This window comes from Coloeus monedula (assembly GCF_965178545.1).
Source record: "Coloeus monedula genome assembly, chromosome: 17".
NCBI classification, from domain to species: Eukaryota; Metazoa; Chordata; class Aves; order Passeriformes; family Corvidae; genus Coloeus; species Coloeus monedula.
The window spans coordinates 1,732,308-2,016,992 of record NC_138797.1 but is presented as its reverse complement, the minus strand read 5'-3'; the positions used below and the strand labels follow the sequence as shown (position 1 = coordinate 2,016,992).

The window sequence follows — 284,685 nt, the reverse complement described above, 5'->3', positions numbered from 1 at the left end:
GTTTTACAGCCAGCTCCAGCCCGGGGCTGCCAGCTGGTGTGTGCCACTCGTCTGGGTCACTGCGGGCTCTGCGCGTTCCTCTCTGCGGGACTCGCCGGCAGCTTCACGCACCAGGGCACTGCTGCGTCCCTGCCACCGCTCTGGTGGCACTGGGCACCTGCTGCCAGTCCCAGCACACCCGGCCAGAGGCCTCTCACTGCATTTCATCATGCCTCTAACGCAGAGCTAAGGATTGCCGGGCACCTCTGTGGCCCCTCTGTGCTGGCAGCTGGGCTGGGCCCTCCTGGGACAGCACTTGGAATCACGGAATCCCAGACTGGTTTGGGTTGGAGGGACCCTAAAGCTCATCCATTCCAACCCCCTGCCATGGGCAGGGACACCTTCCACTAGCCCAGCCTGCTCCAAGCCCTGTCCAGCCTGGCCTTGGGCACTTCCAGGGATCCAGGGGCAGCCACAGCTGCTCTGGGCACCCTGTGCCAGGGCCTCCCCACCTTCACAGCACAAAACTTCCTCCCAATATCCCATCGAATCCCACTCTCTTTCAGTTTGAAGCCATTCCCCCTTGTCCTGTCTCTCCCGGCCCTTGTAAATAATTCCTCTCCATCTTTCTTGTCAGCTCCCTTCAGGTACTTCCTATCAACCTCCAGGGTACGAGGTACCAACAACAGGTGCCAGGCAAAGTCATCCAAAAATTACTCAAAAACAGTTAATGAGCCTTATAAAATGAACTTTCCCTGGCACAGGCTGCCTGCTGCATGTCCATCTGCAGGACATCAACCTTCCCACCTCCCCTCAAATCTTCCCTCCCCCTGCATGATCCTTCAAATTCACCCTCCTGCAGCAAAACCCCTTCCCAGTCTAAAGAGCGTCTGAGATCCTGCGATTAACCTGAATATTATTTTTCTTTACTCGCTTTAAGTGTTGTTCAGCCACAGAATTCAGGAATCTCTGGCCTCTCCAGGGTGTGCAGCAGAGGGTGGCCAGCGACACAGCCAGGGCAGGCACCTGCTTTCACTGTTATCCTGCTAATTAATGACATGCTAATTAAATGAAGAAAGCCCACTACTGGAGTATCAAGGCAAGGGCAGAGATAAGAATGTAGTAAGAGAGGGATTGAAGGAGTCTCCTCTGTTGTCAAGTCCTCTTCCCTGTGATTCCCATCACACCAGCTTATTAAACTCTGCCTTGGAAGCAGTGGCTTTCCCCTTGCTCCCCAGGGGAGGCTGTTAAAGAACTTCCCTTATCATGTATCCAGGGATCCCCTCATTTGCAGTTAAAACCTACACTTAGGCAGTTTGTTCTTGATCTGTGGTTTAAACCACCTCTCTTCCGTGGGCTTTAGCTGCCCTCTGAACAGCAGCCTCTCCTCTCCTCTCCTCCACAAGAATTTATGGCTAAATAGGCTGCACGAGCATCCTCTTTTTCCCCATATCCTCGTCGCTCTTCTGCCTGTAAACCTGAATCCCCTCGGTCTGTGCAGAACCCAGCAGTGACAGGCACTTTTCCAGGTGGTGAGGACAGGAGGCACTGCTGGAGATAGCCAGGGGGTTGGTGGGGCTCATCCTGCCCACAATGCTGGAAGCAGCTGGGGCCAGCAGGGTTCAAACAGCCTCTCCAGGTCGTTCATCCTAAAGGCAGGGTTTTTGGAGCTCCCTGCAGCTGCCTGTGCACAGGAGGCAGGAGGCAGCATCACCCACGAGGGTCAAAATGACACTGTGGTCATGCTGGCAGGATTTAGGAGCCTTCTCCACAGCCTCAGGTCCTCTGTGCCATGCAGGACAGCCTTGCAGGGACAGTATCTCCTAACAGTTGTGACACAAGCCTTTTGTCCATCTCTTCTATTTGTTTCTTCCTTTTCCCCACCTCTTCCTCTCCCCTTGTTTTCTTAGAACCTGGGCACATCCTCAGCTGCCCCCATCCAGCAGCAGCAAGGCAGCTGAAGGGTGTTCTCTGACCTCAGAGGTCTGGATCACTGATTCCCAGAGCGGCATCACAAGCAGAAACCCTCGCCAACACCAGGACACTCTCACTGTATGTTCATTAAGTGCATTTAATTACCAAAAGGGCAGACAAATGCAGCAGGGCTGAGGCCTCAAAGGCCACACACAAGGAGCTCCCTTCCTGCCTTGCCTGGCCCTGTTCATGGTGTTACCCCAGCAACTGCTGAACCCACAGAGGTTCCATGGCTGCCCCAGTTTGAACCAGCACTGCCCCACTGCCAGGCTGCCAGCAGGAGCTGCAGATCTCGTGGGAAAACCCTGGCATGGCAGACTGTGCTGATGCCTGAGGATTTTAGCTTTTATATCTCTCATATATTTGTGATCCTGCAGTTCTTTAGTGTGTAACTCTAAACTCCATATGCAGTGTTAGCTGCTGTTCTCCCATCTGGGTCAGACAAAACAATTCCTCTCCAGGCCTGGGAATCAAGGACACCTGACTGCCTCAGGCCCCGAGAAATGGGAACAGCAGAGAGTTGGGGGGGAGCAAACTTGGGGTGAACGACTTCATCACGTGAAGCTGTACTTGGAGGATTAACCCCCGATATGCAAACGGACCAAAGCTAGAAAAGTATGAAAACCAGTGACCCCATGGTCCATTCTGGGTGCAGCCCCTGGGGGGGCTTTGTCTGCCCTGAATGTACCTGAAGGCCCTTCAATAAATGTAACCTCTTTTATTCTCTTAATTTTGCCTGGCCTCTCTTTTCAGGTAGCCCCATAAGGCATCAGCTGAGTGCACAGATGTGCTCAGAGGAGCCCTGATTCCTCACAGACTTTCGATTAAACACCTTCAGGGTGCTTGATATTCCTTTCTTATCCCAGCACTGAACTGGAAAATCAATTCCAGCCACAATGAATGACCAAGGACCAGGCCTCCCAGTCTTCCATGCATCCTCGGAGAAGGCTCAAGCTGCCTGCCTGGAATGAGGGGAATTCTTTGGTACAGAAATGGAAAAGTAAGTCATTGCCATGAGAAAAGAGAAGCTAGTGCTTCAATCCCTGCTATGATCCCAGTCTGACCCAGAGCAGCTCAGATTTTCCCAGTGAGGAGTGTGAGGAGTTTTCTGTGAGTCCATGAAAGTCCAGGTAGGGCCAGCCTGGGGAAGGGACACACCCACGGCCCAGCTGGGCACATCTGTGTAAGGACAGGCAGATGTGCTCACAAAATGGGCTCTGTCATGTCCTGCCTCAAAGACTGCATGGCTCTTCATTCCCATCACAGGCAGGAAGATGACAGAGCACTTGGCATGGGAATTCAATAAGTCTGTTCTGGTTCTTTAACATAAGGCTGGGCACATTGTTGCTGTTAACAGAGGAAGAACAATTAGCCTCAGAGAGCATTACCAGTGCACTGTAATAGGGATTTGCAGGGCAAATCGCCTTAGGAGACTCCAGTGAAGTGAGACTGGGTTTTCCAAGGATTTTGCAATGCTAATCCTGGCAGTGCCAGGTCTCCAGTGATGCTGCATGGCAAGGAGGGCTGTGGGTGCCATGTAAACCAGAGCAGGGAGAGTTATTAAATATGCTATCAGCCACACAGCAAATGAGTCACTTACAAATGTGAGGTAAAGGCTGAGGAAATTAAGAAAGGGGTTTCTTAAAGGGTGAGCTGCTCTCCTGGGTGCACAGCTCTGACCTCTCTCACTTACCTTGTTTCTGCTCAGTCAAAGGAGTTGTGAGTTTGATAATAAGCTGACAGGATTTGCCTGTTAGAAGATGTGATATTAATAAGAAGGAATATTAAATGTGTGTCATGTTGCTTTTGCTGTTGAGGGAATAAAATCCTTCCCTGAGAACCATTCTGTGCCTGTTTGGAAGGATGGACCTCATTAAGGAACAGGTATTTAAATATCTCATCTTTACTCAACAGGTCATCCCCCACCACTGCTAAACCATGGAACCAACAAGCTCCAAAATTCACTGGTTTCTGGTGTTTAGGGATGTATGTGCAACCCCTCAGAGCTGTATCCACACCACGCAGTTCCCAACAAACCCCTGCAGGGGGATGGAGCCAGAGGCCGGGGAAGGAGATCCCTGGGGAAGCTCCATGGTGCTGCTCGTGGTGAGCAGAATTTGGGAATGTCTGAGCTAGCTGGGGATTCTCCAGCAGACCAGGTCTTCAGCAGAAAAAGCCAATTCTTCAACACTGAAGGAACGTGCAGATGATGATCAAATCCTCATGGAAAACTGCTGGATTCTCTGTTTTGGAGTCCTGGAGGGGAGCACACACTGCCCTTTAAAAAACCTTCATTTTCCAGTGAAATAGAGGTTCATATCTCCTTGGCAGACCATGCTCATCCCTGCAAGTCTGTGGGACCTGGGATATTTGCTCCAAGCACCAATTTCTAGGGCCAGACCTCCACTTTGTCCAGCACTGGGCAGTCTCAGGAGAATCCAGCCCTAGGGCTGGATTTCCCACATCCTTTAGGCTCAGCAGGATGTCAGCAACCCTGGATGTCAGCAACCCTGGCTTCTTCCCCTCCCAGACCAGCTCCTCCTCTTAAAAGAGCCTGGGCTCCAGGAAAGCTGGGGAACCTTGAGAAAAGGTTTTAAAAAATAAAAAACGAAATGGCTGGTTTAATATTTGTAAAGCCACCTTACAAGAGGTTTGCCCCTCCTCTGGGGGCAGCAGTTTTATTTCCATTTGATAATACAGAAATATTTTCAGTTATTTCCAGAAGGGAATTCCCATCTCCAGTCAGCCATAGTGGCTGTAAAGATGTCAGTCCTGATGGGCTTTCCCTGGCAATTTTAACCAGCAATAGTTTCCAGAAATCAATTCAAACCCCTTTGAAATCAATTGGCATTCACTTTAATGTCATTTTGATCCTTCCTTAAAGAGCACATTAAGTTTTACAATTACAAGGAAAAGCTGTCCTCTTCCACCCCACTGTTTACTTCCCTCTTGTCCTTGCACACACAGAACTGGAGTCAGCCAGGCAGCGTTAATTATTTGGTTTCTCTATTCCCTCATTCCTCCCCTATGTTAGCAGGGAATTGTATTTAAATGGCATTTGCTGCAGCACTGTTATCACAACTGTGCTGGGAAGCAATTTGGCTTCCAGAGGCGTCCTGAGAAACAATTTCTGGCTCCACACCAGTGGCTGGTGCCGTGGCTCTGCCCATGCTCTACCCCACTAATGTCTGCAGCTAAAATACGAACGAGCCTGCGCCCACAGATGTCCCCAGCTGGTCACTGGAGATTCATGAACCAGGGAATGCTCCCAGTTTGCCAAGCAGATGAATTGGAATGGGCACACAGGAGTGCACCCCATAAACTGGGTAATAACGGGAGCTGGTTATTGTGCTCCGGGCAGTAAATGCCCCCAGTTTGCTGCCACATGGAAACAGCTCCAACCTTTCCCTGCATCTGAGCTGGAGGATGGAGTGGTGTGAGCTCCAGGCACTGGCGACACGGGAGATCTGGGCTGGGTTGCAGCTCCAGTGATCACTTGTGCTGGTCCTTTCAAAGCCCTGTTGCTTGTGGGGGCTCTTTAATCAGAGCAGCAGCTCAACCTCCCCTGGGACAGCCCCACTTCCCATCCTCCCAGTGTCCTCAGTTGAGATGAAAATACAGATAATGATGCTCACAATTTTAGTTCCCATCTGTTTTTTTGGAAGAGTCTTCTCCTTGCATGGGATATCAAATCAGAAAATTGGGCTCTCCGAGTGTCCTTCTCCACAAAGGAACAGCGCGGGCAGTGTCTGAGTGCAGCTGATAACCTTGTGATCCTTCCCCTCCTTTTAGCAACAGAAAATATTTGTGAATCCCAAACCACTGCGTAGGAAGACAAAACAGAGCTAAGAGCTGTAATTTTCAAGGATGTGCTCTCTGAAGCTGTGCAATGCAGCCACACTTCAGAATCTCCCTGGAAAGGAAAAAGGCACCAAAACCCGTGGCTTTTTTTCCTTTCTATTTTCCTCCAGCTTGCAGTGGAGCATCACAGCTGAGATCAGTGGGTGGCACTGGCCTGGCCTCACATCTCAGGCTTGGCAGCATGTCCTAGATGAGCTCCATGCAGAAATGTGGCCAGACACCACTTGGAATCAGGGAAAAAAAGTCCACGAAATTGCCTTTGAAAATGGTCTTCAGTGCTGCAGAATTTCAGCTCCCCTTGATTCATGAAGCAACCCTGGCTCGCTGCTGTCTCCCCATTAAAAGCTGGCTGGGTTCAGGCAGCTGTGGGGCAGAAGAAATAGAAAGCAAGGCACAGAAGAGGGAAATAAATGCAGGCAGATTCACCTTAGGCCTGCTCTCAGCTTCACTCGCTCCCATCCGTAACACATTGCACCAGGCAGGCTTGCCTGTAGAGCACTGAGCCAAAGCCATGTTTCACTGGGAATTCCTGCTCCTAAAATATAGAAGTGAGAGATAAATTGTGGTCATTGGAAAGCAGAGGCAGAGACACAGAAGAAGGGAGTGGGGAGAGCTTGGCTTAGGGTGTGAGGGAAAAATGGGCAAAGAAAAAGTTTTGCCAAATAGCAAGTGGTGGAGTTTTGAACCAGTAATTTCCTCCTTCTCACTCTGAACTCTGCATGTTAACAAAGCTTCATTTACTGACTGCTGATGTGGTTTCTCACACTGGAAGTCGGGTTGAGGGTACCAAGAAAGAAAATCAGGAACGAAGGTGGTGCTGGAGGGAGCACTTGGAGTGTGGGCAGGTTGTGCACATCACGTTGTCCCTGATCACCCTTGAGCTGCTCCTCCGACCTTGGCAGCCACTCAAAGGTGGGCAAGACCCTCCAAGGGCCTTCCTAAAATCACCAGGGAAGCTGAGTTTGCCAGATCAGCTGGATGAGGACAGGAAAGGCGCGCACAGCTTTCCATGGATGCACGGCAAACCTCAGCCCTCTGCCCTGTCCTGAGGGCATCTCCATGACCCAAAGTGTCAAACCAGGTGGAAAACAGGTCCTGAATGGCCCTGTTGGGGTCTGGACATGCCAGGTGCCTGAGCAGGGCTGTGAGGGACACCAGCAGGGCTCTCTGCTTGAGCTGCCTTTCCACATCGTTGGCAGCTCTGTCCAATGAGCTTTATTTGAATAATGCTTCATTTAATCTCCAAGGAGATGTGTCATTTTGATCTTTGGGGATGTGGGGTACTGATACCAATGAAACAGGGAAAACTTTACAAATGAAAATTATTTTTAAAACTCCAAATCTGCAATCTTTGAATCTGAAAACACAAGAATGACATTGTCACCCTGGGAGATTTCCTTCGTGCCACTTTATTTTCCTGCTAATACTCCTCTCATAAAGCCAGAACTTAGATCACAGAATATTTCAGTAGTGCCAAATCTGAATTCTTTTTCAGGAAAAGGTTTTTAATCAAGAAGGAAGGGCTCTTCAGGTGGGACAACCTGATCTCCTGCAATGTTTCCTGGCAAAGCAGCTTCCTTGCTCCTGCTGACCACACTTCTGTGCCAACGCTGACTGCAACATATGCTGAACACCTCCCCCCTCAAGCTCCTCAGATGTCACCACCTCCAGACAGTGTGAGGTGATGTTGGAGGTGAAATCCTGGTTCCCTGCACTCAGGGAGAAGAAAGCTGGGTAGTACATCCATGCTTTCACTGTTTCTCCCACCACAAAGGCACGCAAGAATCACAGCTTTCCTTTTAAAAATAAATAGTTAAATAAAAATATGTTTCTAGGCCAGATGAGAGGCTCTAAAGAATATTTTTCAACAAAACAAGCGTTGTGCCATCTGACACCAAGGCTGCGTATTTTTTACCAGGGCCTCTCAGGAATTTTTCCAAGGTTGGCTCAGCATCCTCTTTGCCCAAGAGAACAGGAGCAGACCCCTGCAACTCATCCCAAGGAAACGAGGGCAGTGGTAAAGATATTTTTATAAAAGATGAAAGATAAAAAAAAGATCCCTGAAAAGCCAGGGGGAAATGTAATGACAGGCTGGTGACTTTGCAACTGGGCTTTCCCTTCTGGCAAACCCTTCTTCTGCTGTACCCTGAGCATTAATCGTGCATTAATCCTTTAGGAATGACTGGATTATTTGCCAGCAGACTTTAGGCTGATGGCTCCAAAGAGCTCTGCACATCAGCTGCACAGTGACCTTCAGAATGAGCTTCAAACCTTGGTATTTCAAACCTCTACTACCAAAACCCCCCACCCCTGAACACACAGATTCATAAAAGGGGTTGGGTTGGAAGCGACCTTAAAGCTCATCCCATCCCAACCCGTGCCATGGGCAGGGGCACCTTCCACTACCCCAGGTTGCTCCAAACCCCGTCCAACTTGGCCTAGGACAGTGCTCAGAGCTGGTGCAGCCTCACCTCGAGCCCTGGGAGCAGTTTTGGGTGCCACAATATTAAAAAAAAAAGATCTAAAACCGTTGGAGAGTGTCCAAAGGGGGGAACATAAGGATGGGGAAGGGTCTGGAGGGGAAGCCCAAGAGGGACAGCTGAGGGCACTTGGTCTGTTCAGCTGGAGGAAACTGAGGGGAGAGCTCATTGAGTTACAATTCCTCGTGAGGGGAAGAGAAGGGGAAGACACTGATCTCTGCTCTGTGACCAGTGACAGGACTCAGGGAACAGCTGGAGCTGTGCCAGGGGAGGGTCAGGCTGGAGATCAGGGAAAGAAAGGTTCTTCCCCCAGAGGGTGCTGGGCACTGCCCAGGCTCCCCAGGGAATGGGCACGGCCCCGAGGCTGCCAGAGCTCCAGGAGCTCTCAGGGATGCCCAGGGTGGGGTTGTTGGGGTGTCTGTACAGGGTCAGGGGTTGGATCAATGATCCTGTGGGTCCCTCCCAGCTCAGGATATTCCCTGATTCTACTTCCCGGGCATGGGGAACCCACAATTTCCCTGGGTACCTCCACTGATCTCCCTGCTACACTCCAGGCCCATCACACCACTCTGAGAGCACTAATTAGTCAGAAGCCCACTTTAATTTGTGTATTAGAAGGTTACACGTAGAAATTCCTGTCCTGGGCCGAAGCCTTGGCCAATGTTTTGTGATACTCCAAGTCTTGGCCCTTGTGTAACACCCACGGTCGCTGTAATTTGGTACAACTTCCTTCCCTGTTTTCAGCCCAGGGGAAAACCTCTCCCAAAGGAGAAGCTGTTCCCTTCCCAAGCAGAATGCTGCCTTTGTGCAGCAGGTACATTTTCATGATTATCCATCATTAGCAGCAAACATCATTTTTATAAAAGCTCAGCCACAATACAAATGTGCAGGGGGCACAAATACAGATGCACCATTACTGAAATTGTCCCTACTTGCAGTTCTCCTGCCTGCCCGGGTCCATTTCCAAACTTGCTATTTGCTTTCTTTTCTTTGGGATATTTTCCAACCACACCAGCTTGAACTCAGAACCTCAAAAATAGCCAAAAAATGATCAGTAATTTTGGAGGAGAAAGGGAAAGAAAAAGAAACCACACAGGAAGTTCAGAGTTTGAGCTTTGGTGAAAATGCAGGGGTTTTCTTGTTTTATGGAAATAATTTGCGACATTGCTAATTTAAAGGAACTTGATATTCAGGGAGCACAGGCTTCCAAGGCTTTTCATGGAATTGCAGAGTAGTGGGTGGATGTTTGTTGGAAGATGCTTTCCTCCGTGCAGAACAATATTCCAGGTAACCTGTATCATCTGCTGCTGGCACTGTGCCCATGATGGGACACCTGAGGTGACTTTGAACCACATTCCCCAGCAGCTGCTTCATCCAATTTCAGTGGATGCTGGGCCTTTGTTGAAAATCCATGGAAGTAAAAGCACAAGTGTTCCTGCAGAGATAAGGGTGCTGAGCACAGGCTGCTTTATTCCCCCTAAAATGAACACCTGTATCCCTCTCCCACATTTCCTCTGCCTGGAGCTCCCTTTTTTCCAGCTGCTAGCAGCAAAACTGGATCTGAGAGCAAGCAAGACCTGGGCATTCCAGCAGATCCAGGTGTGTGTTCCAGCAGGGCAGCACCACCCTTGTCTGCCCCATCCATGACCATCAGCACCTCACGGAACCGTGGAATCACAGCAGCAGCCACTCTCAAGCTCTGAAATGCTTTCATAAGAATAAATTAATAATAAGAATAAATCCATAATAAGGATAAATACAATTTTCTCCAGGAAGTGGCAGCAGGGCTGGGCATTGCCAGGGGAAAACATCCCAGTCACACCTGCACATACAGATTCAGGTGTCCTTAGAGAGATCCGTGTGCCAGCCTGCACTGAGATTGTTGGAAGGGAAGCCCTCACTCTGGCCAGGATTTCTGAAATTCAGCCTTAAGAAAGCTCTTCCCTAAAAAAAAGGAAAGGGGGAAGGGGGAAGGGGAGGGAAGGGGGAAGGGGAGGGAAGGGGGAAGGGAAGGGGAGGGAAGGGGGAAGGGAAGGGAAGGGGGAAGGGAAGGGAAGGGGGAAGGGAAGGGAAGGGGGAAGGGAAGGGGAGGGAAGGGGGAAGGGAAGGGAAGGGGGAAGGGAAGGGAAGGGAAGGGAAGGGAAGGGAAGGGAAGGGAAGGGAAGGGAAGGGAAGGGAAGGGAAGGGAAGGGAAGGGAAGGGAAGGGAAGGGAAGGGAAGGGAAGGGAAGGGAAGGGAAGGGAAGGGAAGGGAAGGGAAGGGAAGGGAAGGGAAGGGAAGGGAAGGGAAGGGAAGGGAAGGGAAGGGAAGGGAAGGGAAGGGAAGGGAAGGGAAGGGAAGGGAAGGGAAGGGAAGGGAAGGGAAGGGAAGGGAAGGGAAGGGAAGGGAAGGGAAGGGAAGGGAAGGGAAGGGAAGGGAAGGGAAGGGAAGGGAAGGGAAGGGAAGGGAAGGGAAGGGAAGGGAAGGGAAGGGAAGGGAAGGGAAGGGAAGGGAAGGGAAGGGAAGGGAAGGGAAGGGAAGGGAAGGGAAGGGAAGGGAAGGGAAGGGAAGGGAAGGGAAGGGAAGGGAAGAGAAGGTGTACACCCCAGTGCTTTCAGTTGCATGGGAAAAAAAGACAGAAATTGTGACTATAAAACACAAAACAAAACCCCAAAACCAACACAACCCAAACCAAACAAAAAACCCCCAAACGAGTTAAAATACAGCAAAATGGAGCACGGCCTGAAGTTGCCAAGTGGCCATAGCCATTTCCACACTTTTTAAACCGCGAGAGCCGTCACTGCAGGTGCCGGGGGCTGGCTGGGAAGCAGCTGGCAGAGCAGGGGGTGGGAGCAGCCAGGCCTGAGTTGCCGTGCCTGGGTGAAGGGACAGCACGGCCACACATCCCAGCTGTGCTGCTGGACCTGTGGGCTGGTGCCACCCCAGCCACGGGCACACCTGGGCGAGAGTTCCCCTGCAGCTCAGATAAAACTGCTCTGCAAAATCAGCAGGGCACTGGTTTTGGAGGGAAATCTTGTAAAACACGAGGTGTGATCCCAGCAGTGTGTCCATTCCACGGGAAGATCCCAGCAGGAATTGCTCTGTAGCAATGGATACGGGGCTGGGAAGCACTAGATTGTTGGGTTAGAGCAGGAGGAATTTGGGAAGCAAATCACCATTCACCCTACAGCCCGATCTTATCTCAGAGGTCTTTCTGGCTCCTTCTGAGGGCTGCAGGCTCAGAAATCAAACCTCATGCACAGATCCCTCCCTGCTGCTCATCCCAAAGAGTCAGGACAAGCCTTCGGCCGGTCCCAGCCACAGAGCTGGCAGAGCTCTTCCCTAAAGGCTCTGGGATTCTGGAACTTGTTCAAACTCCCTCAAAGCTGTTCGTTTCCTGGCTCCTCAGATCCATGGAGCAATGGGCAGGTGCTTCTCTCCTGCAGGGGCAGCCACACCACAGCAGCCTCTGGGTGTGCTCCAGGCACAGAGGGTCCAACCTGGGCACCAGGGGCCACTTGAGGGGTTCAAACACCTCACGAACAACCATTGCAGGGCTCTCTGTGCACCAGGGCTCTGTTTGATGTTGCTTGAACATAACTGAAATATTGAATTCATAATCCAAGTCACCCACAAGCCACGTAACCTCAGTGAGTGGCACAAAACCAACGCTGAACTGAGCAGCTGTGCTGGATTCCCTCTGTAGCAAGACATTGCAGGGAAAAAAATCACAAGAGCTTTAGCAAGGTGACATTAGGCTAATAGGAAATTCTTTTGTTGCATTAGCAAATTATGGTAATCGTGCCTGGCATGCCTTTAAATAAAGCTTGTACAGCAGCTTTATATATCAATATATAATAAAAATAAGCATCTCCAGTCATTAGTGGACATAGCCCACTTTAGTGAAAGGTGCCATTAGCTACCTAATGCAGCCCTAATAATCTCTCATTTTACGGTAGAAAAACCAGCATCAGGAGCAGCCAGTCACACTTGGCCTGCCACAGGGATTGTTCTCTTTGTTTCCGAGTGAGGGTTTCTTCCATCTTATCCACCTTCCTCGGCTTTTTGCCTCACTTTTCTCCACTGGACATTCGCAGAAGGTTCAGTCTGGGAAGGGAGTCCCACGAGGGTTTTTTTTCAGTCTATGAAGACAAACTGGTAATTTAGTGTGGGCCTTCTGTCCCACCCTCCAGAGCAGCCCATGCGCTCAAGCCTCCGTGGTGAGCCTGAGCTGCTGGAACTGCATTTCCCAGGAGCTGGGCTGAAGAACTGAGTGGGGACAGCTGTGGAAAAACCCTCCTTGCTTGCAGAAGAGCCACAGCCTGGAGCAGTGGCACAGAGGGGCAGGAGATGTGGTCCAGCAACAAGGGACACTGGCGTGAAGCTCTGAAGCCTCAGGGAACAAGCGATAGGATGAGAGGAAATGGCCCCAAGTCGCACCAGGGAAGGTTCAGGTTGGCTGTTAGGGAGAACTTCTTCACTGAAAGGGTTGTCCAGCCCTGGCACAGCTGCCCAGGGCAGTGGTGGAGTCCCCATCCCTGGAGGGATTTAGAAGGAGCGTGGATGAGGCACGTGGGGACACGTGGCAGTGGTGAAGACGGTGGTGGTGCTGGCTGATGGTTGATGACCAGAGAGGCCTTTTCCAACCCTGATGACTTTTTCCCATGGATTCATTTCCCTGAAGGTGCCATGGTCAGCCTTGGGAGCTGTTGGCTTCTGTTCTCACCTCACGTGTTTCACAGGTCAGCTCAGAGCCACGTCCTCCCTGGAGCCCCCAAGGCTGAACAGAACCATGGAGTCATTTAGGTTGGAAAAGACCTCCAGGACCATCAGTTCCACCCATAACCCACTGAGGTGGGCACAGCAGTGAGGATGTGCAGCCCTGGCACCTCACCCATCCCCATGAGGGCCACAGGCCCGTTCCCTGCCCAGTCCCCACGGCTCATTCCCTCTCTGGCCCTTCTGCCCACAGGGGGACACTGCTCTCCATGTCCCCAGCTCCTTCCACTGACGTCCCCAAACAGCTGGCAGAGGTTTTGGGGGGATTTCAGCCACTGCTGAGCAGAGTTCCAGCTCCATCACCAGTGTCCCACAAGCACCACGGTGGGGACGTGTCACCAACCTGAGGAGAGCAACCCGAAAACAACCTCTGGAAGCTGTGCATGAGACCAGGTAGGAAAACACAGCCAAGAAGGAGACATCTCAGCAAAAACCTAGCAGAGCAAATAAAACTGAGCATTTCTGCTAAATAAATGTTCTGGTTCTCTTTATCAGCACCTTAAAATACATGACAGTGTTGTTCAGCTTTGGGGGTTGGGTTGTTGGGGTTTTTAAAGGCTGTAATCAGCCTTATTTAAATTGGTTTGGTCTTTTGCCTCGTGGCATCACCTGGAAACTTGTTCTGTAATGTGGGGGATGATTTTATGAGAGATGTATGGGCAGGCACCTTGAATTCTTTTGGTTTTCATTAATTTGATTCCTTCCAGGCAAGAAAAGGCTGTAATAATGTGATAAAATGAGGAAACCGGTGACATTTAATATCATAAAAGAGCATAGAGGGGGCTTGGTGTTTTTAAGTGTCACCAGCACATTTTCAGAGATGGCCCAGTCCTGAGAATCAGGGCTCTGAAATAATTTAATCCATGCATGATAAAAGGAACCACTAGAAATAATTCACTCCTTGTCTTACTGCATATAGACTGGTTTGGGAGCTCATTATTTATTTGGCAAGTATTTAGCATAACAAATCAATTTCCAGTGACACCTCAGATGAGGTAATTTATACTGAAAGTCAAAAGAAGATGAAAAAAAGGAAGATTAAACTCTGTTATTTTAGAAGGAGACTGGGTGCTGGTGTCTCTCCAGGGCTGGCAGCAGGCAGGGCAGGGGCTGTGACGCTGCCTGGGGTGGCAGTGTCCCTGCCCAGCTCTGCAGGCCCCTCACCAGAACAGGGACAAGCAGCCCAGCTGTGCTCCAGGGTGCTGGGAAGAGGCCTGGATGGCAGAAACAGACAACAAGTGGAGCTGCACATCCCAGTGGGAACCTGGACTCTTGTTTGGACACACTCTGGTTTCCCCTGCTGCAACAAACACCCCAGACAGGACCCTCTGGACACACCTGCCAAGGAAGAAGCAAAAGCATGGGATGGGAAGATGAGCATTCCGTCAACCTGCATCATTCGCCATGTCCTGTCCTGCTCCTGCTGGCTGGAATTCAGATGAACAAAAATCACACATTCACAGAAATCGAGGTTGGAAGAGACCTCCAAGATCTTCGAGTCCAACCCATGCTCTGACACCTCAACAGGACTATGGCACCAAGTGCCACGTCCAGTCTGTTTTTAAACACATCCAGAGATGGTGGCTCCACCACCTCCCTGGGCAGACCATTCCAGTACTTTCTTATTCTTTCAGTGAAAAACTTTTTCCTGATATCCAATCTCTACCTTCCTTGATGCAGCTGAGACAGTGTCCTCTTGTTCTGTCAGTTGCTGCCTGGTGGAAGAGACCAACCCCCACCTGTCTGCAGCCTCCTTTCAGGGAGTTGTAGATGAGCTCACCTCTAAGTCTCCTTTTCTCCAGGCTAAACAATCCCAGCTCCCTCAATCGTTCCTCATAGGGTTTGTGTTCCAAGCCCCTCACCAGCCTCGTTGCCCTCCTGTGGACACATTCAAGCATCTCCACGTCCTTCCTGAACTGAGGGGCCCAGAGCTGGACACAACACTCGAGGTGTGGCCTCACCAGTGCTGAGTACAGGGGAAGAATGACCTCCCTGCTCCTGCTGGCCACACAGTTCCTAATGCAAGCCAGGTGCCATTGGCCTTCTTGGCCACCTGGGCACACTGCTGGCTCATGTTCAGTCAGCTGTTGACCTTTCTGCCCGGACACTGTCCATCCACTCTGTCCCCAGCCTGTAACGTTGCTGGGGATTTTTGTGGCCAAAATGCCCTTCCACAAGCATAAGGTTGGTTCCAGTAAAGTTTAAAGGAAACGAAAAGGCTCTGCACAAAGCAAAATTCAGATGTTTTCTGTGTTTGGCTCAGTAGGGGAGGAGAGGAGTCACTTCTCAAGCCCAGATTCCAACCAGACTTTTGTATAAGCTTGTGCAGAGCCATTACAAAGAGAGGCAAGAGGATGGGCCAAAGACTTCCCTGGAGGGCTCAGCCTGGAGCAAAGGAGGCTCAGGGGGGACCTTGTGGCTCTGCACAAGTCCCTGACAGGAGGGGGCAGCCAGGGGGGTCGGGCTCTGCTCCCAGGGAACAGGGACAGGAGAGAGGGAACGGCCTCAGGCTGGGCCAGGGGAGGGGCAGGGTGGATATTGGGGAAAAATTATTTATTGGAGAGTAGTTAAACACTGACACAGGCTGCCCAGGGCAGTGGTGGGGTCACCAGCCCCGGAAATGTTCAAAAAACAAGCAGATGTGGCACTTGACAATGTGGTTTAGTTGACAAAGTGGTGATCAGTCAAAGGTTGGACTTGATGGTCCTGGAGGTTTCCTCCAACCCAAATGATTCTGTGATTTTAAGGTAGCAGCAGATACGTTTGAGTTTCACTGGCTTCTGCTGCTGCTTCCAGACCAAAATCTTTGAGCCTAGAACTTTTTTAGTGGAATTTTTTTGTTTTGGTTGATGTATTCAAATTTAAAACAGGAACACTCCGAATTAAGACAAAATTTCTTATGAAGGGGTCACAGGAACGTTGATGGTGCCAAAAGAATGCTTTTCCAAAGCCAGTGGCAGCTGTTTAAGTTTGAATCATTGAAAGAAACAGGATCATTTTCCGGTTTTCTTTGCTCTGAATTTTCTTCTCTCTTATGTTTCAGTTTCAAAGAAGGGAAAAAAACCCCAGCCGTGTCTGTCTGGCTTTAGGCACATCTGGGAATTCACAGCCAACTCAAGGTGCCCTCTGCCTGAAGATGTTTATGGAATAATATTCCTGAGGAGCCAAGAGCACAGGGCATGGCCCTTCTCTCTGCCCCCACCTCCTGCTCTGCAGCACCACGTTACAACAACAACCTGGAGATGTTCAGCCATGGAAAACCCCCACACTGATTTCCTTGTCCTGGTTGGAACCTCACGGCATTACCAGCCCTTTTCAGGATCCTGTTGCAGCATTAAAAAATGCAGCTTAAACGGTCTCCACCTGAGAGAGCATCCAAAACTGAGGCCAGAGCAGCCCAAGGTGGTCAGATTACTCAGAAAAGGAGCTTTTTTTGGTGGAAATATGCTGTTTAATTCTCGTGGGTCCCACTGAAATGAGTAAGTGAAAGATTACCTTGGTCTAATCTAACTTGGGGGGTAAGTCCTGAGCTTTAGGGCTATAACAGGACTATGGTTGGTGTTAGTTTTGCCAGGAAAGTTAATTTTAAAAGTGAAAGGAGCACCAAGAGGCATCTGGCACCCACCCCTTCTCACGGGTTCACCTGCCTTGGAGAGCATCTGTTGCTCCCTCTAAAATCCAGCAAGACTCCTTGTTTTGATGGAACACCCCAAAGTATCACAGACGTTATTTTCAGAGGTTTTTTGGGCTTTTGTTGCTTTGAAGTCTCAGAGTGACGTCCCAACCACACCAGAGAGACACAATTGGTGTCACCCAAGGCAATGTTGATTTTATTCTCTCTCTGTAAAGGACAGCTAAAACCACTTCCAAACTGAGATCAAATCTCAATGTGAACAGCTCTGAATCTGGATTAACTTCATTCCTGCACCAGGAATTGCTTTTGATCCTTCATTATCAGATTAAATTTTTCCCCCTGCTTAATTAAGCCATGAACCCCGTACAGACTCGGCTCTGCCTCAGTTCCCAGGATGTTTTAGGAATCTTGGGCAGAAATTTGCATGGGTTGTAGAATCCTGGAATGGTTTGGGTTGGAAGGAACCTTAAAACTCATCTCATTCCAACGCCCTGCCATGGGCAGGGACGCCTTCCACTATCCCAGTTTGCTCCAAACCCCGTCCAACCTGGCCTTGGACACTTCCAGGGACTGAGCATCCATTTTCCAGATCCAGATTTCACTGGGTGACTTGGTGGGTGACAGAACCGTGTTCCCCAAAAGGAAGAGCCCCCACAGCCCATGGGAACGAGCTCCTCAGGGCAGGCACAGTCACCCCCACCTGGCAGTGGGGACATTGTCCTGTAGGACGGCAGGGGGGGGGGGGATGTGTGTGCACCCAAAATGTGTGTGCCCTCACCTTCTCCATATTTGCATCCAGCAGTTAATTACCAGCCATTAAAGCTCTGTAAACGTTTAAACAGACTTTAAATAGCCATGAAAACACAATTGCCATGGAAAGCATGCCCATGGAATTAATGTAATTAAGTGCCAATTCCCGAGTCTATGCGGGCACACACACGGCTCCCCCGGCCCCTCCTGCCTGGATAAACTCACTCCAGAATTCCTCATTCCACAGTTTTTGAGGGATGGCTCAGTGCTGGCAGCCAGCCCAGGCTGGGGGCTGGGGGGTCACCACAGCAGCAGTTCCCTGCTCCTCATGGATCCAAGTCAGGGATGCGTCTCCTCTCCCACTCCTGCTGCCTGCCATCCTCCCAGGTTCCCACTCCTTGCCCCTGGGTTGCTTCTTCCTTAATCAGGAGCTGGTAATTGCCTGCTCCTGTCCTCCTTGGTAAGGATTCCAGGATGCTCCACAGGGTTTCAAAACCCCCAAATCCTGGGAAAATCCCCTGCACTGCTCTCTCTAAATGAGGGTGGCTTGTTGGAGCCTCCAATATCTGCATCACAGAAGGGGAAGACTCCAGATTTTCCCAACAAACCTTGGGAAAAATACAGTCCACATTTCTTTAGAGAGAGGCAGAGATTCTCCAGGTCTGGGACTGGAGCATTCCCAACCCTGTAGACAGACAGAAAACCCAGGCAGTAACACAGTGACACGTGTCTAACCTCACAACAGGTGGTGTTACCCAGACTATTCTTTCCAAAGGCAAAAATCCAGGAGAAAAAGCAAATGCAGGGAAGTGCTGGCGTGACTGTGCCCCTGAGAGGCAGCCCCGAGCCCGGGAAACACCAACAGCAGTAGAAAAAACAGTGAGAGCTTTTCCAGCAGCACATCCCCGTGTGGGAACGGCTGACCCCAGCGCTCCCTGTCATCGCAGGTTTGTTCGGAGCTCCTGCTCATCCAGCTTGCCAAAACCACTTCATGCAAGGTCACTGAACATCCCCCAGCAGGAAAACCTTGTGCTCATCACTAACTTGGCTTAAGTTCAAGCACAAGACCCGGGGGACAAAAGCATCAGATTTAACTACCTCGAGTGAAATAAATTCAAGCCTAAATCTCATTGTTAGGCATCTGGATCATCCCATTCCCCTCAGCTCTGCAGATGAATCAATCTCCCAAAGGCAGGAAGGGTAAGGAGGTCTGGAGAGCTGCTCCCATGCCATTATCCCTTTGAATCTCTCTGGGATTAAATGAACCTCTCCAATAATACTTCTGAGCACCCTGTCTCTGCATTAAGCCCTCTGCTATTTTCTCACACTCGTGTTTATTTGTTTAGTCCTCCAAACTGAGAACACAAACTTCTGCCCTGGCTCATCCTGTGTCCCCATCCCTGGGACATGGCCGTGACAGTGTCCTGCAGAGGAGCAGAGCCAGGAGCTCTCCTGGGGCTCCATCCTGCACCTCTGACAGTTTGCTGTGGTCAAAGTAAGATTTAACCCAGTCCTGTAGAGCAGCTGCTGTGCCCAGGGTGCCACATTTCCTGATTAAGACAAGAAATGGCTCCAAGAAATCTGTTCCAATGCCAGAATTTCCCTTTATTTTTGCATGGAACACGTGGTAACCCCCAGCCCTGCCTTTCCCAGCCTCCCTCCCCGGTGCCTCTGCCTGTGCAGGTGGCCCAGGGTGGCTGCAGGGTACCCGGAGCAGGCACAGGAGACCCAGGCCATCGACCTGAGCCAGAGAGGAGGCTCAGCTGTACAGCCATTAGCCTGTGTGTACATCCTAATTAATGATACCAGCTGTGATTAATTCATAATAACTAACGGTGTGTCTCGCAGCAGATGAATCTGTACATTCCCTGGATCTGACCATGCCTCCCCTACACTACAGCAGGTACATGGTGTTATTCCAGAATAATCTGACTCTTCCCAACACACCCCACCAGCAGCTCTGGTTTCCATCCCCCAGCTGGTCGTGGGCTTCCATCCAAATTTGGATAAATCTGTCCTGTAGCAACAGGATAAGGAATTCTAAACTAAACCAGGGTTGATTTAGATAAGGAAGAAGAAGGTTTTTGCAGTGAGGGTGGTGAGGCCTGGCACAGGTTGCCCAGACAGGCAGGGGGTTCCCCATCCTTGGGAGCATTCAAGGTCAGGTTGCTCTGAGCAACCTCACAAATTGAACTTAGCTTTGCTCACTGCAAGGGGGTGAGAGAAGATGGCTCTAAAGGTCCGTCCCAAACCATTTTGTTGTTCCAAATCTCCATCTCTTGCTGGAATGAGGGTGCAGTACAAGTTTGACTTCTCCCCACTTCAGCCCTTGTCCCTCCTCAGGAGAATCCTGGCAGCCCACGCTGGGGCCACAGGGATAATCCCACCCTCCCAAGGCTAATTAGGTAAAAGAACAACATGCAAAGGGTTATTTTGTTACGTCCTTAGTCATTTGTGCCATTAATAATGTAAAAGGACACCTCATTAGCCTCTGAGGAGAGGAAAGGTGCAGCAGTCTGTTGAAGGCAGACAACGAGGAGCAGCAGCCTTTCAAAAGGCAGCAGCATTTATCACAATGCATTTGAAGCTGAGCTCTCTGAGACGTGCAATGTTGTTTTACAAAACTCCAAATGAGCATTCCTGCGATTGTAAAACACATCAGGATCTTTGTTCTGCCTTTAATCTGTCAGCTCACCTTCACGAATTTAATGAACTCGTCTAGGTTACAAAATGTTTTATTCAAGACAAAGTCTGATATTATCATTTAAGATGTAAATCCTAAACTAATAGAAGCTGAAGTTGATAATAAAACGGCAATTAATCCACGTTGAGAGTAACAAAAATTAACAAACTGCTGTTCAAATATTTATAGCAGGAAAGTTCTGTTCCTTGCTCATTGATGTCAGCTGACTTTGAAAGTACAACCCCAGCTTGCTGTGGAGCAGAAGTTTCTCCTGTCAGGAGCTGTCTGGCATTTGCTGCGACAGAAACAGCTCCAGTGACAGCAGAACCCCCTTCCAGGGGGAATCATGGAATATCCTGAGCTGGGAGGGACCCACAGGGATCACCCAGTCCCACCCCTGGCCCTGCACAGACACCCCAACAACCCCACCCTGGGCATCCCTGGCAGCGCTGTCCAAACGCTCCTGGAGCTCTGGCAGCCTTTCCATTGACCATTCCCTGGGGAACTTTCATTTCTAATGGACTCAATTTTCCTCCTGCTGTTTGCTGTCCTGAATATTTAACCTCTTCTCCATTGCAGCTGGAGAGCTGGGGCAGGAGGGGCAGGGAAGGGATTCCTGAAGAGCTGCAGTTGTGCAGCTGGTGGGTTCCACGTCCGCCTCACTGCACTTGCCTGGCCTGATTGAAACGTTTGATGTGCAATGCACTCAGAGCAACTTTCTAACCCTGGGGACAGACTTTTGTGTCTTGACTTTTGCAGACTCAATGCAAAGAAAAACAGGCAACCACAGAGGGAAGGAAGTGTCTGTTCAGCCAGGAGCTGACCCCTGGAATTCACAGCCTCAGCTCATTGTTGAAGGAGAAGCACCAGAAACAGGTGCAGATACTGAAGAAATGGAAATATATGAAGAAGTCCACAAACAGGGAGGGTTAAAAAGGGTCCAGTTTCCATCTGCAAGGCAAAACCCAGGAAGAACATTCTTGCACAGAGCAGTTCCTCTGTTCCTCACCCACAGGCAGTTTCTTCCAGAAACACTGGAGACACAAAGCCTGGGAAGAGCTCCTTGGATACAGAGGTGTGTTGTGATGGCTCACAGCACCAGCAAGGCACTGCACCATTAACAGGGAGGGGAGAGGGGAGGGCATGGCTCCCAAAACTCTCCCCCAACCCTTCCCACCAAACCTGCCCTGAGGATCCAGACCACCAGCCTCAGCTGCTCCCTTTATTCCTTTGTGCCTCCTCCTGGATTATGCACTGCTCAATCCAAATCTCCAAGGCATTAAAAAAATCATCCGTGCACTCCCAGCCCCTTCCCCAAACCCTCTGTGGGAGTCAGACACATGAAAAACATAAGGGGGGGGAAAGAGTTGTGTGCAAACATTTGCAGTGGCTGCTCACCAATGCATGCAGTCATTTCAGCCCCACCACTGCTCCCAAGCCAAAGTTAAAATTAAAGCTGGCATGTCACTCTGCAGCCAGATGTGTTTCATAATGCATGGGCAGGGTATATTTTATTAATTCTGTTTTTTTGTAGCTCTCTGTTTGCATAAGTTTCATCCTCCCGTGAAGCTGCCTGGCTCTGTGTGTTGTGTGTTGTCTTTTTCATTTATATGTTTTCTCCCTGTGGGATGCTCTTACAGGCTGCTGGGAGGGAACTGAGCAGGTCTCACAGTGGGACAGCAGCAGGAGGGTCCTTGGGACAGAGGGAAGAGAGTCCCAGGGTCAAGAATCAGGTACGGAAGGTTGTTCTTGACATTGTGTGAGGCTTTTAAGCACGGAGCGACCTCTGCTAGACAGCAGCTCACAGCATTCCCTCGACACCAACCCAAAACCTGCTCGGGATGTTCAATATTTTCCTTCAATAAGGCTTGTGGAAGTGTCATTTGCTTATGGGATCTGACTGGTGAAGGGGAAACAAAAAGCAGGGAGCTTTCGGTGTTCTCCGTGCTGACGGACGAGTGCTGAAAGCCCCGCTCCCAGGAGGCTGCTGCGCTCTCCCCGTCCCCCTGCGGAACACATCCGTGGTCCAGGCAGCCTGACCAGCTTGGGGGCAGGGGAGAAGCAGCCAGGAGGGGCTGGAAAATCTTATGGGGTCAAGGGAGGGAATTTGGATGATGCTCCAGCCCCGTGTGTCCCACATGTGCTGCTCCAGGCCCCGATGGTGCCAAGGTGAGAGCCCACACGGAGAATCCCAGCCTGTCCTCAGGGAAGCTCCACGTTCTCCTGGTTGTTCTCACAGTTTTTTTCTGGCTCCTTCACGCCGTTTCCACCACTCCAATTCACCATCAGCCTTCTCACAGCCCTGGGAAGCTGTGGCTGCCCCTGGATCCCTGGAAATGTCCAAGGCCAGGCTGGATGGGGCTTGGAGCAGCCTGGGGCAGTGAAAGGTGTCCCTGCCCATGGTAGGGGTGGCACTGGATGGGATTTAAGATCCCCTCCAACCCAAACCAGTCTGGGATTCTGTGAATTCTGTTTTTTAAGTCTTGGTGAGAAAGATGGAAAAGAACCTTAAATACATCTGATTCACCACAAATCTCCTTTCTGATGTTGAATGACACAGACTAAAATATGTGGGCAAAATGGAAAAGGCAAAAAGCAATGATTACAAAGGAATGATGAATGAATGAAGCAGCACAAGCAGAAAGTTCATACAGAAACAAATATTTTTTTTCTTCTATGGAAGTCCATAGATAGAAGGAGATTTGAAAAGAGAGTTTGGGAAATGAACTCTTTACAAAACTCAGGTTTTCCTGCAAAATATTCTCAGGGAATATTCTGGATGCCACACATTGCTGAAGAGCACTTTGGCTGCAAAATTGGAGATTTAACCATATTCCTACACTTTCTCAAACACCAGTGCAGGGAGTCAGGAGCACCAACACCACAAAGCCAATGACAGGAATAAATAAACAAAGCAGAGTGAACATAACATTAATTAAACCTCCAGACAAGTTCATGCAGTGAAATCAATGTCTGCTGTGCAGATGAACTTTAGCTGAGCAAGAAATAGCGGGGTGAAGTGACAACAGCTTACAGAAATCCATAATCCCCCGTGCCATCCCATCCTTTCCCCCAAAAATGCTCGGAGTGGATGGAAAAATGAAAGTACACCTGTACCTGCCTTCAGCCCTGCATGAGTCAGGGTAGGGAAATGTCCCTTTCTGTCACAATACCATTAAATTCTGGCCCTGAGCAGTCACAGGCTGCTCTAATATTTGTTTTCCCAGCATTTCTGGGCTATTTTTAATGCTATATTTTAAATGCTGCTGGAATATCCAGGCAGCAGCAGCAAGACAAGGCAAAGGAAAACATCATCGTTCACTGCTGGGAGCAGCACACACTCTTCAATGCGCTCATTTTCAGGGCTGAACAGACATTTTTCCTGATTTTTTTTTTAATGCAAAAAGCTATTAACTGTGCTGGGATGTGCCCTCACATTTAATATCAAAGAGCGAGCCTCACTCAAGCCAAGATTGTTTCTGATTCCCAGTGCTGGCTGCTCTCTGTATTCCTTCACTTAACAAAGTTCTGATGGAAAATGCCCAGGTAACCAAGTGTTTAGATCAAGAGGCCATTATTTTTTGAGTGACGGAAAAACAAACAAACAAAGGAAAAATCCAAGATAAAATTCTGATTGTTCAGGATAAATTAGCATTCAAGATTCCCAGGGGGGAAAAGAAGTGAGGGAAAAAACCACCCCCTGCTTCTGCACAGGTCCATAAGAGGAAACTTGTCAAGAAAAGAGATCTGTTTGTTCAGAATGCAGCCCTTTTTTGCTGTCACACCACGTACAAATAAATACTGGCTTTGAAAATCCTTGTTCTGGCAAACCCTGTGCCAGGAGATCATTCCCCAAGGCCCAGTCACCCCATCCAGCCACTGGAATTTCACTTTCAGGATTCAGTAAGACCTTCCCTGGACTCAGCACTGCCCCTGTGTTCTCCACACGGAGCATTTTCAGTGCCTTGGCATTTAACCTGCTCTTTATTGTTACCTGCTCACAAAGGCAACCTTCTTCCACGGGAACTCCGTGGGAATAGAAACATCCCCTTTCCCAGGCAGCCTCAGCTGCTCTGCCAGCCACATGCCCACACTAAAACCACCCAGGTTTAATGTACTGAAGGGGGAACAGGAATTGGGCAGCTCCACAGGACTGTTTATGTGGGGATAAATGAGGGATATTGATGCCTGGGGTGTTCCCTCACCAGCTCTCCAAGTGTTTTTCCTGATCCTGTTAAACTTCCATGGCTGTGACCGAGGGGAGCACAGGGGCTGCTGGGGCTTCCACCAGCTCTGGTGCTCAGAGGATTCTGAGGGGAAAACGAGCACAGAATGACAGAATAGTCCAAGCTGGAAGGGACCTGAGGGATCATCCAGTCCAGTTCCTCAGGGGATGGAACAAAACCTCTGACCTTGGCACTTGGACCGGCCGAGCCGATCTTGGGGTCACCTCCTCCTTCTCCCTCTCCTCTGCTCTCTCAGTGTTTCCTGCAGAGCACAGCCTTGTCCCCCTGTCACTTTGCTGCTGACTGGGCACAACACCAGTGGGATCATGGGGGTTTGGGGACAGGAACTGGGTGTGGAGGAAAAACAGGAATTTGCTTACCTGCAAAAAGAACCACGGAATCCCAGCAGGGTTTGGGTGGGCAGGGATCTTAAATATCATCCAGTTCCACCCACCCACGGGCAGGGACACCCTCCACTATCCCAGGCTGCTCCAAGCCCTGTCCAGCCTGGCCTGGAGACTCCAGCCTGGCTCCAGCTGATTCCCAGCTCACACCTCCTGCCTGGCTAAGTTAAACAATGTGCAGTCAGCCCTCGGTGGGTACTGACTGAAGGAGATTTTAGCAGCACACAAACAACAGCATCTCCTTGCCCTCACTTTGAGCAGTTTTCCTCGCTGGGCAACTGCTGGGAGGGAGGACAACCTTCCCCAGCCCACTCACTCTTCTTTTCTGATGACAGCAATTGAATCCAGTCAGCTTCATGCTCAATTTGGCATTATTTAAATGACTGCAAGAGGAATAAAATGCTTGGAAATACAAGTTTTCATGCACTCATGTGCTAACACACCGTGCAGATCTGACTGCTGCAAACAAAAGGCACATCTAAGTGGCAAGTGTTTATTACAGAAGTTCAACCTTCAGGATCATCTTTGCTTATTTCCAGCCCCTTTGATTTAATTGCTTTATTTCAGTTTATCCATCAGCAAAGCTGTTGAAAAGCATTTCATAAAGAGAGTTTTATCTTTAATCTACAGCTCGTGTATTTCTTGATTTGTCCCTTTAAATCTGTGCCCCTTCCTATAATCTCCAGGGTCTTTCTTGCCTGGAAAAGTGAAGGAAGTGATGTGAACTCACCTAGTAACTGCAAGAACAAGTTACACACCCACGTGGGGATTTGTGCAGAGCAGTTAGGGCACTTTCCTGCTCAATTACACTAATTACCTGCACTGAATTAAAGAGCATCTTCACGTGTAACTGGTTTAGGATGGGGGCCCTCTGAACATCTCCTTCAGTTTCTGTCTATAGATATTTCCCTGGAAAGCCTTCACTGGTATTTGGGGCAGGTTTTTGGGGAGCTAAAGCTTCCTGCAGAGGAATTACAACATTCAATTAAGGAAAATGGACTTGTCTGAAATTTTCTTTTCCTCGAGAAGAGCTGCTCGCAGTTTTGTACAGCAGGTCCCTGTGCTGGTGAGTGGAGGGCAACAAAATATGGTGAAAATGATGACAGTGTCCTGCACCATCAGAGCATCACAGAAACACTGAGGTGGGAAAAGCTCTCTAAGAGTCCAGCCCCTAAGCCAGCACTGCCAGGACCACCACTAAACCTTGTCCCCAAGTGCCACAGCCACGTGTTTTTGGAACGCTTCCAAGAGCAGTGACTTCACCACTGCACTGGGCAGCTGTGCCAGTGCCTGACCAGCCTTGCAGGGGAAAAAAAATTCCCAAATATCCAATCTAAACCTTCCCTGGTGAAGTTTGAGAAGGTTTTCTCCCATCCTGTCCCTGTTCCCTGCGAGCAGAGCCCGACCCCCCCCGGCTGCCCTCTCCTGTCAGGGACTTGTGCAGAGCCACAAGGTCCCCCCTGAGCCTCCTTTGCTCCAGGCTGAGCCCCTTTCCAGCTCCCTCAGCTGCTCCCCATCCCACCTGTGCTCCAGCCCCTGGGGTTCTTTTCAGTGTCCTGGCTCTGGGAGCACAGGAATGTGAACCCATTTTCTCACACTGAGACATGGAGCCAAAAGTGCTTCAAAGGAAAACACAACGACTCATCCTTTCAGGGCCTTTACTGCTGAGAAAATAGAAACTTGTGTCTGCCTCATCCCTGGAAGTGCCCAAGGCCAGGTTGGATGGAGCTCTGAGCAGCCTGGGCTAGTGGAAGGTGTCCCTGCCCATGGCAGGGGGTGGGATGGGATGAGCTTTAAGGTTCTTCGCTATCCAAACCATTCTGGGATCTGTGACCTGTCCTAGGGACCTCAGAGAGTGTTTCCTCATTTGCTGCCTCCTGATTCATTCCCAGGATGGTTTCTACACAAAAAGAAGAGTCAGCACCAAAATTAAATCCAGCCCCAAGTTGCCCATCACCCCAGCAGCAATCTCTGGGTGTGGAGGGTCCTCCTGAAGACACTTGATGAGAAGCACACCAGTTCCCAACATTGGCATGAAGAGCAGAGCCCGAAAAGGAGGGGAAGACAAAGGACTTGGGATAAGAGTTTTGTGCATGCAGAGGAAAACCCTCTGAAAGGGATGGTGTGAGCTGGGGGAGGGTTTAATGTTCCACATCACACGTCTCCTTCCCAGAGCTAAAATAAGGAACTATTAGCAAGGCTGCCAGAATTGGCACAGGCAGGAGCTGCTCGTGGGTGGGAGCAGCTCGGGAGCGAGGAGCAGCTCCAAACTCATGGCTCAGCCGGGGGACCTCACTGTCCTGTGGGGTTTAGTTCTCTGAAACTGGGAGGGGAGGTCACAGCAGAGCACTAAGGCCCAGCCTGGCTCAGCAGCCACCCTCTGGGAGGGCACACTATTGACTGCCTCCCTCTAATTTAGGTGCTGGGCTTTGGGATCCTTTTTCTCTGCTTGCCTCGACTCTTCTCCCATTCACAGAAAGCCTCATTTGGCTCTTGTTGTGAAAAGGAGAAAATGCATCCAGTGAACACAGGAAATTTAGGGGCACTTGGCCAAGTTTCAGGGTAGGTGTGTGGAAACTCAGTCCTCATTAAGAGCTATTAAATCCTAAAGAAAAACCTCCCCAGGATCATCCACTGCCCAGGTTTGTCACTGACCTCCCTTCCCCTTTAGTCCATGTTTCACCTCGTTGTTTCCTCCCTTCTGAAATACAGCATGACAAGAAATACATTAATTTCCTTCTTTCTCAGAGTTAGAATTGCTCCCACAGCCCAAAGGAAACTCAGAGCACACACAATATCCAGTGGTAAGGACAAACCCTGGAATTGCAGCTTTTATTCCCCATTCACCTGCAAATGGAAGAATTGGGGAAGATGGGAACTTACTTGGCCTTTTCAGAGAGGCCTCCCCTGGATGCTCAGGGGCTCCTGTGACCAAAGCCACGCTCCACAGCTGCGCTCCAGGGTGGGTGGCAGACAGTTTGATCCTTGCCTAAAGATTTTGAGGCTGCTGACACCTGGCATGGAAAAGCTGCTTGCACCAAAGATATCCCAAGTAACCAAAGCTCTGGATAATCTCTCACTCCCACTGGGGAATTTCGGTGCCCAGCTGGTGCAGGGATGCAGCAAGGGCAAATGCCAGACCTAGGAAAAGGCATCCCTCTGATCCAAGGTGGCTCTGGGAATGCAGGGTAGAAACCAGCTGAACCAGGGCTCTGCAGGTATTTGGGATTTCCCTCCAGAAGGGCAGTGAGCAGAAAAGCCAGGATGAGTTCCTGATCCCTGGGGAAGCGGGAGATACTAAAAGCAGTGCCAGAAGCAGAGGTAGGACCTGTCCCAGCTTTCAGCAGCTCCTCAGAACTGTTTTGGCTGCGAGCTCCCAGCGAGGCAAAGCACTTTTTTTGCCACAGGATTCCCAAAAAAAACGAGAGAGAGAGAGAAAGCAATTTCCATGACAACACAACGGGATGAGAGAGGAAACCCTCATTTTCATGGAGAATGGTGCACACAAAAAAATTAGGGTAATATAATAAGAAAGGGGCTCTTCAAATCCAAATGTCCCTTTCAGAAGGAGCAGAGAGGGGTGAAATCAGCAGTCTCCAGTCATTCACACAATGAGCCCCAGCTCCTCCTCCACAGAAACATGATTAGCCCATATATCCATGGGCACAAAGCACTGCTGTGAGTGAGGATCTCATGGCCAGCACATGGAACAATCCATTCCTCCCACAAAAGTGACAAATAAGGATAATTCCACCTCATTTACGAGACAGCTCTTTGGCCTGGCGGCAATAAAACTGCAACAATTGTAATGGCACGGGCACACAAATTATCTTTTGTGGAATTACAAACTTTTGAGGAATTGGGCATTTCACTGCATCAGTCTGCCTGGCTTTTATTATGGACTGTGACCCAGGACAGGCAGCACACACAGCCCAGGGGAGAGCAGCCACGTTTTCCAGAGGAAGTGACTCAGTGGGGAAAAGGAGCCTGGCCACGATTCAGGGTTTATCAATGGCAATGTCAATCTTTCCACCCTGGGAAAGATTTGTGATAAGGTTAAAGATACCTCACACTGTTCTTCCCTCACACAAATTTACAATCCCAAGGACACCTGTTAGGATGAGTGGAGATAAGAAAGGACAGTCATATTTCTTTATCTGGAGCTCTCTGCTTTATAGCCCTTCAGCCTCAGTGGGGAGGAGTGGTTTTATTCCCAGAGAACGTCCCTGGGAAGGTTGTGAACAGCTTTCTAAACACTCAGTGGCCTCCTGAGACAGCAGCTGTGATCCACACCATGAATAAAGGCCTCCTACTCACACAGACACAGACAGAAATCCATGGGAGTTCATCCAGCCCAGCTCCCCTCCAGACAGGGGGGTCCCATCCCATAAATACTCCAGGCTTGTTTTGATCTGGGGTACCATCCAAACCCAGATTGCCCACCCTGGCTGTGCTGGAGGCAGTGGGACACTGAGCATCAACATTTTATCTGTGAGGTTCAACAATCAGAGCCTGCATTAAATAATTAAGGTAATCAGAGAAACATTCCCAGGGCATACAAAGCCACAGGAGTGTCGACATCCTCTGCTACCTCCTTGTCTGGATTTTGAAACAGCTCCTGTTTGACACCCTGCTTAATCTATTGTTAATACATTCTTTCATTGTGACAGCACTTTATGAACAAATTCTTCTATAAAATCTTACAATGATGCAATCTAGTCCTAAGCTCCTCTGAATTTGCTAAATTTGGGCTTGGGATGCGACCTAGAATTTGTACTTAGGCAAGGTTTGAGAAATGCTGGAGCTTTAAAATTAGATGCAGAAAAGCTGCATTTGTGAGGACAATGTCGAAGTCAAAACATGGGAAATGCCGAGATTGTACTCACACCTTTGTCCAGATTATTATTCTACACAAGGAATTTCTTTTTCCTTGCAACAATGGGCCCGTAATTAGGCTTCCTCCTGGGTTGAGCAGCACACGGCTCAGTGCCCAGGCAGCATGCCCTGCTCTCACAGCACGATGTGCCAGGCATGGGTGGCAAGGGATTTGTCCTTGTCCACAGGGAAAATCAAGTGCCTTTGATGCCTGAAGAGGCCACCTAAAAACAGAGGCTAGGCAGGAATAAGGGAATGAAGGGAGTATTGATTTGAAGGGCCTTCAAGGTACAACCTGGGCAGGCCAAAGGCTGCACCCAACACAGACCCCAGGTCACGAGTTCTTCACACTTTGATAGGTTTGGTCCATTTGCATATCAGGATCAATTCTCCAATTAAAGCTTCAGTTAATGATGTAACTACCCCAGGTTTGCCCTCCTCCTCAGAGGCCTTAGTTTACACATTTTGGGGCCTGGGACAATCAAGGTGTCCCTTGGAGAGCAGGCCTGGAGAGGCTTTGTTATGGGTACCTGGCACAAGAGAGCAGAAGTGAACAGGCCACACGAAACTCCAGAGTTACACACCAGGCAGTGCAGGAGTTGAAAAACAGAAAAGTTAAAACCTAAGGCATCACCTTCAGGAGGCAGTTCAGGTTTTGGGGGGACTCAGTGACCCGCTGGAGGAGCTTCATGTGCAGGGACTGTGGCAGATGCTGGAGATGGCTCCGCTGATGTCTCTGAGGAATTGCTTGCTGGAAGGAGCTGAGCAGTCCCATTTAGATGATGAAAGCTTGGTGAGACCACTCCTGCCCTGAGGTGACCTGTGCACATCTCTTGGGCTCCTGGTACCATCTGTGCTGTGACCCTGCAGCTCTTGGCCATGTTGGGCAGGATTCCATCTGCTGGAACACCCCCTTGAGCTCAGCCAACAGCTCTCCTGAGAGTGCTGAGCCTCAGGAGAGGTGGACATCCAGTTCCCAACTGCTCAGGAATTCTCACAGCACTGTGTGTGCAGGGAAATGTTCCTACAGTGCCTTTGGGATTCACAGAGTCATTTAGGTGGGAAAAGGATTCTGAAGCCATCAAGTCCAGCCATTAACCCTGCACTGCCAAGGCCACCACCAACCCCTGTCCCCAAGTGCCACATCCACAGAGCTTCTGAGCTCCTCCAGGGATGGGGACTCCACCACTGCCCTGGGCAGCTGTGCCAGGGCTGGACAACCCTTTCCATGAAGAAATTTTCCCTATTATCCAATCCAAACCTCCCCTGGGGCAAATTGAGGTCATTCCCTCTCCTCCTGTCCCTGTTCCCTGCGAGCAGAGCCTGACCCCCCCGGCTGCCCCCTCCTGTCAGGGACTTGTGCAGAGCCACAAGGTCCCCCCTGAGCCTCCTTTGCTCCAGGCTGAGCCCCTTTCCAGCTCCCTCAGCCTCTCCTGGAGCTCCAGCCCCTTCCCTGGACACACTCCAACCCCTCAATGTTTTTATTCTTTTCCTGAGGGGCCCAAAACTGCCCCCAGGACTGGAGGTGCCTCAGCAGTGCCAGCACAGGGTCCGGGCACTGCTCTGGCCCTGCCGGCCACACTGGAGCTGGTCCAGGCCAGCAGGAGGTCTCGTTCCAGGGTTGTTAAAGACATCCAGACACAGATTCTCCCCGTGTTCAGCCTGTGCCACCCAGCTGTGCTGGCTGACCCTCCGCCCCTGCAAAGGCTCTGAGCCAACCTCGCCCCATGCAGCCAAACCACTTTCAACTCACCCGTGCTCCAGGTTTGGAACGTGGGAACAGGAGGAGGAAGAAGGAAGGCAAGAGATGAAGGGGAAATCTCTGCTATTTGATCTGCTGAAATGAAAATGTCTAAGAGCCCTTCCTTGAAGTGCACGAGGATGAAAGGAGCAGGAGCACAGCTTCATGTGCTTGTTTGCCTGCATTTGAGAATAAAACTGAAATAAAAGCTGAAGAAGAAAACTCCTTTCTCCTCATTTTGTCTGAGGACAGAATGCAGACAGCAGGGTTTGTATTTACCTCTCATTTGGATTCAACAAATGTGTCCTGTGAATACATTTTTAGAAACTATTTTTCTTCAGGAATACATTTTTTATTAGCTGTTATTGCTCAATTTGTGCTGGTTTCTAAAGAAGTCGTGTGGCTGGTAGGGACAGATGAAGAGGAGTGATTCATGACTCACTGCAAGGATCGAAGTTTTTATGAAGCCTCATCACTCATGCATTTCACAGGTTTTTAAGCCCAGGTGAGCACACTGAAGCAGTTGTGGCCTGTCTGGAATGGTACCAGGAGTAGGCACAGGGATACAGATCCAGTTTTTTCCCAAAGGAGAGCCCGGCTGGAGGCTGACAGAGATCTCAGCACACATCCACGGCTTTTCAAATCCTTTCATTGCCTTCAACCCCCAAACCAATGGAGCTTTCCTCCCCTACTCCTCTATTCCCTCTCCTCTCCCACCACTGTAGCTTACAGGACAAATTTAATCAGGTTGGGATTTCACTTCTTCATTCACAGGGTCATTTGAGTGACAACACCATTTTTTTTGACAGCAGAACAAGTTTTCCCATTAACATCCAAAGGGCAAGGCCAAACTGGGAACACAAGAGGAAAAAAAAGCCCAGAAAATGTGTTCAGGTCCCTGGTGCAGCAGGATCAGGACATTTCAGGCTGCACAGGATCCCTGAATTCCTCCTGCAGTGATAACAACACCCTCACACTGATGCATAAGTAGATGCTCTGCAATGCACATTCTCCATACAAATATATTTTCTGGGTAGGGATATATGTGGAAAATATTCCATAAGTGGGGAATACATCTCTCTCCATCTAAAGATACCATTTGAGATTTCAGACCCATTTCTTTGGTCGTGCTGAATGACTTACCACTGAAATCAGTCTTCAACTAACCAAAATCCATTCTTTTCTCCCATTATCCACTGGAGGAAAGAAAAACAAGCGACTGGAACAATTGAAAGGGAACAGAAAAGAAAACATCTCCTGCTCTACCTACTCCTGCTTCACCACCTGGAGGCTGGAGGGCTTTTCCAGGTATTTTGTGGACAAACTCGCGGAGCAGGGAGGTCACACCCTGGGCTCCAGCAGCGCCAGGGGACGGGGCCCTGAGTAAAGTGTAAGGTTCCATCAGGAGGGGATGACAGCCTGTGAAGGGAGTGAAGACACGGCACAGATTGCAGGCAGCTCCCCCTCCCACACAGGGAGGCTGGAGCAGGGAAGAGCCAGGCAGGGGAAGGCAGAGGATCATTGCTATTTCTCCCAGCCTCTGAATTACAAGGCTGAGAAAAACACCTTTTATTTCCTCTTTTCTTCCTTCTGAAATAATCAACCAAGCCTAGAGACACTCTAACAATAATTCATGTCCTTGCTTCCCTTTCCTGGTCAGCTTACTTGGGAAGTGTTACGCAAATTGCATCCCAGGAATGTTCTTTTGTTCTCCTTTGAATTAGCTGGTACAGGGGCGTAAACTGGGAGAGTTTTATGCTGAATATTAAGAACAAATTCTTCCCTGTGGTGGTGGAGAGGCCCTGGCACAGGGTGCCCAGAGAAGCTGTGGCTGCCCCTGGATCCCTGGCAGTGTCCAAGGCCAGGTTGGATGGGGCTTGGAGCAGCCTGGGACTGTGGAAGGTGTCCCTGCCCATGGCAGGGGGTGGGGCTGGATGGGCTTTAAGGTCCCTTCCAACCCAAACCATTCTGGTTCTTCTATGAAACATCTTCTCATCCTTTTCTGGAGGAAAACCTAAACAAAAAGAGCATTTAGGAAACGATAAACTTGTAGAACACAAAATGCCCTGCATGAGGAAAACTGCAAAAGAGTAATTAAAAAATGATGACAAGGAGGATGTGGCCTTTTGCAGAATTCAGTAATCAAGAAGTTCATCTGCTCAGCACAAACCAAATTATTTTCTTGGTAGAAATATCTAAAGTGCTATTGGATTTAAGGAGCCTGCAGAAGTAGGTACACATTTTAATTGCTGGGAAAATAAATTAAAGGCAAGCACAGTACACTGTGCTGACTGATGGAGTTGGGGTGGAAAGGTGTCATTACATTGTTTTGTAAGAGTTCTATTATCTCAGAGAAGGTGTAATCTAAAAAACTGTGGGTGAAGGTGACAAGGGCTGATTCTTCTGCGCAGACACTTAGTCCTGTAAGGATGAGGAGTGTGTAGGGATGAGGAGTGTGTAGGGGATGAGGAGAGTGTAGGGGATGAGGAGAGTGTAGGGATGAGGAGAGTATAGGGATGAGGAGTGTGTAGGATGTGTGTAGGGAGGAGGAGTGTGTAGGATGTGTGTAGGGATGAGGAGTGTGTAGGGAATGAGGAGTGTGTAGGGATGAGGAGTGTGTAGGATGTATGTAGGGAATGAGGAGTGTGTAAGGATGAGGAGTGTGTAGGATGTGTGTAGGGAATGAGGAGTGTGTAAGGATGAGGAGTGTGTAAGGATGAGGAGTGTGTAGGATGTGTGTAGGGAATGAGGAGTGTGTAAGGATGAGGAGTGTGTAGGATGTGTGTAGGGATGAGGAGTGTGTAGGGAATGAGGAGTGTGTAAGGATGAGGAGTGTGTAGGATGTGTGTAGGGAATGAGGAGTGTGTAAGGATGAGGAGTGTGTAGGATGTGTGTAGGGAATGAGGAGTGTGTAAGGATGAGGAGTGTGGAGGATGTGTGTAGGGAATGAGGAGTGTGTAAGGATGAGGAGTGTGGAGGATGTGTGTAGGGATGAGGAGTGTGTAGGGAATGAGGAGTGTGTAAGGATGAGGAGTGTGCAGGGAGTGAAGCTCAGCAGGAGCAGTGGTGGGCAGGGGTAGAAGGAGGGGCCCATGTCCAAGCCCCACTCCCCAGTAACACCACTGCAATCCCCCCTCCTGTTTGGGGAACCTGCTGAAGCAGAACTTGCCCGTTCTCTCCACACCCCACAAATGTAGGAGTTGGGGTGTCTGACCCAGCAGGGCTTTGTTTTATCAGCTCAGCAATCCTTCAGTCAGTTCCTGTGGGGATTCGTGGAAGTTTCCTCCTGCAGTCACTGCAAACACACTGAGAATTTTTCAAGAGTGACAAGAGCACTCTTCAGCAGCAGTGTCATCAGCAAAACAGGCTGAGGAACAGATAAATATTGTGACAATGTCACTTCATCCACACGATGGAGAAAAGAAACCTGTTCCAGGAGCCCAGCATTTCAGAGAATACTGGTGTGTTTTACAAAACATTTTGGTTTTAACTTAGTGCCCATCATGGGATAAAATTGCTAAATCAAGCTTTGAAGCAGCTATTTAAACTATTGAAACACCCTGGGGGAGGTTAAAAGCCCTGCAGATGTGGCACTTGGGGACAAGGTTTAGTGGCTGGGCAGTGCTGGGGGAATGGTTGGACTCCATGGTCTTGAAGGTCCTGTCCAACCTAAATAATTTTCAAGATTCTGAAGCCAAAAGGGGCCTAGATCTCCCTCCTGGACTCTCAGAATCCTGGAGGGAGCCATAAATCCATAAATCATCAGGGCTTCATCGAAGCCAAGGGAAACAGGAGACTCTACAGCACTTACAGACCTGCCCTCACAGGTTTAGCTCTTGGTAAGAGCAAGTAAAAAAAAAATCTGAAATCTGAAATTCCTTTCCCCTGAAATCTGGGAAGAGCAACAGAACCAGAGGGAATTTTACCTTGAATGCTGTCCCTGGGATGAGGCACACGAGCAAAGCTCCCAGGAGTGGGGTAAGAGCAGGTATCTTCTGAAATGCTCTGCACCAGCAGTGGCAGCAAATAGGCTGAGGGGGCTGTCACCTGGGAACAGAGGACATCAAAGTCTGCAGGCAAAAGCTGCTTTTCTTCTGTTTCCCTCAAATATGTTGGGTTTGATGCCAGCCTTGGCAGTGCCACCTATTTATAGCTGTTGGCCAATGACAACAGCAAGATTTGAAACTCCAATGCAGAGCATCCCAGCCCTTTGGGAACAGCTTTTCCTGCACCTTGGGCTCCTTAAACAAAGCTGACTGAGAGGATAAACTGAGCTCTGTAAGGCAGGGAGGGCAGTGATGGTCTCTCATAGGCTGTCATTCACTTTTCTCCAAAAATATCTGAGAAGTCACAGCAAATCAAGAGGAACAGCCCATCAAGGGCGAGGAGGGATGCAAAGCCATCCTGGCTTCCCAAATATCACACTCCAGCTCTACCCTGAGTCACTGCTCATCTCCAGCCCGGTGAGATGAGGGTCTGCAGCATTTGTTAGACAGGAAATCGCTCCAGCAAGGATTCCCTTCATATCCCACAGCGTGGGCTCGGAAATGCTCCTGAAGGGTGCCATGGCTGGCTGTTCCTTTCCACTGAGACTAAAGCCAAGCAGGAGGCTCACGGGATTTGCTCATGGCTGTGCTGAGGCTGTGATTTTCCCCATGGATGCTTTCCTCCACCCATGCACAGCTCTGCCTGTCCTCAGGCTCTGTCAAAGGCCAAGCCTGCCCACACCTTGCATTTGTGTTCTCTTTGTGTCTTATCCTCTCAGGATCTTCTTTGTGTGCCTCTTTGGGGCCTGGCAGTGCTTTAGTGGGGCCTGGGAGAGACCTTTCCCCTGACATTCTCCTGGAAATGCCCTGAACAAGGGAATCTCAGTTCATTTTTCTTTCTGCCCCATTTCCTTTGCCGGACACTCCTGCTCTGGGATGGTGGATGCTTTAAAGAGTGCCTGTCACCAGTGCTGCTGCCCATGGCAGGGGGTTGGAACATGAGGATTTGGAAGGGCCCAAACCATCCTGGATTCCATGAATTCCACAATTCTGTGCTCTTGGATAGCTCTCCAGGACAAGGCTGTCTCCTGTGTGGCCTCAAAGTGCTTCTCCAGAACCACTGACTCATTGAATGGCACCTTTGGTGTCCGCTGAACCCCGGGTTTTATACCAGTGACCTGTGATCAAAACTCCCAGCAGAGGGCCCCTGCCCAGGGGATTTGGTCTTTCTGGGAAGTCCCATGGAAGCTTTTGACACAGGGCTACAAAATCCTTGTGCCAGCTCTGGCCTTTCATCCCCGATGCCAGATGGGCACAGCCACGGGGACCTGGAGGAGGGCAGAGGGGCAGGGGCAGCACAGGCAGCACCCTCAGCCATGCAAACATGCACTGGTGGTGCCAGCAGCAGCTCCAGCAGGGGGAAACAGCCGGAGAACCCATCTCCAGCCCCCTGTGAGCACCCCAAACACAGGGATGGGCACGGGGGCAGGGAAGGGGTGCAGGGATCTGGCACAAACCCCAGCACAGCCCCTGCTGCGTTCTCAGGCAGCCTCACGTGCAAAGGGGCTCTCAGCACTGCTCTGCTCCTCCTAATGAGATGTGATGGTCCCAGAAGCTCCTCACTCATTTTCTGGTGTTTCTCCACCCTTGTAGCCTCCAGACAGGCTGAGAGATGCTTTCCTTACTTTAATTTTGCTCAGAGACCAGGCAAAACAAGAAGCCAAGGCAAGCCCTGCTGTTCCAAATAAATGACAGAGCGAGGCTGTCCAGAGGCACAGAAGTTATGTGAGTGTGTTGTTTTTCTTGCCAGAGTAGAGTTTAATTTTCCATAAGGACGCTGCTGAGAAATGTTTCTGGGAAGATGTAGGGGATGAAGGATTTATAAAGTCACATTTTTTCTGCTTCAGCTGCTGGATGCCTCCCCACCAACCTCTCCCTTGCTCTCCCCTGGGCCCAGCCCCGCAGATTTACCAGGTTAGCACCGAGTTAACATCTCTGATGTGCAGCAGCCGGGAAAAGCAGGAGTTTAACAAGACAGAGCAGGAAAATAAATACATTTCCTGCTGTTAGTGGCACTGCTGGTTTGAGGAGGGACAGGAAGAAGTGCTGTGCAGAGAGAAGACCTTTAGGAACATCCTGTTCTGGGCTGAATGCATTTCAGGAGTCACCAAACAACACGGAGAGTTCAGTGTCCAGCCAGCCAAGATGTCTCATGTGGAGTTAGAGAATTCCTGCCCATTTATGCCCAAGGATAACCCATAACCATGCCCCTGTCCTTCAGGGACACACGGTGCTGGGGTCCCTGGTAGCTTTTTGGTTTCTTGTAGCAATTAATTTTCTTCCATAGGTGCAGATGCTGCCCAAAAGATTGGTAAAAAGGGTCCTCCTGGCAGGAACTTGAGCTGGTGTGGATCCATTGGCACGAATGGGAGCTCTTAGAGAGCATCCACATGGACATTGGGCTCCTCTCAGCTTTGGGGCTGAAACAATGAGACAGCAGCAGAAGTTTAAACCCAGAGGTACTTTAAAATAAAGGAAATTAACACAAAATAAAGAAAAGAACAATGAAAACCTCTTCTAAACCACTGCATTTTCAGAGAGAGAGGTCCCAGGCTGGTCTTTTCAGCCAGATGACAGATTTCATTTTGAATCCTCCTCTCTCAAGCCTTCTCCTCTCACCATTGCTCTAAAAGATCATCCAGGCTCTTCCTACAACTTTTCCCTGTGCTCCTTCCATTGTCACCCAGCTCACAGTCAAGGATATTGTTCTTTTTAGATTTTCCATGCTCTGCTTTGGGTCACTCACCAGAATTAACAGCATACCCAGTCTCTCTTCCAGCTGCCAGCTCTCCTCACTCCCTGACACAAGATGGGATTTCATCCATCAGGTTCCTTCATTCAGGCAGCACAGAAACAAGCACAGCTGCAAGGAACTCCTCATGGAGAGAGGTGAGACTCTCTGGAAACAAAGGGTGTGGAAATGGCATTCCCATCTTTCCTTGTGCAGCATTTCCATATCCCTGTTGTGTTAAGCTATGGACTCTCCATTTTATTGGTTTGGGGTTTTTTCCTCTCACACATGACACTTTTCTTTACTTGGTTATCACACTTCCTTTCATTGGTTAATTATTCCCTTTCCACTCTATGCACAAGAGGAAACCCACTCATTTCATGGACTAATTGTGCAGGTAATCAGATCACCACCACTCACTAACAGTGTCAGCCCAAATTCCACACCCAGACGTGTCCTGGTCCATCTTCACTGGAAAATTGTCCCTTCCTGAGACCAGAGACCTCCTCTTTCCAGCATTCCCACTGCAAGTGTCTTCCTCAGCCTCCAGCAGGGATTCAACCCCTCAGCTCCATTTGGGGACCGGGAGAGGGACACAGCAGGGCAGGGACAGCTCAGTGACACCACTTCAGCACTTCAGTAGGTCTCAGCCTTGCCTAAAAGCACTTTTTGGCCCACATCCCACCTGCCCTGGGCAGGGCAGCTGATCCAGCACAGGCAGCTCTGGAATTGGGGCGGACACTCCGCTCTTCCCGCTGCTGGAGCAGGGGAAGCCCAGTGGGGGATCCACTGCTGGCAGAAACAAACTCCATCTGACTGCTGAGAAGTTCTGCTCTTCCCTGCCTCACTTTTCTTATCCTTAAATGCCTCCCTCTCTCCTCTCCCACACAGAGAGCATTTCCAGGAGAACTGAGCTCCTGTGGTGTCTCCTTGCAGTCAGCTTCCAGAGCAGCTTGGAATTTCAACACATCCCTCAGAGAACCAGAAGAGAAGGTCACCAGGAGTGGACTTCCCTTGCTTGTTTAACTAATAATTTTTTAGTTTTCAAAGCCAAGCCCTTATCACTAAAAAAAAAAAAAAAAAAAAAAAAAAAAAAAAAAAATTAAAAAGAAAAAAAGGCAGAGAAGACATCAAAGTCTCCATCAGATTAGGCCTGAAACCTCAGAATTTTATTATAAATAAAAAGAAATCATTTCTCCTTTCTTGAGTGTGCAGATTTAAGAGACTGAATAAACATTTTGGCTTTTAATAAAACATCTCTTTTCCAGTCTTACGGTAGCACAGAGAATTTGGAATCATAGGCAGATTCAAAGCGGGCAACTTCAAGGTTGGATCAGGTCACTGAGAGCCTTGTCTGACTGTGTTCTGAAACCCTCCCAGAATGTTCATCCCTCATATTCATGGACAACCTCTTCTGGTGCCTCCCAACTCCAGGAGCTCAACAGCTTCACCCAAGGCTCTATAAAAGGTTCGGAAACCTGCAGGGAAGTAAACAAAAATGGCAGAAGAAATTGCTTTACACAACCTGTATGATTAAGGGAGCCTTCACCGAAATGGAGGTGTAAAAAGAGGTGGCAAACCAGGTCAGGCTGGTTCAGCTTCCCTCTGGTTGTCAGGAAGAACTCCAAAGGGATAAATATCTGGTTGTCTCACCAGTTCAAGTGCTTTAAGGGTTGGTTCTCCTTCGGTGTTTCATTTTATGTTCAACCCATCTTGCCATGGCCAGGTCAAGTGGACACATCTCCATGGGAGCCTTCTGGAATCTCTCAAGTGCATCCTCGCTTTGGAAGAAGCACAGGGAATATTCTGAGGGCCCAGCTTCATTCTGAGAGGTCCCTGTCTGCCCACCCATCACCACAGGGCTGCTGCAGAGGCTCCTGCCCAAAGCCATCTGGTGGAAGGCTCTGCTGCCCTGGGAGACCTCTGGAAAATCCACCGTGGATTCCACCTCGCTGCATCCATTCCATGGTGCAGCTCCACACTCCAGAGCCTGTTTAGATGCTCTTATTAATGGCTTTGTTCTTTCACTTCTCAAGCTGACAGTTTATTTTCCCTCCTCCAGGTTGCTGCCATCACACCAGGGAATATTTACAGCTGTCTCTACCCCCTGGCCATGCATTTTCCAGACAACTGGCTCATGGGATATGCACACTCCTTGAGAGAAGAGGTAGGGAACTCTAAATTGAATTGAGGATGAGTCTCTCAGGGTGCACAGGCTCCTTGTGGCTCCCTTAATTTCCTCCCAAGCTCCCCAGCATATGGAAAATTAAGACCCCACATTAAAAGAGTTCAAAAGCCAACTCTAAGCACCCCACAAGGTGGGGAGGGAATTCAGGGGGAATTTCTTCATGGAATGGGTTGTTAAACATTGGAAATGGCTGCTCAGGAAGGTGGTGGAGTCCCCATCCCTGGAGGTGTTCAAGGAAGGACTGGAGGTGGCACTCAGCGCTCTGGGCTGGTGGCAAGGTCGGGATCAGGCACAGCTGGGACTCGATGGTCTGGGAGGTGTTTTCCATCCAGAATGATTCTGGGATTCTGGGAATCTGGGGTTCTGCTCAGAAGAGTCTGGATTCTTCTGACCTCTGAAGTCACTGAGTCCAGCCAGCTCTGGCGCAGGTGCAGCTGTATCCTGGTGTTGGGCTGCTGGAAAAGAGCTGGGAGGGCCCTTGTTGGAGCCACCTGCTGTGCTCAAGCTCTTTGATCCCAGCCTGGCCTGACCACAGCTGAGCCTGGGCTTGGTCTTGCTGATCCCGGCTTGGCTTCCCAGCTGGATCCAGGGTCTGTCACCATGAGCCTGTCTGGACGTGACTGGCTGAGCCCAGTGGTGGCTGCTGGACCTCTCCTCTCAGCCAGGACCTGGGGGCTGCAGCAGGACATCGCTCCACGCCTGCCTCACTGCTCCCCACTCCTGCCTCGTGTTCCCCTTGGAGCAGCCCCCTCCTGATGCTCCCTGCCAATTTCTATCCAACTGTACTTGTTGGAAAACACGGTGCAGAAAAGCAGGGAGACGTGGGAGAGCATCTTCCTTCCTCTTGTTACAAAACAGAGCCGAGTTGTTTCTGGGCTTGCAGAGCTTGTCGCTGATATTTTCCTTCCTATACTTTCCCCTCAGGCTCCTCTGCTCCAACTGAAAAAAAAGGAAAAAAAAAATCCCACCATTTCATTGGAAAGGAGCCAGTTGCTGGGTGAATCATCGCTGTGGATTCACACTTTGGGCTGTCTGTCACTCTGCTGTTGGCCTTCTCAGCCGGTAATTGGGATGTGCTCTTTCCAGTGCCAGGCAATCCTGGGAAAGGCCAGTTCCCCTGGGAGCTGGGACACCACAGAGCTCTCCATCGTCAGGACACCTCAGCCCGGATCCCAACCTCTGCTGCTGCAGATAGGGAGCCTGAATGGATGCTTTGTGCAAATAGAACATTAATTCTCCTGACAGGGTAATAATAAAGCCACTAAATCAGTACCGGGATGTTTTGCGTTACACACACTATTTAAATGACTTGTCATCCCTACAAATTGTACACTGGATAAATGACTGCTCCAATGTTTACACATGTGACTTGGAATTGAGACTTTCTAGTCATGAAGTGGCATTAGTGAAGAAAAATGTGCTGGGCAGTGATAGTCCTCGAATAATTCACTCTTCCTGAACAGGAACTGTCTCTCCTGAAGTGTTTTAATGCTGAGATCAAAACATGACCTCCTGAGCCACTGTTTAGTTGACATCAAAAGGTGAAAATTAAGGAATATGCTCCAGGATCCTGCCTCTTGCAGGTGCAGGCACTCACAAAGCTCTGAGCACACAGCCATAAGATGTGAGCTCACGCTCTCCTCACCATCAAGTGTTTACCACAACCAGTGACTGCTCCAAGCAAAGTTCAGCCCCTGCTTCAGCGTGGATGGCTTGGACAGGCTTGCCAAGAGCAGAAGCTGCACAATATGTTCCAGGGAGATGAATTCTGGTATTAGGAGTTGCTCTCCAAGATCCTGAAGCTGTTCTGACCTGTGGCTGGTGTCTGCTTTGCTTCAGAGTGTGTCCTTTGGGAAGCCTCTGCCCTGCTGGAGGCTCAGCAGGGAGCACAGGCAGCACCCACCATGCAGTGCTGTGTTCTTTGGGCACATCTCAGTGTGCAAGGCAAGGACTCCTGGCTTTGGAGGAACTGCAGAATCACAGGGTCAGTGAGGTCAGAAAAGACCTCTGAAGTCATTGAGTCCAACCTATGACCCGACACCACCTTGTTAACCAGACCATGGCAGGTCCAGTCTTTCCTTAAACACCTCCAGCCAGAGTGAAAGCAAGCATCCTGCAGGAACAGCTCAGGGCACACACATGAGGACTTATCCCACTCCTTTTGGCAAGGTCAGACAGGATTCTTTCATTTTGTCTCCCTGTGGCCAAGTCTAAATTGTGAGCTGGACTCCCTTGCACTGGAGGATGCCCAGACATGATTTGGACACACCAAACCAGTCAGTTTTGGGGGCTGATCCCACCCCATCCATAAGGAACAGTTGGTTTTCCAGAGGAACGGGTCCTTGTGGAGGACTGAAAAGAAAAACTCCCATTCCTCCCTGCCGGCTGGACCAGCAGCTCAGCTAGGTGACAGAGAGTTGAGGATGGACTGACATTTATACCTCTTAATCTCTGCAATGCTCTCACAAAAGATCATGCCCTGAGATCTGTCCTGGTGTATGTGGAGGGCACTGGATGAAAGATTTACAGGGACAATACAAAGTCCTTTTCCATTGAGTGGATTTTCTGTATATTTAGTGTCTGACTCAAGTATTCCAGGAGGAGGTTTGCCTGAAAAAGAGCTGTTTCTTTCAAGCCTCCCATCTTAAGCCATAAGAGAGCAGCAAATGCAGTGAAAAGAGTGCCCTGTCCCAGGAGCACGTGTTTGGTGATAAGGGCCAGAGCTCAAATGGTTTTGGCAGGAAAGGACCTGACCTGCAGCCGGCAGGTCCCTCTCATATCCTGCACAATCACTGTGATTTCAAGATCCTCGTGTGGATAACACCAATTGCTCAGTTTGAAGCATTCAGAGCTGTCACAGGGACTGGAAGGTTTCACTTGTGGGATCAGAAGCTGCTTGCAAACCCTCTGCTGGCTCAGCTGAAAGGAGACTCAGAGTGCAGGGCTGGGCAGGCTGGGGGGAGCAGGTCTGCTCTGGAAATTCCTGAGAATTCAAGGCTTTGCTCCAAGGACAGCACTGGGATGTCAGGATTGGGTCGAGGGTGGGCAGACCTGTGTGCCCAAGGATGGATGAGGCAGGAGGAACCCCCCCTTTTGCCCTTCCCTTCCCCACCCTCACAGTTAGGAGCACCCTGCCAGCTTTGGGACAGCCCCATGATGTGAAGTCCCCTCGAGTTTTCTGCCTTGCTCTGCCACCTCTCTGTGTGTGGCCATGAAACAGTCACTGTCCTTCCCTGCACCTTCAGATCCCCTTTCCTATCCCAGCCTGTGGAATATTCACTCACTGGACAAGGACTGCCACAAATATACAGCACCGTGGGGAACAGTCTTACCAGGCACAGCCCTTGAGTGAACACAGGCAAATCATCCCTGTGGGAATCACCTCAGGACTCTCCTCTGCCAAATGAAGAAATCCTTACTCAGCTGCCCCTTTGGAGGGAGAGCAGCCATGGAAGTGAGTAATGCTGGGACTTCACACGGGCCCTGCACCTCAGGCCCTGCTCTTTTGCTGCCTGCTCAAACTTTGTCTCCATATTAAGCTGCACATCTTTGATTCCCCAGCCTTCCTGGGAAGCTTCCAAGGCTTCTTGCTTCAAGGCTCATGCTATGGCAGTGTCCCTACTACCAGCCAGAAAAGTTTGGGAGTTCAGGACAAGGTAAAGTTACACAACCTCTATTAAAATAACACCACAGCAGCAAGCTCTGCTTTCCCCATCTCAGTAGCAACCACTCTGTTGTCCTCCAGGAGAAAGTCCTGCTGAAGTTTTCTGGCTGCACGAGCCTGAGCCCCTGGTGTTAATCCCCAGCCCTCTCCAACCCCCAGTCCCAGCTCCTTGCCATGCCTGGCAGTTCACACAGTTGGGCAGCAATGATTTTTCAGGACCATTCAACCACTGCGCTCAAATTCCCTGGAAAAGCCTGACTGGGAGACGAGCCTGTATTCCTTCACATGGCTGTGTCCCTTCCAAGGTGGGCTGTGGGGTGGTGCAGTGACAAACCCTGCTCTGGGGTGGCCATGCAGCACAGCAGGGACAGGCTGGGTCTGAGGGGAGCACTTGCCTCCCAGTAAAGCACAAGGAAGCTGGAGCACTTCAGTACCAAAGCATCACAGTTAAAAGAAGCAGATTTATCTTGGTGCTGTGCCACAAAACCAATGCAGCCTCTGCACTAAACAGCCAGGAGTGCCCACTGTGTTGGACAAGAGATCACAGAATATTCTGAGCTGGGAGGGACCCACAGGATCACCCAGCCCAGCTCCTGGCCCTGCACAGACACCCCAACAACCCCACCCTGGGCATCCCTGGCAGCGCTGTCCAAACGCTCCTGGAGCTCTGGCAGCCTCGGGGCCGGGACCATTCCCTGGGGGAAGAACCTTTCCTTGCTCTCCAGCCTGACCCTCCCCTGGCACAGCTCCATGCTATTTCTGCCCCTCTGACTGCCTCGTTTTCTCTCTTTTTTTTTTCCTTTCTCCTTGTTTTTTTCTTCTCTCGCGTGCAGCTGTTTCCCTTGAACAAACCCTGCACATCTCGTGCCTTCCAAAGCCCCAGCTCAATGCTGGGCTGGGATTTCTGAGCCCTCCCAGCTATGCCAGCTATTCCCTGAGCACACACCAACACATTCCTGGGGCCGCAGGATGAACCAGGCTGTGACTTACGTGAGCATCGTGTTACAGGCATTTGCAAAGGGCCACTGACCCCTCAGCTGTCGCTGGCTTAAAATAAGCAGAGTTGCTGGGTCTGGTGGCTCTGCACCTCACTGTGACTGTGGTGCATTAAAGACAAGGTCCCAACAAGGTTTTGATTCTGCTCTCAGCAAGATGCTGCAGAAGAGCTAAGCTTAGACATCATTTAATCACAGCTTTATAGGCCTCTTAAAGCACCATGAAAGAAATATGTTCCTCAGCCCAGGCAGTGCGTTTTATTATACTCATCCAACAGCATACCCTTAGTTTAACTCCAGGTTAATGAAACTTAGGGTAGCACTGAAAGAATAAAAAATGCCAGGGAGCAACACGAATCCTAAATCTACATTTTTCAGTTGTACAACCTTAGCTTTGACCTCAGGAACAGAGTTGCAAAAGCAAAAGCCATCTGAACTAAAAGTTTTACTGGAGAGGCCAGAATGAGGCTGAATGCTGTGGGAGTTCTTGGGCACGGACTTGTCTTTCAATCTGTCATGAAGGGTTCACAATGAGACTTGTGTTTCCTCTCTTTGCATCACAGTGGTGGGCAACAACTGCCTGCCAAGCTTGGAGCAGCTTTCTAGTGCACCACTTCAAATAAATACACTCACTCCTTCCCTATTAAAATATGCTGGAGAGACTTTCCATGAGGAAATGCTTCCGTGGGCACTTTTTAGATGAGCAAAGCTCATGGGAACCATAAATTGCTGTGGCAGTGCAGTAAGGGCTGGGAGAAACCTGCCTGTTCTTGCCTGGGCCGGTGGTGATCTGAAGGCTTTTAGTTAAAAGCGTGAAACCACATGGCTTCAGATCCTCCCTGAGTCTCTCTCACCGTTGTCGCTGCTCAGGTACAACACCTTGAGCCCTGTGCCAGAACTCCCAGAGCTGCTGAGCTTCTGGCAGGAGAAGAGAGGCACGCAGCTCAGGGAAAGCCGTCCTTGCCCTCATTCTGAGTCCTGAGACACAGAGTGTGTCCAGGGTGTCCTTCCTCTGAGAGGTCACACAATGGTTTGGGTCAGGAGGGACCTCAACCAGCTCAAGGACAGGGATGCCACCCACTAGATCAGCTCCAGTGCCCATCCAACCTGGCCTTCCTAATTTCTGCCCACCCCCCGTGACTCCTCACGCCTCTCCATCCCCGCCCTCCCTAATCCTCCTCTCAGAGATTCAAAACTCCAGAGTCCTGAGGTACCCCTTGTTCCAGTCCCACGTCATCCTCTCCTTGGCCACTGAAGAGCCCCAAATTTATTCTCCAAACCACCTCAGATCCATCCTGGAGCCACCACTGTTCCCAAATCCATATCTGACCCAATGGAACTCCACCCCCAGCCTGGGGCACCAGCACCAGCTCAGCTCCACAGCTGCCCTGTCCTGCTGGGAGCAGAATTCCACGGTTTGCTTAGGCCTTGAGCATGGTTTGTGTGACAAGGGGACTTGGATTGTGACCCACTTGGCTCGTAACTGATGTCCCCAGTGCTGTGGCTCCCTGGGAATGAGGGCCACTTGGCTGACATTTCTGTGCAGGAGTGCACAGCCCATCTCTGGGTGCAGCTGGTCTCCTCAGGCTGTGCAGGAGCTGGCGGAAGAGGCTGGATTGTGGATTCCTGCAGAAGATGGAAAGGAAAGTGGGGAGAGGCAGGAGTTCCTGCCCAGATCCTGCAGGCAGAGGTGAAAACAGCCCCAGCTTTGCCTTCACAAAACTACCCTGAAGCAGAAAAGGAGCCAGCTCTGGCATGAAAGATGCTGTGCTGGGCTCTGCCCAAGGAGGCAAAAGCCTTTTGCAGACCAGGAAATGCCTGCAGGAATCCTTCTTCCTGCTTAAGTCATACTGATGTGCCTGGAGAGAAGGCTCTGGGGGACTTCACTGAGACCTTCCAGTTCCTGAAGGGGACTTATGAAAGAGGGAGAGAAGCTTTTTGTGTGGACAGGTAGTGATAGGACAAGGGGGAATTAAAATCCTGCTATTCTGGTTTAATGAATAGTTTTGGACTAAAACTGAAGGATTTCTGCTTTTAGGTGAAGTGAAAATGAACTTCTGCCCTAATTCCCTCTACTCTAGCCCTGTTCTCGGAGTATTACAGGACCATTGTCCTCAGAAACTTCCAGTGCCTAAAGGGGCTCCAAGAGAGCTGGAGAGGGACTTTGGACAAGGGCCTGGAGTGACAGGACAAGGGAATGGCTTCTAACTGAGAGAGCAGCTTTAAATTGGATATTGGAAAAAAATTCCTCACTGTGAGGGCTGTGAGGCCCTGGCACAGGGTGCCCAGAGAAGCTGTGGCTGCCCCTGGATCCCTGGAAGTGCCCAAGGCCAGGTTGGATGGGGCTTGGAGCAACCTGGGACAGTGGAAGGTGTCCCTGCCCATGGCAGGGGTGGCACTGGATGAGTTTGGAGATGCCCTCCAACCCAAACCATTCTGGAATTCTGGGATTCTACAACAATATCCCTGTTCTTTCACTACCAGTGCAACCCCTACATCCAGGCTAACCCCGACCCTCTTTGGGTGGTTTGATTTTTGCCGTGGATAGATACAAGCCGTGCAAGCCCTTCTGTTCTGTATTCCCACACAGGAGCAGCACAGATTTTGGGAGGCTGGTGCTCACCACCCAGCTGCGTTCCTGTACCTGTGGGGTGCCCACGGGTTCTGTTTGCCTTGAACCTCCAGAATGCCAACCCAAATCAGGGCTCTGCTGTGCTCACAGCCAGGAACAAACCCTGTCATGCAGAGTTTGCAGCCAATATAGGAGAGGCAGTGCATTCCCCACGTTATAGACTAGAAACAGAGACTTGAGGAGCCTGTTTACAGCATATTTAAGCTCCAGGAAAGACTCTCCTTGACTTCCCAAAGGTTTTGGATCACGCTCAGGGAAATTAAGCAAGTTGCCAACATTCACACAGTGAGTCTGTAGAAAAGCCACAACCCAAAAGCTGGATTTGCCAAGCCCCAGCACTCGTGCTCCAGCCAGCCCGATGCTGGAGGTGCTGGAATGGCAACAACAATCTGCTCGAGTGTGAAATCCTCGCTGCCAGCCTGGCAGTGCTCTCAGTTCCCTGACCTGCTCCATTGCTCACATCCAGGATTTTCCTCGAGCAGACAGGAATTACAGAGAAGAGCCAGCACTGCCAGGTCGGTGGTAACTCACTGGCCTCAGGAAAAAGGGGAAGAGGCTCTTTTTCAGGGATAGAGATTCCTTGGCATCACCAGGGTGCTTCATGGTGCCCCAAGGAGGCAGCTTTGGGCAGCTCAGGCACCAGATTTCCAGGCTGTGAGCTCCCTGATGGATTTGCCTCCCTGTGGGATGCATCCCAGGGATGTTTGCTTTGCTGCAAGCCAGCCACAAGTCCTGAGGGTCAGCAGACACTCTGCCTGCTCCAATGACCCTCTCCCTCAGTGTGAGATGAGAAGGTGGTGGACACTGCCCAGACAATGCATTCATTTCATCCCACCAATTAAATCCTGAGGTTTCCCCCCTCTCTTTCATCCACGAGTGAGTTTGGCATTGTTTTATTTGTTTGTTAAGCTGCACATTCCAGCCAAGGGGCTTTCCCTAAAGAAAAATAGTTACTGCCTTGGACAATGGATTATTTGGAATCACTTCATCTATCAATAAAGTGCAGCCTTCTCTGCAGGGAAATGCAGCAGCAATTTAACAGCAGGGGCCAGGAATGGAGACAACTGCAAAGAATGAACAACTGCACCAAGGAAAACTGCAAAGAAAACTGAATGTACCTAGGCACAAACAGATGTTTGATTTTGGCTAAGGTCTAACAGGCAATTGTTAGAAAAGTCTCACTTAAGCTCTTCTGACTAAATGCCCCTTAGTTTTGGATCTGATAAAAGCATCTTCTGGAGAGAAGGTGAGATGGTGAATCTATTTGAAGTAACCAATTTGAAAATCAAGTATTCTGAGGGGATTTATTTAAAGATCTTGCCACTGTTCTGGGTTCTGAAGCTCTATTTTTATGCCTTTGTTTTCATTTGAAAGAGAACACATTATTCCAACTGCCCTATGACTAGCAAAGATGATTATGAAAAAGAAAAGAAATGTGCATTTCCTTCTTCTCCTAGCCAAGGAATTTGCATGCTGTAATAATGGATGTGAATTTAACAAAGCAGAAAGCCCAGACATCTGTGGTGGCACCACCCCCCAGCACTTTGCTGTGCGTGGGGGATGCAAGAGACCCCCAGCAGCCCTTGAGGAAGGCACAGATTTGGGGAGTGTGTTGAGGTTTGAAACAAGCAAATGGTCTGGGGTCCCAGCCCTGCTGCATCACAGCAGTGCCTCAGCCCTGGTTTTATAAAGATCTGGGACACACCGTGGGTTTCCTGCACTGCTCAGAGGGCTGTCAATGCTCTGGTTTGGTTGGGGCCACCCAGGGGAGAGTCCTCTTTAAGAGACAGCCTTGAAATCAGTCGTTTGATGGTTCAGAAGTGCAGCCCAGTTGGTATATTACAAGTTTGACTTCAACATTTCATTCCTTGACAGGAATTTGGTGGATGTGAAGAGCAGCGGGTATTACAGAGCAGTACAAGGTTCCAAAGCAAAGCAGCCCCTCAGCCCTGCCAGGACCTGCCTGGTGCCCACCCATGCCCAGGAACAGCTCACACTAGCTTGGCAAAGATTCACACAGCACCGATGGCAAAGATTTTTTTTTCCTCCTCCTACACAGAGAAAGAACAAATCCATGAATTTACCTCAGGAAAGGAATGAGCAGCAGGTTAATCAGAGTCCCGAGGGAGAGATGAAACGGAGAGCAAATACTTGTCTTTGCTGTTTTCCAACACGGGAACAAGTTAAAAAAAACCCCAGTGAAATCCTGAGTGTTGAACTCAGGAGGAGAATATCCTGTCCCAAATTACAGCAGCTCTGTGGGAGTCACAAACTCGGGGTGTCCAAGGTTTTGAACTTCAAACTGATACTTTAATGAAATATGAATTCTGCTCTATGGAGAATTTTAAAAGACTATTAAACCTTGTTTACAAGATGCAAACAGACCTCAGCTTGTAAAATGGAAGGTTGAGGACTTCATGAATTTGGCCAGACTTTCTTCCCTTGCATAAGAAAAAAAGACAAAATTGAGGGAACCTCAGGAAGTTTTTTACCATTTCTGGCAAAACCAGGGAAGAGGTGGAGGAGGTGATGAAACATGAAACTGCTGAGCAGAGTCAATTTTGAACCAGGGTGCAGCACTACAGTTTTGTGGCTGCTTGATGTTATCACAAGATCTCTCTAAAAGTTGTTAGATTCGTTTTGCAGGGAGTAAATCATTCCAATAAAGTTTCTCACTGAAGAATTGAGAGCATCTCAATGAAGAATCAATAGCCAGTAATGTGTGTAAGTGTGAGCTTGTCACCAAAGCAAAAAAGAGGTTAATATTTGGGAGGAAATAATATTCTCACCAAACACACAGCTTTAGAACACTCAAACTCACATGGACTTCCACTGCATCAGCAGCTGGTCCTGTAAGAAAAAACAAAGGGGGGTGGATGGGTTGATGAAGCATTTCAAGCTTTTCTAGATTAAACATTTTGATTTTCTCTAAAGTGGATCAAAAAACGTTCTTACATTTGACAGACAGTGTCAGGAACAAAGCTCTGTATCTGCTGCAATTTGAGACAGGTGCTGTCGGTGAGGGAAGAGAGGGACACATCCTGTTTGTCTCCTGCTAAAATACTCCAGGTTTGGGCCACAGAGTGAAAACACCAGGAGCTCCACAGAAATATGGATAAAGGAGTGGTTGGGGGGGGGGGGTTTCAGAAGAGTTGAACACTTAGAATCAGTGAATTATGGAATAGTTTGGGTTGGAAAGAATTTTAAAGCTCATCCCATTCCAGCCCCTGCCTTGGGCAGGGACACCTTCCACTATCCCAGGGTGCTCCAAGCCCTGTCCAAGCTGGCCTGCCTCTTATTCCCAATGCTTCCTTGGAGGGAGGATCGTCTCTGGACAGGGAAGTGCTTGTAGGCACCCAGAGAACAGCAGGGTAGTTTTTGATTTACAGAAATGCTTTGAAAAAAGTGGAATTCCCGAGCCTACCTCACATTTCCCTACAGCCTTGCTTGTGCCTCCCACAGGAACTCTGCAAGCAGGGAATATCTGTCCCTCCCTGCCAAGCCATCCCCAGCCAACATCCCACATCCTGCCGCTCCCCAGGACCGAGCAGGGCACAATCAGGGTGCTCAATCCTCCTGGTTCTCCCATTTTCCCTGTAGGACAGACAGAACCACACAGGTTTTAGCAGGGCAGAGCCATTCCAGGCCACTGGGAGCTCAGGCCTTGCTACAGCTCAGAGGGAAGTACATCAGAAAGCAGAAAGAAAAGGCTTTCACAACCACCCTGAGGGTGTAACCCATCCCTTCCGAGCTCAGCCATCCTGGAGCCCTCTGGACCCTCCTCTGCTTTCCAGGACAAGGAGTTTGCCAGGGAACCTCAGGACTCACCAACTCCTCCTGTAAAGGGCTGGAACCCTCTCTCGACTTTCAAACAGGCTCCTTTGAAAGCAGCAAACTTCAGAAACGCTGGTGCAGCCCAGCTTAGGAGGATTCCTATCTTCCTGCACGTTCATGTCTTCCTGAGGTTGGACCCAGGCTCAAAATGAACCTGCTGCTGCTCTGCTTCCAGCCTCTCCTGCTGTTTCCCAGCTGAATAACCAGCAGAAACCAAAGCTCAAGGCAGAAATGGTGCTGGGATGGTGAAAGAAATCCATCTAATGATCCACCCATGAAATCCACAAAGGCAAATGTACTTCCAGAGGAGCAAGGAGCCCTCTCAGGGGAAAGAGGAAACAGGGACAGATTTAATAAAGTGCATAAATCAGGTGCACGGCAGGAAGGAGCCAGAGCAGAATCTCACAGCAAGAGGAGCAGCAGAGGCAATTCTGGGGACTCAGAGGTCACCCTCCCTCCTGGAGCAGGTCCAGACCCCTCAGGCAATGAACCCCTGAGCCTCAGACACTCCTGCCATGCTCCTTCAGCCACCAGTTCCACAGGGCTGGGACAAGAGAGCAAAATCCATTGGCTCCAGGAATCTGCCATGTCCTTGGACACACAGAGGTTTCCTTTAATACACGAACTGTCAGCCTGGCTCAAAGCAGGGGCAGGAGGCAGGGAACAATGAAACACCTCGAAAATGCTCATAAGGGTGAACAAGAGAGAGCAGGATTGGTGCTCAAAAAGAGGCGCAAGCAACTAAATTGTAAATAGCTTTGTCTTGAGCAAGGAATGTGACAGTACATTAGGAAAATTGAGGGGTTCTGCTGATTCATATCCAGAAAAGAGAACAATCCAGGAGGACAAAGGTGGGGATTCTAAAGGATGGAAAAGGAAGCCCGAGTCTCTGTCTCCATACCTTGTCCCAAGCGAGTTCAAGCATAACAACACTCAGCAAGTCAGGCGAAACCTGAAGATTGAAAGCATTTACACTGATAGAGAGCACTTAGAGGTATCAATTACACCAACAGCACTGAGCAAGGGGGATTCTTCTCTGTTCATCGGGCCTGAAACTAAACGTTAATTGTTAAAGATGGGGAAGATACAATGTGTGGGCGAGTCCTGCCATTAAGCTCTCCTACTTTGCTCTGAAGGAGCAGCTACTTTGGTTTTAAATCACAACATAAACCTAAGCAAGAAGGGCCTGATCCAGCCTGACAGTTCTTATGTTCCTCCACTGCTTATATTAATTCGAAAGCCACCTTTTAAATTTGCATCCTTCTCTCAGGACTGATCCTTTAGGTACAACCATGAAGCAAATGATCCATGCCCAGCCGTCTGTGAGAAGGTCAGCCCTTCAGATCGGCGTAGTTACACTGGGCCCTGTGCACGTCTGTCAGGAAACATCTGATTTCAGAACTGCATTGTTTGATTTGAAGGAAAGGGCAATCCAAAATGGGATGGGCACAGAGCTTGGCAAGTGCTGCTCTGCCTCCCATTATTTTTTTTTTTCCCCCTTTCCAAGCATTTATCCTTCTTTGGCGTCCAGCAAGTCATTTAGGAGAGGGCTGGGTTGAGATGGCAGCAGAGAGGTGGGGCCTGGCAGGGGGCAGGGGTGACTGCTCAGCTCTGCAGAGGCTCCCTGAGCGCTGTTTGTTTGCTGTGCACACCGAGGCAGCTCCTGCTCCATCACCACGGCAGAGTATCGACATCCAGGCACCTCCACAGACCCTCTGAGCCACTTCCCAGGACTGCAAATGAGGGGAACAGAGGTGCCAGAAGATACCCTGAGTGAGGAACAGTGCACAGAGGAGCCAATGCAAAGTGGGAATACACCCAAGGGGGAAGCCAGAATTATCTCAGCACCTACAGCGACCAGACAAGCCCAGGACATGCCACAGGCACCCTAAAATGCCAAGGAATCACAGCATCTTTCCTCTGCTGCATAAATGACATTCAGAGCACGCCTAACTTCTCCAGAGATCAGTGCAAGGGCTTGTCACGATGTGACATCTCTCCCATCACATCCCCAGCACGTCACCCACGGAGAGCAGCGCGGGGATGTGGTGGCTGGGGAAGGATTCCAGCACGGCACTTCCTGACCTTTCCTCTGCATGTCTGCTACCAGGAGATGAGGGAGAAAGCGCCCAGCAGAGCCACAAAGACAGAATCAAGAAAGATCTGTCTCACATTTGCTTCTTTTGAACAGCCCGAGACAGCTGCAGACCTTTCCATTCCTAAAAGCGCAAAATCTACAACCTAGAGAAGGTTTGGTTTTTTTCTGGTGGCACAACAGAAGCTTTTCCAGCTACAGAACTTGATAGGAAAGAACCAACAAAAAAACCCAAAACCCTTGCCCAAGTTTTCAAGTCAAGTCTCCCCATTTTCTAGTAAATCCCAGCTTTGTCTTGTCAGGTGCCAACACATCCCAGAATTATGGACGCTAAGGAACACTTCCAAATGCTGCCCCTTGTCCCCAGTCTGACACATCCCGTGCTGCTGGATCCAGCAGAGACAAGGCAGAGCTCCTTCATGAGTTCCCGTGGGATCACCGAGATCCCTGCTCATCCTGCTGGGTTGTGAGAGGGCAGAGCAGTTGCAGAGAAGGTTATCCATATATCCATTTATCCAAATAAAAGCTAAAGAGCAGCAAACCCTGAGTTTGGAAGGCGTCACCACCTGCTCTTCCGCAGAGGTAAAACAACCAAACGCTTCTGTCCCCAAGGCCAGCGAGCCACAGTCACTACAGCAGGTTTTTGGTGTTCTCATGCTTGAGCACAGCTATTTTTAGCAGGTCATTTATTTGAGAGCAGGCCCTGGGAATATCCATTTCCTACTCAGCTGGGCCAGTCAGGCTGTGTTTGCTGCTTGCTGAGTTTCTTTCTACACAGACAAAGCTCGTTGGGGCTTGGAGAAACGTGAGTGAGGCAAAGGGAATCAGCCTCCAGGCCCCAGGGGTGGCCCAGAGCTGTCACATCACCTAACACACCCACTCGCCTCCAAATGAGTTTTGCATGGCCAGTGACAACACTTTGTGTCTGGGCTGGTGTGGCACACACTGGGAGAGACTCAGCCAGCTGGAGGGACTGGGCTGTGCCAGCAGGAAGGGGGGGCACCATCTACAGCATCTCACCCCAAATCCACGGCTCACTGAGCTCCGACTTGTTGCTTCCCAGTGCAAATCCTCAGCTGGAGGCAGACTGGCAAAGATCCTGCACTGGATCCTGGAGGAGGACCCGACCCAGCTCTGTGGGGAAATCATTCCTGGCTCACCTGATGCTTCCCCTGAGCACAAACCCAGGGCCCTGGGGGCTGTGCAGTCCTGGCCCTGCACACCCTGCAGCTCCCACCCCCTGGGAACTGCCTCCTGCTCCGAAATCCAAACCTCAGCATCTGCTGTGCTGCCCCAGGGAAGGGACCAACCACGGGACCCTTGGAATCTTGCAGGGCACAGGGACAAATTCCCTGTTCCATGGGCAGCTCCGAGCAGAGCTGGGCTGGGCACACAAGGGCTCTGTTCTCTGTGCTGGTTTAACACCTGCAGAGCAGATCTCTGGCACCACCTTTGGTGAGGTGGAACACATTTGCCTCAGTTTCCCATTTGGGTGCCACCAGGGATTATTGTGCCTGTTCTTTTATTTAGATTTTGATGGCATCCCAGCCATCCCTCCCTCCCTCTGCCCCTCCCTAAGTTGTCTCTGCTGTCTGAATGCCCCCATCCATCCCTTGTTATTTCCTCCCTCAAGCACATTTTGGCTTCTCCTCCAGGTCCTTCCCATCTCCTCTGAGATTGTCATGAAGGACAAAGAGCTCCCACACCTCAAGGAGCCATCCCTGCATCCTGGGGCTCTCGCTCCTCCTTATTCAGCTGTACCAGGGCCATTTTCTGGGAGCTCCCCCACTGTCCCTGAGCAGCAGAAATCCCAGGGGACAGTTCAAGAGAGTTGCTCCTGCTGATCTTCCACTCCCCAGATTCCAGTTTTGCAGCTTATTAGTGTAGTTACTGAGCTAAAATTTGGTGCTGTTTTTCTGAACCTTCTGTGAAGAAAGAAAGAGAGAAGAAAAAGCCCCAAATTTCAGCCATGGTCTCCTGATTCAACACTGAAACCAGAGCAGTCTGGATGTAAAACTCGAGCCACACTGAGGTTCAGTTTTCCATTTACACTGCTGCTTCTTCTTCCCCAGAATGACCCAGCTCTGAATTTTGACACCCTGAGTTCCCTTTGCTTGGCAAACACGAGCCCTGAATCCCACTGACACCTCTTGTCTCACTTATTTCTGTATTTGTTGACACCACAATTAGGGCAACAAAAACCTTTTCAAACTCAGCTGATGGCAGGAGCTGTGAAGAGACAAAACCTCCCTGAGTCTGTGCAAGGCAGAGTCGGCTCCTCAGACACCACAGCTCTTCCCAAAACCCCTGGTCTCTCATGCTTAAAGCTTCTGGGGTCAGTGACATGTTGAAAATAGGGTCAGCTGCCACAAATGCCAAATCCTGCCACTGCCTCCAGACATTTCCCACCCTTTACCTCAACAGAAAACATTTAAGGCAAGCTTTCAAGCAGCCTGTTTGAATAAAACTCTATGATCCTCCTGGCTTTCAGCACTGCTCACTTTGTTCCTGGCTCTGTGGCACAGCTCAGCACCTCGGTGCTCACAGACGAAGAGGCATCATCTGAGCACAGCAGACTAAGGGCTAATTGAGGAGAGATTTTATAGAGATATATAGATAGATACATATTTATATGAGCACCCAGGCAAAGGAAAGGATCCCACACAGCATCTGCCTACCCACAGTGGCCAGAAATCTTAAAAAATGGACCAAAAAAAAGAAAAAGAGCAATGTAGAACTTGCAAATTACCAATCAAATGCAACCAAGGCTACTAAAAAGTCCCTTTCAGGGGAGAGAAAATGAAGAGGAAAAGCTGGAATTCATACTTAATCCCATTTCTGCGGGATGGGACATTAAAAGAGAAGATGAGGCTCTGTGCAGAGATGAACAGGGACAAGGACATTCCTACAAAGGTCCTGTACCTGTAGCCCAGGTGTGTTTTGGTCTCTCCTGCAGCAGTGGCAGTGCTGGGCAGTATGTGCCAGCCGTGGAGTCAATTAAAAACTCTCATCAGAACCTTTACAGAACTGTAACTGGACTGTTCTTGCTCCAGCCCAGAAGGGAAGGCTGGAGCTGAGAAACCCATGGGGAGCCAGCACTGCCCAGGGCAGGTCCATGGAGCCCATTCCCAGTGAGGCTCAGGCTGGCAGCTCCCTCAGCCCATCCCGTGCCACTCTCACGGCAGCCACAAACAGCCTGGCTCACCCACTCAGCCAGCCAGAGACAGAAATAGCCCAGAGCACAAAGAACAGGATCAGCAGAAACAGGCCCTGCAAGGGGAGCAGGGCTGGGAATGAGAGGCAGCCCCAGGCAGATCCAAAGGCAGCGGTGGCTGAGCGTGGGCTGGGGTTCTGCAGCTGGGTTTGTCTGCGTGGGACAGCTCTGGTGCAGCCAGGCTTGGCAAATCCCTGTGCCATCCATCCCCTTCCAGGTACCGAGGGCAGTACAGAAGCTTTAAAAAAACCCCAACCCATGGGTGTATCACAGAGTCCCAGACTGGTTTGGGTTGGATGGACCTTAAAGCCAATCCCATTCCACCCCCTGCCATGGGCAGGGACACCTTCCACTGTCCCAGGTTGCTCCAAGCCCCATCCAGCCTGGCCTTGGACACTGCCAGGGATCCAGGGGCAGCCACAGCTTCTCTGGGCACCCTGTGCCAGGGCCTCAGCACCCTCACAATTCCCTCCCCATATCCCATCTCACCCTGCCCTCTGGCACTGGGAAGCCACTCCCCCTTGACCTGTCCCTCCAGCTCCTTGTACTAAGTCCCTCTCCAGTTCTGTTGGAGCCCCTTTAGGCACCAGAAGAGGCTTTAAGGTCCCCTGGATCTTTTTCATCTCCTGGGACACCCCCAGCTCTCCCAGCCTTTCCTCGGTGGTTCCTGCTGTGGGCACTTGGGTCATGGCAGCAGTGGGGGGCAGAAGAAAACTCCTCCAGGTTGGGAAGGGACCCCAGGAGCACGACTTGAGGACAGCCTGTCCTGATTTTGGCACGTAGGCACAAGCTTTGAGTCCATCCATCAGGCACAGCACAGACACAGACGATTGTCCCACAGCCTTTATGGCCCACAGGAGCACCAACAGATGCAGCAGCCCTTATCAGGGAAAGGGTCATTTGTGGCAATTTGTGGCAGCTTGACCCTATTTTCAACATGTCACTGACCCCAGAAGCTTTAAGCATGAGAGACAAGGGATTTTGTAAAGAGTTGTGGTGTCTGAGGAGCAGACTCTGCCTTGCACAGGCTCAGGGAGGTTTTGTCTCTTCCCCCAGAGGGTGCTGGGCACTGCCCAGGCTCCCCAGGGAATGGGCACGGCCCCGAGGCTGCCAGAGCTCCAGGAGCGTTTGGACAGCGCTGCCAGGGATGCCCAGGGTGGGGTTGTTGGGGTGTCTGTGCAGGCAGAGGTGTTGGACTGGGTGATCCCTGTGGATCCCTCCCAGCTCAGGAGATTCCAGGATTCTGTGACTGCCCCGTGCCAATGCTCTCCCACACATCACCCAACCACAGAACTGACACATCCTTCATTCCTGAACCCCTGCACCTACAGCAGACACCTGCAAACCCAGGATCTGTTTTGTTCCTTACAGACCCGGCTGTCCCAGCAGGAGGTCGGTGCTGATCCAGCAACTCCCCCTTTTATTTAAATCTTTTGATGAGGAAGGTGCTCGCCTGCAGCTGCCAGTCAGGACATCAGGCTCCTCGTTGTGGTTTAAAATATGAAATAAAGGAATCCACTGTAATGTCAGGCAGCGTCCTCTCAGCCTGCCTGTTGTAAGTGTAAAATAATAAGCAACAATAAAGCCCTGTCATCTCTGGAGTTCTGTAAGGCTGAATGCAATAAGAACTTACAGAAAGGAAAACCCAGTCAGAGACAACACAGCCTTACCCGTGGCTTTGGTATTTTTATCACAGAGGGACCTTTGAGCAGCTCCTTATCAGAAGGACAGAGTGCAGAGACCCCCCTGCACCCCTGGGCCTTTGGGGATGTCACTGGAGCCCCTGCTCTGCCTCCATGGGCTGGCTCAGACCATCCTCCCAAAACTCGTGCCAGGTAATTCCAGAGCATGAGGAACTGCCAGCGTCTGGGTGAGATTAAACTGCTCCAACTCCCAGGAGGGGACATTAGGCTGCATGAGGTTTACAAATAGCCACGCTAATTACCAGCCACTGGGACAGTAAATCAAGTCCACCAGCTCCATATTTCAACATTTGTGACAATATAGGCTTGGCAGAAACCCCTTTTCTTTGCTTTTATTCCCATTTAATGAGATGGAAATCCAGCAGCAAGGCCTCAGGGCCTGATCCTGTGCTGTTCAAGAGGGGCACAGGGTGTTTTGCAGGGTTACTTAGTGAACTATCTGTGCTTTGGACATTTATTCCTTCAGATCCAAGCTCTCCTTGTTTAGCTGTGAAAGGAATCAAGGTATTGGAGGTCCTGGGAGCAGATCTGAGCTACCACAAGCACTTCAAGGGCTGTGAATTCAGCACATTAGTCAGGAATCCAAACCCCTAAATACCCTCAAATCGTTCAAATCACCAGAATGTTTAGATCAAACATCAAAACAAGCAGTGGAGACAATTGAACTTCTTTTACGCTTCATTTCAAAGCGCTGGGTTTTTCGAACTGATAAAATTTGACCATTAGAAATTTCAGCTTTGTGCAGTACAGCAGCAAGGCATGCCAATTAAAAGATGAAGAAAAAAAGGGGGGGTTGTCATTTTTCTGGAGATATCAGAGTGGCAGCTTTCTAAGGAGAAGATGATTTGAAGCAAAAATATTGTCAGAACAGCAACGTGGCCAAGCTTCAGCAGAACAGCCTTTGGCTATGGAAGCATCAGAGCTCCCGGGCAGCCCTGCTTTGGGAAGTTTGGGGTTTTAGAGAAGTTCAGCTCCAGCCCAAAGGTCTGCAAGGCCGAGGATCTGACTGACAGATCAGCTTCTCTTTTGAAGTGAATGTCAACATTTCCTGACTCAAGGTAGACGTTGACAAGCACAAACCTCAAATTCACCGTTCAGCCGGAGGAGAAGGGACTGCAAATGGGGCATGGAGGTACATCTGTTAATCAGTGTTTCGTGTAAGTGGCTTCTCTCACAGGGATCCCCCAGGTGTCCTGCCTCCAGTGAGAAGATTCAGCCTTTAGTTCAATACTTTATGAGGAAGAAAACCCAGAAAATCAGCAGAACAGGGCAGTGCTGCCAGCAGTGACAGATGCCTGCACAAAGCCAAGAAAAGCCTGGTGAGATTCGGCCACACACTACAGCGGTGCAGGTACAGGGGAAGGCAGTGGCTGAAAACAGAGGGGAAATACCATCTTAAAAATTGCTGAGGTTTGCAGCACCACACCTGAAGCTGAAATAGAAAGAAGCACTGCTTGCTACTGGAGTCATTTGAAAGGAGGAATCTGTCAGAGCAAGGAAACATCTCTTTCATTGGGCTTATCTAGCACTGACTGGGCTTTAGCAAAAAGGGAAACATTTTCTTCCCCAATTGTACACATATCCCATGATTTATATTCTTTACAGTGTTTTTATTGAGCTTCTTTAGCACATCATCCAGTGTAATAACAGCATGGTAATTGTGTTGGCTTCATGTCCTGGCACTTAATTATAATCCTGTCATTGTCATTTCCCAGCTTGTCTAACAGAATAACCTTGCCACGTGGCTGACATCCAATTAAGGGAGAGGGGGGAGAAGGCGAGGAAAACCACACAAATATGATATCAGTATAAAAGACAGTTGCTTGATGGCTTTGTGATCAAGTCCTTGAGTTACAACTCTGCACCCAGTGCCCACCTTCACCTGCAGGCTTCTCACACGGGGTTCTGTGCACAAGGACCTCCTGCACTTCAACGTTTTCTTTAAGATGCCTCTTCTTCCTTTCCTTCTGGACCTGCACAAGTCAAGCTCCATCCTAACTCCGGCAAATATTTGCTGTCCTCACATGAATGGAGATTTCTCCCTTCCCTGGGTACAGCCCCAACATAACAGTCTGAAAACACCCAGTGGATGATGCAGAAGGAGAAAGATGGGTGGAGAATGAAGAGACACCTCAGAGAAGTTTAAAATCGAGTCAGAAGGCAGCAATGAGTTAATCCTTAGTCCTCTGCATTTTCTAGCCGAGGTTTCTGTTCCACGTCTCCTCTCCTGCTCCTGCTGGCTAGCACAGCTGATGGGGCTGGCACCCTCCTCCAGTGCATCCTTACTCACCAACTCCCACCCAAAATCCAATTGAGAAAATCTGGCAAATCTACAATGTCTCATCTACCACCTCCAGGATGCTCAGCGTGTTCCAAAACCCAAATCACTCCTCAAGGCAGCGTCTCTTAATCAAAGCACCCAACATGCAGGACGAAATTCACCGTGTTCATCCAGCCTGTCCCTTCCTGCACGGGGGTTTTAGGGCAGTTTGCTCTGGGATCACTCACACAGGCAAGTTCCATTTAATGGTGCAGAGACCGTGCTACTACAGCCAGTTATGTGTACTCCAGGTCACGCAGGAGCTCCTACAACAGCTCCCAACACTCGTGGTAAATAACTCACCTGTGCTTCCTGTGCAGCCACACAGAGCCAGGGTGTGCTCTCTGGCACAGAGGGATGCAGTTTTTTTATTATCATAGCCAGGTATCAGAAGTTCATCATTAAATGATCATTATCTGATCCCACAGCTCAGCATCACAACAGCTAAGGAGACACTGCAGCTGCTTCCCAGCTGTAGGAATTCTAGCCCTGAAAAGTTCAGTGAATGCAGGATTGCTGTGTACTCACTGTCCTGTTCTGCAGTGATTATTTATGTAATCAGGATTAATAGGCAAAAAAAAGGAGCTGTTGACAGCTAATACACCTGTAAAACAACAGCCTGCAGTGCTGTGAGGTGTTAGAATCCCTCACTGCTGGGAGGTCCCTATGCAGAAGTTTGCCCTGAGAAATTTCTGTGGCTTTTCAGGAGAAAATTTCCTCTCCCACACTTGTGTCCTGTATTAACAAGAGATGTGAGTAACGAGGCTCTCCATGGGCTGCTCTTGCCTTGTCCCTGCCAGCAGGGCTGTGCCCAGGGTAAGAGCCAGAGCGATGTGACTCTGCAGTCATGGCTTAACAATTTCCCACGTTGCTGTGTTTATTCTTCCTTGATTAAGAACAAAACCCTGAAAACCAACGGAAAACAAGAGCTGGAGTGAGAACTGTGGGGTCTGGGGAGGCTTGCTCAGAGTGCCCATCACAGCTGGCACGTGGAGTCTCAGCAGGTGGAAGCAGGAGCAAAGAAGTGTCCTTCTTTCTTCTTCCCAGGGATGGTCATGGCTTTACTCTGAGTTTTGGAGCACTTGCTCCTCTCCCCAAGGAGCCGTGAGAAGTCCCTCAGTGTGCAGAGCAGGGCTGAGGGGGAAACTCTGTGCGGGGAGGTTTAAGTTAACGGAGGGTGGCACAGAAGAAAGGCTGAGTTTCCCCTTTCCACCCAGAAAGTTTCACAAGGATAAAATCACTGAATCAAAGCTGGATTTACAAGAGACTTGAGGTGAAAGCAGCAGGATTTGGGGAAGAAAGGCAATCTGCAGCTGGTCTGCCAAGGCACAGCTGACATGGTCAGGGATTTACACCTGCTTGTAGCTTGTGGGGTGTTACCATGGGATGCTTTGGGGCACGGCCCAACAGCTCCTGTCTCCTCCTGTTCTGCTGCTGAGGCACCTTTGGCTGGCCCAGTCTCTTCCCTAAAGGCAGGCTGTGCTCCTGATTCCACATTCAGCAGCTGCAGCAGCAGCTCCTCGAGAGAACAGCCCGTGCTGGAGCACAGTCCTGCATCCCAGGGAGCCTGCAAAGGGTCACCGGGAATTGTTTCCTCTCCGTTCTTGTTTTTGTTTAAAAGGCAGCCTGGCAAAGTGCTGCTTTAATGTAAATTTTCCTACAACTTGCATTTAAATTGATTTATGAGCAAGCACACCGAGGGCTGCACCAGCTTAACCAAGGCAATTAAAAACCTGATGTTAGCTTAATTGGTTTGAGGTTTGCTACCAGCAAAGCTGAACGGCTGAGCTGCCTGTCCAGGGGCACAGCACGCCTGCATTTCCTGCAGTTCCAAAGGCACAGCTTCATGCTGATGTCCTTGGTTGCACATCACAGCAAACCGACCCCAAGGAGACACCTCTGGGGGAGCTGAGACTCCTCCAGGGTGCTCAGGGCTGGGACACTGAATTCAAGTTTTTCAAGCGAGATCCACGTGCCCCAGTTGGAATCAGTTCACCTATAAAATGACCCCAAGTGCCTGCCCTTTCCAGCTGCTCTGCTAAAACCTCAGGGGCTTCTCAAACACAAACCAGGACACAGTTCAGATCCAAGCTCAGGAATATTCCCAATCTAATGTACAGAGGCTCCGATAAAAGCTTCGGACTCAGCCCATCATTCTTGGTAACTTGATAACCTGATTTTTTTGTTGTTAATCAATTCTTTCTGTGCTGCAAACAACTTTCCCTGCCCCCAGTATAACACAAACACCTCAGTTAAATGGATCTGAACCTGCTGGGAGGGGTGAGCACACCAAGCTGGGAGAAATCCCATCCCCTGCTCCACTGAGCTCGTGCTCCTTTGCAGGTCTGAACGGGAGCCAAGGCTTTCCCCAACACGCCTTCACTGCTGTTGCACAGAAATTGCTGTGTAGCAGGGCACTCAGTGAAATCAAGCAGGCATTTCCCAACTAAACTACAATATTCTTAGGCAGAAAATGTTTTTATCTGTGTAGCTGATACACAGTCTGCACATGAGAGCACCTCCTACCATGAAATACCATTCTTTGCTGACTAGAAGCACCTTCCTGAAGAAAAAAAAGGTTATTCAAAGCTAAGGTGGGTAGAAAGAAGTTCTTAGCCTTGGCCAGAGGAGGGAGGGAGGGAGGGAGGGAGGAAGGAAGGAAGGAAGGAAGGGCTTCATTTAAGCCAAATTCAATCTTATTTCTTTAAGAATTCCTGCCTGATCACTGCCTGATGACTATTTCCTGTGTACACATTTCCATTTGATACAAGGATCTCATCCGATTTAATTCTGCTTGGAAAGCTGATGGTTACATGTTAGTGAGAGCAGGGCTTTGTCTCCATCCAGGCAGGCTGAAAAATGAAATAGCTCTGAAGAGGCTACTTCTTGTAGTACTCCTAGAAGTCCTTAAAACCCTCCAGCTCCTGCAAGATTGCCCATCCAAAATGCCAAGCAGCTCCAAAAAAGAATTTGCTTTTTCCATGTCTTGTTCCAGGTCTGGATCTACAACACCCATGTCTTCAGGGATCTCACATTCACATCTCCATCCCCCACGTTCTCCTTGTACCAAGCTGCCTGCTTGGCAAGAGCCAACACATTTGCCTCAGTCCCATTTATCTTTGAGCAATCAGGAGAATTAATTAAAACACCAATGACATCAACACGCTCTTTATTGGGCCAATTTATGGGCACTGGGACAAGAAGGAGGGAAAAGGACTAAAGCAAGCAAGGAGGGGATAAAGCAGCAGCTCATCTGTCCTCAGGCAGGTGAGGATGTAAACATCCACCACCTCATGGACAGAGCCAGGAAAGCACAATCCACCTGGCCCTAATAAAGAAGTTTTGCCATTATTTTGCATTGTGTCATAGTAAAAGCAGAAATTCAGCTTATACCAAAAGGATTATCAACAGTAATTGTTTGTACATTGCTCATTTCAGCTTTTGCACTGAGGTCTGGTTTCACTCCAGCCCACATCACCTCAGTGTTTGGGAAGCTCTCCTCACCCTGACCTTGCATTGATGATTTATTGTGTTTTGACCTCTTTGAAGTCAGAAGTTTTATTGTCTCCTACCAGCCTTGTTCTCCTCTTCATCCCATCTTCATCCCATCATCAAAAGGGTACTTCTCCCATCTGATCCAGGCAAAACCCTTTCATTTAGCAGCTGGAGATCAAAGTTAATTTACCCATATCAAAGGGCTTCACAAAAACACAATTAAAAACACATCCTCCAGCTGGAGGTGCATCCTCAGACCCGCAAACAGGTGAGACAGGAGCAGCACAAGAATCCCCCACACCAGGATCCTGTTGGAAAGGAACAAACAGGAAAGGACAAAGGAAAAAGCAGAGGAGACCTCCATGGGGAAAAAAGTGATGGAGATCTCCCTCTCCACAACCCTTTCCCTTTCCCTTTCCCTTTCCTTTTCCTTTTCCTTTTCCTTTTCCCTTTCCCTTTCCCTTTCCCCTTCCCTTCCCTTCCCCCAGATTTGTATTCTCAGTTATGCCATTTCAGACACAATTTTCCATTGAGAAAATCTTTATTTCAGCAGCCCCAGAGCTGACAGCAGCACAGAGGGTTTGCCCATCCTCGGGCACAGCCCAGCTGTGTAACCCAAGGCCAGCCCCAGGTGAGGCTTGGCTTTTGGGGGCTGCTGTGGTCACAGAAATCTGACATGAAGTTCCCAGTAAGTGCTACTGAAAAGGGCTCTGTCCAGCCTGTTCTTGTAGCATGGCATTTTACAGAGTGAACCATGTGCTTTTTAAAAATTTTTAATTCAATTTTGTCTTTATTTTCATTTTAAATTAATTTAAATTTAATTTTAAATTTTTATTTTAATTAATTTTGGTTTCATTTTAAATTTTAGTTTCGTCTGATGCTGCCCCACCTGAGAGCAATTTTGGTAGGAAACTTCTGCGCTGGAGAGCAGAGAAAATCTTATCAGCTTGCTCATCTTTATCTGCCACAAACCCACAAAGATCTCCATAGTGGGCCCCCTAAGGATGTGGAGACTCGCAGGAAAATGAGGCTGGATTCCTCCCACCTTGCTGTGGCCCCTCAATAATAACCCAAAGCTTTTTGGGGTCCCATGGACTCCAGGACCTGGAGATGTAAGGTACAACAGGGCTCCCCAAGGACAGGTCCTGCCCAGCCTCAGGGATTTGCTTCTGGCCATGATTTTCCTCCTTCTGAGCCTTTCAAATAAAAGAGAAAATGACAAACGCAGCGATTGGCCTTGCACCACCCTCAGGAGAGCATCAGCTCAACATCATGGGAAATGACCCTTCCATAGAATCACAGAATCCCAGGATAGTTTGGGTTGGATGGACCTTAAAGCCCATCCAGTGCCACCCCTGTCATGGCAGGAACACCTTCCACTGTCCCAGGCTGCTCCAAGCCCCAGTGTCCAACCTGGCCTTGGGCACTGCCAGGGATCCAGGGGCAGCCACAGCTTCTCTGGGCACCCTGTGCCAGGGCCTCCCCACCCTCACAGGGAACAATTTCATCCCAATATCCCATCTAACCCTGCCCTTGGGCACTGGGAAGCCATTCCCTGTGTCCTGTCCCTCCAGGCCATTGTCCAAAGTCCCTCTCCAGCTCTCCTGGAGCCCCTTTAGGCACTGGAAGGGGCTCTAAGGTCTCCCTGGACTCTGCTCTTCTGCTGTACCAGGTTGCCAGCATGCTCCAGGTACTTGCCAAGCACTGAATCCAGGGAATCGAGCACTGGTTTGGGGGATATTGAATGTGGCAGCTGTGTGTGTGTCCCTGGGTGACCCTGAGCTATCCATGCCACTCTTCTGTGCCTCACTTCCCCTACTGGTAACTGGAAGTCATTCCCAAGATCTCCTGAGCTTAGTGCTTACCTTGAGGAAAGCTGGAGGAAATCTGTTCCCACAGGTCCTGGCTGAAGTGAAGCAGCCTAACAGGCTCCAGCACAAACCAGTATAACCAGTCAGGGACAGGCCTGCCACAGCCACCAAACCAGGATGGGCAACACCAGAACCACAGCTCCCAGGGGAGACCCTGCCATTGGTTCGGAGCTGGGATGGCTCCAATCCATCCCCTCACCCTTCCTCATGCTCCAGTTTCCAGCTAAATCCCAGCAGCCCATTGCTTCAGTGCACCCAGGCCTCCCTCATAAAAATGTGCTCTATGAACATTTTGCATAATCAATACAATTTTCTGTTTTTCTCCAAAGCCTTGACCGGTGTGACAGCGAGGAGTTGAGGTCAGGGCACCGAGTTCACCGTCTATAACAGCAAAGCAGCATCTTCAATAAATCCCAGAGTCCAGGAGTGCTCTGGCAGCCTCTGCTGAGCTGCCCCCGAGTTTACAGCTCGTGGTAGTTTGCAGGTTTGTCCCTTTTCCCGTAAGGCTTTTTAAACAGGGATCTGATATTTATATCTGCATCCACTGTGCTTTGCTGGAAGTGATTAAACATTTCTAATGAGACAACAATAAAATGCATTTACTTTATTTGGTGCACTAACTATCTCACTTGGAATGATTCAGTACATGTTGTAATTTCTGTTTCCAAACACTGCTGCCTCCTTAGGAGCTCCCACAAGAGGTTTCTTCATTAATGAGAACAGGTGATCTCCAGGTACAAACAAGGAATCCTGAAATGCTCCCTGTGTGGGGCCAGGAGAAGGAACAAGGCCAAGAGGCTGTAGCAGGAGCTTCTTGGGGAAAAACGATGTTGGTTTATGAAAGTCACAATCCACACTGTGAGCTTAGATCAGCACAGCTCTGCAGAGGCACCAGCTCTGGGAGAAAATGAAAATGCCCCTTGCCACGAGTTCAACACTGTGTGCACAACCATCTCTGTGCTTCAGCATGAGAGTGGTGTGGTCACCCTGGGACAGAGGTGGCAAACCTCACCCTGCAGGTGTTTCTGGTGAGAAACTGTTCTGCAAGCAGGAGACCAGAGGGAAGGAGTGGGACTCACCAGGGCCCTGCGTGGAATTGTGACACAGATTGTGCCCACTGGGATCAATCCACTGAGTGAAGGCTGAGAAGGGGCTAAAATAGAAGCAGGAAATGAATGGGCTGGAGGCAGGATGCTCTGGCTTTGATTATCTCGTGGCAGAGAAAAGGAGAAGAAAATAACAAATAACAATGATAATGTTCCATGTAAATGATGTTAAAATCCTACAGGACTTTACAGAAGACAGCCCCATAAATTTTGGGGGTGGTTCTGAAATACTAAAGATTGATTTCATGAGGGGTGAAGTCAACCTCCATCTGGGTTTCTTGAGCAAGACATGAGCTCCTAAAAATTGTCCCTTTGCCAGAAGATCCTCACTAAAAAACACTGCTCTGGGCACAGATTTCCACACAACACCGTGCTCCCAGAAAACCTGGATGATCAGGGCTTGGGCTTTACAGGAGCACAGAACACAACAGCTGAAGCTTGGAAATAGATTTCCCACCCTGGTTTTGTATTCAGACAGCATCGTATCGCAATTAGTCATTGTTTCTTTCAGAAAACTCAGGTCAGGAGCCCAAAATACAGATTCTCATGATCACAGGGACCTTGCAAGTCAAGGCCCTGGGCTTCTTCTGGCTGCTCTGACCTCCAAGCCTTTCCTTTCACCACTTTTCCTCTGGATTCTGGCTTGCCAGACGGGATTTTGCAATAATTTCCCTCTCCTCCTCCCAGCTGCTCCTCTCCTCTTCCTGCTCTGGGACACACAGCCAAAGTTCTTGGAATAGCCAGGCCCTGGTGGACACTCCTTGACCCTTGCAGAGGCAAGAACTTGCAGGCAGCTGGCTTTTGGAAAGTGCAGTGAAGGATGCAGCCTCCTCTCTTGGAGGAGAAGGGATTTAGGACAGTGAGTTTCATGGATCTGGAGGAGGGAAAGAGCCAGGAAGGAAGAGGTGACCCCACAAGGCAAGGGCAAGCCAGGAGGAAATGCCTTCTGATAGTGACAGAAATGGGATAGGAGCATCCAGGAGGAAGAACTTTGGCAGGCAGACAGCTGAAGGAAGGGGGGGATTGCTCGTGAAAAAGGAACTTACAGGGTTGGAAGCAAACACTACTGGAGAAGCCAGGCCAGAATTGTGGGGTTTGCCAGCTGTTCCTGAGGCAGGACAATGTCAGGGAGGAGTCTCAGGCCAAGTCAGGCTGGTGCAATCCCCTCAGTCACCCCCCCAGCAAACCCACCACGTGCATCTGGGTGCCACCCAAAATCCTACCTAGGGCCAGCTCTGCCCTTTCCATGTCTGTCTCACTGTTTCTGTGGCAGCTGCACAGCCCAGCACATGTGGAAACATCATCACAGCCCCTGCAGGAAATGCTGGCAGCAGGAACCTGCCCTGGGCACTTTTTTCCTAAAGAGAGGGCCCTCGGGAGCCAGGCTGCAGGAGCACAGGGTCAGCGTGAGGTGGGAGCTGGTTTTTGTTGAAGTGTCTGTACCGTGATCCCCTCCCTCTGTCCCTGCAGCCAGCCTAGCCCAGCTCCTGCTGCCCTGGAAGAAATATTCCCGTGCAAATGGACAGCAAGGGAGAAGGTTTCTGCAGGCAACCTGCAGTTTGGGACTGGGATCCCAGCACGTGGCAGGAGGAGACAGGCTTGTGATGCCTCTGGGTAGTCCCTGAATTTGCCCTGATGTGATTTCTAAAACATTCTTTTTTCTCAATACCACTTGGCTTTGTTACTTTTCTAAAGGAGCACAGCTTTCCAAGAGCAGGCCAAAGGGAACAAACCCACTCCTACGGCAATCTAAGCTACCCAAGAATTTTTAAACCCACCTTTTTTTTATGGGTTCCAGAGGTACATTAAGACATTTTTCAGGAGAATGTTTTTCAAAGTTACCAAGGAAAACCAAAATCCAACAACTTGTCATTTGAGCAAAGAATCCCAAATATGACAAATAACAGGAGAAAACTGTGTGTTCTACCCAAATCCCCAAAGAAAACTAGGAGTGGGCAGAACAAGGAAGAGTGAAAATGATACCATGGGTGCTGCAGGCACAGCAGAGATAAAAATGCTCAAAGGAGATCCACCACAGAATATCCAAAGACAGAAATAAAAAAAACTAAGAAGTTAGGATGTTCCCTCTATTCCTTGACTCTTGCAGAAAAGCTGGGAGTTGTGAAGGAAAGGAACATCCCCCATTTGGACACTCTCTGGGAGGTACTGCAGGATTCAGCTCCTGGAGTTCTGTGATTTCAACTGCCGTTGCTGCCAACTCTCATTTTCCAGTGCTTGCAACTGCAAAGAAACCTTCCAAAAGCGTTTCATTTCTCCCAGAATTCTGTGTCTGCCTCACTGCCAGTCCAGAAAGAACTAGAAAAACCCAGGTTTCTGTTTGTGTGGTCAGACTTGTCTGGAGCAGCCCATCCTGCCCACAGGCTCTGGGACCCTTCCAGATGATGAGGATTAAAGAAGCAAGGTAGAGTAGCATCATGATTATTATTATTATTTTCTTCTTTATTTCTTTAATTTAATTTCACGCTTCCCTTTTGTTTTGTTGGTGTTTTGTGCACTGGAACATTTATAATCAGTCATTATTCTGGTTGATAGAGAATGCACAATGTTTTAGGAGTGATACGACATTTACATTCACTTATGAGTTATTAGATGTCTCCTTACGAGCAATGAAGAATGTCAGATCTTGACATCTTGTATTTTGCATATCACTAAGCTTCCTTTGGAGCTACTTCCCAGTTATTCGCTGCAGAATCAGAGAGTGACAGAATCACACAATGGTTTGGGTTGGAAGGAACCTCAAGGCTCATCTCATCCCAACCCCGTGCCACAGGCAGGGAATCTTCCCCTGGAACAGGTTGTTCTCACCCTGGGACTGAGGCAATCACATCTTCCTAGCATGGACAGAAATAATAATTACAGCATCCCCTAACTCACATTGTGCACAACGCAGATGTAAAACGCAGCTCTGCATCTTTGTTCGTGTGACCGATGTCTTTAAAGTCAAGGATTCTCCTCCTGTGAGAAAGAGCTACTCAAGGTTGTGAAAACAGATCTCGGATGCCTTGTAAAGGAGAATTATCGTGGTATTTAATTCTCAGTTACAAGCTGGAGCCTACAGAGTAAAGAAACAGGCACTGTTCTCACTTAATAAAAAATTACTGTCATTACCAGCCTTGGCAATGGTTACTAAAATCCTTTAGGCACCCGCTGCTTCCCTGCATCCTGCTGCTCCCAGCACCAGCAGTCCAGGGATTGCTGCTCACCCCAGCAGCTCCCAGGGAATTCTTCCATGGGGATCAACTCCACACATCCCTGTCTGGTGCTGCACAGGGGCTTTGTGGGGACATCAGCCGTGTCCTGGTGAAAGGAACTCCTCCATCCCACAGGATCCAGTAACGAGGGATTATGGATAGGGAGCCTGCAAGATGGACAGAGACTATTTACAAGAGCATGACAAGACACAGGGAATGGCTTCCCACTGCCAGAGGGCAGGGATGGATGGGATATCGGGAAGGAATTGTTCCCTGGGAGGGTGGGCAGGCCCTGGCACAGGGTGCCCAGAGCAGCTGTGGCTGCCCCTGGATCCCTGGCAGTGCCCAAGGCCAGGCTGGACAGGGCTTGGAGCAGCCTGGGACAGTGGGAGGTGCCCCTGCCCATGACAGAGGTGGCACTGGAGGAGCTTTAAGGTCCATCCAAACCAAACCACTCTGGGATTCTGTGATCCCTGCAGATATTTGAACTTCCAACCTCTCATCCCAGAGTCTGGGAAGTTAAAAGAGTCTTTCTAGATGGCATGTCCCCAAGAAACTTCCTTCCATTTAGGTCCTGTGTCCTTTCAGTAGTGCAAAAAGCCTCAGTGAAAAGAATCTCCTATTGTCTACTGAGTATCTGCCCTCTCCTCGGGGTTAAACCGCACAGAACTTTCATCAGAGGCCTTGAAACCCAGAGTGGCAGGAAGGAAAACCACACACAAACGTGGTGCACTGTCACTTTATCTCCCTGGCTTGCTGCACAGGGGGAGAAGCAGCGTTCCCAGCCTGGCTGTGTGTAAGCACTGACTCCCAGGCAGGCTGAGAACCCAGCTCAGCTCCCAGCCCTGCTGCACGGTGCCAGCACACAGGGAGCACTCTGACAAAAGGCATTTTTCTCCATCAGGCAATTTTCTCCAGCCTGCTCCACTGCTCTGTGGCTTTGATTTAAGCCACTGCTCCTCCTCAGAGGAGTGCTGGAGCATCCTTCCTGCACGCTGGGAATGCTGGAAGCACTTTGGGGCTGCGTTCCTCATGGGGACAAGCACAACAAACAACTGGGGGGAGAACAGCGGGCAAACAGAGAGCTGGGAGTCGGGAGCAGGGCACGAAGGAGAAGGAGAAGCAGCTCCGGGGATAATGCTCTTGTTACATCCAGGTGATCCCCTCTTGCTGCTGTTTAGGTATGGAAAAGGCTTTTCTCCCCCAAATCAGTCTGGCAACAGCTCTCCCTAGTTCTGTGCCAAAAGGTGGCAGCAGTCTAAGCAGTTAAAAATTTAAACCAGTCTCACCATGTAAAATTTAATTTGGTTGTCCCTCATCCTGCTTCTATTTCCCAAGGCCCTGCAGAGAAAAGGACATACAAACCCCAGCTTATAGAGCCAAGAAAATACTTTCAAATGTTCCCATGAACTTCCCATTAAATCAACTTTGGTCCTTCGGGGGACCCCCTTCAGTTGGGGTTTATTTTATTATTATTATTATTACTATATATATATATATATATATATATATTTTTTTTTTTTTTTTTTAATTTAGAAGCACTTTACAAGCAACCTTACCCAAGCAGACAGAATGTCAAAATCCACAATATCCACAGAGAGCAGATTTGGAACCTGTAGGTTCAGGAAATACGAGGAGGATGGACCGTGCGAAGGAGGAGCAGAAACAGTAATGGGGACCAGCTGTGAACACTCCTTCGAAATAAAATGAAACAGTTTGAAAGAGTTTGTCATTCAAAATAAGGAAAAGAGGCCAAGGACAAGCACTGGTTAAAAAGGAAACAAACTCTGCCAGAGAAGCTGTGGTTGCCCCATGCCTGGAAGTGTCCAAGTCCAGGTTGGATGGGGCTTGGAGCAACCTGGGACAGTGGAAGGTAGAACAAGATGGTCTTTGAAGTTCCTCCTAATCCAAACCATTCTGGGATTCTCTGATAAGTAAAAACAGGAAAAAAAACCCCTTAGGAAATTCTTTTGAAGAACTCACTCCAATGGGAACACACACAGATCCAGAACTAGAGAGCAGCCCAGGGTGGTTGAGCAGAGATCTCACTAAAAATTCATCCCTAATTCAGATTTAGGTAGAAACTCAGGAGCAACCCTGTGCAAGATTGGAACTGAAGGCAGAAGGATCAAGAGCACACAAATGAATAGTACAGGCACAAACAGCAGCTCAGGCAGCGTTGGGATGATCACCCCACTGACTGGGGGAGAAGGAGAGGGGGTGGAACAGAAACACCTTGGCATCAGCCCAGCTGAGATCTGCAGCCGTGCAAACCAGGGAAACAATCCCGAATTCTAAACAGTTGATTTTTGTACTTGTATTAATACACAGATCTCTATTCAGAGAGTCACTGCTTTACCCTGTTTGTGGGTGGGTAATTTTCTCCTTGGAAGCAGCAGATGCAGCACTCCCTGGCCCCAGTACAAAACTCTGCACAGTTGCTTGGTCATAGGCCTGAGTAATAAATTCAGCTCTATTTTCTTCACAAACTGAGCTCACAAGTTGTGCTTCAAGAGTTTAAGGTGAAAACCTGACCCTGTTGGGGTCAGCAGGTGGGGTTTTCTTCACTGCCTACCCTAATAACTCAGTAATTATTTTGTTTGTTTGTTTGTTTGTTTATGAACTAGATGTTGTAGGCAGAAGAGGTCTAAGCCAAGGATTTCCCCAGAGTTCATTCAGTTTGAGTATCAGCTATTTATTGCCCACAGAGCTTGATCAGTCACCTGATCCTACATTTACACCCGCTTTTGTTGCCAGAAATGTTGCAAAACTGTGCAAAGTCTCCCAAGATCACACGCTGGGCGATGGAGAGCTTCTCCTGCAGCTTTTACCCACACAGCTGCATGTCCCTTCTTGTAATTGCCATTAATATTCAAACACTCCTTTTCTCACAGAACTTTTCAGAAACACAATTTACTTCTATGAATGCTGATGAGGAATGGACAGAACGGAGCAGAAAGTGCTGGAAATTTTGTTATTTTGGTTGGAATGAGTGCTCACACACGTTACATCCTTCATTCAGGCACCCACTTGCAGAAGTCATGGTTTTTATTACTAATTGGCTTTAGTTTCCTGTGTTTACTGGACCCACCTTTGTGCCGAGCACTACAAGCAGCAGAGTCAACATGACACCATTAGCAATAATTACAGCTCAGGTTTGGCACCGAAATCACTTCTGATTCTGGCAGCTGCAGCAGAATGTGTCAGTCAGAGGGTTTCACCTCCAAAAGTACAGCAGGCAGGACCTGATCCCTGCAAAATCCCTTCCCTGTTCTACACCCCTCTGAGATCGTCATCCCGCCGCTTCCAAGCCAGGGGCTCCTCCCAGGTCGCTGAGACACCACCCAAGGCTTCTGAGAGGTCACCCAGGAGGAGAAGAACCTGTGCAACAGGATGATTGCCTTGGAAGGAAATGGAAGGAAGAAATTAGAGGCTGATTAAGAAAGACCATCAGCACTTCTGGGCAGGGCAGGCTGCGACACCTGCACGGATTCTTCTCAATCATCTGTATAATAACTGTATTTTAACTATTTTACTCACCCTGGAGAATGTTGAATTACATCCCCTGGGGCTCCATCTCGGGACACAGCTCCCAAACGTGCTGAAATAGTCACCACTCAAGAGAAGGTACCTGGAACCCCAGTGAATCAGCCAGGCAACCTCCTGAAAACAGCTGATAGAAAAGAGCTGATAGCCAAGCACCTGCAGGGACTGTGCTGGCAGGGGCAGGGCAGCTCTTGCACACGCAGTTCATTAAAGGGAATTGCATCCCACATAACCAGAGGTGGATTCAGGATGGACAGACAGTGGCCAGCTTCTGAGATCCTGACTTTGCCAACTGACAAATGCCCCCAGGTCCTGGATTCTTATAACAACTAAAAGCTGAGAAGAAAAAATATCCCACGGTCCAGCAGCACTGATTTCTCACAGTTAATCAGCAGGATTTGGATGTTCTGACCCACAGCAAGTCCTCCAGCTAAGCTATAATGAGGAGCAGTAGAAAGCTGCTGGAGCTCTCCAGGACCTCCAGGACAGAGGGCTGGAGATGGTGATTACCAGTTGTTTACTAGACAGCAGAGCTAAATGCCTGATTAATGCCTCAGGATACCTCTTGCCATGCCCAGCCTCTCCTGAAGTCCTCTCCAGCCCTTGCCCATGTCCTCTTCTGTCATTCTCAGCAGATCTTCCCAAACCACCTCCCACCTCCCAGCCTCTAGCCCCCAGCTCTTACCTAGCCTCCCTTTCTCTCTACTCCTCCTCGATAATCAAGCCCCAAGAGGCTGATTTTGTTGGCAGCTTCCTGCCCTACCTGGAACAAAATGTGCCTCCAGCCACCCAGAAGCTCCAAGCCTGAAAGGACTCTCCCAAATATATATTTAATCTATTCCTTGTGCTCCCTCTGATGCAAATGCACCCCCTCCGGGGCCGGTGTCAGCGCTCAGGCACCTGTCACCATTGAGTTGCTTTCTCCACGTGCTGAGCACAAGCCCTCACTCAGCTCCTGCTGCATCTCCAAGCTGTAGTTGGACATTTCCCAGCCTGTACATCCTCCTCCCGTAGCACCCCAGGGGGCTGGTTCCCGGCCTTTGCTGGAGAGCAGCCAGGCTGCTCGGGATGCCCTCGGGAAGGAGCTCAGCGTTCCCAGCGCCCAGCTCCCCATCCCGCAGGAATTGGCTGCACATTCCCCAGTCCCGGACCAGCCTCAGCCAAAGGCTAATGGCCCATCCCAACCTGCTGTGTCTTTGTCGCTGATTTGGGTTCTGTTTGTCTGCCAGGCAAATGGGGGAGTTTTAACCCTTTCAGCCCTTTGGTCCGGGCTCTGCTTCTTGCCTTGCCTGCACTGGAAGAGGGTGAGAGCACATGCTGCTGCAGAAACAGCACCCAGCAGCTGCTTAAGGTCTAGACATCTATTTTAGGGGATTAAAAGCAAGATTCCAACCTGGCCAGGAAATATTTAAAGGCTTCAAACACCTGTTTTACCGCCAGTTTGATGGGGGTGGCATGGGGGGGGCCCATTTCAAGAAATTCAGAAATTCTTCCATTTCAAGAAGCAGCTGGATCTCTTCACTTCCAACACGAAGCAGGCTCTTGGTCCCAGTCTGCCTGAGCTCAGCACACACTGAGGACAAGCCCTGCTGTGCCCTGCCTTGCCCACTGTGCTGGGGGTGGGCATGGACTCACAGGGCTGCCTCCTCCTCCTCCTCCTCCTCCTCTTCCCCAGAGCCACAGAGCTTGGGCAGCCCCAGAGTCCCTTTTCATCCAAAAGCAGCTGGGATCCACAAAGCAGGCACGGCTCAGCAGGACATGAGAGGGAAATCCAGGCTCTGTGAATAGATCCACTCCATGGCAGTGGTGTCTGCGGGGTCTCTGCTCCTCATCCTCACCCAAGGCAGGGCTCTGGGCTCAGCTGGCTCTGCCGAGTCTCCCCTGGGCCATCTCCCCCCCTCCCCTGGCAGGTGAGCTCTTCCCAAAGGGAAGTGGGCAGTGTCAGGTGCTGTCCGTGGTGGTTCTGGCCAGGTTACTCTGGTCCTTCACCCCTGTGACCCCACCACATCCAACTGCACCCCACACCTTCAGGGGTGACAGGATGGCCAGCTCAGAGCTGCCCATGGTGGCCCACACTCTGGGGGGCACAACGAGGGCCAGGGAAAACCTCTTCTAAACCCAGTAAAATCAGAGTTAATGAGCTCTGGCCTCCAGTCCATATTCTGCCTAAGCTGAGAGGCCACTGAGCCCTGCAGAGCCTGTCCTTGGACATTGATGAGACAATGGAATCGATCTGCTCCGGTCTGGTTTGACAGGAAAATCCACAGGATCCAGCCCTGCGATCCTGCTGCCACAGGGATGCAGCGGGACCCCAGGTACTCAGGATATTTTTGCTTTGGCCAACATTGGTTTCCAATGAAAACCACACCACACCTTCCACAAGGGATTGGAAAGCAGGTGGGAGAGCTCTGAAGCCCAGCTCTAGGAACTGGCAGAGTTCAGATTAATGTCCACGAGGAGTACTTTATTTCCTTCCTACCCCGCATATCCAGACGTAAAACTTCCACGGGAAGTTTGGGGACGTATCTTTCTGTGTGGTGAGGAGAAAGAGACTGTTTTTGGGCTTCATGAGCTCAGGTGAGCTGGGGAGGTCACAAATTCTAAACCACCAAAAATTAAATTCAGGCTAAAATAAAATTCCTTGCAGAGGTGCTGGAGAGCTGGTTACAAGCCAAGATCACAGCAGTGGAGTTTAGCACTTCCCCTACGACTGCATTTACAATAGGTCAGAAAAGGAGGAAATCACTTCCAGCTCCTATTTTGTAATATTTTCATTTGTCACTCTGAATCTTCTCTGGGCTTTCAACCCTGGCCGTGGTTTGTGAGCTGCTCTGGGCTGCTTGGACTTGTCACCTGCACCAGGGCCAAGGCAGAGAGCTCAGAGCTGCCTTTAGACTTCCCTACAACATCCCAGAGATGCTGAGAAGGACAGCAAAGGACTGAGTGGGACAGACCTGTACTTATCATGGACCCAGAACCAGACTGGAATGATTGAAGTTCTTAGGTCTAATGCCCACTGAGCAAATTATATTTCTTTACATACTAGGAAATTCACAGATCACTCTGAGGTTTCTCCAAAATCGTGGAATCACAGAATATCCTGAGTGGAAGGGACCCACAGGGATCATCCAGTGCAACCCCTGGCCCTGCACAGACACTCCAACAACCCCACCCTGGGCATCTCTGAGAGCATTGCCCAAAATACCAAGAGAAACTGGGTTTGTTGAACCGGGATTCTGCTGCAGGCAGTGATGTCAGAACGTAACAAAAGTGTCAGAGATCCTTTCCATACATATTTAGTCAACAAATTCCTGTGCTCCTCCATCAATCCCTTATTGCTGTGCAGTGATGTCAGCACGTGGAGGGCTCAGAGGGACAAGAAGGTGCCTGTGGAGCAAAACTATGCCAGGAGAGCACTCCTCCCTCTGGGTTTTGTGCCCAGAAACCTCTCAGAGACTGGGGACAGAGTGACAGAGCAGAGCCATGCTCGCCTCGGGAGGGGCGTGTGCAGGGAAGTGACAAATTCCTGCAGAGCATGTTCCTCCGGCACACTGCTCCTGAAAAATGGAGCCAGCTCCAAGCAGGTGGAAGGAGACAGATTGATGCTCAAAGTTCAGGAGAGACTTTCAGAGGAGCTTGACAAATACAACCCATCAGAGCACCAGTGGCATGTGAATGAAGGATGTAAAACAACGTTGGGTAGAACTCAGCCACCTCGAATGCAGCTGGAGAACTTTATGCAACTCCTGCTCTCTGTTTTCCACCGGCTGGGTTTCCTTCCCAGTGTGTCCAGTGGAGGAGGGAGAGCAGCTTTCTCATCAGATATTTCACTTATCCCCTTATAAGCCCCTTTTCAAGGATCATCTGCTCTCCTGCTCTGCCTAAGGAGCAAGATAGGCAAATTATTTTCCTCTTTGTTTCTGTTTTCCCCCCAATAAGCCTCACTGGGAAAGGTCCCCTGTGCCCAGAATGGTCCTCAGTGCTCAGAGACAGTGCCCAGCCATTGGATTAATCTCAGCAGAGCCCAATAATTAACAATGGCCCATATGGGAGCGTGTCCATCTGTCACCTCCACACACCCCGAGAGATCCCAGCAAGAGGAGGAGTGGCCGGAATCATGGAATGGTTTGAGTTGGAGTGACTTCAAAGCCCATCTCATCCCACCCCTGCCATGGGCAGGGACACCTTCCACTATCCCAGGCTGCTCCAAGCCCTGTCCAGCCTGGCCTTGGGCACTGCCAGGGATCCAGGGGCAGCCACAGCTTCTCTGGGCACCCTGTGCCAGGGCCTCCCCACCCTCACAGGGAGCAATTCCTTCCTAACAGCAAATCTAAATCTCTCCTCTTTTAGTTTAAAACCTTTCCTCCCTGTCCTGTCGCTGTCTGCCCGTGTAAGTGTGTCCAGGCAGTTTTCTTCTGAGGCGAGGCTCAGGATCACCCAGCCTGAGAAATGCTCTCCTCACTGAGGACAAAGGTGACTCTTTGTCCCAGGGGTCCATTATCCACAACACTCCTGACTTTGCTGTCCCTGGAACTTAGAAGCTCACCTGATCATGCACTTCCTGAACCTTTTTTTGCAGAAAAAGGTGTTGTCACTTCTCAGGTGAGGCCCAGTGGAGTCCCTGACCCTGGGGGCAAAGAAAGCTTCCCCCCACCCAAATGCAGGGCACCTGGGGATGCCACCATCACAGCATGGGCAGCAGCCACGCAGCCAGACTGGCCCAGAGGAGTCCTGACCATGCTCAGTGCTGCAGAGGAAGGCAGAAAAACCCCAGGGACACTTCCCAGTCCACCCAGTGGGAAAAGAAGCCTTCCTCCTCCCAGTGCAGGGCACAAGGACACTTCTGTGGTGTGTGAGCAGGCAGCAACCTGGCCAAAGGGAGCAGAGACCTGGCAAGTGGGGATGCTCCATGCTGCAGAGGAAGCCAAAAGCCCTAGGGGGCCAGTGCCAGTCTGTCCCACGGGAAAATCCCTTCCTGACCCCAAAGCTGGGACCGGTTGTTCCCTGAGCACTGAGCAGGACCTGCCTCCCCAGCCCACAGGCTGGTCACACCTCCCAAGAAATGCCCAAGCCCTGTTCCCCCTCAGCCTGGAGCCATCTCAGGACCTTCCAAGTGGCAAAATCCTCCCAGTCTGATCGACCTTGGGAGTAAGACCTCCCGCTGTGCCTGGCGGGACACCAGTGGGTGCTCTGAAGCATCACTTGCACATCCCATTTCTCCCGTGGCTCCATGGGGGAGGATGGTGAGTCCCAGGGTGCTCCTCACAGCAGCATTCCCTTGTCTCACCATTGTGGCCCAGCTGGAAAGGCCTGACAGCCTCAGGCACCTGCAGGGGCTGAAGTGTCCTCCTCACCCTGTGGGTTCTGCTCGTCTCCCATGGAGCTCCCAGTGTCCCCTGGAGGGTGACAGGACCACAGTCCATGGAGGGGCTTTAAAGCTGGCCCTGTCAGGAGCTGACCTTCCAGCAGAGCACCTCATCCAGCCTCCAGCCCCCCTCCAAGTCATTCCACGGGCTCCTCACAGAACTCCTCTGACAGCCTGTCTCAGGTTACAGTGTAAGATGTAACCAAAATCGAGCATTCTATCACCAGCTGTTGAAACCAGCTGGGGCAGGGTTCTTTATCTCTTCCATGACACATCCCTGATAACTCCCTCCGGGCCATATCTTCTGCTAATGGGCCACCAAGCCTCACTGCATGGCCCATCAAGTTACATCATCCCACTGGGAGATGCTCCGCCCAGGGGGAGGAACCGAGCGTTCCTGCCTGGCTGTAAGCTGAGGTTTGGAGCAGCCCAGGCAGCCCTGACCTCCTGGGTTCCCAGAGGACAAGAGCTCCATAAGCAGCACTGGACCTGCAGGGGAACACCAGCCCCTTCTACAGGATCACGGCTTCAGCAGAGCCACATCCATCACTTCAGCAGGGCTGCAGCCACCATTTAATGGGGCTGCTCCCAGCGCCCTGCCTGGCAGGTGCCAGGCTGTGTCCTGACTCTGGCAGTGTCTCTGTACCCCTGCATTGATTTTAATTTTCCCATTAAATTGTAGTTCTGACTTGGGATCTCTCCCTGCTTTGCTTTCAGGCAAGTACACAGCCCTCGGGCTGCCCCAGGCTGGCTCTGCCTGAGGGTGAAGTTTCCAGGCTGGCAGTGGAACGTGGGAGCAGATTCCCTTGTCCATGTGTAACCTCCTGCTGGACAGGACCTCTGGCTGCTCCTGCAGGAAGCAACTCCTTAAAGAAGGAAGTGAACCCCCCCTTTCGTCCTGGAGCTGGGGATGCCACAAGTGCGAGCAGCACAACAGGAGCTTCTCCTGCTGCAGTGACATTTCCAGCCCCCCACACCCGCAGGGACTGGGTCTGCTCTGAGCACTGGACAGGTGAACCTGCTCAGAGCCATTGATTTCATGGGAGATCAATGTGCTGAAAATGGAACTATCAGTTCCTGCAAAGGGTGACATACAGTGGCATTTTAAGGCAGAGCTAAGTGGAATTGCTCCTGTTGCATGGCACAGAATGCTAACAGGAATTGATTTCACTCTCTGGAGGCTTGGCTTTGTTTATTCAGTGGCCAAGGGGGTTTTTGATGGTTGTCCTCAATTTTGAATGCTTTGCCTAATCCCATGTTTGAAGCAGATGAGAGGGAGAATCAGGATGCCCTGTGTAAATCCAGCCAAGTTTGCAGGCGAGGAAGATTCAGCTCTAAAGACAGAAGCTGGAGTCCAAAGCAGCTTCTACCTTTTCTCTCCCTCTGCCAGCTCAGTGCTGTCTCTGAAGTACGAGCTGCTCCAGTGGGGTGCACACAGCAGAGGACAGCCTTGGTTTCTGCAGTCCCCAACACGTGCTCTAGACAGGCTGCTCATAAAGCCACACGCCTGGCCCAGCATGTCCTGAGGACTTCTGGCCTCTCCAGGCTCCCTGTTTGAGGTGGCACTTTCATCCTTGCTGAGAATTTTCCTTCCAGGATGCTGCAGGCAGGGTCTGACAAGCAAAGCCCACATAAAACCTGTCTGAGAGGGATCCTTTGACTCCCCAGCGAGGAGTGGGATAAACAAGTTCACAAAATGAGCAAACCATGGGCAGTGCTGGGCTCAGAGCACGAGGACTGAGCCAGGAAGTCCTCAGCTTTCCCATCTCTGGGTCAGCAAGGGTGGGAGCCCACAGAGCTCCTCCTGGGCATCCCAAAGGATATTGCAGGATGCACCTGTGTTAAAACCCTTACAGATCCAATCCAGTGCCCACTGGGGTTGGTGGAGAAGCTCCCAGTGAGTCTCCAGAGTGTTTGCTGGCTGCAGATCATTTCCTGGGTGCTCAGCTACCATTCATAGAATCCCAGAATCGTTTGGGCTGAAAGGGATCTTAAATCCCATCCAGTGCCACCCCCTGCCATGGGCAGGGACACCTTCCACTGTCCCAGGCTGCTCCAAGCCCTGTCCAACCTGGCCTTGGACACTGCCAGGGATCCAGGAGCAGCCACAGCTTCTCTGGACACCCTGTGCCAGGGCCCCACTGCCCTCACAGTAAAAAAAGTCTTTCCAAAATCCAACCTAAATTTCCCCATGTTCAGGTGCCAGCCTCCCATTTTGTGGTGGAGATGGTACATTTAGGTCACAGCTGAGGCAAACAGAGTCCAGGTGGGAATTCACACTGCTGCTGTTAACCTGGTAACCAAAAATTGCAACTCTAGCCTCCTAGGCAGGGGGGAGATGTGTCTTGAGGTATTTTTTCTTTTTGCCTAATCTGACGATGATTTGCTCATCCTTTTGTTCAGAGAGCATTCGTTGAACAGGGGATGGGGCAGGCCACGATCCAGGAGGGACTCATGTCAGGGAAGTTTGTCTTTCCCTGCACTGTCTCTGTGTCTGTTTAGTCACAGCTTTATCTCCTGAGCTGGGCAATGCTGGATCTCACTGGATGGATGTCCTTACCTGTGATTATGCACACATCTCTCTCCTGTGCTGCAAGACAGAGGAAAACGTGGTGTGCATTCCCCGGGCTGGAGGTTCACTTCAGCTGGGCTCAGAGAAGCCTGCAAAGTTTTCCTTGCACTTGAGGATTTTGGGGAGTTGGTTTGGAGGGGGGTTTTTTGTTTCTTTTTTTCCTGGCGCCCTTTAACTTTGGGAGTGATGGGGTAGGAGACACGAACAGTGAGGTGGTGGTTCTGGTAAGTGGATGGTTCTGCAGCAAGAGCAAAACTGAATACATGTAGGAATTATTGATAAATATCTGAACCCACAGAGGCATCCTAAAACCTTGTTGGGGCATCCTTTACTGACTTTAGGAAAGGAAATCGTTCCAATTCTTACAGAGATGTTGCCTTCAACAGTTAAAGCTTCCAGGGCTTCAGAGAATCTGTGCAAGAAAAGCTCCTCAACGTATTTGTCACTTTCTCCAGAATTAGTTCCACTCATTCCAGCCTGCCCAGGATCTGGGCAGATTCCAGCCTGCCCAGGAAGCCAGGCAGCAGGAGGGATGGGAGCACACGTCTGCTGTCCCCAGTGGGTCAGAAGCACCCACTCCATCGATCACATCCCCACGGGATGGGAGCCAATATTGCCCGGGGATCTTGCTGAGCATTTTCCACAGACTGGGCTGACTCCGCTGCTGCCGAGTGTTTCCACAGCTCAGCTCTGCAAAAGAAGAGAGACATCAGAGTCAGTGCTGAAAAATTCATCCTCACGCTCTCTGCTGCAGCTTGCCAGGGATTTTAAGGCCAGAATGGACCATTCTGGTTATCGAGCCTGATCTCCCCGATAACCCAAAGTTCACCCCAGGATTTCTACATCAAAGCCGGACCTGGCAGCAGAACTGAGTGTTTGAAAAGGACACTGGACCTCAGTTCAAAAGGCTCCATATCCATCTCTCAGTAACCTGGCTCAGTGATTTAAGCACTGCCACTGCTCAAAAGTTCACTTTGTTTCTATTTGAATACATCTAACTTTCACTTTACAGCCAAATCCCTCTTATTTACAGATTTTGCGGTGTAACTTCTATTCAGTTGCATCATTTCCTGCAGTAACAAATGAACCCACTGTTTTAGCAGTGATGGATCATCCCTGCTTGTCAAAAATAGGAAATTAGCAGGCATTTTGGCTGACAAAAGATGAGTTAGGGATTGCAGGACGCCTGTGCCAAGTGCAAGGACATTGGTACTTGAAGCAGTGGCAAGTGTGGGAACTGTGGTGGCTGTGAAGATCATGATTGATACAGGTGTGATCCAGTGAACGCACAATGATTGATATGTTTATTATTTGAAGTTCAGTTTCATCATTTTGACTCATCCTTAAATGCATCAGGGTTTATTTGCACTTAAGGGAGACAAGCTCAGCTAATTGCTGGAGGCTCTGACTGAGTTTTCACAAGGTCCAGCTCTTAGAAGCACAAAATAATTCCCAGTCAGGAATTAGTCAGGCTCTACAGCATCCCAGTCTGTTTCTGGAATGAATAATGCTCAAGAATATGCAGCAGCAGTTTCCTCCTAAATGGAATATTGTTTTACAACACACAAAAAAAAAATGAAATAGGAAAATGAAATCTCTTTTTCTACATTTGCAAAGCTTTTTAGCCAAACAATCTACCACAGCCACTACCAAAGGTTTTCTCAGACTAAATCAGATTTTCACAGCAGAAAAAGAAACAGACTTGGGTTAAAAGAGAAGAAATCCCCTTGCAAGGGTTAAACACCCATTTAATTTCTCACTGTTGTGCTCCCAGGGCCACTAAAAGCACAGAGTCAAAGCTGACCTGTTGATTATCCCCAGGGTTCCAACACTGACCTTCCCAGAATTTTAGGACAGTTCTCTAGGAATTCATGATTGATGCATAATCTTCTTCAGGGAGCAGTTCCTCCCCAACATCCTCACCAGGCTTAGGCAGCTGAGGAGACTTCAGCCCCGAAGCTGGGGCTGGCAGGGAGGAGAGAGCTCCTTCAGGCTGTAAATGACTGCAAACAGAAGGAGGCATGGGCAGCAATTCCTCAGCTGATCTCCTTCTCCAGGAAAAACTGCTCGGTCTCCTTTAAGGATGACATCTCCATGACAGGATTCCTTTTTAAATGCTATTTTGTTTAATAAATCATGTAAATTCCAGCATGTAAACCAGAGCATTACAGACAGGCTGGTAAATAATTAACTGCTCGTTTGCATGAAGGGGGAGAAAATACCCAATTCAGCAAATCAGGCAGGAAGCTGAGTGTTTGCTCTCCCGAGGAATAAAGGGTTGGCTCCTAAAATCCTTGTGAGTGTGCTGGGGTGAGGGGAGAGATGGTTTTTGCTCAGGATATTGGTTGGAGATTGGGAACAGTGTGATTTAACCTGGCTAAATGAGTGCCTCTGTATGTGTGAGCTTTGTAAGAAGTTTTCCTTGCACTTGAGGTTTTTGGGGAGTTGGTTTGGAGGGGGTTTTTTTGTTTCTTTTTTTCCTGGTTCCCTTTAACTTTGGGAGTGATGGGGTAGGAGACACGAACAGTGAGGTGGTGGTTCTGGTAAGTGGATGGCTCTGCAGCAAGAGCAAAACTGAATACATGTAGGAATTATTGATAAATATCTGAACCCACAGAGGCATCCTAAAACCTTTACTGACTTTAGGAAAAGAAATCATTCCAATTCTTACAGAGATGTTACCTTCAACAGTTAAAGCTTCCAGGGCTTCAGAGAATCTATGCAAGAAAAGCTCCTCAACGTATTTGTCACTCTCTCAAGAAGCACCAAGGCCTTTATGAGGCTTGAATTTCAGGAATGGTGGTGTTTGGTGTTGCTGGGTGAAGTGTTCAATCAATTAATACTAAAGCTACTCAAGATATCTGTGGTGCTGGATGTTCTCTGCCCTTGGGGCTTCCAGCCTTTGAAGCTGTTATGACAGGAGCCTCTTATTTGGGCAATAAAAACAACTAAATAGGGAGTTGGATAAACAGGGAGGAACAGTCTGCCTTGGCTTTGCAGGGCTCTCTGCATCAAGGCCTCTGGACATCCAAAAGTGAGATGTGCCAGCTCCAGGTGCCACCTCTATGGTTAAATCGCTGTGATGTGATTTATTTGATGGGATCACAAGGGGCTACCAGGCCACTTACTGGAATGTCTCAGGGAAAATAACAAAATTATCCAGAAGCAGAACACATTAGCCAGAAAAACTTGCTGCTGCCTAAAAAACGTCTTTGGCTGCCCCAGCCCTCTCTGAGCTGACTCTGTTCCTGCCCCTTGGGCAGCGGTTGATGGCTCTGTGATGCTTGTGCATATTATTTGTACTGATTGGAAACTGGATGTGGGAATGAAGTGTAGAATCATGCCAGGCTGCCCAGAAAATGGGCTGTTCGTAGGAAAAGCAGCCTCTGCAGTGTATCTGTGGTGGAACAGAGCTGTGGCTGTCGTCAGACAAAGCTTTGCTTCTCTGCAGTGCCAGGTAGCCGAGGGTTGAACAGCAGTGTCTGAACAGGGGTGAGTCTGGGGCTGGTCCTGGCTCAGGCTGCTGGTCAGTGCTGCTGGTCAGTGCTGCTGGTCAGTGCTGCTGGTCAGTGCTGCTGGCTGCTGCCTTCAGGGGACACAAATAGGCCAGGGAGGGCATGTGGGAATGGCTCCCACCTGCTGCCCTGGATGGGATCCATCCCTGCCCTGAACACCTCTGCCCAGAGGGTAAAAGTGCTCCTCTGCCTCCCAGAGCATGTCCCCTGGGATAGGGAAGGTGTCCCTGGCAGGGAGAGCAGCCCCGGGCTGTGCAGGGGCACCTCAAGGTGGGGAGATGAGGTTTGTGCAGAGTCTGTGTCCTTAGCCCCCAGCTTGACGCGTCACAGCAGCCTCTGCACTGGATTCCTGGAGAATTCCCTTTCCTTGGCAGCTCTGCCCTGCTGGAGCCTGGCACTCTGCTGACACAAACACTGATATCTGCTTCTCCACGGCATTTCGTGCTTTCTCTGTTCCCTCCTTCCACCTGCTCTTCCAAGGGGACCCCAGTCCTGCCAATGAGCTCAGTCTGTTGCTATGGAAATTGTTGTCACAAATGAAGACTTCCCAGCACGGCAGTGATATTAAACCCAGACATTTACATATGCCTCTGGCTCCGGGGGGATTTGGGTCTCCTGGCTGAGCACTGGGAAGGATGAGGATGCTTTCCTGTTTCCTGCTGACCAGGGACACACAAGGTGGTGGAGAGATCCTGTATGGGCAGCCAGGGAGCCCTTCCCAGTGCCTGTCTGCTGGAATGTTGGTCAGCAGCCAGTCCTGCAGCATTAATGCCTCCTCCTCCTCCTCCTCCTCCTCCTTCTCCTCCTCCTCCTTCTCCTCCAAACGCTCCAGCTTTCCCTCTGAGTGCTGTGCACAGAGCAGCAGTGCCAGCAGCCAGGAGAGAGAAGTCAGGGAAGAGCACTGGAGATGAATGTGCAGGGAGGGCAGCCGTAGAAGCCAAACCTGCTGCTGGGGCTTGCAGCCTCCTGGGCTCACTGGGGGGATTAAAGCTTCCCCCTGGGAAGGGGTTTAGGGGTAACAGGAGCAATCCAAACATGGCATCTTCACCTTCCTTCCCCCTAAGCATTGCTAAGTTTAGCTGTGTTGCTTCCAAGAACTGCTCAGCCAAATCCCAGGGCCTGGCTTTGAAAATTTCAGCACGTCCCCTGTACTGCAAAATCAAAGCCTCTTCCCTGCTGAATACACCTTTGATCAGAACTGTGAGAAATATTTGCAACCATGTGAAACTTGAATGATTTGGGGTTTCATTACACACTTGAAACTCAGACCATTTTCATCAAAGGCATTGCTAAAGTTCACCAACCCTCCAACAGAACCTTTGATGCTTTATGGCTTGTATTTTGTGTAAAACTCGCAGGTTTGCTCGACTTTTTATAAGTGAAACTAGCTGAAAGTGGCTTTGACTGCATTTTGAGAACAGACACTCATAGAAAAGGCAGCCAGATGAATTTTGTTGCCTTTAGAGGTGCTGCATGCTGTCATCTGGCAATAAAGGGTAATTCTGCTGAACCCAGCAGTCAGGGTTGGGGCTGCAGCTGGGTGAGAAGGTGGCAGAGAATGCTGGTGTGGCTGTCCTCTGCTCTTCCCTCTGGGCTGGACATCCCACGGCAGCAGCAGGGCCTGGAGTCAGCAAGTCTGGCATTTCTCAGTGCCCTGCCCTAGGTCAGCCTTCCATTGGAGCACTTAAGGAGGTGCCAGCTTTCAGAATGTAGGACTCCACGGAGAACAACCTATCCTTGTCCAGGTTCTGTCCTCAACAGGGTATTTTATCACCTCCAGTGGTTCTGTATCCCAGAACATCACCCACTCCTTACTCTCTCGTCTCATCAGTAATTTTTGCACCTCCCTTCCCAGTCTGCCACCGCCAGAATTACACAGAATTAGGTTGGAAAAGACCTTTGAGATCATCGAGTTCAACCTGTGACCCTGTCAGCCAGACCATGGCACTGAGTGCTACATCCAGACTTTCCTTGAACACCTCCAGGGATGCCACCTTCTCTCCCATGGCCCGTGAGCTGTCCCTGCCTGTTCACAGGCTCCCTCTTCCTCTCTCTGGCAATGAGGTTCCTTCTCAGATTGGCAGCCAGGGCTCTTCTGGACTCTGCTCATCCCACAAACAGCCTGGTCCAGGCAGAGTGGGTTTTCCCTGTTCCTCTGTCCCTGGAGGGGAAGGGTGACTTCTCACCCAGCACAAAATTCTCCAACTACAGCATTGTATTGGTCCAGCTCAACTCCTGCTGCTAAGGAGCAGTGAGAGGTGTGAGGGGAAAGGAAGTGATTTACACTAAAGGGACACACTCAAAGATACACTAAGGTTGGAAAAGACCTCTAAGATTGAGCCCAGCCATGAAGCAGAAGGATAAATGTTCCTTTTGCCATTTTCCCAGGTGCTGGCAGTGTGTATATTGTATTTGCAAGTCTGTTCTCTCCTGCAGATCACTGGGATGTTCAGAGCACTGTTTCCCACCTGGAGGTTTTTGCAAACCTTCAGAAGCCAGCAGCCAGAGCCTCTGCTACGTGTTTCCATCTCCCCTTTTATTTTACAGATCTAACTTCCCTGTGCAAGAGCTGGAGCTTGGTTAGGGTTAACCCTTGGTCCAAAGGCACCTGATGAAACTGAAATGATCTCTTCTCTTCTGGGTTGGAAAGAGCTGGGAGAGTTACACCTGCATTACATGTGTCCGCCTGAGAAGACTTTGCATGTTTAGATACAAACTTTTGATCCAAATGAAATATAATCCTTGGAAGATCACCTGTGTAGCTGTGATACAACAAATGCTGCCCGGGGCAAGTGCTGCTGGGGTGACACAAGGAATGCCAGAAGTGTCCAGCACATTGTGTTTTCTGTTCTAGGTGACTGGTAGGCCATGAAATGTGACTTCTGTCAAAATTTCATTCTATTCCATAAGCCAAGTAGCAGGACTTTGATTTAATTATGGGTGTGCTTGGCCTGTCTGAGTATCACGCTTTGAAATGCAGCACTGGGTTTCAAATGTGACCTGAAACGGTACCTCTGGTACTGATGGTGCTGGGAGGGCCCTGCTTGCTTCTTTCCCTACCTTTTCCTCCAGTAATTTGACCACCTCACCCCACATGAGGCTTCTTCTCTCAGTGAGAGCAGCAGTGCATTACAGCTGATCTGAGCACTCCTCTGGTGGGAGCACAGCTGTAAAGCCCCAGGGAGAACACCAGCAGGCTGAATGTCCTGGTTTGGGCTCTGGATCACAAAACAGGATCTCTGGCTTGGAGAGGCTCCCTACAATGCCCTTCTCCCATGAGAAAAGGCAGCTGTGGCATGGCCACCATGGCAAGCTCCTCTGAGGAGTCACCCAGCACAGGCTGCAGAAAAAAAGGGAGTCAACGAGGTTCAGGATGAACTGAAACACCTTCACCTGCTCGTGGTGCTGCTGTCCCACCGCTCAGGAGTGCTGGGGTCCTGTCACTAAACCCATCTTCCCCAGATGTGTCTGTGCTGCCAGCCTGGAGCACCCAGGGATTAGGGAGTTGCCTCCGGTGAGGACATCAGGGATGGGACCTCCCTGCTGAGGAGGAGGACACACAAAGGTGAGGACACACAGAGCAGCCTTTTCCTTGTTCCGTGGAAGCAAAGCTACACTGATACTGCCCCTAATCCCCTCAGACTGAGCCCTCAGTGCTGTGCTGTGAGTGAGCATGGCTTTGTATGAAGCCAGATGTAGCAAATAAATAGCAAGTGAGAGGGAAGAGATACACCAGGTCTTACAAAAAGCAAATTCAAGGCTGCACTTGTTGAATCATTGCTGGACCAGGAAAGGAATCTCATTCCTACCTTTGTCCACTCAGGGCATTGAATTCCTGCTGGATCCTGAGCTCACCTCCCCAGGACTCAGAGGAGACAGATGGAAGCCAGGCCAATGCTATGTTACGTGGATATGGCCAAGAACTTTTCCTCTGGAGGAAATTACTTTAAAATTACTTTTAAAATGTTGGGAAAAAAATTAAAAATTACTCTTTGGCCACATCTGACCAAGTGCATTCCCAGCTGTGCTTTTGTGTCTTGGAGATACCCCTTCAAGAATGAGGATTTTTGGCAGATGTCTGCACACACACACACAAACAGTGCACAAATATTATTGTGGGGGTGCTTTTTTAATGTGTGGAAGCAGGAACCAGACTGGGAAAAATTGTTCCGTACATCTAAGAGCCTGGGGAAATGCAGGCAGCAAATGTAAAAGGAGAGGGAGGGTCAGTCACTGCTGGTGAGGAGTGGGGGGCTGCAGAGGGACAGGGTCACCTCAGGGTGCTCTGGAGTGGCAAGAGCGATGTGAGGGCATGAGGGGATTTCAGCCCAGCAAGAGGGCAGAGAGCATGGTCTGACAGCCCACAGTGGCATTCAGGATGGATCCTGGCATTTAGAATCCACACAAGCCCCTGCTGCCACGGGCTCCTGTGGGTGTGAGCTGAGCTGGTGAGATCAAAGCCAGCAAGGCCTGGCTGCCTGAACTGCATTCCTGCCACATCCTGGCCAAAAGGTGGGATTTGGCCAAGCAGAGGCTGACCAAGGAGGAAAGGAGAATGCAGCTGCGGAGCTGGAGAGGGAGGGAGAAGGCCAGGCATGTGGGAGGGAGCTGGTGAGACCAGAGAGGATCCCAAGACAGCGGCTTCCAAGAAGGGCGCAAAGAGTGATTGGAATCCAGATCCGAAAACCGGGCCCAGGAGAGAATTTGTGAGGGAAGTTCTAGCCCAGAAGCGTTCGCTGACACTTGCAGCCAGGGCTGTGTCCCAGCACAGTGGCCGTGTGTCAGCAGCAGCCGGAGGCAGGGGAAGGCCCTGGCACCACACACGTGTGCAGGCTGGAAAATGGGAGAGGGCAGGGAAACATCTTTTATGCGCTGCTCACACAGTGCTGTGCGATCCCATCTGTGGCGGTTCAGGGTGAGGCCACCCCGAGGGAAGCACAGCTTTGGCTGCGCCAGGTTTTGCGTGGGTGCTCACACAGCGTGAGGGGGGGCCGTGCTGGGTGCTAACGAGTGTGTGCAAACCATCCGGCATGTGAGAGCAAGTCAGCACTGCATCGTCGGGAGGGCACCCGCAGACAGCATCCCCCCTCCCCCTGGGAAGGGTTTGTGCCCTACCTTCTGCCAGAGGAAAGAAATTCAGCAGGAGCTCCAGGAAAAGCAGCGGGTCCTTTGGGAGCAGAGCGCCTGTCAGACTTGGAAATTAAATGGAAGCACGACAAATCTGGATTGTTCCTGCCAAAACCAACTTTCATTACTTTATAATTCAACATGTGTTACCAGCTCCTATTATTAGAAAGGCAAACTTCCTCCGCTGTGGGAAGAGGCTGAGATGGAGCTTTCTAGCCCTCTGTAAGTTAATTACAGTACACATGTTAAAAGCAGCATCTGTCTTAGTCAATCTAGTTGATTATTGCAGCACTTTATTTTTAGTTGTTATCAAGGTGGAGGATGACACTGATATAAATGGGGAGCTTTGCACAGATCTTGCTCAACCGTGTGTTCTCCAAAACCAGATCTGGTGGCTCTCCTCTCCTGGAGCTGGGCTAGGCAAAGCCCTTGATGGAGTTGTAGGAAAAGAGTCCGTGCAAAGTGCTTTGACTGTGGGGTTACAACAAAGATACCGAGGCCTGGCTGTGAAAATCAGCTGAGGAAACACCACGGCTGGTGGCCCTGGGTGCTACTCCAGTGGCCAAAATCTTTGCTGCCTCACTTCTATTCCAAGCTCCCTCTGATGTAAATATTTCTGGCCTCGTGACTGAACGCTTTGATTTAACACATCACAGCTCCCTGTTCATGCCCTTATGTCTAATTCTGCTGCTTGTGTTATTTCAACTTCTGTGCAGTGTGTGAGTGTCAGGGTGATGCTGACAGGACCAACAAAAGCATGCCAGGTGAGTTTTCCTTGGAAGTATGGGAAGCTTCTCCTGAACAAATGAGAGGTCTTGAGGTCATGGCTGAAAGTTCAAAGTCTGGCAACAACTCCCCGCTCCTGCTGTAGGGCCAGTGAGCGCCTGTGGTGTTGGTGTCATGTAGGAGGTGTGGAATTAGCATTTGTGGTGTATTTAAGTGCTCTTGGCCGGGAGGCTGGCACTGACACCATTCCCTGTGGAGTGGAGACCTGGGGAAACCTCGGTTTGCTTTCTTTTCACAGCACAAATGAGAAGAATCTGTCTCTTTCCTAAGCTAAAATGAACAGGTAAACAAGGAAGGAGAAACCCTGAAGAAACCCCCCCCCTCCCTCTGGGTTTTAGAGCAGCAGCACTTGGAAAGCCCAGGGAATGGGCAGAGTGGAGTCTGGAGGCAATGGCTGTCCCCAGGGATGTTCCTCCTGCACCTGACCTGTGATCTTATGGTCAGGAAACGTGTTCAGTGTGATGGAGAATGGCAGGAGTATTAACAGACCCTCATCAAACCAGTGCTACCCCGTGGTGCTGTGTTTATTCCCAAAGGAGCACTTCCCAGAGGTCCTGGCCTCCTGAGCTTGTACCTGTAAGAGCCTGAAGCGGCTCACAACACTCTGTGTGCGGTTTCACAGAGGTGCTGCCGGTGCCAGCTGAGGATTTTGTGTGACAGACACCTCGTGCAGCAGATCTGGTGCCTGTTTACCAGATCAAAAGGAAATCTAAATGGGCTGCCATCTCCGTGTCCTGTAGCAGCACAGCAGGCTGATGCTGTCTGATAAGAGAGCAAACTTCCCTGGGTTTTGTGCAAGGGCCATTACCAGTGTGGGTTTGTCACTCTTCTAATTCCTTTTTTTTCTTTTTTTATTTTGCCTTGCTCTTTATCTTCCCAGAATGACAGAACAAAATGTAGCTGGAAAAGTGATGCCTGCCTTGTTCCTGTAAGGCTGGATGTGAAGTGTACACGGGTTATCTGAGGGGGGCCGTGATTCCTGGTGCTTCCTCCCCGCCTCAGCAGGAGGAAATCCCCACCATCCCCACTTTTCCAGAGTGTCCTGGGCAGAGTGGGAGCTTCAGACAGTTTTTCAGGGAGACCCTCCCACTGAGTCATGAGCAAGGACCGTCCTTGCTTTCCAAACTCCTTCTCAGGGGAGTTTAAAGAATTCTACAGGTGCAATTGAACCTTTGTCCTGCAGGAATAAGGATGGCAAACCAGATCTGTTTATATAAAAATATATTATTAATGATTATAATGATTAGACAAAAAGATCTCAATCAGAATCATTTACTACCCAGGATAAGAGTTATAACTCTCAGCACAGTACAGTGCACTGGTTTTGAAGCAATTATATTAAAGATAGCAAAGCCAATTATGAAGTCGATTGATGTCCCTCACCCAGACCAACACCCATGGGCAAATCTAACTGCTCTCTCTCACCTGAGAACTCAGCAAGGATTTGTGGTCCATGTGTGATGGAGGGTGTGGTTTGATGTGGTAACAAGGGACCTTCTGCTGGTACCACAACTGAACCTCATCCCCAGGCCCCTCTGCAGAGATGAGAGGGGACAACAAACAGGTCAGGTGTGAAGAGAAGCTCTTCGAATATTTCTGACTCAGCTGGAGCAGTGGCTCTTGAAATACTCTGAGGAGTGATCATGAAACACTTTGAGGAGCCACGGGCTGATTTCCAGACAAAATGAAAGGAAATTAAGCTGGTTGGGAGGGGGATTAATGTCCTTTGGGACACCAGAAATGTAAGACAAAGCAGCCCTGTCTCCTTTAGTCCTTCTGTTTAAATTGGGCCTGGCCTGCACACAAAGGGTATCTCTGGGATCAGCACCACAGAACAGCTGGAGAAAAGCTGGAGCCGCTGTGTCCAACTCCCACTGACCACTGAGGCAACGTGTTTATTCTGAACCAATAATGGGTGTGTGATTAGAGAGAGCTATTTCTCAGTGGAAGATCACTTCCAAAGGTCACAGTTGCTGTGTATTTACTCCCAGGAGGTCTGTGAAGCCACTCTGGCAGCAGGGATGGAGAACACCATGTCCTGGCTCTCTGGGGGATGCTCCCACAGCCCTGCCCAATGCTCCCCTCACCCTGCTCTCCCTCTGCCTCCAGCCTTGTGCTGGGTGACCTGAGCACCAGGGGAACCTGCTTTTCCCTTGTCTCAGGTGGTCTGTGCTGGCCAGGGCTCCCAGGGTGCCACAGCTGCTGGGGGGCTGTGTTTGTTTATGGGGGCTGTGTTTGGGGGAGTTGTGTTTGGGGACTGTGTTAGAGGGCTGTATTTGGGGGCCTGTGTTTGCAGGGCTGTATTTGGGGATCTGTGTTTGAGGATCTGTGTTTGGGGGTCTGTGCTTGTTTGGGGGTCTGTGTTTGGGGATCTGCGTTTGTTTGGGGATCTGTGTTTGGGGGGTCTGTGCTTGTTTGGGGGTCTGTGCTTGTTTGGGGATCTGTGCTTGTTTGGGGATCTGTGCTTGTTTGGGGGTCTGTGTTTGCACCTGAGCCCAGCACAGGAATTGCCCTGACCCCCTGCCCTGGAAGCCGCAGGCAGTGAGTGACACAGTGAAAACACCTCTGCTCAGCATGAGCCTTTGTAGAGCTGCAGCCCAGGGCTGGAGTGTTCCAGCACACCCTGAGGGAGCCTTTTCCCCCAACACGAGCTGGGGTTGTTTGCAGACACTCCTCTGCATCGCTGCATCCCTGCCCTGCTCCTCCCCGGCACTGCCAGGTGAAGGCAGATGAAAGGTGGCTCCTCACTCAGCAACAAATAACTTCCAAGTTCATCCCACAGACTTTCAACTTAACTCCTCTCTTTGCTCCTTTCATGTCTCCTCTTTATTTGGCGAGCGCACTAATGCAAGCCCCAAATAAGCATCTGCACTCATAAGACAAGAACAAATAGGGGAAGGATAATAATATCCCAAGGTTTTACAGGAGAGGTTAAAAAGGGAGCCAGACTACAGAGACTGCTCAACCAACAGTGGTTTGCTTGACTGATGTTACAAAGGCAAAAGACAAAAAAATCCTTGGAAAATATCTCTGAGCAGTGATTGCTTTCTCAGAAAGCCTCGCAATTAGGCATGAAAGGAATCCTCCCAAGCTTCTCAGATGCATTAAAGACATTATTATGAAATAATTAGGCTACATGGAATAATTTGAGATCCACTCTGTCCCTTAGCTCCCCATCTGCTGAGGTCTTTATGCAGAGCTGATGTGAAAGGCCTTGGCAGCCCTCGGGCCATTCAGATGCTCCTGGCTCCTGGCTAAACTGGACAGGGGAGGTGACATGGGACTTGTGTGCTTATAACACATTGTAAGGTACAGCCCTGCACAGCCAGAGCCCTGCCAGCACTGACTCCCGGCCTCAGGGTCTGTCTGACACCTCGGGAGGCACCAGAGCTGCCTCCCCTTGCCCAGGGAGTCACACTGCACACACCAGGTGAGTGTGCTGGCCAACATCCCCGAGCGTCTGCAGGGCAAGGCTGGATGAATTCATTCTTAAATCCATTCAGCAGCCGATTGGTATCTTCTCCAATTCATCTTTGCCATGTTTACTCTGCTGCTGAGAATGGGAAGCCAGTGTTTTCTCAAGCAAATGTTATGTGTGATTGTGTGTTTCTGGGAAGGTAAAAAAGAAAGATTTAGTAGCTCAAAACCCCACGATGGTGTCAGTGCTGAATTCGAGGAGTTTATTAGAGTAAGGCTTTGCTTTTCCTTCCTTCCTGGAAGCTCCATGGGGACCCCCTGCCCATGTCTTCCTGGAGAGGCACAGTCTGTGTAATCCTTCCCACTGTCCCCGTGTCTGCTCAGCTTTTAAATCCCACACAGTCCAGCCAGAACTCTGTAAATGGCCATGTTTGTTGACAAAAGTTGCACTTCACAGCTATAAAAATTACTGAACCTACAGAAGCCCCATAAAATCAGAGAACTAACAATTAATATCATTTGACTCCTAAATCCCTTGTGGAAAAAGATCCAGGTGTAGGGCACAGTCCTGCTGGGTACAGAAGGTGAGGGGCAGTTCTGTTCATCCCATGGAGTCTGAGCTCTGGGATTACACTTGTGGCTGCTGCTGTTTCTTAAACCACCAGCCTGTTACAGCCTCTCCTTCTTCTGTCTCCTCCAAGCCCAGTGTCAATTTGCTCCCAGTATGTTCTTATCCTTATCCATATGTTGCTATCCCAGTATTTAGCCTAAATTTCAGTGCGAACCCAGGCATCACCTCCTCCAAAGAACCACAGAGGGAACTGGCAGATGAAGTACCTTATCCACTATCCATCACATTTGAAAAATTGTGGCAGCCAGGTGAAGTTCCTGATGACTGGGAAAAAAAAAGAAAATATAACCCCCATTTTAAAAAATGGGGAAATGGAAGACCTGGAGAGCTGCAAACAAGCCAGGATCCCAAGGTACCAGTGAGGTATCCAAGCACAACTGCTGTGCTTGAGGAAGAAGTTCTGTGTTGCTTGCTCTGCACTCTGATGTTCTGCATCTCCAGCTGCACTGGAGGATCTTTCCCCAGCGCATTCCAATTAAAAGCAGTGGGGCAGAACCCGGGGTCCTTGCACGGGGTTTTCTCCCTCATGAGCTCAGTGGGCTGAGTTAAAAACAGGGTTTGACACAAAAGATTTGGCTTGAGGGGGAAAATAGAGAAGTTTCTTGCTGAGATTTGCTGCTAAGGAGATCTGTTACGGACCAAAGGAGAAGCGCAGGTTCCCTGATCTGATATTTTCTTTCATTCCTTGAACTCGACTGAACTCTGCGTATTGTCAAGCATTTCTTTTGTAGATGCATGGATTAATTAGCTGCAGGACTTAATAAATGTCCTGAGAAAAACACTGTCTGCCTTCTGACGCTGCCTTTAATGTGAAGTCTGTTTGACGGGCGGTTTTAGGAACATTTGCCTGGTGACTCATTCAGCACAGGGGGGAGCCTGCATTCCCATTTACCTCGCTGGAAGATGATCCCTTCCTGTTGGGGTATGAGCTGTGTTTGATGGCTCCTTTGAAAGGAAACTTCATCCATCCAGAGGATCTTTAGTCTTTAGGGCAGGACTGAGTGGTCTAAACTAGGTCCAGCCTTCTTCAAGGCAGTGCCGATGCTCCCAAGCCTTGGGATGGGAACTGGAATGGGTTTGGCATCCCAAACCCTCCATAGAGCTGCTCAGAGCTGCGGGACCATTGACAGGACTCTGGGTGGTATCAACCCTCCTCTGGGACTGTTCTGCACAGCTTCAGGGGACTTTCTGCATCATCCAGGAGCAGAAGTCTATCTCCAGTTGAGAAAACGGGTCCTGGAGGGAGGACACCCTTTGTCTCCTCTTTAACCCTGCAGAAGAAGTCCAAGCAAAAGGCAGAGAAGCAGCTCAAAGCCCTTCCCACGTTGGAATGGGATGGAATTGAGGACCAGGCACCCCTTGGCTGGGCCCCTTGGGACAGGGACAGTGATGGAGGGGCTCTCCATCTCTATCCTGTTTCCTCTGGATCTCACAGAGTTGGAGGACAGTAGCACAGAGCTCCTCGGTTCTCCTGCTCTGTGTGGGAAATGTCACGAGGATCGGGAGGCTGGCAGGGGCTGGCACTGGAGTCCACAGCAGCAAGGACTGATGTCCAACCTTGGACTTGTTATTCCAAGGTCCCAGATCACCAAGGGACCATTTCAGCAAGAGTCACTCAAGAAAGCTTGGTATTAGTTCAGATGAGGGAAATTAGTTTCATCATCAGAAGGGCAAGAAATCTTTCTCTTTTTCCTCTCTCTGCTTTTTTTTTTTCTTTTTAATGAAAGCTGCAAGTCTGAAACAAAGAATAAAATCCATGGGGATGCCCTAAACCCTCAAAACTTGTGGATTTTATCCATGCTTGAACATTTTGCGTTCCTCTGCCTGTGCAAAATGAATTAAAGGTTTCAATCCGGCTCCTGGTGGAAAAGGTGCTCCCATCACAACTGGCACTAATTGGCTCCCTTGTTAGCAGCTCGTTGAGAAGGTGAGGAGTGAACTCCACACTACCTGAACCCCCAGCAGCTCCCGGGAAGGCGGGGAAGCAGGTTCTGCTCTTTTGCCTCTTCCAGAGAACGCCAGCTGTCACTTTCCAGGCCTGCCAGCTTAGTGCTAAATTCCCTTAAATCTCGTTTGCGACGGCAGCGTCCCCCAGACGGATTAATTGAGCTGTGAGAGATGCAAAGGAACGTGAAGGAAAGGCTGCAGTGGCATTACCCAGGGTTAATGCAGCAAAGGGACCCAAACCTGCAGTGCTGGATGTCCGGAATGCCGAGGGATCACAGCCCTGCCTGCAGCAAACAAAGAATATTCATAGGGAAAAACCCATCAGTTTAGGCTCCCCTAGAGCTGGAGGAAGGGGAATTGCACGTGGGAAGTGGCTCTGTGGTGACTCCAGTGTTTCATCCATCAGTATTAATAGTAACACATAAAGCTGGGGCTTGTGTATTATCTCCCAATGAGCAGGAGCCAGACACTGGGTTCCATGTAATTTAATTTCAATTAGTGCACTGGAGCTTTTTAAAGAATGGACTATATATTCTTCTGCAGTTACTCGCAGACTATTAAGCACAACGCAGAAAAATTTTTATGTAAATGAGAATTATCTTATTGGCTTTAGTGTCTTTCTCCCTTTCCCTTCCCCAGGTAATTGGGTAGGAAGGTGCTGGGGGACAAAAAAAAAAGCAGGTGATGGGAAATGTGAATAATGAAACCTCTGCAGCATTGCCTCCTGTTAGATGCACGAGCCCAAAATATATGTGTGTGTCAGTTTAATTTAATTTGCTGTTAATTAGCTTAAATGGCAGTCTTACCTTCGTGTGCTTTCACTGCGTTTCTGTCCAGGCTCTCATTAGGCAGCGGGATAAAGCAGGTGCTTGTGAAAAATACCAGAAGTGCCTATTTACATTACAAAGCTGCCCCCAGCACTTGAGGTGGAGGAGCTGAAATCTTGTCCCTGGGTACAGCCGGTGGGAGAGGGGAAGCAGCTCCTGTTTTCACAGGTTTCCACACTGGAACAGTAATTCCTGGTATTAATAAGATGGGAATTTAAAATACAAGGTGTAGCAGCAGAGAGTCATGGAATGGTTTGGGTGTGAAGGATCCTCAAAGCTCACCCCATCCCATCCCCTGCCATGGGCAGGGACACCTTCCACTGTCCCAGGCTGCTCCAAGCCCCGTCCAACCTGGCCTTGGGCACTGCCAGGGATCCAGGGGCAGCCACAGCTGCTCTGGGCACCCTGTGCCAGGGCCTCCCCACCCTCACAGGGAAGGATTCCTTCCCAGTATCTCATCCATCCCTGCCCTCTGGTAGTGGGAAGCCACTCCCCTGTGTCCTGCTATTCCAGACCTTTGTCCAAAGTCCCTCTCCAGCTCTCCTGGAGTCCCTTTAGGCACCAAAAGGCCACAATTAGATCACTCTAAAGCCTCTTCTCCTCCAGGCCAGACAAGGCCAATTCTCTCCTCCTTTCCTCATAGGAGAGGTGTCCCATCCCTATAAATCCTGTAAATAAATAGGTGTGTAGCTCTCTCCAAAGCCAGGTGGACAGCAGGCACTCAGAAGAATGCCTGGAGGATTCAGGTGTTCACTTCCCACCTACCTCCAGTTCATGCAGAGGATGACACCTCTACAGGGATATGGAGATGTCTTTGAATGCAAATCATTCAGAAACAAAGTTCCCAATTATTTAATTCAGGCCAACAAAGGAAATGTAAATTCTAGGTTTGATTTAAATCAGCCTGGATGAACCTGGAAGAGAAAGAAGAGGTGGGAAAGAGGCAGCAGGGATGGAAAAGGGCACGGAGAAAGAATGCAGCGCAGGGGAGTGTGCTTTCAAATATTGATATGGAAAAGGTATAAATAGAAACAAGCACATGCTTGTGGAGCTAATAAAGGGCTTGTTTACAAGTGAGCAGAGAGGTTCATTAAGAACAGGAGCGAGCACCTGCTCTGAAAATAAGGGAAACACTTAATGAAAGCACAGAGAGGATGGAGAAAGGGACTGGAGGCCAAATGTACTCAAGAAAGAGAAAAGTTCAGCACCTCTCATCGTTCACCTTCAGCACTTGTGTGCAGGGTCCCAGTCCATGGCAGGGGTTCATAGGAGAGCACATAGGGGGCACACAGGGCAGAGCTGTGGGGCTGGCACAAGGAGTTCAGGAGCAGAGGATCTGGTTCTCACTACTTCATTGCAAGAAGTATTAAATCCAAGCAAAGAAAACAAATACCACAGCTCATTTCTTACTTTCAATTCAGCTGCTTCTCCAGGTTTTGGGGGTTTTTTTCACTTTATCTATCTCCAACTGGAAAAAAATACAGGCAGGGAGCAGAGTCTAAATTCCCTTGCAGATGTCATGTTTCCACTGGCTCCAGCTGATGTCTTTGGCTCTGCAGGGGTGGGGGATTAGGTTGGGGTGCCATCAGGTTAAATCCTTCCTTGTATTCACCTTCACAAGGATGTGGCCTGACTAATCCTTAAGGAGCGGATGCGATGAGGCTGTGAGACTTCAACCCTGGCTGAGGAGGGAGGATGAGGGGCAAATAACCTCAGAGAATCACAGAATATCCCCAGTTGGAAGGGACCCAAAGGGATCATCCTGCACAGGACACCCCAGGAATTCTACCCTGTGTCCTGAAAATAAGTGTGGAGGTGAACATGGAGAGTGGTGAGAAAGAACATCCATCTCTGCCCTCTGACCTCCCTCCAGAAGAGCTCTCTGGAGCCTGACCTGACATTCATTTTCCTCCTTTTTTGCTTAGTAGGAGTTGGAAAAGACATGTAGGATGTGCCCTGGTATCCCCACGGCATCCCTGCTGTGAGAATTGTCTGCCCAGAGACTTCCTGCCCCTTCCAAGGACTTCTCTGGAGTTTGGTAGCAGTGAAAGACAAGAATGCTTTCCTGTTATATGGAGTAATATCCTTTTTCCTCCCTGCCAGACAGCTCTGCCTGGGACAGACTAAAAAGAATTTGGGAGAGCTGTGGCAGCTCCTGGGAAGGTTTTGCCACTGCTGCTTGGCACAGCAGGCTCTTCCCCAGCTCGCCTGTAAGGTGACATTTGGGGTGATGCTAAGCAGGGCCCATGGCTGGAGAGCAGCCTAGAGGGAAGCATTTGCTTTCCATGGGGAATGGTTCAGTATTCCTTGGTGGCAGGCACTGCCCTGGGGAGCAAAGTCTGCGTGGGAGGGCTGGTGTCTGAGCCCTCCTTTCTTCCTGCTCTGAGGGACAAAGAAGTCCCCTGCCCCGAGGTGACCTCTGCCTGCTTCCTGGCCAGGTACAGCTGTTCCAGCCCATGCTGTTCCCCCAAAGCCTTGAGGACCTTTCCAGCAGATGTATCTGGACAGTGGGTTTAGCACAGCTTGATCCTGCTCCTGGGAGCAGAGCACGGAGCCCCGGAGCTCCTGCTCAACTCCTGCCTCAACTGGAGCTCCGCAGAGGGAGGGGAGCCCAGGCTTTGATCCCGGGAGCTGCACTGGCAGCTTGGCAGGGCTTCAAGCAGTCCAGCCCACCTCTCCAGGGTTGTGCTTCCCCTCCCCGTGCAAATGCCCCCAGCCAGACCAGCACACACTGTCTGTGTCCCCACTCCTCCTCTCCTGGGCTCTGCCAGAGGTGTGTGCCTGCCTTTGGAGAGAGGAGCAGCCCTGCCTGCCCCAGTGCTGGGTGTTCACAGCAGTGGAGAGGGTCCCTTGCAATAACTGTGCCCAGTGTTTAGCACTAAGTGCTCCTGGTCTCATCAATCACCTGTGTCTGCTCAGCAAAGGGATTTTGCTCAGTTGCTGCCACTTTGAGAACTTGGACAGGCTTCAACTTGGTTTAACTTCCAGTGCAGCAGTGGAGGGGAAGGTGCTGATCTCCACTTCCAGGTGATGCCAAACGAGGAGATGGAATGAAGCTGTGTCAGGGGAGGTTCACAATCTGTCACAATCCCTCACAAGCCATGAGGAGGTGAGGGTGGGCTTGGCCTTCCTGCATATTCCCACCAGAATGGGTTTGGAGGGCAGACAGAGAATGAGCTCCCTAAGAGCCGTGCTGGGAGGATGAGGAGTAAAGAGCCCATTTGTTCTGCCAGCATGATCTGATTTCATACTCTGTGTTTAGCAGAGAAGCTGTTTCCCCTTGAGCAGAGTGATGCACTTTGCAGCTCCTTCTCTAAAATGACTTAGTTATACATTTGCTCCATGTTATTCTGAATTCTCTTGAAGATCAAGGACACTACAAAGCCAGCAAGATAAAATTAGCATCTGAGCTGTAGCCTTTGCTTGGTATAAGAAATGCAGATCAGCTTCACTTGCAGTGAATGCTGGAAGGTGAATTTCATTTATGTCTCCCTTCAGCAGACCCAGTTCTGCCATCCCTGTTTGTTTGGAGTGCCACCACAGCCCCTAAGCTGTCCTGGTATTTCCATACAGATGCTGCCAGAGAAAGTATCAGACCATAAAATCGGACCTCCAACTGATAAAAAATCAGTTTGTTTAAAATCAGTTCTTATCTCCTCACAGTGTGATCCCTGGGAGCTTCAGCAGGGCAGCAGCCAGGCTCAGTTTGTTTGTGCACAGCTCTCCAAGCAGCAGCAGGTCCAGCACCAATGCTGGGGGATTAAAAGGCTTTTGGAGGGGAGGTTGTGCCTGGAGAAGAACCCAGGAATGACCTAAAGATGGGAGAAGTGCTCTGAAGTGGGGCTCTAATGGCCTGTGGGTTTGGGTGGTGCCCATGCTCATGGGGCATCTGGTTGTGGGGGAAATGCTCTCACAGGGAAAAGGGGGGTGTTGGAGGCCACTCCAGCACAGCAGAGAGATGAACAATGTCTGGAGGAATCAAGGCACGTGTTCAAAAGGGAGATGAACCATCAGGAGGGCTGGCCAAAGTGGCCTTAAGACCTCTCAATCTCTTCTCCTCAAGGCAGGTTTCTTAGGCAGGGGCTTTTCAGGAGTTTCATAGGATCTCAGATTGTCTCAAGCTGGAAGGGACCCCCAGGGATCAGCAACTCCCTTCTCCTCACAGGAACACCTAGAACTAAACTGAGGATTAAGAGCATTGTCCAGGTGCTCCTTGAGCTCTGGCAAGCTCTGCCATGACCATTTGCCTGGGCAACCTGTTCCAGGGACCAACCAGCCCCTGGAGAAAGAACCTTTCCCCAGTGTCCCACCTGAACTTTCCCTGACACAGCTTCATTCTCCCTTCTCATTTGGTATCACCTGAAAGAGGAGATCAGCACCTTCCCCTCCACTGCTGCCCTGGAAGCTAAACCAAGCTGAAGCCTGTCCAAGTTCTCAACGTGGCAAAAACTGAGCAAAACCCCACTGAAAGTACCAGAATCCAAGGAGAGGATCTGCCCAGCACCACTTTGGCACAAGGTGACCCCTTCCATGCATTCAGGTGCAGGGTTGGAGCAGAATGGGCCATGAAATCCTGAGCAGAAATTCAAAGTTTAGATCCTACTTTTTTTCCTTTGGCCACCATTAGGGCCTTTACCCATCATCTGTAGCCTTCATCCCTCTTCCTGTGGCCCTGCTGGCAACAGGCCCTGTTATCTCTTTGAAAACAGACCCAGAACTGACAGCCTTCACAGCATTGGCCCTGTTAGGTCTCACAGATGAAGCGTTATCTTCTCAGCCTGGACCAGGAGGTGACTGGAAGCGCAGCCACACGATCCAGATGGGAAATGAACCCTCCAGGCTCGGCAGCCTCCCTTTCCTGCAGCTCAGGACCCCAGAAGCAAAGGTTTCGTTTGAATCTGGCACATCCTAATCTTTTATTCATGGTGGGTCATCCATGGTGACAAAGAGTCCAAGCAGGAGGAGGAGGAGGAGAGATTAAAAGAGCTACAAAACTGCCTAAAGATGCAGATGGGATCTCAGAGGGGACAGGCAGGATTAAGAGGCCCAATTGTCAAAACTGGCAAATTGCTTTAAATGCTTTACGTTTACAAATTCTGCACTCAGAACCTGAGGAGCTCCATATTTCCAGCAAATGAATTCCCCTGAAATAAGGGATGTATTTTCTGTCTCTGTGTTTGCAGGTGTTTCAGAGCAGCTCTGAGTTTTTGCACAGAATTTGAGGTGATTTACTAAGATCTAAGTTGGGTTGTCAGTATGCATAACTGGGTGTCAGTCCCTTGATTTTCATTGATTTGTATCCATTTATGCCAGCTCAGGATTACTCTTTCAAAAAGATGGCTCTGAGTACCCAAGCTTTAAAGCCCAAGCTGGTTTAATTGGGCTCTTAGGTAAAGTGTTTCATGTTTCCAGAGTGAATCCTCAGTAGGATGAACACAAAGACACTTTCACAGAGTTACCAATACAAGCTTAAAAGTGGGTGGTTTTCTGGGAATTGTGCTGCTATTTGTGCTCATGGATTCACAGTGAGCCAGCAGGAGACAAGGCAAACACGATCCATGATCCTCCACTCCATCCCAGCAACCAGGCAGATCTGGATTTTAAACAGGATCAAGTTCTTTGTTCAGGAAGTTAATGTTGTGCATGGAACCAAAGATGGATAATGCCACAAACATCCCGATCCAGAACTTGGGTCTTTGCATCCAGATCCTTTTGTTTGCACCATTACAGGAGTAAGACTGATGGTGAATTTTAGCTCTGGAGCCGACTTCCGCAAAGTGTGAAGGAGGTGGGAAGCTGGACCAGGCTGATGCCTGTCGAATTTGCTGGAGGCACCAGAACACTGTGTCCTCATTCCCAAATCCCAGGCGCTGGCTCGGGGAGGATGCTCTGCTTGTGGAGCAGCCCTGCCCTGCCTGAGAGGGCCCCGAGCAGAGAGGATCCTGCTCAGCCCTGGCACAGAGGAGCTGTCACCAGCAGGGCACTGTCCCAGCACGCAGGGACAAGCAGAGCTGAGGACTGCTGATAGTGGAAGGATTTCTGTTGGTACAGTCAAGTCTCTTTTTTCCCAGGGAAAAGGATAAAGTCCTTATGGACTGTGGATGTCTGTAATTCCCCAAAAGTTGCAGCAGTAGCCAGCAGGTTTCCTGCCTTACTGTTTTATGCTGAGGGCAATATTCCCAAAGAAAAGGCAAGCAAGGGAGGAGCAGGACAAGTCACCTTCCACCATGCAGGACTTTCATTTGTGAAACACATGGAAAATTAAGGATCCTCCAGTTTTCCTGACATCTCTTCCATGATTAAAACAAAAGAGGAGGGATTGTATTTCACCTCTCTAACATCTGTCTAAACCCCCCTGAAACGGTTTGCTGCATCCCCAAGTTACTCTCATTTGAGGCTTCACACTTCTCTTTCTGCTGTTATTTTACATCTCATTATCTCAGTGTTTCCAGACAAAAATAGTCCCACTCTGGCAAATCACCGGATGTTTTTCCTCTGCTGCAAACAGATTGCTTCCCTGCCCCTCCTCAGCATCCAGCCCCTGGATGCAGCAACATCCCTTTCATCAGATGCATCAGGAGCATCCCGCATCCTCCGTATGGGTTTCCCCCCCAGATGCTGGGATTGATGTGGTGGAAATTTCCATGAGTTCTGTTACCTGTCCTAACACAAAACACAGACACATGTGGGTGCTTTCACACGCTGCATTTCACCTCGTGCTTCCAAGCTGATGTGGAAGCTGTAGGGAAAAGATAAATGGTATTTTCCAGTTAGGTCTACTAATTACAGGATGTGTTTTTGGGAGGAAAAAAAAATTGTTTTCACTTGCAGTCTCTCCAATCTGTTTTGAATTAGGAGACACTTAGGATTAGAAAGTGTTTTCTCATTAGAACAAATGTCACAGATTTAAAAATCTCTTCATTTAAATTCCTCCTAATGTTCTTTGGCTTGAATGAGTGAGCTCTTAATGTCCGTTTTAATTAAAGCATTTCTGTGGGATTTCAGCCTGGGCACCTAATGACAGCAGCTCTCGGAGAAGTGGATATGCTCCAGCTGAGAAGGGGAACTCCTGGATGGCAGCTTCAGCAGAAACTCTCCTTTTGGGGCTTTTTAGGGAAAAGTGCTAAAGGACACACAAATTAAGATCTGCCTAAGAAATGATCCCACGCTTCCAGCAGGAAGAAACACCACATGGTTTGGGAGGCACTGGCTGGGTCTGCAAAGGGATTGATCTGTGTTTCCCAAGCCACTTGAATTTTTCTTTTTTTGCTGCTGTTCTCCTGCCAGGCAGGGTCACTGGGCTCAGGTTTAGCACCCTGACCCTGCTGCCAGACCCCTCCTCTCCCCCACCCACTGCCCCCCATGTTTCTCCTTCCTATCCAGGTGAAGGTTTGGTCCTTCCCCCACTCCCCAGCAGCTCCCATGGTGCTGGATTCATTTATCAATGCACACCCACAGGAGCTGCCAGTGAGCAGCACCTTGACAGCTTTTCTAGGAAAGAAATCCTTTGAAACACCAAGTTTCACCGGGCAGGTGTCTGGTGGCACTGATGCCTTCTGGGGCTACCTAAAAGCAGAGGCCAGACAAAATTAAGAGAATAAAAGAGGTTACATTTATTGAAGGGCCTTCAGGTACATTCAGGGCAGACAAAGCCCCCCCAGGGGCTGCACCCAGAATGGACCATGGGGTCACTGGTTTTCATACTTTTCTAGCTTTGGTCCGTTTGCATATCGGGGGTTAATCCTCCAAGTACAGCTTCACGTGATGAACTCGTTCACCCCAAGTTTGCTCCCCCCCAACTCTCTGCTGTTCCCATTTCTCGGGGCCTGAGGCAGTCAGGTGTCCTTGATTCCCAGGCCTGGAGAGGAATTGTTTTGTCTGACCCAGATGGGAGAACAGCAGCTAACACTGCATATGGAGTTTAGAGTTACACACTAAAGAACTGCAGGATCACAAATACATGAGAGATATAAAAGCTAAAATCCTCAGGCATCAGCACAGGAAGGCAGGAAAGTGCTGTAGAATAAATGTATCGTTGGATCCACATCCCTCTCCTGGAGCATGGCAGAGGCAGTGGGAAACATCCTGGTGGGGAATTGGATTATCCAGCTCTTCAGTGTTCTTTTCCAGCTTGGACAGCTCCCACTTCTCCATTTTCCCTGGAGCAGCCTGGGACAAGAAGCTGGTCCCTGTCTCTGCCTCACCACGGGACTGCCATCCCAGGGGGATCCAAGAAGAAAAGGATCTGGAGGCCAAGAGCCATCAGATGGTGGGAGGAGCACGTGGACAGAGTTTCCTTATAGGCAGTGTAGGTGTTGAAAAAAACAAACCACAGAGCCAGATCTCACTGATGGAAATCACACAGCTGGGGAAAGGCAGGAATCTCGCCTGGGCTCACGCCAGTGGTGCCTGGCTCACTCCCCCCCTCCTTCAGTGACAAATAAATCTGGAGACAGTTAATAATGAAAGGCCATTAAGATAAGATTTAGTCTTTATTGTTCTCATGCTTCCTTCATTTGTCAGGCACTTGAACCAAACAGAGGAAACGTCGATGTGGGAAAGGCTGCTGATACCCAGCCAGTGGCAGATTTATTGGTGCTTGTGCCCAGGCACCATCTGAGGGACGAGGAGCTACCCAGGCAGGGTGGCCCTGTGTGATCAGTGTCCCTGCTCCTTTCCCTCAGGACACTCATTTAAAGCAGTCATCTTCACTTGGTAGCTCATAAATAGTGTCACTGCTGGAGCTGGGCAGCATTTCTGGGCCAAAAGGTACCTTGACAGACACAGTGTTGTTTTCAGGAAGAAAATCACAGAATTATGGAATGCGTTGTGTTGTGTGAGACCAAAATATCACCTCATTCCAGCCCCACCTTCCACTATCCCAGGGTTCTCCAACCTGGCCTTGGACACTTGCAGGGATGGGGCAGCCACAGCTGCTCTGGGCACCCTGTGCCAGGGCTGTTTAACCACCACACGTCAGGCAAATTGGTTTATTTTTAATGATCCTTGGAAGTAATATTCTTCATTTGCTCCCCCTTCCCCAACACATGGATTGTTCTTCTGTCTTTTCAGAGAGAATCCTGTTTGTGCTGTCTCCCATTCAGGGCCTGTGAGTCACTGCATACTCTGGTGAGGTGGAGGGAGTGCTTAGGAGCAAATCTTTGATTTCCTCAACATAACAGTAAGAAAAACATACGAAAATAAGCATAGGTTTTGTTTTCAGCACATTTTCAACTGCATGTAGTGTGCAGATCCTGGGAGAAAAGGCACCTGGATATACACAGGGCAGTGGGCACGGCCCCAAGGCTGCCAGAGCTCCAGGAGCGTTTGGACAACACTTTGAGGCACAGGGTGGGATTGTTGGGTGTCCTGGACAGGCCTGTCCAAGGGTTGGACTGGATGATCCTGGGGGCTCCTTCCAGCCAGGATATTCTGATCCATGATTCTGTGATTCTTTGGCAGGAGCTCCTGCAGGCAGGAGACTGAGGGGAAACGTGCAGCTCTTCCTGAGACAGCAGCGGTACGGATACAGCCACCCGCGAGGCATCTGCTTTTTGAGATCATGTTCCCAGAATTTTCCCTCCTTGCGGGAGCATGAAGTGGATGAGCCCCAGCTCCCCCCCTTCCAACATCCTTTTATTGCTTTTAGACTGATTTTGAGATGGGGTGGAAAAAGAAATCTGAGAGAGGTGAGTTCCAAGGTCAGCACTGCTCACCCGGCTCTGTCATCCCACTGAGCTCATAAATTGGTGTTAACACCTCCTGGAAAGAACAACAAATATAAAAGGAGAACCTTGCTCAGACTGGGAAGCAGACCCATTACTGGGGCAGCCACTGCTGAGCAGGAGTCTGGCACGACAGCAAATCCAGCCCAATTCCAACGCCTCTTCTGTCCAGATGTGATCCCAGCTCCTGGCAGCATCCCGGTCATCTCCCAGGAGACAGAGATGGAGAAAGCTGCCTTTTTAGGCAACTTATTTTCTTTAAACGTCACAAAGCACCTGTGTATTTCTTGTTCCTCTCCTATTAGAAATCTGCTTTGGCAGAGTGCCCTTTTTTATTTGATTTTTTTTTTCTTGTTCTTAAACAGCTCCTTAGAACGGGGTTTCATGGTGTGGAAAGCACAAATTAGTTCAGAGCCTTTCATCTGCACCCCCCAGCCCTTCCACTTATGATTCCCTTCAGTGGGATTCACAAGATCTATTATTGCTGCTGTAGATTGGCCACGGTGTGATTTTGGAGAAAATTCTTTCTATGTTGACACTGTTGCTTCATTGTTATTCTTTCTGTACCAGTGAAACAAAATGAAAAATTCATTAAAACAGAGGGGGAAAAAAAATAAAGGAGAAAAGAAACCCACTGGTGTTACTCTATCTCCCAGCACAAAATTAAATGTGGAAGATTGAAAACAGGGTGATGGGAAGGGAAGGGTGAGAGGGTTAAATGTCTGAAGGGTCCAGCCACACGCAGTGTCTGGGACAAACATGTCAATAAAAAGAATGAAAAGGACCTGTCATCTTCTCAGGGTCTCACTATCAAATTAGGAGCCAGGGAAGGGTCTCACAGGTGGACATGCTTTCTTTGGGCAGTGACCTTTCAGAGGAGCTCTGGGAGCTGCACCATGGCCCCCGGGAAATCCCCAAGCAGGGGCTCTGCCCTCAGCCCTGCTGTCATGGAATCACAGGATGGAAATCCCGAGCTGGAAAGGACCTACAAGGATCACCCAGTCCCACCCCTGGCCCTGCACAGAGACCCCAACAACCCCACCCTGGGCATCCCTGGCAGCGCTGTCCAAACGCTCCTGGAGCTCTGGCAGCCTCGGGGCCGTGCCCATTCCCTGGGGAGCCTGGGCAGTGCCCAGCACCCTCTGGGGGAAGAACCTTTCTTCCCTGATACCCAGCCTGACCCTCCCCTGGCACAGCTCCAGCCGTTCCCTGGGTGCTGTCCCTGGTCACAGAGAGCAGAGATCGGAGCTGCCCCTCAGGAGGAGCTGCAGACCCTGATGAGGTCTGACCTCAGCCTTCTCTTCCCCAGCTGAACAGACCAAGTGATCTCAGCCATCCTCATATGGCCCCTCCAGGCTCTCCCAGCCTGGCAGGACCCCACACTCTCCCCTTTCCAGCTGGGCTGGCACCCCCAGCCCCCACATGGTCCCAAGTCCCCACAGACATCACCCCCAGTCTGGTTTGCCCCACTTTCCCAAGCAGGGAGGCAGGGGCAGGAGATGGCAGGGAGGGGACAAACTGAGGGAAACTGAGGCATAGACAGACTCTGCTGGCAGTGGGGCTCTGCAGCCAGCTCCCCACCACATGGATGCTCTTCTGGGGGTGGTGTTGGTAATGGGGGACTCTGTACACAGCCCTGTCTTGACTTTCCCAGGACCTTCCATCAGCCTCAAGGACACCTATTCAGGATTGGAGGGACAGATCCAATGGGAAGGCACAGCCAGAGGAGCTGGGCCATGCTCTGGAGCTCCTCCTCACCACAGGGACCTCAGCAAAACTGTTGTGTGTGGTTCTTCAGCCTCAGAGCAGTGTGTGACTGTTCAGGGCTGATCAAGGGACTTGGAACAGCAGATCCTCAGCTCTGCAGGTTGGAGGCCCCCGTCCACTTTTTGCTGGGATGAGGCTGATAAGGAGCATCTTCTGTGGCTCCTCACATGGAATCCCACACCACCCCAGGGGCCTTGGTGCTGGGAAGGGCTTTGGTGTGGTGTCCCACATGATCCTGGCATTCCAAGTCAGCACCTCACAGTCCAGATGGGTGGCTTTATAAAGGCTGGATAAGACCTGGGCTCCAGGGAGATTAGGGATAGGTTGGACTCTACCTGGGTGCCAGTTACAAAGGGCTAGACCCCTCAGGGGTCTTTCCTGGGACCTGCCCTAATAGCCATAGCAATGACCTGGGAAGGAGACAAAATGCACCCTCAAAATGAGGCCCTGAATGCCCCTTCCAACCTGAGCTCTCCTGGGATCTTGTAGCTCCCCAATCCCCTTCCCAAACCTGCTGCAGGTTTGCTCTGTAGCTGCAGCTTTTTATTCTCATGGCAGATTCTCGTGGAGATCAGGTCTTGATCTCCACAATTAGCACCACCTTATTTTCCATCCCAGGAAAGGGACACCCCCAAAAATAATCACCTAATAATTTTTTTCAAAATAAAAATGACAAAACATTTCCCAGGATCTCTGCTGAGGAATGTCACAGGGGAAGAAAAACTCTTTTTGTGATCAAGAGACTGAACTTCAAAACACCCAAACTCTCCGCAGGGCACCTTTCTGCGGGGTTATTAATAAGAAATAATTGTTTTAAATGCAGAAAAGTCTGTGTACTTTCTATTTCCTTCCAAAAGCCCTGCATCGCTTGTCCTTAATGAATAATGAAAGATGCTTTTGTATTGCTTCCCACCCATAGACTTTCAAGTGATTGTTAAGCAACAATAAATAGGACTCTAAAGAAAATCAGGGCTTGATGAAAACTTATTGCGGACTAATAAGAGAAGCACCTGCTGTTGCACAAGTTTACAGACATTCCTGGGGCTTTGGTGGGTGGAGAAACTTGGTGAAAGCTCTGAATGTTCCAACAGTAGGAAAATATCACTAAATGATTCTGAAATGCTGTTGTGTAGCTCTGTGGGAATTAGAATTTGGAAGGAAACCGGGAGATGCCATGCACAGGAGAGGCACTTTGATGCCCTGATCACAGCACTGCTGTGATGTCCTGTCCTGTCTGATCTCATTCTGAGGGGGGATTTACATGGAAAGCCAAGCCCAAAGAGGACATTGTTCTCCGAAAAGAGAGGGAGAGCAACATCCTCTGTGTCAGACTGGGGGATTTGGCTTTCATGGAAAAACAGTGTATTCCACCAGGAAGCTGATGTGGCTTTCAACGCTGCCAAAAGAAAGCCCATGGTGTAGGTGAAAAACTGAAGCTTGGAAGGCATATCATGGGATAATGGAATGGGTTGGGTTGGAAGGGATCTTAAAGCTCATCCCATCCCACCCCTGCCACCGGCAGGGACACCTTCCACTAGCCCAGGCTGCTCCAAGCCCTGTCCAAGCCGGCCTTGGACACTGCCAGGGATCCAGGGGCAGCCACAGCTGCTCTGGGCACCCTGTGCCAGGGCCTCCCCACCCTCCCAGGGGAAAATTTCTTCCTAATATCCAATCTTATCCTTCCCTCTGTCAGCCATGAGCTGCCCAAGAAAAATTGAGCTGAAAAAGCCAGTTAATTGCTCACATTTGGGTTGGTAGGTACCGAGTTCTTGCCTCCAGCTCACAGCCAGAGAGGTCTTGATGTTGGCAGGAGAGTTCACCTTACTAAGGGGTCTTTACCCAACCTTCAGAGGTATCTTCTGAGCACCTCAACACTCCCACCAGTCCCATCAGGAATCAACACTATGTTGGGTAGTTTTGTGCAACTGGTCACTTAAATACCAATATAATTCTCTTGGGATCAGTGGGGAAAACTTCAGGGGGATTTGCCGTGAGTGTCAATTAATCATTTGTGCTGCGGCACTATCCCAGATTATGTAACAGGAATAAATTTCTTCACTGAAAGGGTTATCCAGCCCTGGCACAGCTGCCCAGGGCAGTGGGGGGGAGTCACCATCAATGCAAGGATTTAAAAGCTGTGAGGATGTGGCACTTGGGGACATGAGTTAGTGGTGGGTTTGGCAGTGCTAGGATAATGGCTGGACTTGATGGTGATTCTATGATTTATGCCTCTGTGCTGGGTCGCTCCTGCTGGTGAGCCCTTGCCCTCCTCTAACAGGCTGTCGAAAGCGGCTGCATTAAATTATTTGCATTGCTGTGACCTGAACACCGCTCCCGTGAGCGGGGAGCACCCGGCGGGAGCCTGTGGAACCCGTGTGCCACCTCCAGCTGATGCTGTCCCCAGCACCGCCGGCGCTGCTCCCCGCACACCTCCGCGTGTGCCCGTCCCTCTAGCGCCGGGCACCTCAGCGTTCGGACACTGACGGGATGCCGGACGTTAATTTCGGTCAGGAAACATCCTTTTTCCAAGAGAACCGTTTTCTTCCCGGTGAGTGCCAGGAGCAGTTGGACACAGAATGGAGCAGCCGAGCTGAGCACCGCTCTGCTAGCGACAGCCCCCGGGGCAGAGCGGCCGCGCTCCGCTCCGCGCTCAGCGGGGACGCCGCGCTGCGAACTTCGGCTGCGGCTCCGGTGAACCGGGTGTAGGCAAAGAGCGAGCGGTGCCGGTGCGAGCGCTGGGAGCGGCTGCTCTGCAGCTCCCGGGGCCGGGACCCACCCACCAACACCGGGACCACCGGGAGCAGCCCGGCCCCACCGCGGCCGCCCCGTCGGTCCCACACCGGGACCCGCGCCCGGAGCGGCCCCGCGCGCCGGCCCCGCCCGCGCCCGCCCCGCTCTGGACTCTTCCACCGCTCGGGCAGGCGAGCGGGAGGGAGCGGGCGGTGCGGGGCGAGAGGCTCTGCCCCGGGCCGAGCCCCGGCGGCGCGGCCCTGCCCGGCACAACCTCGTACGGTGGGATCGGTGCGGGCCGCGCCGCAGCGGCAGCGAGGCCGGGCGGCGAGCGGCGGGGTGGCCTCTCCGCGGCGCGCGTGTCCCCCCCGGCGCGGAGCCGTGGTACGGTCGGCGGGAAGGAGCCGCGGCGCGGGGCGGTGCGCAGCACTGAGCCGGCGGCTCCCGCGGGCGAGGCGGGACGGGACGGGCCTGGCCCTCCGTCCGCACGGCACCGACCTGCCCGGCACCGACCTGCCCGGTGAGTGCCGCCGCCCCTTCCCCCGGGCTGCTCCAAGGGGGCCGCTCCCGCCAGCCGGAGCGTGTGGTCCGTGCTGGCAGCGCGGGTCCCCCTGGCAGTGACTTAGTGCCGCTTTATTTATTTTTTTTTTTTCCTCCTTTCAATCTTCGCTTTCCCCGCCGGTTTTCTTGTGTGCGGTTAGGTTTTTCCGCCCCTGATGCACGTTTTCGCCGTTTAACGGGAAGGGGAGATGCCGGCGCCCGCGGGATGGGGAAGCGCCGCGCCTGGAAGCGGCTGCCGGGCGGGTCCGACCCCGCCGGGGCTGGCGATGGCTCCGGGGCTGAAGCCCTCCGCGGGTGCCGGACACTTGGGAGGGATGTCCGCGGTGTGACCGCGCGATCGCGGGGTACTTTGTGCCTCCTGCAAACCGGAGATGCTCGACTGCTGTGCCAGAGGGGCCCCGGGCGGCCGGGAGCGGTTTCGTAGCGAGAAAACAGGCGGAATATCGAGCCCGAGCGGCGCTGAGCCGCCCCGCTCGCCGCGGGTCCGTGCGGAGCCCTGCGGGCTGCAGCGCGCGGTGCCGGAGCCTTCTCTGTCGCGATTATGTTGGGGCTGCTGGTTTCTGTCGGGAGTTGTATTTGGGAACAGGCTCCCCAGGGAAGCGGTGGAGTCACCATCCTTGGGAATGGTAAAAAAGAGCAGATGTGGTACTCGGCCGTACGGTTTAGTGAGCATGCGGGGACTTGGTCAGAGGTAGGAATTTGATGATTTTTGGAGACCTCTTCCAACCTTAGTGATTCCATAGATTTGAGGTGATGTGTAAAACTCCATGTCTTACTCCAGAGCAGCTCTGGTGGGTGTGAAACATTCAGATCTGGCCGTGCCTTTGGAAGGGTGTCCGACGGCTGATGATTCCCTCGTGAGACAGCCCAGGCGGCTGAGGCACAAATTGCCGGGATGGAGAACAGGGTGGATGTGCACCTTTATTTTCCTGACTTGCTCCTGAAGAGCAAGAGCCCACCTGCAGGAACGACCCATCGCAGTTGTGCCTGCTGCAGTGCTTCCGCACAGAATCCCAGAATAATTAGAATTATTTAGGTTGGAAGAGCCCGCTAACATCCTAGAGTCCAGCCATTAACCCAGCACTGCCAAGCCCACCACTAACCCATGTCCCCAAGTGCCACTTCTACACCTCTTTTAAATCCCTGCAGAGATGGTGACTCCACCACTTCTGAGTATAATTCTCCCATGGTTTTGGCGTGGGGAAGGGCTGGGAACCAGCGCGTGCTACTCTGGAGCTCCGGAGCCTTCCCACACTCCAGCGGCTGCTCAGGTCTCTGGGAGCTTGGGCTTTTGAGGAGACAGAAGTCAGTGGCATCACGACTGGCTTGAGCTGACTTTCAAGGCCAGAAGAAAAGACCCTTTCTTATTTCATATTGAGGAAATAGTTGTCTTTCCCCCACCAGTAAATCTGGTGTGGTGACTGATGGCTGGTGCCAGCGCTGGCCAGGCAGGGAGGGACCAGGGTGGCAGCACAGGTCGGCCACTGCTGCCGGCCCTTCCCGAGCTGGCAGGGGCAGCACAAGCCCTTGGCATTTGCCCTGGATCTCAGCACCCTGGCTGAGCCTGTTTTCCTTGGCCATGTCATCAGCCAAGGAGGGCTGGGCTGAGTCACAGCACCTCCGGATCGTCCCTGCTGCGGGGAGCAAGGCTGAGCTCTTCCACAGGTGCCTCCACTCTTGGTCTCCCTTTGGCAGTTAAGTGGGAGATGGTGCTTTCCCTTTCATTTTGCCCTCTCCTTTATTCTCCTGTTTGTTGGGATTTGGGCTCTTGGCATTGTTTTCTTCTAAAGGACAGGGAAGGAGCCTGGTTTCTAAGTGAGCTCCGGGATGAGGAGCCTGCAGGGATGGAGTGGAAAGGGAAGGACTGCTGTTGTCAGGGAGCTGAGGAGCCTGTGCCACGAGCAGAACCTCCGATGGGTGACCCTGCAGCACCCTTTCTGGGCTGCCTGCTGTGGGTGACAGCTTGTCACAAGGTGTATTGCTCCCGTTCCTGGAAGCCTTTTTGTGACTTGTTTTCAGGCGCGTGTGAGAGCTTCCTTCAGGAGGGGGGGTGTTCAGACACTCGTCCAGCTCTCTGTGCCGGGGAGGATTGCTGCTGTTTCACTTCTGTCAGGCTAATATTGGAGATGGATTTCAGGGGAGCGGCAAAGCAGAAGGTGTGTCTCTTAAGAACCACTTTCTTTAGAAAAGGCAGATAATAGGCAGTGAGTTTGGGGAGGATGTTTTATTTAGGGATTGAAAAGAGAGGATTAAAGCTCTTGACAGAGAACAGTTTGTGTGGAATAAGTGATGGGACTTGATCATTCAGAAAAAGACTCTTAACGTGTTCCCATCACTAAGAGAGCTTTCAGCTCTCCTTGTCCCAAATTATTCAATAAAAGCAACAAAACTCCTTTTGATTTGAGCTCTTTACTGGTGGTTGCATAAGGAGTTTTCAGACCTGGCAGTAAACTTGTATCTGCTCAAAAAAAAACCAGCCTATGGGTATAAAAATCTGTGATATGCTAAAGGTACTGTGGATTTATCCAAGGTGTTAATTATAGGCATTGCAAGTAGCTGTGTCTGTCTTGGAGAATTGCACCTTTTCCTTCCTTGCCCCCTGCCATTAAGTTGCTGGCACAGGGCTGTGTTCCTGGATTTGCAGAAGCACCAAGTCACTGCTCGTAAAATTACTGAAATAAAAAAGGTTTGTGCAGGGGAGAAGAAACAAGAATCAAATTTTAGGCTCAGATTTTGATTCCAAAACAAGTTGCTCTTTCTTCTCACAGCTTGAGGTTTGTGATGGAAAGGTTGAAAATACCCAGCAAGAAAAACAGGCTGGGGAAAAAAAAAAGTCTGGAATAAGCTGAACAGAGTGAAATTCAGAGTAAACTGTCATCAGAGAGTGTTTATAAACCTGCTGGAGAAAAGGGAGGGAGCAACCATTCAGATCAATAACAAGTTCCTTTTTTATAACTGTAGAGCTTTAATCATATAGTTTAAAAAAATAATCCTAAATGTGTGGGTTTTATACCTGTGCTGGTAGCTGGAGCTAAATCTGCAGAGTTCATGCTGATCTGGGTAATCTCAATCAAGCTGAATAGTAAAGAGGCTCTTAGGAGGATCTGAAACCCAGGAGGCATTTTTCAAACCTGAGTTATGTCACTTTTTTTAGAGGTGCCTCAGGCAACTGCATTTTAAGAAGACAAAGCTTTTGTTTTCAAGCTGGCCTAGAAAAATGCCAAGGATGAAGCCAAAGTAAAGGCTTTCAGAAGTTGTCATTTGTGATTAAGTTGATTTTGCTGTTGTGCACAGAATGCTGCTGCCTTCCCCGGCATGCCGAGAGCTGGGTCTATTTTTATTTTTGCCACCAGTCCTGGTGTACCTGTTTAATTCCAGTGAGTAATAGTAGCCAAGGGGTGTCACCTGAAAGCGTGCATTTAATGAGAAGGTCAGGTGTCTGCCAGCTCCATCTCCAATAGAAAATGCATTGGAAGTGCTTTATAAAAGGCAGAATTGAGGTGATACCAGGCAGGAGTTGACTTAGATGGGTGCTCTGCAGAATTAACATCTGTCTGCGTCTGGTTTAGTATTTGAGATGTTGGAAATACCAAAACCAAGGCTTCGAACCGTGAGCAAAGACTGTTTCCTTTCACAGAGACCAGCCTGCACGCACATCATGAATCCAAAGCTTTTCTTGGGGCTTCTCATGTTACTTGCAGCCTGAAACAATCAGAAAGAGGATCCTGGTGTTGCCAGGCTGTGGGCAAACAAGAGGAGCTGCTCCTGTGGAGCCCGAGCTGGGGGAATATTGTGCAGGATGTAACAGATGATGCTGGAGCATGGATGTGGAAAAGTGCTGCCTGCAATCTGGAGTGCTGTGAGCTCCCAGCGAGACACTCCCTGCTAGAGAAAGGTGAAATCCTGTGAGTATTGTAATGACTTCGTGTTCTTGAAGGAAACGACAGTAGGTTTTGTCTGAAAATGTGACTGTCTGAAAGCAGCTCTGGCTGCACGAGCAGTGCCAGGGCTGTCTCACCTGGGCAGGAGGTGTCCCTGGAGCCCTCCTCTCCCTGGGAGCAGCTGATTCCTTAGCCCTGGCTCTGGGTAGCCAAGGAAGGGATGTAAGGGCAGCCTGAGTCATCTTTTTGGCTCTTGTATAACACCCAAACAATGCTGTTTGTCCTGCTCACTGAGGGCTCTTGGATTGCCCAGCACAAAGAGATGTGGGACTGGATGGACCCTCTCCAGGGGCACCTCCTGAGCTGCAGCTTTTGGAGCAGCTGGATCCTGCAGTTCTCACCCTGGCACCTCATAATCCTAATACTTTATTATTGTTTTAAAGCGAGCCTTGAGAATGTGTTGCAGATGTATAGAGCAAGTGGTGCTGGCGATCTGAGGCAAGATTTGGCCTTGCCTTTGCAGGGGAGGTCCCCAGCTGATTTCAGGGCTTCTGGGCTTTTCCTTCCCCTCTGTTGCCTGAGCTGCCTGGCAGGATGTGCCCAGCAGGATGCCGAGCTCTGTTCCAGGAGCATCCCTGCACCTGCAGCAGAGAATTTCCTTTACTGAACATGCACAGACTTTGCCAGTGATGTTGCGCAACTGTTCTTTCTTTTTTTCTTTTAATTTGTTCCAAAAGATCTGGTTTAAAATAGAAAACATAATGCCAGGTTGCTGGGGCTTTTTTCTACCAAGAATGAGGTAAATAGGTGGGCACCTCTGGGCTATGTCTGTGTGAATTCAGTGACTGCCAGGTGATATCTGCAGCATCACCTCTATGTGGGGATGGTACCAGACAAAAGGAGCTGAGAAGTGCCACGGCTTTATCTGATGCTTTTGCAAGCAGCTTACATTTCAACAAATACAGCCACGCTGGGAATGAATGTGAGCTCATTTTCGGGTTGCTACGACAGGCAGAATAAGCATGGCCGGGTTAAATGTGTGAGCAGAGTAATAACTGAGGCAGTGCAGCTCCCTCTCCTGCTGGATCAGGGTTCCCGGTGGCTCCTGCTCTGTGCCACCTTCCCTGGAGGGACAGCATCCTTCCCCTGGGGCTCTGCCTGCCGGCACTGAAACACAATTGCTGCAAGAGAAGGTGTTGAGGGGAAGGTGGCAATGGACACTTGTTCTGGAACCACTGCTGCTCGTTTTAATGTGTGAATTCCCGAGTTCTCATAGGCTGGCAAAGGTCACAGAGTGGACAGAGGAGGTGGATGCACATCTCCCCTGCCAAGGCTCTTGATGTCTTCATTAGTGTAAATCTTGTGCTGCCCTTCTGTCTTTAGCAAACTTTCTTTTGGAAAACTGTCTTGGGAGCATTTGTGAGGGAAAAGGTTCCTTTGGAAGGATGTAGGGAGCACTGGCTCCGCCAGTTCTCCTGCACAGGGGTGGCTTTGGCTGTGGCTGCTGTGTCACTGGCACCTGCGTCAGTGCCCTCAGTGTTCATGGTTGCCTTTCACGTGGCCTTCAGTGACATCCTACGCTTGCCAGGACTTCCAGGTGACTCTTCTGGCCCAGGATGTGGCCCCTGTGTAGATGACTGCAGGTGGCTGGTGCTCAAATATAGTTGTTTTTTTTCAAATCTAGAAAAATCTCAGTGGTTGCTGTGGGACAGACCTTTCAGAGCTGATGGTGCTGCCTGGCCTGAGCCCTGAGCTGTGTTCCTGCTGAGGGGCAGCACTGGGGGGGGGTTTGATGGTTCAGCACCTCCTGGTTCCTGTCCCTGGAGCTCTGTCTGCTGTCAAACAGGTATTTTTGTTGGTGCTGCAGCAATCTGCAATGCTTGGAGCTCTTACAGCTCCTGAAGCTCCTTCTGGAGTTGGTAAAAGCTGTTAAGCACTGCAGAAATCCTCTTGAGCTCTTCTAGTAATTTAAACTTAATTTTTTTTATTTATAATTGTTAACTTTCGCTCCAAAGCGTGCAGCTCTTAGGCTCACACATTTCAAGAGGCCAGTAAAACCTTGCCCATCTCTGTGATGGCTCTGAGAGAATCCCAGAATCGTTTGGGCTGGAAGGAACCTTAAAGCTCATCCATTGCCACCCCTGCCATGGGCAGGGACACCTTCCACTATTCCAGGCTGCTCCAACCCCTGTCCAGCCTGGCCTTGGACACTGCCAGGGATCCAGGGGCAGCCACAGCTTCTCTGGGCACCCTGTGCCAGGGGCTCACACCCTCACAGGGAACAATTCCTTCTCAACATCCCATCCAACCCTGTCTTCTGGCAGTGGGAAGCCATTCCCTGTGTCCTGTCCCTCCAGGCCCTTGTCCAGGGTCAAGGAACTGGCTCTGAAGTTTCTGTTTATGATGAAAAACCCTTGGTGCAGCTCACGTCCTGCAGCCAATGTCCATCCTGTATCTCTGGTGGCACCTTGGCACCCTCAGGGCACAGGTGAGGGTGAGGAGGAACACCCCTTGGGAAGTTCCCCTGGCAGGAAATGCTGTGCAGGTGATGCTGTGGAGCATCTCCAGTGCTTGGGGAGTGGCTGCTGCCACTGCTGCACATCAAAGGTGGGATTTGTGTGTTCTCCTGTTAGTAAGGAGCCGAGTGCTTCCCTGCAGCTGGGCTCCCCAGCCATTTGACTGCAGCATAAACAGCGTTTCCAGGGAGGCCACGGTAATAAGGCCAAGTTTGCTGATACCTCCTGTGAGCACAGCCACACCTCGTGGCAGGGGGGAGGCAGGGAGGGCTTAGATGATTTTAATTAACGTTGTGAGGAAGAAATTAAATTGGTCTCTCACCCTGCTCATATTACGAGGGAGTGAGCACAGCCTCTCTGAACTGAGCCATTCTTTGCCTTCTGTTTGCCTTGGAAAAAAGCAATTTCTCTGTCAGCTTTTAGCCTGGCTCCTGGGCCCCAATTGCTTGTTTATCTTCAGCAGCTCCCCAAATCGCTTTGAAGATGGGCTTAAACATTGATCATCTCTTACAGGCCTTCATCTTTGTTCTGCCAGCAGACATTAGGAAAGATATTTTAAATTACCTCTTTCCCTCCAAATGAACGGGCTGTGTGTATGGGCTGGGAGAATTAAAGCTCTTTCAGCCAAAGTATAAATCAGCTGCTCCCAGGTTTTCGCCCAGTTCTCCTGGATTCATCTTCCAGCCCAATCTGCAAAGCAGCAGGGATTCCAGGAAGGATAAAAGCCAAAGTGCAACTTAATTTTGAGGGAGAATCTCTCAGTGTTCCGTTTTGGGGAGCAGGATCCTGTTTTAAAGATGACTTTTTCTCCCCTTACTGCAGCGGTGGGATCTTTCTTCTTGCTGCTCCCTAGGGAAGGGCTGGGGGGCTCCATGGGGTGATGCCATGCAAACCATGGGATGCAGAGGTGAGCTAATCCCTGGCAGGGGAGTTTGGAAAAGAAACTTTGGATCTCTTCCTTTGCCATTTGAGTACTGAGATCTGGGGAAAAAAGTACTCACTAACAGCAGGACATTTATTCTGTGTCAAACAGGCAGCAGACAGCAGAGGTGGTTAATTCAGCATGGAAAAGCCCAGAGCTACAGCTGAACAGGCAGGAAGGTTTAATCAATCATTTGGAGCAGGTTTCTGATGCTCCTTTATGCAGACACAGTTCTTTGTGGGGTGGTGTTAATGCTTTGATGGTAACAGGTCACAGCAGCCTCCTTCCCAAGCAGACCTGGAAGGGAGCAGGTTATTTAGATGCACAATCACCCTTATTCCTGGTGCATTCCCCAAAATGTGGTGAGAGGAGGTCCTGGAGGGCTTGGCATGAGGAGTTTGGCTCAGTGAAGGGGGATGCAGCAGGCTGAGCTGTGTGTGGGTTCATGATCCAGGCTGGTCTCTGCATTCATTAATTTTATTATCATTTATCATATCCCAGAGTCACAGACTGGTTTGGGTCGGAAGGGGCCTTAAAGCTCATCTCATTCCAATCTCCTGCAGTTCAATTTGCAGATTCCATATCCCCAATCCCTTCTGTATGCTGATGCTCTGCCTTTTCAATGCCTCGTTTGCAAGAGGGGGAAAACTTTCTATGTAGCATAAACATCTATATTTTATAATTTGTTGTGAGGCATTGGTGCAGGGGATTCTGGCTCAGCGAGTCTGAGGCTTTTACCCACTCAGTGATGTGAGTAATTTATGGCTTGCCCCAAGTCTGCGCAGCTGGCTTGCCAAACTACAGCATGTTGGGGAGTAAATATTGCATGTTTACACAAAGCCTTTTCTCTACAAGTCCCCAAAAAGAGGATGAACCACTTTAACAGGCTGCTCAGGCTGGGCAGGTGCCATATCTTGAGGCAAAATGCAGTTGGGCAAAGCAGCCCAGCAGCCTTATAAATATAGTGAATTTTGATTTCTTTCCTGGGTTGTAACAGAAGGGGAGCATTCCTGAGCATCTCTGTAGTAATGTGACAGTGATGTGAGAGAGAAAGCTTTGTGCAGTGATGGCAAACAGCCTTCAGAGCCACTGAGTTAAAAGAAACTGGGTTTGGAAGCTGATGTCTTTGGAAGTAGATGCCCTCAACCCATTCTGGAATTGTTGTCCCTGTTGGTCCCAAACAGGCTGATGCAGCTGAGGTGCAGGGAGCCAGGACTTTTACTGCCAGTGGCTGCTTTATAAATTTCCAGGTTAAATCAGGCAGTAAGTTTGGATTTTATATTTTTTTCTCACCGTGAAGTTCGTCAACTTCTTCTTTTACTCTGAGTCTCACAGTCGTGAGCAAGAGGAATCTCTAGCTAATAGACCAGCTGAAAAAATTAATGCAAACCAATTTAGTTTATTAGAAATATGAAATACTCTGAACTGAAAGGGACCCACAAGGATTGAGTCCGACTCCTGGCCCTGCAAAGGACACTCCAACTATCCCACCCTGTGCCTGAGAGCATTGTCCAAGTATCCCCTGAGCCTCTGGCAGGCTTGGTGCTGTCATCACTTCCTTGAATTCTTGTTCATCCCTTGAATTTTGCTTGCTCGAAGTTTTCTAGGGAGAATAAAGGCAACCAGGAGGTATTGATAAGGTTTCCCACCCTCTAGAGTCGCTTTTTGCCCCGTTCCTGAAAAAAACCCCCAGATTTAAACAACTATGAGAAATCTGCAGGACTTGGTAGCCAGCGCTGACATTTCCCCTTGCAGCAGGGTGGTATCAGGAGCTCTGGGCTTGGTGGGAAGCAGTCGTGGCTCTGGCATTGATGCTCTAAATATACAGCAGGTAGGAGGGCATGTGACTTGGCCTGACCTTGGGCAGCAGCAGAGCTGGGAACAAAGCCAGGCCTGGGCTCCCCCAGCCCCTGCAGATCCCTCACCAGCCCCAGAGAGGTGCAGCGTGCCCGAGCCCAGGCGCTGCTGCTCCCGGCCATTCCCACCCCATTCCTGGGGCTTTGCCCTGTCACAGCTGATTTTCTCGGAGGGTTTGGATTTCAGGGAATGCCTGGCATGTGGGGTTTAGCTCGCTGCAGCTGCATAGCAGCCGTGTTTGCCGGGCTTAGTGTTGGCCTCTGAGGAGCTGGCCCTGCTCTGAGCACCTTCCTTGGCAAATCTGCCTGCAGCACCTGTTTGCTATTGCTGCATCGACTGCTCTTCCTGCCCTTTTTTTGTCTCAGGGTTAACTCTGGGAGTTAACACCTAAAATTACAGAATCCCTGAGGTTGGGAATGACCTCTAAGACCATCAAGTCCAGCTGCTAACGCAGCACCATGGGTTAACCAGCCACTAACCCATGTCCCCAAGTGCCACATCCACATGGTTTTTGAACACTTCCAGGGATGGGGACTCCACCACTGCCCTGGGCAACCTGTCCAGTGCTTGACCACCCTTTCAGTGATGAAATTTTCCCTAATCTGCAACCTAAATTTTCCCCAATACAACTTGAGGCTGCTTCCTCTTGTCCCATCGCTTGTTCCCTGAGAGAAGAGCCTGACCCCAACCTGTCCTAATGGACTTGGACTTTTGTCAGGTCACCTGGGTGCTGCAGGAGTGTGCAGCTTATTTCAAGAGAAGAGGTTTTGCAGCAGTGCTGGCAGAGCTGTGGTTGTCCCCTGATTCAGCAGCCCCAGGGCTCTGTCCCTGTGCTTGTGCCATTAATCATCCTGTGAAGATCCCTGGGGGATGGATGTCAATCCTTCACACTCCTGCCCAAGGTTACAGGGCTTTCAGTCCTGGGAACAAAAGCTGTGTCTTAATCTTGAAAATCTGAGAATCCTGCAATGGTTTGGGTTGGAGAGACCTTAATGATCATCCCATTCCACCCCCTGCCATGGGCAGGGACACCTTCCACTCTCCCAGGTTGCTCCAAGCCCTGTCCAACCTGGCCTGGGACACTTTCAGGGATGGGCAATCCTGGGAAGTGTATTTAAACAAAAAAAGATGGACGTGCTGCTCCCGAGTTCCCCTCTGAGTCCTGGTGCAGCACTCCTGTGCACAGCTGCCTTTTGTTCCTGCACATTCCCAGGCAAAGCAGGTGGTGTTTAATTTTTTTTCGCATTAAAAAAAAAAATAATCTGTGGCGTGCTGTGCGAGGCTACTCACATCTGTGCACTCTATGTAGGTCAGATGTGTAGTTGCTTCTTTACGAAGACTAAACTTGACAGCGTTTCCTCGCTGCAGCCAGTGAGGGAGGATCACAAAATTCACATGCTGCCTCCATGAGAAATGTCCTTAGGGAAGACCCCCCAGGGGCTGTGTGTGCAGGTGAAGTTTATTGCCTTCCTGGTGTGCTCCAGGTTTGTGACAGTGAGCTTTATTGATGAAAGATTTATTGGAGCTGCGTATCCAGGCTTGATTCAGTGTCGTATCAGATTAGCCTTGCAGCTGGAAATGCTAAATGCTTCCATGCCCTGCTTCCAGCAGCTGCCTCTTGCTCTGCTCTCACTAAAAAGCCTGTTCCCTAATCTCTGCAGCCTGTGTTTCTCTTGCTGTATTTCTTAACATGCAAATGCCTCTCCCTCCTCTTTCTTCGCCCCAGCCAATCCTGTTCTGGGATTCCTTGACCTCTTCTGACTCTGGCAGTGGTGGAGGAGAAAATGAGTTGGGAACAGGCAACCTGTCATGCCCAGAAGCAATTTAGGGACCTGATCCAACACCTTTTAGTTGAGAGTCTCCCTTTGCTCACATCCAGGTGTGTTTGGTCTTGTGGGAGATGCTCCACTGAGGTGAGACTAATAGGGATGAAGAACACTGTTCCTGCTGATCTACCTCCAATCAGGGTCCTCTGATCTCCTCAGTCTGATCCCAGCCCATGACATAGGAGACCTAAACCAGTCTGGCTGGTTTCTGCATGTTGGGGGTTTCTTCTGTCTTCAGTCCTGAGGTTCTGTGGGCGATGTAGGAACTTTGTTTCTCACAGAAGGGGCTTTTTGGAGGGAGAACTTGAAAATGTGTCCCTGAACATCCACTAAAAACAGATAGATAAACAGAGGACCTAAAGTTCATTTTAAATCTGAACAGGGAACTGGCTTTGCTGCCCACCTTACTTTTCCTTATCTGAGATGACCTTGGAAGTGACCACGATTGGAGCAGTGGCAGAGGGGGATCAGAGCAGATGAAGATGGATATGTGGATGTCCTTATGCAACCCAGGCAGGGTGGAAGATATTTCCAGTATTAATGTTGTTCTGTGTGCTCCACAAGTCTTACCAAGAAACATTTGAACTGAAAGAAGGGCTCCACCTGCCACCTCCTCTTCTGAAACTGAGCAGCATCTGCAAGCAAAGGAAGGATTGTCTACAAGCGTTAACAGCTTTCTAGGAGACTCCAAGTAGGATGTGAAGTTGTGTCCTGAAGCAGCTGGATGAGCACCCAGGAGCTTGGGACAATGGCAATGAGCAGCTCCTGGTGACTGCAGCAGTAAACGGTGGTAGGTGGAGCACTGATCTGGTCGTGACTGGTCCATGGATTTGGGAGCATTGCCCTTGGGTTGGAGTCAGCTTTCAGTGTGAGGAAATGGACTCTGGAATTCAGAGTCACGCAAAGTTTCATGGAAACGAGCAATGTTGGAGTGCTTGAAGGGAAATTGGAGTAACTGAAGATTGTCAGTTCTGTTGTGCGAGAATTGCAGCTGCAGTCCTGATCCTCGGTGTGGAAATGAGTGTGAGGACATCCCAGTGCAGATCTCTCTGCTGCAGAGACCACCTTGCTAATTGCTCTGCTGCTGTGCTCAGCAGCAAATCCAGGGATGAGACGTTTCCCATGGCTGCTCCTTCCCTTCTTCCTAAATAAGATGAAGAGTGCCTTGTTAGGGAAGCTCCAGAGTGCAACCAATCTCTTAACTCCTGCTGATCAACTGAAACTAAGAGGGAACTAATGAAATCCCTATTGCCACAACACATTTGTTTTGACCTTTGAAAGGAAAATGTGCTGGTGAGTCAGGAGTCCCACCAGGAAATCTGGGCTTGTTTTGGGCAGGAGATGGAGTGGGGACAGTGGGGGTTTAAAGTGGAGGCAGAGAGCAGAGTAGCAGGTGAATTTTCTGTGCTCTGGGTTCTGGTGAGCTCGCAAGTGGAGTCCCCTCAGCTTTTGGGGGTCTCTTAGCTGTTCTGGTTGTGAAGCAGACAGAGGAACTCAGCATTTTGCAGTTTTCTCCGAACTTGATTTTAAAAGCAGGGTGTAAACTCCTTATTTTTAGAGATGAGAAAAGGGAGGGAGGAAGGAAGGATGCTGTGCCGTTCTCTGCATCCACAGCAGAAGTGAAGTGGCTGCTTTGGCCAAAACAATGAACCTCAAACATTTTCATGGCAGAAAGTCCTTTTGAGAAAGGACTGGGGGAAGTTTGTGTCTCAAGGGGAGTGAGCCTGGCTGAGCCTCCCAACAGCTCATCAAGGCCTTTATTAATTTGATGTGAACTCAGGTGGGAGAAGATGGGCTAAGGCTGAGTTCAGTGCTCTGAGGAGGTTTTTCCTCCTGAAAGTTCAGAGGTAAAGGGGATTTTGCATTCACCAGGACCTCTCTCCATGGACAAGTGGCCTTGTGAAGGACTGACTCTTCAGCTGTTGGGGCTTCAAGGCAAGCACCTTGAAGGTCTCATTTGCCAAATACACCAAAGCTCAGGTGTTTGGAAGGCACAGACACTTGTGGTCATCTCTCCTTGGCTCTGGTGGGTGTCCTCCTCTGGCTCCAGAGGAGCACATGCAGCCAGTTTCATACTGGTACCAGTGCTGTGGTGGTGGTGGACACAAGCTGTGCTTGCCCTTGGGGTGGTGGGCACCATCCTGCCCCGAAGATCCCAAAAAACAGAGAGCCTCTCCCAGCCCAGGGACTGGGCCCAGCTGCTCCTGTGGTGCCAGGGAAGTGATGTTTGTGTGGCAGCTGCAGGCAGGAGCTCTGCATTCTCGGAATTGTGGGATGGGTTTGCTTCCAGGGCCAGGCTGCTTCTCCCAGCAGCCTGGCTGTTCTCTCCCTCCTTAGAACTGGACTGAAATCGGTCCTCTGCCTGAGCTGTTGGAATGGTTTTTGTGACAACCAATTGTGACAACTCAGGAGGAGCAGAAAGGGCCACAGAGGTCCTGGGGTTGTCAAAAGTCTGCCAAACTCTCTCCCTGACCCTGCCACCACCCTGTGTGCCTCCAGTCCTTTTCTAAGAGGAATTTATTCACGTTCTGCAGTAATTTTCTGTCTGGCTGCTTGTTGTCCAAGGCAGGGTGAGGCTGGGGGGAAAGTTGAGGTGGAACTGCCCCTGGGCCTGCTTTTGGGCTGGACTGCACACCCTGCCTGCCTAGAGAGCTTTTCCATAGGGTGCCTCTCCATAGGGAGCCTTGTCCATCCTTGTTGCTGATTCAGTAGCAAACCACCCTGGTCAGAGTCCAGGAGGCACTTCAGGGTCTCCAGCACTCCACTGAGGTTGTCCCCATTAACTCGTGGTGTTGAAAAGGAGTCTGTGGTGCCCAGTTGGGAGGTGCTGCCTGTCCCTGTGCTGCCACCAAGGCTCTGCTTTGATTTGCCTCCATGCACACACGGATTATTTTGATCTTAAATCACTCGGGAATGCCACACAGGAGCTGGGAATCCTGCATCCCCCGCTCGCTCCAGTTTATTAAAATCCCCCATCCATAAACAATAACTCTTCAAAGCTGTGTGCTGCAGAAGCTGCAGTGCTGGGTCATGTATAAAACATGACCCTGCCAAAACCAGCCTGCTCCTCTGTGGGCAGCTCAGATCTGGCCATCCTTGAAATAATGCTCCAAACAAGGTGTCTCCTGCCTGTTCAGCAGAGCCTGAGACTCCTTTAAATAAAAATGTGACACTGGATTTTGTCAATGGGATCTGATTTGTCCCTTGGAATGGGAATTATTTCCAGCCTGATGTCAGCAGTGCCTCTGGGATGGTGGGATTTAGCTGCAGATTAGCATGAGTTGCTTGGTTTAAAGGAAGGCAGAAAACATGCCAGCCCAAGCAGTTTGATCAAACTTCATATTTACCTGTGTTGCAGGGATGGTGGGGAGCTCCCCCAGCCCAGGCTGGAGCTGTCAGTGCTGGTGGCTCTGTGTGGCACCCTGTCCCCTTTGGAAAGGGGCTCAGGAGATGGGAGAAGTCACCTTTTGTGCCCCTTTCTGGGGGAGAAACGTGATGGTTCCGTGGTGACTGAGTGGGGGAATTGGGGAGGGTCAGGAGTCGGGCATGAGCCTCAAGCAGGAGCCCTGCACATCTGGACTGTCCCATCACTACTGCACATTCCCCTTGGGTGGAATTGCAGCTATTTCAAGGTAAAAACCTGGCACAACCAGCTAAAAAGTTCAATCAAACCCCATTCCTACTTGTGGTATTCCCTGAGTAAAATGCCTTTCATTAAACTTTGGCTCTCCATGTACACATCTTACATTCGTGGTGGCTTTTTGTTACCCTTTTCTGTCCCAAGGTAAATATCCCCCAATGAGTGGTCTCATGATTTCAAATTCTGTATTATTTTGTTGAGTGTTGCACCTTTTCTTTCCTCTCTACCTTTTGCTGCCTGGCCTCCTCCAGGGATGTTGTTTTCAAGATTGATTCTTGCAGCTATTTCAGCAGGAAGGCCAGCAACAGGCTTAGGGGGAAAAAACCTCAAAAACCTCAGGATTTTCATGTTGCTTGACCCCAGGAGCCCCAAGTGTCAGGAACCCAATAATAAACACGGCCAAATCTTGGAAGGTGGTGGGAGCTGGTGACCTTGTAGTGCATGTTTGGAGAGACTTGTGCTGCAATTTCAGGTTCCTGATGGTCTCTTCAAAAATGCTGTGCTGCACCTTTGGATCTGATGAAGGCATGGGAGTTTTGTCTTATTATTTTTTAAAATTATATTCTGATTTGGGCCCCAAAAGCCAATGAAATCCTTGAGGTTCCTTGTGGCTCCCCTGTTGTGAGTGTTTTTTATTTCTGTCTGCTCATTCACTGTTACAGCAATGAACTTGGAAAGGCAGCACAGGAAAGTGATTATGATAGTAAAAAAATTCATAACTGGAGTTTGAGGAGCCTTGGGGTGTTGTGGGGGATACATCCTCAGCCTTGGTCTCTGTAGGACCAATGTGAGGTCTTCTCACACTTCCTGGGCCCTCTCATATCCCTGCTTCCAGCTTAATTCCACTGTGTGCTGTCTGTGAGAAGGTTTGGGCTGGAAAGGACCCTAAAGCCCATCCAGTGCCACCCCCTGCCATGGGCAGGGACACCTTCCACAGTCCCAGGCTGCTCAAAGCCCTGTCCAACCTGGCCTTGGACACTGCCAGGGATCCAGGGGCAGCCACAGCTGCTCTGGGCACCCTGTGCCAGGGCCTGCCCACCCTCACAGGGAGCAGTTCCTTCCCAATATCCCATCTAACCCTGCCCTCTGGTAGTGGGAAGCCATTCCCCTTGTCCTGTCCCTCCAGGCCATTGTCCAAAGTCCCACCCCAGCTCTCTTGAAGCCACTTCAGGACACTGGCAGGGGCTCTGAGGTCCTAATTTTTGAAGATGTCCTGAGTTATCACCTTTATCTTTCTGTCAGTCCAGTTTGTCTGCCAAACTCGCCAAGTTCCTGATCTTTATGCTGGGATCTCTTGGGAGATGCCAGGGATGTTCCACAGAACAAGGTATTTCCTTGTATCAGGAAGATTTTATTCAGTGTGCAGCTTTTCGCTGCCAGAACACTTTTGCAGCTCATGAGCTGAGCTTGGCTTGCTGATATTCTGGTACGAGTTGGGAGTAATTCTGGTTTCACTACAGCTGTTTTGATACACAATAATAGAAGAACAGAGCTCTGTGATAAATGGAGCTTTCACAGGGCAGGACTATTGGCAGACAGCACACGTGGACCCCACAGCTCAAAAGAAACCTTCTTGACCTCAGGAAGTAACCTTGGACTTCATTATTCCTGCAAAGAAATCAGCTTTCTCCTATTCTTTGTGTTCTGCAGACCTGGCTGAAGGTTTCCCTGCAGGGAGCTCAGCCATGTGTTTCAGGGAGTTGGACACAGATCTTGGGGTGCTCCCTGTGCCCTAAGCCTGTGGGGTTTTGTCACCTCGGTGGGTTGTAGGAGGCTGACCCCAGCTCAGTGGTGGCACAGGGACCTCACAGAGGGCATGTGCCCAGGGGGATGCCCAAGCCTGGGCTGTGGGTCAGCTCTTCCCTGGGGGTTGTGCAGGATCAGTCCTGCTGCTGCAGGAGCTCTGTTTGTCACTTGGGTGCTCCATGAGCTCCCCTCTGATGGGCTCATCCTGCTGGTGTTGGACCAGCAGAGCCAAAGGCACTTCCTAAGCCTTTATTTCGCAGGATTGTCTAATTCCTTGTTTTGTATGCACTGCAAGTGTGTGAGAGTCCCTCTGATCCAAAGCTATTGAAGCCTTTGGAGAGTCTCTCCCTGGTTTACTGGTTCTTGGATGGCATTTTAGCTGTTTATGGAAAATTTGAGGATCTTCTGCCAAGCCAGGGCAGACGGGCCCCAAGTCCGGGAGTAGGCGTTCTGCATTCCCTCTCGGCAGCCTCATCCCCAGCATCCCTGGAAAAGGCAGGACAAATCAAGCCAGTTAGGTTTGACATATTCTGTGTTTTTCAGGATTTTCTTCTTCCCTTGGGCATCTTGGATATTTTCCATGATGAAGAGGGCCCATCCTCAGTGCCATCAGAGTCTCTGGAATGTGAAATCCAAGAATTAAATCCCCCCACGCTCACAGACACTTCTGCTGCTCATCCAGGGCAGCTCTGCTCACAGCCCTGTCCCTTCTGCTCCTGCTCATGTGTAATGCTGACAATCCAGAGCTATTTTTGCATCTTCAATTCATTAAGGAAGGGTGGTTGATTGTTTTCTAAATATCATCTTTAGGAAGAAGAGACTTCAGTGAAACTTCATTTCCCTGGGTGCCTTTGTCCTGTGGTTGATAATTATTTTTAAACTCCCCGTCATGTTGTGAGTGGGGTTGTTGTAGGGTTTTTTTACAGTTGTCAAAATGTCAATTCTAATGAAAATCTCCACAGACACGCTGTACCTAAGTGGTTTAAGCCTGTAGGCTAAACAGGCTGCTGGTAAAATGCTGCTCATTTTCAGATGAGTCAGAAAGGTTTGTGTATGTCTTTTTTTTTTTAATATGTTTTTGTTTGGTTGGAATGTCTTCATCAAAATTGGTTGGTTGTTGAAGGGGTTTTTTTCCCTTTTTAAAGGCTAAGCAGCTGCCTGTCAGCTCGCTCCAGAGCTGCTTGGAATTCAGCATCTTACACAGCAGTCACATTTGGGAAAAAGGAACTTCCTGTGTAATAACAATAATTGAAAATTAATAGTAGATTAAATTAATACATAATTAGAAAACACTAATGCTCCCTGTGAACAAAGGCTGATTCCTACAGGAGCCTTATGAACTGTAGAGGGAAAGTGTATGATGCTTTCCCTGGGCCCTGTCTATTCCAGCCTGCAGATCATTAAAGCAATTATAATTTCACAGCGGTTTGATCTGGAATTGATTTCTTTATGATAATTCAATTTGGAGCCTTGCTTCCTCTGGGGGAGTGAATGACAGAAGATGAAGTGTGTAATTCCTGAGCTGTGTCCTCAGGGCTGGGGGAGGCTGGAACCCACCCTGGGAGGGACCTGGATGGACCTCTCAGAGCTTAAGGAGGAGATCATCAATGGCAGCTTCCTTTGGGTGGGAGGTGCACAGGGGTGGAAGTGGGGTTTGGGTCCTTACATCCCTCAGCTGTGCCAGGGGAGGGTCAGGCTGGGTATCAGGGAAAGAAAGGTTCTTCCCCCAGAGGGTGCTGGGCACTGCCCAGGCTCCCCAGGGAATGGGCACGGCCCCGAGGCTGCCAGAGCTCCAGGAGCGTTTGGACAGCGCTGCCAGGGATGCCCAGGGTGGGGTTGTTGGGGTGTCTGTGCAGGGCCAGGGGTTGGACTGGATGAGCCCTGTGGGTCCCTCCCAGCTCAGGATATTCCCTGATTCTCTGATCCTTGCTAGGGAATGTATCCCTAGAATCTTTGCCCGCCCTTTTCACTGCCTATGGTGAAAAATTCTTGAGTGTGTTCTACCACGTGAGCGTAACTTGGTGTTTCCAGCCTGTCCGCTGGTTTGGATTCATCCTGATCACCAAAAAGCCTCCATAACCTTGGCTGTAGCTGGTTGAAGCAGGGCCTTTGGCCCTGATGATCATGGAATCAATGGAATGGGTTGGGTTGGAAGGGACCTTAAAGCTCCTCCAGTGCCACCCCTGCCATGGGCAGGGACACCTTCCACTAGCCCAGGCTGCTCCAAGCCCCATCCAGCCTGGCCTTGGGCACTTCCAAGGGTATCCAGGGGCAGCCACAGCTTCTCTGTGCCAGGGCCTCCCAGGGAAGAATTCCTTCCTAATACCCCATCTAACCCTGCCCTGGGCCAGCCATGCCCTGGCCGTGGAGGAGCTCTGGGGGATGCAGGAATGTACTGTCCTGCTGTTCCACTCGGGGCACAGCAGGAGATTTGCTGCTGCCAGGCTGTGAGGGGCTTGTGAAGGTTCTTTTTCAGTGGCCAGCCCTGGGGGTTGTGATAAAACAAACAGAGAGAGGAGGAGGAAGAGAGGAAAGAAAACAAAGCACAGGACAGGAAAATACAAAGAGGCAAAGCAAATCCAAGGCAGCAGGGAAAATTGGGACCTCATGAAAAATAATGATAAAGTTTGCTAAGCTGCTGCTGAGCTCCATCCCTTCCCTCCCAATTAGGCTGCATTAGTGGCTTGTGGGAAGCACCACAGCCTGCTGAAACTAATAGAGGCAGAAAGAGCTATTCCTTGGTGAATTTGCTTTCTTTTTGGCCCAACACAACGTTTAACTTTTATTTTTGTAGCTTTGTGCACAAACCCCCACCATTTCCCTAATCTCTGAGGCTGTGTGTTTGGGAATCCTGGAGGAACAGCTACTCAGGCTGGGGTTTTGTTCCTAATTCTGTTTGTGTGAGTTGTGACTTCAGCTGCTGCTCTGTTCCTGGGCTTCAGAATAAAAAAAAGAATAATTGGAACCTGTTCAGAAAGGAAAGAAATTGAGAGACTTCTAGCTTTAATTACATTCATTAGGCTTGGTTATGATAATAAGGGAATGTCAGGGAAAGATGAAGAAGAAAAACCTATTATTTCAATCAAAGGTAGGCAGGAAGGGTTCATGGCTGGTTCCGTAACACTTCTCAGTAGCAAGTGCTTATTCAAGGAGTGTATTTATTTTGATCTATCTTATCTCTGTATTTAGTGAGAGGGGTGAAAAGCCATCTCAGCCCTGCTTAGACAGGTTTGGGTTGGAGGGAACTTACAGCTCATCCCACTCCACCCCTGCTGTGGGCAGGGACAACAACTTCCACTATCCCAGGGTGCTCCAAGCCCCATCCAGCCTGGCCTTGGACACTTGCAGAGTTCCCCCCTGCCTGCTGTAGGCTCACAGAGGGGTGACATCCCGATTATTTTTCACATAGTGGGTGCTGTTGATGTGGGGTGCTGGGGTTTCCTCGCTGCAGTTACTGGGGGGACACAAAATGTTTCGAGTCTTGGGGTGATGTGGGAAACCCTAAGAAGGCATCTCAAGCCCCAAGCCCTGGGATTAGGGGTTATCACTGCTCCCAGTTGCCAGAAGAAGGGATGTGACACCTCTTGGGGCTCTGTGGTTCTCCACAACCCCCTGACATGAGGGTGCAGCCAGGGTGGGGTCTGGCTCTGCTCTCAGGGAATGAGTGACAGGACAAGAGGAGATGCCCTCAGGCTGTACCAGGGGAGGTCTAGATTGGATATTAGGGAAAATTTCTTCCTTGAAAGGATTGTCAAGCGTTGGAGCAGCTGACCAGGGCAGGGGTGGAGTCCCCATCTTGGAGAGATTTAAAATCCCTGTGGATGTGGCACTCGGTGACGTGGTTTAGTGTGGCCTCAGCAGTGCTGGGGAATGCTTGAACCTGATGATCCTGGAGGTCTTTTCCAACCTAAATCACTCAGTGATCCTTTGGCTGTGACACCTCCTCGTTGTGATCCTGCTTGGGGTGTCCTGGTCGTGATCAAACCAAACTGGCTGGACCTACAGCGAGGAATTTGGGGCTGGGTGGTCTCTAATCAGAGGGGAACCTTTTTAATCACCTCTCCTGGATTCCTTTGAAGGCATCTCCCACAGAGCAGTGCCCCAAGCTGCAGCTGGTGCCAGGTGTGATGAGCAGCTCCCCACTGCTGCCTGTGGAGAGCTTCTGGAACTGGGAATTTGTAAGAAATTCTAAATGCTTCAGTATGTGACATCTTGACAAGAACATCTGACAGACTGAAAGCAGTGTTCACAGAATAAAAACAAATTTGGAGAATTTGGTGTTTTCCACGTCACTGAGGGGGTTTGCAGTGCCATTCACATAGCTGGGGATGTCAGTAACATGACACATTAAAAGGAGGTTGTTTTGATGCTTTGAAATACTGGTTCAAAAAAAAAAGTCAAACTTTTTTTTTGCTTTCACGTGTCTCGTTAGAAAAGAACCCCTCTAATTGTACATTTTCTTTCAGGAAAAGGGAAAGTTTTGTTGAGGATTCTTTCATTTTTGTAAAACCCCAGCTGCTGAGGTTGCTGCACACGTGGGTGCTGTGGCTTGGGCTTTCTCTGATCTGCATCTTTCATTCTTCCAGTGAAAAGGGACAGAGCAGGATTAATTCTTTTACAGAATCCCAGACTGGTTTGGGTTGAAGGGACTTAAAGCTCATCCATTTCCACCCCCTGCTATGGGCAGGGACACCTTCCACTATCCCAGCTTGCTCCAAGCCCCATTCAGCCTGGCCTTTCTTTCTGCAGATTAGATGTGTCCAGAAAAGGACAATTCTGGTCAACTCCAGGTCCACTGCTGGAGTTAATGTGGTACCAGGGCAGTGGTGGCTCTGTAGCTGTCCCTGCTCGGGCACAAAGTTATTAAACATTAAGTTTAGTGAGTTGTTAATAGCAGGTCCCACATGGAGCAGGTGGGCTGGCAGGAGGTGGGGGGTGTCTGGACATGTTTTTCCTCAGCAGGCAGTGGACACACGGAGGCTGTTCTGGCCGGAGCAGCTCCGGAGTGCTGGGCTGCAAACACCAGGCTGCTCTCTCCTGTTGTCACCCCCAGAAAGGATTAAAATGTGTCCCAAAGGGTCACACCTGCTCTGACAGCTCATTTTTCACCTGGCACTGAGATGAATCTGTGTGATAACAAGCTCCAATAGACTAGAAAAATGTTGCTTAAAGCAGCTGGGTCAAACTGAGCTAATTGGCTCTGACCTCACTAATTCAAGACCCCAATTAATTGGGTGTGTTTTGAGGGCTGGGCTTTGCTGCTCTCCAGGGCACAGCCTAGCTCTGGATCATGGACAAGCAGCTGGATGCTGGGCAAGGACTTGGGGACCAAAATGGGTGATGGCTTTGTTCCTAGAGCTGCCTTTGGCTGAGGAGTGACTCCATCAGACCTGCTCTTTCATGAAAGGCAAAGTGTTGGTGATTGTCTGAAATAAAAAGTTTGGGAGGCTGTTTGCTCAGAGGTTGGGATACCAGCACTCTCAGCAGGTGTTAACTCAGACTGGACCCTCCCCAGCTTGGGAACAGGATGAGCACGAGGCTGCCCCAAATCCTGTCTTTAGCTATTCCAGATTTCTCACCCTAGAAAGTCGCTGTGAAAAGAAGCTGTCATTGCTTAGAGGTTCTAATTCTGCAGAGGGATTCACATTTGCAAGGACCAGTCCTTGTAGGTGGAATCCCCAGACTCCTCGTGGAATTTCATGCTTGGAGGCACCACAGTTGCACTATCCCAGGAGCTGTGGCTGGATCACACCTGAGCCATGTGCACACAGGTTCTTTCCAGTCCTTCCTTCAAGCCTGTTGGGCACATGGCTCCAAACCCTTCCCCCCAGTGCTGCACCCAGCCCATGGAGTCAGCTGCTAGGAATTTGTCCTTTACTGCTGGAGCCACAGGCTTTGTTCCTTCCCTGCTCTGTGTGCAGGGGTGGAGCTGCATGTCTGGGTTGGATTGAAATAAGATATTGTGCTGCTGGAGGCAGAGTTTGAGCTGGATTCATTCACCATTTGGTAAAATGAGAGGTCAGTTTGTTTTGGGAGAGATCCCCGGGTGGATGCCCCGTCCCAGCATCCTGGGGAGGGAGGGGTGATGCTCCTGCTGTGTGTTCCTGTATCCCACTCTTGCCTTGCTCTGACCCCCTGATAAGGCACAGTGTGGTTCCATTTAGGTGATCTGAGGTGCTGAGCTGCTTTTAAAACTGTGTAAAGGTGAGGAGAATCTGGAGATTGTAGGTGTAGGAGCCGGATCCTGGCCGGCTGGGTGTGAGGCAGCTGAGCTTATGGAATTTGGGTAGGTAAGGGCAGCAGTTCCAGGACCTCACAGGGATGCTCTGCTTGGCATCAGCACTGAGCTGGGAGAGGAATAAGGAGCATGTGGATTTGGGAGCTGGGATCTCAGCCTGTGCTCCAGTAATCACAGAATCATGGAATATCCTGAGTGGGAAGGGATCCACAAGGATCATTGATCCAACCCCTGGCCCTGCACAGAGACCCCAACAACCCCACCCTGGGCATCCCTGGCAGCGCTGTCCAAACGCTCCTGGAGCTCTGGCAGCCTCGGGGCCGTGCCCATTCCCTGGGGAGCCTGGGCAGTGCCCAGCACCCTCTGGGGGAAGAACCTTTCCCTGATCTCCAGCCTGACCCTCCCCTGGCACAACTTCAGGCCATTTCCTCAGGTCCTGTCACTGGTCACAGAGAAGAAATTGGTGCCTGCTGCTCCTCTGCCCTTCGGGAGGATGTTGGAAGAAGGATAAAGGGGAAGGAAAGTCTCTCTCACATCCCTTCTGCACACAGAGCTGTCCTCTTGGACCAGTCTGGATCAGTGGGACCAACCCTCTCAGCACAGCCCCCTGTGTCCTTGGGAAGGGGTTGCTTTAGAAGCTGCTTAGAACAGCAGCAGCCCCATGGGATGCTGCACGTGGTGCTGCAGGAGCCAGTGCCTCTGCTCCTGCTGCCCCTGCACGCTCAGCTCCCTCCCTTCTCCCTGCCAGAGGCTCCTCTGGGCCCCAGATCTTCTGTTTCTGTCCTTGCTTCACAGTGGGCACCTCCATCTGCAGCCAGGGAGGTGGCATTGCCCATGCCGGGGTCTCTGACTTGGTGGGTACCAGTCCCTCCGTGGTTCAGCATTGCCCTGTTACCTGGTACTGATCAGCCTGAGCCCTACTGGAACCTTTTCCTGGTGTCCCAGGGGACCTGCAGGCTCCTGGTGTGAGGGAATTGTTGATCTGCACAACTTGATTTCTGGCCTGGTGGAGAAATGCCCATTGGAGCCTGCTGAGCTGGAGTGAGAAGGGCACAGATGCACTGGGCACCGCTGCAGCCTCTGCATCACTGATGAGACAGGCCAGGAGCACAGGGAGTTCAAGCTACACTGGCCCAAAAAGCCCCAGGAATCCTCTGCTCTGCTGCAGATTTTAAGGAGACATTAGAGCCATGGTCTGGGTGAAAAGGAAGTGGAATACTGGATGATCTTTAGGGCTCAGGACAAATTGAGCAGTATTTTTCCTATGAGAGAGGTGAGGTGGAAAGCATCTTTCCTACGAATGGGAAGAAATAAGGAAAATTTCCAGGTGTTGGGAAGCTGGTGGGTCTCTGCAAACCTCTCTGGGTTACAGAGGAGATGTGGTGGAGCCTGCAGAGGGGATATGAAGCCTCTGTGTGCTCTCTCCTGCTCCTGTGAGCCCTGGGCTCCAGGACTGTCTCTGGCTGCTTTTCCAGGCACAGCAGTGCCACAAAATCATTGTCTCTGCTCTTTGACCTGTTAATTTATGGAGCAGCCCAGCATGGAAGAAGGGCTGATGCATTTGGATTTTTGTCCAGTTTTGAACTGGCACCATAGTTCATAGAGACTAAAAGTTTATGTTGTAGAATCCTCCAGGTCCACATGCAAGAGTGGATCCTGGTGCCAGACAGCTCCAAACCACAGCTGGAGTCCTATGACTTGAATGTGGCCAGTAACATGGAATTCAAATGAGAAAAGAGGGGAGCAGTTCTGTGGATTTTAATCTTGTCATTGTCCCAGTGCTTCATCTTTAAACTCAATGGAATATAGACCCCATAAAAGCACTGTAGGGTTTGGATTTCATTTTGTTTGGGGTTTGTAAGAGTAGGGAATAGCTGAATATCCGTGATTGATATTCCTCCTTGCCCATACATCCCAGGAAGGAAGCCAGGCTTGAACTGCTGGGTTGGGTTTCTGTAGAAGAGACTTTGTGCCCAGTGAACAGAGGGGTTGGGAAACTTGGCTGGGCATAAACTGTCTCATGGAAACTTGTTCTTGTGGAAAGATGATGGTGATTTTTTTCGAGAGGAGGGACCACAGAGACAGTAGGACAGCAGGTGGGTGAGGGATGCTGTCCTGGTGGCACCTCCTCTGTGATTCCGGGGAAGTTGTGTGGGATGTGACATTCTCAGTGCAGATGTAGCTCTGCAGGTGGAGCCAGGGCAACTGGAAAAGTGGTTTGGGCTCCCTGGAAGTGACAGGTGTAATATGGAGGTAAGACTGTCCTTAATAAACCACGTTTAACATGGTTTCAGTGGTAACATTTAAATGTTGAACAGCCAGACTTTGAGTGGAGCCCAAGTGTCTTCCTGACTCGGGTCTCATCTGCAATCCTAATGAATTCCAGGGCTGTTGGACCACCCACATTCCCCAGGTGTTTTTGAAAAGCCAGGCCCAACAGCAGGGGGGCATGAGAGAATCCCAGACCGGTTTGGGTTGGAAGGAACCTTCAAAGCCACCCAGTGCCACCCCCTGCCATGGGCAGGGACACCTCCCACTATCCCAGGCTGCTCCAAGCCCTGTCCAGCCTGGCCTTGGACGCTTCCAGGGATCCAGGGGCAGCCACAGCTTCTCTGGGCACCCTGTGCCAGGGCCTCAGCACCCTCACAGGGCAGGATTTCTTCCCGGTATCCCACTAACCCTGCTCTCAGGCAGCGTGAAGCCATTGCCCCTTGTCTGTCATTCCAGGCCCTTGTCTAAAGTTCCTCTTCAGCTCTTCTGGAGCCTCTTTAGGCCCTGGCAGGGGCTCTGAGGCCTCCCCGGGGCCTTCTCTCCTCCCGGCTGAGCAACCCCAGCTGTCTCAGCCTTTCCTCAGAGCAGAGGGGCTCCAGCCCTCGCAGCATCTCCGGGGCCTCCTCTGCACTCCCTGCAGCAGCTCCAGGTGCTTCCTGTGCTCAGGACCCCAGAGCTGGGGACAGGGACATTGAATGGGGGAAAAGCCTTCTCTCCACACACACAAGTAGGAATCCCAAGTTGATATTCCTGCCTCAACAAGACCTTTACATTTTTGAACCAGCACAGATCTGCTCCACTGCAGGAATCAGAAATACTCTTCCAAGCTGTTTTCCCTTAAGCTAGTGGGAATGGGAAATCAATTTAGGACAAATTGGGCTAAATCAATCCAGGGAGGATGCTCTTTGAAATCAGGGAAGTTCTTGTATCTCCTCCACTGGCACCTTGGCACGGAGGTGCTCACGAGGATGGAGGGCTGGGGACTGGTGAGGGGGTCAGGGTGTGCTGAGCCCTTTGTGGAGGGTACCACAAACCCTGCTGGTGTTTGGGGAGGTGAGGGCATTGCTGCTGCTCCTGGAGGGCAGGCACAGTCCTTTTGAAACATAGATTTAAAAGAAACATAAAGATTTTAGTTATAGGCTAGCTCTGTTGAAATTAGTTAGAATAAGAAGGAATTCGGGCCCAGCTAGAGTTAATTAAAATAGTTAAGAGAGCTGGACCTGAACCAGTTTTCAAGATGTTAGTAATTGATTACAGAATAATTGATGATCTGTCATTTGTATGTTTGGTTAGCTGTGCTTAGAACGAGGAACAGAAATATTGATAAGTTGGTGTAGGGAACAAGGACAATTACCGATTTCCTCCCTTTGTGGGAACCTGTTCAAAAGTCACGCAAGAGGAAATTTGGAGGTCACTAAAATAATTAGGATTGTTAAAGTTCAGAAAGGTGGAAAAGGTCAAAAAGAGGGAGATGAGCTTACTTCATCTATCTGGGACCACTGACCCAATTTAAGACCACTGACTCCATTCAGAACACACACTACACATGCTTAATGACATGTAAGCTCATTTCCATACGAAGCAGAGAATGGGAGGTGTTAATGTTATGAATATGCATTTGTATTTTGGATATTCATAATTTTTGGAACTAAAAAGCTTTGTGTTTGCTTGGATCAGAGCCCTGTGTCTTAGGGAGCTATCCCACACAGTGCCTGGCGCCAAATAAAACATTCACTTTCTAACTCTAAACTGTTAGAGAGTTTTTGTCCATCTCAGTTGGATATTGATACTAGATCAGTATTCATATTTTAATAAATCACTTTGAAGGAAGCGTGGGCAGGTTTTCCCTCTTGGGACAACACTGCCCAGGACAATGGATGTGGCTGTAGTCTGAGGGCTGCAGGTGTCTGACCATCACTGTCAGGGTAATTCCAGAGGGGATTTCAGCTGGCAGTATCCATTGCCAGAGCCAGCCATGGCTGCAGCCCTGTAAGGCACCTTTGCCCTGTAATTACCTTGAAGGCAATTACCTTTCTCCTGTAATTACCACCATGTCACACCCCCTCCCATCTCCCTGTGACTCTTCCCTCCCACCACACAGACGAGGGCTTAGCATCGCTTTCGTTGCCAGGAGACAGAACAGTGCTGGATGGTCAGCCTCCTTGGGAGGGGTGGGGAGCAGGAGGGATTTGTGTCAGGACCCTCTTGGATCAGGTTTCTATATCTGCTGGATGCAGCAGCAGAGCCCAGCAGGTTCCTGCTAATCCGTGGCAGCTCCACCTCTGCGAGGGCACAGCAGGAGTGTCACTGCAGACATGGCAGAGCTCTCCCTTCCCACTCCCAGATCCTATTTCCAGGATCCAGGCTCTCAACTGTGCATGGGCTTACACAGCCCTGTGGGAAGGACCACAGTGAGCACAGATCCCCTGCTTCGTGCTGAGGAGGAGTCTGCAAAGCAGGAGTGCTCAAAATGGGGGATTTGGGGGGAACTGGGGTGTGGGCAGAGCAAGGGGAAGGTGCTGGGGCTGTTCCAAGCTGCTTTGGCAAAGGAAGGAGCTCAGGAGCTAGGTTAGATCTTTCACGGTGTTGGTAGGTACTTGGGACAGGGGAGAAGCCCGTGTTGGGGTGCTGCCTAAGGGGGACCCTCTCCAAAACCTTTGGGGATGTTCTCAGGCCGTTCCCTCTGTGCACCCACCTGCCTCCCTCTGTCTGGGCCAGGAGCAGCCACGTGTGTCCAGCAGTAAAGTGAGCCAGGAGGGCCCTGCAGAGCTGCTGAGCCAGCAGGGGACAGCTCCAGCTGCCTCGTGGCTTTGCTGACCCCAACTGACCCATCAGGTCCCTTGCACTGTGCTGGGGACAATGGGGTAAGAAGGGACCTCCAAAGGTCCCTTTTTGTCAGAACTGCTCTATCGTGGAGCTCAGGAGAACTGTGTTGGGATGCAGGTGCAGAGCTGGATTTGGAGTCACTGTGTGACCAAGGATTCACATCCCATCCCTTAATCCCAACCACCTGCATCATCTGCCAGGGAGCTGAGGGGCGTGGTAAGCAGCTCCTGGGCTTTTTGTGCAAATTTTGAGTTGCAGAAGCTGGTGAGGAGCTGCAGGGATGCCCATCGTAGATGCTGCAGATAGCACATCTGCCGTTCTGGTTTAATGAGTAGTTTTGGATGAAAACGGAAAGATTTTTGCTTTTAAGTGAAGTGAAAATGAACTTTTGTCCTAATTCCCTCTACTCTAGCCCTGTTCTTGGAGTATTACAGGACCATTGCCCTCAGAAACTTCCAGTGCCCAGAGGGGCTCCAAGAGAGCTGGAGAGGGACTTTGGACAAGGGCCTGGGGTGACAGGACAAGGGAATGGCTTCTAACTGAGAGAGTAGCTTTAAATTGGATATTAGAAAAAAATTCTTCACTGTGAGGGCTGTGAGGCCCTGGCACAGGGTGCCCAGAGAAGCTGTGGCTGCCCCTGGATCCCTGGCAGTGTCCAAGGCCAGGCTGGATGGGGCTTGGAGCAACCTGGGCTAGTGGAAGGTGTCCCTGCCCATGGCAGGGGTGGCACTGGATGGGTTTGAAGGTCCCTTCCAACCCAAAGTGTGCTGGGATGATGCACTGGGAGCAGCTCTCCAGGGACTCAGAGGCTGCTGTTGGATGCAGGTTCCTCTGCACCAGCCCCTGCTCCAGACAGGAGGTTTCTCCCAAACTTGTTCATCAAGTGGTTTTGGTGAAGAGGTCTCCAAGCTGTTCAGCTTCAAGCAATGTTTGAAATTCCAGCTTTGCTGCCTGTTTGTGATTGACCTGAGAAGTTGGAGGGTCCCTGAGAGTCACTCAGGGCTGTGATTGCAGTCACTGAGCAGTGGTAGCCTGACAGCTGGAAGGGGAGCAGGAAAAGTGTTATTCCCACAAACAGGACTGGGAGAAATTTGAGGAATTTGAGGGACCACGAACCTAGGTGAAAGCTGTGGAAGAGGAAGAAAACCAGATTTTACTGTATAATCTGACTCTCACCTGGTTGTGCAGTTAAACATTTTGTTAAAATTACCTCCAGACATGACTGCAAGCATGTATTAGGGTTCTTCAGATGTTTGTGAAGGACCTCCTTTAAAGTGCCACTTAATCAAATGCTCTTATCCTCATGAGTTACTTGTTTGTGTAACTGGTTCCCCCTTTTCCCACCTGCCAGAAGCAGTTTCATGGAAAAAACTCTTCAGGACAAGCCATGATTTTTGGGGCATCGGTTATCTCCACTTTTAGACCTGCTGTTTTCTCTCTCTTCAGCTTTTTTCAAATCCTGCTGCAGCTTGTCCCAGCTGGATTTGAGCCAGTGGAGGTGTTCCAGGTGTTCCCTTCTCAGAGGCTCCTTGGTGGCCCTTTGGCCACCCCTGACCCAGCCAAGGGAAGGTGTGGAGCATCCCCTTGGCTGCCACCTGATCCCTGAGCACAGCCTGGCCATGGGGGCTGTGCTACACAGCCCTACTTGGGTGGGAGAAGCTACTTAAGGTGCAGATACTGCTCAGGGTAGTAATGCAGCCGTGTGTACATCTGATAGCAGAGCTGGCTGTTCACTTACCAGTAAATAACTCTGTGGCTGGGGGCCATTTCTTGCTTCTTGCTTCATTTCCCCGTCTGTAAAAATTGTCTAATGGAAAAAAAAAATCAGGCTCAGGTCTCTCAGGAGAGCATTTTGTCGCTGCTTCCCTGAACGTTTTGTGCTTGTTGGTGTTTTCCTGTGGGGTGCAGAGAGCTCTCAGCCCATTACAGGTGCCTGGTGCAGTGCTGTGCCAACAGCTATCACAGGAGGAAATGCCCAGGGAGCTTTTCAAAGCTGCAGGTGCCATAGGGTGAGTCCAGATCTGCTCCTGACCATGCCACAAGATGCTTTTCTGCCCTGAAGTGAATTAAAACGACTTTGGGTTCAGTGTCCCCCCCTGGCTGGAGTGTAAAAGCATCTGGTTGCAACCTGGTCAGGCCAGGCTGGATGGGGCTCAGAGCATCCTGCTCTGATGGGTGCAATCCCTGCCCATGGCAGGGGAGCTGGAATGCCATGGTCTTTGAATTTCCTTCCACCCCAAACCATTCCCTGATTTCTCTGTGTGGCAGTTTCTCTTTTAGCTGAGCTGATTTTCTGTCTGACCTGACTCCTGCCCCTGTGGAAAGCAGCCTGGATCACCTCTCAGCTGTTGTTTTCTAGGAAAACCCAAAAAGAGCAACCAACTTGCTCAGTCCTTCCCGCTAATGCTCCTCAGCTGGTGCAGCAGTGGGGCTGGATCTGAGTCATGTGGGTCTGTGTGGGGGAGGCACCCCCACCTGCCTGCCTGGCCTGCTGCCAAAGCCTTCTGATCCCTTAGGATTTTTCCCAGTGACTTTCTCTGTCGTTGGTACATGAATATTTCATTCCTGTGTCCAAGCCACAGTGGTGACCTGGGGACATCCCATCTCCTGGTCTCATCCATCCCAGTGAGCCCAGCTGGGTGTCTGGGGCTCCAATGCAGCACCAGGGGCTGCAGCATTGGCCTCCTGATTGTGCTGCTTGAATTTCTCTGCAGGAGAAGAAAATACTGATAGGAACTGTCATGATATTTTTCCATGTGGTTTTGCCTGATTTCTGCCTTTCAGCCATGCAAAATCAGCCTGATGTTGAGCATTAGGCACACCTTGCGGAGGTCCCAAAACTGGAGATGTCATTTGTTCCAGGTTATCAGTCAGCTCTGGAAGCTCCAGAGGAATCTGTCACTGTCTCATGTAACTCCACCCAGGCAGGACGTTTTCCACTGTGTGAAATAACTCAGTGAATTTCTAATTACACAAATCTAATTAAGTGCTGGATGTAACGACTGTGCCTAATCATAATGATTCACCCACCCATTCCATTACAGAAAAGGAACTGATTGTGTACAACAAACCGCCCAGTTCAGTGCAGAATGAACATCCCCCTCTCCAGCTGGGTGGGGCCTGGGTGGTGGGGACGTCCCTGGAGGTCCCCAGGCCATGTGGAGTGTCCTGTGACTGCATTGGGATCACTGGCTCCTTTGGGAGGAGGCTCTCGAGGTACCTGTGATGATGAGGGTGAGGAACTGGTCAGAGCTTCGAGGCACCATGGTCTGTGCACCGTGACCAAGGGTCCAGGTGGCTGCTGCACTGGGATTTACTGGGTTTCGTGTCAAAGCTCAGCAATGATAGAGCAGCAACAGCACCTTCCCTTCAGTTTCAGACCAGCTCTACCTCATCTGATGTGCTCTCAGAGGCCAAAGTAGCACGAAAAATTAATTAACCCACATTGGAGATCGTTTGTTCTGTGGCTCTCAGTGCTGCACCAGCACCTGAAGCCAACAGCATCTGCTGGTGGGAGCCTGATAGGTAAAATTTGGATCCTCTTTTCCCGTGAGGCTCCTCTGCCATCAGCCTTGAAAATCAAGTACCTGCTTATCCAAGAGCTCCAGCAGCATTCCTGCCAGAAGGACACGGTTTCCTACAGCAGGACCTAGAACTTAATCCATGCACTGGAGTGCAGTTTGCAGAGGGATCAGCTGCTCTTACAAGTGTGGAGTTTTCTATTCATATTTTTGCAGTAGTTAGTGCTGAAATCACTCTTGCAGAAGGAACTGGGATGTTATCCCTTCTTTACCTTGGAAGTTTGTCCTACAGCATGACGAGTGTGCCAAATTTCTGTCAGGCCTGCGAGAAAGGATATTAGAGGGGAGCCAAACATGGGACAGAGGGAATGATAACATGGCAGTGAGGTTAAAGAGACAGATAATTGATTTTTTTCAGTTCTGGTTTGGGTGTAAATCCATTGTGGTTAATGAAGGAAGGCAAATTGAATTGAAGAGCCCTATGTGGGAGGCTCAGCCTGGCACGTAGCCAGTGCCAGAGGTTCCTTGTGGTCTTCCCTTGGTGTTCCAGTGACTCCATCCTGGTGTCACATGGGGTTTTTTATGCCAGGTGAGAGGAGCTGAGCTCTGACGGGTCTGATCATGGAACAGGGTGCCCAGAGCAGCTGTAGCTGCCCCTGGATCCCTGGCAGTGTCCAAGGCCAGGTTGGATGAGGCTTGGAGCAAGCTGGGATGGTGGAAGGTGTCCCTGCCCATGGCAGGGGATTGGAGGTCTTAAATGTCCCTCCCAACCCGAGCCATTCTGGGATTCTGTGATGGTTGCATCTGGAGCAGGCTCAAAGAGCATCCCTGTGCTTAGGTCTGCCACTGCCAGCCGTGAGGTTGCATCCCACTGCTTTTAGCAGTGGAAACTTTCCTTGGACCTCTGGGCCTGGGCTGAGGAGGGGCCGGGCCCCACCTGTGGCAGGTGTCCGGGCATGGTGCAGGGCAGGAGCCCTGGGGAAGGTGTGGTGGGAGCAGCCCAGTCCTGCTCCGGGTGTGGGTCGTGTCCCACCACAACCCAGGCTGCTGGTAAAGGCTGGTAGAGAGATTTCCATCTTGGATCCCACTGACTCTGGACAGGTTCGATCACAAACCTTGATAAACTTGGATCCCGACTCCCTGTGGTGGTTGCAAGGCAAGAACCTGCACCAGGGCCGTGCTTTCCATCATTTGCCTTGTCCCTCTGCTCCTGCACGTTACCCTGCTTTGTGCAGCAGCTAAAAAGAATGGCAAGCAAGGTGTGAGGCTGCCCTGGGGGCAGGGGACAGGGAGGGAAGCCCTGTGTGTGCAGGAGAAACCGGACTCCTCCAGCTGCAGCAGCCTGTCCGTCACGCAGGCAGCAAGTGCCGGGGGCTCGGGCTCTCTCTGGATGTTCACTGGCTACAGAAATAAACAGGCTCTGTTAATGCCTCTTGCTAGCCTTGACTTTTTGGCTTGTCTCTGTATTTTTAGCTTCAGGACACTCCGTCCCCAAGGCTGGAGAGGACCTGCGGTGTCTCATACCTCTCCCAACATGTGAAGCCAGCTCTCACGCTTCCCTGCTCCCAATTTAGCAGAGGGGAGGGGGGCAGTGCTGCTGCTTCCCACTGGCACTGGTGCAGGTGAGGACCTGGGATGTGAATATCCCTTTGTCTGGGAGTTTATTTATGGTTCTGATAAATAAAATGGTTGTTTAGTGTGGAGAAAAGGAGGCTCAGGGGGGACCTTCTCGCACTCTCCAACTCCCTGACAGGAGGTGCAGCCAGGTTGGTCTCTGCTCCCAGGTGACAAGGGACAGGATGAGAGGAAACGGCCTCAGGTTGTGCGAGGGGAGGTTTAGGTTGGAGATTAGGGAAAATGTCTTCCCAGAAAGGGTGGGCAAGCCCTGGAACACAGTGCCCAGGGCAGTGGTGGAATCACCATCCCTGGAAGTGTTCAAAAAACGTGGGTGTGGGGCTTAGGGACGTGGGTTAGTGGTGGGCTTGGCATTGTTGGACTTAATTATCTTAGAGGTCCTTTTCGGCTTTAATTATTCTGTGATTCCAAGTGAAGGAAGAAAACCCCACACTCGATTACATCCAGCACATTGCACAATTTCTTTGTGTTTCACTGAGAGGGGGATGAGTTTGGGAGTTTATTCTCTTTTATTTAGAAGTACAGAATGATTTAGCACAATGCAAAATTAAATGTAACTTTGAATAAAGGTTCAAATGTTCTTTCATTTGCCAAGTGCTGGGATGAGCACACGATTCATGGTGTGGTACTTCAGTCATGCTGAATCCACCTTAGCATCCTTCTCTGCTTGTGCAGAGCCCTTGGATTAACGTAGTCCTGGATTTGGAGCCTCCTGAGTATCTTCACCCTGCCCCTTGTCACTGTCTTGGTTGGCTTGAGGGCTTAGCTGCTCTCCATGCCCTCTCCTTCCTGGCTGTGCTCTGAAGGGCTCTCTCAGACGCTCCCTTAGGCCTGGACTTCAGCTGAAGTGTGTGCAGGGCTCCCTGGGTAGGATTCAGGCTCTTTGTGGGTTCCAGATGTGCTGGAGCACTTTGGGTGGAGCACAAAAGCCCGGGAGCTGCAGCTGGGCAGTAGCACAGGTCTGCCCAGCACCGGGGCTGCCAGCCCTGCTCCCTGTGCTGTAAGCTGAGCTGGGATTGTTCCTGCTGCCAGCTGTGCCAGCCTGGCTGGCCTGAGCTCTGTTGTTTGTGCCCTGCTGACGCGTGTCCCTGTGGGATTGTATGACCTGTCCCTAGGGAGAGCCATGTGAGGGCACGGGCTGCTGGAAAGCCTCAGCACCCCTACTCCTGAATGGCTGTGGAGATGCAAGTTTGGCTCATCAAGGGGTCCCAAGGCAGGCAGGGACCAGGGGTGCTGGAGTGAGTCCCAGCAAGGCTGTCCCTGCATTCGCATCCCCACCTTGCAGGTGATGTGGTGGGAAGTGACACCTCAGGGTGGCAGAGGGTAATTATTTGGTCAGACAGATGAAAAGAAAGACAGAGCAGATGCTGGTGCTGGTTTTGGTCACCATAATCAGGCCCAGCTGCTCCTCAGGTCTCTGGGAAGATGGATCACTGCTGGGTGGTGCTTCTGTTCTGGGAGATTTTGACAGTTTGAGCTTTGCGCTGCTTGTCCTCTGCCAAGAGAGGGTGGTGTGGGCTTAGCAGAGAATCAGAAACCCCAGGATGGCTGGGGTTGGAGGGGCCTTAAAGCCCATCCAGTGCCACCCCCTGCCATGGACAGGGACACCTTCCACTATCCCAGAGTGCTCCAAGCCCCGTCCAACCTGGCCTTGGACACTGCCAGGGATCCAGGGGCAGCCACAGCTTCTCTGGGCACCCTGTGCCAGGGCCTCAGGATTGTGCTGTTATCCCACTGCACACCAGGCTGGCAGAAGGCACCGTGTGCTGCACAAGGCTTGGCTGATTTTCATTAAACCAGAACTATGTACAGATTTTGGGGGGCAGCCATACAGTTCCTTAAAAGAAGCTGCTGCTGGATTTTCCTGGGTGTTATTCCCTGCCCTCCCTGTGCAACTGGTGCTCCCCCGGCTCATAATTCTCTGTCCAAGTGCTGAGCTGAACAGCTGAGAGTTTTTGCATTTTTTAATGACTCTCTACTGTGCCTGAATTAATGGAAAAATGAACTGAAACCAAGATGAAGGTATTGAAGGGAGAGGATGACAAATTGGCTTTGGAGCATGGCAGCAACGAGCACTGTCAGGGGTTCACGCACTGACCTTTATCTAAACAGAACTGTGTGTAACAGATAAGAATATTTAACAATAATTAATGTCACATCAGCGCCGAGAACAAAATGACTACATCAAACGGGCAAGAAATCCACTGCAAATTACTCAAAAGAGAAATGTCAGCTCCTCCATATCTGCAACCTGCCTCGTGCTGATGGGGCTGGAATGAGCCGGAAGGGCACGCGAGGAGAGGAGCTATTAAAAATGATTTAGGGACTGGGTGATGTGTGCAGGAATGGAAACAGCAGCAGCTCTGCTGGACCAGAGTCGTGTACAATCAAACACCAAACCGAGCTGGTAATTGGGTGTGAGAGGAATGTGTACAAACCAATTATCCCCACTGCTGAAGTTCTGACAGGCTGCTCAGGGCTTCTCCTTCCTCTCCCGTGTTTCTCCGGGGTGTCCTGGTGTGCTGGGATTCAGCAGGCACTGCCCTGCTCTCACTGAGCCCCCCTTCATGTTTTATGGACAGGAAAAGCCGTCTGGCTGGGGATGTCGAGATGTTTTTCATTCCCTGTCCAAGCTGGGGTTGTCCCAGCTCCCCAGGAGCTGTGGGGGTGTCTGGGGCTGGCACGGTGCTTCACAGGCGGCGTCAGTGCTGGCGAGGGATGCAGGGAAAGCAGCTGGGCTCCAGGGGATGCCTGTGCTCTGTCTGGGACAGGGAGGGCACTGTGCCACCCCTCAGTTGATTTCAGAAGGAATGGTGGTCCATGGACCATTCTCCAGTGGGGATTTCATCAGTGTCATGACAACAGCAGCTGAGTGAGGAGAGGTTAACCCCCTCCTGACCTGCCTCCTGCTGCAGAGCACCCCTGGCCCTGGGCATTTCATACAGTCAGGGAATGAGTTGGTTTGGAAGGGCCCTTCAAACTCATCCCATCCACCCCCTGCCATGGGCAGGGACACCTTCCACTATCCCAGGTTGCTCCAAGCCCTGTCCAACCTGGCCTTGGACACTTCCAAGGATCCAGGGGCAGCCACAGCTTCTCTGGGCACCCTGTGCCACTCAACGTGCTCAGCCCAGACATTGTGAGAATATTGGGAATATCCAGCTAATGCACAAGCCTAGTAAAAAGCTTGACCAGGTTACATTTTTATTCTAAATGGACCTTTGTGCCCATCCTAATGAATTATTTCCTCACCATAAATTAATTTACTGGCATGGCAACATCTGGGAAATGTTATCAGCCTCAGTGGGTAGAGATGAGCACAGAGCTGGAGCCCAAGGTCATGAAAGGAGTCTGGGGAAGAGCCATGAGATGAGCTGCTCCTGAATCCCTTGGATTTTTGGCTGGTACAGTAAAGGCCAGTGCTGTCACCCACCCACAGTCCTGCTGCCCACTAATAAGTTCTGTTGTCAGCATTTTGCTGGTGGGAGGATGCAGCCAGGTGCCTCTGGATTAGCCAGGGTGTGTAAAATGGCTTTCCAGCTGGCCTGGTGACCTGACAGCAGGAGAGAATTCACAGGCAGAAGGTGGAGACATCAAGACATAAAATTAGGGACAATGGGGAGTTGTGTCTTTGCCCCTTTGAAGTGAAACAGGAAAACCTGTCCCTGCTCCTTGCCTGGGACGTGGTTTAGGGTTTCATATCTCCCTTACAGAAGATGCTCCTGTTTGCCTCATGCAAGGCACATCCTGCTCCCAGCCAGGCTCTTGGAGCAGGACAGTGTGAGACAGGTGGGAGCAGAGCCAGCTCCCAGCACAGTCCCCGAGCAGCGTCCTGGCTGAAGAGGTCGGTCAGGAAAAGTGTCTGATGTGCTGGGAGCTAAAGAAGCCCAGCCCAAGGTGGGATGAGCAGAGAAGTGATAATTGAAGGATCTAAGCAGCCTGCCCATGGCAGGGAGTTGGAACGAGACATTTTCAAGGTCCCTTCCAACCCAAACCGTGCTGTGATTCTGTGAGTATGGATCCACTGGGGAGAAAATGTGACATTAAAGATCACTTAAGACTGGAGCCAAACTGAGATCTTGCTTACAGTGAAAGGCTGTGAATTTGCATCAGAATACAGGAGCAGGGCTTTGACAGGACAGGCAGTTAATTAAAGTGCATCAATTAAATGGGGCTCCTCCTTCTTTTGTCTCCCATGGGAGGAGGTGCAGAAAAGGTACTTGTTAGAAAAATAGATTTCAATAAATCCACGGTGTTACAGATAACATCTGGAGAAGCACAAAGGGCAGGGACCTCTGCTCTGATGCTTCAGGCCTCTCTTTCCCAGGAGGAACACTCAAGCTTCCAGCTGAGCCACTCTACCTTTGGCGTGAAGTCAAATGGTTTGGTTTCTCCAGGATTCCTGCCAGTCTCTCCCAGTGTCTCCCAGTGCTCAGGGGTCATGCTCACCCCCTGGGCTTTTGCCCAGGAGAGGCTGGGGCACTATCAGATCCAAGCTCCCAGCTCACATGGAAAGCTGGAGAAGTTCTCAGCGCAGAGGGACACACGTGAGGATTCTGATTTGGGGCTTCTTCAGATGGAAAAGCCTCAGCCACAGAAGCTGTTTTGGGAAGGCTTGAGCCCACTGAGCTGCCTTGAACTCCATGGAGACTCCCCAGCAGCTCCGAAGATGAACTCCAGGTTTCCCTTTCCTTACAACGAGGAGCATAATGCATCCGTAAGCTCTCCTTGCCCTTCTTTGACTCTGCTCTCTGCAGGTCATCTGAAACCCTGAGCATTAAGGGGATTTATCACATTGCTCCTCCTGGTGCTGGAGCACAGAGAGAGGGGCTGGGAGACCCGAGGGAGAGCAGAAACCCTCTCCCACCTGACTCAGCTCCCAAGGCAGACATCAGCACCTTGATGTCTCTTGATCAGGGACAGGACCCCAGGGAATGGCTGGAGCCGTGTCAGGGCGGTTTAGGTTGGGTATCAGGATCACCTGAACCTTGGCTGTGCTGATGATTTTCCCTTCTCCCTCCTTGACTCCAGCACCAGCCCTGCCCCACAATTTCAGGGACCATTGCTGGGACCATTTCAGGGGCCATTCTCTTCCTTTCAAACCCCTTGGCTTCCCTGAGATGCCATTTCTCTTTACCCATTTCAAAAGTCAATTTGTCAGAGAAGTTTGAGGGGAGAGAGCAAGAGAGAACCCAAAGGGAACAGGAGTTTTGAAGTTGCACCACCTGATTCTCTCTGAGGCACACTGCTGGTGTCAGCCCTTTTTATGGACATGCGGAGCTGGTGCCATCTCACACCTGCTCCACACTTGTTCTTAAATGACACATAATTATGATAGGCACTGCAAAGATGGAGCTTTATCCCCAACTAAATGGCATTTCGTGTCTTCCATCTCCTGCCCCAGCTGAGGAGCAAATCCCTGGAGAGCAAGATCTTTAACACAGTAGGAGGTGCCTGCAAAATTAAAAGGTGAGCTTGTTTGCTAGAAGAAAATCAGTGCTGATTCCTGGTGTTTCCAGAACAGTGGGCTTGTGTGTGATGCCCTGGGAGTGTTTTCAGGTGGCTGGAAGTGCTGATGGCAGGATCCCAGGTCAGATGCCAGAGCATTCCATGTGGGATAGCTGCTGCTCGGAGGTGTCTGGATGCCGCTCCAGCACTGGGATTTACTTTTGCTCTTTTCTTTTCCTGGAGTCCCCAGTTGATCCTGGTGTCAGTGGCACAGCCCAGGGGAGGGAGAGAGGCAGCCCTGGCCCCATGTGTCCATCCTGCAGCCCTTTGGCTGAGCAGGAAGGGCACTTCTTGGAAACCCCCCCCAAAAAACCCCATCTTCTTACAAGTCTCTGCCCTCAGCAGTGGGTATGGAATCGTGGCTTTAGGGAGGTGAGGAGGTGTTTTTGTCAGGGTGTGATGCTGGGGTGACACTCACTGTGCTGTGTTGGACACCACACTCCAACCCCACGGCTGTGCTGGGCACGTTCCCTTTGCTGCTCCATCGAAGTTCAGCCCAGTGTGTGGAGTCCCTGCCCAGGGATGAGTCCTGGGTTCTGAAGGGTCTGTGATAAATCTTAGTCAGTATCTGCACTGTTCCATCCCTTCTTCCCTCCCCCAGCTCCCTCGGAATGCCATCCAGCCCTGTGATTTATTGCCCTTCATTGCGTTTCATTTGCTCTTGGAGAACTTCTGTTTAATTTTTATGCCCGTTACCATTCAGGGAGAGAAGGGAAAGGCTTGGGGAGCCCAGAGTGAAAATAAACCAGCACATTTCAGTGCAGTTACTTTGTTCAAAAGATGCTGTGTTTTGGCAGAGTGCTTGCCTCCATTCTCCTTCACTTTTGCATTGTGGGTTGAAGTAATTCTACAAAAATCGTGGGATGGGGCACTCGATGGATCAACTCCAGCCTTGCAGGGGCTGGGCTCAGCTGCTTTTGCTGCCCGAATTCCATAGGACTTGCATGGTAAAGGGGAATTCAGTGTAAGAGCAGGGAATGGCCTTAAACTGAAGGAGAGTAGATTTAGGTTAGAGATTAGGCCCTGGCACAGGGTGCCCAGAGCAGCTGTGGCTGCCCCTGGATCCCTGGCAGTGCCCAAGGCCAGGCTGGACATTGGGGCTTGGAGCAGCCTGGGATAGTGGGAGGTGTCCTTTTTTCAGCTCCCTTGATTTTGCTCTTGGTGAGGTTTTTCTGTGGCACCTCTTGGCTGCTTTCACTCCAGGTTATCAGTCAACTTCTTAGACCTCACCCAGGTCTAACTTACCATCCTTAGGGGCACAAAGGGCTGAGCATCCATGCTCTGCACCCTTCCCTGTGAGGAGCAGCACTGGACACCCTGTCTGGACCAACACCGCTGCTCCAGGAGCTTCTGCCTGGGGGTGCTGAGGGTGACCCAGTCAAGAAATACCTTAGAAAGTCCTGCAGTTTCCACTTCTGAATCCTGGGTATGGTCCCACCTGGCACATCTCTCATGCTGGGCAGGTCAGCCAGGTATGTCAGCCATGGCAGGGAAAGGAAAACACCTTAATTTGAAGTTCCAGGGGGATTCGGGGCATCTCGGGGGATGCAGGGGAACTGATTTAAAGCACAACATTTCAATTCCATCAAGGAATAGTTTCAAGTTGGCCCAACCCAAAGTAAAATCTTCCGTTTCAAAAGCACATTTTTCAAATATTAAATAAATAAATAAACAAAACTATGAAAAAGTTTTGCTCTGGGATATTTCACTTTGAAGAAACTCTGTTTTTTCCCTGAGCAAATCCCAGCCATCGTGACCAAAAATCCCTGCCTGCCTCTATCCTTGTTCTCTGCCAGCATTAACCTGATGAAGCAGTTTTTGTGGGATTTCTGGTGCCTGAGCCAGCCTGAACCACCCCCCAAAGTGCTCAGCCTTGGGAACATAACCACCTCTGTCTGCTCCGCTTCCAGCTCCGTGCTAAGCAGCTCAGAGTCTTAGCTCAGAAAGTCCCGGCTCTGATCCTTGCAGACAGCAGCAGCTTTGCTTTCCGGCACTGCACACCCTCCCAGAAAGTCGTGGATTATCTGCTTACCCTCCCTCCATGTCCTGGTTCCTGCAGGGTGAAGAAGCACAGAGAGGAGCTGCGCCTGCTCCCGCTCTGGGAACGGGGTGAGCGACAAAGCCCAAGTGCCCGGCCAGCCCTGGTGAGTGACCGTGTCTCCGTGTGCTCTTGGGTGTGAGGAGTGGTGGGGGAGATGCCTGTGATTCCCAGCTGTGGGACTCAGTGGTGGGATTTGGGGCAGGAGAGGTACAGCTGCCTTCGTTCTGGGATCGGTCTGAGGATTCCTCCCTTGGAGGCTGCTGGGAGAGGCTGATTTTCCCTCCCCCTGGCCTAGTGTGGGTGTTCAGGGAGTCAGAGGTTGATGGATTTGCTGAGCACCTGTCCCTGGTGCTGTTGGGGATGGAATCAGGAGCACCTTAACTGCAGGCAGGTGGTGGAGTCCCCACCCCTGGAGGTGCCCGGGGAAAGTCTGGATGTGGCACCCAGTGCCATGGTCTGGTTGACAAGGTGGTGTTGGGTCAGAGGCTCGACCCAGTGATCTCAAAGGTCTGTCCCAGCCTAATTCTATGGTTCTGTGAGTCTGTTATTACACCCTGTGGGTTGTTCTGGACACGAGTTTGGGCATGTCTGCATTTTAGATTCACTGCTTGTGGTGCTTCTGAAGGTTCTGTCTGCGGTTTGTCATGGTGGAGGTGAAAACAAGCGTGACTTGTGAGTAAGCTGGAGGTGGACTCTGCTCCTGACTCCCCTGTGCACATCCCAGAGCAAGGGGGTGGAAGTGCTGCCCGTGGAGAATGCTGTGCTTGGGGCAGGCGAGGTGCAGAGCTGGTGTGTGGGGGCTGGGTGTGCCCAGAGTTTGGTCAAACCTCTGGTGCTGCCTCTGCACAGGGGGAGCAGAGCAGGCAGCCCCTGGCACATGGGCTGGGAGGAAACATTCCCCTGGTATTTCCTGGAGCACCAGCACGCTGGGACTGTGTTTGTCAGTGCTCAGGCCAGGACGGAGGAGTTCCTCATCCCCAAAGGGTACTGGGGTGTCCTCAGGTCACAGTTTAGGAAGATAACCAACTCCAAATGCCAGCAGACTGTCAGGACATGAGTTTAACAACCCCCAGACCTAGCTTGGCCAGGGGGGCTGAGCTGAAAGCACCTCTGTGAAGAAGAGGTTTCATGGAGGGATGGGAAGGGATTTAGGAACTGGTCCAGTGGCAGCATGACCTAAGGGTTGGGAAATGCTGGCCTGGGAATGACTGTGGCTGTTGGAAACTTGCTGTGCTTCCTGAGCAGTGAGGGCTGGAGCTGGGAGGGCTCTGCCTGCTCTGCTGGGAGTTTTGTTGAGGTGAGAATGGATCAGCAGGGAGTAAAACCTCGAGTTTGCTTCAGCAGAGGGTAAAGAGTTCAGGGTGTCCTCGTTCTGTGCTCAACTCATGGCAGGAAGATGCAGCAGTGTAAAGTTTTCAACAGTGGATTTTCTCTTCCAGTTCCTGGGCAGATGGATGAAAGCAGAAATTACAGATTAACAGGGTGGTTAAGGAAGGGATCTTAAAAACCATCCAGTTCCACTCCCTACCATGAACAGGGACACCTTCCACTATCCCAGCTTGCTCCAAGCCCTGTCCAAGCTGGCCTTGGGCACTTCCAGGGACGGGGTTCTCAGTTTCCAGTTCAGCAGGGTTTGCAGAACTCACATTTTAATTGGTATCACGGTTGGAGTTTTACTTTGGAACTTGCAGAGAAGAAAGGAAAAATAAATGCGATCAGATAAAAGTTCTTATCACAGAGGCAGGAGCTCTGCTGTTGTGTGATGGACCCCCAGAGATACCACACACAGTAAATAAGGATCTTAGTTGGAAATCTAATCCAGGAAACTCCAAATAACAGCAGGGAAAAGATTCACTGAACTTCTTCAAATCAAAATGAGGCAGTTGAGGGAGAAAGGGAACTTGGGTTTCATCAGATTTGTCCAAAACCATTTTCTGTTCCAGCTTAGTGTACCTGTGGTGGTAGGGAGGATATTTTGACACAAAATATTCTGGCACACAGATACGTTGAGCAAATGACCTGGCTAAAAACCCTTTTGTGCATGACTAAGACAGCTCCTGTGCCCTAATTCCATAGACCAGAATTTAACTCAGCAAATGAAATTGCAGGATTTGGCAGCATTGAAGAAATACATGTTTTTTACTTCGAAGATACTTTTATTAAGAACACTGCAAGAAATTTTTCCAGGTTTTGTTTTGGCTGTTGGCATATCCACTAGAGTTTTAAAGTGTGGACCCTTCTTTTTGTACAAGGGAGAGGAAGTAAGGGGAGGAAGTCTTTTATCCAACAAGTTCTTCCCTTTCTCAGGACTCCTGAGCCCCTGAACACTGCTGGCTGATCAGTTGCTCTTTCATTTTTCACTTCTGCCTGCACTTACTGGTGGCACACAGAATAAAGGTTGATTCCAGAAGGAGCTGCAGAGCTCCCTGTTCCTTGGGAAATATATCAGTGGGGAAATATCTGTCATTCAGGCAATGGGAGAGGAACACAGAGAGCGACTGGAGAACAAGGAAGGCTGATGAAAATGCCCATTACTCCAGGAATGCAGGGAAATTGTTGGAAATAGCTGGTACTGAGTCCATCCTTACAGGGCTGGGAGTGCCCCGTAATGAGAGGACACAGAGCATCCTTAGGTGGCTCAGCAAAAATGGGATGGCTGAAATTTCCTGGCTGTCTCAGAAGAAGCCCAGGGTGGAGGGGGCCAGCAGGGCTCTGAGCACAGATAAATCCAGACTCTAATCACCTGCTCAGGTCGTTACCAGCTCGGGCAGTTCCTGTCCTGCCAGGATTAGGGGGGCCCTGGCGGCCCTTTAAGCTACAATCTGTGTGACCTTCTTAGCACCCCGTGGGCCAAGGAAGGAAGCGATGTAACAGGTTCTTAATTTAGAGAGCACCAGGTCAGGAGGAGGTTGCAGATCCTGGAACCCAGTGGGGGCAGGAGCTGGGAAGGGCTGCAGGACGTGACCCTCACAGGGCTCGTGGTCAAGCCTAAAAAAAGCCAAACTCTGGGATTGAGTTCCCCTCTGTGCCTAAGGTGCCTCTGTCAAGGGATGGGTGGTTGGATCACTCAGGTTGGAACTCATTCCAGAGGCCCCACAGGTGTCGTGAACCATCAGAAACCATCAGGCTGTGGAGGACACGAGCAGAAATTCCCCCCAAAACACACTCTCCCCAGTCTTTATCTGCTGTAAAAAAATTCACAGACACAGTTAAAGCTCACATTCTGAGTAGGCTCCCTGGAAGGACTGCCCTTGTCTGTGCTGGGAATGCTCTCACGGCTCGTGCAGTACTCGGGGGTGGTTGGCTGGAGGATGTTCCCAAGGGTCTGGGAGAGGTTTTGGCTGGGACAGGTTCACTCTTGTCCCGTGGGAGTGAGCTGTGGAGCCCACCTGGCAAAGGTAGGGTGGGAGGAGAGCTCTCCTCACACAGAGATGCCGGTCCCTGACCACTCTCTGCAGGGAAGCAGGTGAGTTTTGGGATGTTCTTGGCACAGTCTGTAGTGAAAGCAAAGCGCAGAATCCCACAATGGCTTGGTGTGGAAGGGACCTTAAAGCCCACCCAGTGCCACCCCTGCCATGGGCAGGGACACCTCCCACTGTCCCAGGCTGCTCCAAGCCCCCTCCAAGCTAGCCTTGGACGCTCCCAGCATGAGGGGTTGTTTTGTTTGAGGATGATTAGGGGTCATTTAGCGTTCCCACACACCAGGAGTGGGGTCTGCAGGCTCAGCTCTGAGTGTTGTCCAGGGGTGGAGCCATCCCCTCCCTGTGCCCCCACTGCGTGGGGGAGCTGAGCTGGGCTGGCTGGGAGCTGGGACCCAGGCAGTCCCAGCAAGGATCAGCTTTTCCAGTGAGAGCCAAGTCCTGACACACTGAGCTGCCATTTTTGATGCTGAAGCCTTAGGAGCAGGACACTGGATGAGTGAGGGAAGAGGAGCTGCTAATTAACCCATTACAAACACCCTTGTGGCTCTGTCCCTGGGCTTACTGGGGCTTGGAAATAAGCAAATGAACTGCAGATGAGCTGCCTGAAGCTCTCAGCTGCTCTGCCCAGGCAATAGGAGAGATGCCAAGTGATGGATGCAGGACAGAACCCTCCTGCTTAGGACCTTGATGGTGAGTGGAAGGTTGTGTGGCTCAACAGGAATCTGGGAAGAGCAGAGGACTGGGTGTTATTTAAGGGATGTAAGGCTGAACAGAAAATCAGCAGAATCATGTTTGATTCCTCAGACATGAGTTCCCCCAGCAAACACAATGCAGTGCTTTGCACCACACCTGCTTTGGGATGGAAAACCTGGAGAAAGCACAGAAACTCGAGCACATGTGGAACTGTAAACCTGTACATTCAGGCAAAGCTATGCTCAAAGAAAGCCATGGGTTAAAATAACACCTATCCAATGATTCATCTCTAGAGCTGAGATGGTTTTCTGTGATCAACCCAAATGTTTGATTCTTTGAAGAGCTGAGCAAGCGGTTCATAATGAACACTCAGTTTTCTGCAAATCTTGATCTTATTGAAATACAATATCGATTTAAATTATCTGACTGGGGGATTTTTGGTTTTCCTTTTTCACTCCTGGATTTCCTTTTCGAAATCATCTGTTTCTCAGAGCTTCTCGAGACTTGGAGGTTAATTCAGCTTAAGGTAGTGCGTGAATGGAAAATGTAAAATCTTTTCCCAAATAACTGCTTGTGCAAACACCAGACAGATGATAGCACGAGTCCCTTCCTCTGCCGTGGCTGTGCTCAAACTTTGGGTGAAAGTGAAGTGGCAGAACATCCTCTCCTGACTGGGTGCAGCTTTCTGGCTGCATCCCTGAGTTCTGGAGCTGGAATGTGAGTCAGAAAGGAGGGAGTCCAAGGGGTGCCTTAAAATGAAGGTACAAAAATAGATCTCCCTGCACGTCTTTTCTCAGCTTCCCCTTACAAGGGTGTATTGATGTGTGCTGGATGGGATATGATGGCTCTGGCCTTGGCAGATGCATCAGACACGATGTGTGAGCATGGATTTTAGGGGGTTTTTTAAGGAGACAGATAAGGGTTAGCAGGAAATGCAGAAGAGGTAAACAGTGAGGTGGCCACAGTCCTTCATCTGTAGGAATCCAGGCCTGAGATTTGCTTCCAGCTCGGCCTGAACTGGAGATTGCAGGAAATGAGCCAAAAAGTTGCTTATTTTGCCATTTCATCATTAGATGTGCTGCTTCCGTGAGGCACTGACCTTTCACAGGCAGTGCTGTGACAAAAGATGTGGGGAAGCCTCAGGGACCTTGTGCTGCCTGGAGAGGTTGGGCTGTGCCATCCAGAGGATGGGAGATGATGCCACAAGCCCTGTGTTTATGATGAGCTGTCTGAGGTAGGGTGTCGGGGTTTTTTTCTGCTAAAATCCTTTCTTTTTAGTTTCTTCCTGAGAATGGAGGTTCCATTGGAAAAACAGGGTCAGTGGATCAGTGGGGCTGGCCTTGGGATGTGCTGGGCAAGCTCGGAGGACTGATGTGGGTCCCCAGCTTTCCTCTGGTAGGTGAACTCTGTAGAGGCTCCCCAGGGAATGGGCACGGCCCCGAGGCTGCCAGAGCTCCAGGAGCATTTGGGCAGCACTGCCAGGGATGCCCAGGGTGGGGTTGTTGGGGTGTCTGTGCAGGGCCAGGAGCTGGGCTGGATGATTCTGTGGGTCCCTTCCAGCTCAGGACATTCCATGATTCTTTGGGACAAACACTTGATCATGGGCTGTTCCCACCCCCCTTCCCAGGGGAGAGATGCAAAGGGACCAGGGCAGCCTTGGTCTCTTGCCTGTTTTTCCTGTTGTACTGGGGGAAAAGCCTTGTAATCAAACCTTGTTCCATTCCCCCACACCTATCCCTAAAAGCCTGGCCTTGCTGTGCTGTGTGAAGCCAGGACACCTGCACCCTGTTCACCTTCCATGGGTTATCTCGCAAGAGAATCTTGGAATCATTACGGTGGGAAAGGACCTCCAAGATCATCAAGTTCAACCCTTAACTCAGCACTGCCAAGCTTATCACTAACCATGTCCCCAAGTGCCACATCCACATGTTTTTTGGATACTTCCATGGATGGTGACTCCACCACTGCCCTGGGCAGCCTCTTCTGATGCTTGACCGCCCTTTTAATGAAGAGATTTCCCCCCATAGCCAATCTGAATCCCCCCTGGCACAACTTGAGGCCTTTTTCTCTTGTCCTGTCCCTTGTTTCCCGGGAGCAGAGCCCAGGGAGTTGTGGAGAGCCAGAAGAACCCCCCTCCTTTCCCCTCTCTTTACATCACAGCTTCCCTGAGCCTGTCTCTGCTGCCTGTTAGGAGTGGGGTGCAATGAACCATCCCTCAGCTTCCCACAGTTCTGGTCCGAAGCCAAGGAGAAGTTTGTCAGGGCAGGGAGAGGTTTGTGGGCCACTGAGCTTTCTCTGCTGTTGTTAATTATCCATCACTTCTTGCCCTACTTTCCCTCCAAGCCTTCCCTGCCTGCTCAGTGTCCGCTGGGGCTCAGCAGAGTCCCTGTGCTGCTCTGGGCTGGGTGGCTCAGCCCCACAGAGATGTTCTGAATCTGTTCCTTGTCCGGCTTTGCCTGTCACTGTCTGTGCCTTGATCTTCCTTGTACCTAGATCCAAAAAGTCTGCTTCATTCTTTTTTTTTTTTCCCCCATTTGCTTGTCACAGCTTTGAATGCCTTTATTATTCCTTCTTCCCTCCTCTGGCAGAGGTGTCTCTGCTTATAATCTTCTTAGCACTGAGGCAGCCTGTTCATTTCAAAGAAAGCTGCTTTAAAGGCAGGTGTGAGCCAGACTTGGCCGATTCTTTCTTTTCCCCTGTGGCTTGAAGGGCCTGAAAATATTCCTGTAATCATTTCACAGAATCCCAGAATGGTTTGGGTTGGAAGGGAGCTTAAAGCTCCTCTCATTCCACCCCTGCCACGGCAGGGACACCTTCCACTGTCCCTGGTGATTCAGGGAATGGGCTGCAGGGCTTTGGGCTGGCCCCATGCAGCTCTTGGACGGTGGGCCCAGGACACAAATGGGACTTCAGGCAAGTTCCCCATGCTCGAGGGAGGTGCCTGAGCTGTTCTCTCTCCACCCAGGCCTTGTCCAGCCCTGGCTCTCCCAGTGCATGGCACTGCTGTGTTCACAGTGCAGCAGCTCCGTGTCCAAGGGCTCAGCCCAGGGCAGTCCTGGAGGGAAGCAGGGTGTCCCCCTGTGCACTCACACCTGCCATTCAAGCCCTGATGGCTGCTGGACCAGCAGGGATGTGGATGTGAGGCTGTGCTTGTCCTGTGGCCTCACCCAAATGCTGCCTGTCCCACCAGCCTGCAGAAGGCAGCGGGATGCATCCACCCCATGGATGGGCCAAACTGGGCTGCAGCAGCCAGGGCTGGTGAATTCTGCTCAGGAGCTGGGGGATGCCTGCAGGGATGGCTGCAGGGAGCCTGGGGATGCATTTGGGAGAGCCAGGGGGGAGTCCTGGGGGCAGCCAGCTCCAGTCTGCCCTGCCCAGCCCTTCCCTGTGTCTGTGCAGACAGTGGGGAACACACCCAGGGAAAATGCCCCACCCTGCAGCAGCCCCGTGTCCCTCCCGTGGGGCAGAGGGGCAGGGGACAGCAGCAGGCAGATGGAGGGACCCTGCTGCATTTTGGCTACAGAAGCCAAGGAGTGAAGTTTGCTATGCCAGCACCTCCTTCTGCAGGAGATTTCTTTTCTTCTCCGATGCTTTGCTGCTTCTCAGAGTCTGGAAATGCATCTGTGTTGTTCACCTGACCCTTCCATGCGGTCACAGCCTTTACAGCCTCTGCCTTGGCTCCTATTACACTTCCCAAAGCCTCTTCATTGCCTGGCTCCTCTAATCTCTCCAGAAGCACCCATGTTTTATGCCTTGGTTATGCCTCCCTTCCTTTTAATTAATTTTTTACAGTGCCTTGCTCGTCCCCATTGCCCTTTTTGATTTAATTTATTGCTCACTAGCCATCACAGCACTTGGGCAAGCCTTTAATTTATCTCTTCCTGTGTTCCGTGCCCCCCCTCTGTCCTCTCCCAATATTGATTTCTCCAGTTTGATTTCACCCTGCGCTTTCCAGCGTCATCTCCCACCCTTCCCTCCCACTCAGAACTGCTTGGATGAGTTTCCCCCCCCCTCCCCCTCATTAGTGACCTTGCTGCATTGTAATTCCTGGCCTAACAGGGCTGGGATTGCTGCTTGTTGCATCCCCCACTTCCTTGGGCTTGGCTTCCACCCCAAATGTCTCAAAATTAACTCTGGCTAATTCCCATCCCATTGCTGTGCTAAGGTAAAGGTCCTTTCCCAGATGGAAGGGCCTGATGGCCATGACCTGGTGTAGCTTCTCTGCTGAGTTTCCTGCAGGCAGGGAGGTGTTCCAGGGACACGGATGGGTCAGACTTCACTTGGTTCCAGCTCTGAGCAAGGAGGGAAGTCTGTGCTCCCAGCAGCTCTTTGTTCCTGCCATTATGCTGGAGATGGGGAGGTGCAGCCAAACCTGCCGTGGGGAGGCCTGGCTGCCCCCAGCCCAGCTCTCCCGCTGCTCTGGAGCTTTTTCCTGCTCTGCATTTAAACTGTGAGGAAACTGTGGAAGGAAAGAGGGATTAATTACTTTTCTTCTGCCTTTTAGCTGCCCTGTGGCTGCCACAGTCCAGCTCCCCAGAGCTCGGACAAAGAGGGAACCCCCAGATTTGCTTCATGGCTGTGAGGAATTGAGGGCTTTTATTGGCCACCATAAATGGTCCATTTACTTAGAGAGCAGTCCCTGCCATTACCACAACGGCTTTGGAAAGCACAGTACTGCAGAGACTCAGGTTGTTTTGTCATCTGTGGCCATGTGATTTGTCAGCTGAGCCCAGAAGTGGGAAAGGGGTCAGAGGATGGGAACCATATGTTTGTTAAAAACACACAGCAAGGCAAGATCGTGAGCTGTTACTTGCTCTCCTGTAGAACAGGCACAAAACACAGCAGGCTGAGGCTCAAAATAATGGTTATCTACATAGTTCCCTGTTCCTGCTAAAAAATACTTTGGTTAGAGCTGTGCTTGTAAATGGGATTTCCATTTTCATGGGATATTGTGTCACTGAGCTGGTTCTGTCTGATGGAGAACCAGGCTGTATAAAGGGGGTTGAAACTGGCTTTGGCAATGGACATGGTTGGATATCATGCCTTTGGATATTGGGAAAAGGTTCTTCTCCCAGAGGGCACTGCCCAGGCTCCCCAGGGAATGGGCACGGCCCTGAGGCTGCCAGAGCTCCAGGAGCTCTCAGGGATGCCCAGGGTGGGGTTGTTGGGGTGTCTGTGCAGGGCCAGGAGCTGGACTGGATGATCCCTGTGGATCATCCCTCCCAGCTCAGGGATATTCCATGATCCTGTCATTCCACCTCCTGACTCCCAGGGCATCAAAGTGGTAATCCCTTGAGTGTAACAGCCCTGGGATATTATCACCTTATGGAAAATGAGGGAATACAAAGGGCACTGCATGGGTCATGTAAAGTTTTGAAGATCTCAGGCAGACTCAGAGGAGCCAAGGGAACATTGCTGGTTTAATTGGTGGCTGGTTATAAATACTTGTAGTTCCACAGTGGGGTATTGGCATGGTTAGATTGGTTAGGGAATAAAATGTGGGAACTGTAGGGTTGAAATGCCCATGGCCTGGAGGAGCTGGCTGCTGCACTCAGCAGAGGTGTGTAGGAAACCTGGGAACATTGACTTTATTCTATTAACTCTCTTTTAATCTTTTCTCTTCCTCGTTCTCCCTATTTCCCATTCTCCCCTCTTCAGCTGAGTTTGGCACTGCAGCTAGGATCACCCTCTAACTCCTGAAGGTAGGTCAGTTCCCTGATGCTGTCAGGGAAATCTGTAGGTGTCTGTGAGGTGCTGGCCCTTTTTCCAAATTAAGAAGCTCTTCTTGTCCATCTTTGACAACTTTTACCAATGCACGAGAAAAGGAGAGCGGCTCCCTTCTCCCTCTGTCTCCAGATCCAGAAATACCCTTTTTTCATGGAGGAACAGCCCCCCATCCTACCCACCCTTACCTTACCCTGCTTTTTACAAAGGTGTGGAGTGATAGGAAAAAGGGGAGAGGCTTTAAGCTTAAGGAGGTCAGGGATAGGTGGGGTATTGGGAGGGAATTCTTCCCTGTGAGGGTGGGGAGGCCCTGGCACAGGGTGCCCAGAGAAGCTGTGGCTGCCCCTGGATCCCTGGCAGTGCCCAAGGCCAGGTTGGATGAGGCTTTGAGCAGCCTGGGACAGTGGAAGGTGTCCCTGCCCATGGCAGGGGTGGAACAAGAGGAGCTTTAAGGCCTCTTGCAGCACAAACACTTCAAGCATTCCATGGTAGAGCAGTTTGCAGCACTTTGGGAGGATTTGTTTCCCAGCTGTCAAAGGAAACTTTTAAAGAAGCTGGAGACCTTTTTTGGGGGGTCAGTCAGTGACACAGTTTGAGATTCAAAGTGAGACTGCAACTTGAGCAAACTCCAGAAGTGGAGAGGAAAACTGTGCTTTACTGCTAGACCTCAAAGAGGGGATCCTGCTCTATTTCTTGTGAAGATTGTTTGGAGACAGTAACTGACAGACAAGGATGTGTTTGGATCTGTTTGGATAATTTATCTTCCATTGTGAATTGTGGTTCTTTTGTGAAACACCCCAGGCCCCTCCAAGTGGTGATTGATTCAATCCATCTGCCTTCCCCGTGGAATGACATCTCTTCCCCTCTCCGTGGGCTCTCTGCAAACAAGGAGCTATAAATAAACACCAATATCTCTGTTTGCAGGGGGTGGAAAACTACACTGGAGCTTTGCCTTTGTACTTGTAAATAAAAATAGGCAGGTAGGAGATGCTCCAAGCCAAAGCCAGGCAGAAATTGGGAGCACACATAGATGCTGCTTTGTGGGACATGAAATCTGCAGAACTGTAAAATCAGGTGATATTATTTTGTAATTTGAGGGAAAAGTGTGTAAGGGGTGGAGAGTTTTTGATACGGACCCAGCCGAGTCTTTTAGTGAACTTTTTCTTTCTCATGCTCACAAGCAGAGTAGAAATGCTGGAGTTCGTAGTGCTGGGAGGTCAAGGTTTGATGGGCTGGCAGAAGTGATGCACTGGGAGGGGGTGGAGGAAGCTGCACTTGCCTTTCCTGGCTGTGGAAAGTCTGCTGAGACCCATCTGCAGGGAGATTTGGGGAAAAACCTTGTAGGGCCCTGGTGCCTGGGTGGTGCCTCTGGTGCCCTGTGTGATGCAGGGAGGAATTAAGGGCTGCACATGGTGTAGCAGCATTCATTGGAGCTGCTGGAAAGCTGATGAGCAATGTAAAATTTGGCTGGATTTTGGCTCCAGGACTCTGTGGTGAAGGAATTCCTGTAGGTACAGGTACAGCTCACGGGCACACTCGGTGTGGGAAGCGTGTCCAGAGATGGGAACAGAGCTGGGGAAGGGGCTGGAGCCCCAGGAGTGTCTGAGGGAGCTGGGAAAGGGGCTCAGCCTGGAGCAAAGGAGGCTCCGGGGGGACCTTGTGGCTCTGCACAAGTCCCTGACAGGAGGGGGCAGCCGGGGGGGTCGGGCTCTGCTGCCAGGGAACAGGGACAGGAGGAGAGGGAACGGCCTCAGGCTGGGCCAGGGGAGGTTGAGATTGGATATTGGATATTTCCTTCCCTGAAAGGGTGGTCAGGCATTGGAACAGGGCAGTGGTGGAGTCCCCATCTCTGGAGGTGTTCAAAAAATGTCCTTGGGGATGTGGGTTAGGGGTGGGCTGGACAGTGCTGGGTTAATTAATGGTTGGACTCATGGATCTTAAAGGGCTTCTCCAACCTTAATGATTCCATGGTTCGATGAGCCTGAAGGATGAGTCCATGGGGGTTGTCCTGCTCAGAGCTAGCTGCAGAGTCCCTGGTGCTCAGATAAGAGCTGTTCTGTCACTCTACAGGGCAGTTTTTGTAAGAGGAATGACCCCAGAAAATAGTCCCTGAGCTTTTCTCTACAGCGGTGCCATTTCTTCCTCCTGAGCATTTTTCCTCAGAGCTGTCTCCTTGGTGAGCTGTGATCCATAGATCAGGAGCTCCATCCTAGAGCCACATGTGGCAAGAAAATCCTTCACCATCTCTTACCAACATCGATGGAATCTCGACAGAAAACCCAGCCCCAGGAGGGGCTCTGCCAGCTGCTCTCTGCTGCCCTTTCCATCCTGCCTTCTAAACTCCCATCCAGGGAGGGATGTCCCAGCTCTGGCCACAGGGATCCAGCTGGTCTCAGCCCTTCCTGCACACTGGTGAGTGTCCTTGGACAGCCCTGCTTTGGGGCCAGCACAGCTCCTCAAATGTAAGGAGAAGTGTCCAGTGTCAGCACTGGAAACCATTCCTGAAAGGAGGATGGGAAGTGGAGATGGAGCTCCTGCCTCTGGCCCTTCCTGGGAGCCCCCTGCAGAGCTGGGGGGGAGCAGGGAGTGTCCTGAGGGCTGATCCCAAGGTCCCTCCACCCTGAAAGCCTCTGCTGGGACTGGTGCTGCAGCAGCCCCAAGGGTGCATGAGGTCTGAGATCATGGAATCATGAATGGTTTTGGAAGGGACTTTAAAGCTCATCCCATCCCACCCCCTGCCATGGGCAGGGACACCTTCCACTGTCCCAGGCTGCTCCAAGCCCTGTCCAGCCTGGCCTTGGACACTGCCAGGGATCCAGGGGCAGCCACAGCTTCTCTGGGCACCCTGTGCCAGGGCCTGCCCACCCTCCCAGGGAACAATTCCTTCCCAATATCCCATCCAACCCTGCCCTCTGGCAGTGGAAAGCCATTCCACCTTGTCCTGGCACTCCATCCCTTGTCCCAAAAAAAGCTCTCTTGGAGCCCCTTTAGGCTCTGGAAGGGGCCCTAAGGTCTCCCTGGAGCCTTCTCCTCTCCAGGTGAACACTCCCAGCATTCCCAGCCTTTCCCAGAGCAGAGAAGCTGCAGCCCTTGGAGCATCTCCGTGGCCTCCTTGCCACTTTTTCTATCAGCTCCATTTGCTTCATGCCCTGGGGGCCCCAGGGCTGGAGGCAGCTCCACAGGTGGGGTCCCACCTGAGCAGAGCAGAGGAGGAGAATCCCCTCCCTTGAGGAGGCCCTGAGCTGCCATTGCCATTGCGACAGAAGTAGGGCACTGCTGCACCTCAGACCACTTCTGATGGGCTCAGTGAGTCCTTCTCACGTGGGAACTTCCTCTGTCCCTCGGTGCCCGTGCTCTGCCTCACCTCATTTCACCTGCAGAACTATTTCCAGAGTGCCTGCAACAGTCCTGCAGTCCCTCGGGATGTTTGTCCTTCTTTGCCTTCATCTTCTGCATCCTCTGTGTGTGCTCCAGTGCCAGGGCTGCTGTGCTGGTGCAGAGCAGCTGTTCCCAAACTGGGATAACATCCCCCTGCATTCAGCTGACTTGCATTTCCTCCTTACCCTTGGTATTAATCCCAAACTTGCAGAATCACCAGGTATTAGGATTTGATAGAGACGCTGCTCTTTGTGTGGCGAGACAGCTGATGGAAGTCTTTGTACTGCAGGTGGTGAGCTGCCAATCCATCTAAAGCCAGGCTGTATTAGCACTCTGATATCAGAAATATCCCTCCTGATAGCGGGAAATCTGCTTGGGGAAGCAGAGTGCACTGCCTTTGTGCCTGGGCTCGTGTGTGTGCCCTGCCTCGCTGGCTCCATCTGAATCTGCCAAGTCTGGCACATCCAGAATGCCTCCCGTGGATCTGGATATTGCTGTGAAAGGAAAAGAGAGGACAACATCCCATTTCCAAAAATGTCAGGCTGCAAGGGAGGAGGCAGGAGGAGGGCCGGGGCTGAGGGAGCTGTTTTGGGGTGTATTTGCAGGACTGGGGGCACTCAGGAAGTGACACCCACCCAACAGAGGTGCTCACTCCTTGTTCCTCCACCCTCTCCCATATTCTTCTTCCATGCTCATCCTCTCCCTTCCCTGCTGTGAGACAAGGCCATGACCCTGTGGTCGTTGTAGGGTCCTGAGCCTCCCCATGGCTCAGGGATGCCATATCCAGATCCTTTCCCAGGGCTGTGAAAGGGATGCATGGATGTCTGAAGTGTGATTTGGGCTGGTAACTACACCACTGGTATTTAATACCAAAAACCTACCTTCTGTTGGGCCACTTCCATTTTTCAGTCCTAGGAATAATCAGAACAGTAGGCAAGAAACAAAATGCATCATTGATAAAATGAAACCCTTGGGGTTATGGTGGCAATAACATTTGCAGGAAATCCTTTTCCCCTTTTCTTACTCTAATTCTCCACAGTGACCAAGCTGGTTTTCCCACCTGGTTCCAAAGAGCAAACACAGCTTAGTTCGAGGTAAATCCTGCTCATCCCTTCAGGATCCATCATTCCCTTGCCCTGTCCCAGATCCATCACTTGTCTGGTGTTTCCAGCCAGGTGCCCAGCTGAGATGAAGGGCTGGGAAGGAGGGATGGGCTGCTCTAAAAACCCCAGCTGTGATGATGGAGCAGCATTCCGTGTGGTGAGAACGGTCTGGGCAGAGCAGGCAGTGGATAAATATGGAATATATTCTATGAAGTAACTTGGTGATTCCCAATTAATACCCTAATTGCCCCTTTTTTTAATTATTGACTCCAAAATTACCGAGCTGAGTTGCAAATGCTGCAGAATATAAAAAGGAAGAAAGGACTTTTTATTGATATTTTGGAATTACAAATTATGTTTGTTGTGAAAAAATGAGAAACCATCTGTTTAATTGGTCGTAGGATGCAATTTGTGAACACTTAGGTAAGAAAAATAACAGCTATCTAGGGGATCGTTAAAGATCCCTTTCTCTGAGTCAGCAAAGCTCAGAGCTGGGGAGGAGACAGATCTATATTCCATAAAATTCAGAGTAACAAGGAGCTCTGTCCGAGGGATTGCTCCTGGCAGGGAGAGAGGTGCTGGCTTGGGTGGGATGGACAGACAGGAAGAGAAGGTTTGGGGGCTCAAAAAGAAAAAGAAGAGGGTCTCCTGGCTAAGGTGGCTTGATCCTATTTCATATTCCCTGCTGGAATGTGGGGCAAGCCCCCTGGGTCACAGGAAGTTTCTGGCTGCAAACAGAAAAAAAAAAACCCTGGGATTCTTCTGATGGCTTTTAGAGGACAGAGGGTAGATTTAGATGGGATTTTGGGAGAGAATTTGTCCCTGTGAGGGTGGGGGGGCCCTGGCACAGGGTGCCCAGAGAAGCTGTGGCTGCCCCTGGATCCCTGGCAGTGTCCAAGGCCAGGTTGGACAGGGCTGGGAGGGAATGTGGTGCCTGTGTCATTCCCACAAAGCCCTTGGAAAAACAGCACTGGGAGCTTGCTGTTGCAGGCAGATTCGTTAACAGCAGTAATTAGAAGTGAAGCCTGTACTGCAGGTGGCAGAAGCCTCTGGAGATTGAAGATCACCATTCGGACTGAGAAAGGCTCTGCTCTCACTCACTGGATGAAGGACAGGATTTGGCACAGGATTTCTTTGTGGAGAAGGACATCGGGGCTGTCTGGTGCCATCATTTTCCATCGTCAAGGGGGAGAAGGGGGATGCTGAGGGGGTGGATGGCACTGAACTGAGGGGGTGTGGGGAAGCAGGCAGGGAGAGCCCAGGGAAAGGCGTGCAGGGATAGAGACCTGGATCTCATGGCTGCTGTCCCCTCTGCAGGCTTTTCCTCCTTGTGTCTCCTCACCTAGAGCCTCCTGTGTGCCCTGTGGGTCTGGCAGCTCCTGCCTGCCCTGCATCCCCCCTGGAAGCATCTCTGTGGCCTGCTAAACGTGATGGCAGATCAGGTGTCTGCCATCCCTGCCCCACCTCGTCACCATCTCCTGTCCTGGTGGCAGTGAAGCTGATGCTGGCTTGGACACCCTCATGCTCACCAGGTGTAGGTCTTGTAGCACCAGCAGGGCAGACCTGTGCCACCCCAAGCTTTGCAGTCCCCCCAGGCTCTGTGCTGGCCCCTGGGCTCTGAGCCTGCTGTGCTTTTAAGGGCTTGGAACTGCACAAGGAATGGTGGTGTTGGAGCAGGGCAAAATTATAGAATCTGGAATGGTTTGGGTTGGAAGGGACCTTAATGATTATCCCATCCCACCCCTGCCATGGGCAGAGACACCTTCCACTATCCCAGGTTGCTCCAAGTCCTGTCCAAGCTGGCCTTGGACACTCCCAGGAATCCAGGGGCAGCCACAGCTTCTGTGGGCACCCTGTAGGTTGCTCACCCTGTAGGAAAGGTCCAAGTTCCAGCCCTCCCTGTGTTCCTGTGCCATGGCCAGCATGGGAGAGGCCACCAGGCACTCTGCAAAGAGGTGATGGAAGGAGAGGTTGCTCCTGGTCTGCACTGGGATGCTGCTCTCGCAGTGCTTTTCCTCACTGGAAAAGGTTTTGCAGCTTGGGGACCCTTTTCCCCCTTTGGATTCCCCATTTTCCTGCTCCTTCAGGCTATTCCTGCCTCTGTCTGGCTCAGAAACTTTGCCCCCCTGACCCTGCCGCCCACCCTCAGCCAGGGCTGTGCCACCCACTCCAGTTTTTATCGTGCCACAGCTGGGCGGTGTTCAACCTTCACCATCCCACTGCAGCACCTTGGAAACAACACCATTTACAGGAATTCCTCCCCCCAGGGCTGAGCTCGAGTTGAGGAGCAACTGTAAATCCCTCCTGTAGGTTTTTTTTTTCTTTTCTATTTGTTTTACCCAGATCTAATCAATGCTATAAAGGGCAAAGCAGCAGTTTTGTTTATTTATCACGGGGAGCAGCGCAGCAAATAGTCCAGCACTTGGCAGTTTGCTGACCAATGCTCCCGATAATCAGCGTTCTTCAGGCTCTTTGCAGGGAAGTCCTGTGGAGTGGGGATACATCAATAATGCCATGATCACAGAATTTGATGGGAAGGCCACCTTTTGTAGATTTCATAGCTCTCCATAGCAGTGACATCGGGGATTCTGTTCTACAGTTTTAATTGAAGTTTTTTAGGTTAAAAATTCCTTTTTCAGTGCAAATTGACATAGAATCACAGAGTGGTTTGGGTTGATAGAGACCTCAAAGGTCATAGAATCGTGGAATATTTGGGTTGGAAAGGACCTAAAAGCTCATCCCATCCCACCCCCTGCCATGGGCAGGGACACCTTCCACTATCCCAGGGTGCTCCAAGCTGGCCCCGGACACTTCCAGGGATGGGGCAAATGTCATAGAAAGTTTTTTATTTTGGAGTTGTCATGCTTTTAGTAAGAAGAATGAAAGCTGTAACCTTTACTGAGAAACAGAAAATTGTAACTCTGAGTTTTAATCTAAGAAGAGGGGGCCACAGTTGATCCATTTTTCTGTAAGCTTTGTGATTTCATTGCACAAATTTCATGGCAAACCCTTTCCCCTCCCTTTCCAGCTGCTCTCCAGCACTGTCAGGGGGTAATTTTCTGATAGAAGAGAGAGGATTCCTTAGCAAAGCCCCACTCCCTGCTGCAGGTGCTGTGTCCCTCTCCCAGAGACCTGAGAATTCTACTCCAGGGAATTCAGGGAAGCCTCATGCATCTCATTTGGCTGGATCTCTTTTCCCAGCATGTTCTGCTTCCTCAAGGGCAACATTTTCTTCCAAGCCCTGCCAGACCAGCGTGGGCTGCCAGAGATAAGGGTGACAAATTGGCACACGGGGAATAAACTTGGATCTTGGAATAAACTTGGGTCCTTGAATGCCATATCCATCCTTTCCTGGGGTGAAACACAACCAGGGCTCAGCACCTGGGCAGGTCACAGCTTACTAAATGTCCTCCTTAAGATGCTGAAAGCATTTGCCTTGGTTCCCTGACAGGGATGGTTCACCCTGTCCCCTCCATCCTCAGTGCCAGTCCCTGTCCCAAAAGCCTTGCTTCTCAACCACTCCCCTATTTTCACCTCCTGATCAGCAGTAATTGCTTGATCTCTGGGATTGCTGAGCTGGAGTTTGCCCTGGACCCCAAATAGAAGTTTTCATGCTCTGTGGCAGGGCAGGATGCCCTGAGGAGCCTGATGTGGTGCCCAAATCCAGCAGGTGAGAGGAGCAGGGGCAGGGCTCACACCCCGCTCACCCCGCAGCCAGCACGTGCAAGGAGGACCCTGGATTGCAGCACGAGGGTCTCACCCCTGCAGCTGCCAGATCAGTGCCGTGGTTTGTGCAGCAGCTGCTGTCAGTAAAGTGTGTGGATGAGCCTCATTAGCGCTGCCTTACGAGTGCAGTTGAGTGTAATTGTTCGCTGTGCTTAAAAACCAGAACCAGGGGGAATTGCTGAAACACGGAATTTTAAAAGAAACATAAAGATTTAGTTGGAAGGTCAGCTGTGCTGAATTTAGTTAGAAGGGAGTTTAGGATTGGTTAGAATTAATTAAAAGTTAATAGTTAGTTAAGAAGAGCTGGACTTGAAATAAGCTTTAAGATGTAAGTAACTGATTGCTAAATAACTGATTACCTTCGCTTCTATGTTTGTTTAGCTGTGCTTAGGATGAGAAACAGAAACATTGATAAGTAGATCTAAAGAAATGTAGACAATTTCCAATTTTCCCCACCTGAGAACCTATTCAGAAGTCACGGAGAGGAACTGGAAGGCCACCAAAAGTAATTTGTATTTTGAAAACTCAGGAAGGCAGAAAGGTCAAATCGAGGAAGGCTATTTTTACTTCATCTTCGAGACCACTGACCCAATTCAGAGAGCACACTACACATGCTTAATGACATGTAAGCTCATTTCCATACGAAGCGGAGAATAAGAGGTGTTAATGTTATAAATATGCATTTGTATTTTAGATATTCATAACTTCTGTGGATAAATAGACTCTGTATTGGCTTGTACCTTTGCACTGCCTATCAGGGAGCTATCCCACGCAGCTGCCCGGCGCTGGAATAAACATACACTTTCTAACTCCAAACTGTTAGGGAGTCTTTGTCCGTCTCAGTTGGGTGTTGGTATTAGATCCATACCCATATTTTGGTAATTCACTGCCAGGATATATTCTCCGGGTGTGAAATGCAGGAAATAACGGAGCTGGGGGCTGGAGCTGGTGTTTAGAGCAGTGTACGGAAAGCAGAGCTGGGATTTAGGGGAGCAAATGAAGCATTTCACCTGGTGCTGCAGTTTGACACAGACAGGCAGGGTCTTCCAGCTGCTTCTGCCAAGGGTGTGGCTCAGATCCCCGTGGCAGAGGGGGTGGGCTGGGCATGGATTCCCAAATCTGAGCATCCCACAGCAAGCTGGCATCTCCCACGAGTGCAGTGTTAACCTGCTGCCTCTGACCAGCGGGAGGGATCCCTGGGGATGGATTTCCTTAAGAAGAAGCCTGGAGGGTCTGGGAGGTGTTGGGATCAGCCCATCACTGTCATTCCACCACTGTTTGTGCCTCCTGGTGCTCGCTCCCAGTCCAGCCCAGCACGAAGCCTGGGAACCTGAGCGTGATTAAAGTGTCTCTTTCAGACAGAAATGCAGTTAAGATGTCAACAGTCAGACTCCCCTGCCCCCCTTGTCACTTGTGCCAGTGGTTAATCATCTCCCTGCTATAATTTGTGCCCTTTATCTCATTTGAATTGGTCGGGCTTCAGCTTGCAGCCATTATTCCTGTTGTGTCTTTACCCTTTTGATTAAAGAGCCCTTTGGTATCCGGTATTGTCTGCAGATGAAGGTTCTTGCACACAGTAATCACATCACCTTCCCATATCCCTTTTGATAAGCTAAACAGAACAAAGTCTTTAATTTTCTCTTTGTCACGCATTTTCTTCCACCCCTGAATCATCTGTGGGGCTGAATGCTGTACTCTCTAATTTTTTTTTTTTTAACCTGTAGAATTTAGATCTTGAATTGAGTGTCTCAGTTGTCAAATTGGAGGTGCAAAAGTCCGGCCAAGCCTCAAGCCCTGAGTTTGGAGACTGACCCATGCCCTGGACCTCACCCTCCTGTGGATGCTTGTCAAGCAGGAAGCCCCAAAGCCTGGGATTTAGGATCTCTGCTCTGGAGCCAGGCTGGGAGAGCTGGGGGTGTTCACCTGGAGAAGAGAAGGCTCCAGGGAGAGCTTAGAGCCCCTTCCAGGGCTTAAAGGGGCTCCAGGAGAGTGAGTTTGGACAAGGGATGGAGGACAGGACACAGAAAATGCCCTCCCACTGCCAGAGGGTGGGGCTGGATGGGATCTTGGGAGGGAATCCTTCCCTGTGAGGGTGGGCAGGCCCTGGCACAGGGTGCCCAGAGAAGCTGTGGCTGCTCCTGGATCCCTGGCAGTGTCCAAGGCCAGGTTGGATGGGGCTTGGAGCAGCCTGGGACAGTGGAAGGTGTCCCTGCCCATGGAAGGGGTGGAATGGGATGAGCTTTAAGGTTCCTTGAACCCAAACCATTCTGGGATTCCTTCTGTGGTTTACCACACAAGACACCCAGCAGCCCTCGGAGCAGGAGTGTGACTCTGCACAGAGCAGTTCTCAGCAAGGTGTCTGACCTGGTGCCTCCCCAGACGCTCCAGATGGATCCCATTAACCCCTTCTGGGAAGGCAGCTCAGGGTCAGGCCAAAGGCAGGTGCACACAGGGTTCATGTGGGTCTGAAGTTCGTTTCTCCAAGCCTTGCTCCTGGTGCCTTCCTGGCATGACTCCCTTTGCTGAGGACACCTCCAGCTCTGCTTGGCCATTTGGCTTTCAGATCCTCCGATCAGAACATGCAGAGGAGAAAAAGAGACACCTAAAGGGACTCAGTTTTGTGAAACTTTGCTGGAATTCCCAGCACAGCTGTTGGCTGCTTCCTGGCTCCCCCAGCTTGGTCCGTACAGGTGAAGAACCCGGGGAAGTGAACTGCAGGAGGCAGCTCTCCCTATAGCAGATGGAAATCTGGGATACCCTCTTGAAATCAGACAAGCTGAAGTCATTGAGGATCAAGCCCCTTAATCAATATTCCTGTCACTGTGTTGGAGCCATTCCAGCAATGGTGCATCCTCATTTCCTTGCAGCAAACCTTGCAGTCGACCCAAAGAGGGGTTATATTTGCATAGTCCTCACTTTCTTTTATCGCTCTCTCATGATTTTTGAAAGCTTGGGTATCTGAAGCACTTAGCTCTGCGTTGAGTGTCTCATTAAATTGCAGAACCCTGCTTTTCTTGGCTCTGTTAATTAAACACTTGATTGAAAGTCTAAATCTGAAGGCTTGGGTATTGACTCCAGCTTTGCTAACCTGAGGTGATCTGTTCAGTGTAGTTACAGCTTGCCCAGCCAGTTTCTGAATGTCCTTCCCCCTGCTCTCCCCAGGCATCCCAGATTGCTGCAAACCCTGGTGTTTCCACTGCGTTGTCTGGAAAGTCTCTAAGATTTATTTTAGCTCTTGAGCTCTGCTGTCACTGGAGTTTGCTGCTGCAGTTGTTGGTTAATAAAGACTGCCTGGCCATTTAGCAGGCAGCTGTTAATGACCACCAAGGATTTTGGCCTGGATGCTCGAGCAGCCTGTCAGTTTTGTTGCTTTATTTTTTAATTGTATAGACTATTTCATGTATTTGCGTAACCAGCAGCCTCCCTCCAGATGCCAACGTGTTTTTCATGTCAGCAGTTTGAACTTCAGTATTTTCATCTGTCTGGCATGGGGGTGGTCAGGGCCAGTCTCCCCAGGGACACACAGCTTTCCAGGTGGGAGTCAGGCACCTGCTGACCCTGACCCTGTAGATCCCACATGGGCAGTTCTGGGGTGTGGAGCAAGGACACTGCAGCCAAAATACAACAACCTGGCTGCCTTGTGCTGCTCCTCCACCCTGTGCTGCTTCTCCATCAGCTCCTGAGGGAAACCAGCAAGGGAGGGGAGCAGATGGAGGGGAGAGCAAAGGACAGGAGGGCTGAGAGGTTTGTGCTCTATGCTGAGCCTGCCCTGTGGGAAGGAGGCAAAGGAATGTTCCCAAAATGAGCTGTCCCAGGACAGACAGGAGCTGCATTAGAAGAGGATGGCACAGAACTCCCAGTCTGGGCAGTGGGAGACCTCCAAGGCAGTGAGTCAGGGAGATCTTTGCAGGTGGGTCAGGTTTGTGCCCTGTTTCTGTCAGCCCCGGGCCAGCAGCACACGAGACACCACTGGGGCCGAATCCCTGAGGAAATGCTGGTGCCCCTGCATTGACTCTCCAGCTTTCTGCTTCCCAGGGCTGCTCAAATCAAGTGTGATTTGTAGCTCAGGCTGTACTGCTCACCCTGCTGGGCACCACTTGCTGCTAACCCTATCTCACCCTCTCTTTTGAAAGGAATGAATTTCTGGGGTTTGTTTTTCTACACTCTCCTTGTCTGTCTCGTAATTCCTTACTTTAAATTGCCTCCTGCAACTGGTTTGTTCCAGCTGCTCCAATATCTGCTCTGGGTCCTGCATCTCCTACCTCTCATCCCAGGATGCTTTTCCTTCTTGCTCTTCTTCCCTCCCCAAATGGCACCAGACAGGCCCTCCTTGGGCTGCCCATTGCATCCCTGCAGAGGGGGCACTCGGGGTAGACTGCCATTTAATTGAATTTTCTTCTGAAGCTGTAAGTGGGATAATCCTAAAGCTTAGCTTTGCCTCTGAGTCATAGCCTTTGTGATCTGGGAAAGGTTTTCTTTATTAGTTTCTTGGTCTAATCAGCATCTCTGGTTGCTGTCTTTGCTCCTGAGGAGTATTTCTGACTTGCTTGGAGGTGGAGGATTGTTGAGAGCACACAGCTCCACTCAGAGCTCCTTGTCCGTGTGTGTGCATATGCAGGGAGGCTCAAGAGTGGATTTGGAGGGGAACAACGTTCCTGCTCCATGCCAAAGGAGCCCTTTTACTGTCTGAAGGAAACAGACACTTGCTGTCCTTCTCCACCCAGTCCCAGAATTTAGAACTCATTTAAAGGGACAGTGTGCAAGTGTGTTACAAGGTACAAATCTGCACAGAAAGGTGGCCAAAATGGAAAAGGAAGCACAGGGCAGCAGTGAGTGCCACAAGCAGTTCATGAATTAGCAGGGGCTGGGGACAGCTGCCTGGGCTCTGTTTGTAGATGGCCCTGCAGAGGTTAAACACCTGCCCGCGTCTCCTGGGGCTGTGGCTGAGCCCAGACTGGATGCAGATCCCGCTGTGCCAGCTGGGATGGCTGTGGGGCGGGTGTGGATGCAGGACCACAGCCGCAGCTGTGGGGCTGATGGATGCAGGACCCCCAGGGGCTGGTTTGGGATGGCACAGTGTTAATTTTCCTCGCAGGAGCTGGTTTGGGTTTGTGCTGGAAGCAGTGCAGGTCTTACAGGGATGGTGCAGTCACACCTGAGCAGGGCTGGCTCAGAGGTGAGGTCTGCTCTGCTCCTTGCCCCACCAGTGGAGCAGCTGGGGGGAACAAGGAGTTGGAAGGGGACAGCTGAGCCCCACTGTCCCCAAGGATACTCCAGGCCACAGGGGATTGTGCTCAGCATGTAAAGCTGGGGGAAGAAGGAAGGAGGTGATGTTTGGAGCGATGGTGTTTGTCTTCCCAAGTCACTCTTAGGGGTAAAGGGGCCCAGAGATGCTCTGGAGGTGTCCAAGGCCAGGTTGGATGGGGCTTGGAGAATCCTGGTCTAGTGGGAGGTGTCCCTGCCTATGGCAGGGCGTGGAACAAGATGAGCTTTAAGGTCCTGTGGATACAAAAATGCTGCTAGCAAGGATTTTCTCGCTATTTTCTAAGTCTGTGAGAGACTTTTCTCTCGCACAGAAGAGGTGGCAGAGTTCTGGAAACAACCAAACACCTGCGACCTTGCCGAGCTTTGGTTATGGTACAGTAGGAAAATATTTTGACAATGGATGTTTTAGGATTTTAGCCAATCACCCCAAGGGGTGGCTGATCCTTGTCCAATTAGACTATGAAGAAAAAAGTCTATAAAAGGGTTTGTAAAGTAATTAAATAAATCAATCTTGCTGCACAATTCCTGCCTGCTGGATCTTCTCCCTATGGCTACGGGACACGGTGATATTTTACGGCGTTAATAAAGTCCTTTCCAGCCAAACCATTCCATGAATCTGTAATGATCCTGAAACCTGCCTGCCCATGGGAAGTGTGGAATGGATTCCTGGTTTTGCACAGCTTTTGCTTTCCCTAGTAAACTGTCTTTATCCCAACACACTTTTCTCATTTTTACCTTTCCAATTCCCTCTAACATCCCACCCTGGGGAAGCAAGGCAGCAGTTGTGTGGGGCCAAGTTGCCAGCTGGGGTTAAACCACAGCAAGGTGAAGTGGTGCAGAAAGTGGCTTGGGATGAGCAGAGAACTGGGAGGCAGATGAATTCAGAGCAGCCACATTTAGGGAAACGTGGTGTTATTGATGTGCAGAGCTTGGCTTCCAGTTCAGTGCTGACCACCCACAGCCACAGTGTGTTCAAACAGGCAGCAGCCAAACCCCCTCCAAACCAGCTGCTGGCAAAAAACCCTATGGAAATCCTGGTGGAAACATGCAGGAGGAAGTTGCCATCTTGTGGAAGCTGGGAGTTTCCAGTGCTGCTGCTTTGGGATGTTTCTGAGTTTCCATGGCTTGATTTTCAAGGCCAGGTTGGACAGGGCTTGGAGCAACCTGGTCTGGTGGAAGGTGTCCCTGCCCATGACAGCAAGATAGAACAAAACAATCTTCAAGGTCCCTTCCAACCTGACCCATTCTGTGCTTTTTGGGGAAATACGGGGTTTTTTTGAGGCAGGGTTAGTTGAAGCTCTCAGCAAAGCCCATGGTTTTGGGGCAGTCCCGGCAGGGCTGGCAGCAGTGCTGATGGTGGGTCATTAGCAGGTCACCACCATAGCTGGAATCTCTAAAGCTCTGCAGGCCGAGGGAAAGATAAATTGTCATTTTGGTCATTACAGGCACGTAGCTGTGCAGCCAGGTCTGGCTGTGGAGGATTTTAGGGGGTTGATTCATATGAGGAGGGCTGGGACAGAGAGAGCTGGGGGTTGTTGGTGGATTGGGATAATCCCCCTTTGCCATCCTGCCTGCTGGGCAAATTCAGCACCTCCAAATTGGGCAGGAACCCATTGTTCCACACGGCAGTGTCTTTCCTTTGTCCTTTGCATAGCTCCAGGTGAGGTTTGCTTGGATCTGGAGGTGGTTCTGCCCAGCTGGACCTGCTCCCTGGTATCCAGGAGCTCCTCCTGGGAGGCAGCAGCTCAAGGACCAGCTCTCTGCAGGTGTGTGCCAGTCCTTTGGGGGCATCCAAAATCAGTGGGAAAGCCTGAGTCACACAGTCTTGTCCCTCCTTTGAGGAAGCACAATCATTCCATTTTTCCCTTTTTGACTGAAAAGATAAGATAAGGTTGATTCCTTTTTCAGTTCCACCTCAGCTCAGCGTGGTGGGCAGGGGAGGACGCTCGCTGCAGGCGATCTCCTCCTTCCTGCCTTAAGACCACAGCTCTCAGCTTTTTGGAATATCAATTGTAAACTGAGGAGGACATTCAATAAAGGCTACATTTCTCCCTTCTGCCTTCCCTATCAGAAGAATTTAATCCAAATCCCTCTGTATTCTGCACAGAGCCCCTGGCTTTATATTTTATACCAGGGAGCTGGTCCAGCAAAACACTTAAGCTGGAGGGGTGTCCTGTTGCATCTAATTAGGCTGCTCTTGGGCTCAGATTTAAACAAATAATTAATTGAGTGTCTGGACCAGCACCAGAGTACTGAGCACTCCCACAACTGCCCCTTCTTCTTGTTGTGGAGCAGAGGATTTCACATGGATGGACCCTGGTGACCAGGGACAGCACCCAGGGGAGGGTCAGGCTGGGTATCAGGGAAAGAAAGGTTCTTCCCCCAGAGGGTGCTGGGCACTGCCCAGGCTCCCCAGGGAATGGGCACGGCCCCGAGGCTGCCAGAGCTCCAGGAGCGTTTGGACAGCGCTGCCAGGGATGCCCAGGGTGGGGTTGTTGGGGTGTCTGTGCAGGGCCAGGGGTTGGACTGGGTGATCCTTGTGGGTCCCTCCCAGCTCAGGATATTCCATGGTTTTTCTGTGATTCCCTTCTGCAGCTGTGCTGGCTCATAGAGAATTCCTTGAGAGCCCCTCCACTTCTTGGGCTTCAACCTTCACCCCAAGGGCAAACCTGTCCTTGTGGGGGCAAAGATAAAGCTGCCTTGAATGGAATATCAAGAAAATCAGAAATTTGGGAATTCACTCCCCCAAGGAGAGGTTTGGACCAAACATCACTTAAGCCCATGTCTTTCTTTCCTGTTGAGTCTAGGGCTGTGTTTCATTGTGGAAGTTGCAGGAGGTGACATGCTGGGAAGTTTTGAGGAATGGATGTCCTGATTTTTAGAGCATCCTACTGGGCAAGGAGTTGGTTTAGCAAACTGATGCTGTGTCGCTTTGGATCAGATGTGTCTGTGCCAGAACAGCACCTGGACTTGCAGATGGTGAAATCAAAAACCATGTCTGTGGTCTAGAAACTGCAGTCTGGAGCCTAGGTCCCTCAAAAAGCTCCATGCCAGCAGTTCCCAGGCTTTTCCTGCCTCTCTGGATGACAGTCCAAGGAGGAGCAGCAGGAAGGGGAGGTCAGGGAGTGGTGTGAGTGAGGGCAGAGTGAAGAGGGCAGCAGTCACTTCTGCCAGCTTCCCTGCCGTGTTTCAGGGAATCCCAGAATGGTCTGGTTGGAAGGACATGAAAGCCCATCCCATTCCACATCCCTGCCATGGACAGGGACACCTTCCAGTCTTCCAAGTTGCTCCAAGCCCTATCAAGCCTGTCCTTGAGCACTTCCAGGGACGGGAATGTTTCTCAACTGTTTCTTCACTTCCTCTGTGAAATTATTGGATATATTCAGTATTACCCTGCACACACTGTCCCCTGCCCACAGAGACAGGTGGGATGGATCTTTGGTTTGCCCTGGGCCGGCAGTTTGGATGTTCCTGTGGTTGGTGGTGTCAGCAGCAGTTGTCACATTTCTCTAAGAGGTTTGGAAGATGACTTCCAACTGGAATTTTGGGGAGCTGATGGCTGGCACAGCAGCCACCCAAGAGCAGCTTGGATCCTGTCCATGGCCGCCTTTTCCAGTTACCCTTACTGGGATCATTTGGCTGACATGGTGTCTGAAATCATGGGCATGTTCTCTGTGCTTTGGGCCAGTGCTGTCCCATATCACGCTGCAGAAGGCACTGTGGTGAGCTGTGTAGATATTCCAGGAAGGATCCCAAATAAAGAGGAAGAGCTCCTTGTATCCAAACTATACTGAACATCTCTGCTTGCAAAAATCCCTGGATAGTTTGCCAAGTCATGGGGAAGTGTTCACTGTGCAGGACATTTATCTTTTTCTTTTGTGAGTAACAGCACCAAAATCTGTGTTATCAGCCAGAAAGGGAAAGCTGCTCCCCAGAGCTCTCAGCTGGGGCATTCAGCCTCTTATCTGAGTAAGCGAAATCCCAGATATCCAAACACAAGCAGGGTCAGGCAGCCTGTGAAGTGTCTGGGAAATGCAGAGCAAAAGCCTCTTTGCACTCCCAATAAATTGGTCCCATAGGAATTTTGCTTTGAAATTCTAATTGACCCAGGGAAGAAAATTATTTCATGGACTTTGAACTCATTAAAAAACTCCATCATTCATCCATAGTTTATTCCTGACACTTAATCAAAAGCAATGTAATGATCTTTCTAACAAACGTGATGTGATGGTGGTGGGAACGTGTTTACTCCCAAGTACACAGCATGCTGGAGGAGTGGAAGGTGCTTATTAGCTTTTTTATTACAGTTACCAAGCGCCTCTCAGGAATTTCAGAAGTTTCCAGAGTTAGGAGCAATTGTTTCAGCACCTTTTAATCGCAGATTTTGGTGAGTTTGGGGAATTCCATCTCCTGTGGAATTTCATGTCTTTAAAACCTTTTATAAAAATGAAAAAGAAAACAAAGCGGCAAACCCCTGATTAAGAAAATTCAGAAGATATTTTTAAAAATCAAACTCGACTGACCATTTTCAATCAAACTTGGTGTGCACAGATGTTAAATTACAGGACATTCACAGCACACCAGCAAACCCCCCCAGAGGTGTCAAACCTGTGTTCAAGGAAGCATTTTCTGATGTAACACCCTGAATCCTCACCATCTTCAGAGAGAGAGGAGATGCTTTCACTCAGGAGGGTCTTCAGTGAGGTAGAATTTGGGGGAAGAAATCACATTTCCTACTCAGACTTGGCAGACTTCCATCCAAGAGCTTGTTTTTAAGTGCCTTCTAAGTGGGGGGTTCTTGTCATACATGAAATCCCTATTTGTGCTTGGTCTTTGCATATTAAGTGCTTTAAGTAATTCATTTTGAGTTAATTATTTTTAAATTGAATGTTACAATTAACCCATCAGCCCAAGTACAAAAATCCAGTTCCATTATCAGTGTTTCCATTTGTTTAAAGTTTATTAATAGAGTTGCACCCTTCCCAGTTAAAATTTTTCCCAGTAAAAAAATCACAAACTTGCCCCTTTTCAAGCTACAAACCACTAGTACACCATAAGAGTTACCTTTCCTGTGTTTACTGTATACTTTTACAAGTGTTTTGAGGTGTGTTGGATGTATTTTAATACTTTTTGTAGGTGTTTCACTTGCATTTTGATTCCAAGGCCAAAACCCCACCCAGTCTTAATAGCCAGCAGTTATTTTTAGCCACAGCCATTACTCTGCAGGCAAGTCCCATGGCAACCTGAATACCTGAATTTTAATGAAGGCATTGTATTCCCTTATCTCTAACTGATACCACCCCCCTTGACAACGATGAGCCATTGGTGGACAGAGATGATCCATCAAAGGGAAAGCACCAATCGCCTTGGACTGAAGGGGCGGGCTGTGGGCGGAGCAAAAACTATAAAAAGGACGAAGCCGAGAGGTGGGCTCTCTTCTCTCTTCCCCTCTTGCTCTCTCCAGACTAGCTGTGGGAGACATCAGTGCTGGGCATTAAAAGCCTTACCCCTTTTAAGGGGCTTTTAGTAATTTTTTTAAGTCAACCCAGCACTGCAAGTTTTTTCTCTACCTGAGGTCTAGTGCTGTCTCAGCCAGAAGATCTCAAATCCCTGCGCTCCTGGGGCATACCATCTATTGAGCCATAGGATCCCAAATTTTTATATTTTTCTGATTTCTGTAATTTTTCAATTTTTCTGTTTTCAATAAATTAATCCTTTTAAGAGTTGTCTCATTTCTCACAGTTCTCTTCTGGCATAAGTTATGTCAGGCTTAGCCAGGGTCGTGGTTGTGGATGGCCTGAATTCTGCAGAGCCCGGGATTTTGGAGAAGTGTAATTCCTCCAGTCAAACTCCCAGGATGTGTTTCACCCCAAATCACAATAATCTGCTAACCCTGAGATCACAAGGTGTTCTGGAGAAGGTGCTTAAGATACAGACCTGTGGTTTCCACTCATCCTGACAATCAAATCCTTTGGGAGTTTGGAAGTTTGTAAATTCTACCACTTCTGTAGAAATTTCTTACTGAGCATTGTCACCTGGCAGTGTTTCCCACAGGGGGAATAAAACCAAGTCAAGTCATCCTGGTGTTTCCTAAGGGACTAATCCTGCTGCACTGAAGTTAATTATTACTTATAGTTAATTGTCTTCTGTAAAAGCAGGGCAGAACCTGGAGTTCCACGAGTAGCTGGTGCTGCTGCAGCTCGTGCAGGGCAGCTTTTGGTGTCAGTTCATGGACTTCCCCACAGAATTGTGCCAATTTTCAGCACAAGCTGAGCTCTTTCTAGGTGTGGGTGGCTGTACACGAGTATGGAACGTGAGTGTCTGGTGGTAGGAAGAGGCTCAGCCCTCACACCCTGCCAGGCACCAGAGAGTCTGGGCAGGAGATGTCTGGCTGTGCACTAGTTTGAAAACAAACCAGTGGGAGATCCCAAGTCAGAACTACAATTTAAGAGGAAAATTTAAAATAAAGGCAGAAAACATTGGCTTAAACTGCCAGAGTCAGGACACAGCCTGGCACCTGCCGGGCAGGGCGCTGGGAGCAGCCCCATTAAATGGTGGCTGCAGCCCTGCTGAAGTGATGGATGTGGCTCTGCTGAAGCCGTGATCCTGTAGAAGGGGCTGGTGTTCCCCTGCAGGTCCAGTGCTGCTTATGGAGCTCTTGTCCTCTGGGAACCCAGGAGGTCAGGGCTGCCTGGGCTGCTCCAAACCTCAGCTTACAGCCAGGCAGGAACGCTCGGTTCCTCCCCCTGGGCGGAGCATCTCCCAGTGGGATGATGTAACTTGATGGGCCATGCAGTGAGGCTTGGTGGCCCATTAGCAGAAGATATGGCCCGGAGGGAGTTATCAGGGATGTGTCATGGAAGAGATAAAGAACCTGCCCCAGCTGGTTTCAACAGCTGGTGACAGAATGCTCGATTTTGGTTACATCTTACACTGTAACCTGAGACAGGCTGAGACCTGGCTTTTCTCATGTGCTGGGCTGGAAGGTTTTCTGTAACTGCATTGTTCAGAAGCTCCCACTCCTTGTACCTTCTCTGATGTCTAAAAAGGGTTGTGCTCCTGTCAGAGTCTTACCCCAGAGGCTCTTCAAGGCCTTCCTAGAGGGGTTCTCTTCCCAGACACTCATTGGTATGGAACGTGTTGGAATTCCCACCTGAGATGCAGTAGCATGAGCAGCTCTCAGGTTTGCCAGGAGCAGATTTGGAATACACACACTGTCCCAGTGTCATCTTTCTGTCCTGGGATGATGTTCTTGGCCAAGGATGTCAAGGACAACAAGAAGGGCTTTTTCAAATACATTAATAATAGAAGGAAGAGTAGCAATGAGAAGAAAGGAGGTGGTTCCTGGAAACCCACACAGACCCCAGAGAGGCTCCCAGCACCTGGTGACCCTCCAGTGCAGGTGTGGGGTCACAGCCACACCTTCCTGGGCACGGCAGAAGGCCTCATCTCCGTTCCCTCAGCTGTGCCAGGACTCGCTCAGCAGCGCCTTGCACACCAGTGGGAGACAGCCCCAAATCCCCTCGAGATCCCCACCCTGTGTCACCACGGCTGTCGAGGTGGGGGAGCAGCCAGTGCAGCCCCAGAGGGCCCCTGTGTCCAAAGGAGGGACACAAGGATGGAGAAGGGCCTGGAGGGGAAACCCTGTGAGGAGGGCACTTGGTCTGTTCAGCTGGAGGAGACTGAGGGGTCCCAGTCTGCAACTTCCGTGTGAGGAAGAGGAGGGACAGGCACTGATCTCTGCTCCCTGTGACAAGGACAGGACTCAGGGAAGGGCTGGAGCTGTGCCAGGGGAGGGTCAGGCTGGATATCAGGAAAGAAAGGCTCTTCCCCCAGAGGGTGCTGGGCACTGCCCAGGCTCCCCAGGGAATGGGCACGGCCCCGAGGCTGCCAGAGCTCCAGGAGCGTTTGGGCAGCGCTGCCAGGGATGCCCAGGGTGGGGTTGTTGGGGTGTCTGTGCAGGGCCACTCCGTGATCCTTGTGTGTCCCTTCCAGCTCAGGACATCCTGTGGTTCCATGATTCCATGTGTTTGCTTTGGGCTGTCTGTTGGATTCCCTCCGTGCTGCTCTCTGGAGGTGCTCCCAGGTGATGTGCCTGTCCCTAAAGGCTGTGGGGTCCCTGATGGACATATTCCACTGGGGTGCTCAGGAAGGACATCTGGGTTTACTCCTGACACCTTTAAAATCCCCTGAAGGCATTAAAGGCACTGCTTGCCTCTAATCCTCAAGCTGGGTTCCTGCAAGTGCACGTGCAGATGCGAGGCTGGAAATGAGGTCAGGAAATAGAAAATGACACATTTAAAGAAAAGAAAGTGCATAAATCTCATAAAGTTTCCTTCCCCTACCCATGCCTGTAAATCCTGCCAGTGCTGGGAAGCAGCAGGGCTCCCTTCCAGTGTCTAAGCTTCTCAAAATGCTGAAAATCCCTCAGTGGCAAATCCTAAAATTATTGGGGCAGGGGGAGTGTGAGTTGCTGTGCAGATCCACATTGTCATTGTGGGGTCAGGAGGCACCAGGGCTTTATTCTGCCTGGCAGGGGGGTGTTGGATAGATGCATGTACCCTGAGCACCCCTGAGAGGAGGACAAGCCCTTGGCTACCATTAGCCACATGGGCTGTGAAATGCAGAGCTGCCCCTTCCCCCAGCGCTGGGAAGGTGTTTCCTTCCCAGAACACAGAGAAGGCTGACCTGAGGAATGCCTTTGGGAATGTGGTTTGCTCTCCCTTGGAACACTGATGCCTGGCTTTGTTCTGGATTTCTTGTCTGGATGTCTTTACCCAGACAAATTAATTCATTTTGGACCTTTGTGAGAGTGTGGCTGATTGGGCAAAGGAGCCGTGGAAGGTAACCGGGCACAGATGAGCCCTGGATCAGATGCAGGCTGGTGTTGGCTGTTCCCAGCAGCAGATCCCCATCTGAGCCCTGCCAGCTTTCACCCCGAGGAAGATTGTCCCCACAAAACCAGCTGGGGTCCCTTTCACAACTCCCGTTGTCTAATCCTACTCATCCTGGATAAAACCCCAACCCACTTATATTTCCTCTAAATGGAGGCATTTCTCATCCACACTCATCCCCCTGCAAAGCAGTGTCATTATCCGTGTGTGGTTGGGCACAAAGCTCTCAGATATATTTTGAACATCTGACATTTTTCCAAGAATAAAGAGTAGGAGAGTTGGAAAATGTTTGCACACTTTTCCTTCCCACTTCTTAACCTCCAGGGAGCAAGCAGAAGATATTCAGTCCTTTCGGATGGTAATGAAATTTTGTATTCTGAAAGGAAAAAGTAACAAACAGAAACATTTCTCTCCCCGGCTGATGCTGTGACTTTGTCTTTTCATTTGCCATCGCAGTCACTTTGTTCCTTTCATCTTGTTGAGAAGTTTGTCCTTTTGTCACACTGGGTGGGTGGAGTGCCTGAAGTGCTTTAAACACAAGATAATAAAGTTTCTTCTGATCTTTCCAGGACCAAGTGAGTCCATAGTGGAGGTGCCCAAGAGAGGAGTGGTGTGGAGTGAGGAGTGCAGCTCTGGGCTGGGCTGGGCTGGGCTGGGGACTCTGAGACAGGGCCTGTCCTCTCCTTATGCCTCGTTTACCATCTTGGCCTCACGTCCGTCATTCTGGCTCCCAAAATCACCATAACCAATAACCAACAATAAACTGGAGTGTGAAAACTTTTAATTCAAACTGTGAAGAGGAAGCACTGCTGGACATGTTCATCTGCGTCCTCAGTGCTGAGCAGAAGGGAAATTGGATTTATCATCATTTTATCATCATTTCCGTGTGGGTGTGGCACTTGGGGACACAGTGGGCTCAGCAGTGCTGGGGAAGCATTTGGACTCAGTGATCTTAGAGGACTTTTCCAAGCTAGATGACTCCATAATTAGGTTGAGTCCAGGCAGCGTGCTGGTGCTGGTGCAGGTGGTGGTGGCTGTGCATTCCCAAGTGGAGCATCTGGGCTGTTCCCAGGGTTTCAGCACTTTGGGATCAGGTTGCAGAAGTCAAAGCAAGCTCCAGGAGAAATAAATCAGGGCTGCTTTGGGAAGGGATTATTAAGCATTATTTTGTTACTATTGCTGCTGCTTGTCTGGTTCCCGGAGCTGCTGCAGGGTGGGAATGAGCAGCAGCCTGTGCAGGTACCGGCAGGTTGGGCTGTGCTGCCCCTGGAACTACCCATGGGAAGAGCCACAGGCTCTGTGCCAAAACCCCAGTCATGATCCCACTCCTTTTCCAGCCCCTAAGGGATGTCCATGTGCAGGTGTCACCCCACTGGAGGACAGTGACCTCAGCCCATGGTACGGGAGGGAAAACCAAAGCATGGAGCTCCTGAGGGACAACCCAGGGTCCCCAGGGGGGCAGAGGCAGAAGCTGAGTCAAGTCTGTGTCTCATGGGTCTCAAGTCAGTCCTTTATTCATTTCATCCCACTGAGCATGGAATCGTATCGTGGAATCCCCGACTGGTTTGGGTTGGAAGGGACCTTAAAGCCCATCCCATTCCACCCCCTCTGCCATGGACAGGGACACCTTCCACTAGCCCAGGCTGCTCCAAGCCCCATCCAGCCTGGCCTTGGACACTGCCAGGGATCCAGGGGCAGCCACAGCTTCTCTGGGCACCCTGTGCCAGGGCCTCCCCACCCTCACGGAGACATCTAACACTTAACCTAAATCTCTCCTTTCAGTTTAAAACTGCTCCCCTGTGCCCTGTCAATCTCTGCCTGTGTAAAAAGTTGCTCTGCCTTTTTTTCACAAGCCCCCTTTAGGCCCTGGAAGGGGCTCTGAGGTTGAACACCCCCAGCTCTCCCAGCCTGGCTCCAGAGCAGAGGGGCTCCAGCCTTGGAGCATCTCCATGGCCTCCTCTGGACTCACTCCAGCAGCTCCAGGTCCTTGTACAACGGAGCTGGACACGGTGCTACAGGGGGGGACTCACAAAGGCAGAGGAGACTCAGCTACAGCCCTTGGGTGTAACTCAAAGCTTTAGGCTGTTTTGGCCTTGGAAGAGTTTTGTCCAAGATTCTGGCTGGGATCTTGGGAAGGTCTGAGCCAGTTTTTCGAAGCAGGATCCTTTAATCCAGCAGTAAACAGTGCATGCCTACTGCAGATGGTGTCTAACCCATTAGAGAGAGATCCCCACACTGCTTATTTACCTCTGTCAGAGCTTATGAAAGAAAAATAAATGCTGTGGGATTAGTCCCCTAATGAATAGACCCGTGTGTGCATGCATGTAGTGCAGCATCTTACAAGTCCATCTCAGTAGTTTTTAGGCCTGAGAATGAAAGTTGTAATGAGGAAAATATTGATTTTCCCATAAAAGGGCTTTAATCAAATGCCCTGACACCCCAAGGGGGACAGAGCTCTGCTACAACACCAAATTGCGCTTCATACACCATCTATTTTTCAAACACTGTATAAATGAGCCTGCCCACTGGATATATGAGAGTTCCCAGGTGTCATACATCACAGGAGCAGGGAGAGCTGGAAGGAGAGCCAGTGCTGCTGGCTCAGGAAGGGAGTGGTGTGGCAAAGCAGCTGGGGAGCTGTGGGCAAAGCAGGCTTGTTCTTCCCTTGGGCAGGACCTGCAGCCAGATGAGGTCTAATAGAGGGGTGCTTGCTCAGCCTTCAAAGTCCTGATGGGCCTGTTTGGCCCTAAATGAGGCTATTTGTTTCTTCCTTGGGGCTCTAAGGTTTCCCTGGAGCATTCTCCCCTCCAGGTGAACACTCCCAGCTCTCCCAGCCTGGCTCCAGAGCTGAGGGGCTCCATCCCTCAGAGCACCTCTGTGGTCCCCTCTGGACTCACTCCATGTCCTTCTGATGGTGGGGGGCCCAGAACTTGGAATTGACAAACCTCTCAGGGTCTGGGGTTTGCTCTGTGCCAACACAGGGGCAGAAGGATGTTCATTGCTGCTCAAATCAGCAAACTTGAAAGGAGCTTCAAGGCATTGGCCCTGAAGGCCACACTTCTCTTGAGAAAAATAGAGCAGTGGGGACCCAGATGAAAGCTTTGCCTTCAGGAGCCAGTTCAGGCATTTCTGGGAGCCAGTCAGTCTCAGCAACTTGCATGATTAGCTTTAGTTTTCATTGCTTCCATATTTCCTCCCCACCAGCCTCTTCTGCCTCACCTCACCCTACTGTTGGGAAGTTCTTTGTTTATGTTTTGGCTTAAATCAAATTGCCTTGGCTTTGTAGCAGGGAGGCAGGAAATATTAGCACTAGGGAATCAGTATTCTGGAGGTGCATGGCACTGCTTTCTGAGTGCTTATTTATCCATCCTGGAGGAGGGGAGGGTGAGCAGTGTCTGTGCCTCATTGTCCTGCCAGGAGCATCCTCCTGGCCCAATATCTCCCTCCAAATGGAGCTGGGTGCCAGGGTTCTTCCAGGAGTTATCTGAACCCCTTGCTGATTTGATTAGAGCAGTTTGTCCTTCCCTGCCACACATAATTCCTGTGATGATGGCTCATTTTTCTTGGCTGTAAGTGGAATTGCAGCAAACAGATCAGTTGTCTGGCTCTTCCCCGCTGATGGATCATGCTGCTTCCTCCCGGTGCCCGCGCTCGCTGGCTTCACTCCTCTGCTCCACAAGAAATACTTCCCTATGCCCAGTGCTCTCTGTAAATCTCACCTGGGGCCTGGAAAGTTTGGCAAGTGCTCTGTCAAGTCACACTGTCCTGGTTACTGAAGCCTCCTCCTCTCTGAATCACCAGCTTTGCTGTGCTCAGGCTGGGGAAGGCTGAGTCCTGCTGGCTCCAGGCAGGATCTGTGGGCACACCCTGGGCACACAGAGGGGCAGAGAGGCACAAAAGCCACCCTTGTGTGCCCCAGGGCCACCAGCAGCTCCTCTGAGGCGGCCAGAGGCTGCTTGGAAACTGACAGAATCACAGAACAGTTTAGTTTGGAAAAGCCCTCTGAGAGCATCGAGTTCAGCCATTCCCCCAGCACTGCCAAGGCCACCTCTGACCCATGTCCCCAAGTGCCACATCCACAGGGCTTTTGAACACCTCCAGGGATGGGGACTCCACCACTGCCCTGGGCAGCCTGTCCAGTGCTTGACCACCCTTTCAGTGATGAAATTTTCCCTGATCTCCAACCTAAATTGTCCCTGGTACAACTTGAAGCTGCTTCCTCTCCTCCTGTCCCTGTTCCCCGGGAGCAGAGCCCGACCCCCCCGGCTGCCCCCTCCTGTCAGGGACTTGGGCAGAGCCACAAGGTCCCCCCTGAGCCTCCTTTGCTCCAGGCTGAGCCCCTTTCCCAGCTCCCTCAGCTGCTCCTGGTGCTCCAGCCCCTTCCCAGCTCCATTCCCTTCCCCGGACACACTCCAGCACCTCAATGTCTTTGTCATGAGGGGCCCAAAACTGACCCCAGGATTTGAGTAAAGAGAGGTGGCCAGTGCCCTGGTCCTGCTGGCCACACCCTGGCTGATAACTTGGTGACAACCCCAGAAGTAAATCAGGAGCAAATTACAGAAAGCAGCAAAGTCCACCTCCAAAATTAGGGACTGAAGGAGAACCGTATCAGGAGCATTCCAGGGTATGATTACAGTGATTATTGATTTTTCTGCCGGATTGAACCATGGACCAGATTAGGAAATCCAGTCCCTCTCTGGAAGGCACAGAGCAAATGATCTGAGGGACAAACTGGCTCAAAGACCCTATGATCATGGTCAGGCTATTGGGAACTGGAAACCCCAGTGCAGCATCCTTGCTTCCCACCTTCTCAACTTTATGGATGGGATTTTGGAATTTAATGGAGGCACTGGAAACTACTGAATTCCATTAAGAGTCCTGATCTGCCTTAATTTAACTTTGCACAGGGGTTTTGAAGTTTAAGTAGGTTAACAGGCTTAATACTCCAGTTCACAGCCTCTGGTGTGGCCCTGGTTTTGTTATGGTTTATGGCATTGCAGGGGAGGCTGAACTACATAAAAATGCGCATCAGAATTTACACTCTCAGATTGTCAAGCATTCACAAGTGTCACAGGGTTAATTACAGAGACCCAGACCATTCTCACTTTCTCCTTCCCTTCAGATGTCATGTTTACTCCCTTCTCTGCGCTGACATGTCTGGACTTTGGGTGGATTTTACGAGCAGAAGTAATGTGTGACTGTAGAATAATGTGTGACTCCAGCTCTGCTCTGTTCTGTGAGAGATGAGTTGGTTAAGATGCATCAAAAATCATCCAAAATGGCTTTTTTGCCTGGCCATTACACACCATGGAAGGTAGAGGAGCCCCTGGCATAAGTGGCCACTTGTGAGGGTGGGGAGGCCCTGGCACAGGGTGCCCAGAGAAGCTGTGGCTGCCCCTGGATCCCTGGAAGTGTCCAAGGCCAGGCTGGATGAGGCTTGGAGCAACCTGGGATAGTGGAAGGTGTCCCTGCCCATGGCAGGGGTGGGAATGGATGAGCTTTAAGGTCCTTCCAGCCCAACCCATTCTGGGATGCTGTGAGAAGTGAAGTGGAAGCAGAGCAGATGCCTCCAGAGGCAGGAACCCCTCCAAACTGTCTCAGCAGTGTTGCACACGGGGGTCTCACTCTGAGTCCTTTATGTGCTGGGATCTGAGGGGGTTTCTGGATATGGTGCAGCTGTGCCCACAGTCATGGTGGGCATTTGGAGATGGTCTCTACAAACCCACAAGGATGGTGAAAGGCCTGGAAAGGCCATATGAGGAGTGGCTGAGATCACTTGTTTTGTCCAGCCTGGAGCAGAGGAGTCTGAGGGGTTGCAGCTCCTCCCAAGGGGCAGCTCCAATCTCTGCTCCCTGTGGCAGGGACAGCACCCAGGGAAGGGCTGGAGCTGTGCCAGGGGAGGGTCAGGCTGGAGATCAGGGAAAGAAAGGTTCTTCCCCCAGGGGGTGCTGGGCACTGCCCAGGCTCCCCAGGGAATGGGCACGGCCCCGAGGCTGCCAGAGCTCCAGGAGCGTTTGGACAGCGCTGCCAGGGATGCCCAGGGTGGGGTTGTTGGGGTGTCTGTGCAGGGCCAGGGGTGGGACTGGGTGATCCTTGTGGCTCCCTCCCGGCTCAGGATATTCCAGGATTCTGTGAGAGTGAGGCTTTCACTGCAGGCACTGCCTGGATTCCTGGCATTACAGAATTACCTGGGATACACAAGACAGCAGGGACTGAGGATGGAGAAAACCATGCTTGAAAGGGCCACTACAGAAAGGAACCTACCCTGGGAATTACTTCTGCAGGAATTGCATTCATGGCCAAGAAGAAACCTGCAGAAACAAGCCTGGGGAGCTTTTATCCAAGTGTCTGAAAGCTGTTAGCCAAAGCCAGGATCCTGCAGCCTCTGCAGCAGCACCCATCCTGCCCATCCCTTCTCTCTGCCTGGGGAGAATGGAGAGGGAAGAACATATTCTTGACCTGTAAACCCTTCCTTGGAAAGCCTCCAAGAGCTCTTTCCACCCCCTCCTTGTTACAGGCTCGGTTAAATTTTGGTTTAACCAGGGCTGGGTACTAAACTGGCCCAAGCTGCCCATCAGTGTGGGAATAGCACAGCCCTCCCAGGGCAGGATGGAGGTGAAAACAAGGAGAGAGCCCACACTGCCCACATGTCTGTGAAAATAAAATATCTGCACTTTACTCCTCCTGCAAGTGCTCCACCAGGACGTTTTGGGAGTAATGCTCAGCCTACTCCAAAATACAATTTGTAGTCAATGAACTACTCATGTGGAAATGTGCTTCCCGACTTTGCTCCAGCAACACTTTATTCATTGTGTTCATGAACCCATGTCCTCTGCCATCCTAGCAGCCCCCTTCACTCTCCTCACCTCACTTGTAAAGAAGAGATGCTTTTTGTCTGCATTGTATAAAATATACATTGGTACTTCCACATGGGATGGGCCAACCATTTTACTGGTCAAATAACCTTCCCTCACAAGGAAATCTTCCCACTGTCCTGTGGGAGAAAATCCTCGCTCCATTCATTTTTAAACATCCTTTGTAAATTAAGACCTTGGTATTTTCTAAAGCCCCTCACTTCCCTGCCTCATCATTTATAAGCTTCTAATCCCTTTAATCTCTCTAGTCAGGAGGCGTCCAGGCAGCAGGGAGCTTTGTAAAGGTGTGGAAATCTCCCCAAATTCCTGTGTAATGCCCTCCTGCTCTGCTGTGACACCTTCCCCGACTGCGGGGAGCACAGAAGGGCAGTGCCCAAAGGGTGGGATCATGATTTCATAAGCTGAAAGCTGGTTAAGAAGAAAGGGATCTCTTTCTAAACCCTTTCTTCTCCCACCTTTTGGGAGTTTTACCCCTCTCCACCACATTCTGGATGGATCATGCCCCTCTTTGGCTCTGGCACCAGCACAGGGCCAGGACGGTGCTGCTGAGCTGCCCCTGGCATGTCACAAACTCCACGTGAGGAGCTCAAGGCACAACCTGTGCAGAGCTTCAAGGTGGCCAAATTTGAGCTTGGCTGAAATTTTTCCACCTGTACCTATTTAATGCCTGTATTTGCCTATCTCCTCCCCACTGAGCTCCACTGCATTTTCCAGAGGCTTTAACTGATGATTTAAATAGAGTGAACAGTGCAGTTTCCAGAGCAGTTTTGTTGCCCAGATAGACAACTAACTCTGAAGAGTAGAAATGAAATGTGATGGTGGCATGAATTGTGTCATCCGTGGCTTAGCCACAGAGCTTCTGCAGAAGTCCACTCAGTCCTTTGGTTTCACAGCGTTAGATTCAGAAAATCATGGAATTATTTGGGTTGGAAGGGACCTTAAAGCTCATCCCATCCCACCCCCTGCCATGGGCAGGGACACCTTCCACTAGCCCAGGCTGCTCCAAGCCCCATCCAACCTGGCCTTGGACACTGCCAGGGATCCAGGGGCAGCCACAGCTTCTCTGGGCACCCTGTGCCAGGGCCTCCCCACCCTCACAGGGAACAACTTTCTGGGCATATCTAACCTAAATTTCCCCTCTTTCAGTTCGATCCCATCCCCCCTCGTCCTGTCCCCACAGCTCCTGAGGAAGAGTCGCTCTCCTGCTTCCCTGCAGCCCCTTCACACACTGGGAAGGTGCTGGGAGGTCTCCACACAACCTTCTCTTCTCCAGGCCGAGCAGCCCCAGCTCTCTCAGCCTGCATTAGGTCTTTGCTTTAGCAAAGCTCAGTCCCAAATCCTAGGGACTTTGGCCTGAGCGAGGATCCCAGATTTGGCAGTGCTGTGCAGAGTTTGCCGAGCAGGCTGGGCTCAGAGGTCCCCTCATCCAGCCTGGCAGGTTGCAGGGGACACATCAAAGAAGCACAAGTGTGACAAGGAAGCACAGGAGCAGTGCTGGGGACGTGAGGAATGGGAGCCTTGGTGGGGACATTGCCACGTCTTGGTGACCTGCTGGACGTCACATCTCCCTTTCATATCTCCCTCAGCCCTTCAGGCCCTGTTGGTTGTGGGACCAGTTGTAAGGTGCCATTTCCTGTAGGAGCTTTGCTGGGCAGCCACACCAGGAGCTCTGACACCAAGAACTGGCCAGGAAGAGCAGCTCCTGGGGCAGCTGAGACTGGCTTTGCTGTCCTGGAGCTGTGGGAGCTCTGGGCTTTCTCTTTCAAGCAGAGGCTCTGGGGAGAATCTCTTGTGGCCTTGAAGGGGGCCTGTAAGAAAGGTGGGGAGACACTGGTGCAGTAGGACAAGGGGGAATGGTCTAAACTGCAGGAGGGTAAATTTAAGTTTGGTATAAGGAAGAAGTTTTTCACAAGAGTGGTAAAACACTGGCGCAAGGCACCCAGAGAAGCTGTGGCTGCCCCATCCCTGGGAACATTCATTGCCAGGCTGGACAATGCCCTGAGCACCCTGGTCTGGTTGAAGATGTCCCTCCCCATGGCACAGGGTTGAACTAGGTGACCTTTAAAGGTCCCTCCCAACCCAACCCAGTCTATGATCTCAGTGAAGCAGAGGTCTGTAATTCCATCAGGAGCCGGTCTCTGTGTGGGCACACAGGTAGGTGACAGCTCATGAACCAGAAAAGGGGAAGTTCAGAGCACCCATCTCAGATTCTGTACCTGGCCACCTCGAGTTTAAACTCCCAGGTTTGGGTTCACAATGAGAATTGAACCTTGAACGAAACACCAGAGTGTCTCTTCCCTGCTCCGTTTAGTAATGCCAACTTTCCTGGTGCTGGACTGAAACTGGGATTCGTCTGGTGATAGTGGCTGTCCAAAAATGAACAAAAACATGGATTTAATTTCAAAGAGAATGGAAAGTAGGTTCTAAACATCCTTTAAATGGGGGAACTTGTAGTTTAACAGCCAAAGGCACATTCTTAGATATTTTAGATGAAGAGTTAGAACTACCACAGGCTTTAGCAAGGCAACTAGACCACCTGCTTCTGCCAGGATGTCCTGGTGCTGGCAAAGGGAGAAGAACCCCTCTGGATGTGAAGCTGGAGGGAGACAGCACCATGTGCATGAGCTGTCATGTGTGTGATAAGTTGCTGAATAAATTTATTAAGTCAAATTATCCCTTAATCTGACCACCTGTGTAAATCAGGCCCTGGGACTGCCCTGAATTCCATATTAAAGGAACACGTAAGAGGCAGCAGGTTTTTTAGGAAGATCATCTGCCTTGCTTTAAAAGCAACAGAGGATCTGTCAGAGCAAGAAGCCTCTCAGGCTGATTATCCCCAGCATGGAGTGTTTCACCTGGTTTATAATCTGACTTTGTCTGGCCTCATCCTCCAGCTGCTGGGTGTTGTCATGGCTCCATAATGGCACCTCCAGCCCTCGCCAGCTCTCAGAGTCAATGTTCAGATCTCAGAGTGAAAAACACACGCCCCAAGACAAACATCTTAAAGAAGTCTGAGTTTATTGATACCTCTTTATCTCCAAAAACCCATTTTAGGATCTTGCTCTAAAATGATCCCTCTTGACTGGACAAGCTGTATCTCAGACGTCTGTGGGGTGATCGGCATTAATGACCCTACAGACGTTACCTAGGGCAGGTATCAGTGCCATCCCTGGCATTTACAGGCTGCTTTTCAGGTGATTCACAGCCATGAGCAAACATTCATGGCTTCATCTTGAACCCAAAAAGCAACTCCGGTGGGCTATGGCATGGGGAGGTTAAAGAGAGGTGACAAAAAGAGGGTTTTTCCCAGCTTTCCCATGGAAGGTGTTCCCATGGGTGCTCCAGAGGGGGAGGTTTTCATCTCCTTGTATGAATGCTCGTCATGCAGAGCCCTCCCAGTCTGAAATGTCATCCTGAACTGGCAGCCAGTCCCAGAGCCTGGGTGAGCCACAGAGACGAGGAATTCACTAACTCTGGAGGAGGTGACTGCAGGGATGTTCCCTCCTGTCTGCTCGGGAGCGAGAGGTCGTCTGGGCAGGGAGTGCTGTGGCCAATGCCTCTGCAAAGCCAGGGAGACAAACACCACCATTACAAGTTCTTCCCTCACCCTCTTCACTAGTTTGGTTTCTAACAAAAAAAAAAAAAAAAAAAAAAGCATTTTTTAAATGAACACTTTTTATTCCTGTCATGTCTAAGGGACATGGACTAGGGGTGAGTTTGGCAGTACTGGGGTAACAGTTGGACTCGATGATCTTAGAGGATATTCCAGCCCAAATAACCCTAAGATTCTGCAATATTTGGGGTACGTTTGCTGAACGTTTGCAAAGGCATCATGGGGAGTTGTGGTTCACAAAATCAAAATGAATTTCACAAAGCCACCTAGCACTGGGAGAAAGTGCTGGTCACCAGGGAGTTCCCAGTACAGCCATTGAATGGGAGTGCCAAGTGCTGCCATTACAGACCTCACCTGCAAAGAACCAAGCAGCTGTCACTAATTTAACAGAATGAAAGCCTTGTGGATGGAGTGGGGTTAGGAAAACACTTCAAAATGGTATTTTCTTCATTTTTCTGTCCTTAGTGTTGGCAGTGTACAGCAGTGAGTTCCTAAGCAATAACCACAGGTGGTACAGAGGTGTTGGCATGTCTCAGACTCTTCTGTAAAGTATAAATGCATAATTCCCTGCCTTTCCCAGAACCAGGGCGTGAGCAGGAGTGTCACAGGGATTTATGGGTGTCGTGGCTGTGGGTGCATCAGGGGGGTGTTCCTATGCACAACCAGCACCCTGGCAAAGTGGAAGATGAGGGAAAGGCTGATATCCCACTACAGTGAACCACGAAATTTCATAAACCAGCTCAATTTCCCCATTCAACTGCATCAGCTTCAGTTCATCACCGAGCCAGGGCCGGGCCCCTGGTGTTTGTGTGGAGGAACAGGGGCACAGTTCACAGCAGCTCATTTAGCACTTGCAGATGAGCACTCACCAGAGGAAATGAGTTTGTGTTGGCTGCTCAGGGTTTATCCATGAGGGTCAGTCCCAGATTCCCTGGGGGTTCATCATCCATCACACTGGAACAAGCCCTGGGCATCTGAGAGCTGAGACTGAGCCTTCAGCACGTGTGGAAGATGCTCTGGAGCAGGAGCAGCGTGGGGCCTGCAGTCCTGGGGGATGGAAATGACAGAGGCAAACTCATCCAAGCAGGGCAGGGGGAACTCAAGGTTACAAAAATGAAATCATTCTTCTTCTGCTACTTTCCCAGCGACTGCTACTGTTAAAATGAATAATTGTGGAGCAGCCGTGTCCAGACAGATCTGTTTCTGCTCACAGCTCTTTGTGACAGTCAGAGATGCCCTGCACAGTCAGGAAAGCAAACAGAGCTGAAAGTCACGCTGGCTTGGGTGAGCCCCCAAGGGTCTGTGCATCAGTGATGGAAGGCACAGTCCGAGGCAGCCAGGTTTGCTGGTAAAAGGTCAGTTTTGACTGGGTTAAATAGGATAATACAGGGTTAACAGGATAAATCCCTGCCTGCTTTCACATGTGGTCAGTGAGGGTGAATGAAGAAGGATGATCAGTTTTGGGGTGTGAGGATGTCAGGCACACACGGGGCAGTCAAAGGCTGTTCTTTGTCATCTCTGCAGGTGTCACAGGCAGGGCTTGGGTGTTGGCCACTGCCAGATGCAAGACAGAGCTCCTGACACCTGTCTGGTCCATCGTGGCAGCCCCACAAGTGCAGTGCCACATCCCTGCTCTGATGTGGCTCCCCCAGGACACCTCAGAGGGCTCTGGGAGAGGAAATTTGGAGAGAAGCTGGTCTCACAGGTTTTAGCGACAGGTTTTGTTGCCTAGGAAAGCAAGGTTTGCTGTTGTGAGTGCTCCCTCCACCAGGCCCAACAAATTAAAGCCAAACAGGAAATGTCCATGGGCCATTACCCCTCTCCCAGAGGAGGCTGAGTGTGATGAGGGCCAAATTGCCATTTAATGGGATCTAATTGATTTTATAAACTGTTGTGTCAACAAGAAGCTCTCCAGGGTCCCCTGGCAGTTTGACATGTGACGTGTGGCACTGGGAGAGGCTGGGAGGCTCCAGCTTTGTGTGTAACCCCACACTGGGGCTGGACCCCGGGCGAGGGCTAGAGAAAGGATCTGCAGGACCTGGAGAGCTGCCAGGACTCGGGGGCCAGCAGCCCGTGGTGTTTGGAGCCTTTGTAAGCGGGAGCAGGAGGAGAGCCTGCCTGGTGTGGGGAAGCTGCTCAGCACCCCATGGGAAGGGCAGAGCTGAGCATCCCATGTTGGTGAGGAGCTGCAGGGTCCCCACAGAGCCTGCCCTACCCTGGCAGGGAAATCGGGCTTTACCGGGATGCCTCCATCAGGATGATCCATGGGGAGCCACCTCCATCCCAGAGCAGAGCCAGAAGGGTCCTGCACCCTCAGCGCTGTGTACACCTCCAGCTGCTCTCCCAGCAAGCTCTCCGTGCTCCTCCTCATCATCAGGAGGAGCTTCCCTGGATGGGGGACACTTGCAGTGGCTGCAGCCCTCAGCTCCTGCAGCCCTTCAGCCACATCTCCTGCGTGGGAGATCTCCACCTCCCCAAAGCTGGGCCCAGGGCTTGCTTAACATCAATAAGGCCACATGTCCCTGGTCCCTGAGGCTGGGGCTGTGGCAGGGAAGTCACCAGCTCTGAGGGATGGTCCCAGCAGCTGTGAGGACATTTCTGTAGCTTTTGTTTATGGATTCCGGGGGCCCCTGGTAATTGGAACGTGGCAACTCCTAACACATAACAGATGAGGTGCTGGTGGAGGGGATTTGTCATTGCTTCACTCCCCTACAGCGAGAAGGGCTCATAAGTCACAGCTGAAAAATCTGTTGATGACTTTTAAACTTCATTTACAGAAAAGAATGACCATAATCAACAAACAGTGATGGGCTGCTAATCTTGCTGGATTATTAAAGGGGGGTCTGTGTCTTCAGCTCCTGCTGTGGGAGCTGAATGCAGTCCCCAAGAAGGGCTGGCAGGGAGTGAAAGGATGAAAGCAGCATCAGCAGAGAGTCCCAAGAGCCCTCCCAGCTGTGACCCATCATCCTGGCATGCACGACTGGCAGGCTGATGCTGATGGAGCATGAGAGCAGCAGATGACGTGCTTTGATCTCAGCTTTGGCCCAGAGCCCGCTGACGTCGCAGGGAAATCCCCAGACCGTCAGTCCCCGAGGGGAGCACAGCACCCTCTGCAAAGCCAGGCTTTGCTTTAGTCCTTGCATCCATGTAGAACTGGGAGAGGCAAAGGCCAGTGGATCTGGAGCAGGATTTGTTATTTTTCAGGAGAAAAAGGAATGGCTACCACCATAGACCTCGCTATAGCTGGCCCCCTGAGCAGCTCAGCCAATCTCTAGATCTCCTCCTCCCACCTGAGATGCTTTCCATGGAAAGAGGGTGCCTCCCCAATCTCTGTGGAGCCTCAGAGATCGAGAGATTTGGCATTTAGACAACCAAACCTCAGCAAATCCAACCAGAAGTGAAGTGGGAGCCACATCCCAGCCACTCCACAGAGATTTATGTCTTAATACTTCATGTCATTCTGCATATTGGAAGTGTCTGAAATAATTGTGAAAGGCAATCAGCTGGTAATTAACTCAGAGAGAGGAAAGGAGCAGGGCAAAACCCTCAGCTGGTAAAGGTTCTCAGTGAGGCTCCCTGAGGCTCCTCACCCCATGTCCTGCTCCCCCTGGCACCAGCCCAGTCCTTGGGAGTGAGTGGCTGTGGTGGCACCTGTGACATGAAGTCCTTCAGCAGGTGAGAGGACAGTCAGGTGGTTTTCCCTGCAGGAGAACAGGGACAAGCATTTTGAAGGATCAGTCTGGTCTGGGTCCCTGGGACCCCTTTGGTCTGGGTGGTGACTGTCCTACTGTCCTCAGCTCATGATTTTGCCCAGTCTCCTGGCACTTGGGGCTGTGCTAAAATCCTGAGGGACGGGAAATCCCTGATTTCTGCTCATTCATTCAGAAGGACCAGCCACAGCCCTCCTGGCTTGGCAGAGGTGGCCTGGGGGATGAGCAGGACCAGTTTGGCTGGGAAGAGCAGCACTGGGGTGCTAAAGAAGCTGTGGCATCACGATGCAGGACCTCTGCTTAAGAGATGAGGTTAATGGTTGGACTCGGATGATCTTGGAGGTCTTTTTCAACCACAAAGGCACTGGTGGAGCTCAAAAAGGGATTCCATCAGTGAAGCTTGACCTGCAGCAGCTCCTCTTTGGGAGCTGGGTGGCCCTGGAGGCAGTTAAATTAAATTAATTGGCAGCATGAAATGGGGGCCTTCCTGCAGCCCAGGTTTTCCCTCTAATTCAGCGTTGCCCTGTGGTGAGAGATCCACATGTTCTTCCCACAGGAACCTGGCCTGGGAAGGGTAGGATGTGACCCAACCCTGGAGCCTGGGAGAGCTCTTGGATATGGCCAGAGGGGTTTGTGTGAGGAGGAGAGCCCTGGGCTTGTGGATTGGGGCAGGAGGCTCCTCTGTGGCCAGGCTGGGAGCCCTGCTCATCCTGCCACGTGTGGGACGTGCTGAGAGCAGCAGCAGCAAGGCCACGTCATTACCAGCCAAGAAAATTCCCAGAAACTTCCCTTGGTTTTCCTCATCAATAAATCAATCACTTGCTGTTCAAACAACAGTGAGGCCGGGTGGGGGAGTGTTCATTAAGGAACATCAGAACCCGTGGGAGTGGGAGAGGGGGATGGAAACATTGTGGTTTTCTGTTAGGCTGGGAATGATAAAGAATTAAAGAATAATTCTCAAGAAATTAGTCGTGGCCAGCCATTAATGAGCATCTCGGTTACACACTAATGAGCTGCCTTCAGCTGCCTGTAAAAAAGGCCTTTAATTAGATTAGTGCATGTAGCATTGTCCAGTGCCTGGTAGGTAATCACCAGGTTTTGCACTGGTGGGATTACGGATGACATTCTATTTAATTGCTGTTTCCTTTTCATTTTCTTCCCCCCTTTTTTTTTCTTTCTTTTGAAGATTCTTTCCTCCAAAGAATTTTGTTTCTATTCTCCAGCAGAACCTAAATGTTATCCATGGAATTCTGCATCTGAAAGAGCTGCCAGACTGGGCTTATCTGATTCAATTGACCTTTAAAATTTATTTTGCTTCTGTCAAAAAGAACGTTGGTCTGTTCACAAGAGATTTCTGCGATGATTGGAAGCAGAGACTGCTGAAAACTCCACTTGTTGCATATTCTGCAATCAAAGGATGCTCCTGTTTGGGGAGGGAGGGCTTCTAGGAGAAAAGTGCCTTAATTTAAAATACATTTTCATGGAGGAAATGTTTTCAAAGACAAAACTTCAGCCTTGTCAAACAGGTGGAGTTGATGGATGCCCCATCCCTGGGAATATTCAAAGCCAGGCTGGATGAGGCTTGGAGCAACCTGGGATAGTGGAAGGTGTCCCTGCCCGTGGCAGGGGGTGGAACAACTCAATCTTTAAAGGTTCCTTCCAACCCAAACCATTCCCTGGTTCTCTGGGGTACAACACAATCTCCAGAGGGGATGCAGATGAGCAGCTCTGGCGTGACCCCACACCTGTGCAATGAGTTGTGCAGCATTTGGGGCAGCCCCAGATGTGTAGGCACAAGGCAGGGTGAGGAGCAGGGATGCTGCAGGGGCTCCTTGGATGCCTCTCACTGTCCAGCTCTAGGTCATCCTTTATCACACTTATTAGGAAGGATTTCAGGCTCTAATGAATAGGTTTTTAAGCTTCTACAGACATAAATAATATATAGGACAGATGGTAACGAGCCACAGCTATAAACTAAGTGCTGACCCAATAGACTTTGTGACCATTGTACCTTTAACAGCTGATTAAATACTTATTTAGGCAGCTATTGATTATTTATGGCTCTGTTATGGAGCATTTCAGACATTTAAACCAGAGCCAGCTTTTCAAAGGATTGGCAGGATTTCTCCAGTTTGAAATGACTTGTTTTAATTAAAAATTCAAAAAGGAGGCTCTCTGCACAGTGAGGTGGAGAGTTGAAGGAAGGCTGGGGGGGAGCCAGTTCTGTCCCCAGTGTCCAGGCACAGACAGCCCTGCATCAGCCAGCACTGAATCCCAGATTTGTGGGGCCATCACTGCTCCTCCTGGGGGTTAAAGGAGCTGATGCTGCTGCTGGCACAGAGGCAGCAGCCCAGGTGCCATCACCCAGGTGCCATCACCCAGGTGCCATCAGCCCAGGTGCCATCACCCAGGTGCCATCAGCCAGGTGCCATCACCCAGGTGCTGTGGTGATGCTGTGCTGGAGCAGCTCCAGGCCAGGATGCTCCCAGTGCAATTCCCCGTGCGTCAGCCGTGCTGGGAATGAGGCAGGATCAGGAGCTGGAGGCAACCCTCCTGCAGAACCCACATCTGCCTCGGGGGTCAGGCTGCATTATTGCTGACGTCCTGCAGGGAGTGTGTGTGCCCTGAGGAGCCAGGCCTGCCTGGTTGCTCTCCCTTCGTGTTTTCAGTCTGAGTTTGGGATGGTGCAGCCTCCACCTGAGCGTGGGGAAGGGGAACAGGGTGGGGAGCAGCTCCCCCCCATCACCCACCCCATAAACTGAGTGGAGCAGGCAGTGAGGTCAGGTTATGAACAGGGATGGGAGCCCCAGGTCCCTGGGAGTATCCAGGTGCCTGCAGAGGCAGGAATGTCTGGGAATGTCCGGCTGCTCTCCCATGACCGGGGGGTGCAGAGGCATCACAGCCCCTGTCCCTGGGGGCTGTCCCCGGCCTGGGGAGTGCCAGCTGACCCTGCAGGTCAGGTGTGAACAGCATTTCCTTCCTCCAGGGAAAACACAGGGTGGCAGCTGGGCTGAACCTGAGCCTGCCTGCTCAGGGGGGAGCCCCTGTCCTCGGGCAGGACGTGGTCCCCACATTCCCAGGAGGTATCTGGGGGTCAGTGGGGATGCACAGGGGCTGCATTGGTGCTTTCTGCATCTCAGCTCCAGCCACACAGCCCTGATGGGGTGGGCTGGCCATGGAGAGGGGGTAGGGGTGGGGGGACAGCCAGGGGTCCCCAGCAGGGGCTTGGTGCACCCCCACGGGACCAGGAGGTCAGGGACTGCCACTGCCAGAGCCTGAGCCTCTGGAGTGATGCTAGAGGTGGCCTCAAGTAGTGCCACAGGAGGTTTAGATTGGATGTTTGGAAAAATTTCCTCATGGAAAGGGTTGTCAAGCACTGGGACAGGCTGCCCAGGGCAGGGGTGGAGTCACCATCCCTGGAAGTGATCAAAAAGCATGTGGATGTGGCACTTGGGGCCATGGTTTAGTGATGGGCCTGGTGGTGGTGCTGGGGTGGATGCTTGGACCTGATGACCTCAGAGATCTTTTCCAACCTTAATGATTCCATGGTGTGCAAGGTGAAGCCCTGGGAAGTGTTGGGACAAATTCCCAGGCCCTGTACAAGGAGCCCCTTGTCCGATGGGAGAGGGGACAGCCCAAAATGGCACTCGAGGGACCCGAGGAGCTGCTCTGTCTGCAGGGAAAGGATCCTCCCTTACTGGGATGTGCTTGGTTGCACTTTACAGGCAGAACAAGGTTTGCAAAGAGACCCCACAACTTCACAGTCTGGCTCCTGCTGAGCTCATCTCCAGCTTTCCAGCCCTCCCAGCTCCCAGCACAGCAAATATTCCCCCAAAAGACAGCCCTGGGCCTGCAGAACCAGTCTAATAATTGTGACATCTTTGTCTACCCCTTTTTTTAATAACTTCCCAGTCCTTTAACACTCATGTTTGGGAAGATTGAAGCTGTTTTCCCCAGAAACCCCAAGCACTGGTTTCCTGCCAGTTTATTCTGTTTATTGGAGCACACAGCAGCGAGCAGGATCTTCCTGCTCTCTCCGAGGAGGGCTGAGCCCTCCAGGTTTCTGTGCAGGACTTGCTGGGGACTCAGGAGTTATTGAAAAGATTGCAGGGTTTGTGTTGGTTATTAAACCAATGCTTCCGAGCTCGGCTCTCATGTTTGGGGACTCACTAGGAAATTACTCAGGGCTCTCCAGGGAGGAATGATTGGCACTGGAGGTGGCAGGGACCGTGCTTCCCAGGGCTTGTGCAGCTCTGTGTTGCCAATGGAGCTGAGCAGGGCAATCCCTTGTCTCACAGCTGGCTGTGTTTCTCTTCAAAACTTCCTTTTTTCAGCTTAAAGGGAAAGAAAAACCAAACAGGAGCAGGTTGCCCAGAGAAGCTGTGGCTGCCTCTGGATCCCTGGAAGTGCCCAAGGCCAGGCTGGACGGGGCTTGGAGCAGCCTGGGACAGTGGAAGGTGTCCCTGCCATGGTAGGGGGAGGAACAGGATGATTTTTAAGGTCCCCTCCAACCCAGCCATTCTGTGATCCTGTGATTCTCCTAAACCCCTCAGAGCCAAGGAGAAGCTTGATGGCTGCCCGAAGTGAGATCTTCCTGTGGAACAGACCTGCCAGTTTGTGCTAGGGAATGTTAACTGCCCAGGCCTTCCCTAAAAATCATCTTTCTGGCCACTTGCAAGAAAGTGCAAATCACTCCCTTGGTGGATTTTTGTCTTCCAGTGTAATGCTTCTGATTAAGTCTTTAAGTTCATAGAAACACAGAATGGTTTGGGTGGGAAGGGACCTTAAAGCTCATCCCATCCCACCCCCTGCCATGGGCAGGGACACCTCCCACCATCCCAGCCTGCTCCAAGCCCTGTGCAGGCTGGCCTTGGACGCTGCCAGGGATCCAGGGGCAGCCACAGCTTCTCTGGGCACCCTGTGCCAGGGCCTCCCCACCCTTACAGGGGAGAATTTCTTCCTGATATCCAATATAGACTGGCCCTCTTTCAGTTTAAAACCATTCCCCTGTGTCCTGTCACAACAACCCTCCTTAGAGTTTTGTCGCCATCAAATTCCAGAAGTTTTCTGTGCTGCTCCCTTGCAAGTGGCAAGAAAGATGTTCGGGAAAGATTTGGGATGAAAGCAGCGAGGGCAACCTCCAAAACGCAGTGAGGTCAGGATTGGGGTGTGCCCTGTGCTGGAGTACCTGAGATGGTTAAAAGGACCTGAACAAGGTGCACCCCACTCACACTGGAGCTCCACAGGCTGGAGCATCCATCTGTGCTGGCAAGACAGGTTGCTGGTGCTTTTTCCAATACCCCAAATGCCAAATCTGCCCCAAACCTGGCAGGGACCAAGTTTGTCCCTCTGCTGCGTGCTGGAGGTCCCTGCAGGATGTCTGCATTCGTCAGACCTCCAAACTGGAAAAACGTGTTGCTGGTGTTACTGGGAGGAGAAGTGGGCAGGATATAAAAGCACATCTCCCCTCCTGTGAGCAGATGTGATGAGAGGGGGAGAACAGCCTGGCTGCTGCTGCCACAAAGAGCTCCTGCAGGACACGGGGGTGCCGAGGCTTTGCTTTCCCTTCTCCTCCCATGACAGTTCGTCATTCACACGGGGCCCCTGGGGTTTGCAGCCACCTGGCTCTCAATTAACCAGCTACTCTGGCAAACACGGCACTGAGAGCAGCGAGGGGACAGCTTATCAGCACACCAGTGCCAGCCTTGGGCTGTTTCTGGGTGGAATAGAGGTATTTTTAAGGGATTCCTGCATGCTGGCAGCAGCAGGGACAGTGTGGGACATTGGTGCCAGGTGTGCTGTCACGGGAAGAGAGGAGCAGCAGAGGCAGGGAGAGGAGTTTGTTGGCATCCATCCCCCTCCCAGCATGGAACAGGGGTGTGTGCAGGTGGGCACAGCCTGTGCTGGGGTGTGGGTGCTCGCTGGGACCTTGGAGTGGTCCTCAGCACCTCTTAGAACTGGCACAGGAGGTCCCTGACTCTCTGGGGTGCAAAGCTCAGTTAATCCCTGTTGTATTTTCTTCTCACCCAGCAGTGGCACACAAGGTGCCCTTGTGCCCAGAGGGCTGAACCTTTGGAGAATCCTGGGTAAATCCCAGGCTGCAGAGGTGTGTGAAGGGTCAGGGTGCAGGGATGGTGGTCTGAGGGTGCTGAGAGCCCAGCCTGGGTGCAGGTGGATGTGCTCCTGGGGCACCGTGGTGTGGCTTCACTGCTGTCCCCTGAGGACTCACAGGGGCTCTCCCTGTGCAGAGGGGGATGGCACGGGCAGGAGGGAGGGAAGGAAGGAACCAAGGAAAAGGGAAAGGGAGTAGGTTTAGGTTGGATATTAGGAAGAAATTGTTCCCTGGGAGGGTGGGGAGGCCCTGGCACAGGGTGCCCAGAGAAGTTGTGGCTGCCCCTGGATCCCTGGCAGTGTCCAAGGCCAGGTTGGACATTGGGGCTTGGAGCAGCCTGGGACAGTGGAAGGTGTCCCTGCCTGTGTCAGGGGTGGGATAGGATGGGATGGGATGGGATGGGATGGGATGGGATGGGCTTTAAGGCCCCTTCCACCTCAGATCATTCTGTGATTCTAGGAAGGGTAGAAGGAAGGAGGGATGGAAGGAGAATTCTTACTCCTGGCAACCTCATCCTTAAGTCTCCTTGTGTCTTTGGGGGCATTTGGAGCTGGGAGTGCCACTGTAATGTCTCTGGAGGCTTTGCTGAGGCTGGGGGCACACACCCCTTCACCCCACACCTCTCCTGTCTGAGCCTCAGTTTCCCTTGCAGAAAACAGGGATAATCCTAATACTCTGTCCTTGATGTTCTCTGGTGTCCTGGAGGTGAAGAACCTCTTTACACGTTCATTTATTCATGTCCAAGCATTATTCCTTGCTGCCTTCTGTCTTTTCTCTTTTCCAACTCCAGCCCATCTTGTGGCAGTTGCAGGCTGGGGGCTGAACAGTGAAATCAGAGCTGTGGAAATGCTGCCGATGGTTGTTGGAATCTCTGTCTGAAAGCAGGAACATGTGTGTGTGCTGTGTGGGTGTTTCTGACCAGACACATCACCAAGCTGCTCTGCTCTGACTCAGCCCTGCTGGATTCTCCATGGTGTATCCAAGTGGTGGTGGCTGGAGAGGCCACTCTGCTCCCCAGTTGTGGAGCTGGGCTGTTCCCGAGCTGATTTCCAGCTCTGCTGGATTTCACCTGGACATGGCGCAGAGTGCAGGGAGGGGGAGGATGAAACATTAACAGCCATGGTTCAAATGTCCTTTTCCAGCTGTTACTCTAAGGAGGCCAGTAAATGATGCCAGGTGACTGCTGTGTTTAAGAAGAAATCCAAAATGAGTGGAACAGGGAGGCTGATTTCTCCAGGGAACGCTTGGCTCGTGGGTGGGAGCAGCAGAGCACAGGGTGCTGGAACACGCAGTGCCCAGCGGGCTGTGAGACACCAGCAGTGGGGCCCAAACTGTCAGAGCATTCCCCAGCCTTGGCCTTCCCTTCTCCCTGCTGCCAAATCCCTGCTGCTTGCCCGGGCAGGGCCAGCAGAGCGTGGGCAGGTGGCCCTGGAGAGCTCCCGTCTGCAGCGACGCCGGGGTCCCGTGGCTCCCTCCCAAGCCCTGCCCTGCGGTGTCGCTGTCACCTCTCCTGACCTTGGCTTGGCCCTGTCCCATCTCCCATCAGCCCAGGCACATCCCCTGCACAGAGCTGCCGTGTCCTGAGCTGGCTCTGGAGCCACTGGGAATTCCAAGGGAAAGGCCGTGCTGAGGCATGGGGATGCTGAGCTCCCCACGCCATCACTGGTCCCTGCAATGCGGGGTGGAAGTTGCTCATCCCACATCCAGCTTTATGGGATTGTTGGGATGCAGGTAGGCAGGAGAGGACACAGCACAGGGAACAAGCACAGCACGTGCTGGTCCAGCTGCAGGGAGCGTGGGGAAGGTCACGGGAGCCAGACAAGGAGGGTGTGAGCTGGGGATGGGCAGCAGGGACCTGGGAGAGGCCCAACCCCCCCCAACTCCACGGCAGCCAAAATCTTCATCTGGGGAGATGCCTTAGAAGATTTCATTCTCCAACTGAAGATCCCCCTGGGGCCTTCCTGCCCGCACCTCAGCTTCATCCAGGTCTCTTTTTCTTTATAGCAAACCCACATGGGGAAGGGTCCAGAGCTGGCTCGTGTGGCACCTGCTGAGAGCCCATGAAATTTGGGGGAAAACACAGTTTCATACCCCCACCCTCCCCACATCCCACCTGAACCCTCCAGCCAGCCTGTTCCAGCCCAGGCACAGAGGCAGCTCAACCCACATCCCTCCTACACAGGCTTGAGGAGCTCAGCCCCTGACGTAGTTGGGGTTTGCAGCTGCAAACAGCTGGGCAGAGCTTCAGGCTCTTGTCAATAATACCTGGCTGGGGTGATCAGTCCTTGGGAAAGCTTTGGGCTTTCCCTGGTTTGGGACTGGGGGTTAGCAGCAGTGAAGCTCTTCAGTGTTGGGCTGTGAAAGCAGAGCCAGAGGTGAATTTGATGTGAGTGCTGTGTCTGATTTTGAGGAAGAGAACATTCCTCAGCAGTGCCTGCAGCAGGGCCAGACCTGGCAATGCTGCAGCCAGATTTGACCCAGCCACTTGTTTACTGTGCCAAAGTGACATGGGTGGTGTGTGCCCTCACTGCAGGAAGGCTTTGGACATGGTCTCCTGCAGCATCCTGGCATCCAGGTGGGACACAAGCCTGGATGGGCAGCTCCCAGGGCAGTGCAAGTTGCATGGTGGGCTCCAAGGATGAGAGAAGGGCTCAGGCTCTGCCCAGGGACCAGGGAAATTTCTCTGGAGGCTAGGGGAAAGGAAGGCCATGGGTGGGTACAAAATGTATTGGAGACTTGCACAGACTCCAGCAGATGAGGATGGAAAAGTGGAAGTGCATCCTGTAAAGGGGAAGCAGCTTAGAGGGACCAAGGATGTCCCTGTGGCATGGCCTGGGGTGGGGGAAAGAGGTGCCAGGGCAGGTTGGCTCTGAAACAAGACAAAATGGGCTTCAGGAGCTGGAAACTCCAGGGCTCACCAGGTGTAAAGCCACGTGCTGGAGTCACTGGCGTGGCATTGCTGAACCCGCAGGCAAAGGAGGACCATGGGTTCACAGCAGGTCTGATGTGTCCTCGGGGTAGCAAGGCCACCCAGGGACCCCTGGCTGCAGACACCCCACCTGTGTGCACGCTCTCTGAGGGTCCTGCACAGCCTCAGCCCCTCCCAGCACGATCAGGATGCAGATTCCCTGGGAACTGGCCACCCTGGAGCAGCCTCCAGCTGGTTGCGGTGCAGGTATTCAGGATTTCTGTGACATGAGTCTTTGAGGCTTAAGCTGGGTACCCAGAGTGACCAAAGAGCTGGGAAAAGCCTCCATTTCTCCCCATCTGCAGCAGGAAAGGGGCAGTTTCCTTTGGGAACCTCTTCCAGGTGGCACTGCAAAACTAAATTCACACAGAGAGCATTAAACAAGGGTTGATGTAGGGGTGGAAGTTGGAGCAGCACTTGCCAAAGGTTGAGAATTGAATTCATTTAGATTCCTTTGAAAGTCCTCTCCTTTGGCTATTCTTCCCAGTGTTTTTAGGAAAACTGCCTGCCAGGAATTGGTTTTAAAGTAATAGAACAAAAGTCTCTGGCTCTTTTAATCCATAAGCGTGAAGGGGAAAATACAACGAGCCAGACTCAGACAAAGTGTAACTTTTTTTTTCATTATTATTGGATTTAGCAGGAAAATTATTTCCAGCCTCAGTGGCAGGTTAATGGAGTCGCAGGGGCTGGAGCCAGAGGAGATTTATTGTGGAGTCACATCCTCACAGAGAGGCTCAGACTTGCCAGGTGTCTCCAGTGCTCTGTGTGGTCTGGCTTTAAATGGTGCAAGGGATGGAGTGTCCAGCTCCTTGTGCTCCCAGCTGGAAAGGTGAAGGAGTGCCCCTGGCACAGAGCCCATTGCTGAGGGATTGTTCCAGCATCCTATGGCTCCTGGGTTAGGCTGCAAACACCCTCTGCCTGTGGGGCTGGGGGAGTGTCCTCCCATGTCCCTGTCCTGGACTGAAATTTCAGATCCTGGGATTTGGAGCAGTGATGGTGAGCCCTGACACAGCGATGCTTGTCTGTGTGGGCACCCTCGGGCAGAGTGGGACTGTGGCAGGAGCAGATCCCAAGGGACTGGGAGCTCAGAAGGGAAAACATCCACCCCCTGAGGAGCCGAAACGGGGCTTCCCTGGCAAAGGGTGAGGTGGGTGTGGTGATGTTGTCCCCCTTAACAAAGAGAGAAGTGACCAGAGATTTCGTGTCCTGTGGGGAATCTCTGTGCAGGAGATCACAAGGAAGAAGCAGGACTGGGGCTTTGGAAAGTCTTGGATGCGACCCCAAAATACTGTGGCTTTTTGCCAGGCTCTGCCTGCCAGGGCAGGAGTGTAGGAAAGGAAACTTTGTGCTTTAGGGCTCAGCAGAGCTGGAGCATCCCACACTGCCCTGCCAGTGCCTCGGGCAGGCCGGGCTGGGGGCAGGCAGAGCCTGCCAGGACTTGGGGACCAGGGGGACAGGGTCCGCAGGGGCTGCACCTGCCACTGTCCCCACCTTGGACCAGGCTGCTCAGACTTGGGCTCTGAGCTCAGAGAGCCAAAACCCCAAAGCCAGGCAGGGTCCAGCTCTGCCCAGTGCCAGGGCAGATGCTGGGGACCACCAGGCAGGGGACACGAGGCCCTGTGGTAGCAGTACAACCCCTGTGGCAAGCTCGGGGACCTCCAGGAGTTGTGGACGCACTGGTGGAGTTGCCCTTGGGAGTGGGAGCATCTGTGGGTGCTGCTGGAAGGGGCTGGGGAAGAGCAGCACCTCCATGTGCATCACAAAACACCTTGCTCAGCTGCCGGGTAAATCCCACACCGTGTGTGTGCAGCACAGCAGTGACCCCAAAGCATCCCTCGGGGTCTGGGAGCTGCAAATCAAGCTGATCTCTCTGGACAGCTCTGGGTTTTGCTGGAATTTGAGCAGCCAGCTCACCCTGCCTCGGATTTCACACAACTTCCAGCCCTGTCCCTTGTCCTCAGAGGGCAAAGCTGTCCCCACAAGCTACCCGGGGCACGAAGCTCTGCGGATCCTGCCTTGCAGCTGCCGGAAGGGGCTTGGAGTGGCTTCCAGCTGATGCGGCTGATGGTGATTTCCAAGCTAACAGTGACACCTCCTGTTTGCACAAAATCCAGCCCAAAGCCCGGCGGCAGGCAGGGTAGTGCAGGTGCCATCAGGAGCACACAGGCTGATCACTGCTTACATCATTTATATCCAGAAATCCCAAGTACCCTTCCAGGTGCAAGTGTGGCCCCACAGGGATACAGCCATCCCTGAGCGCAGTGAGGGCTGTGCTGAGCTGGGAGGTGCTGGCAGGCAAGAGCCTGGAAAAGCGGGCATCAACCAAGGTGCTGGATGCAGACTGCTTCAAAAAGAGCAGTTCTTTGAGTTGTGATTCAGCAGAGAGAGGTAAAAGCTTTGGTATGACAGCATTAAACCTTTTACTTAGATGTGAAATTGATTTAAATCTTGGTTTCTCCCCTGCATGCAACTGTAGAATCACAGAATACCCTGAGATGGAAGGGACCCACAAACATCATTGAAGTTCAACTCCTGATCCTGCACAGAACTGACTGGGTGTCAGCCTGATCAATTATTTGCCAGCAAGAATTTAGGATTGACTGTGCCAGGGGTCTCCCAACACTCCTGGAGGTGGGTTCTGCCCCACTGTGACCAGTGAAATTGTGGAGCCGCTCCCTCTGCTGCGAGATTTGTCCCCCATCCCTCCCTCTATCTGGGAATTCCCTTGCACACCTTCCTGACTCCCCACCTGTCCTTGCAGGCATCCAAGATGTCCTTGAAGGTGCAGACGAGCAACATCACGAACAAGAATGACCCCAAGTCCATCAACTCGCGGGTGTTCATCGGCAACCTCAACACGGCGGTGGTGAAGAAGTCGGATGTGGAGACCATCTTCTCCAAGTACGGCCGCGTGGTCGGCTGCTCCGTGCACAAGGGCTACGCCTTCGTCCAGTACTCCAACGAGCGGCACGCGCGCGCCGCCGTGCTGGGCGAGAACGGCCGCCTGCTGGCCGGCCAGACCCTGGGTGAGTCCCCTCGCCAGGGTGTCCGGGGAGGGCTGGCTCGGCTGGTCCGTAGGGGATGGGGAAGGGATGGCCAGTGCCCGGTCAAACTGGGATGTTGGGTGTGCAGAGCAGCTCAGAGAGGAGCCGGTGAGGACCGAGTGATGAGGCAGGATGAGCAGGAGGCGTGGCGGGGCACGGAGCTGGAGAGCAGCATTCCAACAGCACCCCCAGGCAGGAGCTGAAGGCTCCCAGCTCACGTGTGGGATGGGATCAAAGGCCTGTGTGACATCGTGGCCCAAAACCTCAGCTGTGGGCTGTGATTGTAGAAGCCAAACGGCGAAACCACGGTTCTGGATCATCCCATGGCCTCGTCCTTGAACTGCTGGGGAAGAACAAGGGTGGGGAAAAGACATTGCCTGGTGTTAAAGACATGGATAGGACAATGGGGAAGGGCTTCCCCCTGCCAGAGGGCAGGGTTAGGTGGGATATTGGGAAGGAATTGTTCCCTGTGAGGGTGGGCAGGCCCTGGCACAGGGTGCCAGAGAAGCTGGGGCTGCCCCATCCCTGGAAGTGTCCAAGACCGGGCTGCATGGGGCTTGGAGCAGCCTGGGAAGGTGTCCCTGCCCATGGCAGGGGGTGGAACAAGATGATCTTTAAGGTCCCTTCCAACCCAAACCATGCTGTGATTCAGTGATTCCCTTCCAGGACAGGCCTTACCCTCAGCCTGTCAGGAGAGCTGATATCCAGACCAGCTCAGCCTGACTTCAGCCAGCAGATGTGAAATGAGAGAACTCCCCCCCCACGTCTGCACTGCTGTGGGATGAGAACTAACAAGCAAATCCCCCCCAGCTGCACCCTTGCTTTGCAGATTGCTCTGAGGAGTCATATTGTGAGATGTCCTTGTCACCAGCTCCAAGATGAGAATTGGAACTGGGGACAGGATTTTTAATGAAAAATGGTGATTTCCAAGCCTGCTGCAGGCAGTGGGCACCCAGGAAAGCAATTTGCAGCCCATTCCCACCCTGCTGCTGGCACAGCAGTCCAAGGTAAGAAGTTGTGCTGAGGCTGTGCTGCTTCCTCTGAGGTTTATCTGGATACCAGAAACTTCTGCTCACTTCTCTTGTGCTCCAGAGAGCGGAGCTGCAGACCTGCTCAGTGTGCCAGGAATACTTCCAGCCCAGATGTTGCCCACATGTGCAGTCTGAGATAGGATGGAGAGGGCCTTGGGGAACCCAGGAGCTCCTTGTGATGCTCCAGACAGATACAGGAGACGTGGCCAAGGGACATGGAGCACTTGCTCACTTAGCTGATGAGAGACATGAAAGGTTTGCCATGAGAAAAACCTTCTGTCAGAAAACCTCTGAAACCTCTCATCTCTGCTGGTCTCAAAGGGCTGGAATTCCAAAAGGAGGCAAAAGGACTGTGTGGTAGCTGGGTGTCCTGTCCATGTCCTGGACGAGGTGCAAACTCAGCTGCCTTTCATCTGCCCGCCCTTCATGGGCCAGTCTGAGCACAGGAGAGCTCATCAGGCTTCCCTTTGCTGTTGCTGGCAGGTGTGAGCACTGGGATGCTCCCCTTGCAGGAGAACCAGCAGAGAAAATCTGTGGTTAGACAATCAAGGTGGAAAGTTTTTCTCTGAAAAGAGGAGGGATGGCCAGGTAAGAATGTGGAGAGGGAGGACAGGCTGGGACCGCCAGGGGACACAGCAGACACCCTGCTGAAGGGACTGTCCCTGCAGGTCCTGGCAACCTCTGGAGTGCCTTCTACAGACACTCCCAGACACCCCAGTCATCGCAGGAGGCACTGGAAACTGGATCCACACCGTCCCCTCACCCTGCCATGGGGACTGGACACAGCACAACCTCCCCATTTCCAGGGAGCAGGTGCCTGGATATGAGCAGGAGGGATCAGTACTGCCTTGGGGTAGGCAGATGGAGTCAGCGATGCAGAGGAGGGAGCCAGAATGGGAATGAGATGCAAAAATCTGTCCAGGCTGATGTGCATGCTGAGCTCTTGTCTGTCCTTTTTCACTCTCATGGGAATGCTGTGGGATCTGACTGCCCATCACCACCATAGCTGAGAGTAAGAATTCCCTGCTGTTGGCACGTGCCAGTGAGGGAGGGCTCCGCAGGGCTCTTTGTAGCAGTGAGGACCAGCAGATGGAGCTAATTGTTGTTCTTCTCACCACCTGGGTTTCCCGTGCCTCTCCCTTGGAGGGTGTCCCCATCCTGGCGCTCTCCAATCCGCAGGAGCACTGCGTGGCAGCTGGAGAGATGCACCCTGGCAGCAAAAAGGGTTCCCAGCCAGGGGGCTGCAGCTGGGCAGGGGCGTGTTCTGGGCTGCACCAGGGAAGGATGGGCCCCTCTCTTCCCTGCAGTGCCAGCAGCCCTGGTGGCTCTGCAGGCTCAGAAAGGCGACCGTGTGTGAAATGTTCCCGCCGGCTGCAGCTGGCCCTGGACCTGCCCTACGGCCACGTGCAGCCTCTCAGCATTCAGGCTCAGCACTCCCCTGCAGCTGGGGATGGCAGGATGGAGGGAGGGAGGCAGCAAGGAAGGCTCTGATGGGAAGGTGCCTCCAGAGGAGCGCTCGGTGCGATGGCTGAGCCCCCACAGCCCCCCAACACCACACTGGTTGTACAAGCTCAGGAGGAGGCTGAGCTCTGGCTCCAGCAGGAATGAGGTCTCTTGACAGACAGCCCAAGGAATTGCCCAGCAAGGCACTGGGCAGTGGGAGCAGGTCCGTGCTCCTCCAGAACTGTGTCCTGCACATGCAGCCTGTGCTGCTCCTGCTCAGCTCATCCCAGCAGTGCTGCAGCCTTCCTGTGCTCCTGAAGGTGATATTCCTGGTTAATATCTAAGTCAGGGTGCTCCTGTGGATCACTTTTTAGGCTCTTTAGTTTGATGGCGTGTGGACCCCCCCATCCACATTTCTCCATAAAGTCCCTTCATGAAGCATAAAAAAATAAAAGTTTTAAATGGTCTGATGTGCTAAAAGCTGGTTGGATGCCCCCTAAGGTGCAGGTAGCAGAGAGCAAGGCATCACTGAAGAAATTCTTCCCTGTGAGGGTGGTGAGGCCCTGGCACAGGGTGCCCAGAGAAGCTGGGGCTGCCCCTGGATCCCTGGCAGTGCCCAAGGCCAGGTTGGATGGGGCTTGGAGCAACCTGGGATAGTGGAAGGTGTCCCATGGCAGAGGGGTGGGACTGGATGGTCTTTCAGGGAAAATCTCTTCCAGCCCAAACCATTCTGGGATCTTTTTCTCCCACCACATCTCTGGTCCATCCCAATGCTCCCGTGGGGCACCAGTGTCACGGAGCTGCAGCACATACCCATGGGTGGGACACTCCCGGCCCCTGGTTCTCTGGGGGGAGCCAGTTCCCTCAGGGCAGGTCAACACAGACCCCTGAGGACCAAGACATTCAGTAGGTGACCCACTTGTGCTGAAGAGTTTCCTGAACCCACCCAGCCTTTTCCAGAAACACAGATGTGGTTCCTCCGAGCTCCTGGACGTCACCTGCCTCACACCAGCTGGTGAAGAGGATTCTTGCCAACCCCATGGACTCAGCAGCTGGTCTTTCATTCCCTCACCTTCCACTACTTTGATTTTTGAAATACGAGGGGTTCTTTTACATGAATGCTCCTTTCTCTTTATTCCTGCCGTGTCTGAGGGCCCTGGTTTCATGGTGGGCTTGGCAGTGCTGGTCCACATGCGGAAATCCTGGCTTGCCAAGATCTGACATGCCCAGAGGTCTGACATCTCTTTAGATACACAGGACCAGAAGAACCAACAGGGTTTAGGGCTGATTGGAGAAGCCAGCAGGGCATTTGCTCTGTCCTGGGCTCAGAACAGAGCAGTTGCTCACCTCTCTGAGCTCTGGCTCCACACCCCATGTTGGATTGCCGGGCTCTCGGCAGCTCCATGAAATTGGCTGTGTCACTTTATTCTCACATCAAAAGCACGTTTGGCACCAAGGCCAAGGAGCAAAATTTCCTCAGGGGATTAGAGGAGCTCCCCTCCCCTGGCAGAAGATGCTCCTCCAAGAGCAGCTGCAGGCACGGGCACCCCGTGCAGAGTTTAACGCAGCCAAATCCATAGCAGTGCCTGGCTGGCTCATGCCAAGCCTTCCTCGTTATTCCCGAAGGATCAAGGGGTGGATTGTCAGCAGCCAGCAGCGTGCAGCAGGTTTGGATTTTGCCTTGTCACACCAAGTTCTCCTGAGAAAGCTGTCCTGAGTTTGTGTATGTGGATTGGAGCACGGTGCTGACTGCCAGCTGAATGGTGAGTGGCTCTGGAAAGGAGAAGGAAGAGGTTTGCCAACACGATGTGTTTGCCTTCCTGTGGAGCCCCAGCAGGCCCCAGATGTGCCAGAAGCAGGTGGGAATGGGTGGGGGTGTGGGAGAGCTCGTTTCTCTCTGGCAGGGCTGTGTGCATCTGCCCCAGCTCCGTGCCCAGGTACAGGTGAAGGTGACAAGGGACATGCTGTGTCACAGCTGCGTGTCCCTTCCTTGCAGACATCAACATGGCCGGGGAGCCCAAACCCAACAGACCCAAAGGGCTGAAGAGAGCAGCCTCTGCCTTGTACAGGTAGGTGTTCACCTGGGTGTGAGGTCTCTGGGCTGCTGGTTTTGCCTTCCAGCACCCCCCGACCACTGCCCTGAGCTCCCTGCCCCCAGCAGCCTGGACACTGCACATCCAGAGCTTCTCCCAGGGGCTCCTTTCCTTGGCAGTGCCCTTCAGGCAGCCCCAAGGTTGGCCAGTGCCTGTGGTGGTGTGGGAGATTTCCTGGGCATGGTCCCACCTGTGCAGGTGCTGGACCTGGAGAGGGCTGGAGAAAGGTGAGCAGTACCCTGTGCTTTAACCACACCGGAGGAGGGGGAGCAAGAGGAGAGCCCCCCTCCAGCCAGACAGCAGGAGTGGGCACAGAGGGGCTGGGTGTGGGGGAAAAACAGGGAACAGGGATAATTTAGGGAAAGAGAAGACTGACTGTCAAAGGGAGAGGAGAAGGGAAGAAAGTGGGAAGCCCTGGGGGTGACAAATGGAGGTGAAGCAAGGAAGAGGCCGGGGGAAGTCCCAAGGGAACCTGTTCTGAGGAGCAGCAATGAGGGATCAAGGGAACAGGAGGGACACGGAGAGGTGTGTGGCACATGGAGTGTGTTACAGATGTCAGTGAGCCCTCAGCTCAAGAGAATTTATCATGATTTCCACAAGAGGTGAAGATTTTCATTTAAGCCCCATACTCTGGAGTCAGGGGAATGTGGGAGAAACTCATTAAGTTCTTGCTTGTGGTTGAAAAGGTATTTCAGGAGTGACCTGCAGGTTCAGGAACCCAAAACCAAATAACAAGGTCCCCAAATGTGTTTTATTTATAAATTGTCACAATTTTGATGCCAGTCTCATGCTGAATCAAGAGTTGGAAGGTGTGAGGTTGGGAGGAAAAGACTAAAATCAGTATTGGGGTTATAGGTGGGTGTAGCAAAAGGGGAAATCATGGGAGAACTGGAGATTTTTCCACAAAAAGAAGAAATAAGTGCAAGGGGTGAAGAGAACCCTGTGATTCAGACTCAGCCGTGTGGTCCTGCACCAATGTGCTGTGAAATGGCAAATCCTGGTTGGAAAGTGCAGCTCTGGCACATCCAGACCCCCCAGAGCCCCAGCAGCCTCCCACCACCCACAGGGCATCTCTGGGTTCCTTCCAGGAGCCTCTCAGCTGAGCTCCCTCTGTGCAGCTTTCAGGCACATTTCTCCCATCCTGGGACCTTTTGGCCCTTCACAGGACGTGGCTCTCTGGATTCCCAGGGGATGGCACTTGAGGGGAAGGAGATGGGAGTAGAGATGATGCAGCTCCTGCTGTTCAGCTGCACGTGGACTGCTCACATGGGGCCGGGGCCATAAGGCACACCAGCTCCTTCCATACATCTTGCACTAACGAGCTTTTCATTTACTGCTCACCCGTGCCTGGAGCACTAATCCCTTCCTCTGGAATGACCAATGTTTCAGACTTCCAGACTGCTGAGAGAGATGTTTGCTCCCTCCCACAAATATGGGTATGCTAAAATACGGGCCAGAGAACTGCACTGCTCCGAGCTCCAGCAATGTTTCATCCCAGACTGGCTGTCAGATTAAAACTTTGCCATCTGGGCTGGCAGAACTTACGATATCTCCTGGAAAACAGGGAATCCAGGTTTGCAGCGAGCTGTGCTTACAGCTTCCCGAACCACCATCAATTTTTCTAAACGTTAGACTTCAAAAATCACAGCACTGTAATTTATAGAGGTGCTCTTACACACAGCACAGGATTTTTCTAAAGGCCGGGTTTTGCTTTGCCTCGCTCCAAGTCTGCATGGGAGGGTCGAGGGGAAGGCAAGGCAAGGGAGGTTCCATTTTGAACACAGAGGAAGCAACATTCATGACATTTTTAGCTGTCCACCAGCCCGAGGGGGTGTCCAGGTGTTCAGTAGAAATCCTTGGGGATGTAACCTCCCATCCAGCTCCACCCAGGCTCATGCCACTGTCAGTTTTCTCAGGTGTCTCCACACGAGGCACTTTCAGTTCTTACAAAGCCTCGCTGCCCTCACTGCTCTCCTCCACACCTCGATCTCTGGACCTTCCTCCCTCCCTCTGGCACTTCCCAGAGCATCCCTTTGCACAGGGAAGGCTCCTGGATGCTCCTGCCCGGCATCCCAGCCACCGCCACAAGCGTGGCCATCCTGCCCGTGGGACTGGCTGGGAAATGAGGTGCTGTGACCATGTCCCCAGGCCATCACTCACTGTCTCTCCAAATCTGCCTTCTGGCAGCACTTTTTTTTTTCTCCTGCACAGCAAATGTCAGGACAGGATTTCCTGGGGCATTTGGGGCCATGTTCAGGTTGGTGCCAGCAATCCCACCTTGCTGTCAGCTGGCTGGGAAGGGAAGGTGGCTCTGCCAGGGCCCCTCTGGGCTTCTGGAGGGACAAACCTCTGCCCTGCCCTGCAGTGCTGGGGCTAAAGCTGCTCCGTGGCCAAAAGGACAGAGAGGACAACCTGAGCAAGAGCTGCTGGTGTCTGCAGCTCAGTGGCCCCAGGAGGGGTCTCTGAAATGGTGACAGGGACAAAGCACTGCTGACTGACTGTCACAGCTAGTGAACACCAGCATCCATCTCCTGTTACACCCCAAGCTGGTGTCAGCCCATCCCTGAACACCCCTCCCAGGCCCTGGTGCTGGAGCAGTGACATCCCAGTGCCAAATCCACATGGACAGGGCTGAGAGCAGCTCTGGGGCAGAGGGGGAGGTGAGCAATGATGTCCCAGCCTACAGCAGCCCCAGCACTTTGGGAATGCCGGGCTTCATCCCACATTCCTCTATTTCCCACTGCCTTGGCTATTTGCAGGAGGAAGGAGTCTCACAGAGCTCCACCAGATCACTGTTTGATCAATGCCACATTTTCCAAGCAGCTTTCCAGCAGGTATTCCTTTGCCTGCTGCAGTAATGCCATGGCAGCAGGGTGGGAGCTGAGCTCAACATGGCACTCGTGATTAGCAGTATCAGGCAGTAATTAAAGCACAGGTGCTCAAATGCACATTTGCTGTTCAGGTACAGGCTCAGAAGTGGCCCCACAAATGTGATGGAGAGGCAGCACATGCAAACAATCCCCCTTCAGTTATGAACAGCTGCATTTTGAACCTGAGTCAGTATAAATGTTGTTTGACTGCTAAAAGGCAAACAAAGCCAAGGCAGTGAATGCAGCAGGAGGTGTTCCTTGAGGCCTTCCTGCTTTCCAGCTTTTGCCTCTGCTTGTCCCTTATTTTGAAAGGGTGCAGTGTCACCGGCCGATAGAAAAATGGCAAAAATTATTCCTGTACACAAAGACAGACCTGCCAGGTCGCTGAGAAACGACCCCTCAGTCTCAGGATGCTTTATCCTACATGCAGTGAAATTTTCAGGATAAATCACCCATGCTAAGGCACTCCCTTTTACCAGCTGTTTTCCTGAATTCATCTGGGAAGACCTGCCCTGTGCTCATAGCCCGATTCCAGGGATGCTGCTAAAACCATCCAGCCACTGCCTCCCTGGGATCACCTGCTAAGCCACGAGTGACTGGTGTGTCACAGCAGGGTCACATAGCCCCAGACTGCCCCAAACCCCTCATTCCAGCCCCCTGCCTTCCCTGAGGGCTGTCCCATGGTCAGCAGGAATCAAAGCAGCACTGCAGAGGCTGGGGTTTGTGTTTTGGGAAGTCAGGACCAGCTCCCTGGGATAATTATGCCCCTAATTCCTTTTGAAAGGATGGAAGTATCTCCAATCCCACAAGGATTCAGGGCCAGGGCAGGAGAACCCCCACCCTCGGGCTTTGCACTCAGAGATGCTCTGGGGCCCCTGCCCTGCAGTCCAGGCAGGGTGTGACCCTCCACTGCCTCTGGGAATACCCTGCAGAACTGCCAGGAGCAATTCCCACCAGGAAAACCCAGGGCTGCCCAGCTTTGCTCCCACATTCCCCATGGAAATAGGGAATAACACAGTGTCATAACATTGCCAGGGTTCATTGGCCACTTCATCCAGCAGATTGACTGCTCTGGGAAGAGGCTTGGGGCTTCCCATGAGCTTTTGGGCCTCTCCATCCTTCTCCAGCTCTTCTCCAACCTTCTCCAGGTTGGATCTACAGGTATTGGAGGCTGAGCTTCCTCCTGTTGGTGCTGGAGCCAAGCCCAGGAGCAGGGCAGAGGTGCCCAAACGCCTCAGGGCAGGGGCAGTGCTGGAGATGGAGGTGCCCAGGCCATCCAGGGCTCCATTCCTTGTTTGCAGGTGCCAGGCTTTGCCCAGGGCAGTGCTGTGTGGTGGGACTGAGGTTGCAGCTCCTCTCCATCCCCGTGTGTCCACGGAGCTGCCCATGTGTGATCCCACAACTCTGCCAGGGAGCAAAGGCTTGGAGGAAAAGCTGGCTCAGACCAGGAGTGTGAAATGGGGTCAGGTAAAAGGAATTTGGGCATCTCAAAATTTTGCCAAACACTCCTAAGCTTTGTGTTGTTTATGAACAAATCCTGCCAAGCTGCCTCGTGGTCTCCAAGCCACGGGGAGCTTCCAGCAAGAGCAACACCCCATGGAGGGTGTGGATAAAGGCACTGCTTCATCCCACTTGGAGCCCTGGAGCTGCAGGGAGATGCCACTGTCTCCTCTTGCCTGGGACTGGGGAGAACATTGTCTCTGCTGGAGAGAGAGCCAGAAGCACTTCACCAGAGCTTGTCAGGATTGGAAATATTACAAAATCACAGCAATTTCATTTGAGTTGCATCTAAGGAGAGGGAGAAAATTGAAGAGGGAGAGTCTGACAGTGTAGAAGCATCCTTCTTCAATTTTCCTTTCAAATGGCTTCCTGTTTTGATGGTATTTTGTATTTATTGGATTCAAACAGACCTGGAGTCAAACATCCTCAGTGATCAAAATAAATTGGCAGGCTGAGGGGAGCTATTTTCTTGGAGAATTTTTGTATCTCCAGGTTTCACCCCAGGTGAAATCAAGTTACCAGTCATGAAAAACTCCATGAAAGTGCCTCGTTCCCTGCTGTCCATCCCCTCAGCCCCACACACAGCTGGGCTCATTCCAGCAGCAGCTGCCCTGCGAGGAAGTGCCTTTCCCTTTCAATCCAGAAGAGGGAATAAGTAAACACAGATCATGCAGTGGTTGGGACAGAGGCTGTGGGATATTCCTGTGTCCTCTGAGCCCAGCAGGAAATGTTGGATGTTGGCTACAACTCAGGTCTGAAGGGGAGGGCACCTGAAAAGAATCTGGAATTCATCGGTCAAAAATGGCTATTTTCCACCAAGCAGTGGAATCTGGAAGGGTTGTGGTGATAACACCTCCACAGCCACATCTCCCCACCAGTGCTCTTTCCTCAGGAGTGCGACCCTGCTCTCCCCATCCCACCCTCAGCCAGCTGGGAATGCCACAGGCAGCAGCTGCTCAGAGATAAAGCCCAGCTTTATGGAATATCTCCTCACTGATGTCCCCATGGCAGGGCACTACTGGGGCAGGAGGTGCATGAGCACCCTGGCACCAACTCCTTGGCCCCAAAGCAGCTCTGGTGTATCCAACCACCCTCAGGCTCCCCCAGGGCACAGGCTGGGTCTCCACATGCTGCCACAGGCATTTGGGGAACCCAAGGAATGTGGAAAAAACACATTTAGGAAGCCAACCAGTTACTGAAACTTAACACTGGCTGGGACCTCAATGCCAGCACAGGCAGGAGAGACTTCCTGCTCCAAACCACACCCCACCAGCCATCCCAGCCAGCCTCACATTGTTCTTGTCACTTCTGTCAAAGATGCAGGGCACCAAATTTACTCTCAACTACACACTTGGGTGGTCATCCTTCCCTCTCCCCTGTTCCTCCTGGCTGAGCCCGTCCCTCTCCCCGCATCAATCTATCATTCTTCCCATTCTTTCCAGGCAGTTCAGGAGGCAGGACAGACTTTGCTTTCTGGGGCTGCACAAATTGTCTTTGTTCAGAGCAGAGAGGAGAGACCACCAGCATCACCTCTGTCTTAGCCAGTGTGAACTGAGCCTCAGCACACCAGGGAAGGGTGCTGTGTTCAGCTGGGGCAACTGGTACCAATGTGTGGGGTCAGACCCCCTGGTTTTTGCTGCCTTGTGAAAAAACAGCTGCAGCAAGGGGGGAATGTGTGTTAGTGGGTCTCCAGGGAGTGGGGAATGCTCCTACTTTAGGTTAAAATGCAGCTCAAGCTTAAGAGAACAGGACGTGGGCATTGCCTGGCTGGGGGGAGAGAGGTTTAAATTCATAAATATCCCCATAAATATGCCCTTTGTCCCGACTTTCCTCCACACACCTCTTGCTTCTCCTTGAGATAACCAGGCTAACACTCCTCTGCCAACATCAACCTCTCCAGTGCCTTCAGTCCCCCAAATCTTCCTCCTGGGCTCAGCCCATCTCCCTGCAGCCAGGACTGCCCATGTCCTGCTGGATGAGGGTCCCTTATGAAGGGGGATCAACCTATTTACCCTTGGTGGCCCTGGGGGCACTCAGCAGCCCGTGAGGGGGCAATAATAATGAGTTACCAGCACTAATTAACCCATGATGCCCTGATGTCTCTGCAGTGGCTACGACTTCGATTATGACTACTACAGAGACGACTTCTACGACAGGTCAGGCGTCAGCCAGAGGGGCTTTGTGGGGCAGGGGAGGGAGGGATTGGGGTGCAGGGGGTCCGGTCCAGCCTGTGGGGTGGGATCCGATGGCCCCGATCAGCGGGAACGCTGCGGGGGCTGGGGCTGGGGCACCCCACGGCAGGGCTGCCACGTCCTTCCTCTGCCTTCCCCTCAGGATCTTCGAGTACCGGGGCCGGGTGTCGCCGGTGCCGCGGGTGGTGCCGGTGAAGCGGCCGCGGGTCACCATCCCCCTGGTGCGGCGCGTCAAGGCCACGCTCCCGGTCAAGCTCTTCGCCAGGTCGGCCGCCATCGCCAACAGCTCGGCCAAGCTCAAGTGTGAGTGTGTGCCCGGGCTGGGGACACGCGTGGGGCCTCCCAAAAAACCCCTCAGAAAGCCCCGAACGCCTGGAAAGAGCAGCCCGGCTGCGGGGGGTGCGGCTGGGGAAGTGCAGGTACAGCCTGAGCGCGCCAAAGCCCGGCCTCGGCCTCCACAGCCTGCCTGAAACAGCGCCCACAGGCTTTTTTTGGAGCAGCCCCGCAGCTTCCCTGCCAGTTTCCCAGCGAGCTGCCAGCCCGGGGTTCCTCCGTGGTTTTTCTGTCTGCTCAGGAAGTGCCCTGGGGCAGGCGCGGGGTGGGGCTGCTCCGCGGGTGCTCTGCAGGGCACTGAGTGCCTTCCTTTCCTTCCTTCCTTCCTTCCTTCCTTCCTTCCTTCCTCCCTCCAAGTGAAGAGCAGTGAGCTGCAGACAATCAAAACTGAGCTGACACAGATCAAATCCAACATTGATGCTCTCCTGGGCCGGCTGGAGCAGATTGCTGAGGAACAGAAGCTGTCTGCAGGTCAGTGGGGTGCGAGGATGCCTCAGGGCTGGCCTTGGCATCACAACTCCCTCCAGGCTCTGACAGGGAAATGTCAACCCCCAGGTTCCAGGGTAGAATCACAGGCCAAAATTACACACCAGAATTCCTGAAGTTAATGGAGTTGGGGTTTAAAATGATGAGATTTTTTTTCCTTTGTCATATCGTTTATATTTTTTTTCAGTTTGCTTTTTTGTTCTACTATTCTATTTTACTCTGTCATATCCTATTGTATTGTATTGTATCCTATCCTGTCCTATCTTATTCTCTTTTCCTTTCCTTTCCTTTCCTTTCCTTTCCTTTCCTTTCCTTTCCTTTCCTTTCCTTTCCTTTCCTTTCCTTTCCTTTCCTTTCCTTTCCTTTCCTTTCCTTTCCTTTCCTTTCCTTTCCTTTCCTTTCCTTTCCTTTCCTTCCCTTCCCTTTCCTTTCCTTTCCTTTCCTTTCCTTTCCTTTCCTTCCCTTTCCCATTCCCATTCCCATTCCCTTCCTTTCCTTTCCTTTCCTTTCCTTTCCTTTCCTTTCCTTTCCTTTCCTTTCCTTTCCTTTCCTTTCCTTTCCTTTCCTTTCCTTTCCTTTCCTTTCCTTTCCTTTCCTTTCCTTTCCTTTCCTTTCCTTTCCTTTCCTTTCCTTTCCTTTCCTTCCCATTCCCATTCCTTTCCTATCCTATCCCTATTTTATCCTATCCTATCCAAGTTCTATTTTAGTCTGTTCTCCTCTCTTCTATCCTATCCTATCCTATCCTATCCTATCCTATCCTATCCTATCCTATCCCTATCCCTATCCCTATCCCTATCCCTATCCTATCCTATCCCTGTCCCTATCCTATCCTATCCCTATCCCTATCCCTATCCCTGTCCCTATCCTGTCCTGCCCTGCCTGGCTCCCACAGCCTTGTTGGGGGGTGTGGAACCTTCTCTGCCCTCTCCATGGTCTCCCAGGCCGCTTCCTCAAGATCAGCAGAGCTCCCCGCTACAGGAAGCCTCTCCATCACTGTTATTTCCCCACGGCCCGGGTGTGGGGGCTGTCTGACCCCGGGGTTCAGGCTGTGGCCCCCATTCCCAGCCCTGACCCAGCTGTTGCCCTGCAGAGGCCCGGAAGAAGGCGGAGAGCAGCAAGAGTGAGGTGTCCCAGGAGGACACGGCGTCCGAGGCCGAGGCCAACGCGGAGGAGCCGCTCAACGGGGACGAGGGCGAGGAGGAGGGACTCGCACGGGAGGAGTGTGAGGATGAACTGGTAAGAGAGCTTGGGTGAAACATGCCTGCAGCAGAGCAGTTCTGTCGTGGGGCACAGCTTTACTGGAACTTGCTAAATCCCCAGGAGAAGTAGTTTTTCCTTCCTTCAAAGGAATTGCTGTATTTAAATCCGATTGTTGTTCACAGCTTATTCTTCCAAACCTCCCTGCTGCCTGCAAAAGCACTGCCCATGCAAACCTGTGGAGGTGCTGAAGGAAACATGGTTGGCTCTTGAAATTCAGACATTTATACTTGATTTCACAGCTAGGAGTGGTTTAAACCACACTGCTCTGCTCCCAGGTGATTCTTAGATGGATTTAATCCCATGGCAAAGGCAGGCTGTGTTAGATGAGCTGCATTTGCAGTGCCCTTGCACCTGACCAGACATCCACAGAGTCACAGGAGGTTTGGATTAGAGTGAACCCTAGAGAACTTCTCATTCCACCCCTGCCATGGGCAGGGACACCTTCCACTGTCCCAGGCTGCTCCAAGCCCCGTCCAGCCTGGCCTTGGACACTTCCAGGGATCCAGGGGCAGCCACAGCTTCTCTGGGCACCCTGTGCCAGGGCCTCCCCACCCTCACAGGGAAATTCCTTCCCAATATCTCATCTAACCCTGCCCTCTGTCAATGTGAAGCCTTGTCCTGTCTCTCCAGGCCCTTGTCCAAAGTCCCTCTCCAGAGGCACTTGTCCCATGGCACAAACCAAGGTCTGACCGAGCCAGGGCACCCCCAGCGAGGGCAGTGCCAGCACTGCTGGTGCCAGGCACACATCTGCCCCACTGCTCCTAGTCCTGCCCCAAGCAGGGGTGTTCCTGGGGAACCCAGTGACAAATGTGTGCCTTTGGATGGGAGCCCAGTGTTTGGGTGCAGCACAGGGCATACCAGGCTCTGTGTAACCACTGCCAGCACTGTCATTTATCCCAAACCAAACCTTTGCTGAGAACAGGACCAGCTCCAGATCCAGGCTGAGGCCAACAGGGCTCCAGGGTAGAAGAACATGACCTGCCCAGAGTGGCCCCTTGGCACAGCTCCAACCCATCCCCACTCCAGCACTGCTGGCAGCAGAAGTGAGGATGAATCTCAGCCTCCCTCTCCTCTTCCTCATCCCCCATCCCTGGGGTGCCCATGCTGCACATCCACAGCATTTCCCCAGGCCTAAAAGCTCCTCCAACCCCAAACACTCCCAGCTGGTTTGTGCTCTCCTGCTCTGTCCTGCTCCAGCCATGATGGGTGAGGGCTCTGAACAGGGTCCTTCAGCTGTTCCAGGTTTGGGGCCTCATGGCTGGAGTCCATCAGTCCTGCCAAATCTGGGGGGAGCTGCTTGAGGGGAGACATCATTCCAGGCACTGGGAAGAAGAAAGGCACAAGCTCTGTGCCAGGAAAAGGAAGTCCAGGTTTGAATTACATCAAGGGAAACAGAGGGTAGAAATTAGGGGGAAACTTGCTGATGTTAATGCTGATAAAGCAGCACACAGCTTGTCACAAAAAACGGGCAGTTGTCTGCCATGGCTGGGGTAAGAAAATAGTGGAGAGACATCTGCTGGCAATGGTTTGGGAAGAGCTGGTCCTCATTACGAGGAACAAGATGTCTATTTCAGCTCACTTACATCTCTATTTTCTGTAACTCCCTGGTCCTGATGTGGCATCAAGACCAGAAATATTTCACTGCCAGCTTCAGACAGGCTCCCAAGTGCCCTGGATGGTCGAGTCAGTGTGTGCAGGGCATGTGCAGGGAGCTCCTCGAGCCCTGCAAGGCAGCTTGCCAGAGCCAGCCTTTGTATTGCTCCTGACCTCAACTGAGCACTTTTGCACCAGCACTGAGCACTTCTGAAGTGTCCCCAGTTCCTGGGGAGTGACTCCTTTGTCCCACATCCCTCTGGCTCACACACACCAGTGTGGGTGTCACCATGGACACTGCTGTCCTTGGACACGGCACCCAAATGGGGTCCCTAAAATCCCTTTGGCACTGAGGGGCAGGGGAGTGACAGGAGAAGAGTCAGAGGTCACTCAGAGCTGATGGAGATCATTGAGTTCTGAGCCATACATTTGGGTATGGAAAATATTTAGTAAGTGCAGTTGGATTGGTGGTCAGTACTGTTCACTGCACTTACTATGGGATACAAAGATCATTGTGTACGTGCCTTAAATGTCACACTTGTGCAAAAAAGGTCACCTGCCAGCCCAGCAATGCCTGGTGTCAGGTGAGGGGTGTCTTGAGGGATCTGTTCAAGGGGAGATCCCTGCACACAGACAGCTGCTTTGGAGGGAGAGCTAAAGGTATCCTGATGTGTTCAGGTATTCACAGCACACAGTGGTTGATTTGCAGTCAGATTTTCTTCTGTTTTCAGGGAGGTTTGGTCATTTATCTGCCCAGTCTGCATCCAAATGGTTTCTGGGGTTGATGCTGGGAGCTCAGTGAAAGTTTCACACAGTAAGAGCCCAGATGTCCTGGGCCTCCTTGGCCTCCAAGGCAGTCTCACATGGGATTTTGCCAAGCAGATCCCAAAACAACCCAAAATCTGCTCTCCTAAGTTCAGGGATTTGATCCTGCTCTTGGTGTTGGTCACTTCTCTCAGGTTACTCAGGTTCACAGTCCCATGGGCTCTGCAGCCAAGGCTTCTCTCCACCTTCACATCCCTGACCAGGTGTTCCTTGGCCGTCAGGAACGAGAACAATATTTCCCCTGGTCAGCTGGGTCAGGAACTTACTCTTGAGGCTCTCCAAAAGTCTCCTGGTTCTTGCTCCAGCCCTGCTCCTTCCCCCCAGATGCCAGGGTGGTGGAGGTGCCCTGTCCTGCAGCCCTCCAGAGGAGCCTCTGTACCCGTGGTGTGAGGAGATGCCTGCCACGGTGTCAGCCCTGTTGGGCTGTCCCTGATCCTTGCCCACAGCAAGGACACCTCCCCTGGCTTTCAGGCACAGCCTGTTTCCTTGCCTTTCCTTTTGGACTCCCTCGTGTCCCCTGCAGAGAACTGCTGGATCCATTTCCATCCCTGAAATGCTCCCCCTGTGCAGGAGGTTGAACACTCCTGCTGAGCACCCCATTCTCCCAGCGATGCTGCACTGCACAACAGCTCCAGCAGGAAATTCCAGACAACCACAAAGGCTGGAAAAGACTTGCAAGACCATCAAGCCAGTCCAACAACATGCCATGCTTTCCAAACCCCCTGCATGGGGAGCAGTTCAGCACCATTACTGTGGTATTTGTAGTGATGAATGTGTGTTACCATTCTGGAAAATGAGTTCTGCTGCAAACTGGGACTGCTGCAAACAGTTCCTGTGCTCAGCAGCAGAATCAGGACTCTGATTTGCCTCTGTGGACTGATGCACGCTGGCATCACGGGGCAGTTCCAGGGAACAAGAAACAGGATGAGCGGAAACGGCCTCAAACTGTGCCAGGGGAGGTTTAGATCGGAGATCAGGGAAATTTCTTCACTGAAAGGGTGGTCAGGCATTCAAACAGTTGCCCAGGGAAGTGAACACAGAGGTGCTGGTTAATGGTTGGACTTGATGATCTTGGAAGTCAGTTCCAATCTAAATGATTCTATGATTCCATCACTTCCAAGCCCAGGAGGGAATTACACACCCCAGGTCTGTTTGGCAGAGCCGTTTCAGAGTAAGGAGCCAGAGGAATTGTGTGGTTTTGCCTGGGCCTCTGTTGTGCCAGCAAGCACAGCCCTGGCCCCTGGTGTCCATACCAGGTGTGTTTTGTAGCTCCTCCATCACACTGAGCACCCTGGCACTGCTCTCCCACACCAGGGGACCAGCTGGTGGCCACATGCGAGGTGTCACAGCGCCCCAGGCAGGGCAGGAGGGACACAGGGGGGGTTTACTGTTTGTGGTTCCTTTTCCCTGCAGGAGAACAGCCATTACACAGATGTGGAGGATGCCAGACTACAGTAACCAGGTACAGCTCCCCTGCTGCTGATTCTGAGCCAAGGCTCTTGTTCTGTGCATGTTGGGCTGGGGGGTTGCTGCTTCAGGAGAGGCTCTGTTCCACTGATCCCCTATGTGGAGACATGGCACTTGGCTGCTCAGCTGGGTCACCGGCCAGTCCCTCACCCTCTCTCCTAAATGACAAATCTCTGGGGTTCAAGGACAGTGCTGTAGCTCCCCTTTTCTCCTTGCAGCCCACCCAGAGCAGCTGTGAGCAACAGTGTGAGGAAAGCACGAGGCTAAACCCTGTCCTGGCACGTTGAGCAAGACAAGCTGAATGGAAGTGCTGCTGTCATCTCTACCTGGCATTCAAAGGAGAAACATGGCCCAACATCTTCCATCCATCTGTAAAGCAAAGGCAAAGAAAACTCATCCTCCCAGCGGATCCCCACCACCCCTGCAATGGATTCGGAGCTCTGCAGCCAGAGGCAGGAGCCAGACCTGCACAACCCAGAGCCACCACAGAGATCAGGAGAGCAGCCGTGTCCCCAAGGGAGCCAGAGGTGTTCTAGAGCTGCTTGCAGGAGAGCAGAGAGAACTCAGCCCAACCCAATAAAGACATTTTTCCTGTGCGAGGTGAGAGCCAGAGCATTTCCTGACTGGGGGAAAAGTACTGTCTCAGTTTGGACAATCTGTGTTCCTGTGCTGAAGATCCTGTTGAGTCAGAGGTGTGGGGTGAGCTGTCCCCCAGCACGGCCGCCTCCTGTCACGTCTCTTGCATCCCATGAGCTGCTGTGTGTCCAGGGTCACTTCCAGGTGGAAAGGAGTCGGTGCTGGAGCAGCTGCTGCGCTCTGGGAAGCTGCTTGAAGAGGGGAGGGGAGAGGAAGCTGCAGGAAAGCAAGTGATCCCAAGCAGGAGAAACCAAGGACACGTCACCCTCGGTGATTTGGTGTCCTCATTCTCCACCATGTAAGGGCTGAGCAAGCCTCTGCAGAGTGAGGGGTGCCAGCAGCTGTGGATGAGACCCTTTCCTTGGACCAGCTGCTCCCTGGAAGGAAGGGAGCTCCTCCTGCAGCCTGGAGCCAGAGAGATCAGCCCCTTCCCTGGCTGCCCACATCTCCTCCTGCCCCGGTCAGGGCACATCAGGAGAGTGGTGCGACAGCTCCTGCTTCTGCCTGAGCTCCATCCCCGGGGTGACAGCGTGCCCGAGGCTGGGGACAAGGAATACCCCGAGCACGATGCATGTGGGTGTGCCAGCACCCCCCTGCTCCCCAGATCCCAGCTGCTTTTGCCCCCTGCCTGGTGCTGTGAGCAGAGGGCTCGTCGTGGGACCCCCACACCTGAGAGGCCTCAGCCGTTCTCGTTTCTCCTTGCTGGGCTTGTCCTGTTTTCCCAGGGTAGACAGGACTGAAACTCCCACAACACTTTTTTCACACCTGGTGTGTCCTGCCCACCCCCTTCCCCTCCAGAACACACACACACATCAGTGCTTGGAACCCAAAGTGCTGTCCACACCTTCCCCTTGGCCAATCCCTCCCACACCTGGCCCTGGGTGGTCCCGAGTGCTCCAACCTCATCCACGGCATCTCTTGGAAGGGTGAAGGGAAAACAGCTCCAGGGGTGACACTTCCTCTCCCTGGCACCATCCTGGAGCACGCATGGCCCTTGAAGCACAAAGTTTCCTTTGCATTTCTTAGTTTGGGCTGCTTGAGGAGGGCTTGAAGGGAGAGCCCGTCCTTCCCCTGTGGTTCCTGTGCAATGTCTGCACCGTGCTGTCCTGAGCTGTTCTCCAGGCCTGGAGAGATGAGCTGCAGGTGTGGCTGTGAACTGACTGTGATGCTGATGTTCGGGAGAGAGGTGACCTTGTACATAAAATCCTGTATAATAAAAGAAAGAAATCTAATCTGCCTCCCCTCTCTTCTCTCTGCTGTACACACACACTTCTTTCTTCTGTTCCAGACAAGGCTTTTTTCCCTTTCCAAGCCTCCGCTCTCCCCACAGGATTTGCTTTCCCTTCCACAAGGTATATCCCACTGGGCTGACCAAAACATCTGCGTTCACAGGGGCTCTGGGATTTTCCCCTGGAGGCTTGGAAACTTCTTTGATGCAGAAGAGCAGGGGCCAAATCCTGGCCTTTAATCTCTGGATTTTTCACTTGTCCAGCTCATAACAGACTGGAAAAATCTGGCTGCTTTGCCGGTTTGCACAAGCCAGCAGTGCCAAAAACTGCTTCTTAAGCACAGTGTTGCTCTGGTTGGCACCAGAGTGGTGTCAGGAGGGACCAGTGACCACATGGGGAGAATCCCAGAATCCCAGAATGGCTGGGGTTGGAAAGGACCTTAAAGATGATCTCTTCAGGACACCTTGCACTGGACCAGGTTTCTCCAAGGCCCCTCCAACCTTGGTGGGTTCTTTGTGGCTGAGCCACCATCCAGCACTGGTAGGGCAAAGCTGCCTGAGTTTATGGTGAGTCTGAGATGTTTGAACATCCATCTCTCCATGCATCCTGCCATCAGTCAGCAGTTCCCTTCAAGGTGAGAAAAGCAGCAGCATCAGACTGATGGCTGGGTGTCTGTGGCTGGAAGGAGGAACAACAGGAGGGGGGGAAAAAAAAAAAAAAACCCAAAACCAAACCAAGTCAAACTGGCTTTCAAGAAGATGGAAATCAGCCCGACCTTCAGTCATGTTCCCAGCTCTGAGGTGCTGCAGTGCCTCAGGGGCTGGGGCTGGGTCACTCCACAGCCAAAGTCTCCCAACAAACAACTGGTTTGATTTTGTTCGTTATCTTGGGAGGAGAGTGAGGGACTGGGGGAGCTCTCAGGCCCCTGTAGGGCAGCTCACTCCACTCCTGGCTGTAGGTGGGGCCCCATGGAAATGAGTTCTGGGGTTTTGGTGCTCACCGAGGTCTTTCTGTGACGGTGAAGAGAACCCACACGGAGAGGTGAGGGGGCAGCAGGGGGTGGGAAAGGGACACCCCTGACCCCTTCATGCACCCTTTGGGCCATAAACCAGCTGCACAGCTCCCTGCTGGCTCCAGCAGGAGAGGAATGGGCAGCCAGGAGGGGTCACCCCTGCTCTGAGGGGCTTTCCCACAGACCCATTTAGGTTGGAAAATCCCTCTAAGGCCACCCAGTCCAACTACCCCCAGCTCTGCCAAGGCCATCACTGACCCATGTCCCCGAGTGCCACATCACCTCTTTTAAATCCCTGCAGGGATGGTGACTCCACCACTGCCCTGGGCAGCTGTTCCAATGCCTGACCACCCTTTCCGTGAAAAAATTTTCCTTCATATCCAACCTAAACCTCCCCTGGCACAGCCTGAAGCCATTTCCTCTTGTCCTATCCCTTGATATCTGGGAAAAGAGACTGGCCCCCAGCCACATCCCATAAAGGAGGGGGATTCTCCTTAGCCCTGCTGGTGGTGCTAATGTATTCACAACAACGGTTCTTATTGTCTTCTGTGGCAGTAGCCAGATTACGTTCAAGCTGAGCTTTGACTCTTCTTATCTTCTCCCTGCATAGCCCCATGACACTCTTGTAGTTGTCCTAAATTGCCTCCCTGTTCTTCCAAAAGTCATAAATTCTTTTTTCCTCAGTTCCAGATAGAAGTTAAACCAACCCGTTTTTCTTCCCCATCTCCTGGCTCATAGGCACAGCCAGCTCCTGGGCCTTTAGGGTTGGCCTGGCTAACAGAAAGATGTGTGGGGTCCTCCCCAAGGCCCTTTAAACATCCATGATGCAAAAAAGATGTTTCAAATTCCGTGAGCTTTTGAATGAATGTAAAGGGTCCCACCCCATATGCACCCAACCTCCTTTTCCATGGTCCAGCATCCCCAAGGAGTCGCTCCCTGTAAATCCCCCCTGTCCTGCTGGCATGTGGGAGGACAAGGATTGGGCCAGTCCATTCTCTCCAGAACAACCCCACAGGCAACAATTAATTCAATGTCTGCATAGTCTGAAGAAAGCTCATAGTCAGAAGCTGAGTAGCTCAACTGAACATGCACCAGTTGCCACGTGTGAGCTTGAAAAAAGCTTTTGTTAAAGACTTTCCTGACCACCCACAGAGGGGATGTCCCATTCCCAAGTGTCCTGGACCTCACCTGGCTTCTCACTTGGACTGCTCTGTTTGCTGCCATCCCATCAGTGGCAAAAGCAGCGTGGTCTTGGTTAGAAACAACCCCAAAGTCTCAGTGCCTGCTGCCTTGCCTGCACCTCTGCAAAGGAAACGGGAATGTCTGAGACTGGTCATCACTTGGGATGGGATGGGATGGGATGGGATGGGATGGGATGGGATGGGATGGGATGGGATGGGATGAGCAGATGTGCAGAAAGTTTTGGTGCTCTGGTTCTCCCATGCTGGCCTGGGCAGGCATTAGAGCAGCAGAGCAGGGCTATTCCAGTCCCAAATGCTCCTTCCAGGTGCTTCTGGACACAGACAAACAATCACTGGGGCCAAAATGCCTGCAGTCATGCACTGTCTGAGTCAGGAGATGCCACAAAAACCCTCACTGACTTTAGTAACTCCCATTAACTTTGATGAGCATCACAGTTCCAGGCCGTGCAGCACTTTGGGAACATTCCAGTTACTGCAGCTGTAACAGGACTGTTCTTTGGGGAATTTGTAGGAGCCAGTTGCTGTGTCTGTCACAGTGGTCGTATCCCTCCTGCATTGTCTTCTTGCTACCTGCAGGAGGTTCAATTCCCTCTTTTTCCTCTTATCAGTCAAGTTTTGCAAACATTTGGAGATGTAGTGAAGATCCCCACAGGTTCCTGGTGGAGTCTGTCCATCCTCTGGCAGGAAAACACCCCCGAGCCTTGCATGGGGACAGAGGTGCCGAAAGGACTCAGCCACGTGGGGAACGCTCTGCCTGCCCTGGACAGAGCCAGGTGTCAGGATGGACACCCTGCACTGGCTCAGCAAGAACACGTCCAGTTCAGCACCTTCCATTGCCCAGATGTCCTCCCAGGCAGGGGATTGTTTCCTCTGACAGGCTGGCCCAGGCACGAGCCCCAGCACTGCAAACACTCAGAGCTTCCTCCTGCTGGGTGAGCCCGAGCCAGGTGGGGTGAGGAGAGCAGGCCTGGCAGCTCAGCTGGGACATCCCCTCCTGCTCTGCGCTCTGTGCCCCAGCTTGGCCCTTCCCTTCCTGCTCACACTGGCCAGAGCATCCCGTGCTGAGTTGGCCCAGCTCAGGAGTGGCCACGGCATCTCCAGAGGGACAGAGGGGCTCCAGCCTCAGCACACTCCTCTTGATTCAAGCCACGGATTTTCTTGGCCAGGGACAGGATTTAAAGGCCACCTCCTTCATTCAGAACAGAGTAAAGGGAAACAATGTGCTTCAGCACACAGTTAAATGAATTTTGGGGAAGTGGGGAAGGCCTCAAATTAAAAACAAAGTGCCATGTACAGAGTATTTGAGACTCCCCAGGCAGTCCCAAGCAAGGGCTTTCCCTGAACAGCACCCACAGCCTCAAGCACAAATCCCATCAGGAGAACCCCAGGGCTGCCTGCACAGCTCCTTCAGAAGAGTAGAGAAAGCAACATCTCCTCCCTCTGTTGTCTGAGGGTGTTGGGGAGTGTGGGGACAAGGCAGCAAAGAAAAACGTTTTAAGCTTCATTTCAGATGAGCTCACATTTCTCAGAACTTATTTTATCACAGCCTTGGTGGGAAAAAAAGGCAATTTTGGTGCTGAACAAAAGCAGCACAAGGCCTGCAGCAGGGTCTGAGGGCAACAAGCAGCATAGAGGCATTTCAGTCCACAAAACAAGAAATGTAACTGCAAATTTATTTTGCATTTGCCTTCTGTGCCCTATTTTCAAAATTAATCACATCCAGCTTTCCTCCCTGTAATAAACCACCTGACACTGGTGACAATCAGGGCACAAACTGCTTTGCCATCAGTCCCACAGTCCTGCTCCTCCCCAGTGCAATGCTCTCACACTGAAGAAAGAAATACACCAAACTCATGGGATAATTACCCAAAGCAGGGCTGGGGACAGAAACAATTAATTTTAAAAGTGATGTGCTTTACTACAGAATGTAGAATTAAGGATGCTGCTTCTGTTAGAAAACACAAAACTTCTGTGAGTCCAGAGACCACTGTGGGAGATGCAATGGGCTGAAAAGAGAGGGAGGAAGGGATGTACCACACATTTCTGGTGGGTATTGGGCAGAAAAAAATGCTTCCCACCACAGAGGTAAAGTGTTTTATTTCAGAATTATGCAGGTGTTTGCAATATGCAAAAAGGAAAAAGGATGAACAGCAAGCTCAGGCAGCAAGGAGTGAGCCTGGGCTTATAGACAAGGGCAGAGGGAAGTGAGAAAGCGTTTTTCTTCCAGTGAGGAAAACCCAGTTCCTCAGGTCTGTTGGGCAGCAACACATTTCCAGGGCCAGCTGGAATTTCTAGTTCTGTATAAAGACCTGTTCCCATGGGTTTGGGGCAGACTGACAGACTGACAGCCACTGGGTGCGGAGGATGTGTAGGAACACACAGGGTTATGCATGTGATACCTAAGGCAATGTTTATGTGGAGCTTATCTAAGTCCCTGTATGGTGAAACACCTGCAGGAAAAGCAGCGTTCAGGCTTTCTCTAAAAACTAAACACTGGCTGAACAGCCTCTGGAGGCGCTTCCCTGTCTTCATCACTGAAATAGATAAAATAATGAAAGAGCTGCAAACACCAAACTTCTTGCTCAGGGACTGGTGCAAGTCCTTCAAAGCAAAGGCTTGTCCAGGTGAGATAATGTGTTAAGGATCAGCAGCAGCCCTGGAACTTATTTCTCTTCAGGAGGGTATTTCCCTGTAACATCTTCCTTCAAAAGCCTTTTTCCTCCTCCTGTCATGAGATCCTTTAAGCAACTGATCAGATCAGAGCAACCTTTCTGCTCCCTCAGCTCTCTGCATTTGAGGGAAAGGACACAGGGAATTGTGCTCCTTTCTCTGCCATAGGATTTTACTGTTCACCCAAAATCCTTTTAGCTATTATCCCAAACTGGAGCCAGTTGAGTTTTCCCAAGGTGCCCAAACCCCTGGAACCAGAGCAAGCTGTGAACTGCCGAACATCCCTATAAATGCAGAGAGCAGAATGAGGAGCAAAGCCAGACAGGTCCAGCCTAACCCTGGCTGCTCCCATGGCCATTGAGAGAATCCCACCCTCTGCAGACTCCAGAAGTGGGCACTGCTGCCAAAAGCCTAGGAAAGGTTTTCCCCAGGACAGGCTTTTCCTGATCCCCCTGGGATCCGGGTCCTCTGCTACTCTGGCAACAAGGCACTGACCTTCATCATGGCAGGAACAATTCAGAAACAAAAAAATCCAGCAATTCTTTTAGGAGCTGGAGAGGCTTTGCAGTTTGCTCTCCATCCAGCCTGATTCTGAACTGGTAAATTCTTGTGCAGCTGCTGATTTCTGTTCAACATCTGTGTTCACATCCTTCTCAAAGCCGGGCCTCTCCCCTTCTTGGATACTATTCCAGTAATCAGGAGTAAACCTCTAGAGAAAAACTGAGCACAGGGGCAGAATGGAGAGCTGGAGAAATGTTATTTACAAGATGACCAGATAAATTCTAATGATTCTCAGCTGTCAGCATCACACTCAACTTCCCCTTTTCTTGACTTTCAGGAACTTCCTGCTGTTTCTATTCCTGTGCCTCCTCCACCAGCCACCACCTCAGGTCTTTTCACCTGATTAAAGCTCAACACCCCCTGAAATTCATGACAAACCCTGTCCTGGTAGCAGCAGCTTTGAAAATCTGCTTTTTTCCCTCTCCTTGCAGACAACCCCAGGTGCCCCAGTCTCCCTGAGAAGCTGCCCCAAACCAGGGATCTCAGGGTGAGGTGGCCAGTCCTGGACACACTGCACAATGTCACAGGCCTGGCACCAACCAGAAACTCCCAGCTCTCAATGGAGGCATTTCATAAATGCTCCTCCTTTACACCAGTTGTGGTTACAAAAAGTGATTAAATTCTTGCTCTGGCCAGAAGCTCCCAGCAATGGAGTTTATTCTCACTGATTTTCATAGTAGCCACCAGTGATTTCAGCAGAACAGAAGCACAGGAACCCCAAGGCAGCTGATCCCACTGGATTTGTGCTGAATTAGGGAATGAGATGTTCCCAATTACCCTGCTTACTGCAGGGATGTGAGCAAGGTCCTCAACCCTTCAAGCTGCAACCACCTGACAGTGGAGATAAAAGCATGTCCTGGCAGAAGGGGGGGGATAAAGAGATTATTCTTCCAAGACATCAGTAAATCTCAGGCTGACTGACCACAACAGCAATTCTCCTGTCTGGTTCTCCCAACTCCTCCAGGGACAAATCTCAGATGACTTTCTCTTTAATGTTCTGGGCTGGAAGGCATCTCACCTTCACTGCTGGGAAGGAACAGTCCTGCATTGCTCAGATTATTTGGATCAGGTGGAGAACTGGGCATGGCAAGATCTATGGAGAGGAGCAGCTCAGCTCTTGGTCACCCAGGGCCTGTCAGTACCCAAAATCTGGCTCCCACATCTCCACACTGCTGATTTCCAGCTCAGAGAGAAAAAAAGCATGGAGAACACAGCTTTGTCTCCAGAAAGATGTCTGCACACAGACCCAGGGCAACCACAGCTACCACCTCCTTCTTCCTCTGTTAAGAACACCATCCTTAAGCTGTTTCTCACAGCCAGCTCAAGTAGAAACTCTTTTGCCTCTGAACACAACTGCACTTCAAACTCACATCAGCCTCCTAAGAGGCATTTGTGTTCATACACCACTTTTTGAATGTACTCTGGAAGTTTTTTCTAAGAAAAATAAAGCCCAACCAGTATCTGCTCCTAGACACAGACTTTTCCTGCATTAGGGAGGTCATTCCACAGCAAGATCTGAGCCTACAGCTCAAGATGTTGCACTCAAATGTTAGTCATTAAAAGCCCTGAGGGTTTCATGCACAGACTCAAAGCACATCTACAAAATACACCTATGAAACTCTCCTGTGAGCCAGAGCTCACAGCTGAGAGGTTGGAGCAATTACTTATTCCTTTATTATGCAACTTGGATCTTTTTGATCCAATTTCACTAAATGGAACTTTTCATTTAAAGCACTGAAATACAGCACCAGCTCAAGGCCACACTGTATTTTTTTGAAGTATGTTAAAGGTATTTGACCCAGGGAAAAACAAGCATTTTAGAACAAAGTATCATTGTTCTTCAACTATTTCAGGGTGTCCCACCAGCAAGCCACCAGAACAAAAAGGCAACTTGCACTTCTCCAAGGTATTACTCCCAACAGGAGACTCTTTGCTAGAGGAAGAAACAATACAACAATGATGTTACAAGAGGCACTGATCCTGGCTTTATTCACTTTAAGATACATCCAACATTGTTATAGCTCACTTGAAATTCAAAATGCTTTTAAGAAACCAACCATAAAACCTTGATTTTTCACCTTACAGTGCTGTCAAAGTTTTCAAATAGCAAGTGAGTGACTTCCCAGCAGTACTGTGCTCTGTGTTAACATACAAAGGTTAAAACTTAGTAGAAACCCTTCAAGTTGTGGTGTTTGCTTTATTGCCTTCAGAAGGACCAGTTCCCCTGTGGAGGAGGCTGCTCCCCTGACCTGCAGGGGTGGGTGCCTGGGGCCCTGAGCTGCTGCACCTTTCCCTCCCCCTGGGACATTTTAGCAATCAAGTGACAACTGTCCCCACTTCTGCAACCCAGGGGGGAATTTCACTCCCCATTTGCATCTTTGTACTCCCCAGCTGGAACAATTTCTACACAAAACCCAGCGAGGACAGCACCAGGTGTCCCCTCGAGGTCACTGCCACTGCCAGCAGACGAAGGGCATGGGAAGATCCTGAAGCAAAAAGTGTTAATTTGGAACCCAAATTACTTGGCAGTGTCCCCTGCAAATTAGAGATTTATAGAAGACTGTATTGCAGCCACCATACAATGACATTTAGACCTACTATTTGTTTTTTGCTGCATTTAGATTCTTTTTAAAGTGATGAAGAGTGCAGGACTTCAGAAATATAAACGTTTCTCTATTAGAAATTGCAAAATTTAGTACTATGACACTATGAAAACTTACAGTACAGTTTATTGATTCTGTGTTAAGATTCAGCATCAATCTGGTGTCTGAACTCTCTCAGAGCTATTTTTGCCTAATTAAGCAGTACCAGCATGCCCTGAGCCCCTGTCTGTGCACAATACACCCACGGCTGTACAAGCAGGAGCAGGGCTCGTGTTGGCCTGTCAGCCCTGGGACTCTGTGACTGCTTTCGCTGTTTCATGACAGCAGAACTAAAATAAGTCTGTTATGTAAAAGCAAAATAACCTTTATCTTAAAACTTCACTCTGGGTCTTGGACATAGCTCAGTGACATGATCTGCAGAACAACACGCCAACCATTCCCACCAGTGTTGGAAGAGGAAACTGAAGGAAAAATCCAAATCCAAGACACTCACTGTTATAGGATCTTTAATTTATCTCGTGTTTTACAGAAGTCTGAACGGATTAAAAAGCACCTCCTTTCCCATCACGCTCCTTACAGTTGGTAAAATATATTCAATGAGCAAATGTATGTGAACAGCTTGAGGATCTGCATCTTGCAAGGATTTCACAGACCAATCAATCAAAAGCCAAATTTCTTGTCGTTTTTACAGCCTTGCTTTAATACAATGGTAAATCCACTCCGATTGTAAACCTGTCCAGTCCCATCTCCCCAGAACACTTTGCCACCTCCAGTGTTGATTAGCAAACCTAGTTAGCTTTGGCACGGAGCTGGGCTCTCTTGCCTGTGACAGCCTGGAAGCCGGTTTTGATGCTGGCCACGGAGCAGCGGGAGTGGCAGGTCTCACACTGCAGGAAGTATAACCTGGTGTCCTTCTGCAGGATGGTGTCGGGGGAGCGGCACGTGTGACAGGTGACGTACTCCTCTGCGGGGAAGGAACGGGCGGTTAATCGAGCAGCAGCAGCTGTGCAACAGCTGTCCTGAAAAGCTGTGTTCAAACACACCTACTACCTCAAAGAGGCTGATTATGAAAACCTAAAAATTGCCCCTGGTTAACAAAGAGGATGTGGTACATCCTGCACTGACACGGGTGTTTGAAAATCAATAACCAGGACAGACTTCCCACTGATGTTGCCCGGGTTCCTCTGCTGAAGCAGCATTCCCAGGTGTCAGCAACGCTGGTACTGACACAGCACTGAAGCAGGAGCTCTGTGACACATTAATCTGAGTCCTCTGACCAGCAGTGACACACACACACACACACTGCATCTGTCAATTCATGGGTACAACAGACTGCAAAATCAACAGTTACTGTTGTTGTCCAGAGTCCTCATCAAAGCCAAGATATGAAACTGAGATGAAAACAAGCAGTTCTCAAATGCTCTGTTTTCCTTGGCATGTTTTAGTGCAGGACTGAGTACAGCTCATGTGGCCTAACCATGGCAGAACCACCTGTATTTGCATTATTCCATGATAAAGGGAAGTTGTGGCTCCTCAGCCTTCTCCATGGTGGGCACACACCTGGGCCATACATGGGCCCCTGGGCATCACAAGGGGCCTGAGAGAAATCTGGAGTGGGAAAAGAGGTTCTACTTACTGATATATCTTCTCAAGACATTTTCTATCTGTTTTTGCTGGAATCTTCCTTTGATTACCAGTTGGTTGTTACCATCTATTGAACCACTAATTGAAAAGAGAAAATTAATTATTTCATTTGCAGGTGTGAAGTGTTAAAACAAATCAGGAACATGAAGCAAGGTAAGGATGTGTTCTTCAAGAAAAGCACAGCCAGAATTACTTTGTGAGGGAAAAAAATGCAAAATTCTGAGGTATTTAGAGCTACTTCCTACAGGAAGTTTTGCCCAGGCACAACCCTCACCTGCTTATCTCATAGGAGTGAACAAGACCATTCCCTAGGACTTGGAAGACTTGGAAAGGAGGACTCTCTACCTCCTCACTAAAATGTTCTCTCCTCAATCACCCAGCACAGCACTGAAGTGCAGGGAACAAAAGCCCCATGTTCCAGCACATGTATAAAGATCTAATCCCAAAAATGTTGTATTTGATCAATACTGAGCCTAAGCACACCCACAGCCCAGCAGCCTTACCTTGTACCCAATTCTGCCAACAAAAATGCCAGGAGATGTTTTGGCTGACGATGTAATCTAAAAATAAAGTAAGGAAATGTTTAACCTTTCCCCTTCAGAGAAATTTGGTATTTATGCAGGACTGGCAGGGTAAATCCAATTTAAGTTACCAAGTTTCAAAGGGAGCAGTGCCAGAGGGCCTGCACCAAAGAGTACACACACACAATGACTGAGGACATCAGAAACCTCAAGAGTCCACACAAAAAAACCTCCCACCATCCCCACCAAACCAAACTCAAAATTACAGCAACTAGGGAACAGAAGTTTTCTGTTAAGAGATTTTTCATTCCAACTGTCCCATCTCCTGGAAAAATGTTAGTAGCTACCATTAAAAACTCCCTGGGTTTTCTGGCACATTTATGACACCCATCAGATCTGCATTCCCAGAAGTGCTCACAAGGAACAGATCTGTCTTCACAAGACATAATTAAGACATAGATATCACTGCAGAAAACAGTGGGAAAACACTACCGGAGTCCACACCATTTACTGAGAGAACAGTATTTGTAGTCAGCTCAAATTAGAAAGAACCTTTCCCACCCTTCTCCTCAAGGCTTGCACATAAGTAACACTGGTGACCCAGCTTGACAGAAGCCAATGAACTCACCAAGTTTCAGCCCAAGAGCCCGTGGACCATTTTCGTATTTTAAGTATAAAATTAGAAATTATCTCAATAAATTATTTTCAGAAATATCTTCTCACAGAGCAATGTAATGAGCTCTCTGACTGAAATAGCTTCCACTCCTGGCCACAGCCACTTGCCAGAAAACACTGCCTTCAACACAGGAGCACAGAGCAGTGTATCCATCTGCTATTCCTGGGAAATCCAAAGAGGTAACTTACAATTTGCAGATATCTGTGAAGTTGACAAAAGATGTTTTCTTGGTCCCTACTCTCACAACCTGCGGGGGCTTCATGACAAATTTCCGCTTCTCTCCAGCCACCATGTCCGGGTTCTTTTCCCGCATGATATTAAAAACTCTATTGAGCAACTGCAAAAGAAGGGATTCACACCCACGTGAGCATTTGCCATGTCTCAAAGTACCTCACCTCTAAAAGCCACCTGCAACAGCATTCACAGTGAATATCACAGTACCTTTGCCTAAGAGCATTTCCCCACCTGCTTCAGAACACACTTAAAAGGTTCTGGTAAATGCAAAATCCCAACTCTGTTTCCCCACGGATTTGCTCTGCCCACAGCAGAGGTGTCTGAACTATGAGCAGTATTGCCCCATATGAAAATGACTGTGATAGAAGACATGCTTTGTTAGCTGTCTGCTAATGAGCTTCTGCCTGCAAGTCCATTACTTTGAAGTTAGAAATAGGAAATACGAGCATAAGGCTCTACTGATGCAGATGAACATAGCAAATATGCTTTAAAAGTCTCTGGAACATTACCTCATCATATGTGTAGTCCCTTTCTGAGCCTGCCCACGCAGGTCCTGACTGAAGGCTAAAAGAAATTCCATCATCTTTTTTGCTATCTTCATCCTCAAATGCTGTAAAGAAAGTTTTTGGGGATTCATTAAGAGACATTCTTTAACCTCATGCTTTCACGAAATAAAATTCCACTAAGATGTGGACTCAAGTCTCCTCTGTTTGTCAACAGGGGACACCAGCACTCATGGGAAATTTATACAGTGCTTTTAAAGAACACTTTTCTGACAAATTCTGGAACTAAAAAGGCACTTGAACAGAACTTATTCACATACAAGGTAGACTACATTTCACTTTCAACATCTCACTGAGCTAGGTTATACCTTCATCCTTTTCCATTATCTCATCTTCATCTGGAAACTTCACATTCTTCTTTTTCTTCTTTTTATTGCCCAGCATGATATCAAGGTCATCTTCAGGTTCTACTGTCTCTGGCACATCTCCTTCAATTTTCAATTCCTGCAAAGAAGTAATGCTGTAGCTTATCCAGTGTTAAACACAGACCTCCACTGCACAGCATCAGAAATAATACCAGCTGCACACTACAGAGGTGAATACAGGTAACATCCACCACAGCCCTGGAACCCAACAGGTAAGAATGGAATTCCAGCATGTTCAAGAGAGCCCTGTACTGCTGCCATGAGCAGGGCCAGATTTGCACTTTCTGGCTTAACTTCTGGCTAGCCAGGAACAAGGTAAGGCTACACTTAAGGGCAGCAGCCATCTGAGGGCAGGAGGGAACAAAACACCCTTCGTGGCAGGCAGTAAGGGAAAGCAAAGCTGTGCTACTCCAGTTTGCTATCACAGTTCTGCACACTGAAAGAACACAGAGCAAGTATTTTGTCTTCTGGGGTAGATCAGAGGAACATTTTCTTCCCAAAAAGGCAGAATCTGAAGAGGAGGTTTATACATAACGTAACATTTCTCTGTCCTCTTGCTCTCTGGGCTTGCCAGTTACACTGACATGTGATACAAAAACACTACTTGGAATAAAACTTGAGAAGAGTAAAAATATCTTGTACACCTTCAGGAACACAGCACAGTAGCCAATCCTTTCTAAAGAAAACACCAGAGTGAAAACAGATTTCTTGGCAGATATGTGCACTTTATTTGAAGGGCTGGCCTTTACAGGGCTGTTCTGTGTGTGGCTTCTGACATCCAGTTACCTCTCCAACCCCAAAAGACAACTAACCTTGAGGTTAACCAACCCTTCCTACACACTGCTGAATTATTTGCTCTTTGTGCAGAGCAGGTTTTTCCACTTCTGGACAAAAAGCCCAGGCAGGAGCAACAAGTTCATCAAAAAAAATGAAAGACGCGTAAAGTTTAATTGTGAACTGCATTAAGACACAATGACAGACTTGAAACAACTCCTGCACTGCTAAACTCAAGAAAATGAAAGCAAGAGAGTTTTCAGCCATAGTCAAGTTATGTAAACAAACCTTTACACCTTCTTCTGCTTCATCTATATCAAATATCTTTTTTGTTTTTTTCTTCTTTTTCTTTTGATTGAAGAAGTTTAAATCATCCAAGTCATCTGTTGTATCTAAAGAACAAAGGATTGCCTAAAGAAGTGTAACTGTAGAAACAGTTCAGACATTAAGGCTTCTAATTTACATCCAAACCTTTAAAACATTACAGTAAGACATGAGCAACAATCTGTAACCCCTGTGGATACCCTTCAGGTTTTGCAGAGAACATTCCCCACTGCCCCCAAATACTGTTTTAGTTTCTGCATCTTCTAACTGTGTCTTTTGATTCTTTAAATGTTTAATCTTTCCTTCTGCTGTACAAGATAAATTAGTCACTTTTGTCATTAGATATGCTTGGACAAAAAAAATGAGAAGAGAACTGCAGGAGGAAGGTACAGTTTCTTTGGTCAACAGCAGGAGCCAATTTTATCAACAAACGGATTTAAGTTAATGGCACTCTCTGAATTAGGTAATCTTGAAATGACATTGGCCTCAATTTAAAAAGCAAGATTTTATACACAATCACACACTTACTTCCTGAAAGATTCCAAAGAACACTCTGGTTATAACATTCAGAATTGTCCAAAAACTAGAAACTCCTTTAACCATGTTTCTGTTATTCGTGCTATCGCTGAATTGTTCAAATGATGAAGAGCCATATTTGTGGAATTACTGCAACACCTGCACGTGGAAGATTTAAAACTCCACACTGTTTTAGAGAGTCTCTTTGCACTGCCTCACACAAAAGACTGTTTGAGTCAGAAAAATGGAAATTGCATTAGCCTCTGGGAACTTGGTGATGTCTGTGAATGTGATGCCAAGCAGGAGGGCAATCTGCCCTCCAAACAAGCAGCACAGATCACTCACAAATCTCCGAACAAACCGCGGCTCTGACATTGTACTCTGGGATGCCAGATTCTTGAAACAGGCCTTGTAGTCTCGAAACAGCACCTTTGAGAGTTTATCTACATGGATTCACTTTACCTTTCTTCCTGCTGTCTTCTTCATCTGCTTCAACATCTTTGTCTTCTGTTGGCTCTGGTTCAACTTCCTTTGTTTCTGATTGCTGAGTCTCTTCCATTTGTGTGTCTCCTCCTCCTTCCTCATCCAGCATGAAGGGCTTCTTCTTTTTCTTCTTCTTCTTGCTCATAGTAGGATCGAAAATCATCTGTAAAAGTCAAGAGTTCCTTAGCAGCTCAATAATCACCCCTCATTTAATACTTATAACACTCTTCCCAAACTGGTCCTCAGCCTCAACCTCAACTGTGTCAATTACAAGGGAAAACTGACAGAGTTCACAGCTTCTGCTACTCTTCCTGTAGTCCAAGTTTCCTGCCATCTACTAATTAGTGCAGCTGAAAATATGTTAAAGCTGTGACTCTCTGACAGACTGGCTACCATCTCTATTTTATGACCATTGTGGACTCCAATTTTGCAGTAATACAGCACCACCCAACATCAGAAGAAAATTTAACCCCACCAAAGCACACAGTCCAATCACACATGGCTTCCACTTGTGAGACACATTCATTCCCAGATTTATTAAAGGCAAGATTTGCCAACTGTGTTGACAAGAACAGTCTGGATGAGGGGGAAATCTAGAAGGGGCTGGTGATACAGCAAGACCTGCATCAGCTCTGAAAACCGTGAAACAGCAAAGGTCTCATCCTTATCCCTCCCCAGAGGTGAGAAACTGAACCTCAGACACCAAGTGATTAAAAGCTGTTAATGCGCTCTTCAGCCAGCAAAGCAGCTTAATTCCCCTTGTCTGACTGTGAGGAAGGCACTAACCCCAGACTCACTTTTAACCTATTCATCATCTGCAGACCTGAGGGATTTTTTCCAACACATTAAGGCCTTTTGTTTCACTTCAGACACAGGCTGACATCCCAGCTGTTGGTCAGTTTGTTACACACATCTGCCTGGACTGTCACACCATAGCATATGTTAAATACAACAATTTTAGACACTTTTCCCAATGTTTTTTATCCAGTAATGGAAGAATGTTCTCACCGAGTTGTAGTTCACCATCATGAACACCCTCACTCAGGAAAGGACCAGCACTTCACCAAAAAGCAGTTCTCCAACTTCCTGCTCAGCCACACCCTGAAGTCTGCTGGTTGCCCTCTCCCCACAACGGAACCCTTCTTTGCACTTCTCATTCTCCTACACATGCTATTCTTACGATATTCTTCCCATTTTCTGAAACACACATTTCATAAAGGCTCTACTAAAGGCAGCAAACTGCTCATATGGGTGTCTGAAGCACAACATCCCCAAAGCCTGCACAAACACGGGACACTGAGGCTTTCAAACTGCTGAAGCGCGTCTTTAGTTGCACACGCTGTGCTGGAATGATCTTCAAAGGAGTTCTGCCAAAGGGCTTTCCTCTGTTGCTTCCTTAGATAGTGGTGTGAATCACACTCCTGTAATGCACAGAAATCACAGTATGTCCAACTGGTTACACATCTGCTTCCTCCTGGTCCTCCCCAGCCTGCTGGGACAGCAGGAAAGCTGCCTGCATGGACACAGTCCACAGCCTTGGGAAGCACAAGTGGCTGACTCATTTCCATGAAGATGCTCTTCAAGACGCTGGAGAGGTTTTTATTCTCTCATGTGAAACAAACCTAAGATCATGCCTCGATCGGATGTAACAGTTTCTAAGAAGGAACCAGCCCCCCTGCCCCAAATCACTCTCTTTGTGAAGGAAAAGACATCTGAACCATCATAAAGGATCTCTTGTGCCTACAGAGACAGAGTGTCTGCAGCCTAACCACACTGAACTGAACACACCCAGACAACTCCTGGATGCAGGAGATTGGTTTTCAGCATTAAACCCAGGGGGCCTTGAGCAGGGCCACCCCAGGCAGGGCAAGCCAGGCTTCTGCACACCCAACACCTACTCAGAACACATCACACTCCACAACCTGAGGAGGAGGCCTAAGCCTGAAATATTTTGTTCACCAAGGGCTTCAACAAGTACTCAGCAGGAGCCTTAGGTCACATTTGCTTTAACAAGTCATGACATAAATGAACCAGCCTGATAACCCAGCTGTTCGTGTTCTGGCTTTCTGAAGTAGGTGTTTCCAAGTTTTCTTTATTCCTTTTCTCTGCTCAGCACATTGGCTTAGTCCAAACTTTATGATACCATTTAAGCTCTGACAAACTACAAAGCTGCAGGTTTTCTACTGAAAGAACTGCAGCCTCCAGTACAAACACAACAAACCTGGATGCTTTTCCTGTGTGAAAAAAAGTTAAAAATTCCTGTCCTGTTTCTGCTCTCACAACCAAATTCCCATATGGGGTTTTCTCCTCTGTAGACCACATGGCTCCTTCTCACATCCATCTCCATATAGCTGCTCCTTACTTCAAGTGCCTACACAGTCAAAATCCCAACTTACAGAAAATTAGCAAGTGAACGGGGGGGGGGAAACACAATCACTTTCATAGACCAAATGCAACTCAAGACTGAAGCCAATGATCCTCTGAACTGCTGTGACAGTGGCAAATGGCAGGGATTCCAACAGAAGTCACAAATAAATCCCATTTCCTTAGTCTGAATAAACACAGGCATGTCTAGGAAGCAGACATCACCCCTGCCCTGATCAAGTTAGTTCAGGTGTCGTTACACTACACTGACTTATGTCTATGGTAAGATGCAAAATTACTAAGATCAAGCAGCACTCAAATTTTCTGGCTGCTCAAAGCACAGCACTCTCTAATATTATTGCCTGAAGCTTCACAAAACTGCAGGATTCAAAGAACTTTCAGATCTTCAGTAGGATTATGTACATGGCAGGATTTTTAATAAACTGAACAGACATTAACAGACTACCTCCCCTCACAAAATAAGCCTGTGCCACCCCTGCTGTGCCTCAGCTCTGGGCACGTTCCCACCAATGAGTTTCATTCACACACAGCTCTGAAAATTTTAAGCTGCAGTTCAACACAAGGAAGTTCTTACCATCTATCCCAGTCTTCACGTGTCTTCACTCTCCTCAACTTCACAGGCTTTAAAAAGTTTCACCAACTTTACATCAGTATCAAAGTATTTGGCTCCCAGCAACCAGAGCCACAGAAGTTCTGGAAGGCAGCTGCACTCACACTCATACCAAAGCCTGAAGAACAGTGACAGCTCAACTGTGTTATCTGCCATCATCTTTATTCTCTGTCATGCCCAGAGGTGGAACTTCACTGCAGATCCCAGGAATGACCCCAATGTCAAATTAATTCACTGGGCAAGAAAACCAGTTTTACTGAATACAAACTATATTCAAACCAGGACACTCCATGAACTCGTCCCTGGCCCTGTGATCACCTGCGTCAGACAGCACCTGATGCAAGCATTCATGAGTGCAGAGAACAGCCCAGACATGAGAACTGCAGCTCCCATGACACATTTAGGCACAAAAATGCAACGTATTTATTCTAGATGTTAAAGCAGCTGAGTAGGTCAGTCACAGCTCCTACTATAGTAAGGCGTAATTACACCAGTTCTTTATGATGTAGGACAAGCCTGTCTCCTAGGCTTGAGTGACCACCTTACTCTGAAGGAAACAAGCCACACAGGTATTTAAAACAACACCAGAGAGAACATACAAGGCCAGAAGCAGCCATCTCCTGGATCCAGCCAGGGCAGCTTCCCACGAGCTACACCAGCCTGATGAGCACCTCACACACGGAAAACTTTCCTTTTCCCCATGAGAGCAATGGAAATGAGGCCACTAAAGCTGCCAACGCACGGCACTTAAAACAACCGAAAAATTTTTCAGACACGGATGTATCAACTTCCCTGGTACTGGGCCTAGACTAACACCACCAGATCCGGAAAACGTGAAGTTATTATTTGTTCAGATGTTGCTATTCGGCTCTCAAGGTTTAAACCCAAGCTAGTAAAGCTCCAGGAAACGAGTGGTAACTGCCTAAACGTTGCGTTTCGCTAAATAGCGCAGAACACGATGGAGAATCGGTGGCGGGGCCATCTGTCTCCCTCTCCGGCGTCTCCGTGCCAGGGGCGGGCGCCGGCAGCACACCGGGAGCTCCCGGAGAGCTCCAGGCCTTCCCAGCACTCGCGGCCCCGGCACACACCCGCGGGCCCGGCGGGGCTCCGGGCAAGGCGCCGGCCCCGCGCCCGGCCCGGCCTGCGGCCCCCGCGCTGCCTCAGCCCCGGCCCGGCGGGACCCCCGCCCGTCCCGGCCCCTCGCCCTGCCCCGGCCCCGCGCAGGGCGGAGGCCGCACTCGCCGCGGGCCTCAGGCCCGGCGCCCACATGGCGGCGGCCCCGGCGCGGCGCAGCCACCGGGCGCGGCTCTCCCGCGGGTGGTGGTGGTAGTGGTGGTGGCGGCGGCCCTCACCTCGTCGCCGGACATGTCTGCGGCCGGTCGGGGCCGCGGGCCGGAGGGGCCGGGGTCGGTCGGTGCCGCGGGGTCAGTCCGTGCTCGGCTCTTGCATCAGCGCCGCGCGCCCGCCCCGCCCCGCGCCTGCGCGCGCCCGCCGCGCCGCCTCGCGCGACTTGCGGCGTTCCCGCGCTGCGCACGCGCCAGGCGGCGGCGGGATCGCTGAGGGCGGCGCCGGGCGGCCGGGAACGGAGCTCCTGCCGTGCTCGCACAGCTGCGCGATGCCAGCACGGATCGCGCTGGAAGGGACTGCGGTGCGGCATCTGGTCCGAACTCCCGGCTCCGGCAGGGCCATCCCAGAGCACATCGCATGGGATTGCGTCCAGACGATTCTGGAATATCACTAGTGAGGGAGACTCCACACCCTCCCTGGGCAGCCTGTTCAGTGCTTGGTCACTGCACAGGAAAGAATTTCTTCCTCATGTCCAAGTTGGAACTTACTGGGCTCAGGCCCTGCCCGGTGCTCTGGTGCCATTGCTGGGCCCCGGAGCAGAGCCCGGGCCCTGCCCTGAGCCCTCCCCGCACCCAGGGACACCCAGGGCTGAGGGCCCCTCTCAGCTGGGGCTCCTCTGGAGGCTGAGCAGCCCTGGCTCCCTCAGCCTTTCCTCATCAGAAAGATGCTTCTGTCCCTTCCTTATCTCCGCAGCCTCTGCTGGCCCCGCTCCAGGAGCTTCATGTCCCTCCTGTCCAGAAGAACCCAGAACTGGACACAGCACTCCAGATGTGCCTCACAGGGCTGAGGAGAGGGGCAGGATCCCCTCCCTGACCTGCTGGCAATGCTTTTCCCAGTGCTTTCCAGGATCCCAGTGGCCACCTTGGCCACAAGGACACACTGCTGGCTCATGGGGAGTTTCTTGTCCACCAGGGCGCCCAGGTCCTTCTCCACAAAGCTGCTTCCCAGCAGGTTGGCTCCAGCCTGTGCAGGTGCCTGGGGCTGTTCCTCCCCAGGTGCAGGACCCTTGTTCAGTTTCAGAAGGTTCCTCTCTGCCCATCTCTCCAACCTGCTGAGATCCCTCTGAGGGGATGCACAGTGACCCTGATGCGGAGCCATTGGCCGCCTCATCCAAGTCACTGATGAACAAGTGCAAAAAGAGCAGGCCTAGGATTGAACCCTGGGGGACACCACTAATAACAGGCCTCCAGCTGTGCCACTGTTCTCTCTGACCAGCTTGGTGTTGGGATGTTGTCATTCCCATGAAAGTATCCCTTCTCTTGCTGAGCTTCTCCTGATCTGGTTCTGAACAGAGATTTCCACCATATCCTAAAAGTGAGCCCTTGATGTCTCTAATGGGACATGCCATTGTAAATACCCCGTTGTCAGGACATCGAGGGCTTTTTGTATGTAAGAATGTACATTCTTCTGCTTTTTAATAATGTGAAATAATCTCTCACCTTTGGAGATAATGGCTCCTGGGACACAGTCAGTACCTGTGGCAAGGAGCCTGTCCTCACTCCTAAATGCAGAATCACAGGATCAATTAGGGTGGAAAACACCTCTGAGATCATCGAGTCCAAGCTGTGACCCACTACCACAATGTTAACTAGATCATGGCACTTAGTGCCGCATCCAGTCTTTCCTTATGCACTTCCAGGGACAGTGACTCCACCACCTCCCTGGGCAGCCCATTCCAATGTCTAATCACCCCTTCTGAGAAGAAGTTCCTCCTAAATAGCTTGAACCCCCCATGCAGGTGTCAAGTACCAGCTGGAAAAGAGACCATGACCTGCATGAGCTTGTGCTGGTAGAGGTTGGTTGGTCAGCTGGAATTGGAGACTTGTGGGTGTAGGAAAAGCTCTGGAGAGTGTCTGGTCCAAGCTCCTTGCTCATACAGGGGCAACGGGAACAGATTCCTCAGGACCTGCTGGGTTTTGAGTATCTCTAAGGATGGGGTCACCCCAACTCCTTTGAGCAACCTGTTCCATCTTAACAATAAAACCTCTTTTTTCTGTGTTTAAGCAGAATTTTCTGTATTTCAGCCTGTGTCTTCTGCCCCTTCTGTCACCCAGAAGAGTCTGGCTGTCTTGTTTATTCACCTCTGTACACACTGATATGATCCCCCTGAGCCTTGTCTTTATAGGTTGAACAACCAGGCTCTCTCAGCCTTGTGTGTCAGATCCTCCCATCCCTTTGTCATCAAATCACAGAATGTTTTGGCTGGGAAGGGACCTTTAAAACCATCTAGTTTGAACCCCCTGCCATGGGCAGGACCACCTTCCTCGTTCCATTTCCCTAATACTGCTTAATAAAAAAATACAGCACTAATGAAAGCACTTATTTACTACGAGGTGTTGAAATTTTGCCTCCCAACCAACTCTGACATTTAAAGGTCATCTGTTTCATGCAAGATACAGTGTTAAAGCAGGCAGAGCCATCAGCCCAAGCATTGTTACAGGGTTTGTTTTACATTTTAATATTTCCAGACCGTTTGGATTCTTGAAGGCCCATAACTTCCCATTAGGTGATGTAAACTTATGCACACTCTATCATATAACTTTGTCATCACCTACAAGAAACATCTTGTCTATCCTTGCTCTTCTTTTCCTCTGCCTTTCCCACTTGCCTCAGTGGGCAGTGAGGGCCCCCAGCATGCTCTGTAAGCAAAACCATCACTTTGGAGACAAAGCAGGAGCCAGGACAGGACCAGTTTTAGCTTTTCCCAAGATGACTACAATACTTTTCTGTTAAAACCTGAAACCCAACTTCAAAGATTACTTTTCTTGCTTGCTTCAGTTCCACCCTGTTTCCCTGGGTATTTGCCCCATTTGTGCTGTTGGGTTACAGGGATGCTGCGGATTTTCAGGTACTGCAGGCAGCTCTTTAATCAGAGAGTCACAGAATATGCTGAGCTGGAAGGGAGCCACAGGATCATCCAGCCCAGCTCCTGGCCCTGCACAGACACCCCAACAACCCCACCCTGGGCATCCCTGGCAGCGCTGTCCAAACGCTCCTGGAGCTCTGGCAGCCTCGGGGCCGTGCCCATTCCCTGGGGAGCCTGGGCAGTGCCCAGCACCCTCTGGGGGAAGAACCTTTCTTTCCCTGATCTCCAGCCTGACCCTCCCCTGGCAGAGCTCCAGCCGTTCCCTGGGTGCTGTCCCTGGTCACTGGAGAAAAGATGTTGATCAGCTGAGCAGACACATTTGGTGTTGCTGTAACACTGAAGGTGCTCGCCCACCAAATTATTCTTCCTTCTTTTGCTGCAGACTTTTGCTTTGACATTCCTGTCATATGATACTGTCCACTCTGGGACATTTTTCCTTGGCATGAAGCTGGAGCACATGGATTGCTGATGGCTGCACCTGCACTGTCCCAACATCTTCCTCATTGCCCAGGGCTTGCCTAGACAAACCTCCTGTCCTGAGACAGGATAATGATATTTTTGTATCATCCCCAGCTATGTGTGTCTATGCTGTTCTTAAAAACCACCATGGACAGAGATTCCCTCTGCAGCCTCTTCAAGCGCCTGACAACAAAATTTCTTCACCCTTTTTGCTGTGACTTAACCCAATGACTGTTGCAGTGTCCCTGAGGACACAGCAGCTCAGTGCTCCCTGCGTGATAACCCACAGGCTTTTTGGAATATCACTGTGCCCGTTCTTGTCTTACCCCCATAGCCTTCTTTTTTCAAAACATCCAACCTTTTTTTCTTGTTTCCGTTGCTGTCTCCTGCACCTCACTTAATGTCCATATTCCTAAAGCTCAGTGCTCAGTTCTGGGCATAGCACTTCCGTCAGATTTCTGGGCAGTACCAGACAGAGCCGGATAATTCCCTAATGCCTCATCCATAACATATCTGTTAACACATTCTAGAATAAGTCTCTGCTTTCTTTGTCAGTAGTACTTGGGCAATGTGTTTTATTGATGACAAATACCCTGAGACACTTGGTGATCAAAAATCCCAAGACACCCTCCAGTTGGGCTGCCTAGTGCAGGATACTTAGAACACCTCAGGAGAAAAGGAGCTGCCAGGAGTGCTGGGCTGGGCTTTCTCCAATGAACACCGAAATGCTGTCTTTGAAGCTCCTGGCTGCAGACACACAACATCAAAGCACACCTGGGAGATGACCTTCTATTAATTTTTCCCCTTCCCATGCCAACAGGCTGTTAAGGATGCAGGACTGCCCTGTTCTTTCTTCTTCTATGCTTTCCTTGTGAATTAATTAAATTCCAGGAATGGGAGAGTGCTGGTGCATTAGTTGTTAATTAGTTGTTACTGATTACATTTTGCCAAGACTAGGTGGAACTTGTATCTTTGATCTGATATTTGGGGAAAAAAATGCTACATGAGTTTTGGTAAGAAAAGAACAGCCTGGGTTAAAGAGCTTGTAGAAACACACAGAATAAAAGGTTTCTCCTACTTTTTTTCTTATTTTATTGAAAAGCAACAGTTGTGACAATAAGGAAGAGGCCTATGAGGCAGCAGGTCAAGTAGAATTTTAACTTCCGTAACTAAAGCTCGGATCCTTAAAGCTCAGAATCTGAGTGCACTACAACTATTGTGCAGTTACCCAAGTTACAGGGACGAGCAGTCACAGTCTGGGAGTAATAAACTTCAAATGCAGCCTTGAATTTGAGGGGATGGCACAGCAGAAATCCCAATCATGGGAAACACACTTGTGGAGGTTATGAGTGTGGTTTTGAGTATTACCCAGCCCTCCAAACAAATTCCTTGCGAGTTTGCCTGGCTGAATGCCAAGCCCTGCTCTTGGGCTCGCTGTGATGCTGAGGCCAGGCTGTCTCATGGTGCCAATACCTGCAGACATCCCATCTGTTTGAAGTAGCCATTACACACCTAAACTGAGGTTTTGGAATCATACATGGCTCCTGTTCAGCCTGAAGAGGAGAAGGGTCCAGGGAGACCCCTTCCAGTACCTAAAGCGGCCTCAAGAGAGCTGGAGAGGGACTTTGGACAAGGGCCTGGAGTGACCGGCAAGGGGGAATGGCTTCCCACCGCCAGAGGGCAGGGATGGATGGGATATCGGGAAGGAACAAGTGCTGCAGCCCTGGCACAGGGTGCCCAGAGAAGCTGTGGCTGCCGCATCCCTGGAAGTGTCCCAAGGCCAGACTGGATGGAGCTTGGAGCACCCTGGGATAGTGGAAGGTGTGTCCCTGGCAGGAGGTGGAACGAGATGGGCTTTAATGTTCCTTCCCACTCAAACCGTTCTGGAATTCTGTGATCCCTGTGGATTGTGAGTGGGAAGAGCCATGGGCACAACAGTCATCCAGAGGGCCGGGGATCCGCGTGTGCCCCGCTCCGCGAGGGGATCCTGAGGGAAGGCCGCGCCCGCCGCGCGGGAACTTGGGCCAGAGGGCGGCCGCGCTCAGGAGCCCGGGCCCGCGGTGGCGGGAGCGGGGCCCGCCGTGCCCGAGCGGGGACACCGGGATTCCCTCCGCCATCGCCCGGGGAGTGCCCGGGCAGCGCCGCACAGCCCCGCACACAGCCCGGACACGGCAGCCCGGGCCCCAGCAGCAGCGCCAGCAAAGGGGGTTTTCCCTTGCTCCTGCACCGCGTTTAGAAAGGGGGTGAGTGGGGGCGCAGCGGCTCGTGGTAGAGCTCACAGCACTGTTTTTTCCAGGACATCGGAAGATCAGTCAGCTCTCAGTTCAAATCTGCCAGAAACAGTGAATCCAGAGGTTTATGGCTGAAACCGCTTGTGAATTCCTTGCAGAGGGAAGTTTAAACACACCACGCGTTATTCCAGAGGCAGGACTTCGTTCTTCTCCTGACTGTCTCCAGCTCTGTGCTATATTTTGAACGTGGTGTTTGCAAGCATTTTCAACAGTTCCTGAACAAACCAGGTACTCCGCATCCACTGAAAACTGTGGGTGTAGAGAGCCCAACTCCCCTCTGTCACAGCTCAGTTTGCTAAACTTTCTGCCTGGACAACCACAGAGAGTGTCCTTTAAAGTTAGCACTTTGTCCGGTGTGTGAGGAATGTTCATGTTGGGAACTGTAGCCTTTGTCATGTAACTTTTATAGTCGGATTTCTGCCAGCCTGCTTTGGTAGCCACAGTGCAGAGTCTGTCCAGGAGCTCCCTGGAGGCCTGAAGCACAGATTGTTGCTGTTGCTGTCCCTCCTATTGCTCTGCATGATAAAAATCACAGAAAAACCCATTTGGGAATAAAATAATATGCAGACAGAGCTGTTGATAGGTACCGTTTTCAATACAGATGGCAAAAAAAGAAAGAGAAAGAGAGGAGACATCTTTGGGTGTTAAAAAAGCCAGGAAAATGAACACACAGCTTGGACAAGCTGTACATGTGATTTGAGAAAGAGCAGGTGAAACCAGGCTTGGTCCGAGAGCCAAGAACAAGGTTCATGTTCAATCCCTCCTGCACACAAGGAACAGAGGACTTTGTACATAATCAAAACTGCATCAATATTCCCTGTCTCCATCAGCCTTTTCTCCTCCTATGGAAAACAGGTGCAAGACTCATATTTGTAGAGGCATCACTTTTTTCACTGAAGACTTTCCTGCCCTTGAATGTTATTTGAGATCAAAAGCGTTTAAAGCACCGCTGCAGTTCTTGAGTCACATCTCACTCACGAAACATTGTCACTAGCTTTGGTCCAGACCCACCCTGTGTACACAACATTTTCATTGCATCCATTTAGGGAGGGAGTAAATCCTGGCTGAATGGCCAGGAAACACTCTGTTCCAAAGATATGTCTAGGAATGATACAGGAATATAAACAACCTTTTCCCGATCTGATGGAAATGCCACCTTCTGTCACAAGTTGTGAACAGGAGGAAATGGATACACACGGACATATGGTTTAGGTTATTTTCTTGTGGCAGCCCCTTAACTGGAAGTTGACACATACCTACTGGTGATAATTGGAAATATGAATCAACACTGGGGTTTAAGTGTTAACAGACCCAAATTACATCTTGGGTCTGGAATTCCAACAAAGTCCTTGAAGAAAATAAAAGCAATTAGATCCATTTCTAACCTGTCACACTGGCACAGATCTGTGAATGCAGAGATTTCACTGAAGCAGCACCTTATCTTCCTATTACCTAAATTTAGAAGTGATTGACTTAAGCCCAGTCAAAATAAATCTCCAATAAAGGAAAAAGCAAATGTTGGGAAGGTTTTAAAAACCCATTTTAAGCCATTCTCTATCTCTCACAGACCGCAGATACTCCGTTCAATGTGCAAGGCTTGCCACTCTAAGCAGCACCCACAGTTTTGCAGGGACTGATCAGACCAGGTGACTGCATCAGCAGGCACTGCACACACAGGAGGGGGCTGTCAGCTCTGGGAGAAAAATGCGGGGGATTGGTAAAAGTTCCACTCAGTCTTTTTTTAATTAGCACGTTATTGCACAAGGTAGGAAAGAATTGCGAACACTGGACCAGCTGGGTTAAGTGACACTGTGCAACTCACCCACAGTCCTAAATAAGATTTCTGTATAGTCATGGCTGGAAAATGAAGGCCCAGTGGTTTTTGTACACAGTGAAAAGAAAAATGAAAAGCGTTATTCTGGGCATATCATGACCTTGCCTCCAACACCTGAAAGTTCAGTTGCTGGCCTCAAAATGAACTTTTTTTCATCATTCTTGTTGCAATCTGGTTTAAACCCAGAAGAGCAAAGAAAACTAAGTCCTGTCAGAACAAACCCCAGCTTTGCCACGGCTGACACTGGGTTTGTGGCTGTTTTTCTGCTCTGGATTACACATTGCTCCCAAACCACAGGCTGCAGAGCCCAGGGACCCTGATGTTCAGCACTTCCCTGCCATTCACATTTCCTTCTCTTTGGCCCCCCTTGAGGACACAACTGAAATGATTTTCTGAGCTTGGTGCCACAGTTCACATGGACAGGGCAAGCACAGATTTGTGCTGTAATTCAAGATAGTGGATGGAAGGTTAAGGGACAACACAGCCAGGGAGCCATTTAGAAAGAGGTATCTGAGGGGGACAGAAGCTCCTGCTCTCCCTTCTGCACAGGAGGAGCTGGGAGTGCCTCATTTGTTGAAAGACTTCTCCAATAATGCACTCAATCCCTTGCAGTAAGCAGTCTGCTGTCCCAAAGTTACTTCACCTTCTTGCCAGGAGGGGACAAAATTCAATTCTCTGCCTATTGTTATCACTGCTTTTTTCTAGGAGAAAAAGACTGTCCTGTGTTATGACCAAATTTATGACTTATTACTGCTGCAGCAGTGACTAAGCCAAACCACAGCAGACAGCAAGGAACAGTAACCCAGGACAGAGATAAATCCAGCCCATAAGTCATGATTAGCTCACCGGCTCACTGGTAACTTGGAGATTTCTTTTCTCCCTGACTCTTCCCTTTCCCTTGCACATATCTCTCTTTTAAACACAATCTGGAGCTCTCCCCACCCCCAGAGATGAACGAGCACATGGTGGGCTGGCCCTGGCTGGACACCAGATGCCCATCAAGTCTCTTGGAAGTGTCTGAGACAGCATCCACATGGAGCAATCCATGAGGTTATTCCTTAGATTGATTCCCTCATGTCCATGGCTTTTTCACAGTGTGGGCTCTGTAAGTACATTGGAAGACAATTCCTGCCCTGAGAGATACAGGAACAAATCTGTAGAGTCATTCTGACCATTTTCTCTTTGGGGATGCATCCTATGCTTGCAGCCATGTGTTTTTTCCAGGTCTAATCCACAGGCATAAATCCTGGGATGGGGCAGTTTACCTGCCTGCTCTACCTGAAGTGGCATTAAGAAAGTTCTGACAATTGCTGTAATTTGTAATATACAGTGAAATTTAGAAAGCCCAGATCAAGAGTTGTATTCTTTCTGAACTGGTAAAAGCAAAAAGGTTCTCCCTGGAAAATCTAGAACAATGTCTCTTAATATCAGAAAATAAAAATCCTCTTTTACAGTGATAATTGAAGCCATTTGTTGCAAGAAGCTTTAACCTGAAATGAAAGTAGAAATAATATCCTGATCCTACACTTCCTTAGAGAACTTCAGCTGGCAGACAGGAAGCAAACACTTGCTACAACTTAAACCAATAGCAGGTTTCCTCACAAACGTAGCTCCTTTCCACCCACTTGCCACCAAGATCCATTTTTAAACCTCACTATGAAAAAATGCAGCTCAATGTCATTTTACAGGAGATCTGAGGGTTCCCAGTGAGTGGTATTCATCATCTGGTAATGAAGTAATTTTTTTACCAAGGAACATTTTTCATTCTTTTTGTTGTCATCTGTGTCCTCACAAGACAACTTTTTGCTATAGCTTTAATACATCCATGATATGGTTTTAATGAGGTTTACATGCAACTTGGAGTCCTTACAGAAAAAAAAAAAAAATTATGTAGCTGTTCAAGGAAAATTGGAAGTACCTTAGTCTCAGCTAGTACACTTCCCATACTCTGAACCCACTGGTGCTGTTTGAGAGGCAGACACTTGGCCTATCTCCAGAGCAGCATTTCTGCCAGCAACAGGATCATACCAGCACGACACTGCCCGGTGCAGGTTTGGTTGTGAATGGGTCAGTTCAAACAGGGTACCTGTAATAACAGTTTCTGTTGGTCTGTAACAAGGATCACACCAGCAAATAACCATCCACCTCATCCTTGACCACTAACCATGAGCCAGCACTGTCCTCAGAATTGTGCCTTGAGGCCCCAAAAGGCCATTGGGATCCTGGGAAGCACTGGGAAAAGCATTGCCAGCAGGTCAGGGAGGGGATCCTGCCCCTGTGCCCAGCCCTGGGGGCACCTCTGGAGTGCCGTGCCCAGCTCTGGCTCCTCAGCCCAGCAGGGCCAGGGAGCTCCTGGAGCGGGGCCGGCGGGGGCTGCGCAGCTGAGGAAGGGCCTGGAGCAGCTCCGTGCCCAGCACAGGCTGAGGGAGCCGGGGCTGCTCAGCCTCGAGAGGAGCCCCAGCTGAGAGGGGCCCTCAGCCCTGGGTGTCCCTGGCTGCAGGGAGGGCTCAGGGCAGGGCCTGGGCTCTGCTCCGGGGCCCAGCAGCGGCACCAGAGCACCGGGCAGGGCCTGAGCCCAGGAAGTTCCAACTTGGACAGGAGGAAGAAATTCTTTCCTGTGCAGTGACCAAGCACTGAACAGGCTGCCCAGGGAGGGTGTGGAGTCTCCCTCACTGGAGAACCATCTGGACGCAATCCCATGCAATGTGCTCTGGGATGGCCCTGCTGGAGCTGGGAGGTGGCACCAGATGTCGCACCGTGATCCCTTTCAGCCTGACCCATTCTGGGATTCTGTAATAGAGCATTCTCTACTTCTGCCTCAACGTTTTCTCTTTCTGTCTGCTTTATCATTTATGCATTGCAATACATAAAAGATTCAGAAGGTGCTTTTGTGCATAACAAAGACACTTAAACCAGGAAACCAGACATGAGGAGTTTAGGGCACAGGTGGCAAGTTGCCACATCTGCTGAGCTACTGTTCATTAGACCATACTCACTAAAATCCATAAATTGTGTGTTTAAAAGTTTAGACAATGGTAAGTGCGGAGTGATGCAGTTTAGCTGAAGACTCTTCAATGAGGGATGAAAAAAGGCAGCACCATCACGGTAGAGAACATTCACATGATAATCCCCCTGACTCTGTGATGCACACTGTGAGATATCCCGGATATCCTGCTGGCCGGAGTTGGATGCTTAAATTAATGCTCCAGGGAGAGCCAGTCCTGAGAGGGGGATGACAAGATTGCACTGAAAGCATTACAGCAAATGCCAGCAGAAGCAAGCTGTGTCTCCTGCCCTGGGAGCTGCATTCCCACACCTGGGGCTGACAAGCCACACGGCTGGCACAGCCTCCTGTCTGTCACCTCGCCAAAATGATCTATCCATTAAAGAACAGCAGAGTTTTGCAAAGGTGTCTGATCAGGTGTTGGGTTGGGATTCCTGAATTACACTTTGCTCTTGACTCTCTCTGGGAGGCTGTCCAAGTTGGTGAGGGTTGGATTCACAGCAGCCTTGAGGAAAAGCCTGGCTGGAATCAAACTCCTGAGTCATGTGCCTGTGGTGTCCAGTGCAATGGATCAGTGCAGCCAGATGGGCCTGAGCTTCAGGGCCTGGACAAGGATTTTGGGAACAACATGTTCTGAGGGAGCACCAGAGTGATTGGGGAAACAAAAATGTACTTTTCCAAATCTCTCCTGCAATCTGCTGCTTGGTTGGGCCCTAAATATGTTTTAATACAAGGCTGCTGCATTTCAAATACTGTGTTTGATTAGGAGGAAAGCCCAAATGTCTTAACAATTGCAGTACCATTCTGCTCAAATATCCCAGTGAGTCATAATTTGTACTTCACACAGTCCCCCCACCCTGCACCTCCAGGGAAATTTGAGGTGCTTATCTTCAAGATGAGCTGACAAAGCATGCATAAAATGGGCAGGGGGTGGTGGGGCACCCAAAGGCTTTGGAAGTCCCTTCCTTTTCGGGCCAGTTGTGGGGATCTGTTAGGAATGATGGGAGAAGATTGCCTTTGCAGACCCAGCAATTCCAAAAGGTGACATAATTGAGGAGAAATATCACTTCCTTCCTCAACAAGCAGCTAGGTGCCATCTTCCTCAGCCATTTTCTACATTCCTGGTTATTTTTGACTTCCGTTCCTTCACTTTTATCTTTTTGCTTTGCAGTTTTTCCTTTGAATGTTCCTGCTCCTCCTTTAGCTTTCACATAACTTAAAATGATGTAAATGGCTTGTAGGATAATCTGCAACACTGAAGAGGATCCCAGGTTGCAGTAATAATCCTGGCATTGTTTTAAAGGACAGGAATGAGGGCAGCAGATGGAACAAGAAGACACAAATGACACTGGTTTTCTTTACCGAAAGTGCAACCTTCAAAAGGAAGGCTTCGGAAGAGAGATCTGGGATATGGAAAAAAAATATTCTTATGGAAACTCTCAGTATAATGAGAGGAAACCAAAAACAGGGGTAGCACGTCTGGGGAGCAGGAGGAGCTGGAAAGCAGGTTGTCCTGCCTGGAGACATTTGATGTAATTTACCCCATCTGCAAGCACTCCATGCACTCCTGCAAAACTCTTGTTCTGGGGATTATCACATTATCCCTTGTGAGGTTTTGTCTCACTAATGACTTGGTGCTGTTGCTCAAATCCTTACCAATGGCTCTGAGAAGCAAAGGACTAAGACACCACTGACACTCCAGGCTGAAAAAAAGCTCATAATCATGCCTTGAGATGGTTACACCCAGGAAACTCAAGATGTTTCCAGTTGTCTGTCAAGAAAGAAAGAAAAAAAGGAATGTTAAGCAACATATACCCTACCAATATTTGTCTACAAATAGAATTGTGTCCTTGATCACACATATTGCAACAAAAAGCATCTGCCCATCCCTCAGTCTCATATGCCATTAAGACCCAAAAAGTTTGGGTGGCTTCTCCATAAAAATCATAATTATTATGATTAATACTGAGTTTCTGGGCAATTTTCCCCTTATGATCAAAAGTAGGCTCATATAATTCTTTTGGGTTTGAGAAAAGATTTAGTGTCTTTGTAATTGAAAAATTGCAAAAGCAAATGGTTCTCCAGGCAGTGACATCTCTTCGTCTACCAGAAAGACTTTAGGGAATGCAATAATCTCTGTAAGGTTTCTGTAACAATTGAAAATTTCTGATTTGACAAAAAGTTCCCAAACATGAAACTTGATTTTCAAGTTGAGACAAAGCTAAACAGTCTCAATTTTCATTCCTCCTTTAATTATCTTCTACAAAATTCCAACCACATTGTTCGCTTCGGTGCAATCCTAAACAAAGCTTTATTTATTGAGATTTCACAGAAACAGAGCCATCTGCAAAAACAGTGTTTCTGACTATAAAATATATTCCTTCTGTTCAAAGAAATGTGAATGTTTAGACCAACAAATTATGAAAAATATGAAAACAGCCAAGTTTCTATAAGTTCTTTGCACTGAAATAGCTTTCACATGTTTGTTACATAAATTGCAAAGGTACAGCTATGCTCATTCATTCATTCATTCATTCCAGTAAGAAATTAAAGAAGAGAACAGGTGTAAATATGACAGGCTAAGACAAGATTGTGCCTATTACTGGGGAAAATTAAGTTATCTGGAGCATGTCTGAAGGGAACAGAGCTGGGGAAGGGGCTGGAGCCCCAGGAGTGGCTGAGGGAGCTGGAAAGGGGCTCAGCCTGGAGCAAAGGAGGCTCAGGGGGGACCTTGTGGCTCTGCACAAGTCCCTGACAGGAGGGGGCAGCCGGGGGGGTCGGGCTCTGCTCCCAAGGAACAGGGACCACCTCAAGTTGTGCCAGGGAAGGTTTGAATTGGATATTAGGGGAAATTTCTTCATGGAAAGGGTGGTCAGGCATTGGAATAGCTGCCTAGGGAAGCAGTGGAGGTGTTCAAAAAACATGGATGTGGCACTTGGTGAACAGTGGTGCTGGGTTAACAGTTGGATTGATGATCTTGGAAGTCTTTTCCAGCCTCAGTGATTCAGGTTCTATTCTGTTTAATGGAAAATCAAGGGAAGACACAACAAAGTGAAAGGCAGCAGGTTGCAAACAGATAATGTTTTCTTACCTCAGTGATATAGATTGAAAGTCATAGACATGAAATAAAACCATAGTTAAGAATTGAAGAGGATCCAGAAAAGGGCTAGAGAGTCACAAGACTAACAGGAATATTTGTATTTACCAAGAGGAGGACAGACATTGAGAAGCTGACTGAGAAATTCTGCTCCCTGAGCTGAGCCCTCTCCAGGTGTCAGCGTGAAGCTCCTCTGACCTGGTGATATCACCTGGGCTGGCTGAGTCCCTGGCCTAGGGCACAGCAGTCCATTTTGTGCATTTACAAATCATGTGCCAGCTGACCCTTCTGCACTTTTCCATTTCTTTGGATAAGGAAAAAGCATCCCCTCGCTATCTGTATCATCTCCTGGGTCACTGATTTGGCAGTAGCAGTAGCACTAAGGTATAGTCTGGATTTTTCAGAAGGGATCCTAAAAATCAGATGGGTTTTCAGTGCTTCATTGGATGTGCTCAGGTCTGGTCAGGTTATTCAGAGCAAAACGGGGGACATAAAAGCAACTCCTGTACATTTGTTCTGTGTAATGCAGAAAAAAGAATTAATTTTCTGTTCCTGATGCAGAGGACAGAGAATTGAGAACAGAAGCATGTAATAAAAATAGCATGCACTGGAATGAAAGAAGCCAAGACCTGTGCACCACCTGAGGTTACCCCAAACATAACATGGAAATGGTTTGCTCTTCACTGCCCAGACATTTTTAAAAGTACACGTTTGTCCACACCACGATCTTTACATCTTATATCTGAAAAGAATAAAAAAAGTGGTCTTTCATAGCTTAGCAAAGAACTAAACATATTATATACATTAGATATTAGCTACAAAGGATGTAGCAGCCTTTCCTCCATGTTTATTAAATATTTTCTGATATAATATCTCTCCTAGTTGACCGTTTGGTTTTAATGTGGTTGGGATGGCTTGAGTATGGCTGCAGCAAAACACAGTTCGATTCTTGCAATGTGTGAGGGAAAAACACAAGAGGGGATCAAAACATCAATGTTAACTGAATAAATCTGCAGTAGAGTTCATCCTTACTCGCTGGGATATAGCACCTGGAAGCACGTGGAGTGGTTTGGTTTGGAAGAAATATTAAACATCATCCAGTCCACCCCCTGCCATGGGCAGGGACACCTTTCACTATGCCAGGCTGCTCCAAGCCCTGTCCAACCTGGCCTTGGACACTGCCAGGGATCCAGGGGCAGCCACAGCTTCTCTGGGCACCCTGTGCCAGGGCCTCCCCACCCTCCCAGGGCAGGATTTCTTCCATCTTTATCTGTAGGACAGAATCATCAACAGCAAAACCTTAGGGAATCAGAACAATCACAGATGAAAAATAATGAACTCTGGTCAATCACCCAGTGGAAATGCCCCCAGTCATTAGACCATTGTCTCCCATTCATGAGAAGGCAAAGAGCCTAGAACAAGATGTAATAATTATATTATATTATATTATATTATATTATATTACATTATCTCTGCACAGCCATACTGCCACAGGTAAGTGCAGATTTTTGAAATCCAAGTCTCTACAGGAGAGGGAAAAAAGAGATAAAAATATGGATGGTGTAAAAGAGAAAGAAAGGAAGAAACAGAAAGAAGAAGGAAAGACCAGACACATTCTTCTGTAATGAATGTAAATCCCAGCAGATTAGAGAATCTAATGAATTCCTAGGAAGGAGAAGAAAGAAAATTTCTGGGTCCTTAGAAACAGAGATGGCGAAAAGAAACCCAGCTGCAAAAGGTTCTCTTTCCCACTAAACCCTGCTGCTCTCCACATCTCCACTCCTCCTTTCCAAAGCCTCCTTGCTGACACGAGGCCCTTACAGCCACACTTGCCATGCTGGCACAATTCTCTGCAGAGAATTCCAGTCTGGGGGTTCAGAGGTTTGCTCAGGTCTCACCAGCCTGGCTCACACACCATGGCTGGTCTGAAGTGAGTGTGTTTCCAGAAGAGCTCCTGCAAAGTCAGCCTTCCCACCCAAATCTACTTCCAGGCATTTCATTTTGTTCTGTACCAGGCAGGTCTCTTCCCAATTGAATGCTGTTTCCATAACTGTAACTAACACTTGGTTAATTCATTGTTTATCTTGTATTTGAGTGACCATGAAACACCACAGCCACATATGAAACACAGGCTTTGTCAACTTAGGATAACTTCTCCTGCATCCAGATGATGCAAGGATAACACAGCTGGGCACTGTGAAACCCTTGGTGAACCCAAGCTCTGCTGCTGTCCTTTGCCAAGACAAGCTTGTAGCAACACCCCTTAGTAGCAGGGTGGGTAAAGTATCTGCCAAGTTTACTACACTTTGTCCCAGCCCCTCAGGGCTGCCAGCACAGGTGTGAGCTACAACAGGTGTTTGGTACGTAACAGCATCGAATCCTAAAAATCATTGCTAAAAATCTTGTTGATACAAATTCCCACGTGAAAAATTAAACTGTAATTGTCAATAAACAGAAAGAGGTTTGTTGGGGAGCCTTGCCAGCTGCTTTCAGGACATGCCAAACAGGATCCCTACAGGAATGTGGCACTGTACCACCAGTCCTTGCTCTAACGAGCCTCTCTAGGTGGGCTCCCTGCTTTCCACTGTGGCCAAGGGTATTCAATAAACCCAGAATTAATTCAGTTTACCACAGAAAGGCTGGAGGCAGAAGGTCTTGCTCCTGCTCTTCTGGCAGTAGCATTAGGCAGTGCACAGGATGTTCTAATTCCCCTTCTGCAGCCAATATGTAGTTCAGTAGGTCAAATTCCTGTGGATTTTGCTGTGCATCCAGTAGCAGATTCAAGCTTGATGGTTGTTGTGGTAGCCCCATGTGCTGGAGGTGGGGGATCCAGGTGCCCTACATTCCCCATGCTGGTGGGCACACCAGTACCCAGCAGCATCCCTTAATTGCCCTGACACCTTGGGAAGTCCCTGCACCTGCAGGATCCAGTCCCTCACCTGCTTTTCCAGTGCCTGTGTCATCCACACCTGACAAGATGGAGGCCCTGGGCTCACCTTCCCTTTTTCCATCCTGATCTCTGCCCAGGGATCAAATAGAACACATCCTGAAGCCTTGTCTCGTATCCCCCCCATCCCTCAAGGCCATTTCCATACTGAGCTGATGTTTCTCCTGTTGCAGATCCATTCCTGCATTATTTATCTAAAGCTCCCCACAGGATTATATTATTCTTTTTACCCAGTCACCTTCCTCCTATGTCCTTCCCCAAGAGAATGTGCCAGGGAGTTATAGCAGCAAAGGCCATTCTTTATCCCTACAGTTTCTTTTTTTTTTTCAGCAATATTCATTATTTCAATCTATTCCTGCCTACCCCAGACCTTCTAACACATCCCATGCTGCTCCAACACCTACAGACCTTAAGGGTAGACACATGGACACATTTGTGGGGTCCAGCCATCTGTTAAAATTGTTTTAGATGCCACCTGGTTATAATTTGGAGCCTGTCAAGCTCTTATTTAAAAGACCACAAACAGAAGCTTTCAATCCCAAATATATTTCTCTGCTTTCATTGGACTTGTGCTCCTCTAGATAATTTTTTCTGCTTTCTTTTTTCTATTTTTGCTCTTGCTTTTGAAGCTCACATGGAACCCTGGCCATTTGCTACTGCGGGAGCTGCATTTAATTGAGATTTTACAACTGCTGGGTCAAAAGCAGTAGCACTGCCTTGGCAGGGCTCGCTGGGTCACGCCTTGAGCTCCTTCCTCACCTAGCAGCAAACAACACATCTGGTTTTGCTTTTAATTGTTTTGGGATCAGATCAGCGGGAACTTGTCTCTTCCCTGAAAGTCTGAAGAACTGACATTTTTATAGATTCAAAAATACCTTGAAAGTATTGAAAATAATGTGGTATTTTCACATTTTTGCCTCTTGCTCAACCCTTTCTACTTTTGCAGCAGCCAATTAGTAACTACCGTTCCAGGGTTCATTTACTGGAATATTTCCAGCTCCCCTAAACCAGGAGTGCAGTTCTTTAGGTCCCAGTCTCCTTATTGAAAGAGCTCTTCCTAATCTCTCATGCACCCTTTCACAGCCCCCCATTTTCTTCTCTCAGTGTCCAGCACTGGCTCTCTCACTGCATCAAGGCCTGAGCACTGTGTGGAGGGGCAGGTCTATTCCTCATTTGTTTTACACCATCCAGCTGCATCTTCCCAGTGCAATTCCTGCCTTCCCACTGTGCTGTGATGCCATCGGCACAGGGACTGTGATGGCTCAGAAGCCATTGGTCCCCTGATCCAAGTTTTAGGGATTGATTATCCCTGCTGCACACTAAACACCCTCCATGCCTCCTTCCTTTTGACAGGGAGCTGTTGTCAGAAAGTTGCACACAATCAGGAGCCTCTTCACTGAAAATCTGGGTGCTAAAGGGAGGCCTGGTTTGAACACACCTGCTCTTACCTCCCTTCCATCACTGCCTCCTGCTTCTCTGGTTCTCATTGCTTTAACTATAAAAAAAAGGTCATCAGTCTTGTTTATGCAGGAATATTTTCCCAGGCAGTATGCCCTTTGTCCCAGAGGGGCACAAGAACCTGAAAGTTCTCTTGAACATGGGGAAACCCCTATGCTGAAACACAAAGATTGGGTGTTTTCCTCTGTCAGGACTGCAGTCAGAGGCAGAAAATGGAAACACAGCAGTACTTTGGAGATCAGGGAGCAAACCCTGGTGGGAAGATGCACCCCCTGATGCCTCCAGGCACAGCACTGCTGCAGGAGGAGCAGGTCCAGGTGTCCCTGTGCAGGACTGATCAACAGCTTGGATCACATATTGCAAACCTTTACTGCAGGATTAGGGTTTATCATCATCTAAAAGGGTAAAACCAGAGTCACATCACATCTATAGATTGCCCTTATAATTTTTGCTATTAGCGACTGGTATTAATTGTTAATGCTATTAACAATTCAATAAAATCCCTTAGGTAACCTTTTCTGATGAGTATTTTTCCATCCATCAGTACTCTGATTCAGAAAAATCAGCAGGAACAGACACTAAATAGGGACCAAACCAAAGCTTTCTTTCATTAAGTGCTTTTGTTCTTCTTTCACTATTCTTCCTCAGTACTAAGATGTTTGGCTCATTCTACAAAGTCAAAGTATCTCTTTTTCAGCACTCATGATCTCTTTTTTGGATTAATAATTTTAGACTGGGATTTGGGCATGTAATCTTAAAAAATCTGGATTTTCTTAAAGTTACCTTAACCCTTGTATTCTGGACAGAGTTACATTTCTGTGTTAACAGACTCATCTGCTGCAGCTGGCCCAGCTGTCTCTCAAGTCCTCACTCCTGCATCAGGTAAAAGCATCCAAAGGCAACTGCAGATCATGCAAGTCTTTTCCTTAACTGAATTTCTGAATTTCTTCTTGTGCACCCCATGATAGAAGCAAACGAAAACAGCCCCAGATGAACGGGGTATGGCCAAAGCAGCTTTGAAAATTAGTTTTGACATGTTCATAATCTCCAAAGTGCAAAAAATTAAAATAATATTCTGGAAGAGTCTCTTGCTTTCACAGGGCTTCCTATAAAGGAGCCTTAGGGTCTTTCATTCATCTAAATTTGCTGCTTCTTTTTGACTACAGCACTGAGAGGCCAAGGTTGAGAACCCACAATTCTAGGATTTGCCTTGCACACAAGGGAATTGTTTGTGTTCAGTGAAGGCATTTAAAATAACGTTTGCATTAAGTGGAGACAGATTCTTACTGTCTTTCTCACAGAAAATCTCTGTGGCTTTTAAAATTTGCCAAAATGGTGGAAATAAGAAGCCTAACTAAGAGACTTGGTATTTTCCTCCCTTGCACTGCTGTAGGAACCCAAGGTTTCTGGAGGACAGCAGTCCCGATCTGGTTTTGAGTTATTGGCATGTGGGGCAGAAGACCTCATTGATTTCCACATGTTGCACATTGTGTGAGGAGCACAGCAGCAGTGCTGAGAACCAGGGAGCTTGGAGCTTGCCAAAGTCACAGTCGGAGCATCAGGAAGCAATGACTGCTGAAAGTACAGAGAATGTGCTATAAAATACCCATTTTTAAAAGCCGAGCAGAAAAATGGGTGCATTCCTAATTACACAGCAAACAACTCCAAAAGGCCTCAGATTTTTTAATCGCCTTGGAACTATAAATGTAGCTGGGTAGAGCTGAGCTTAATGAATCACTGCATGGTCAAAAGAGTCACTTTATGAAAAGCCTTCATTTTTCTAAGATTTAGACTGTCCTTTGTCCTACTGAACTTTAATTATGACAGCTCTTTCCATTCATGATTTCTCAGAGTGTCTCTGTATTTAGGGCGCTTTCTGTCTGGACTGCAGTTCTACTTCATGGTATAGAGTTGAGTATTCTTCTCTTGCCTGTCAGCTTTGTTTTCTTCTTGTCTGGCTTTTGTTGAGTTTGGGTTTGGATTTTTTTTTTTCCTCTGGTGGTTTTTTTAAGCCTTTTCCATACTTTAATCCTTTTGTCATAAATACCTTTAATAACACTGGAAATGCAAAGCACCCATTCTGTTCTCAGGCCATATCATAGTTACCTTCCAGATTTCTTTAATATCATACCTTTCTTTCTTTCACCTCTTGCAGGTCACGTAATTAAGTAATCTTTCATCATTTGGAAAAATATTCTTTTAAGTTTTACTTCATCAGCCCCAGGCAAATGCTTCATCTACACAGTACAGACAGGCAGAGCTTGAGGCTTGAGGTCTGTTCATCCCAGGCCTCCTCCTCTTCCTCCCTGTACAGGCGGGGGGCTCCTGTGGCTCTCCCAACACCTTGCATCAGGCAGACGGTGCTTGAAACCACTGTGGAGATGGTTTGGACTCAGCATCTCATCAGTGGCTGAGTGTCACTTCCTGCAAGCTCAGCTCTGGGAGCGGGTCCTTACCCAGCACAGGTTCAGTGACAGGGGCCACAAAAGCCCTTGCAGTGACAGAGTGACCAACCTCTGATCATTGTCATCAACCCCGAGGAGATGCTCAGTTTGAATTCTTGCTCCCCTTACAGTAGCAGCATGACCTGATTGTGAACCGAGCACACTTTAGAGAGAATGAGCTTCAGAGCAACTGAACCACAAAACATCTCAGCTGTCTTCTGCTACAGCTATCACCCTGCTGGCTGCAAGGCCAGAGAGAGAGATTGGTCACAAAACACCTGTTTTATCCTTGCTCTTCTGTTTTCCATCCCAAAGCAGCTGCTGTGGGATCATGCTCCACTCAAACACAAGCCAGAGGGCAGCTTGTAACACCACTGGAAGGCAGCAGTAGTTTACTGGAACTCCAAAATGAAGATTTTGCAACAAGATGCATCAGAAAGCAGCAACAACGGGGCTTCCTGGGGGGGGACAAGCCAGAAGCCAAGGGTGGCCCCAGTGCAAGTCATGCCCTCAGTAGCAAGGTACAGTCCCACAAGGTGCAAACAGGATCCATCAGCAGTCCTGGACAAGGAGAGCAAGGAACCAGCTCCAGGGTCCATCCAGGATGCCCCAGAACTGTTAAAATAGTGGTGAGACAGTGTTGCTACATCATGGTGAAATTTCCATAATTAGGGCTAGACCTGCAGATTCCCTCTGTTCCATTTGTTCACACCATACCCCATGGGAATGTGCAGCTGCTGTGACAGGACAGCCCAGGGTTTGCCACCTCCAGCTGGGGGACCAGGGATGAGGCTGACTACATCCCAGATGGCAGCAGACTCTGCAAGCATAGCCAGGACTAGAGTTTGGGGAGGGTTGGTAATGTCTTGGGGAGGCAAGGAAGACAACAGCATGGATTTATCCACAGAAAATTTTATTTTAAAAGAAAAGAAGCAGAAGAGGGAAAGAAGTGCAATAAAGTCCTGACAATGGCACTGCAGGAGAAAGTGTTGAGATCCAGCGACACACAGTGAGGAAAGAGTAGGGGCACAAGAACAAAGATTTAGATGGTATTGAGGGTGAAAATCAAAGCTTGGGCATGACCCCAAAGAGCACAATCCTTGCTTTGGTTCCAAGTGTCCTGGGCTGCATCAGGCTGGTTGAGGGATGTGAGTGTCCCACTCTGCTCTGCACTGGGGCCCACCTTGAGTACTGGAGGCAGTTTTGGGCACCACCTTCTAAAAAAGATCTAAAGCTGTTAGAGATTGTCCAAAGGAGGGACAGGAGGAGGATGAAGGGCCTTGAGAGGAAGCCCATGAGGAGCAGCTGAGGGCACTTGGTCTGTTCAGCTGGAGGAGACTGAGGTCAGACCCCACCTGGGGCTGCAGCTCCTCCCGAGGGGCAGCTCTGATCTCTGCTCTGTGACAGGGACAGCACCCAGGGAACGGCTGCAGCTGTGTCAGGGGGGGTCAGGCTGGGTATCAGGGAAAGAAAGGTTCTTCCCACAGAGGGTGCTGGGCACTGCCCAGGCTTCTCAGGGAATGGGCACAGCCCCTAGGCTGCCAGAGCTCCAGGAGCGTTTGGACAGCGCTGCCAGGGATGCCCAGGGTGGGGTTGTTGGGGTGTCTGTGCAGGGCCAGGAGTTGGACTGGATGATCCTGTGGGTCCCTCCCAGCTGAGCATATTCTGTGATTCTATGATTATAAGTGCTCTGCTTAGCTCATGTTCAACACTCTTTAACATTCAAAGCTAAAACTTATGCTCTCCTTTTTTTTTTTTTAACTGCCCATAATTTCCTAGTGAGGATGCTGGGGATGGTACCAGTATAACCCACAGCTCCTCCAGGCACAGTCTTCCCAGCACAGTCCTGAGCTCACAACAAAGACTGGAACAACTCTACTTCTTGCTGTTGACATGCATGGAAGAAATTATTTGAGACTGTCTCAGGTTACAGTGTAAGATGTAACCAAAATCGAGCATTCTATCACCAGCTGTTGAAACCAGCTGGGGCAGGTTCTTTATCTCTTCCATGACACATCCCTGATAACTCCCTCCAGGCCATATCTTCTCCTAATGGGCCACCAAGCCTCACTGCATGGCCCATCAAGTTACATCATCCCACTGGGAGATGCTCCGCCCAGGGGGAGGAACCGAGCGTTCCTGCCTGGCTGTAAGCTGAGGTTTGGAGCAGCACAGGCAGCCCTGACCTGTTACAGCAGGGATACTGCAACACGTGTATCAGACAACGAGGCCCGTGGAAAAGAAATAGATATGGACTGATTCTTGGTAGATGTTTCAGAGAGATGTTTATTTCTCCAACCGCATGGCCGGAGCTCTGCCGAGGAACTGTTCAATCACGGGACCCGAGGGTCCTTGCCCGTGCAGGGGAACACAAAACAACCAATGGGGAATGAGGCTGACCAGGGCCAGGGAAACCCTGTGCCTCCCCCCCAGGGCCCCTCTCCCAGGACCCCACAGCAGGGGGGAGGGTCCCAACACTTCACCTGTTTATTTTTAACAAAAAGAGATTTAAAACTTAACATTGAAAACAACTGGATAAACAACAAGAACAGTTTTAAAACAAAACAAACCACCCTCCTGAGTCTTTAAATGTCCAAACAGATTCTCTGGAACATCTTAAGGCTGACAGAAGGGAGACAGGACTCTCCGGGCATGCTTTGTGGGGAAACTGAGGCAGGAGAGGGTTTCTTCCATTTGTACCTGTTGGAACTCTAAACAACAACAGATAATTTCTTCCCTCCCCCTCTTCATCCCCCATTCGGCATTGGAAAGGGATTTTTGGGGAAACAATTGGCAAAGGCATCTTTTTGTGAGGGAAACCATGCATGAAAAAACAGATTGGGAATACACTGGGGGTAATAGGATATAGGGTAAAAGGGAAAGGTGGGATTAGGAAAGGGAGACTGTAGGAGGGGCTTATAATGAAGATATTGTCTAACATGACTATGATTTTTAGCATATATACTGCCTTTTACAGAAACACCATCAGGCACAGTGACATTTGCTGCTTGCAGGCCTTTCCTTCCTTGAATAATCCTGAACTCTACCACTTCTCCATCTCCCAAGCTTGGGATGTATTTTTCAGGGTTATTCTTTTTAATAGCAGTTCTATGAATGAATATGTCTTCTTGGTTGTCACATCTTGTTATAAAACCATAATTTTGTTTAACATTATACCATTTTACTATTCCTAAATCCTTAGCTACGATGATTTTTGCCTTTTTCCGAGTGGCTGCTGTTTTCTGTCTCGCTGCGTTCTTGCTTTCTCTTTCGCTTGCTCCCGTGTTGGAATTGCCAGGGCTGCTGGGGCCGCTGGAGCTGCTGGTGCCTGCGCGCTCTTCCCGGGGTCGCATTCGGGGCCGCGCGGGCCGGGCCGGGCTGTGCTGCTCAGCTCCCCGTGCGCTGCCGGCTCTGCTCTCAGCTGCGCTGCCGCTGCCTGGGGCCGCACCCACGTCTTGGCCAGGCCCCTGAGTGACAACCCCCTGTGCCCTGCCCCAGAATTTCAGCTGGGCACGGCTCTGCCCCACCGCCATCGCCGCCACCCGCACGCCGCCCCTCTGGGCCGGGCGTTCCCGGGGCTCGCTCCACCACGCGCTGTGCGGGGCCGTGTGGGCACCGCCGGGTCCCGCCGCTCCCGCCGTGCCTCGCTCCGCCACCGACACCGCGGCTCGCTTGGCTCCGCCCGCACGCGGGAACTGCCTCGCTGCTGCTCACAGAGCGCTTGGTCCATGTGGGCAAGGCCACACGGTCCCTGCGCCAGGCTTCCCTTCGCCAGGACACAGCTGACATTGTTCAACAGTCTTGGTAATTAAATAATATTCACGAAAATATTCTTCCATCGGCATATATTTTGACTCAGAAATTAACCGTGTCCAGTCTTCCAAAAGTCTTTGGTAAGAATTAAATCCCAAGAAACGTAGAAAAAGTTCTTAAACAACCATGAAAGGAAATGTTTCAGTTCATTTTGAGCTTGAATTAAGCTAAAATTTACAAATCGTTGTTCAAGAACCTTTTCAAGTTTAAGATAAATGTCCATATGCAGCTCTGAGAGCCAAGAGTCTTTCCACGGTTCCTCCATAGTTTAGAGATGGAACAGCAAAACAAAACAAGAAGAGAAATCCAGAGATTACTCACAAATCAGTCGCTGTAGGGATCAGGGATAGTTCCGCTCGCAATTCTGCACCATTTGTTACAGCGGGGATACTGCAACACGTGTATCAACAACGAGGCCTGTGGAAAAGAAATATATGGACCAATTCCTGATAGATGTTTCAGAGAGATGTTTATTTTCCCAGCTGCATGGCCAGAGCTCTGCCAAGGAACTGTCGCAATCACGGGACCCAAGGGTCCTTCCCCATGCAGGGGAACACAAAACGACCAATGGGGAATGAGGCTGACCAGGGGCTAGGAAAACCCCGTGCCTACCCCCCAGGGCCCCTCTCCCAGGACCATATGGCAGGGGGAGGGCCCCAACACTGACCTCCTGGGTTCCCAGAGGACAAGAGCTCCATAAGCAGCACTGGACCTGCAGGGGAACACCAGCCCCTTCTACAGGATCACGGCTTCAGCAGAGCCACATCCATCACTTCAGCAGGGCTGCAGCCACCATTTAATGGGGCTGCTCCCAGCGCCCTGCCCGGCAGGTGCCAGGCTGTGTCCTGACTCTGCCAGTGTCTCTGTACCCCTGCATTGATTTTAATTTTCCCATTAAATTGTAGTTCTGTTTTTGAGTCTCTCACTGGTTTGCTTTCAAGCTAGTACAAATATATACAGATTATTATTAAAGTACTAGTGCCAAATGTCACACATACAGAGAGGGATGCAGCGTGGTGCAGAACAGTGATTAAGAAACTACAATCATACAAACCAACAGTGGCACACTACATAGCTTTAAAATGAGCAATAATGAAATTAGAATCAAATGCAGATGGAAATTGAGAATTGTAAATCTGGCCATATTTTTGTTTTCTTTTAAGTATGTAAACTGCGAAAGTATAAATCGGGATGGAAGGAGGAGGACAGAGGAGAAGATGGAGCTGAGAAAGATCCATCCAAGGTAAAGAGCTGAGCACAAATCAACAGCATGATCAGCAGCTCCCTGTCTGTGCAGGACACAGAAAACCTCAGCACTTGTCAGACATGAAGATGGCACTGAGGGACATGGTTCAGGGGTGGCCTTGGCAGTGTTAGGTTTATGTTTGGATTCAAATGTCTTTTCCAACCTCAGTGATTCCATTATTCTAAACCAAATGAAAATAACATGGTAAAATTACATAAATGAAACACAACACAGAAATAGGCAGAAGAATACACAGGGCCCTTCCAAGACATTGGGGCCAGATTGAAGCAGTTAGAAGAGCTTGTAACCAAAGTTTTAACAGAAATAAGGGAATATTTTATAAGGGGCCTTCAGATTTAATTACAATTGTTTCCAGGAAAGAAGCGACAACAAAACTGGTGTGGACTTAAGAAACGAAGCATTCAGATGCACAACAATAACACACAGAACTCTGCCAAAAGCCTGCCCAGGTTCAGGGGGATGATCATTTATGACCTTGGGCATTGCTTCAAGATGAACTGGAATAAAGTGAAAGGAATGAGAAGTTGTCTTTACAAACAAACTGTGGGCCTGCTGTAGATAAAGCCAGATACTGAGAGGTGAAAGAAGCAATGGGAGGAACCAAAAATTCCATAGGAATTCCACTAATGGACACAGACTGTTACTCAAGCCTGCGTTAAATCCGTGGACTTAGAGAAAAAGAACAGAGACACAAGGAAAAAGAGTAAGAGGGGTGTACACATTAGAAGGGGGTCTTTATTAGGCGATTTGGGAAGTCTGTACCTCTCAAGTATGTAGAGAAATGGCTGAGTGAACAGGGACACGTCTACGTGCACAATCCAAGCTATATTAGTGAACTGTCCTTGACTAGGGAAAAAAGAGAAGAGCAATGCTGATGTGGCAAGCCAACAGGATGTTGGGGAGGGGGATGCTGACCATAGAAAGAGAAAGATTTACGTTAGTTAGTCGCGTGCATATTAATCTGTAACCAATCGCTCGCTATTAAAGGCCGCGTGAACAGTGGCTGTAACCCAATAGTATGGAGCTTGCTTATGCTTGGGGAATTAGGGTATAACTATGGGTCTGACAACAGAATAAATGGAGTTCCATCATATCTCTGTGAGAAGCGTGGTTCATCCCGGCAGATCTCTGGCTATTCAAGTACCTCAGCCAGTGGGGGAAAGAGAGAGGGAAATGTGGCCAGGAAATTAGGATAAAAAGGAGGCTGCATCCTCCAACAACTTGAGAGACCCCATGGGAAATGCCCATGACCTCTCTCTTTATTTGAATAAAGTAAGAGGACTCCTCTGTCTGCGTTTTGGACATAAACCTCTGTTGGTTTTGGATTAATTTTCCTGACAAGAGCAACACCAGGTGATACAGCATGGATAGAAGTTCTTGGTGGAGCTGCAACAACTGTGGATTGGATTGCTTCTGCACAGAGGTAAGGATGGAGCCTAGAAAAAAGATATTTTCCCTAAAAGCCTCTTTATGGAGGGGGAGGAAAAAAATCCCAAAAGCACCACCACCAAACAACCAGTCAAGCATTTCAGATCACTCTTCCAAAAAAAGCACAAAGCCAAGGCAAGAAGTCATCAAAAAAGCAGGCAAGAGTTCATCAAAACCTGTAAGTACTTTGGAGAGAATTCATCAAAATTCATATATTTCTGTAAAACTTTTTGATTTTATGAAGGAAGCATTTTCTGATTTATGCTTAACTGACACAGTATTTCCTTTCCCTCATGTTTAGTGCATACAAAGAGTCAAGTTCTTGGAACCTCTGTGCTTCAAAATCTTCATTACAAAAAGCATAAAATAAATCTCTTTAAGTGATTACTGCTTAACGCAATAATTCCACCCTTGCTGGTTTTAAAACAGAACTCAGAAAAGAATAGCAGAATATAAAATTACATCAGAAGACAAAGAGGTGGGGTGGTAAACATGCAAAGGACTAGTGTCTTAAGATTGGAAGTGGAAAGTAAAAAAAATTAGAGATTATTGCTGCAAGTCCAGAGAGTTGTAAACACCAGAATCACTGGCAGAAGAAGCAGCAGAAGATTTATAAGAAACCAAAGACATTTTAATTTGGAGGATTTGGAAATAATGGTCCTCAAGTAATGTCATTATATTGGTAAAGGAGTAGCCAAAAAGAGATTTTGAAGTGCCTGCAGTAATGTGTCCAAGTGATCTTTTTAGCGGTAACAACAGCCACAGGAACAGCCTCGGTGTTGGCTTTCCTACAAGTTCTCTTTTCAGGAAAGACTCCAAATCCTTGTGTGAAATGTGTATTAAGCAGAACACCGATTTCTCTTTCAATCTGGCAAATACGTGCTTATAAGATGACCTGACCTGAACAGTACTTTTTCAAAAATTTGCCTACAGTGACAAAATTCCATGCAGGCTGCCTGTGTGGATGAGGGTGGGTACAATCACCATGCCCCCCTTCTTCTATTCCTGCCTCAGGAAGCCAATGAAGAAGTTTTTTTTCCTTCCTTTGCTTTTCCCACAGTACGTGAAATAAAACATCATGAACATGAGTTCAGTGAACTATTCCACATTTTCTATAGTCACAAGGAAGAGCTAAATTTGGTGTATTTCTTCCCCCAACACCGGTTTGGTTTTGGTGGTTTTTTTTAGTAAATAAATAAAAATAATATAAACTATTGAAAAAAAAATTAAAATATTCTACCTTCCTAGCCAAGAGAGAAGTAAAAGAAATAAGAGCTACATCACAGTCACAGACTTTAATTTCCCAAATCCAATGAATGTCACCATATTAACTGATTAACATCAATGCAGATCTACGGGAGAAAATCTGGCACATCTTATGTCTACAAACAGAATATTTCACTTAGACACTTTACATCCCAAAATCTGCTCGCTGTGAGCATCACAAGCTTGGGGGTGAGGGGTGGGTTCTGGAATTTGCACAGCAGTGTCACTCTGCAGCATTTAAAAGAGTCATTAAAGTCATTAAAGGGCACCACTTTAAAAGCCAACGTCTTCCAGCATTACAGCTCAAAATTACATCCCACCGGGGTCCAGATCCCATCTGTCCACATCAGAAGATCACTTGTAGAGTCCAAAGCTTCCCCTCTGCTCTGCCCCATCTGCCTTTATACTCTGTCAATCAATACAGAGGTTTTACTTTAATTAATGACCGTTGTTAGGATGCTCCTCTGCTTTCCCATTGCTGCAACGATTGCAGAGCCTTCAGGAGTAGGAAGTGTTTCAAAAATATCTCCTTGCTGCTGAAATGCTGTTCAAAAGGCCTATGATTCCACTGTGATTTTTGAGCTGTTTTCCCCTTGGAGCATCAGCCATTGCAGATGGATAATTATATTAAGATCAACACTGCAGATGTCTGGTTTTATTCCCATTACCCTGTCTGTCTATAGCAGTAACTACAGCTTTTAACTCTCCCAAATTGTCTGGCTTTGACCTTGAAACTGGGGGTGTTTTAATGCCCACGGTCAGATATGTGCAGAGATTTTCTTGTCTATTTGTATTAGCCCAGGTAAGACTGAGAGAAGACAGAAGAGAAGCGCTCAGGTCAGAAATACAGCTGAAACACAGCAGGCAGGGAGTGACTTCTGTGCAGTTGGATGCAATCTTTGCTCCTGCCAGAGCCCCTCCTGAAGGAAGACAATCTCCAGCTTCCTCCTGCACCCATGAGATCAGTGTCTTTGACAAAGGGTTCACTGGGAAGCAAACAGTATCCACTGCTCTCATCACATGAGATTTTACAGTGAGAAGCACATGAAATAATTCCAACCCATTCTGTTTTCAGACCTGAAGTTTTCCCTTTACTTTTTTAGCTCACTGATTCAATTCTCGCCACAGACTTTCTTTTTCCCTAATTATGTGTTCAAACAATGTGAAGAGAGGTTTCTGTGAGGTTGTTAAAGGTGCTGACAAGTGACAGATGCCACCCAACGCTCCTAACTCCATCCCCCACAGATGCAGGGGAGCCTCACCCTGCCCACCAAGGTGTGCATTTATGAGCCTACCCTCAGGAACATCCCTCCAGTCATGATCTGGGCTGCAAAAATCAAGACACAACTTTCCCAGTATCAACAAGAACAACTTAAGGCACACACCTTCACAGTAAGCAGCATTTTTAGTTTCACAGAAGGAGGATGATATTTGATTACAAGCTGCAGTTGGACCACCAGGAGGAAAAAGAAAATTAAAACAAAAACAAAAACAAAAACAAAAACAAAAACAAAAACAAACCACCACAAACTAAAAAGTCTGTCTTTGGAAAGGAGCCACCAGAGCCACTTTTAGACATGCAATAGACTCTTCATCACCTTTTAACACATCTAGGCACTCAAATGATTGAGGGCCAAATTGCTTTTACGTGGCAATACAAAGACAACCAACAGAAAGACCTGTGGGTTGCAGTGAACAGTGGGGTTTGTATCCAGCTCTGCAAGAGCAAGGTGTATTCTTTAAATTATACTTGTTTGATTTACAAGAAGAAGTGGAGTTCAGGTAATGCAGACACTCGGTTTTCTTTCTCTAAAATAAACCAACAAGCCAACAAAAACCCCAATGAACCAACCAAAACTTCTCCACCAGCAGTGAGGCAGAAAAGCCTGAAACCAAAATGTAAGTACACACTAAAGGCTCGAAATATGGAAGAAAATAATCCAGTATTTTTCAAGTTCCCGAATTTCTCACAAAACCACCACTTCAGAGTCAAGGGCGAGAGTCAGTGAGAGAGAAAAGGGCAAGGCATTAAACTGCTGGAATGGCTTCAATAGATATATGGAAATTAAATACAAGACACATTTGTGGTAATAGGTGATATATTAATGCATCTGAGAGAGGCATCCAGCCTCTGAAGGGGTTTTAGTGACATGTGTGCAGGCACAGCTTGCTTTGGTTTGTACTCGGCAGTCCTGAATAGAAGTTAATTGGATGTTATTAAGGGGAGAAATACAATAAGATGGAACAAAGCAGTGTTACGATAATCACCTGATGAGGCCAAGAATTAGTGCCACACACAGCTGTGCACATGGAGCCAAGTGACTGCCCTGCTGTGCTCCTGCCAGGCTCGCCCTTGCTGCCACTCCCAAATGCCAAATTTCCTATCACCACACAGTGCTGTGGCTTTAATAGAAGGCACAAAAGCCATGGCAATCCCAGGTACCTTTTCTTTTCCTGTAAGGATGTCTCAAAATTAGTCCAACTTTCTTCATTGGCCATCCCCAATAACTTCTCTCAGCACCAATTAATTTTGTCTTTAGCACTTTGTGATAAAGAAATTCTCTCCTGCCTCAAGCTGTTTTCCTTTAGCATTGGAGCTTTGCCTACATGTGAACAAGACCCATTTTCCTCTATGGAGATCAGGCCATCTCTGAAGGCAGAGGGTGCCAGAAATACCAATCCCAGCCCATAAAAAGCATTTCTGCCAAGCTGTTCCTTGGAAAGGATGTTTTCTTCTCTTGTTCTCTTTGTACTGAAGGAGGTGCCATCAGTTTGGCTACGTGGAATCCCAGTCTGCAGGGCTATGTTATAACCTTCATTCTGAATTCCACTTTGTGCACAGAAACTGCCACAAAAACCTTCAGGTCACAGGAAATCTGTTCAGGGCTCTGAAGTTCCAGGAAACCAGATAAAGTTCAGATCAGGCAGCTGGAATATACTCCCTGTTGCATGTCTAAATCAGGATATTGAACTGTGGGGCTTGTATGGATGAGAGATAGATGAACTGGGTGTATCAGTCAGCTGGGGTTTCTTGGGTGCACTGTATTGCCTGAAATCAGCCAAGCTAGTGAAAGGGGCTCCCTTGGGACACTCATGACTTAATTCCCAGTTCTCTTGACTATGAGCATTTCAGCACATGCTGGTCAGCACCAGAGGGGTGTCTCTGTCGAGCAGAGAGCAGTTTCCTCCTGACAGGTATATTTTTGTAAATGACTGCTCTTAATTCTAGCAAAATTTATATCATAGTTCAATTTAGGATGGGGGAAAAAATAAACCAACTCAAAAAACAAGCAAACTAAAAATTCCCATCACACCATAGTTTCACAGAACCACAGGATCTCCTGAGCTGGAAGGGACCCACAGGATCACCCAGCCCAGCTCCTGGCCCTGCACAGACACCCCAACAACCCCACCCTGGGCATCCCTGGCAGCGCTGTCCAAACGCTCCTGGAGCTCTGGCAGCCTCGGGGCCGTGCCCATTCCCTGGGGAGCCTGGGCAGTGCCCAGCACCCTGTGGGGGAAGAACCTTTCTTTCTCAATATCCAACCTAATTTTCCCCTGACACAGCTGCAGCCATTCCCTTGGTAGCTTAAACCACTTCGTCCTGACAAACAAAAACTGAGCTGGCGGCAGCAGAGTGACCGTGAGGCTGGGATTGAGGAACAGTCAGCAAATGCTGGTGGCTAAATGCTTTTTTTGGGATCCAATTGATTTCTATGAGTGTGTTGACCCCAGGCTGGGGTGAGAAGGCCAGACAAGGCATCTCTGCTCCCACACCTCTCACTGCACTAGGTGACAAAATATCAATATATTTATAAATTTACAGATATTTGGTCAGGACTTCTTCCTTCTACACTGCTGGAGTCAAAGAAAAATGAAAATTCAGACTAAGAACATGTCCCATGGGTGATGCTTAGAGAACTTAAGCTTTCAAGAGGACGGAAACACGAAGTAAAGCTTTGTACCTACACAGCCTGGTGTTAGGAAGGGGAACATGCCTCCAGCAGCAGGTTTAGAGCAGTTATTTGTTGGGCTCAGGCAGAGTGTCCCTTTGCTGCAGTGCAGCTCAGGTTGCTGGGCAAGTCCCACATATTTCAGCTCCCACTATTTCATTTCAACCTCTCTGCCAAGCCTCATTCAAGTGCAGCTCCTCAAACACACCAGAAAGCCTTTCAGTTTGTGTTTGGAAGACAGAAGGCTTCATAAGTTATATGAACTTCACTCATCCTCAGCAGTGGAAAAGCTATTGGAAAACACCAAGAGGTTTCAGGGCTTGCTCATTCACACACCAATGTGCCAATAGAAAAAGGGCAACAGAAGCAGTCACAGTACTGAGCAGCTTTCCCATGATACATTCCCTGCACAGATACCATAAAATCTCATTTCTCCACAGGCACACTCTGCACTGTGTCACTTCCAGATGTTGTGCTGCTGTGGTCCATGTTCAGCTCTCAGCTGCCATCCACCAGCAGATGTTTCTCTTCATGCTACAGCCTGTATACATTTTGCCTTCAGCACAAATCCATTTAAGCAGTATTTTTGAAGTTCAAAGAAATGCTTGATTTCTTTTCCAGTCCTGTGTGTGTTTCTATCTGTGGGGAGAAGCAGGGAACTGTAATTTCTTTGTCATTTGGTTCATATGTCACCATCAAGCCTCTATTTCTCTCTCAGCTCAGCCTGGAATTACTACAAAACTGACTGAGGTTACATTTTTTGAAATTGCAAGCAATGATCAATTTTCAAAATGTGTATTTAAAACCCCTTGAACTTCTCTCTCATTGAGGGAGCACACAAAACAACAGAAAGCTGCTACTTGAACACAAGCTCAGAGAAATAATGCAGGAGTATTCTTTGGTGCTACTATCTGCATCCCACAACTACTTTAGGAGGTTTTCCCATCTCCATGAGAAATAATTTCTTTCACAGTTTGATTAAAAGCAAGCCTTTAATAGAGATATTAGAAGATAGATGTTATTTAACTAATTAGTATTTTATTTCCCTCACTATTCTTATTTTTCCTGAAGTTCATTAAACTTGCTTCAGAAGTTTTTTGTTTATTTTTTATGGAAAAAAACCCCTTCTAATAAATTATTAGAAGCTTAATAACTTAGTAAATTTTCAATAAGTTATTAAACTTCTCATGAGTTAATATTATACGCTCTTATAAAAAATAATAGGCATAGCAGAGGGTAAATAAATAAACCCAATAAAATAATCAACTAAATAAACTTCCAGTGAATTTAACTTACTAGAATTTTCTTTATTTCCCCCCTGCCATTTTTATTATTTATGAAGTTTAATTTATTGAATTCAGCAAGAATTTTCTACAGAAAACAATGTATTTTGTTTCACCAGAAATATAAATGGATGACACATTCTTTTTTTCTTTTTTGTGTATAATTTTTTTATTTCTTCACAGACAAATCTGTGGAATAAATGTTGCGGTGGCAAAATCCACTTTAAACCCCCACGTTGCTTTGAAAGTGGTCTCTCCATAAACCTCTGCGCTAGACAGTTCTCCCTTCACCAAGATTCCACTGGGCACTGACTCTCTCCCCCCTCCCATCCCTTCTCCCCTTGGCCCCTGTTATGTCACTCAGCCTTGCCTCTGCCCCCTAGCCCTCAGACCATTGGCTTCTGATGCTCTGCCCATCCCTGGGACCCTTTGGGATAAAACCACGCGCACGTTTCGTTCTTGGTTCTTTGTCCCGGCTTCCTTCGAGTGTGTTGGTTTCATTAAATGCCGTGGGATCGCATACAGAGAACCCCTCTCGCCTTTTTGTCTCCGGTTTGTGCTTAGACTCTGTGTGTGAGTGGCTGTTCTCGACTACCTGCGAGGGTGAGATCGAGTACCCGTGTGGGTGCTGGCAGAGGGCCACCTAAGCATCTCCACGAGGGACCCTGCGGAATAAACGCGGCATCGATCCACCAAAACTCTCCTTCCATAATAAATGCTTCAAGGACAGATGCAATAAATGAATTTGTTACTATTTCTAAATGGCAGTGTTTACTGATCTTAAATAATCAGCTGGTTGTTTTATATTCAGGGAAATACGGCAACCTCTCAAACTGTCATGTTGAAAAGCTGTAATTCTGAATACTTAGACTTAAACCCCAGTCATTATTTCATAAAATCAAAGTTGTATTTATGCAAACAAGGAGGAGGAAATTCTAGAGGATGCTGATTGAGGAGATTGACAGCTGGACTGACAATCTCCCAGAATCAGACCTGAAACCAGTCAGAATTTACCTGTGAGAATATTACAGTGAAATTTTGCACTTTTAGTGAAACCCACAGAGAAGGCCAAGAAGGTAATCAATGAGAGAAGATGTTCTGGACACGAGGGGAGGATGTTCTTGTTATGGGACATTGAGAGTGTACAAGGAAGAACATGTGGATAATACGTAGCAACTATACTTTTGCTTGTATAGATTGAGGGCAGCCCTGGAGTGCTGGGCCCAGAGCTGGGCTGCCCAGTACAGGAGACAGGGACAGACTGGAGAGAGTCCAGCACAGGGCCATCAAGGTGATGGAGGGACTGCAGCATCTCTGCCATGAGGAGAGGCTGAGAGAGCTGCGACTGCCCAGCCTGGAGCAGAGCAGGCTCAGGGCATCTCCTCCCTGTGGACAAATACCCGGGGGGAGGCTGCAGAGGGGATGGGGCCAGGGACAGCCCCAGGAGCCACGGGCACAGACTGACACATAGGAGGGGCCCTCCGAGCTCAGGACACACTTCTGCACTGGGAGGGTGGCCGAGCACTGGTGCAGGTGCCCGCGGAGGTGGTGGAGTCTCCATCCCTGGAGAGACTCAAAAGCCACCTGGACACATCGTGGGCAGCCGGCTCTGGGTGGCCCTGATGGAGCAGGGGGCTGGGCAAGGCGACCTCCAGAGGTGCCTGCAGCCTCCCCCAGCCTGAGATTCTGTGACTCGGAGAAAAAACAGGTTGCAGTTTCCTAAAGACAAATGGAAAAGCTCCACACATGGCAGGATTCTCCTGCCCTCACCAAAGTGGTTCATGTCACGTGTGTCCCATCTGCAGATTCCTCCCTGGAGTGAGGACGCCCCTCAAGGTCACTCCTTGAGGCTGACAGAAATATTTGCCCACGGTCATTGGTTTGG

General features: G+C 50.3%; 2 protein-coding genes across 3 annotated transcripts; one reads left to right on the top strand and one right to left on the bottom strand.

The window, feature by feature from the left end:
• The first annotated feature begins 112,862 nt into the window (after positions 1 to 112,862).
• RALY (RALY heterogeneous nuclear ribonucleoprotein) lies at positions 112,863 to 230,903 on the top strand. Of its 2 annotated transcripts, XM_082292891.1 has the most exons (11): positions 112,863 to 112,946; positions 153,434 to 153,518; positions 211,375 to 211,529; positions 211,660 to 211,924; positions 216,413 to 216,485; positions 222,988 to 223,035; positions 223,214 to 223,374; positions 223,762 to 223,875; positions 224,981 to 225,126; positions 228,982 to 229,030; positions 229,254 to 230,903. In XM_082292891.1, the coding sequence occupies exons 4-10, from the start codon at positions 211,669 to 211,671 to the stop codon at positions 229,024 to 229,026; spliced, it is 843 nt and encodes a 280-aa protein (XP_082149017.1). In that variant the 5' UTR covers positions 112,863 to 112,946; positions 153,434 to 153,518; positions 211,375 to 211,529; positions 211,660 to 211,668; the 3' UTR covers positions 229,027 to 229,030; positions 229,254 to 230,903. The 2 variants fall into 2 exon arrangements, with proteins under 2 accessions (XP_082149017.1, XP_082149016.1); XM_082292890.1 differs by lacking the exon at positions 211,375 to 211,529 and having other exon boundaries at positions 112,869 to 112,946.
• Positions 230,904 to 239,437: 8,534 nt separating this feature from the next.
• Positions 239,438 to 249,531, bottom strand: EIF2S2 (eukaryotic translation initiation factor 2 subunit beta). Its single transcript, XM_082292620.1, has 9 exons — positions 249,396 to 249,531; positions 245,028 to 245,211; positions 244,014 to 244,117; positions 242,895 to 243,030; positions 242,533 to 242,633; positions 241,978 to 242,126; positions 241,096 to 241,152; positions 240,585 to 240,670; positions 239,438 to 239,912 (listed from the first exon to the last, which is right to left on the bottom strand). The coding sequence occupies exons 1-9, from the start codon at positions 249,408 to 249,410 to the stop codon at positions 239,737 to 239,739; spliced, it is 1,008 nt and encodes a 335-aa protein (XP_082148746.1). The 5' UTR covers positions 249,411 to 249,531; the 3' UTR covers positions 239,438 to 239,736.
• Between the last annotated feature and the right edge of the window lie 35,154 nt (positions 249,532 to 284,685).

What these genes read in the sequence shown, in the direction of transcription:
- RALY (XM_082292891.1), top strand. Translation starts at nt 211,669, where the DNA reads ATGTCCTTGAAGGTGCAGACGAGCAACATCACGAACAAGAATGACCCC. An exon ending in GCTGGCCGGCCAGACCCTGG is followed by an intron (nt 211,925 to 216,412) that starts GTGAGTCCCCTC and finishes CCTTCCTTGCAG; the next exon opens with ACATCAACATGGCCGGGGAG. An exon ending in GCAGCCTCTGCCTTGTACAG is followed by an intron (nt 216,486 to 222,987) that starts GTAGGTGTTCAC and finishes ATGTCTCTGCAG; the next exon opens with TGGCTACGACTTCGATTATG.
- EIF2S2 (XM_082292620.1), bottom strand. An exon ending in GATAATGGAAAAGGATGAAG is followed by an intron (nt 242,634 to 242,894) that starts GTATAACCTAGC and finishes CTTTCTTTACAG; the next exon opens with CATTTGAGGATGAAGATAGC. An exon ending in TGTCTTGAGAAGATATATCA is followed by an intron (nt 239,913 to 240,584) that starts GTAAGTAGAACC and finishes CCTTCCCCGCAG; the next exon opens with AGGAGTACGTCACCTGTCAC.